General features: G+C 38.4%; 1 protein-coding gene across 1 annotated transcript; it reads right to left on the bottom strand.

The window, feature by feature from the left end:
* Nucleotides 1-59,770: 59,770 nt before the first annotated feature.
* Nucleotides 59,771-267,592, bottom strand: TRHDE (thyrotropin releasing hormone degrading enzyme). Its single transcript, XM_032208064.1, has 19 exons — nt 266,784-267,592; nt 261,664-261,937; nt 228,330-228,456; nt 184,756-184,910; nt 178,768-178,881; nt 167,454-167,591; nt 150,389-150,454; nt 134,405-134,470; nt 131,703-131,890; nt 113,586-113,674; nt 105,894-106,027; nt 105,739-105,794; nt 90,801-90,948; nt 88,707-88,804; nt 88,085-88,189; nt 73,902-74,072; nt 73,206-73,346; nt 62,249-62,330; nt 59,771-60,013 (listed from the first exon to the last, which is right to left on the bottom strand). The coding sequence occupies exons 1-19, from the start codon at nt 267,578-267,580 to the stop codon at nt 59,870-59,872; spliced, it is 3,093 nt and encodes a 1,030-aa protein (XP_032063955.1). The 5' UTR covers nt 267,581-267,592; the 3' UTR covers nt 59,771-59,869.
* Between the last annotated feature and the right edge of the window lie 20,766 nt (nt 267,593-288,358).

Below are 288,358 nucleotides of genomic sequence, written 5' to 3'. Positions count from 1 at the left end.
CTGTGCAGACTTTTTCAGAAGCAGAACCGATGTCGTCATGTTTACTTACGGGCCCAAAAAGTAGTGGTACTCTATAGGGAGTGCTTTCAGCCTGTCAGAAACCATGCTGGATTCATCTCACAGTCTAGCAGTGAGCATTCATCTCTATTGATATTTCTTAAATGGTATCTGTCAATCTACTAACAGTACAACTCCTTTTTATTAAGAAAATGACAGTCAAAGGACTACATTTCCACATGTATGTTTTATACTATACCACTGTAGTTAGAGCATCTACTGAAATTCAGAGGGAGTTGGGCTAATTTCTTTCTATCGTTTGATGGAAGAAAAATCTATTTCTCCAAAAGATTAAATTTTCATTGGAATACCAGCTATTCTGGGGGAGATGCCATTGATCCATTTTGCATGGTGAATATAAAGATTTATTCAGTCAAAGATGCACACAAAAAGCAAGCTCTCACTCACTCTGCTCATGGACCCTGACAGCAGGTTTGCACCTTCTTCCAGGTGTGCTCCTCTACCACCTCTGGACTAAGCTCCGCCAGATTCATTCTGGGTTGGAACCACGCCACAATGGGCCCAACTCTGTAACCAACTCACACCCTGGTACAACTCCACAGCTCAGGATTTCTCTGCCACTTGATACAGTAAATATTACTACTAGCAATACTAAAAGTAGCAACTACTTTCCACTTTCCTTGTATTTTATATCTATGAATTTGTATAAAATCTTATTAATAATTAATACCAGAGACAAAATAACAGAAGTAATATTAATAAATATTTATACTCTCTACCTTTGAACAATATCAGATATACTTATTATTCTAATAAAACTATGAAATTCTTTAAAACTCTGCTAAAAGTGATGAAAAAGAGTACTATATAAGAACTTCAGATTAAGGTCTTGCATTTCAGCTCAACCAAAACACTTTAAAAATGTTACCCATAACTATAATGTATTTCAGTGGTTCCACCATAAGAGACATCTCAGATTGGACAAATCAGCTTTCAAAATGTACTGTAACTTATATGTAGCATTACCACTTAGAATAAGGAACTGAAAGAAAGCGTTATCTACATCTATAGCTGCAGGATAGAAAATTGATGAAAGTTTTGCAAATTAAAGTTGAATGACAACTACAATCTCTACACGGTGGTTAAGACCCCCTTGAGCAAGTTTTGGAGTAGGATCAAATGTTAGCAGAAATCACTAGTTTGGTAGGTGGATTGAATTTAAAACCTGTAAAAGACAGTGAAAATACAGATGCAATGGGACCCTTGGTGAACTCAATGCTGCCAGTGATAGATCTTTAACTAGAGATCTGAGAGTAACTCTGATATATACTTGAAAAGTCGAATCAGATCTCTACTATGATCAGACCAGTTTCTTTCAGACTTTCTTCCCCCAAGGATAGCACCATATAGAGTACACTATCTCCCTTCACATGTGCTGAAGCCATGGTCTTAAACTAGGCTCTAGAAAAAGATTTAGAACCAAGGTCGCTAGTAGGTCAAGGGAGGTGATTGTCCCGCTCTACTCTGTGCTGATGCGGCCTCACCTCGAGTACTGTGTGCAGTTCTGGGCACCACAGTATAAAAAGGACATGAAACTGTTGGAAAGTGTCCAGAGGAGGGCTACGAAGATGGTGAAAGGCCTGGAGGGGAAGACGTACGAAGAACGGCTGAGGTCACTGGGCCTGTTCAGCCTGGAGAAGAGGAGGCTGAGGGGAGACCTCATCACAGTCTACAACTTCCTCGTAAGGGGGTGTCGAGAGGCAGGAGACCTTTTCTCCATTAACACTAGTGACAGGACCCGCGGGAACGGGGTTAAGCTGAGGCAGGGGAAATTTAGGCTGGACGTCAGGAGGGGGTTCTTCACAGAGAGGGTGGTTACACACTGGAACAGGCTCCCCAGGGAAGTGGTCACTGCACCGAGCCTGTCTGAATTTAAGAAGAGATTGGACTGTGCACTTAGGCACATGGTCTGAACTTTTGGGTAGACCTGTGCGGTGTCAAGAGTTGGACTTGATGATCCTTAAGGGTCCCTTCCAACTCAGGATATTCTATGATTCTATGATTCTACCCTTCTCCATGAAATTTATACATGTAAAAAATTATGTAGAAATTCTATTTTTACATGATTGCAAAGATTATCTCACAGATGATCACAGGCTCTTTCCTCCTCATGTATTTTCATACACCAGGTAAATTATTATACCTCCCATCAATACTATTGCTCCTGAAGCCTCAGCATATTCCCATTTAGTTTGAGACAGGTTGCCTATAATTCCTTGCTCTCACCTCTGAAAAATTTGGAGCTTCTGAAGCATCAGGAAAATATTCCTGATCAATTCTGATACAGTTTTCAAATCTGAGGGAAGCATTTCTCCTACTGAACCTCCAAGTCTGCAGTGGAGCTTCCTCAGGAGCAAAGATCACCACCCTTTCTCACTTGCCAATTCTGTTAAGACCAGAACCTAAAGGAAGAAAATAAGGAAGTCTTCTGAAGATTATCAGTAAATGTCATATAAAAATAAAAGTTGTTGAGGCTAGTAAGTTCCAAAAATCATTTGTTGATCTGGAGGTGTTTGAGCATGCATGAAAATTTTGATGTTTGTAACTTGAAAATTTTCAGAGCAGTATCACTCAAGAAATATTAAATGGGTGTATGTATAATTTAAGTCAGAACTTCAAAGTTTTTATATCAGCAGAAATCACTTCAGAACAGGAGTGTTTATGAGACATTTGAATTTTTCCCACTGTGCATATCATCACTCTGTATGTCTGTTTTATCTTGGCATGATCCTCATCTTTAAATTGAAACAGGGACTGTGTACCCTATATCCATTTATATCCATTTACTGGACCTCAAAACAGTAGCTCTAGAAACCACATTAATACAGATAACTCACGGTTGACTCATTAGAGGTATGGTTAATAAGATTCTGTTCAATACAGAGCTGTAAACATCCTTTGTATGGATAGAGAATATGATCAGTTGCTTAATGGTGGCAGACGAAGTAAGAAGAAGAGTTACAAGTTAACAGCAATTCAAACGAAAAGGTCAAAATAGGAGGATTTTCTGCTCTCTGCCTCAAAAAGGAGAAACTAGAGCTGAGAAAACAGTGAAGAAAATACAGCTCTTTATATAAACTTGTTTCAAGTTAGTTCACACTGAACATTTTGCAGAAGACAAAATCTCTCCTGTCAAAAAGATTCTAAAAAAGAACAAAAATTAGAGTGTTAAGAGAGTCATGTAATGAAGGGAAATGGTCAAAGGAAACCCATTTTCACTCCTATGACCACTGGAATGCAGATGTCTAGTAATCAATAATTACCTGGAAATAACTGATGGGTGGAAAATGTGTTGTGAATATGCAACATAGTGGATAAATCAAGGAAAAAAAATCTTTTCTTTTTTTTTTCTTTTTTTTTTTTAATATCCAAAACCATACAGACTGCTTAGTCCAATGAAATAAATGTATTTTTGTCTTGCATTTACATATTTTTTTCCCATAGATCTACATGAGCCTTTGCAACAAAGTGTTGTAAACTGCAGCTTATACAACAGCTAGCAAAGTCCCGATTTTTATATAAACACAGAATCTCATTTTTGGTTTTTGTTTTTTAGCCTTCACTGTATGACAGCAACATTTGGACCATGGGACAGAACCATTTCCAGTTACCACTTCTATAGGACTACAAGGGAAAGGTGAACCTTTACCCAGCAGCTTTATAAAAGTATAGGATACATGGAGAGAGCAACATGTTCCCTTTTTCCTTTCTACATCGTTTGTATGGAGAAGACCATCACAAAGGAAATATTAGCAACCAGTAGAGGTGTTTGGAAAGAGTCTTTCCACACAGCAGATTTTTTTTGTGATTTTAATAATTTTTCTGTTTCGCATCACAATTACAATAACCATAGCTAAAAACCTGCTTTCATGTATGAGTCTATCATCATCAGTCCAGGCAAAAGGGAGTTGCCTAACATGGAAGTTTCAGTCACAGAATAAAAATCTTTATTAGCAAATGTGCCAGTAAAAGCATTCCATGCTTCCAGGAGTTTACGTTTCTATGAGCAGTATATTTAATTCTCAGCCAGCTCTAGTAAACCAATAGTCATCCTGTGCCAGTACAATAACTTGCTGGAGATTATTAAAGCAGTGAGCCAGTGCTTTATACAGTTGTGTTTGAAAGAAAAAAAAAAAAAAAAAAAGAAAAAAAAAAATTGCCAATGTAGTTTATTTTACAGGAAGAAATTATATAAATTATAGCACAACACTTCCCTTTCCTGGCACAAGCTCTCTACACAAAAAGCATTTGCCATAAGAACTAAACCACCTCAGCTACATCAACAAACCTGCTGTAATATATAAAATTCCTGAGACAGGCACAATCACTCTAAGAGCTGCTTCAGGAGGAAAAGTGGACTTCATGTCCTTGACCCTAAATATATTCCTAACTTAATTGCAACCCAGCCTTTATAAAGCATTATAAGATATGGTACCATCATAATAGGCAAAATATGCTGAAAAGAAAGCTATCATTGTTATAGAAAAAAAAAAAAAAAAAAAAAAAAAAAAAAAAAAAAAAAGGAATATAAAGGCAAGAACAGGTGAATAAAGTGAGCAATCCAGAAGAAATGGTTCAAGAAATGCTTCATTCTTGTTGAAGTTACTGTCAATACCTGTTATTGCATTGCTGGCCTTTGCACAAGATTTGGCCTCTGGGCTCTTTTAGTGGAAAAGTAGATGGAAGGGAATGAAAAAAAAAAAAAAATCCTAGAAAAGGCAATTGAGAATGTAACTTAGAAGACAATATCAGAAGAAGATTTTCCCCTTTTCTTTCCCCCCTTATGCTTAACCATTTAGTATGCCTTCAGATTATAAGGAATTAGATTTTTCTCTTGTTTTTCTTTGTTTCTTTTCATAAACAAATACTGCAAGGTCTAAAGGAGACGAGTAATGGAAACATAGGGACTCAGGTATATTCATAACCAAATAGCTTGACTTGACTTCATTGGAAAATGTGATATAAGTCATTAAGAAGTCTCTGATACATGACCAGATATATTTTTCATGTTTCCATGGAAATGTTTTCAAACACTGAATAAAAGCAAAGAGGTATTCATTGCTGCCTATTGAATCTTCTATATTTAAAAAGCTATCAGCCAGTAAGTGGAAACAAAACCAACTAGACTGAGTTGACTAATCTCTTACCATGATTAATGAAAAGTTAAAATGAACTGTGCCACTCCTGTGAAAGCAACCTGTGCCACTTTTGAGTGGTTAAGAATTATGGCCCATAAGAAGATGCTGGGTTCTCAAAATCCTGAGGCTGTTGAGGGTCAGAGTGTTTCTGAAGCGTAAGACAAAGCAGTCAGCTTTAGTTCAGAATGTTCCTTGGCTGAATATATGTAAACAATTAGAGCCAGATCTAATCTGCTTCAATCAAGACTAGGCTACTGAAACACATTTTCATAAGGCTCCGCAGAAGGACTAGAACTGTTTAAGTCTTCAAAACATCCCTTATTTCCCATTTATGTCCAGCAATGTCTACGCTGAAATTTGTGATTCAAATTCCATTCTAATTTTGTTCAGTCTTGAAATGCTTTTAGAAAAGATCTAAGGCACTAACTATGGCCTCCTGTCAGCTCCTAGATTGTAACTTTTACTGGCTACCCATTCTCAGAAGTGTTAGACTATCTTGGATATGATAAATATAGGGTCACAACAGCAGCAGTCCTTTTTCCTCATCCAAACTGATATGCTATTCACATGCTTCACAGAAATTCTTTTAAAGTGGAAATAACTTTCTTTTGTGAGATAAACCATCATTTTTTTACCGTTTTGTACCATAAAGTGCATGTAAGTGAGACTTTCAAGGTTTTAACTAAAACCAGCAGCTTCTTAAGTAGGGAATTATTTTTGTTTAAAAATTCTCTCTTTTTCTACTTTGAGAGAGTCAGAGCTTCCCTACAAGGAAGTTAAAAATGCTTCTCTTTACTGAGTCTCTACACCCTAATTTGCTGTATTTCAAAGGCTTTATAGAAGAGATGCCCACCAGCTTGCAGTGATACTTTTCAAACTGAAAAGACAATTAATGTTTGCATTAATTTGTAATGTTTGCAGGAAGAGTCCAAGAAAACTTTCATTATTCAAGGCAAAAAAAAAAAAAAAAAATCCTTAGAGATTTTTAGGTATATTAGAGAGGACTCTGTCTCTTCTGTTTGTTTTTGTTTTATTTTTTTTCCTGTTTTTTTTTGTTTGTTTGTTTGTTTGTTTGTTTTGTTTTGTTTTGTTTTGTTTCTTTTTGGAAGACATATAAGAAAACAGAAAATGTGACTGCAAAGGAGATTAAATAATACATCTAATCTGAAAACTAAATTGGTAAACAGATATAGGCAAAACAGGTCTCTTTCTTGCATAACATTGCTTTCTAGCTTATGAAAGAAAAATTCTGTAACTCTGTTGTCTATTATTCTGTAAGAACAATAGACAACAGGGTCATGTAGCAGCTGGGAGGCATTGGAGCATTATGGTGACATAATGAGCTTGCAATGTGCTGTTCCACCTTTAAAGCTCAGACATGTCATCTTTTCTTCTCATATTTTGGAAAAAGGAGCATGTGTGAATAATAGTCAAGACCTAGGAAAGAACAATCATGTGAAGCTGGATCAACCAACCACCTGTATTAGAACCAGTTCCACCCAAAAAAAAAAAGCACAAGGGGGCAACGAAGCATCCATTTGCCATGCAAAAAACCTCTACAGAGGTTGTCTGCCTGCCAGGGGCCCACATTTGTGAAATAATAAAGATTCTACCAAGCTTGGTAAAGCCAGAGGACTACCACCTATTCTTACTCTTTCATGTTGGGTGAAATGAGTCTGCAACAAGGGGACTCCAAAATATCAAAAGGGACTTTATGTCCCATAGAAAGATTTTGAAGATTTCAGGAGCACAGTTAGTGTTCTCCTCTATCCTCCCAGTTGGAGAAGGGGACCCAAGGAGAAGGAGACAAATGGATCAGGTGAATGATTGGTTGTGTGGCTGGTGCCACATTCAGCGTTCGGGGTTCTACAATCTTGGACACACCTTCCAGAGACACCAGACATGCTGACACCGGGTGGGGTGCACCTGACCTGGTGGGGCAAGAGCCTTCTGGGCAGCAAGCTGGCTGGGCTTATTAGTAGAGCTTTAAACTAGATTCATCAGGGGAAGGGATTGTACCACTGAGTGACAATATAGAACCTGTGAACAATTACACTAGGAAGCAACAGGTCAATACTTGTGAATTGTCCCAAAAGAATTAGGGATGGCTTCTCTAAAAAGGTGATGGGGCCGATAGTCCAGCTGAAGTGCCTCTGCACCAATGCATACAGCATGGGAAACAAGCAGGAGGAGTTGGTAACTGTGGTGCAATTAGAAAACTATGACTTGATTGCTACCACAGAAATGTGGTGGGAAGAATCACACAACTGGAACACCACAACTGAGGGCTTTTCAGAAGCTTTTCACAAGCTTTTCAGAAGAGAGACAGAAAGAGAGGGGTGGAGGTGTTGCCATCTATGTTAAGGAACAGACAGTTTGGAAAGAGCTGCCGCTGACAAACAGCCACAGACACGCGGAGAAGACACATGGAGAACTTGTGGGTAAAAATTAAGGACCTGGCCAGTAAAGAACAGTTTGTGGTTGGGGTCTACTACTGGCTGCCTGATCAAGGGGTGTCAGCAGCCAAGATCTTCTTGCTTCAAGTACAAGAAGCATCACACTCATGGACTCTCATCCTAATGGGGGACTTCAACCACGTGGGTGTCTGCTGGGAAAGAAGCAAAGGGGGTTGTAAGGAATCCAGGAGACTCTTGGAGCATGTCAAGGATAAATTCCTGGTCCAGATCTTAGACAAATCAACCACAGGAGAAGCATTACTAGACCTGACGCTCACCAGTGCAGATGACCTCACTAAATAGGTTAAGACTGGGGGCAGTATGGGCTGCAGTGACCACACCCTGGCTGAGTTTGCGATCTCGAGGAATTTTTGGAAGAGCAAAGACAGGACTCTGAACTTCCAAAATACAAAATTCTGTTAGTTTTACCCAGCTGGGCAGCTCAGCTCCACCACAACCACTCTCTCACTCCCCCTCCTCAAAGGAAAAGGGGAAGAAAGGGTCTCAAAGATTGACATAAGGACAGTGAGATCACTCATTAGTTATCACAGACTCAGCATATGGAGATTGATGTAATTTATCACCTACTAATAACAACCTAGAGCAATAAGAACTAAAAGCAAACTGAAAACACCTTCCTCCCCATCCACCTTCTTTTACCTCCTCCCCCTAAGCAGCACAGGGGAACGGGTGAAAGGGGGCTGTGGTTAGTCTATAGCGCTTACTCTGTGCTGCTCCTTCAAGGTCACTCTCTGCCCCTGCTCCACATGGGGTCCCTCCCATGGGATGCCATCCTTCCCAAACTGAGCCTGTGGGGGCTGCCCACAGGCAGCAGCTCTTCAAGAACTGCTCCCACACAGCTCCATACCATGGGGTCCATCCATCTCCCAGGAGCAAACTGCTGCAGCACGGGTCCCCCACGGGTGGCCGGCAGCTCCCCCCAGACCCTCTGCTCCTGCGTGGGCTCCTCTCCACGGGCTGCAGCTCTGGCCTGGGGCCTGCTCCTGCAGAGGCTCTCCATTGGCCACAGCCTCCTCCAGGCCACATCCACCTGCTCCACCTGGGGCTCCTCCGTTGGGCACAGCATGGAGATCTGCTCCATGTGGGACCCCTGGGCTGCAGGGAGACAGCCTGCTCCACCGGGACCTCTCCACAGGCCACAGGGGAACTTCTGCTGTGGTGCCTGGTGCATGTCCTCCCCCTCCTTCTGTACTGACCTTAGCGTCTGCAGGTCTGTGTCTCAGTCCTCACTCTCCTAGCTGCTATTGCACAGCAGTGTTTTTTTGTTGTTGTTGTTTTGCTTTGGGTTTTGTTTGGTTTATTGTTTTCTCCTTTCTTAACTCTGCTCTCACAGAGGTGCAAACAATATTGTTTATTGGTTTAGCTCGGGCCAGTAGCAGATGTTTTTTGGAGCTGGCTGGAGCTAGATGACATGTGGCAGCTTCTGGACTCTTCTCACAGAGACCACCCCTGCAGCTCCTTGCTACCAAACCCTTGTCACATAAACCCAATACAACTTCCAGCTGTTTAAAGAATTAGTAGATGAGATCCCCTGAAACTCCGTCCTTAGGGACAGAGGAACTGATCAGAGCTGACAACTCCTTAAGGACACTTTTCATAGAGCACAAGAACTCTCCATCCCCCTGTGTAAGAAATCAATCAGGGAAGGTAGGAAGTTGATGTGGCTGAGAAAGAACCTGCTGGTAAAGCTGAGTTGCAAGAAGGAAATACACAGGCAGTAGAAGAAGGGACAGGTGACATAGGAAGAGTACAGGGATACTCTCCAGATGTGCAGGAATGGAATCAGGAAAGCCAAGGCAGAGATGGAACTGAGCTTGGCAAGGGATGCAAAAAATAACAAGAAGGGATTCTGTAGGTACATTGGCCAGAAAAGAAAGGCCAAGGAGAGTGATAAACGAGAAGAGAGAGCTAGTAACAACAAACATGGAGAAGGCTGAGGTACCCAACAACTTCTTTGTCTCAGTCTTCACTGCCACTCAGGCTTCACATGTCTTTCATTTTTCCTGAACCTGAGGGCTGGGGGAGCAAAGTCCCTCCCACTGTTGAGACCACCTGATGAAACTGAACAGATACAAGTCTATGGGGCCCAATAAAATGCATCCCAGGGTCCTGAGGGTACTGTCTGATGTAGTTGCCAAGCCACTCCATCATATTTGGAAAGTCATGGCAGTCAGGCAAAGTCCTCAGTGATGGAAAAAAAAAGAAACATTACTCCCATTCTTTAAAAAAAAAAAGAAAAAAAAAAAAAAAGGACCCAGGGAACTACAGACTGGTGAGCTTCAACTCTGTACCTGCGAAGATCATGGAACAAATCCTCATGGAAGCAACATGTACATGCAGGACAAGGAGGTGATCCAAGACAGCCAGCACAGGTTCATTAAGGCCAAATTATGCCTGATCAATCTGGTGGCCTTCTATGATGAAGACTGACTGATGCCATCTACCTAGGATTATCTAAGTTCTTTGATACAGTTCCAAATGTCTTTATCTCTAAATTAGAGAGAGATGGATTTGAAGAATGGACTACTTGGTAGATAAGGAATTGCCTGGCCACATCCAGAGAGTTGTGTTCAATGGCTCTATATCCAGGTAGAGGCTGGTGACAAGTGGTGTCCCTCAAAGATCTCTCCTGGGATCAGTGTTGTTTAATATCTTGTTGTTTCAGTGTTGTTTAATATCTTATCTTATCAAGGGAGGGACTATTTCTTTGCTATCCAAAGGGACCTGGACAAGCTCAAGAAATGGGCCCACCATGAGGTTCAACAAGTCCAATTGCAAGGTGCTGCACCTGAGCTGGGGCAATCCCAAACATGAGTACAGACTGGGAGAGGAACTCATTGACAGCAGTCCTGCAGATAGGCACTTGCGGGTTTGGGGGGATGAAAGATTGACATGAGCCAGCAGTGTGTGCTTGCAGCCCAGAAGTCCACCTGCATCCTGGGCTGCACCAACAGAGTGGCCAGTAGGTTGAGGGAGGGGATTGTCCCTCGACCACTTGGAGTAATGCACCAGGTCTGGGGCCCCCAGCATAAGAAGGATGTTGATCTGTTAAAGCAGATCCAGAAAAGGGCCACAAAGATAATTAGAGGGCTGGAGCACCTCTCCTATGAAGAAAGACTGAGAGAGCTGCAGATGCTGAGCCTTGAGAAGAGAAGGCCCCAAGGAGACCTCCTTGTGGCTTCTCAGTACTTAAAGGGAACTTATAAAAACAATGGAGAGACAGTGATAGGACAAGGCAGACTCAGACACACAGTGATAGGACAAGGGGGAATGGCTTTAAACTAAAAGGGAGGAGATTTAGATTAGATGTTATGAAGAAATCTTCACTCAGAGGGTGGCAAGGCACTGGAACAGGTTGCCCAGAGAAGCTGTGGATGCTCCATCCCTGGAAGTGTTCAAGGTCAGGTTAGATGGGGCCCTGGCCAACCTGATCTAGTGGGTGGCATCCCTGCCCATGGCAGTGGGGTTGGAACTAGCTGATCCTTAAGGGTCCCTTCCAACCCAAGCCGTTCTATGTTTCTATGATTCTATTATTCATTTCAGGTAATAAGAGAGTTGGGTTGTTATTTTATAAAGAGGGGACCAGAAAAGTTACTTTATTTTTCTAAATGCAATTTTTAAAATCATCTTTTAAATTATTACATTCTGTTCATTTTAAACACTTTACAATACAACACATGATATGGCAGGTACTTGAAACTTCCAGTGTCTGCTGAAAACAGCAATTGTAACTTATTCATCAGAGCTATGGCTATGCTAGAAGCTTGAAAAAAGTCTACTAAAACAGACAGATTTCTTTTTTTATTTTTTTTAAACATACTTTATCCATGGTCAAATTTGAACATACACCTACAAAGCAAGGGGTGACTGGTAATAGAACAGTGCATACATGTGTGGTAAGAGTTTTCCATAAAGGATACTAAAATATGTGGAAAACATTTAGAAAAGAACTATAGAGTTGGTCTCAGGTCTGGAATAAAAATACCTCACACTGACAGATTTAGAACATACAATTTGTTGAGTCTGACAAAAGAAACAGGAGCTGGAACTTGATTATAGCATGGAACTGCCTTGACAGGAAGAAAATAAGTACCAACCACCTTTACAATCTGTAGGAATAGCACACCAAGAAACAACTGTGGGGACTGGAGGAAAACAAATTAACATTTAAAAATTCAGCATGTATTTTTCATTTGGCTTCCAAAGAGGAGAACTGTGTTGTGTCTGTTTTGTCCATCTGTCCATCTACACCTGCTCATTCTTGAGCCTTTTGATAAATCACCACCATGTTTGCCACAGAAGTAGATTTATTATCTCAGAAAGGCTGTCTCAGAAATAACTAAGTCTCCACAAGTTGCCAGAAAATAAGCAACCATGGGAGAAAGACTGCATAGATTCTTCCCAGCAAGGGAAAGACACACTCAGCTCCCATAAGGCAGCAGAGAATCCATACTGGAAAAGCTGTTATCCATGCTCTAAATATAAGAAAAGTTTTCATTCCATTTTACATGCAGCTAGATACTGGAGAATCTGACTACAAGACATAAAGCCACAGGAATGCAAGATGTTTCTTCTACTACTCACAAAACTAAGGAATAAAATGAAGGTGATTAAACTCTGGAATAACATAAGAGTGGAAGAAAATCACCACCTTAATATATTGCTATTTCCAATAAGATCAGGTCACATCAGTCTTTGTATGTCATATGAGAGTTTTTCTCCTGGACAGTCTCACATCTACACAGAACAGAGTATCAAAGGGTAAAAGAACAAAAAAAAAAAAAAAAGAAGCATCAGAAATGCAGAATCATTATGTCATTAAAAAAGGTATGCGTTTTTTTTCTTGGAAGATGGCCAGAATGTTATAAATGGCTCAGGATTCAAATTAGGATTAAATAAAAAATAGGATTTATTGAAAGAATATAAAGGAATAGAGGTAAGCAAACAGCGCTGGGTGCACCGGGAGTCTCCGCTCCACCAGGACGCACACCAGTTACATCAAGCAGCTGATTTTTATGCTCCTAGACTAATACATATTCATTACTACTTCTAAAAAAAATAGATTATTAAAATTAGCTTCCGGGGTGCAGTCCCTCCTACTGGAGCATGCGCAGTCTCCTCTGGGGTCTCTTCTGGGGGTCTCTAGGGGTCTTTCATGCTGAAGGCTCGTAGTCTTCCTCTCCACCTTTGTACTTACTGGGCACCATACCAAGTTTACGGAACATCTTCTTCAAGTCTTGTCTCCCAGCCGCCCTTCAGCTTCTTTCTCCTTCCTCTTTATCTCTTGGCCCCCCCTAACCAGATACCAAAGATCCACATAGTATCCCATAACAGTCACTAGTTGTTATCAGTTGTTCTGAAACTCCCAGACACACGAGTAATTAAAACATTCTTCCCCAGCCATTCACAGACACATCTATAGCAGTGTTAGAAATAGAAGTCCGGAATAACAAAAGCAAACAGGTTCATAAATTTAAGAAGTGATAAATTGACTAGAATGAGGGGGAGACTGGGACACACTGCATCTGTGGTTCAAGAATTAAATTGCCAGTGCAGGGCCCAGAGGCAGACAGGATTCAAACAGAATTGTTCTTTATGGACACGAATTGTTAAAACATTCCTCACAATCCCTTATCTTCTTTTTAACATCCCCAATTCGTGTCACTTCTGTTGTTAATAACTGGATTTCATCAGTCCGTTCTTGGAGGGTCCAATTCTTAAACATCATAATTGACGTATCCCCTTCCCTTTTTAATGAAGTTATTACAAATGTACTATTTATCACCCGGTGTATTAAGGCAAGGTATCATACAAGGTATATACAATAACATAATTACACCACATGACAATAAAAATAACACTCTTTTAACCCATGGTCCACCAGGCAGCCATGAAAATAAATCCCATTCCATATCCTTCCAGGTTTGTGTTTGCTCGCTCACCTCCCCCCCTTCCTTCTCTGGGATGGGAGAGAGAGATGGGAAAGTGAAGCCTGTGAGTTGAGATAAAAACAAGAAAATAATAACAATAATAATAATAACAATAATGATGATAATAGTACTATTAGTAATAATGTGTACGAAACAAGTGATGCACAATGCAATTGCTCACCACCTGCTGTCCGATGCCCAACCTAACCCCGAGCAGTACGGCCCTCCTCCCAGCCTGCCTGCTGACAGGACAGTGAGAAGCTGAATTTGGCTTGGTCCTTGGCTTGGTGTAAGCACTGCTCTGTAACAATTAAAAACAATTAAAACACCAGCATATTATTAACATTCTTCTCATCCTAAACCAGAACATAACATTCTATCAGTTACTAGGAAGAAACACCCTTTTTATCAATCTTTAAACAGCAATTACTAAAGCTAAATTTTCCACAGACTTCTCCTTCTTGTGCTAGTAAATAATCCAAAGCTAGGCAATGTTGATACAAAGCAGTTCTCATCTTTATAACTCATTTAAATCAGTTCTCATCATTTATAACTATTTCTATTACAGCTAATAATTCTATTAAGTATATATACTGGGGTCCTATAGTCCCAGGATCTGTCTGTCAGATACGTGTCCCACGTATCTGGATCATATTAGGCAAACGCCTTCAGTCAAGGAGTTAGGCCCGCTTTCAGGGTCACTTCAGGCTTGTGTTACCGTTCGGCCTGTCAGGGTGATCCAGCTCCTGTAAAACGAATCACAATTTTATATAGGTTTAAAAAAAAGTTTTTTTTTTTATGTTATTTTCTCGGGACAACCTGATCTTAGTGTGGGAGAAGTCCGGTCGAGGCCCTCTCACTCGGCAGTCAATACCCATAGGGGTTGCCTCCCTCGGTAGACCATACACACCGCAGTGGAGGGTCCTGCCCCGGTCTTGCCTTCTCCGTTTTCTCCCTTTAGGCTTGTCCCCTTTATTTAGCATCCTTCATTCATGCAGAGCCTCGTTGCCAGAATATTGGTTCTCCCTTAGCTTGAGTTTCAGTTTCCCAGGAGCGGACTCAACCCTCCAAGTTTCAGTAGTTACTGGTCCTTTTATTCTGGATGCGTGGGTCCCTTTCTGCAGTTCTCACAGCTGTTTCAGTAGTCAGTAAAACAAGGTACAGTCCCTCACATCGGGGGTTCAGTGATTCTTCCCTCCCATGGCTGCTTGTTGAAACACTTTCTTTTTTATCTTCTGACAAGTTAAATAACAGTTATCTAATTTGCTTTGCCGTATGGCCCTTTCCAGGTTCCTGTAGCAGGATTCATCTGATAGCCACGGCTACATTCACATTTGTAGCCACCTTTCAGGTTGATACAGATTTGACTACAGATACCAGGGTTTTGGCATTCATCAATACCTCCACAGTTTCTCTTGTTTACAAACTCAAACTCAGCTGGACAGTCACATTCATTTATGTTGCATTCCTTCAGGGGCTCATCACCCCAGTCCTTGCAGTCTCTCTGCTGGTTACACACTTTATTGATATCTATGCATTCTCCACTTCTGCACTTGAATTTGCCAGGTCCAGAGCACTGAATAACATTGTTTCATCAGTGCCATCCAGACAGTCTCTCAGACCACTGCACTGCCTACTCCTATGGACACAGTTCCCATCTTCACATCTGAACTGGTCTGGCCTGCAGGTCCAGGAAGGGCAGTTAATTTCATCACTTCCATCCTTACAATAAGGATCTCTGTCACATCGCCACTTCTTGTAGATACATTCTTGTAGATACAAGTCACATTGTCAGGCGAAGGTGAGCAGCAGGCAGAGCGCTCCGCACCGTCACCTGTGTCACTTATACTACTCCTATTACCCATGCTGTTAGTGTCAGTGGCATCCTCCTTTTCTTTTTGCCACTGACCATTCACCACAAATGGATGAGACACATGATTACTAGTTAGGAAAAAGAGTGTAACGTCTGCTATACGGCTGCAGGCAGTGCCAGCTGCAACCTTAGGTTTGTGAAAGAGCCTGCTGGTGGTCATTTGGCAGTGTAATCTGCGTCTCTGCACTCCTGCCCTGCAATAGAGCTAAGTCGTCATTAGTAATGGTTATAACATCAATCTGGGGACTAATAGTCCTTTTCGCATTGCAAGATAAACCTTTTATAAAAAGAATGCTAGAGTGAAGCAGCACAGCCGCTGCTGCCGCTGCCTCCATGGTTACGTCAGACAGGCTGCAGGGTCCTGATGTCCGCCCCTCTGCTCTGCGCCGACTCGCCTCACGGTGAGAGTCGACTGCCGGTGTCCACTGACGCCTCTGGTCTCCCGTAGCAACTCGATCTCGGATGTTCCGCAATTATTTCAATTTCCCTGCATTTTGCAGCTTCTGTCAGGTCTATTCTGTGTCTCTCAGAGCCGTCCGTGGCTCTGCAGCGTCCCAGGGCTCTCTCCGTCCAGCGGTAGTCCCTCCGTAGTTTCTCTGGTCTCCCAGCACCGCTCCAGTCTCTCGGCCTGTTCAGGTCTCAGCGAGTCCAGGTCTCGGCCTGTGCGGGCCTCATATGTTGCAGGAAGCACAGCCGAAAGCACCAGTAGAGTCAGATCATGCTCCTGCCTTTATCTTGTCACAGTCAAAACATTTAAGAGCAAAAATAGGATACACGAGATACACAAGATACACCAGGCCCATATATTAGGCACCACCACTCAAACTTGGATAAAACAACACTTCTTTTCAGTCTGTCAAGCACTTCGTTCATCTCTGCCCACTCCCCTTGCGGAGAGTACAGAACCACGGATCGGAACTCTGCACTCGCTTTGCAGCAACGCTGCGTCTCACTCACACAGCACAATCGCACACGGAGGCCTCCAGCACATCTCATTCATACCACAGGAATATAACTTAGAATGATAACCAACCAAATAAGTATTGTCTCTGACTGTGTTCTTCGTGAAGTGACTTGTAACACTTTGTTTCAAACCCTTACACTTACACAAATACTTTCAACACAAAATACGTACAATATGCAAATATTACAATATACAAAATTTCAACACAAAATACAACACAAAATACATACATAAAAACACATACAATTATTAACACTCCAGTTAGTATCCCTCCAGCAGCCGAAAACATACCGTTTGTCTGCAGTTTCAGGAGATCTTTGCTCCTGCGGTGAGCAGCCGAGAGTGGAGTCCCCTCCGAGCAAAATGCTCAGGGTGCACCTAGGGGCGTCCGCGCTGCAGCTGATCCTGCAGCCGAGCAGAGTGTCTCCTGCCTGGCTCTCCAAAATGACTCACAGAAAGCTGACTCCACCATCAGTAAGATTGTAAAGTAGGTATGTTTACTCAGTTCCATGCAGCACGGGGCGGGTAGTCCCACCAAAGTCGTACACGCCTAACATGGCAAATTGCTTTAGTAAAGAGTTACATATACATAAACATTCCTATACATATACATATTCCTAACCTGTCCCTTTGTGAACAGTCCTCCTTATCTCAGACCCCTTGATTAAAATCTGAACCATGAGGTTGTTTTTGATCTGGTTCTCGGTGTCCGAGAGGCTCCTGTTATCTGGTGGTATAAGTGCAGCACAGGCACAAATGCAGCACATATTCATTCTTAATCAATTGCTCTCTAATTTCTAATTCCATTGTTTCAGCTTGCTCTTTTCCGGATCCACAGGTATTCTACTATTAATGTTTAAAGCCTGACAGACCCCGTCCTCCGTGGATCAAAATACATGGGGTCTTAAGGGTTCTTTTGGTCATTCTATCATATAATACTGGATCATTTTCAATTTACTCTTTAATTTTCTGGGGCCCCTATTGTTCCAATTTCTAATCATTATTCATAATGGACTTTTTGGTCATATATCTGGTAATTTGCTCCCTTTCTGGTCCTTGGTCTTCGATTTTATCTGACCCATCCGGGAATTTTACTAGTGGCAATTCCCACAGCCCTTGGTTGCCCCCAGTGAGAGTGTCTTGCAGGGGGTTTAGGACCTATCACCCACCCACGTATCACTCCATTCACCAGCCCAGCCCCCCCGACAGGAGATTAGAACCAGTGAGAAAACAAAAAGACTTCTACGCAGACTTTAGAAGCCTCAGTTACACTCTCACACACAAACACGGGCAACCGTACCTTTACCCAACCGGACGGTATCTTACGAATCAGTCGTCTTCGTCCAGAGTCCAACCGGACGGTATCCACAAGCGTCTTCGTCTGGGATCGAACCAGACGGTATCCAAACGACTGTCGTCTTCATCCGGTTCGATTCCGGACACCGGAACCCAACCGAACGGTATCCAAACGACCCTGTCGTCTTCGTCCGGATCTTCGCGCGCAGAATTACGGGCAAAAAACAGCCGGCAAGGGAGCTCAAAAAAAAACAAATTCTTTGCTTACCTTTATTCAGGTTCAGGATGGCATTAGTCCTGATCTGACTCAAACAGGAGCCACCAAATGGTGGGGCGCCTCTCCTAGATTAAATCAGAATTCAGGAACTATAGCCCTCCCGGACGAGCCCCCAAATTGTTATAAATGGCTCAGGATTCAAATTAGGATTAAATAAAAAATAGGATTTATTGAAAGAATATAAAGGAATAGAGGTAAGCAAACAGCGCTGGGTGCACCGGGAGTCTCCGCTCCACCAGGACGCACACCAGTTACATCAAGCAGCTGATTTTTATGCTCCTAGACTAATACATATTCATTACTACTTCTAAAAAAAATAGATTATTAAAATTAGCTTCCGGGGTGCAGTCCCTCCTACTGGAGCATGCGCAGTCTCCTCTGGGGTCTCTTCTGGGGGTCTCTAGGGGTCTTTCATGCTGAAGGCTCGTAGTCTTCCTCTCCACCTTTGTACTTACTGGGCACCATACCAAGTTTACGGAACATCTTCTTCAAGTCTTGTCTCCCAGCCGCCCTTCAGCTTCTTTCTCCTTCCTCTTTATCTCTTGGCCCCCCCTAACCAGATACCAAAGATCCACATAGTATCCCATAACAGTCACTAGTTGTTATCAGTTGTTCTGAAACTCCCAGACACACGAGTAATTAAAACATTCTTCCCCAGCCATTCACAGACACATCTATAGCAGTGTTAGAAATAGAAGTCCGGAATAACAAAAGCAAACAGGTTCATAAATTTAAGAAGTGATAAATTGACTAGAATGAGGGGGAGACTGGGACACACTGCATCTGTGGTTCAAGAATTAAATTGCCAGTGCAGGGCCCAGAGGCAGACAGGATTCAAACAGAATTGTTCTTTATGGACACGAATTGTTAAAACATTCCTCACAAGAAGAAATCGGACAATGGGCTATTTCCTATCTCAGTAAGAAAGAACACAGCCTGAAAGCTACAACTGTCGTGCTGGTCATGCACACCTCAAGATGCTAGTTAAGGTAGAGTTCAAGTACTATCTTCACCATTTTTCTTGCATGTGGTGTATACATGCTCGGTATGTTCCATCCAGAAATAGGCAGCCTCTGAACAGCAAATGTGTGGCAAAAAAAGATTTGTTATACTCATTTGAATGTGCTCATGGTTTAACTAGAGATGGAGTCATAAGGGAACAAAAACCTACTTCATTTAACCAATAGGTCAACTGGAAGAGCACTCACCTGGAAGGTGAAGGAAATATTTTCAAAGCTCTGTTGTTCCTGGTTTAGATTAAGGATCTGCACCTGGCTTTTTGCATCCTGACCTATCCTATGAACTATCCTAGCCAGTAGGCTTTAAAGGCAGGTCCACCTTTTTCCTCTTCTTTCTTAGTCCAAAGTGTTATTGAACTATTTCATGCAATGACAATAGAATCATCCAAGAAAAATGCATTTATGCAAGGTCTAATGCAGCTCTAAGGATGCCTGCTATAGAAGGCCTTGCTCATGACGAGTCAGAGAATGTCTGATTTCAGGATCTTACTATGACTTGCAGATGTGGGTCTGACTGTGTGACCATGAGCAAAACACTATCAGAGATGGTACTTCACATTCCAGGTTAACCAACATTGAGACAATTATTTTCAGTAATATAGTGGTGTCTAAATTTTGGACATGATCCAGGAAGATCACAGAGGCTGAGAAAGTTATGAGTCATGAGGCTTCTCCTTACTTTACACATCTCTGGTCACTGAGATGCACACCATTTGCATCACCTGAAATTTCACATCAAATTTGTTCTCCACTGGAATACTACCATTGTTTCCTCAAGAAACTGGCTGCCCTAGGCTTGGACTGGCGCACGCTTCGTTGGGTTAGAAACTGGCTGGATAGCCGGGCCCAAAGAGTCGTGGTGAATGGAGCCAAGTCCAGTTGGAGGCCAGTCACTAGTGGCGTCCCCCAGGGCTCGGTGCTGGGGCCGGTCCTCTTTAATATCTTCATCGATGATCTGGACGAGGGCATCGAGTGCACCCTCAGTAAGTTTGCAGATGACACCAAGCTATGCGCATGTGTCGATCTGCTTGAGGGTAGGAAAGCTCTGCAGGAGGATCTGGATAGGCTGCACCGATGGGCTGAGGTCAACTGCATGAAGTTTAACAAGGCCAAGTGCCGGGTCCTGCACCTGGGGTGCAATAACCCCAAGCAGAGCTATAGGCTGGGAGAGGAATGGTTGGAGAGCTGCCAGGCAGAGAAGGACCTGGGAGTGATGGTGGATAGTCGGCTGAATATGAGCCAGCAGTGTGCTCAGGTGGCCAAGAAGGCCAACAGCATCCTGGCTTGTATCAGGAACAGTGTGACCAGCAGGGCTAGGGAGGTGATCGTCCCCCTGTACTCAGCTCTGGTGAGGCCGCACCTCGAGTACTGTGTTCAGTTTTGGGCCCCTCGCTACAAGAAGGACATCAAGGTGCTTGAGCGGGTGCGGAGAAGGGTGATGAAGCTGGTGAGGGGCCTGGAGAACAAGTCCTACGAGGAGCGGCTGAGGGAGCTGGGCTTGTTCAGCCTGGAGAAGAGGAGGCTCAGGGGCGACCTTATCGCTCTCTATAGGTACCTCAAGGGAGGCTGTAGCGAGGTGGGGGTTGGTTTGTTCTCCCACGTACCTGGTGACAGGACGAGGGGGAATGGGCTTAAGTTGAGCCAGGGGAGTTTTAGGTTAGATGTTAGGAAGAACTTCTTTACTGAAAGGGTTGTGAGGCATTGGAACAGGCTGCCCAGGGAAGTGGTGGAGTCACCATCCCTGGAAGTCTTCAAAAGACGTTTAGATGTAGAGCTTAGGGATATGGTTTAGTGGGGACTGCTAGCGTTAGGTCAGAGGTTGGACTCGATGATCTTGAGGTCTCTTCCAACCTAGAAATTCTGTGTCTGTGTAAGACATGGCTTTCCAGGAGGGATTCTTCTTACCTGTGCAGATGCTCTGCATTAACAGTTGTGAGATATTTAATATAGTATTCAAATACACATCACATATGAATTAGACAAATTTACTATATAACCTAAATTACCATGGGGACACACTTAATACTCATCATTATCTGCCTATAACATCTCATCTATACGTTTTATCAAGTCTGATCATAAATACATTTCAATATCATTGAAGGTAATAATGAACAACAACCAGCCTCATCTGAATCCCATCAACACCCCTAGAAAACCCTTCAGTCAATGATTCCTTCTGACAGTTGTTTTGGGGGGATTTTCTAATTAGTAAATTCTTAATCTATTTAATATGTGCTTGAGTGACAATGCAGAGTGACGATATTTAATCAAAATATCATGCAATACTAAGTTAAAGGCCTTCTGAAATTCTAGTAAACTGAGAAATTATTTACCTCTATCAACCAAATTTTCACTTTCTCACAGAGTGAACTCATCATCATCATATTCCTAGACCTTTCAGGGGCTTGCTTTACACATATATAATGCTTTACACATTATAACGATGAATTGTTAAAGAATATTTTCAGCTTGAATGTTTTCAAGATGAGTCGATCTGAAATGCATTACTTGGCTACTAGTCTTCATTTCAAACCTCAACTGATAGTAAAGCAAAGGAGATTTCATACCTGCTAACCTGTGAAACCAATGTTTTCTTTACAACCCACTTTGTTTACCAAAATTGTTCACTTACAGTTTAACAGGTCGCTCACTGACTAATACCTATGAAACATAATTATGGGAGAATTATATAATAATGAAGGAAAAACAAACAAACAAACAAAAAACACCTCTGCTGCTATGAAAAAAAAAAAAATAAATAAATAAATCTGGGCATTTTAAAGCCTAAAGTGTTTTCTGTTTTGAAGTAGAGACTATTTAACATTAATCTCTGGTCATTTCCTTTTGTCTGCTAATATTTTAACAAGCTTTTCTTACAAAACAGTAAGCTATCAGATACTATACCTAAGTTTTCAGTCCATACTGAAAAGTTTAAAGTGAAGAGAACAAACAGAATATCAATTTGATATATCAGGTGGACTTGAAAGAGAACACGGTAGAAGAAGCAAAGAAGAAAGAGGAAGGTTATAAATATGAATTCTTGTGTTTTGCTAGTCCAGGGCACTAGCAGTGCCTCAAGCGAAACTTCTTCCATTCAATGGCAGAGATGCCTGACCACGTTATAGGGTGTAGTGTTAACGAGATCATCTCTAAAGGGTTTTATTTTAACAAAACATGGTGGAGATCACTATTAAAAATTGAAAACAACACAAAGAAGAAAACATGAAAATGAAAAGTCCTGGTTAGCTGTTTTTTCTGTTTTTGTTTTTGTTTTTGTTTTTAAAGAGTGTAATTTTTTTTTCCAGAAGTTTGTTGAAATTAACCTGCTTGGTTCACCACAGTAAATTTTTCAAAAGCATCAACTGGTATTAAAATGTCAGTACTGCCTCTTCTCTGTTCCAAAAGGTGTCTAACAAACTGTTTGCCGGTATTTCCACAGCCACTAACAACAGCCCAAAGATTCTTGGTGAAGCTTTAATGTTTTCACTGAAAAGAGATTAGAAACCATTGTGCATCACACAGCAGAGGCTGATTGGAAACTTCCGATGAGCGTTAGTATAGGTTAGATCTAGTCCAACTTGCCATTGTGGTGTAATCTAACTCCTATCTCAAAGTTCTGTCACAGCCCTTTATATGAATGACAGCAACAATCTATTTCTACACAGATCTGTAGCAAGATTACAACCAGAAGACCAGAGCATGTGGGGCTTTCTTCTTCTTCTAACTGGGAGGCAGCAGTTTGCTTCACAGACTATTGATTTCTCTGCAACAGTAGTTCCATTAATACCTGTCTCTTGTTAAAAGGTTGCACCTTCCCCAGCCAAAAATAAAATCAAACACTAAATGAAATAACACTGAAAATCTGTCTATGTGAATATGGGCAGTAAATGGTGAAAAGTACATTCAAAGATTCATTTAATATTTCTCATTTCACTCCTCTCCAATACTGGGTTCACAAATATTTACAACCGTCCTAAGCAATACACACAAGTACTCACAGAAAAAGCTTTCATTACAAAAATGTTCAAAGAAAGGAGAGTGCTGGTAAATGGCAATGTGCATCCGGCCTTCCCGCTTTCTAGTGCATAAACATAGGACCGCGTTACAGAAAACAAGACAGAAAGACAAAAATAAAAAAATACTTTTAGAGGGGAAATGAGGTGTTGTGAGTTTTGTTCTCTGAATGTAAATAAATTCTCTAATCTCACTTTCATGATTCTTTATTGCCCTTGTAAATTATCTTCAATGATATAAATGAAGTAACACCAGAGTTGTGCCAGAAGTAAGGTAGATTTGACATTGAATTGGAGGCCAGTGGAGAATTTCTCTTGTTATGTTTACATGGGAACATTTTCTCAGGAGGTGTTCACAAATCGGTCTTGAAAGCTATTTGTGGATTTGGGAATCACTCAGTGAGGAAACAGAAACGTCTCACTGCTATTTTCTATTCTTAGAGCATGGCAATATTGCAAAAGCTCAAACATTATTGACAAAAGCTACTAAATGCCAATACTACCATGAATGCACATTTCCCTCTTTCACAGAGAAATTGTGAGCTATTTCTGTGGCTGCTCCAGGGTTCCTCAAAAAGCAGAGCCAGAGTACATAGGAAAAGGACAGACCTGAAGTCACACAAAACTACTACCATCTAGTTCTGATGGAAATTTTCCAGTGATGTGACTTGCACTGTGTATTCCAGATATGACGAAAAGCAAAGACCTTGGAAACTTTGATCCTTTAAGTGGCCTGAACATGGCTGGAGACCAGACTGGTGCAAGCAGAGAGGCAACCTTTGCCTCTCATTGATGAACCTCAAAATATGCCACGTTTCTTGGCCACAGAAGAATCCCACAAATGGTGACTCCTCTTCCTATGAGTTAGCATGAATAGCAATAAAGAAAACTCAGCACTGACTATGAAAATGCCACAATGCGGCAATAAGAGACTTTTGCACTCTTTGTAGGCAATGGCAGAAGGTGTAAGGCAATGAAGACTCGAGGCCATTAAATTTAGTGTGGTCCATTTAGGCGAGACTTCCACCCACTTGAACCTCCTTATGAGGCTAGATTTGTGGCAGATTTCATTTTTCTACTTCAGTCCAATATTGTCCATTATCACCACTGACGTAAGTGTTGACATAGTTTTGTAAATTTTTCAAATACCATCTTTGTCAATACTTGCTGGCTTAAAAGTTTTCAAAAAAAAAAAAAAAAAAAAAAGAGATGAGTTTTTTCAAAATTATTTTCCTTTTCCTCTTCTCCCTCTATGTGAAAACATTCTCAGAAATTTTCCTTTTAGTAAATTTTCAATTAACCTATGAAGTCACATTAGAATGCTTTATGGAAAAGTCTTGCTTGGTTAGTTATACTGTGGCTAAATGTCTCTCCTATGTGATTAAAAAATAAATATTCACCCACCTTATTCCTAAGATATGCAACTATATTATTAATAGTTGTTGTTTGGTACCTGACCTTATTAAAAAAAATAGTTGATTTTGTTACTCCAAATGAGTATAAATAATTCAAGATGTGTTTTTCTAAGCAGGTTGTTACCTATAAAGAAATAGCTTTTAAGACAGCCTTTAGTATAAAATATATATAACTACTACATATATTATTAACAGGCACAGAAAATTGTTAGCAGAGTACCTTATTACCAGAAAAACAAATGAGGATTCTGGTACAGACTTCTGTATCAAAAGAGATGTGTGAAAACAGACTTTTTTTTGTTTGTTTGTTTGTTTTTTTCTTAAATATATCTGTTTTCCCTTCATGGGAATTAAAAAAAAAAAAAAAAATCAACGTAAGAGCTTCATGATGTTTTGTCTCATTATTGTAATTTCAGAGATAGCAGAGCTTGTCTCTCTGAAAGGGAAAATAAAAGCATGTCTCACTGGGAGGGAAAATAAACATATTTGCCATCGAGAGGACAATCTGCTATTTCATTCCTTTGCTGCATTTCATATTATGATGGTCACAATGTCAGGATTAATTAGACCAGAGGGTGGTGTAAATGCCAAAAGAAAAAGTTGGTGTACATCTGTTCTAATTTATCTCATGGATGTTCCTTCATTGAGTAAGTGAAGAATGTGGCTTGGGCCATCTGTGACCCAGATAGAGAGAGCAGGATGGCACGTTGCCTTGCGGGTGCCAGGACAGGAGTTGTGACAAGAAGGTCAAAGGATGGACTGAAGAGTGCTGGGGAATTTCCATTTGTTGTGTCCTAACCTCTGATTGGAGAGAGGTAGGAGAGACTCTCAGGTGGCTTCTGTGACCTTGAAAGGGAAATTAAAGGCTGGATCCTCTCTAGGATAATCTTCAGTGTGTTAACAATGGAATAGACATAGTACATAATTGCCCATTTATAAATGCAGAGGTAGTGACAGGAAGAAAACCAGTCAGAAAATTAGTGGGAAAAGGAAAAAGTCTCCTCTAAAACCAGTTTCAAATAAGACTTAAGATAATCTGTAGGAAAGAAAGAAAAATGGCATTTTTCTTTCTAATTTACTCTTTTTATTTTTTTTTAAGATTCAATACAAGTTTTGCATTGACCTTTACTTTCAATATAGGTTTAAAAAAAAAAAAATATGGAGGTGCCTTGCAACAAGATATAATGAACAACGAGCAAAAGCTCTGTGTGTTCAATCAGTTCAATAAATTCATAAGAAAACAGCAGCCAAGATGTGCCAGCATAAATGCCACGTGCAGTTTTCAAATATTGGGTCATACTGAACATGAGGAATGATAGTTAAGAAAACCATAAAATCATAGTCAACCTGAATGTATTTTTCACAAGCAGCTGCCTTGCAAGTACCAAAATTCAGTTAAACTGGGTCAGCAAGAATCTGTGTTTTTATCTGGTCAACACAACAGATGTTTGGAAAGCAATGAGGTTAAAAAAAAAAAAAAAAAAAAAAAGTTGAAAAAAATGTTTGAAAGTTGAGAACGTTCTCTGTAAACAGCCAACTGGAGATGAGTTTATAATAAGCAATAATGGTCATTAGAAAGTCAGTGCAATTTTGTTTTGAATAAGCTAAGGGATCACTTCCTAGGGTTTTAGCTTTCCTCCACGTGCTAGGAAAGAATTTAGAGAGGTGTAATTAACAATCATGCTTCTTCAGGGATTAGCTGAAGAGAAAAAAATGGTACAAGGAGTGAAAAGAAATTAGCTAGGACTGCTGTAACACCAACAGGAGAAAGCACAGTTCTCAGTTTTGTTGAAAGAGGGAAAGAGGGAGAGAGTGAGGGGGGGAGGTGAAGGGGGGGAGAAGAGAAAGGGGAGTAGGAGGGGAGGGGAGGGGAGGGGAGGGGAGGAGAAAGAGAGAAAGAGAGAAAGAGAGAGAGAGAGAGAGAGAGAAAAGGAAGGAAGGAAGGAAGGAAGGAAGGAAGGAAGGAAGGAAGGAAGGAAGGAAGGAAGGAAGGAAGGAAGGAAGGAGGGAAGGAGGGAAGGAAGGAAGGAAGGAAGGAAGGAAGGAAGGAAGGAAGGAAGGAAGGAAGGAAGGAAGGAAGGAAGGAAGGAAGGAAGGAAGGAAGGAAGGAAGGAAGGTTGGTTGGTTTTAATAAGGCATCCACATGAATGGGTATAACTATGAAGGAAAAAAATTAAAAATCCTCAAGGATATGAATAAGGGTGGAAAAGAGGAGAAATTATATGAAGCAGCAGGAAATTTCAGGAGGAGTGTTGTGAGAGTGTTGTGTCCCACAAGTGGAGCCTATGAAAGTGAAGAACAGCCTCTTCAGGAGCTGCTGAACCATATGTCTATAAAAAGCTCCCAAGAAAGCATTAAAAAGACAGTCAGATGGAGTTAACAAGCTTTCATTACAGGTAGCTAAGCTAAATAATACATGCCTAGAGGTCATTTCCACAACTAGTTTTCTATAGCACTTCACTTAAATTAATTAATGAAAAGTTGGAACTTTCATTCAAAAGTGCATTGAAACAGATTTAAAATTGTTCCAGGAAGATTTTGCTTAACTATTAATTTGCTTTACTAGTACTATTCTGAGCAAAAGGATTACCAAAAGATCCTACTCAAAGAAAGAATTAGGAATAACCTATGGGATCTTTCCACAGGCTCAGAGGTACAAAATAATCCTGACTTTATTTTTCATGAAGCTTCCCCATTCACTCAAACCCCAGCAGTTCTGAATTACTGTGTTATTGTTTTCTTCCTAATGTCTGCTATGCATCAGTGGTTATAATGGGGAGAGATTGATAGAAAGCTGAGATTTAGTAGCAACTCAGCAATTAAATTGAGCAACTAGTCTTTGTTCTACTGTTCCCTGGTGGATGCAATCCTGTTCATTAATCTACATGTTGATTATAGCTCTTCCATGATATTGATCTGTGTTTCACAATCCTGTGGTTGCAAGAACATGCAGTTTCCACAGGCAGCTACAGCACTGCACACACTCTGAATTAATGCTGAAATATTTAAAGCCAAAAAAAATACAAAATAAAACCACAACCTCTAGTTGTCTGTAAACTGATTTGAGCTAATATACTTCTACCATGGCAATGTTTTATTTTTCCCTCCAGTCACTGTTAATACAAAGACAAATTTAGACCAAAAAAAAACAAAAAACAAAAAACAAAAAACAAAAAAACAAAAAAAAAAAAAAAAAAAAAAAAACACCTTAAAAGTTATTTGTCTCAGTGAATCTCAAAAATTATATTCTGTAATTTCTGAATCAAGGTTAGGTCTTTACCACAACTTCTTCCTCTGGTTTAGGTATGTTTGTGTAGACAGGTACAAGAAAACCTAATATTTGTCATTTATTCTCCAAGACATAATAAATGTATTCTCCTGGACAAATTGGTCCATATTCTGAACCTGCTTTATCATTATTTGGATTTGTACTAATTTAACAAGTTTTTGGTTTATTATTTGTTTATTTAAAGAACGCATGCTTATATGGAATAGTCCATCTGTGGATTCATCCATGCTTGAATTGGGTAATTATCCTGCCGGCTGCCTTCTCTGTGCATTCATACCACCAGATCCAAGATCAGAGGGAGAAGCTCCAGGCCTTCGCATCCCACCTGGAAGAGTCATGTAGGGCAACAGTCTGAAGGAGAGACATGAGATATATGTATATCACCAAACAAAGAGACAGAAGAAGTGTTATAGGAGATATGCAGGAAAGGGGAAGACAAACCTTAACACCAAGGCTGCCTGGAAAAAGTATGTAACATAATAGCAGAAGAAAAGCAGGGCTGGTGCAGTGTGCACACCTCAGGAGCCCAGCTCTGTGCCTTTGAGGGAAGGACCACTGTGTCAGTGACTTTCCTCCAGGGAGGCAGAGAAAACACTCCCAAACTATTTTTCTTCCACATATCTCTTGTGATGAAAAGGGTGTCACTGGAAAGAAGAAAGAAATGTTGCTGAAAGGAGAACAGGAAAAAGAAAAATGACTGGATAGAAGGAAGGGACTAATGGGGGAAAAAAGAGAAATGTGAAATGAATAGAAGCAGTAAAGTACAAAAAGGAAAAGGAGGGAAAGTAATATTAACCAGAAGATGGAAAGATTTTCTACAATATCTATCTTTAAGAATAAAGACAAAAATGGATGCATGAAACTACAAAGTCAGTTTGATTATCAGTAGGAAGGCTGTCTATAATAAGATACTGGCCCAACAATGATGAGACACTGATGCATTCATATGCTGAGCATTTTTCTTTTTAAACATTTTTTTTTTTCTTCTCCTACATCAAGAACAACCTGAGAACTCACTTTTTTTTTTTTTTTTTTTTTTTTTTTTTTTTTTTTTTCCTCTCCCCAAATCACCAACGATACGATACTGGTACAAAGAATAAACACAAAGTTACAGTCCAGGTGGGTTCTTAGTTTTATTGGTTTGGTGCAGCATGAAATACTCACCAGAGCCTCTTTTAAACTATTTCAGACTATTTATACAGATTACTCAGTATCTTCTTCTGGTGCTATTCCATTTAATATGGATTTAAATTATTTAAAATATTCACTGGGTCAAGAACTATGTGAAAGCTCTGTCTCGCTTGCAATGAAGCTAATAACCAAGGTGGTTTACGACCATCTTAATCACTGTTTAACTCGACACTTCACCAGGGATTACAAATCAGGCTTGATTAAAGTGAACCCATATGTTGGCCACAGGAGTTCATAGCCTGACATCTTAATACAAACCCACCTCTATCAGGAGGGTTACATGAATATGCTGGACTGTGAAATGAAGCATAAGTACATATTTGCTTTGCATTCTTTCTTGCCAGCAGCCTTTGGCAGTGAGACAAAGCAGGCAACCAAGGGCAACATCATCTTAAACTGGAGCTGGATCCATCAGAAGTCTTCTGTCTGAGCATTAGTTCTTGACACAGTGGTAACAGTATCCACCTGAGAAGTGACAAGGCCATTTCACATCGATTCCAGTTAAGCAGAACAGGTATTTACCCCTTGTACCACTTAGAGAATTTTGTTACATCTTACAGTATCCAGTTCTGTTTTTTTCACCAGCAGTTTTTGTTGATCATTGAAAATGTTCCCCAAAACAGTTTGTCAAAACAGATCAAAATCCATGGTGTGTTTACACTTTACTGAAGCAGTATGGCTTGTTTTCTGCTTTCTGCCCAGCTCACAAAGCATACAGACACCTTGAGCAGAACAACAGACAGCTCTAAATGAGCCAGACACTTTCTCTTATAATATTTTTGCTATCAAATATCTGGCTGTACTTATTTTTCACTCCCTGACTGCTTGATTCATTGCCAGTGGTTCTCTGCCTGTGGAAGCATCCACCCAAGTGGATGGTTAACAGCAGCATAGCTTTAAACATTGGCCAGATTTCACATTGCTCAGCCAGCAGGAACTGCCTGGAAAATGCATGTTGCCGGCACATCTCCTGGACGGCTGGGTGCAGAGAAGTCCATGGCTGAGAGCATCATGGCCCCCAGGCCCTGCATGGGCTCTGTGGTGCCAGGAGCTGCTGGGGCTCCCACCCTCTACTAATCAGCTTCTTAAACTGTGGTGGTTTCACACTGATAGACAGCTCAGCTCCACCATGATGTTCTCTCACTCCCCCTCCTCAAAGAAACAGGGGGAGAAAATATAATGAAAAATGGCTCATGCTTTGAGATAAGGACAAGGAGATCACTCACCAGTTACTGTCACAGGCAAAACAGACTCAGCATAGAAAGAATAATGTAATTTATTACCCATTGCTAACAGACTAAAGCAGTGAGAATTCAAAGCAAACTAAACACACTGCCACTCTGCCATGGTTCCCATGGGCTGCAGGGGAACTTCTGCTCCGTGCCTTGTAGCACCTCCTGCCCTCCTTCTGCATTGACCCAGGTGTCTTCAGGGCTGCTTCTCTCTCGTTTTGTCACTCTTCTCTTCCAGTTGCTGTTGTGCAGCAGGTATTTTCCTTTTCTTAACTCTACCAACCAGCGTTGCTCAGTGGCTTGGCTCTGGCCAGCGGTGGATCCCTTATGAGCTGTCTGTAGCTGGCTCTGATCTGATATGGGGCAGCTGCTGGGCTCTTCTCACAGAGGCCACCCCTGCAACCCTCCACCACCAAAACCTTGCCATGTAAGCTCCATATACCTAGTTTTACTTCTCTTTCACTAATGTGTTTACCTCTTTTTCTAGGTATGGTCATTTCCAAGCCTGTTTTATTTCACATCTTCACCACATTTTCCTCTGAGGTCATTTCTTCCCGATGTTTTATTTTCAGGCATTCTGATTTGCTGGCCTAATATTTATTAGATGATTCTCCACTTCTTTTTTGATTTTTTGCTCTTGTCTCTCTCATGTGGCCCTGCTGATTTTGTGTGTTACTGTCTCTGACTCTTTGGGCTGCTACTCTCAGCCTCTAGAGCAACACTTTCTCCTGGCTTTGATCCTAAATTACCTCTTTTATGTGAGGCTCATTCAAAAGGCCTTTGGAATTCAGATTTCCTGAGCTTGATATCACCACGTTCAGGGCAGTTCTTGAGAAAAGGAAAGCCACCTGAATTTCATTAAAGCCAAAAGGCTTGGGCAAGCTTGCTGCAAGTTGCATGGCATAGGTCATTGCCATCCCTGCTTCCCCAGGATGGCACAAGGCACCCTGCAGTATCAGGGCAGCTGGCAGAGTCTGGGCCTCTGTGAGGATGAGCCCGTGATGTTTTACCTTGGCCCTTTCCTTGCTCATAACAAATGTATCATCACGGTTTTTTCATTTAGTCTTAGCTGTGCTCTTTTTCATTTAGTCTTAGCTGTGCTCTGTGCTTCATATGTGCTCATAAAGTCTCTCTGTGGTGAGAAACTGTATCCTGCCTTTTATTTATTAGTTTAAATCCTTTGCAAAAAGCTTAGCCAGCCTTACACCCAGAAGGTTGATTCACCATCTGTTTAAAGCGGAAAACATCAGGGTAAATAAAATTTGGGTAAGGAGGTTCAGTGTAAACAGGCCAGATCTTTCTAAAATGTTGGAGGTGACAACACATCTTAATCATCCAGTTCTCAGCACATTGAGTGCAGCCGTTAGCTTTGAAAGTTTTGTCAGTCCTTAATTTTGTACCCTTTCTTTCCTTCTGTCATAGGCTACAGCAAATGAGAGACATGGCTGAGAGACAGGAGGAGTCAGGGTGGAGAGTTAACAAGTTGAGGGCAGGGGCTTTACATAAAAGCTAGCGTTACATATTTTTCCACATCAAAACACAAAGAATGGGCACTGAAATGACTTAACTGTCTTTTTACAAATAGGTGCCTTAGGGCTAGTGGATTTTAATCTCAGATGCGCAATGCACATGGTTGTCTATCTCAGAAAATCTGATGCTCGTAGTGTTTGCAGATCTAAGGGGCTAAATTTTATGCATTTTTCTGGGGTAAAAAAAGTGCCTAGAGTTTTGAAATTAGACTGTAATTTGCTGGCTAAAGAAAACAAATCCTTGTTTACATTTTACAGGATGTTTCAGCCCCAGAATTTAGAGGATTAAATTCCTCCCTTAATTATTGCAGGTGACCAGGAATTTATCTTCCAGTCTCTAACATATTGAGAATTATGCAATTTACTTGAGAATTTTAGAAAAGAAATCAATATGTTCCCATGATAAACATACTGTCTATCCTTCCTCACATTAGGGAAGCCAGTCAGGGGAAGTTAATTGCCTGGACCCGCCAGTGCAGAGAATAGCATTAATAAATGGGGTGTACTGACTTGTATAAAGGACAGATGTGAGTTTTCTGCTCCACTGTACGATGAATTAATTCTCTCTCTTTTCCACTTTTTCTCAATTTATATATTGTGGTGACCACTGAAGAGCTATGTTTACAGCCACTGTGTCAGTGTTCCCAGAGCCAAACGCTAACCACAGTTTGCGCTGCATGGCTGTATCCTTATTCTTCAGCCATCATCCCAGATCAAATCAACCTGGGAAAATGCTCGAGTCTGGGGTGTGAGTGAAGTCTTACTTGAAGATGGCAATGGGTGAGCTTAAGGATCAAAGATGTTTGCAAGTTGACACACACCTCATGACACCTGTAACTTTTCTCCCTTTCTCTTCCCTCTGTGTGACTTCTTGTCTCTGGGGACTACAGTTCCAGAACTCTGTTACAGCCCTCACTGCAAATGCTTACTTCAGTTGGAAAGGTAAAAAACATAAAACAGTCAAAATGGGTTTGGCAAGACCGATGATGCTTCAGGCAAGACCAGCTTCTGACAAAGAGTCTGCATAACCATCATCTGTGTGCTCGGACAGAGCCCTGCAGCAAACCCAGCTTTCTGCTTGGCTGAGGAAGGATGAGATGGTACACGTGGCTCTCTGACTCCCCTGGATCCTGCCCACCAGAGCTTGTGAGCCTGCTGATGTGGTTGAAAGCTTAGGGCAACCAAGCTAGTCCGGGGGGAAGGAAGCAGCTGGCATCCCTAGCAGATTCGCAAGGCTACTGTGGCAGGAAGATTGAACTGACAACAGCATCAGCAGGGATGGCTCCAGCTTCCTAAACCACTCCAAATAGCTCTCATCCTTGTAGATACACTGCAGGCCAAGAAAGATGCATGCTACTGTGAATAGGAAAGGTATTAACTGGCAGTATGCTTGTTATTCATGTGGTTATTGTACTGTAGCTATGAGCATATTGCATTTTGACCCCCGAGATTACCCCAAAGTAGACCCTTTTGTGTCCAAAGCCAGTTATTATCAGTTCTGTTATAATTTTAGTGTTTATATTTCTTTTAGGGCTTTTCTATCATTTTAAGAGGGACGGCTATGAAATATTGCCCTTTCCCTGCTTGTATCACTAATCTGTGTTTCACAGCTTCCATGGGGAAGTAGCCAGACACTACTTAAAAGTATGTAGTTTCATTAAAATATACTTTTGTCAGCAAAAGGCTTTTTCTAAAATTATAGAGACCTCATATTAGTCTGATGTGCAGAGGATTTGTGCAGGTTTAGGAGTTAAATAAACATAAATCACATATCATCAGAGTGAAATATATGTATGTGTATATATGAAAATATACATGTACTCCATAGTATTTTTAAGTCACCTTTTTAAACATCTACTTTCAAAGTTTCTATTTGCTGAGGACAAGGTGCACCATTCAGCTAATAATTCATGATGATTTATTCATTCTGCTGCTCCAGCCTGCAGCTCCCCACACACATGCCATGGTAAGTCTGTGTGATCCTGCAGTACATCCGCAGGCTAGATAAGCTGTACAGAATATGGATTGAGGCATTGACACTACAGTACTCTTCCAAGTCCATTCAGAATCTAAAGTGAAGTCCAGCAAAATCAGTAAGACTCTTGACTATGATTTTAATAGGGTAGATTAGGCAATATGTACAAATACACTTCAGAAACCGTATTTACAAAGAAATTGCTGGAGACATCCCTGATAGTCTTTTGAGCACAGGGAGTGAAAATATTAAAAAGGTATCAGGTATATGTTTAACCTCACATTTGCTTGTTTGTTTGTCTTTCAAAAGAGAGAGAGAGACAGAGAGAGAGAGACTTGGAGTGCTTTGTCTTCCCTGCAAATGATAGGCCAGCAACAAAGACAGTGTACAAATTTCTTTTTAGAATGAAAGTTTTAACAAAGAATGTAACTCTATCCATTGATATACAGGGCAACTGAAATATAATATTATAGCAGGCATAATATTTTCACTAGGTGTTAAAGTTTGGGTCAAATACTTATGGAAACCTTTTAAAATTTATATTGGACTTTCCCATCAGGTCTGCCTTTTCTAATACAACATGTATTATTTCATTAAAATTAAACACATAGCCACCTTTTGCTGCCTCATCTCTTCCTCCTCACTGCTACCACATATAGATACTGGAATTTCCTGGTGTAAGAGGTCTTAAACTCACACCTCCCAAGGGTATTGAATTAAACAGCTACAGTAACAATTCCTCATTCTACAAGGAAATCATGATCATATCTCAACAAGTGTTCTTCTTATCCTCTCATTAACACATAAATACACAATCACATTAATAAAATTACAAACATTGGCTAATCTATACTGTTTCCTTCTCCTTTCACATGTCCTTTGAGAAAGCTACCATCTTATTCCATATGTTTTTTAATCTAGTGTTATTTTCTTTTCCATTTACAATGAGATTGAATTAATCTTTTGCATAAACATTTTATGTCCAGTATTTTCTCTCTCTGGAAGTTATATTAATTTTGAACTCTAGGTGATTAGCCGTTACACGCCGTAGAGTACTTTCTTGACACAGACACATGCAGACGCTTACACACAAGGAGAGGAACAAAATCTTTGCTACATATTGATAGAAAAGGAGTAAATATTGACAATGCAGCAAATCCCAAAGCCTTCACTGAGGACTGACAAGCTGTTGTAACTTGCACTGTACAGAAACAAAAATGTAAATTCATCACACAGAAAAGAAAAAATAGTTGTCTTCCTTGTCTTCCATCCCTAGACAATATGTGTACTATAGCTGGGCTAATGAGTTAGTGGGTTCTTTCATGTTCAATGGTGCAATTACATCCCATATTCTCAGAATGCAAACAATTATGGAGCATATAATCCACAGTATTGTGCATAGACCATGCTTATATGCCACATGCCACACTAAACAGCATCTCTTGCCAAAACCTGCAGGATATTGTCTATAGCATGGCACTGTTTTCTAAATTAAGTAGATGGAGTCTTTGAAAAATAATTTTACATAACACTAATGTAATGGAAAATACCTTGCCTTCTTGCCATGCTGTCCTTTTGAAAAACAAAGAAAAAGCTGACCCCATTTATCTTATTCTGATGATATGTAGCCTGTCATTACATTTGTAACACTCTATTTCTGAACTATCCATTTTGATTGCTATCATAATTATCAGCCTTTTATGCATTTTTTTTCCCCTGCAAAAAATCTCAGAGCTGTTCTGCACAGCTTTTGCAGTGGATGAGCATGTGCTGCCAGACAATGTAGCTCCCTGGTTCATTCCCAGGCCCTGCTCCCCTGATCCTACACAAACAGCATCTAATTGCCCTGGGTCACTCATCAGCTCTCTTTTGAAATGAAGCAATGCATGGACAGGAGCCAAGCTGGTATACAGCCCACACTGCACAAGCACTACCAGTCAGCTTCAGACACCCCAGCCCTCAAACACTAATCCAAAAGGCTTTGCACACCTCAAATTCCTTTGGGTTTCTCCTATTGTGCCTTAGGGCACACAGCACATACCAACAGCACCATGACAGAAAAGAAAATGAGAACAGCCTGGTAGGCTAAGCACAGGCCTCACGTTATTCCAGGTGCTTTCTTTGAACTGAAGAAAATATTCAAAGAAAGCAAGCAATTACTTCCTAGGGCCATCAGCATGTTACACAGAGCCAAAAGAAGACAAACCCAGAGCACGAACACAGGGTGACTAACCTTGAGCAATGTGAATGAATATAAAAGCATGTTATGATTTGGCCTGGGAACTAGACATCCCTGGAGCAGATGCCTTTTAGCTGTGTAGACATAGACTAGAGGTGGAATACGTCTGTAACAAATCATCTGAGACACGAATGTAACCTAAGTTATCTCCCACACAAGCATCTTAAAGCAACCATAGAGGTTGTGTGCTGGAAAAAAAAAAAAAAAAAAAAAAGAGAGAGAGAGAGAGAGAGAGGAGAGAGGGAAAATGGTGGAGAGATTCTCTGCAAGGCCCTTAGATACCCGCAACTTCAGAAATTGAGACACTGCCCTAAGAAATGTCACACATGGAAAAAAAAATGGCAGCCATGGAAATTTCACTTCAGACCTTGACACCATGTATTTATTCCTGAACCCTTCACTGAGGCAACCACAGATGCTCTGAAGGGGCTCAGGACCTTACCTCCCCTGTGCCCTCATCCAGGTAAGTACCAGTTGCTGGAGATTGTTCATGGTGGTGAGCAAGACCATCTTCTGGCCTAGAGACAGTGAAGGAGCAAATCTAGGATGAATTCTGCAGCAAAACCTGTTGTAGCTACCATACCTAATGAAAAGACACCATTTAGATCTGGAGTCACTAGCTGAGTCACTGGTGGGGAGGAAGAAGTGGGATATTATCTCAGGCTCTGTGTGCTGTGTTGCCAGCAGCATGGGGCTCTCTTGACTGCTAACCATCAAGCACATGCTAGGAGCTATAATAGTGCAGGTAAATGAGTGTGTAACTACATGAATATGTGCAGAGTAGTACACAGCTCTCCATATAGTTGCTAACTTGCTTCCATCACGTAATCAGGGCTGATTACAAAGACTAGAAAGAGACAGCTTTACAACAGCTGATCACCAATAATGTCTCACAGCAAGACAGTCTTGTGTGTGGTATGAGTTCAGCAGCAGGCCATTTGCAAAGCTGGATCCCATCCTGGCAGGAGCTGTGTGAGCATCAAAATGAGCTAAGGTCCCTAAACACAGTAAAACAGCTATCTAACAAGGGGAGGCAGAGAAATGGTAGGGGTAAGAAGCAAAGACCTAGACTTGGTTTATTTGAAATAGACAGTACATTAGTGGACAGTATAAAGAGGACAGAAGCTGAGTGTCTCACCCTGATTCAGTGTCCTATCCTATGTTTAGATGCAATTTTCAACACATTCATACCTTAAGTGAGTGAATTTATTCCATTAAGATTAGTGGCTCACAGATGTGCCTTGTGTTATTGAAGAAAGTAAGGTTGCCATGGTAAGTGCACACACTTTTTCTGTGCAGTAAACAAATAAAATCCAGGTAATTTTTGTGTATAACTATTTCTTGAAGATTCAGGACCAGCAACATTCTTATTTCTAAATATGTGAAAATAAAGATGAATGTTATACATGTTAATATTTGAAACGACCAAGAATTAAAATTATTGACATTTTCTATGTCTCATTTCAAGCACTTAACTGAGAGAAAATGGGGCAATCAGGCTTAAGGTTTAATTTGAAATCTCTGAATTTTGAGTAATTAAATTAGCTTCAGGTAAATAAACAGTATTGCACTATTTTATCATAAACATGATTTTCCTGCCCTCTATACTGTTTTCATATTAATTTAATACCACTGATTTCAAGAGTTTGTATATGCAAGCTGATGTATAGATACAGAAAACAAGAAATCTTATTTTTACATCAAACAATGATTATAGAAGACTTATTATGATGCACCAAAGGTAGGTTTGATAATATCCTGTACTCTTTAGGTATTACAATTGATATATTTCTCCCCTCAAGCACCTGTATGCATCTGTTCTGTGTCTGCCTAGACTTTCTGCATGGATAATACATGTGACCTGTTGCATGACCACATGACCTATTTTAGATATCCACATTAAAATGTGATGAGCAATACCATGTTTCTCTTCATTAACTATGAAAGACTGGATGGCTTATTCAAATATACTTCCATTATTATCCCTATTTGCAAATTATTGAACTCTAAGCACCCCAAGCAACTCCATTATGCATAGTCATATTAAATAAATAAATAAATAAAAATAAGACTACAAAGTTTGATATTAAAGTTCTTTTTCAAATAGCATTAAAATAATATCAGTTTTATGGTTTTCATGTGATTATCAGTTTTAGATTTTTTGTGTGTGATTACCCTGCATACAGTTAGGTGCTCGTATTGAAAATATTTAATATGTTTTAATAAGTATGAATAAGATCAAAGAAACAATGGTTTTGCACTCTAAAATAATATATATATATATTGATGCCTTTAGGGTTTTACATTTTTGAAGTAATGTATGTGCAATAATATATATATATATAACATAACAATATATGTCTAACCAGCCTATGATGAGAACCTTGAAATTATACTTGTGCATCGCAAGTAAAAAGATCAAGAGTTAAAGAGAATCTCCCACCTCCCCTGATTTTATTTCACTTTGATTTGCATCATGGATCAACACTGGAAAGCTTGCTTTGGATTCCTCCTGGAGGACACTGATCCTGAAGACGCACTCTAGCAACTAACCAACATTTAGTCCTTTGAAGCAGATTTTATCTAGGACAAAACAAAATCCTTGGTGTTGGGTCCTGTTTCTCTTTACAGAGCTACTCCTAATGCACACACTAGTTGCTAATGTCATCTTAGCTGGTTACCCACTGTGTCACGCTTGAACACGACACACTTCATCTGATATAATTCTGCACAATATCACCCTTCTTCTTTGAATATGTGCATGAATTGAACAAATCCTTGGTGATCCCTGACAGTGTTACACTCTTGCTTTACTAACAATCCTTTCATGAGCCAAGATGCCAGGGTTCAAGATGCACTTTCCTTGGGCTCAAGTGCTTTGTGCCACATGTACGCCAAACTAACTCATTTCATTATGTAAAAGGAATGAAAAATAATTGCAGTGAATTCATGCTTCTATCTGAATTTCTGAAACGCTCAGCTTTCCCTCCCTCCATTATGCTGTAAATAGGGTGATTTACTCCCAATTCCATCTCGTTGTCTGCACATGTACTCTCTCTGTTAGGACTCAGCTCACTCAAAATATGGCACACTGCAGCACAACTTCTGTCACTCCTTAAAGTATCTGATACCTAAAATCTAATTCTGTCATTTTACACACTTCTCTCCCCAGTAGTGTGTATTGTTGATGCAAATTGAAAATTGATTATATGTTGACAATATGTAGATACATTTATCTTCCACATGCCTTCCTTTGACACTCCAGGCTGTAATTTATTTCATTTGCTTTCTTCTGCTTCATGTGATGAAGAATGTGAAATATGATTCCTGAGTTTCAGGATAGTAGCTTTTTCTGTTATAGACAAGCTTGACAAAGGCTATGTTTTTACTTTTAGCTTAATTAGACTATTAAAATGATTCATGTGCAGTATTTCAATCAGTCATTATTTAGCCTCGCTGTTTTCTTCAATTGATTAAATCTCGAGTAATCAAAAATGTTGTATTTTAGGCCTACTGCTTACTTGGCTACACTTCATTGTTGGGACTAATCATTTAATAAATATCGATTGAGCAAGCTGCTCAGAATTCTCTGTCTAATACATAAAGATGTATGGAGATGATGGTAGCTTTGTGAAACTCTGCCTGAAGAGAATAAATAGAAATTTACAGTTAACCTTATGGGAAAGGAATTAGGACAATGCCTACCAAGACCTTTTGAAAATGGTGATTGTTTTGCCTGTCAAAATTCAAGCTGAGAGTAATCCCTTAAAAACTGTTCTCATAAAGTCACAGCTATATGGTTGAAGAAAGAAAGAAGAATATGGGATCCTGTGGAAAGAATTGTGCAAGATGTACACTTGGAGAGCCTGCAAAATATAATAAAAATGTGTCCATAGGCTCTGTGAAATCAACTCATTTAATTATACTAATAATAGGAAGTAAGAGTATAATGCTGAAGTGCTGCAAGGCTCAAGATTTGTTTTTATAACAGTCCTTCTCTAGGGAAGAAGAATATAATTAAAACCTCAGTTTTTACCAGAAGTATGGAGATCAGAAGAAAAACAGGGGTTTGAAAGAAAGTCATTAGTCTTGATCAAAGTTATTTGATAGAAAATGATAGTCTTCCTTTGCTGAATGTTTTCCTACCTATAATATAAGAAAAATGTCTATATTAACTTCTATTTTACCATTTTTCTTTAGAAGACAATTGTGTGTTTTGCTCATGATAACATATTCTAAAATATTATTCTTGCAGGTAGATAACATTATATTGGTGAATATGTTTCTATCTCGTAATGACAGTCACTGGGAACATTTTAATGACCGCAGCCAGAGTATCATCACTATTTGAAGATGCAATAAATCAACTGTTATGACTGCACCTACTGTTCTTTGGAAAGTTTGGACTTGACCCTATGACCTTCCCCAGGTTTTGGCTCAGGCTATAGATATCCAGTGAGTTCAGTTAACTTCTAGAAGGTAAATGTGGACCATGGCTTTTCTTCATTTCACAAAAAGTGTAGACGTCCTTGAAGATTAGACCCAAGGAGAACATAACTTTGAATTTGTCCTGAACAGAAGTGACATTCATTGAAATGATGACATTTGCATGTCGTAAGAAAAGTAGCTTCTAAGTACAAGTTTTCTCTGGAGGCTCCAGAACAAGAAGAATTCAATTAGGAACTTGAAAAAGATCATAGAGTGAAGGTAGACTATGATAGACTAGAAACATGAGCAAAAGACAGTAAACATCATGTGAGAGCTGCCTGTGAGCTGTGTCTAAATATTTTCAATTCAGAAACAGCATGCAGAAAAAGAATCAGCTTATTTGTCCTGTTATAAAAGCTACATAGTTAGCTTAAAGCTATCTATAATAACATTTGTGTAGCTGCAGTGTAGGCATACACTTTGATAGGAAGCCAGAAAGATTTCTTAAATGAAGGAATTATCATAATTTTGATAGTGCTTTGAAGTGTTTCTCTGATCAAGCACTGCTACTCTTCCCATGAGATCACTAGCAGCTGAAATTATCACTGCTTTGTCAAGACTCTCTGGCCTGAAACAGAGAAACAGAAATCCAGAAGAGGTTCTCTGCTCTTGAATTTCTTTGTCTCCATCTTTCTCAAGGGAAAACATGTGCAAGGACTTGGTAGGAATCTTCCCAAATCACAGGTCTCTCTCTCAGGCTGTTGTAGGGTCAAATAACTCCTAGGAATCAACAGTGCCAGGAACTGCAGATGAACAGTAACAGATGAATGTGTCAAAACAAAATACACAGATAAAAAATAATCAGATAAGTTAGACCAGAAGAAAAAGTTAACTGGTATTTCCACTGTGGATGTAGACCTTTAGTCACCTTTTACATTGAGATATTTGGCAAACTCTATGGCTGTCAAGCTTTGATGTTGGGAAGCCAGGGTATGGCTGGAAGCAGAACCCAGCCCACCCCACCATAGTGTCTTGTGTCAATGAAAGACATTGTCTTGGCTGTCTTGGGAAGGAGAGAGGTGGCAGAGGCCTCAGTGTTGCCCACCTCTACTGGCCCCAGCAGCCACTTGGTAGTTGTCCTCTACGACTCCAAGGATGCTGGGCACAGGCCTGCAGTCTAAAACCTCCTCTGTCAGCCCTCTGGGGGCAAGAATCACAGTGTCAGTGCTTGTTCCCTGCTTTGACTCTTCTGGAGACGTTGCTCAGGGTCCTCTCTATCTTCTTCGTAAAGAAGATGGTGAAAATACCTCACATTAGATGGCATCTGGGAAGGTTGGCTCTCCGAGTTAATTAAACAGCACTCCCAGCACAGGTACATGTAGATCTTGTGTGTTCCTTTTTAGATAGTCACGTTATCTAAGGCTAGTGCCTCTACCAATGATCTAGCATGTGAATTCATTTCATTTTCTCTAGTAATTTCCATTGCCTCTTTTCAACAAATATATTGCTCTCAGTGCAAGCTCTGGGTAGAGTGCTAGAGGACACAGATCTTTTATGATAATGTTTTGGAGCTTTGTTTCTAAATACTGAATTATTACAAAAATAAGAATGAAGAACATAATTGCAAACACAGTGAGGATCTTAATGAATTCAGTCACCACATACCTGGCAGCCCAAACTACATCAAGAGTAAGAAATCTCCAGGGTAGCAGCTATTCACCTATCCATCAATTTTCACATCTTCTTTTAGCTTTATGTTAGAAATAGCAGAATTAGCATCCTCTGATAAAGATATCATGACGGTGATGGATAGAGTTCCAGAAACATATGCTGGGGATACGACTGATATCAGAGATTTACATAAATTAAGTGAAGAGGTTGTATTCTGTCTGGTGGAGCCAGTGTCTTGATCTCCATCACCAAAGGAATCTTGCTACGCTATGCAGTCATTTATCAGATGATATAGTAATTAAAATAGTGTCAGCAAGGCATCCTGGTGGTTGCTGCTGAGTATACAGTTCATAAATTTTTGCAGAGGTACTGTTGTTTAAGCTAGGATTTTTTGGATGATGGCTGTACAAAGCTGATAGGCAGAAATATGTCTTCTATTCAACCTACTGATAGAGTTGGAGAAAATCCCTTAGATTTCAGGAACAAAAACCCTTCTTTAATTTTGAAAAAGAAAAACCTACAGAGAAGTTCATATTGCTGCTTAACTTGGCTGTGTTAATCAATCAGTGGGACTGGGAGAACTGTAGCTTAGATCTAAGAAGGAGGAATCATCAGAAATCATCAGAAATCCATTTGCATTTGAACACTGCAGCCTTAAAGCTGTCAAGCTGGTTGCAGTGGGGAGGTAGGAATGTGGCTGCTTTGGGCCAGGCAGTGAGCTGGACTATAGAGACCACAGTACTGCACTGTGCTGGCAGGTGTGCCCAGGGTTCCTTGAAAGTCTGGGGTTCCCATGAAATGCTCCAAAGATGAGGATTGAAACTGCTACATTACTTTTGGAGAATAATTTGCCTTAAAATAAATAAATAAATGGGCCATCAATATGAGGGTCAATATTAGTGATAGCTGGATAAAAATGTGTAAAAGAACCTTGCCTGTACACAAGGGAATTTATTTACAAATACAATCAGGAAACAAACATTATAAATGGCAAGTAGCAAGTCACCATCTTCCTGCCTGTTATGGTATACAAAACCAAGCCAACTTCATATTCACAAAACAACTTCCACCAAAGGCTCTCTGAACTTTTCTCACCCTTTCAAAACTTAGACTTCTTGATATCCCTTGCGGGAAAAGTATTATTATGCAAAAGCTAAATGACTTGCATTCTGCTAAGGATAAATGATTTGCCTACAGACACAGAGCAAATCAGTGGCTTTGATTTATAGCTCTGATCTGGTCTGACTGTAGGGGAAGACTTTTCTGGATTTTCATGGAGCCCCACTGGAGAAAGAGCTAGTGCAGGGCCAGAATCCATCAGTCTGAGCCTCAGTACTTGGTCTAGGAGAAAGCATTCACCCTTTTTATTGCCCAAGGTACTATTTTCAGAGTAATGTCTGCAATGTCTTTGCATTATGTGTTTGACAGAAGAAAATAGAATATAATAAGAATACTATAATGTGATAATGTATGTTTATATGCATTGCCACTCTTCTTAAAATTGTGTTTGAGCAATCTAGCTCTAATAATTCTTGTTTCTATAGAACTCTTCACTAGCTAATTTTGTAAGTATGTCTGATCAGGCTCATTTAATTCATCATTTTCGTTTGACTCATTAATCTCTGCCTCTACTTTGAAAGATAATCTGCATTTAATGGCTATGTTATGTAATATGCAGCAAGCCAGGAATATCCTGCACACTTTCAGAGGGCAATATTGTAATGTGTCACTAGATTTATCTATGCATCAAAATCTCATTTTTAAGATGCCCAAAGTACTTTCAATTACCAATGGGGTGAGCTTCTAAGCACTGCTATAATTTGTTTCTGGGAGAGTCTGAGGATTAGAAATCAGAGTCATGTAAGAGTTTTCAAGGTGCAGCCACAGTCACACACACACGCACACACACACACAAGCTAAAGATGTGAATAAATTAAATGTTAAGTTTTATATTTTCTTATCAATAACTACCCACCCCAAAGCCATCCCTTCTGAAAACCACTGTACTAAGATTTGTCATGGACTGGTGTGTGATTCCAGGCCCTGGCACGGGGTTGGTGCCAGAGAAGGTTCACAAGATCCTTGCAATCCTAGTGTCAGCAGGTAAGTATGATCCATTTCCAGTGGCAGATGGCAATCTGCACATCTTTTAGCTTGTGAGTGAAGGTACTCAGTGTTCTTCAAACATCATTTAAAGACACAAATTGACAGCAGCTGGAGAAATTTAAAGACGTGGCAGTGCAGTAAATCTGCTACACTGACGATTTTGATTTCTTCTTCATAATATGTTTTCCAGTCTGGAGAGTCAGTAAAAATACTGAGGGAGCACTTGCAGACTTTGATGCTCGCTTCGCTCTGGTGCTCCTTTTCTTAACTTCATCCCATTATTCTTACTGGTGGTTTCACCCTGTCCATTGTAGGAAATCTGGGATAGCTATGCTATGGTACCTCTTCATTCCCCTTCCTATTGTCTCTAAAGACACATATTACTGTAGCTGATGTAAGGATAAAAATATAAAGCACAAAATGATCCAGATAACTCAAGATGACATTGCAAATTCTCTTATCCTCAGATATCATAATATAAACTTCCTATGTTTTACTGAGTTTATGTTACTCATAGACTTAGTCTATGAGATCATGTCATTCATTAGTATTTCATTTAAGATTATTTCAATCCTATACCTATTCAGAGTACATGTATAGACATGTATATACATGGGTACTTTATATTTTCATAATCTTTTTGCTCAAGATTTCATTAGCAAACTGAGACACCTAAATAAAGCAATCAGGTTCCATCTCCGTAAATCCTGTTTTGTTTCTCATCTTGTATTCTTTCTTAAATTCTTAAATTTCTTAAATTATTTCTGAGAATGAAAAACTGGATATATTACTCCAATTGTAGTGAAACTAAAATTGGTAGGCATTGTTTATTACTCATTGGTCAGTGACATTATGCATTAGAGTGTGATCCCAAAATGACGCTAGCTCAATTTGCTACTATAACTTATTGCAAGTTTGTACCTGCTTTGGTCTGCTAACTCCTGGACTATTTTGCATTGGTGTTATTCAGGTTTCTCCATTCCACTGAGTAACTGAGTTTGTAAATGATTTTTTCCATGAGAACAACCCTGCATTTAGAGGTGAACATTATTTTATCTTCTGCCCATTATTCAATTATCTAAGCTCTTGTAATTTTTTCTCCATTCTTACTGTTAGCAAGTCCATCACACTGTAAATTTCACTAATAGGCAGTTTTTTCTTCCTTTCTGAGAAATCATTAATGAAGATATTAAAACTTCATCAAACCCAGGCATTCACCAGATATCTCACCCAAGTCTTACAGATTGTCACTTCTCATTATCTTTTGTTAACATGGACTGAAATTTGTTCCCTAGCCAATTTGAATTAATTTTGAAAGCTGCAGTAAAATGCTTTATTAAAATCCAAATAAATGATAGCTACTGCTCTGAATTCATCCAAAAATTTTGCAAGTTATCAAAATCAATCAATCACATTTGTCTTGCAAGATCAGTACATTGTAAATTCACAGTACTTACTGCTGTTACTTTCATTATCTTCCAGAAGTTTAAAAAAACCTTTTTCCCCAACACTTCTTCTTTATCATTCTAAAGATTAAAGTTAGACTTATCAGATGGCAATACTTTGGCTGCCTAAATGTGCATAATCACTGCGTCTGGCCACCTTCAATTTTCTGAAGCCCAGTACTAGGTAATAATTGTTTTAATCCATTTCTCAATTTCTTCCATTTGCATACTATGTGCAATAGTGGCTTGACAGGTGTGTGGAGGCTGTGAAGTCTAAAGCTTCTTGGCTGGTCAAAGGAAATATTTCATCTTTCTACATAATTTCCAGATTATTGATGCTACAGTGCATTGTTCCACTTCCGTATTTCTCTCCCAGTATCTTTCTTCACTAAATGCTGAGTTCTCTGGTGCTTTTTTTCTGTCCCAGTTTCCCAGTTAAAAGTACTATGCTAGCCCAGTTACTTTCCAATTCCTTTATTCAAGGCCACAAGGGTTTATTTTATTTTCTGCAACCTAGTTTGTTTGGTTTTGTTTGTTTTTCTACAGTCACCTTGTTCCAGTTGTTGCCAATTGTCTTCTCTGTGAAGAAAATCATTGCACAATCTTCTATATGCTACTATGTAGGGTTAACATATTATTTCTGTTTTTATAATGTATGCCATTACAGAACAAAAAGACTTGGACAATATAAAGATTTTTCTATATCAGACAAGAAGACCTCCCCTACAATGGCATTAAAGAGTCAGGAAGAAATTATATTATTCATGAATCAAGCAAGCCAGAGCCTTGTTCAGAGAATTCATCTGCTTGCTCTCTGCCCTTTGAATACTTCAGAAACTACATTGGTTTTACCTGAAAGCACTACTCCATATCCATATTTGAGTAATGTCATCATGAAAGTCAAACCATAAATACCAACTGAGGTAACAAAAGGTAATATCTCACATGTGGTGTGGGGAAAATAAAATAAAATAAAATAAAATAAAATAAAATAAAATAAAATAAAATAAAATAAAATAAAATAAAATAAAATAAAATAAAAATCAGGTTTTAAAAGAGGATATAGGAAAGAATCAATTACCAACTTTGCAGCAGTGGTGGTCAATTAGTAGATTGTCTTTGGTCAGAACAGTGTATATCCATTTTCCTTATTCTGGATCTCAGACATATTTTGACCAGCAGATATTGCTCTCCTGTGACACAGGTGTATGAAAAATAAATAAATTAATTAATTAAAATTAAAATTAAAATTAAAATTAAAAAGCCCTGACTTCAGCTTCAATGGCTAATTTCATTTGCAGTAAACAAAGTAACCTTTTCCCCAAAGTTCATAACTCATGCTCGCGCTTTAGAATTTCCTTCATACTTTAGCCTAGTACTTAAATTAATTCATTATATTAACTTTTTTCATCCACCTTACTGAATTAGTTGCATATTTTATGATGTGATACATTGTTTTCTCTCCATATTGACTAAGGGAACTTTGGTATCAAGGAATAGTCATCTATCTAGAAGACATCTAAAGTTAGCAAATCTGACACACATTGTTGGTAACAGACTCTTTGGAAGTAGTGTATACTTCACTGGTTTGTCTCAACTGTCCAGATCTCTCTAGCTCTGCTAAAATAGGACTGGATAGTATATTAATTGACTCATTACTACCAGAACACTTGGAAGTCCCAGTCCTACCGTGCCTTCAGACCAGTGAACACAATTCTTCTGTCACTGACTTCAGTACAAATTAGCAGTTGCTAGCACAAGTGGAGAATGTGGGTACATGCACTTGTTAAGAAGACAAACTCTATCTTGCCCAGCTGAAAGTGACTCCACTCCATTTATTCTTGTCTACTCACTTGTCTATACATGCCTGCACTTACCCTGTTGAAGTTCATAGAGTTAGTTATCAATCTCTTTGTTTTAGCAAATCTCACTGTTTACTTTACTTTTTCAAATGTAGCACAATTAGCATTTTGTACCTTTATGCCCTGTCAGGTTTGTATCTGGTCAGCAGAAGCTGCAGGTATAATGTATGTAGGAAGGAAGTAAAAGACTTCTGTCCTTTTATAACCTAAACAAATCACTTAGACACTTAAAATGTGTAGCAGCATTTTATAACCTATTACAAAGTACAACTGCTGAACACAACTGAAATACTTTTAAAATTGTAACTGCAATTGAACACCTAAGTTTAAAACTATGACCTTCATTTTCCATTTATTATATGTGTAATTTTGAGTAATTAGCTTCCATAGACTTTCCATGCAGCTGTATCAATTAAATATTTGCCCATTTTAATTGTGTCATATATTGTGCACACAAAAATACTAAAATGCTTATCCCATATATGCCTTTGCAATTTTAGTATTAGGCAAGGTCACAGAAGAATGAATTATGTGAAGACAGAGGCAGAGACAGTTTTTATGAACCATGATCCTGATATTTTTTCTTTATTTTATTTTATTTTATTTTTATTAAGCTGGCTGTTCTTCCCAGGCTGAACTCTGAGTTACTGAAAAATACCCTCAGTGATAAGGAGATTTAAACAGAACAAAAAAAATCCTGAGTCAACCATTTATCTGCTACTGAATTCTGTGAACTAATCTTAGCTCAAGCAAGAGCTCCCTTAACTACTTCATATATTTTAATATTGTATAAACACTCTGCATACGTGGTACAGCTTGTGGCTTATGCTGTTTTAAAGCTAAAGGGAAAAGTCAGCAGTTGCATAGGGCACCTGAAGAAATCCTCACCAGGTTCCCATCTTACCAGACTAGACCAGTCACAATAAGGCACTACCAAAACCTTCAGCTTTTACTGCTTTTCAAACGCACCAAATTTAGTGATAACCATCACCTGCTATTTATCTTAATTTAGACATAACTTATCTAATCTTATTACTAATCTTATTTATAACTACAGGAAGAATGTTTTAAAATGTGTCTGTTTCACTGAGCATTGGCCAGTGAAGAATTTTTAGCATAAAAACTTGAGCTCTCTCTCCCGTCACACTGGTTCCACTGGAGTTAATTGCAGCTGCTCAGCATTAAATGGAATGTGTTGATGCAAAATTACCCTCTGTACCTATTTTTTTCAGTCCTTTAAGTCAACAGTTAGCCCAAAGCTCCTTCTCCATAAGCTTTTTGCAGAGCCACAGTCCCAGTTCTTGCTTGTGTCTTGGCCTGCTGTTCATTTGCTCCAGGTTCTTTGGTTGGAGTTTTCCTCTGCTTGTCCTTTACAGCTGCACAAATCCTCAGAAAACAATCAGGAAATACACATTCCTTCCCTCTTTGCTTTCCAAGCTGACATGTTCTTGTAACTCCTTTGGAGTTACATAGCTGCCTTTGGGTTACTTACATGCGTGGGTTAACCTAATTGGGTATGAGTTTGACATCAACCATCCAAAACCTAGCAGGCACTTTGAAAGGGACAGAACTGCTCTGATTTCTGCTTGTCCATATGGAAATACAGGCTGATTTTGTGCAAAGAGTTCTGTTATGACACGATTACGCTAACCTCCACAGAAATGTATTTCAAATGTGTCAATCTGCTAAGTAGCTGAGTGGGATGGAAACAAATGGTTTCCATCCATGATTGTAGAGTGGAAACAATATACAAAAATGCCATTTTTGGTATTAACTATAAATAGTTAGTGGATCCAAAAGTACATCTCTGAAAATGATACCATTTATTGAAATCACATTTATGAGCTATTTCATCTTTTTAAGGGACTGTTTCACATTTGTGCTTGTGCTTATTGCAACCTTTTGACAGTTGTATTGTTGAAAAGTTCAAGGTACATCTCATAATTGCACCAGGAACATGCATTTATCACTGGCAACTGTTCTGTGCCACATGAAATGAATTACTGTAATAGACATGTCAGGTAATAGCATCTCATTATCCTCGCCCTCTTCCTCCTCTTTCTTTTTCTTGACCTTCTGCAATGAGCAGGTCAAAAATGATGGTAAGTATAACAGACAAAAGTGATTCCTAGTAAGTTCGAGAAGCAAAAAGATGTTTGCTAAAGGTAATGCCATAGCAGTACAGTGAGTAATTAACATCACATTCAATACACTGAAAAAAAAAAAAAAAAAAAAAAAAAAAAAAAAAAAGTACTAATGCTGCTGCGGATGTCCTTGAAGTTGAGTAGATCGAGACATTTTGGTGGATCGGGGCAGGGTGGTTAGCACCATGCCAGACCAGAGCTGCTTAAATTCCCCTGGCACTGCTTTCTTTCTTGCAGTCCTCTGATTACTGCCTAGAGTCAAGGTGATACAAAGGCCAAAACCACACAGAATACACACAGACTGTACTTACTGTTCTTATAGTTGCTGTAGTCTAAGAGGAGCATCAGAACTGTGATGGAAAGAGGAGGTGAAACACGGTAAGCATGTGTGAGGATTAAGTCTCATTGTGGCCCTGCTTATGCAGTTCTTTCCGCCTTGCCAGATTAGCCCCAGTTCTAACATCTTAACTGGGTTCAAATTACCACAGACGCACTGTACAGAACAGGCTAGATTCAGTACTGAGGGGTTTCTGTTATTTGACATCAGCCCAAGATGCAAGCAACAGTCACTAGTCCGAATTTCAGAAGCATACCTCCTTTTAACCATTCAGCAATTTCTGTTTGCTTTAATTAGATTGTGGCTTCAGTATATGTGGCTGCTAAATCAAAGACTAAACTTCAACATAATGAAGCTTTAATTTCCCGAGCACATCCTCATTATTTCACATCATATCAACCTTACCTTCAGTACACTTTTTTGACAATTATCTTTGTTCTCAGTTTCCCATCCTATCCACAATACAGCCTCAGTCATCAAAATAGGTCATTCTCAGTACCGTTTCTCTAAAATGTGGTTTATGTGTTTGATTCTCAGAAAAGCCAGGATTATCACCAGGTAACAGAATGGTTTCTCTCCTCTCCCAGAGCATTGGTCCCACTCAGTTCCAGCATATAGGAGTCAAAGTATCTCTAATAGCAGTGGGACTCCACATGATGGCTTCTACTCAGACTGTGCAGCTTAAAAGAAGCTAGATAATCTTTGCTAAGTATAGGATGAAATAGGAAATTAGTCAGGAAAAAATGATTTTCCATTATTAGGATAGGTTTGAATAACCAAATACTCCTAAGTCAATTTATAAACCAAAGGCTCTAACTTCTCTCCCTCCAGCTCAGCTGCTTAGCTTTCAAAGCAAGTGGGTGCCTTTAAAGTTCTGCTCTTATTGAAGACACTGAGCTGAGAGCAAATAAACAGCTCTTCATCTGGTCTTGTATGAAGATGTTCAACTTGAAAGTAGCTCAGCCACTGACTGAAGTGCTGGTGATTGCAGTGCCACACTGGGGAAGAAACAAGCATGTTCTTTTTGATGCTTGATTAGGAGAGGTGCTGCCACTGGGATTTCAGAAGGAAGTGTTCCTTTTTCCCTCCTCACATCCTGCCTCCTTTCCCAGGGATGCTTCCAAATTGGTTGTGCAGTTTGTTTTAGCTTCTTCAACTCTTCCAGGGAGAGTCGAAGAAAAGGGAAGGATGAGGCAGCTTTTTGGGGCAGTACATCCTAGCCTTTCACTGTTCTTCCTATACACCAGGATCCCCTCTTAATGTGAAACTTCTGTACTGGCTCCCAAGCTTTCAGGCCCTCCCAAATTTTTTTGGGCCCTCCTCCCTTCAGGCCTCCCAAATTTCTGTGTCAGAACTGAACTCAGGAAAAAATGTTATGAGGGATATATCTCCATGTTCCAAAGATAGGTGTCACAATTCTAGCCCCAGCATAAAGCTATGAAGTGCTCAATGGGTAGGATACTACAAGCATACTCAGTTAGAGCCCAGCTCTGCTTACCTGTGCTCAAAGCATCAATGTTGCCTGTTGTGCTTTTCAAAATCATGACCAATTCTTTTCTGCTTTTCAGCAGACTAAGATGTGCAGTACAGAAGAAAACATCTTTACTGTTGAAGAAAAAAAAAATCTGACATTAAAAGGTATATTTTGAAAAACACATGGCTTTTACTCTCAGTGATGTCAATGTCAAAGCTCCAATTGACTTCAATGGGAACATGATTGTATCCAATGGGTAAATAATTGCACATATTTCACATCTCATTGTTACTGAAAACTGTTCTTCAAAAAAGGAAAATAATAGCCTGAATTCAGGGACTCTATTAAAAAGTCATTGGAACTGCATTCCAGTTGAAATCACTTTTACAAATGAAAAGATCTTTTTTGCTTATTCAAAATTTGCATAATTAGAAAAGCACAAAAGACAGGCATTGCTCTCTATTCCAGTCTCAGTCCTGTTAGTCTTGCAGTGCTTAAGAATATTTCCAAGCCCAAATTTTGTATTTTCTCAGTATATCTGTTTTCTACTAGTCTCAGCATTTTAATGTTTTGAAAAATTCCTCTTGTCAAAAAAATACACTTTCTTGCTTGTTTTTCTTTGTAAAACCTCAGTGTATCTATTCAACATTATTAAACTGTTATCTCAACTGAAATGGGAACATAATCAAAAGGCTGGGTATTATTTATCTTAGCTGTGTCCCCACATCAGAAAATTAAGACAGTGATGAATTACACATTACTGTACAAAATTTTATTATCAGAGACAAAATTCAAATTTGTTCTGCTTAAAATACAGAAGATAAAGTTTCTCATTTAAAAAAAAAAATAAATAAATCAATCCATGTAGTCAGTTCTTAAGAGTGGAATAAAAATTTTATGTTGAACATATACTGGTCCCATATTTATGGAGTCATTTTCAAAAGCATATCATAGAAAAACACTTTTCCAATAAACTGTAACAAATTTGTTTATTTTATTTAGTTAATGATTTCATTTGCTGATTCATTTTGTATATTCACTAATTAACATTGTAAGAATAATTCTGCTCTTATTCCCAAATCCTAGGATGCTTCAAACAGTAAATGAAAAACCTTGTTAAATTTGGTATTTTTAGATATACTGAGAATCAATATCTCCCCTTTATATGCAAAATATATGCTTTCCATTTAAAAAAAAAAAAAAAAAAAAAAAAAAAAAAAAAAAGGAAGGAAAGAAAAAGAAAAGAGAGAAGAGCAGTTGGCTCAATATAAAGAATGTTGTGATTTGAGATTCATCAAAAACAACACATCACCATATTCTGCACTGGAAACTGGTGACTAAATCACTTTCCAGAAAGCTTCTTAGACTGTTTCAGCCAGATCCATGATTTGATACATAATTTGAAGTACATGATTAATTCCACAGAAATCAGGGATACTGCTTACACACCTATATACATGGCTGAGCTGTGATCAACTGCTTTTCTGAGTTGAAAATTTTAAGTAAGAGTTGTAAGCAAAAGACTAAGCAACAAAAATCTTTGTCAAAGCACATGGCCAGAATTAGAAGCTACATAGAGAATGGTACATAGAGAATGGTTTTCTCTATGGTACATAGAGAAAAAAGTGTGACATAACGCAATGATCTATGTTTCTTGTAAATGAAAATGGCATTCTGATCCTGCAAACACTTGTTTGTGTGAAGCCATCAGTGAATTGTATCCAAAATGAGCCAGCTCCACCTCTAATTTGACAAACTGAATTCCAGAAGAGCACAGATTTGTGAAGTGATGGAAAAATATGTTCTTCTAATTACAGTATTCAGAATTAATCTACGGTTGAGACAGAATTAATAGAATCATCCATTACAACCAGCATTAATAACTGCTGGACTTTCTCTTTCTTCTTAAGGTGTCAAAAGATCTTACATGTAGAGTCACTTGGGGAAATAATGCAATTTATTATCAAGCCTTTATTTTCAGTATTATGATCCATTTATGTCATTGCTGTGTATTAGTGGAATAGATCATTATTTTTCTGGGAAATGGTTTATGTATATGTTATCTTCAGCAGAAATAGAACAATTGAACACCTTTCAGTACAACATCAGACAGGAGCTGCAATCTCTGATTTTATAAAGCTATATATCTCATCCACGCTAAAGCCTATTGTCCCTCAAACATAAAAACAACATAGCAAAATTACATTTACACATATAATAAAGCTGTCTTTGTACACGGTAGTTATACAGTAATTACAGTGATGTTTCCATTAGAAACTGCTCAGAATATTTTTCCACAGAGTGTCTAAGTCCAAGGAACTCCATCGCTGCTGAAATCTCATGTTTGCAGGAAAAAGAGAGGGTAGTAGGCACTCTTTGCAGTACAGTATTTTGCAGTTCTCCAAACTTATTATAAAGCTTTATCACATTGGAACCAATCACAAAGCATTATTTTAATAAAAAAGCAAAAGAAAAACAAAACAAATTTAAAAAAGTATTTGTCATCAAATATGTGTTACTGAAACGTACATATGAATATGCATACCAGTCTGTACACTAGCCCAGCAGGCACCTCAGGGGAATGTTTTGAAAGCAATGGGTTAGATCCTCAGCTATAATTCACATTAGTCACTTCAAGGGATCTACCTGACCCTGCACTGACTGAGGATCTGTGGCCACATGCATGCCATCAGTTTGGCTACAGCTTACTTTAAAATTACAGGTGTGAACAAATTAGGTAGATTAAAATGTATTGTACACAACGGAGACTGCGTCTTGGCTCTTGGCCTCATCCATTGCACCAGTGACATCCTTATCGGGCAAACCCAAGCAATGCTGTGCAGGAAACGCTAGGGAGCTCTTGAGGCCTCCTGGTTCATGACTGCCTTCTGGACCCTAGTCCCCTCTACTGTTACAGTGCTGCTCATCTGTATGTTCTCTACCAGCAATGTTTTGACATTCCTAGGACACAGCGTACATAAAATAAGCAAAGCATTCAGAAATACTTTTGCAACGTTGCACTTCAGTCATTACAAATCAGCAAAGTATGAATGCTGTTTTCTGAGAAATGACACTACGTCTGAATCACATTTGCACATGGGGGTGGTTCTCACCTCGTCCCACTGAAACCAGCCCACATGGAAGGGTTTTATAAATCCGACCTCAACTGTATTACAATGTAGGGTGTTCTGAGGTCAAGCTGCCCTCCAGTGCCAGTATGAAGACACAAGATGGAGTTAAGTTCAACCAATTTATTTGAAATATACTCGACTTAAAAATTCTGCTCTAACTAGGGCACGTGGTCTTACTTCGGTCAAAAATCCTTACACATAGCAGTCCCTTCCTTCCCACTGAAAACTAAATTCCTTGTGTCAGCGTAGATTGTTTGCTCAAGTCAGAGTGGTTTTACTGGATTTCATTATTGGTTTGAAGCTTTGCAGAAGGTTTCACATTCATGTTAGAAACAAGGTGGATAATGTTTTTTTCCCCAGATTTGTATGCAAAGAGAGAAGTATACAGACACTAGTGCCATACAGGTTTGCACAGGCTTTTTTTTTTTTTTTTTTTATTAGAACAATAACTACTATTATTGCTATTACCATAGTAATTTGAAGTGACATCCTTCCAAATCCTTTGTTAGAAAAAGGCCTGAGAAACTCATGGCACATTCTCAACATTAACAAAATACCATAAAGATTGTCAGTGTCCCTATGCAAACTTGAAAACTGAATAAATTTTTTAACTGTTTGAAATGACTTCTGAACAACTGACACTACAATATTTGAGACCTTTACAAAGATTTTGGTCAATATTTTCCTGTTGGGATAACCACAGTGCAGGGATTTAATTTTTTCTGTGCAATGCAGGCTCACTAGCTCAACCTGTTGCCAAGATTGCTCAACGCAACGATGCTAATCTCTCAAAATCATCCACAACCCATAGGCAACAAAGGGACATTCTGTCTCTCGTTCCTAATGGAGATAAACTTGAATGGGGCCTCTCTGCACTTCAGGGGTTCCCAGCTGCCTTCCTGACCCAGGTGGGCTGGTGGTAGCAGTGGATGACACAGCCAGCAGATTTCAGACTACTCCACCTAAGGCTGGGGAACAGCCTGTATTCAGCCTGTATTTAGGCTACACAGCAGCAGGACAGTCATTTTATTCCTTTGTGCTCATACTGACACTGTGGCTATAAACCCTGCTTTAGGACAGGCAGCCTGATGTTCTGCATACTCCCAAAAGAAGTGGAGGTAAGTTGATTACATACATAAACAGTTTTCAAAGCCACATTGCTTTTCATCAAAGAGAAAGCTCCACATTTGACTCAAAGTCTATTTTCACTGACTGAAGTATTGGCTATGATCATGTGGAAAACCACCACCTCACAGATACTTAAACAAAGGCACCCTCATCTGCACATACTTGCTTCGCTGTATTCTATCCACATAATCAGACTTACTGACATTTTATGGGAAAATGATCTCTACAGAGGATTTTTCACATACACACACACATATATACGTACAAGATTTTCTTTCTTTGATTCTTTACTATCACGGATTTAGTTGTATAGTTCAAGATCCTTGCTGTGAAAGCTCCTTTCTGCATCAGTGGACATAGTTCCTTTGACATACTAAAGCTCAGTGAAATATCCAAAACAGCCCAAAAGCTACACAAAATTCATCTGCAGTGTCCATCGTAGTATTGGAATTCTTGCTATATTCACTGAAAAGATCATCAAAGGTCACAAATATGTATGTACTTAATGACATCTGAAGTTTTTTCATCTAACTCGGTCAAAATTAATGTTTGAGTATTCCCCATAATAGCAGAAGTGACATTTCATTTCAGAAGCAAGCTTCCATATTGTTCTGCTCTCGTCTCAATTAGTAGCTACTATCATTTTAATAGCTGTCAGCAGTGGATATAAGAATAATTCTACCAAGCACTTCTACAAAGTAATAGGCTGAGAATTTTTGTAGTGGACAATGTTATAAAAATACAATAGGTTGCCATATTGTTATGCCAGCATAAAATTGTGCCTATTCATATGTCTCCCTATATGATTTAATGAGCCATAAAAATTAATAACTGCAAAGGATCCTGAGTCACACAAAGGCTAATCAGACACAGGGCCCATGAAATCTCTATAAAATGACTCCCAGGCTTGGGTGAGGGCCACATCCATACTGGCTCCACATTTTGCAGCATCTCCTCTCACTAAATAAAAAGAACAAATTTAAATACTGAATTTGAAAATGCTGAGAAGTTTGGGGTATTTGGCTTTCTCATCACAATCCAAATTATAAAAATGGGGCCAATCTTTAGATAAGAACAAAGGAAAAAAAAGGACCAGTAAAGGAGAGAGAAAAATCAATAAGATTAATAGATTTTTCTGAGCAGACTGTATTAGAGTTTTCCATGAGATATCAACCATTCTTTCACACATAGCTGTGTGGAACTTCTTACAAAAAAGTTTCTAAAGACATATAATTAAATGCAAGGGGATTGAGTATTTTAGAAAACAGCTGTAGTTTTGTTGGAGTTAGTCCATTTAAATTTAATCCCAATTCAGTATGAAACAGCAAAATACAAAATATAAAAATAAAAATAATAAGGAATTATAATGGAAATGCTAACTCAAACTTAATTATAGCAGTAATACCAACATTACTATAATACAACAATTATAAGCAATACATTAGTAAGTATGTAGTTACATGTAGGGCTTGATATTTGTGGTAGACCAGTTGCTCAAGGCCACTAAATTATTAATTTACATCGAACATCAGCTAAATGTGCAAGAAACTTCAACTTTAATGAGCAACAGTGGAAATTTCTGTGCACTGTGCAGAATACACAGGCTGAATTATATTTCTGACTTTGGAACATATTGTTAGTTTGCCCTTTATCAGTGGAAAGACCAGAAACTTCTTCTGCAGCCTGGAGGTATGTGGTTTAATCTGTGGTGATGAAAAACAAAAGTCATCAAAGACAATCTTGAATAGAATATGAAATGGACAGACCATTATGCGCACTTCTTTTCTCTGAAATCCCCAAAGCAATTTATGTTTGAGGGCTTGGCTTTCGTCACACTCTTTGGATATTATAATTTTGGGCTTCATTACAGGGTAAAGGCTATATTAAAGAGGCTCCATTTTGCTTGCTTTTTTAATATAACAAATATGCATATGATTTCATTCAGTAGAAATTAAAAATGTTACACTATATACTGGCATTGAGGTTGAGTTTGGTCAACCACATAAAATAATACTTTGCAGTCTTAAATGCCTTTCATCAGAGGATATTCAAGTGCTTTGCTAACATTAGTCAAGCCTCACAACACCCCTGTGAGGTAGGTAAAACACATAGGAGAAGGAGGATTTCATTCAACATGGACATGATAACGTCTCTGGGCATTATGTTCACTAGCACTGCAACACATCATAGAGCTTTAGGGCTTACTATAAGGCAAAGAGTTAACTGTGCAAGAGCACAGGATTCCCTCTTCTTTTAGTTAAATGTGGTCAAGCTAATATAACGAATGGTGAAGCAAATGACCACATATGCAGTTCATGCACAAACAGCATCCTCTGTGCAGTAAAAGACACAAAATAAGAGGCTCAAGATGGGTGCTTTAGCCCATGATAACAGTAGGGCAGCTTAGTTATGGGATGTTTCTAGCAGTTCTTGAGGATCAGAGTGCCAGACAGCCCAGAAAGCAGTACTGTCTCCACACAACTCTGATAATGCCTGAAGATGCTGGGTTTGGGTTCTTTTTGCACTAACATTACAATTCAAAAACAACAACTGCTACTCTAAAGCATTTTGGTAATTTCCATGCCCTGTGAAGGAAACAACCAAATACAATGCCTATTCTAATTAGACTGGCCACATGTTCCCAGTTTACAAGCAATGATGTGGTCAGATGGTTGTGATGGGCTGGGATAAAGAAACACTGTTGTACATCTACAGTCACACTCTGAAGCTGCTGCAACCTGCCTCCTGTAAACTCTCTATAGCTTTGTTGCTTTTTTTTTCCTCCCTTCATGGTGCAGACATAATAGAGTACTTGACCCTAAGATGCATCAGTTTTTTCCTTTACGCATAGCACCAATGATGCAGATGGTCTTTGTACAACAAGCATTTTCACTGCATAACTGATCTCACAGATTAATGACTGAGAAAAAAAAAAGAAACAGGCATATGATTAAGAAAAGCATCACTCATCTAGAGCAGTCTATATGAAATACAAGGAAAGAGAAAACAATGTTCACAGTATTAGCTAGTACAAATAAATCCACACACACACATCTTTCTCTGTATTTCACTTTTCTAAGTTGGTGTAAAAGGTATATCCCATATTTGCAAAATATTGCCCACATGGAGACTCTGATTTCTCTATTATAATAAAACATTACTGCAGCCAATCTACAAGATTCAAGACAGCCCTTGATTAATTTTGTCTTTGAATACAAGACATTCTCCCCTTTTGCTAATTTCCATTTGAATCTTTTCTTTGTTTATAAAATTTGTGTATTATCAGCTGCATAAGTCATTACTGCCCAGGTTGGGTGACCGATCATGAATACCACTGCCTTGTAAAATTGCTCAGAAGAGGTGGTTCATGGATTCTATAAAATCAATGCAAAGTTCTCCTCATAAACACTGCATACGTTCACAACTAAAACTAGATGGTTTCACTGATCAGCAGTGAATAAATTTATATAATTATAGTGCATCAACGATGTCCTCTCTTATTCTCATTTTCAATCTCTCCTCCCACAAAATGCTAATTTAAATATAGGAATATGGAGATTGCAGCTACATACATGACAAATGGCAACTCAGAAAATGAGCTGGCACCCTTGTAATCATTAAAAGACAATCTCAGTTGTGGACTAATTGGCAGCTAATGGGAAAGACAACTTTATATCTCATACTGCCCAAAGTTGGAAGCCTTCTGCATTTCCTTTTCCTTCCCTTCCTTTTGTTCGTTGCAACATTGATTGTCGTAGATAGTCTTTGTGCTTTGTATAATGCCCATTGTTGATGTAACTGGAATTCACATACAAAATGTGGCTGTTATACATAAGCATGCTAGAATACAGGCAGGGACAATACAAGCATGCACAAAATAGTCTTTGAAGGTTTTTTTTGTTTGTTAGTTTTTCTTCACCATTTACATGCACCACTTAATATCATGTTTGGTTGTGTACACTGAGGACTGGATTTCACAAGCATTCATGACCTTCTCTTCTGAAAAGCTTCTTGGCAATTTCACAAGAACCCAGTGTAAAACAAAACAAACCAAAAACCAACAAACAAAACACAATTAAGAAAAAGGAAATAGAAAACTTCTCCCTGGAATCTGATCTTGTCTTCATGATTTTAATGTTGAACATTTCTAAAATTTCTTTTCCTTTTGCAGAGCTTCAGGTTAAAAGTTCAGTTGGAAAGACAGATTAGTGTGTCAAGGATTTTCTTAGCCACTGGAATAGTTCTTCCTTATAAAGCCTTTGCCACCGTACGTTGGCTTCCACTGTTTCCACAGCACGAGAGAAAGAGGCAGCAGTTCCCTCTTCATAACTCTTTATAAAGTTCTTTAGCTGGAAATACAATTTAACAGGTTAAATTTGCAAGAACTAAGGAAAGTAAATATTTTCAGTTCATGTAAACAAGTCAGGCATTTAGGACAAACCTCCACAATCACCACTGCAGTAAATGTACTATCATGTAGAAGGATTTAAAAGGAAATGTAATAAGACAGCAGACTGTCAATTATATGTGATGCAATTGCTTCAAATTACACTGGAAGATATTGACATGTCAGTGCTGGATCACATTAATATCATTTCCTCCACCTCTCGTAGGAAACCTCTCGCTGCTGCACTGCGCAAACAGCTGGGCTGCTCTGAACTTTTTTCCTACCTAAGAAACTAAACTGGGAGCACTCTAAGTGCTTCTAATTCAGGTGTATGTGCAAATGTCAGTAGAATGCAGCCCTGATGCTCTTTGGTTCAATCAAACTTCATACCAAATTTATTTACTTTTGATTTGCAGAACCCTTTTTATGATATAGTACAAGCTGGTTGTTTAGAAAAGGAAGGGATCGTTACAGTGGAAAGAGGATGGCAACAAAGCAAGTGGGCACTCATCTTTGAATCTTTTTTTGATCTTTGAATGTCTGTAACAGATTCTTTCCCTTATGAGAAAACTTTGATCTTTTTTTGAGCAAACTGAAAAGGCCTCTTCTCATGTATACTCAAATTATAGCACTAGCCCCTGGATTATTATAGCTGATGGCACTGGTGTGCTTTGAATTGCTGTTCTTTTTAAGTGAGAGCTGCAAGGCTGATCTGCACAGTAGGTTGCTGGTTATATTGACTTGTATAAAATTAGGTAGTTTTAGCTGCAGTTATTCATGATTAGTAAATTTTTGTTTCCTGGTGATACCAGAATCACCTTGTGTGTTTAAAACTAACTTCCAACTGCTTCCCTTTGTGTATGGGCTGAAAACTGAAAAAGCTAGTCCTGCAGCTATCTCATTCCCATCCCAGCTAAAAGGATGGGAGGGACCTGGGAACTATCAAAATCAGACCTTGCCTGATCTCTGCAGTTTTTATAACAATTTTTTTTACGTGTCCAGTTTCTTTTCTGGGAAGTATAAACAGGAAGCCTGCTAATGCTATCATGAGGTAGAAACTGAGAGTACAGAAAGCTTCCTTTTGCAGGTCAGATACTCAAGTGTTAGCCAGTACCATCCTTCCCAGCTGGGTAGCCTTGGGAAGACAGCTGTGGCTCTTCCCAAAGTACCAGCGGCCACTTGACTTGAGTGCATGCAAATGGTTGGGCACAAATATTGCAGCAGAATTAGAGGTCAACTAACGGTGATTATGCTGTGTATGAATCATTTGACCCATTTGGGGTAAAATTGAGCAGAGCATAAACAGAATGTAAGGCAACTGCACAAATATCTTAGTCAGGGCAGGTGTTAATTTAAAGTGAAAGATCTTGACAAACTAAATAAGGAACAATTAGCATTTAGAACAAATTATTGTGATGCCATTTGATCAGAATAACAGGGTTTACAGCTTTTCTCACATTGAAATACAGTAGGCAATAAAAAAACAGTGAAGGCTCTTGTAGTTTCTCCTGCTTTCACCACTGAGGTTTTTCTTAGGGCTGCTCTCTGCAGCATCAGCTAATCTGGACAGAAAGATCTCTTGCTCAGCTTCTCAACCAAAAGTAGAGAAAAAAATAATAATAAAAATAAAAATAAAATGAGTCCTACTCATCCAGCCAAGCCTTTGCTCCAGAGTTATTTCTAGTTTTTCTTTCAACATCAGAACACTTAAAAGTGAGATCCCAATCTCCTATGTAAAGTATACTATATTTTAGAGATGTAAAACCCTGTTTCAAGTTAAATTCAGCTAAGGGCCTGTCACATCTTAGTGGAAGAAAAATAAAGAATTACTGTAGCAAGATCCTGCCAGATGAATGGAAGAAATGCAAAATTTTAGAGTACCAAGAGCTACCTATACTACCCACTTCCTGGCACCTCCCCTACACATCGGGGTGCCTTTGCAGTCTGCTCCTCATTCTCATGCTGTCCAACTCCAGCTGAGCAGCCAGGGTTCCTACAAAAACACTCACTCTCCCAGTGCTGCCCCTAACTGAGTGTAAAGGAACACAAAGTCACTCCTTGTCCCTCCAGGCCTGCTTTCATTCAGCAGACACATTTTTTCAGCTTCTCTGACCTTAGCAGCTGCTGTCACCTAATTGCTCCTGCCCTGTTCCATCAACAAAAATAGCCTCACATACTGGAATTCACTTAAAATTACCTCTCTTAGTTCTTCTTCAGTATTAAGGAATTCTGTGACCCCACTGATAAGCTTCGAATTCATAAATAATGCTTCTCCATACCTGTAAGGGCAAAAAGAAGATTCAGAGAGTTAGTGCAAGAACCAGGCCAGCTGAAAATGAGAAAGTAGTCTTCTGTAAGCAAGGGAAGATGTGGGACAGTTCTGGAGGTCCAAGAGTATAGCATTGGAATCAGACATTGTCATTCAGTGTTTCATGCCAAAAACCTGAACTGAGACCTACTTCTACGCTGAGCTCTTGATACTTAACTTTTAGTCAGACACTACTAAGCAGAATAGGCTTAGTAGCTTCCCATGTCATGACACCAAGAAGCTCAAAATACAGGCACCACAGAAGGAGAGAAACAGCAACTAAGGAGAAATATTCTGAGGAGCTGTACCATTACCATAAACTTTTGGAATTGCTGCAGCTTTCCCTGCATTTTCCATTCATCCACTTTATCTACATTACAAATAGCCTCTGGATAAGTGAACTGAGTCAAATCCTCTTGTTCCAGTACCTGATAATTAAATTAATGCTGATATAAAATAATAGTGCTAAAATAATTCCCAGGGCCATGATGTAACATGCTCAAAGAACCAACCTGTCAATGAAAATTCAAAAGCTTGAGCAAAGAATATTTAGAAGCCAATTTGTTTTTACTGGGTAGGATATTCAATGGCAATCAGCAATGACATTCTATGGGTAGTTTGAAACCGGCCATTCAAACACTACTCTTCCACCTTCTTGTCCACAAGCTTTTTTTGACCCCCCCCAGACAAAGCAGCTACATCGCTTATAAGATTAACCAGACTACACCTGAAGTTTTGCATCACATGTTGGAATAGCTTGTGGTAGTGTTTATTTCCAATGTTTCTAGTATGGAGAATGCAATACCACTGGAAACCAAAAGCAAGTGTTTGAGTTAGTGTCTTGGTTTCAGTTAGAACAGAATTAATTTTCTTCCTAGTAGCTGGTGGAATGCTGTGTTTTGGCTTAAGATGAGAAGAGTGCTGATAACACCCCGATGTTTTAATTGTTGCAGAGCAGTGTTTATACCAAGCCAAGGACACCTCAGACTTTTGCTCTGTCCTGCCAACAGGCAGGCTGGGGGTGCAGTAAGAGCTGGGAGGGGACAGACCCAGGACAGGTGACCCGAACTAGCCAAAGGGGTATTCCATACCATCTGACGTCATGCTAAACAATATATAGGGGTGGCTAGCCGGGGGGAGGGGGCCGGACTGCTCGGGGTTAAGCTGGGCATCGGTCAGCGGGTGGTGAGCAATTGCATTGTGCATCACTTGTTTGTACATATTATTATTAGTAGTACTATTATCATCATTGTATTATTATTATTATTATTATTATTTTCCTGTCTTATTAAACTGTCTTTATCTCAACTCACGGGCTTCACTTTCCATTTCTCTCCCCCGTCCCAGAGAGGGAGGGGGGAGGGTGAGCGAACGGCTGCGTGGTGTTTAGCTGCCAGCCGGGTTAAACCACGACAGTCTTTTTGGCGCCCAACGTGGGGCACGAAAGGTTGAGATAACGGCAGATCTGACCAGAGTGTGTTAAACTAAAATTGGTATAAGTATTAGACCTGCTTAATAGTCACTTGTCATAATGCTGATTGCTTTAATCTCAACTGTGCTGCGCCTGTTTTCCAAATTGAGTATTATAGCACGTTATTTTCCGTATGTGCTCTCTGTCATGTTGTTTATCCTCTCCGGGCCCTGGTTTCAGACCATTATGGTACTGTGTGTTGTATCAGTGGCTTATGAGATGATGAAATATCTGGCCATGACTCTAACCTGGTATTTGTACTCAGTAACATCTTCGATTCTATACTTTGGAAACTGTATTTTGGAAACTATTAGCAATTATATCTGTTGCTTTTTTTCATTAGGGAGTCAATCTGTGGAGGGGAAAGGGGAAGATAATTTTTCTTACTTGATCACTCTCCCTTTCTCCTTCACCACCCCTGTACCCTCCTTGATCACTCTCCCTTCCTCCTTCACCACCCTATCCTCCGAGTTTATTACAATAGCTCTCCAAGATATTGAATATCCTTGGGATACTCAGACCAGCATAGTCCTGTTGTTCTGCCTCCTGAATGCGCTTCAGGTTCTGCTTAAAGTTAAACAACTACTTAGGAAGCTCATCCAGAGATCTGCCCGGAGGCAGTATAGTTGTGGGTGGCAGGGAGTATGGGAGGATATGGGCAGGCATCTAGACCAGTTGGCACCCCCAGTGTTTTGGAAATTCACCCCTGAACAGTGCAAAATCCTCAAAAACTGGCAGAATGCTTGAATAAAAGGTGTCGCGATTCGGGAAGTTCCAAAGTAACACAAATCATTGTAACATGCTGGGGCCTGGCTCATGCCTATCGAGCTGCCATGGATACTGCTATCAACTTAGTGACAGACCCTGCGGCCACTCCAAGCCCCGTGACAGATCCAACGGCCACTGTGACCCCTACGGTGGACTATGCAGCCGCTCCAGTCCCAGCTTCTGCAGATGCTCCAATCCCAGCTCCTGCAGCCGCTCCAGTCCCAGTTCCTGCAGCCGCTCCAGTCCCAGTTCCTGCAGCCGCTCCAGTCCCAGCTCCTGAAGCTGCTCCAGTCCCAGCTCCTGCAGCCGCTCCAGTCCCAGCTCCTGAAGCCGCCCCAGTCCCAGCTCCTGAAGCCGCCCCAGTCACAGTTCCTGCAGCCGCTCCAGCTCCAGTTCCTGCAGCCGCTCCAGTCCCAGCTCCTGAAGCTGCTCCAGTCCCAGCTCCGGCAGCCGCTCCAGCTCCAGTTCCTGCAGCTGCTCCAGTTCCAGCTCCTGCAGCCACTCCAGCTCCGGTTCCTGCAGCTGCTTCAGCTCCTGCAGCCGCTCCAGCTCCTGTAGCTGGGTCAGAGAAACGAGCTGTAGCAGTGCAAGTTGACCCTGCAGAGGGTATTCCAACATCTGTGGCAGACCCTATAACAAGGTCAGAGAAACGAGCTGTAGCAGTGCAAGTTGACCCTGCGGAGGGTATTCCAACCTCTGTGGCAGACCCTGTAACAAGGTCAGAGAAACGAGCAGTAGCAGTGCAAGCTGCCCCTGTAGAGAAGGTGAAAAAATGGTATAGAGATTCAGGTCGTTTAGAACGCAGAGAATCTTCTGCCAAATCTAGGTATAGAGACGACGGAGATGACGACGACGCTGGGCCATCAAGGGTTCAGGAGGAGGAAGATGAGGATGCCGAAAAATCAACAGTAACTACCCGAAGCCTAAACGAGCGTGAGTTACGAGATGTGCGAAAAGATTTTGGTCGCTGTATAGGTGAGCAGCTTGTCACCTGGCTGCTCCGATGCTGGGACACTGGAGCTAATTGTGTGGAATTAGACGGCAGGGAAGCCAAGCGACTGGGATCCCTTGCTAGAGATGCAGGCATTGACAAAGCAATTGCAGATGGAGCACAATCTCACAGCCTCTGGAGGCGTCTCCTCTCAGCTGTGAGGGAAAGGTATCCCTTCAAGGAAGAACTTTTATGTCTACCAGGCAAGTGGACCACTATGGAGAAGGGAATCCAGTATCTGAGGGAATTAGCCGTACGGGAAGTGATTTATGAGGATCCAGACCTCAGACAAACATCCAAAGATCCAGATGAAGTCAGGTGTACGCGACCCATGTGGCGGAAGTTTGTACGGAGTGCACCATCATCATATGCCAGCTCATTGGCAATAATGGCCTGGAAAGAGGATGAGGAACCCACAGTGGATGAAGTGGCTAAACAACTCCGGCAGTACGAAGAAAGTCTCTCCTCTTCCTTACAGGCCTGCGTCTCAGCTGTGGAGAAACTTTCTGAAGAGTTCCACCAACTTAAAGAGAATCTATCTTCATCCCCACCTGAACCAACCAGTGTCCACCGACCAAAGAGAACACTGTGGAGAAACTTTCTGAAAAGGTTCACCAACTTGAAGAGAGATTATTCTCCTCCGTACCTGTACAGAGCAGTGTCTCAGCTATCAGGGGTAGTCGTTCATCCACACAAGGAAGACGATATGGTGGGTACTCACCCCGTGCTACCCTGTGGTTTTACTTACGAGACCATGGAGAGGACATGAGAAAATGGGATGGAAAATCTACCGCGACCCTAGAGGCACGGGTACGTGAGTTGCAAAAGAAAACAATCAGGAAGAAGGGATTCTCTGAAAAGTTTGCTGCTCCAACTTCCAGCAGACAGTCCTTCAAACACAGAAACGAAGAAGATTCCGACCAGGATTAGGGAGGCCCTGCCTCCAGCCAGGGGGAGGAAAGGGATAATCGAGTTTATTGGACTGTGTGGATTCGATGGCCTGGCACATCAGACGCACAGAAGTATAAGGCTTTAGTAGACACCGGTGCACAATGCACTATAATGCCATCGAGCTATAAAGGACCAGAGCCCATCTATATTTGTGGAGTGACAGGGGGATCTCAGCAGTTGACTGTATTGGAGGCTGAAGTGAGTCTGACTGGGAATGAGTGGGAAAAGCACCGTATTGTGACTGGCCCGGATGCTCCATGTATCCTTGGCATAGACTATCTCAGAAGAGGATATTGCAAGGACCCAAAAGGGTTCCGGTGGGCTTTTGGTATAGCTGCCTTAGAGACAGAGGGCATTAAACAATTATCTACCTTGCCTGGTCTCTCAGAGGACCCCTCTGTTGTGGGGTTGCTGAGGGTCGAAGAACAGCAAGTGCCAATCGCTACCACAACTGTGCACCGGCGGCAATATCGCACTAACCGGGAACTCCCTGATTCCCATCCATAAGCTAATTCGTCAATTGGAGAGCCAAGGAGTGATCAGCAAGACTCATTCACCTTTCAATAGTCCCATATGGCCAGTGCGAAAGTCTAATGGCGAGTGGAGACTAACAGTGGACTATCGTGGCCCTGAACGAAGTGACGCCACCACTGAGTGCTGCAGTGCCGGACATGCTGGAACTTCAGTACGAACTTGAATCGAAGGCAGCCAAGTGGTACGCCACAAATTGATATCGCTAATGCATTTTTCTCCATCCCTCTAGCAGCAGAGTGCAGGCCACAGTTTGCTTTCACTTAGAGGGGAGTCCAATATACTTGGAATCGACTGCCCCAGGGGTGGAAACACAGCCCTAACCATTTGCCATGGGCTGATCCAGTCTGCACTGGAGCAGGGGGAAGCTCCTGAACACCTGCAGTACATCGATGACATTATTGTGTGGGGTGACACAGCAGAGGAAAGTTTTCGAGAAAGGGAAGAAAATAGTCCAAATCCTTCTGAAAGCTGGTTTTGCCATAAACAAAATAAGTCAAAGGACCTGCACGAGAGATCCAGTTTTTAGGAATAAAATGGCAAGATGGACGTCGTCAAATCCCAATGGATGTGATCAACAAAATAACAGCTATGTCTCCACCAACTAACAAAAAAGAACACAGACTTTCCTAGGTGTTGTGGGGTTTTGGAGAATGCACATCCCAAATTACAGTCTGATTGTAAACCCGCTCTACCAAGTAACCCGTAAGAAGAATGAATTTGAATGGGGCCCTGAACAACGACAAGCCTTTGAACAAATTAAGCAGGAAATAGTCCATGCAGTAGCCCTTGGGCCAGTTCGAACAGGACCAGATGTAAAGAATGTGCTCTACACTGCAGCCGGGGAGAACGGCCCCACCTGGAGCCTCTGGCAGAAAGAACCTGGGGAAACTCGAGGTCGGCCCCTGGGGTTTTGGAGCCGGGGATACAGAGGGTCTGAGGCCCGCTATACTCCAACTGAAAAGGAGATACTGGCAGCATATGAAGGAGTTCGATCTGCTTCGGAGGTGGTCGGTACTGAAGCGCAGCTCCTCCTAGCACCCCGATTGCCGGTACTAGGCTGGATGTTCAAGGGAAGGGTCTCTTCTACGCATCATGCAACTGATGCTACATGGAGCAAGTGGATTGCACTGATTACTCAGCGGGCTCGAATAGGAAACCCCAGTCGCCCAGGAATATTGGAAGTGATTATGGACTGGCCAGAAGGTAAATACTTTGGGATATCATCAGAGGAGGAGGTGGGTCGTGCTGAAGAAGCCCCACTGTACAATCAGTTACCAGAAAATGAAAAGAAATATGCCCTGTTCACTGATGGGTCCTGTCGTATTGTGGGGAAGCATCGAAGATGGAAGGCTGCTGTATGGAGTCCTACACGACGAGTTGCAGAAGCTGCTGAGGGAGAAGGTGATCGAGTCAGTTTGCAGAAGTGAAGGCCATTCAGGCTGGCTTTAGACATTGCTGAACGAGAAAAATGGCCAGTTCTCTATCTCTACACACGATTCATGGATGGTAGCAAATGCCCTGTGGGGATGGTTACAGCAATGAAGCAAAACAACTGGCAGCGTAGGGGCAAACCCATCTGGGCTGCTGCATTGTGGGCAAGATATTGCTGCTCGGGTAGAGAACCTGGCTGTGAAAGTACGTCACGTAGATGCTCATGTGCCCAAGAATCGGGCTACTGAAGAACATCAGAACAACCAGCAGGTGGATCAGGCTGCTAAGATTGAGTAGCTCAGGTGGATCTGGATTGGCAGCATAAAGGTGAATTATTTATAGCCCGATGGGCCATGACACCTCAGGCCATCAAGGTAGAGATGCAACATACAGATGGGCTCGTGATCGAGGGGTGGACCTGACCATGGACGCTATAGCACAGGTTATTCATGACTGTGAAACATGTGCTGCAATCAAGCAAGCCAAACGGTCAAAGCCTCTTTGGTATGGAGGACGATGGCTGAAATATAAATATGGAGAGGCCTGGCAGATTGATTACATCACACTCCCTCAAACTCGCAATGGCAAGCGCCACGTACTTACAATGGTGGAAGCAACCACCGGATGGCTGGAAACATACCCTGTGCCTCATGCCACCGCCCGGAACACTATCCTGGGCCTTGAAAAGCAAGTCCTATGGCGACATGGTACCCCAGAAAGAATAGAGTCAGACAATGGAACTCATTTCCGAAACAACCTTATAGACACTTGGGCCAAAGAACTGGTATTGAGTGGGTGTATCACATCCCCTATCATGCACCAGCCTCCGGGAAAGTTGAACGATACAATGGACTGTTAAAGACTACATTGAAAGCAATGGGCGCTGGGACATTCAAAAACTGGGATACGCATTTGGCAAAGGCCACCTGGCTAGTCAATACTAGGGGACCTGCCAACCGAGCTGGACCTGCCCAATCAAACCTGTTACGTACTGTAGATGGGGATAAAGTTCCTGTAGTGCATGTAAAAAATATGCTGGGTAAAACAGTCTGGGCTACTCCTGCCTCAGGAAAAGGCAAACCCATTCGTGGAATTGTTTTCGCTCAGGCACCTGGATACACTTGGTGGGTGATGCAAAAGAACGGAGAGGTCCGGTGTGTACCTCAAGGAGATTTAATACTGGGTGAGAATAGCCATGAACTGAATTGTACCATGTTAATTGCTATATAATACTGTATGTTACCACTACCATGACTACTATAGGTGACTAATTAGAATGTATGGAAAAGAGTGTAACCTGAGCATGACATAAATGGTATGGAATAAGGGGTGGATAGAGCTGAGACGCAGGCCATCAGCATAGCAAGTGGCACTTTACAAATAGTTGTGCTTATATACACATACATCCAAAGCAGTATCTAGCTAATCTGAACTGGACTGTTTTAAAGAATTCAGTTCTCTTGTCAGACATGCATAAGTAATGTTAATAGACTTCATTACAATTAAGTTTATCCAGGGGAACAATTCAGTTTGTACCCTGCTTTTACAAACTGATAGAGAGGAGGCATTCAAAATTCAAAGTGAAATGAACTAGCACAGACACAGCTTTCTGTTCTGCTTCTATTAGCCCTAAATTAATTACCCTTAAATACCTAAGTTCTGTAAGCCAGAAAGTCATCCAAAAGGGAGAGAGAAAGAGAAAGCGAGAGGGACAGGCACAGAGAGAGGAATAAAGAGGGGGAAATAAAAGAGAAATTATGTTTTTTGAGAAGTTTCTGTTTCAAGGAAGGTGTGTGCTGTGTTGCTTGCTACCTTGAGCTTGTATGAAGGGAAATATTGCTATAGAGACCAACAATCCTACTTCCTGACCACTAATACCCATGAATTATTCATGGATATTTCAGCAAGTACATGTCTTTTTCCAAAAACTTCAGTCATACTGACATATAGAGTCATCCAGAGGCAAACGCCTCCTATGGGAAGTATGGATTTCATGGTCCTTTAAGCACATTTAGGCTTTCTAACAAAGCCCTTTATTATTACATTCTCAGCTTAGCCTCATAATTGACTGCTTGGAAAATTGGAAGCTGTTCTTGATGGGGTCTTTTGACAAGGTTACCAATCCACTTTAGAGAAGCAACCTCATGAAAATCATTGCAAGGTTTTTATTTTTTTGCAGTCTGCATTGTAGCCACAGTGTGAACAAGTAGCAAAATTCCTTCCATTGAAAACTATGCCTTTGTGAAGACCTACTCTGATTACTGACCATTATGCATATTTGGTAAAAAGTCAGCCACTAAAAGCAATTTTGAAACAGCCTCTGCTGGCAAACCTTCTAGTAAGGATACATCTTAAAATAGTACTTTGCAGATGAAACATAAAAATTAATATAAATACGTGAGAAAGCATTTTGTCTTGCAAATATCAGTCTTCCTACACTTCATAGAAAAGACAAAGGCTCTTCAGAAGCAGAACCTTAAACTCTTCCTGGAAACATTATAGAGTCATGGGCCGTCCTGTACCTGTGGGGAAGTGATCCTCCAATGCCTTACGCTTGTACAAGCTTTGTACTTGCGTGAACTGAACTTGGAAGGCAGCGTATTCCATTTACTTTGGACAGATGCAAATGACTTCCCACGTATTGACAAATTCCCCCCAAATGACAAATGATTCAGCACTTGAGAATGAAGGAATTCTTATAAGCACTGTTAGAGTAAATTTTCACACACATGCACACATGATCAAAATAATTTAGAGGCCCAAGTATTGCACACTCAGCTAACAGTTCGAGCATAGAACTTTCAATTCTCTTTTTCACACTTCTATAAAACCTGGCAGTCTTACTCCCACTGACAAAAGACATATAAGGCACCGTAGTTTCTATGTAACCTTTGCAAATGAAATATAAGTGTTTTTTTAAAGACTTCCAACATTATTGATATCTTCTGGGCAATGCATATACAAGTAATAATGTAAAATTACAAAGGGATAATAATATTTTGTTGTCATTCTAAGTGTTTGATAAGCAGTGTTTTAAAGTTACAGGAAATAGTGTTATAGCATAATTCAATTGCCCTCAGCTATTTCACATTACTATCTGATATGACAACATCTTTTATAATAAATTCAATGGAAAATACCATAGAGATATCATCTTATTAAATTAATGTTTATTACAAAGTATTACAGTTTTAAATAAAGTTAAATGATGAATTATAATGGCAGAAAAACGTCTTGGGACAGAGTATACTTGAACTATAATTCAGCAGTAAAGCTTGCATTTTAATAATGTACCAGTGTGTAAAGCTTAAATTAGAAGCCTAATTCTGCATTTAATCATGTATTTCACTGAATATTTTAAGGGACAAGGTGTTAGACCAATTCTACCCTCTGCAATTCTCTCTTAAAAGGTTTTAATCTGTAATTACAAAATGAAATTATTTTCAATAGGCGTCACACATGCTTGTATGAAGTATTTCGTTCCACTGCATTGAATCCTTTGGCAATTGACAGAAACTCAACTGGATGTCCCTTTCAGAAAAATGCACAGAGTGTATGTCAACTAACACAATCCTTTTGATGACTCTGACTAGTGTTTGGAGATCAAACTGAATGAACGTAATACAAAGCCCATGTTGGGCAAAGACATGGCTATTGGGCCAAGACTCTGCTATTTTCTCATTTAAGAAAAAAAAAAAAAAAGAATACAACAGGTTTTTTGATGAGGCCTTGCTGATTGCTGTGAAGTCAGATAACACAGCAATGCATACCAAATGAGATAAATAAAATTATACTTTTAAGTGCAGTTAAACTATCTAAAATTAAAACCTCTACACACAAAAAAATGCATCTCGCATAATTTTCTAAACATTGTCCGTTTGCCTACACTGGTTAATTGTGGCTGTGCTTAAAATCACAGGTGTTAGCTAGGTTGGCAGATGAACATACTTGCTGAGGCAGGACACTTATGCATATGCAACTTCTGTATATGTGTTTGCAGCAATATGAATTTTGACAATTTATGCCTAAATTATTTAGGCATAAATCCCTGTATAAACTCCTGGAGGAATACAAACAATTAGCTCCTATCCTGTGTATAACAAACTGCACTGGGCAGCACTTGGCTGCCATCTACTTTCTGTATAAAAGTCCAGAAGAAAAGGGGATGACATGATATTAGCGTCAGATTTCCTTTTGAAAGCAGAAATATTTCAAGAACAGGTTTTTTTGTTTGTTTTGTTTTGCTTTGCTTTTGTTTTTCCACAGTTGAATAAATGTGCTTGAAAAAATATATAAATAAATACATATATATATATGATTTTTTTTTTTCTACCACACTTAAAATCAGCAAAATTCCTTTGGGAACTACTGCTTTTTTATCTATGTAAACATAGAACTGCAGCACCTGACATGCATCTAGAATTCATTATCATAAGCATAGATACAATACAGTAACAGGTATATATATATAGATGATCTCTAAGAGAGAAATGTTTCCATGAATGTTTGATAATATGTGAATACATGTATTTGTGACTCCTGTGTATGCATTTCATATTTAGAGACATATTTCTATTTACAAATAAAAAGAGAGTGGGTTAGATTCAGGAACTTAAATGAATAAATACATACACAATACTTATATGAATTACATCAAAACAATAAAACAAAGATAAATTTATTTTTTTTTTTATCTTTACCTGGCATTTAATATTTTCCATTTTTCTCTGAAAAACTTCCAAGCAAGATCCCTTCCATGTGGATTTCGAGCTACATGGATTATCACATCAATTGCATCCTGATCCAGGACAACTTCTGAGTTGAGAGACAAATTCAAAAGCCTTGTAGGAATAACAAGGAAAAAAAAATCCTATTTAGATCTGCCAATGCATATTCTGACAACAGCATGTCTAAAAACTCTCAGAACAAACAAACAAATAAACAGTTTGTTTAAGTCTCCAGGTTTCTTGGTTTATTTCTGTAATTCCAAAGATCAGACATATTTATGAATCAGAATAAACTTTAGTTTTGGTACGGAATGCTGATACTACCATAGCTGGAGGGATGGAAAAGGATTTCAGTAAAAGCTGAGTGAAACCTTCCTTGAAATCAATAAGATCAGACTGGTCAATACATTTATATAAAGGCTATGCCAATAAAACATAACAATTATTATAAGGTTTCAAACATCTCTTATGAATTTAGAACAATTCGGAAGTGAAATGACATAACATGTTTTAATTTTCATGTGTAATAATGCAAAAACATGGGACAGTTTACATAGATGCCTGTGCTTTAAAAGCAAATTTTTCTTCATTTAGACCGAAGCTCAAGTGATGATCCATAAATATTAAAATGATTATCAGTAACAGATACAGATATATAATGTTTTGTACCTATTGAGCAAATTTCTGTCATCACTGCAAGTTAAGGCTTCTAATAATATTTTTTTCTCAGACACTGCTATGGTAGAATGAAATTTCATCCAAATGAATTCCCATACATCTTCATCCATCAGTGAAACTCCTGTACAGTAGACAATGTCTCTCACATTAAGTGGGATTCTAAAAAAGAAAACAGTAATAGCACTGTGTTAAATAAGCAGCTTCTTGACACTGGAAACTAAGGAAGAACATCACTACTTTTAGGAGACTCCAAAATTAAAGTGCAAGAGTAATCACTTTTTGGAAAACTACATTTACATCTCTTTACGTCCACCAAAATCTTCCCAGACATCCTGATGAATTTTCTAATAGGCAACACATGCTTGTCGTTCCTTTCATAACCATCATTTTGTCAAAAGGATATAAATCATGGTTGTCCAGTTCATCAACATGTAATGTACCACATAACCTACAGGACAGGTAACATAAGCTCTACAAATTAGCTCAGGATCTTATCAGCCTGCTGCTGGGCTCTGCGCCAAAACTCCTCTTCCTGTCCTTAGTACCGAGATTTCAAAGTGGGAGCTGATCAGCCAGAAATTCCTCCTTGCTTGTGTTGTAAAGTGCTTCATACTCATACAGGAACATAGAAGTAAGGAGAAAATTCTACTTAAAAATGGTGTTTTCAGAAGCAAAGAAAATTCAGAGATCTGTTCATTTACTCTTCTTATCAATAGTAATACAAAACCAGCTATGCTACAGGATGGTTGTGAGCTGATGAGCTCCTTAAGTACTATAAACGCAGGCTACAGTTAAGATAAACAGCTTTTTAAAGCCAAATTCAGACTTAGTATAGGATATGCATTTGTACTGTTTTCTTCTAAAAAGATCTCAGCTGGGCTTTGAATTTCCTACCTTGCTAATATTTCTTATAAGCATAGAAGCCGAAGCATTTGACGGCTGCAGGGTATTCCTTCAAGTAAAGCTAGACCTTTCTCATATGTTTCTGATTTGAAGGAAAATGCACCCTCTTTTTGCTGGTAAAAATTGTAGCAAAATACCCTTCTCTGGTTACTAATAGCTAATAATATTTATTACTAATAATAAATACTAATACTAATCACCTTTGGAATTTCATATGCAAAATCTCTTTAGAGAATCTAGAAGTATAGAAAGCTGCTGGCAGTAATACAGTGGGACAGAGAATGAAATTTCTACTGTAAAACTTGATATCATATCTTATGCAGCACAGAAAGAAAAGATGTCATTACTATTTTAAGACTTTCACCAACATTTACACCAGAGACCAGACCACACCACTCAAGAATCAAAGTTCTTTTACTCCCCATCTATCTGCCCCCCATACGTAAATAAATAAATAAAGTCTTTCCGCTGAAACGTTCTATTGCCAGGCCCTATTTAGTGGTGCTCTTTTAAAGAAGCTTCAGCTGATCCTTTTGGCCATATTTGAACCCCTGGAAAATAAAACCAGCATTGTTTTCTAACATTTCAAAATGTTGATTGCTCATGAGTACTTCAGAAGGAAGGAGGCAAAGCAGGAAAGTCTATGTTGATGACTGTGAAGGGATAAAAATTGTTGTTGCATCTAAGGCGTTAACCAGTCCCAACAACCATGATGTTTCTTGAAGAAAAGAATATAAAGAATATGTAGCTAAATCAAAGCAAGCAGGAAAGAAGTGCACTCCTCCTCCACCTGGCTGAAGACCTTTGGGCAATTAATGCCTGCTGCTTTTTTGCTATTCTTTTTCTAAGTAGTAACATAAGGTTACTACTAAAAAATATATATATATAAAAATAAAGCCTAAAATTGAGACTTTATTCATGTTCTTGGCCATCAGTGTGGTCATCAGCTCTGAGGACACATCTACAGGTCCAGATGCAGGTAGTCACATAAATTCTGCTTATGCTGAACTGACACAGATCAAGACTGTGTGTCTTCCTGGAAAATTTTTAGCATGGACCCATGCTAATAGAGCCACACAGGGCTGATTCAACTACTGCTGAATGCTATTTTGCATTTGATGCAGACAAATCCAGACACTTACTCAGGACCAAACTCTCCAAAGAAAAACTGAAAGGGTAGGCAAGAGAAATGTAATCCATTGTGAAATTACTAGGAATATGAAACTTCTAATTGTGTTTAGCACATATCAGCAGCATTGTCTTCTAAAACAAAACTAGAGGTGCAATGGCTCACCTCTGCCATGAACTGCAACTAACTAACCACAGTGGATTACTGCTATTGTGCAGATCCTGACATGATCTAAGATCTTATTGCTTCCTCCCACCACCAAATCACTGTGTGGTAACATCTCTATCCCCAGCTGTCCCACAAAATCAGCATTATTATGGTTATGAACACGTATTGTAAGCAATTCCAACATGTCACCAAGACTTAGCTGGGACCTCCAAAAATGCAAGTTCCATAGTTCTGTTAAGAACACTCCTTTTTATCTTCTTAGATTTTTTTTTTTTTTTTTTTTTTTTTAATTTTGTCAGTCATGTTCTGAAGACCTAAAAAGCTTGCACTGGAAAAAGTTAGTAACTCTCCTCAAATTTATCCAGGACCAGTCAGCCTTGGCTTATATTGAGCCTAAGCAATTGCTCCTGTGGTTCCTACAGAACTGTTACACCAAGACCAAGGAAACCAGACAATTCTGAAAGTTGGCAAGAGCCATTAAGAGTATGTTTAGACATACATATCTAGTGAAGAAGACAAGCTATCATTCTCATGAGCCTTTCAATACCACTGAGTTTTGATTCCCCCAAACTGAGTTATCATTAGTAAAATGTGAGTTTGGTTATCATTTAGAGAATTATCCATGTGAGTTAGGTACCACATTTCTATTTCACACCAATGGAATTCATATTTCTAACTTGAAAGTCTATCAGTAAGCCCATGTTGGAATATTTCAAACATTAATGAGCCTCAAGAGTTTAATTTTCCCCTGCTTCCTGTCTCTTTCAAAAAGCAAATGCAAAAGAAACTGCATATACTGGAGCGTATAATAGAAAATTGACTACATACTTTAACACAAGAAATCAAGAAACACTAAAATTAATACAGTAGGTATTTAGGCGCTGCCACTGTGTTGGATTATATTACTAGAGATGAGGCTTAAAGTTTTAAAAACTGCAACTCTGTCAAAACCTTGGGTCAGCAGTTACAGTAACATAAATACACAGCCACGTACACATACATGTACATTGAATACAACTTGGAAGTGATATTATTTACCATTGTGTTGTGATTTTCAGAGTCACTGGGTTATTTGTAAAGCACAACTTTCTTGCCAGCTAATGTCTCTCTTTTTTTTTTTTTTTTTTTTTTTTTTTTTTTTTTTTTTTTTAATTTTACTTTGGGATTTAATACAGTGACAGGAGTCAAAAGAACAAATGCTAACTGAACCGGAGTAGGAGATGCTTCCTGATCATAGGACCAAACTGGTTGCTCCAAATCTGTCTTACCACACGGCATCTAAACATGAAGAACTGAACCCAGTCAAGCTTTATGTTTATGACAGAAAGCACTTCATATCTTGACACACAAACACTAAATCATTTTTTAGAAGCACATGTAGTTCTTGCTGAGCATCGACAGCAGAAATGCTGTCTTTGGTTTACTGTGAAAGATGCAACTCGGACAACTGACTCCCTAAGGAACTTTAAGGCACCTGGAAAAAGCACTTCTTTTTAGGTCGATTTTGCCATTAATTCAGGTAAGAAGGAACTGTATGCTGGAAGGACTGTCACTCTGTTTGAGTCCAGTCAGAAGCAGAGGTAACTCACGGTGGATGCTAAGCCCCAGAAAGGTCAGCATTCCTCACTTGTGAGGTTTACATTTTCGAAAGTTACATCAAAACATATTAACTCCATAGGCTTTCTCAGCTACTCTCCTTTATATCCTAAGTAGTGATTTTAGACCCACAGGATCATTTCAGTGCTCTGAGAAGGAAGAAGGACTTAACAATAAGTGATGGCACTGATCCCATGCCTGCAGCCTAGATGTCACTATGTTTAAGAAAACTCTACTGCAACCACATTTGTGTATCATACTCACAATGTTCCAGTCGCTTCAGGGAAAGTTTTAGGTTTCTCTGTATAAGCTAAGTCACTAGGATAGTGTGAAAAAAAATCAACCCCCACAAACGTTGAAACAACTACTGATGTTAAAAGCTACAGCTTTAGAAATGATGAAACTTACAGCTATGAAAAGCTACAAATTACTCCTGTGAGAGGCTTGTAATCAGAACCGTAGACAGGGGGTTCCCTTCTGTGGAAATGAAAATTGTGAGAATGAAAATGTGAATATCCCAAAAGTAATTTAACTATTGCCTCAATAGAGAGCCTTCTAATTGAATTTTTTCCATTTGTACAGATTTTTGCTCTCTCCCCTCTCCAATCATTAGGTGCCATTGTTATCTAAACATATAAAATCTTCCCAGTGTGTAGATTTTTAAAATTTTATAGATTAAAGAAAAATGGTTTTCCAAAACTGCAGTTCCATTGCACTGGATCAACACAGAGAACATTAGCCCCCTGTATTAATTGAATCAAGTGGATAAAATTAACTATTGTTTCAGTGTTACTTAGGTAGTAACACTGCAGAATGTATCCCCTTCTTATATTAAACCTCATCTGGGCCTTCAAGGCTGCTCTTATTTTTAAAGAGCTAATATGATTGATGGATACTTCAGAAGAATAAAGACAAAGATTAACTTTTGAAAGTGTCACTTTGAATGGCTTTTATTTGAATACTGATCCAATTTATTTAACTTTATTTTTCTTGCTTAAGAGATATGATGGTGAGAATGAAATATGTGGCTAGCAGAGCTCATGTTTAAAAATTAAATACTTTGGGGAAAAAAAAAAGTTAAAAATTAAACAGAAAAAAAATAATTAAAATCGTGCTGTGCCTTTACAGGGATTTTTTTCAAGAACGAATAATAAAGCTCTACAATGAGCTAAGAATAATCTTCTAAGTTATAATTAATTGGTACATACTTGCTCCTATTTAAGTATGTTCTAACAATTGGAGATACATTTATAAAATTGAACCATAATTATTTATCTTCTGGGCAAACTGTGTTCTAATTTTTAAAAATGTAATTGCACACAGTTTAGACTTCTTTGATTAAGTGACAAATTTTAATACTGTTTAGGGTAATATTTGACAAAGAAAATTAATCAGAAACATTATTCTTTATTTTTGCAACTATTTAACATTTAACTTAGGCCTATTTTTCTTGATGACTATATTTATAGTCTTGTCTAATAGGTTACAATGCTAAGATAAGAAATAATGAAATATTGGTACTTTGCAGATATGCAATACAAATTCCATTACAAGTAGCAGCACGACAAAAATTGTATTTTCTGAGAGGGCAATCCCAAAGATTGTACTTTTACTAATTGTTACAAACTCCAGGAGGCATGCTGGCTGCTCCACTGTGGGGAATGTCCTCTACCATAGCACATGTCTAGCTTGAAGAGCAAGGGCAGAATTACCCCTTGAAAACTGAAGTACAGATGGACTTGATATTTAGCTGTGTGTCACATATTGAATGCAGGGGATATTAACCGAGGATTCCAATTTGTTCAGGACAGGTTGCCCAGAGAGTTTGTGGAGTCTCCCTTCTTGGAGACACTTAATAGCTGCCTGGACATGGACCTGGGCAACCTGCCCTTGGAGGTCCTGCTTGAGCAGGAGTTTGGACCAGATGGCCTCCAGAGGTCCCTGCCAACCTGAACTATTCTCGATTCTGCGATTCTGTTACGTGGCAAAGCTATGCATAGACTATGCACAGTTCTCCTCACTCCTAGTTCTGTGCTTCAGAGCTTCAGGTATCACATGGGTCTGACTGAGGCAGGCAGAGACTGTATCATTCCTAAAGTCATGGTTACTACTACTGGTCCTTTTGTTTCCTACAGAAGATATCCCACAGCTAACACACTACTTACATATTCAAGATATGCCTGAGTTATGCACTCCTTTGTAAGTAATCTCTGAATAGATAGGCTTTTTTTTTTTTACTTTTTTTTTTTTTTTTACTTTTTTTTTTTTTTCCTTTTCTGGACATTTATTTGCAAGAAAAGTATACAGCCCTTTCCGTTCAACTGTTTTGCAAAGTTGTGGAGAGGTCATTCCTGAAGAAAAAAAATGGAAAAGAATCTGACTTCTAAAGATTGCAAATTAGTTACTGCTAATCCAGAATTGCTATTTATAGCATTTTTTCTGTGATTGAATACAGAAGGCAGAAGATAAAAATGCTACCTGAACCATCTGCCCTAAAAAGCCTGGTTTTGTCTTTCACAAGACAAAATCCTCCCTCTTTTCAGACATACTCCCCAGATGATCTTTCAGAGCACTAACTCCTTGATTAACTTGTGCATTCAACATTACTTTCTTCCTCCTTAAACAGTTTTATTGACTGCAGTGTAAGATTCTACTCAAATGTTGTAACAACCTATTAATTAGTTAAATCACTTCAGCAACATTGGCTGACATTAGCTGGCAAAGCTCCAAAAACCTTTCAAAATGCATGAACAGCTATGCCTGAATTTTTTCAGTAATTAAAACTTCTAGGGGTTTGAGAACACAGCAAAAGGGATCCGTTTTATTGTTATTAGACATTCATGTGTGGAAAAAAAATATTTTATTTTTTTTTCATATATTCTGCTAATGATATCCAAAAATAACTCATGGGCATCAAACCCGTGAAAAAGAAGCTAGTCCCTCTTCCAAGCAACTAACAAAAATAATTAATTTGTTGGCCACATTCCCACAAATCTTTATGTAAGCAGTTAAACTTAGGTACACTTCCAAGTTGTTGCATGACTGTAGCACTAATGTACACATGCGAAACAAAGCAATGAAATCACATATCTCAAATAATTAGAGAGAGAAATAAGAGAGGAGGAAAAGGAAAGAGAAAATGCTTTGTTTGGAAAAACATTTGATTTTCTATCACTTAAACCCAACTTCAGGGAAATTGATCTCAATTAATGACTCGTAATTTGTGTTATTTACCACTCCCTCAGATCTATGGATAGTTTCATTTATAGGTATGTTACAGCAGCTCCAGCAGTGCAATTTGTTTTTTCCTGGTGGCATTTCCATTGAGTAGTTAAAGGTCCATCCAAGTAAGCAGACTGCCAATTTAGGCAGCTGGATTAACGTGAATCCATTGTCCCTTGCAGAGTAAATAGAAATTCTGCACAGCAAGTATGGGGATTTAGCATTCTCAAATTAGGCTTCTTGGTTACTTCTGTCTTTGTTCAAATTATTTCAGGGAAGCCATTTTACTTCATTATTTACACCTTTCTTAAAACAGGTAAAGAATTAAATACTCTTCCTAACAGCCAAAGCAGTGTTTAACATAAATCTTTGAACTGGCAGATGGGAACCACTGGAAAAGCCCATATTCATATCATTACATTTAAAAAGATTAAATAAAGTAATTGACTACTATGATGCAATCAGCCAAGACCATGATTTATTTTTTAGTAAATAAAAATGGTTTATCTGTAGTGCAAAAAGACACACAAGTGTGTTTGGACTTGAAATTCACAGATAGAATGGGAAAATTCATGGCATATTCTCCTTCCATATCTCTGACTCCAACTTAGCACCTCAGAAGTCCTCAGAACAAACCAGATGACTAGAGATCAGAACAGATTTGAAATATCTGGATTTGCATTCAGGATTTTCTGGCTGTCTCTCCTTCTCCGCACTGAACAGATAGAAGAATGTAACCTTTAGCTGACCCATGGAACACCAAATAGATGCTGACTTCAGTCTAATCCTGCATAACAGTTTGCATTCTGCTGCAAACATAATCTATTCATCTAAGTATTGCTTTCATTGGAAAAAAAAAAAGGGGGGGTGGGGGGAGTACACTTAGAAGTGCAAAGGAAAAGAAAAAAAGTATTAAGAAAGCAGCTAAGTATTGAACATTAACTCTGCTTATGAAATAATACAGTAAGCATAACTCTCTTGATTAAGGATTAGCAGATAGTTATCAACTGTATAGGAGACATCAGAATGCAACCTTCGATTTATGCAAGGCTGGGGGGGTAAAATATTGGATCTTCCCATTGATGATATCTGCAAGGCAGTATTCTAAGTAAACATAACTGATCAATCTGTGGCAGAAGAATAATAGTAAAAATAATAATAATTAAAAAAAAAAAAAAAAAATTTACACTAAAATTGCCCTGAGGTGACATGAAGTCAATCAAGTGCATTTACTAGATACCTACTAGATTACTAAATATCAATCAAGTGCATTTACTAGAAGTTTTCTAGGGGGATTTAGGGATTGAGATGCAATGAATTAATTAAGATAATTTGTTTCTATTTAAAAGACAGCAACCAATAAACATCAATGGTTATATTTATAAAGAAAAAATATGAGCAAACCAAAGTAGCTCTGAATAGCTAGGGGCCTTCCAATGGCTTCAGTACTGTCTTAGAGAAACACCACTATGTAATTCAGTCTGAAGCAATACTATCATCTCCCACTGCTCGTTGCTCCCCATTAGCAAAAGAATAGCATCACCACAGCACTACGAACAGAACAAAAATACAAGGATGCCTTTATCTGCTGAAGGCAAAATCAGCCATCTCAGTTCAGAGCAGCTTTCTCACATGTTCATGTATTCACGCTAACCTGTCTAACATTGCCTCAAGCGAGCATACATCCACAGTCCGTTTTGCCAGCAGAAATGTGTTTGTGGCAACCTGTAGCTGATGGATGGTAACAACAGCTGGGAGAAAATCATGCCTGCGACCCACAGAGAGGTTTGCAAAAACATGCTTGTGTCTGTGGATATGTTATGCTTTGGGCCATCATGCTGAGTATTAGCATGTTAACCATTGTTACGATACCTCCTGCCAGGAGTTTACAGATTGCAGCTCTCCTTCCTGAACCTCAGAAATACGCATTTACTCTGTCTAGCCAAGGCAGAAAGTCTGAAAATGCTAATCCTCTTAGAAATATGTTTTTCTTTCAGAACAGATATGCAGTGAAGGTTAAAGGGGTTAACAAGGATGAGTCTCAAGCTCAGGCAAGCATTGTATGGTAATTTTGTTAATTTTTTAGGCTGAACCACAATACTGTTATACCTAAGGAGTGTGAATAATTTATTTCTTCTCACATGAAAGAGCTTCACAGGGATGAGCCCTGTTAAATGAAGGTAGAAGCAAACATCTCAATTTTCAGCCAACAGTAGCTTCTCTTGTGCAGCATTCTGCTGTTGACTGAATTCCATTCACTTTACATTCTCAAACTACGAGTAAAATTTCACTGTGCTTGTATGTTTTGTGCTAGGCTTGTATTTTCTAAACATGCATATGGAAGCTTCAAGAGTTTCCATTGCTTCAGTACAGGAATGGCATATACCCCAAATTAATAGAGCAAAAAAATTTTTTGCCTTCATATCAAGTCAGAAGACAATGCAGACTCTCAAGCAAATTGTTTCAAAGCCACCAACCATTTTAAAAGAGCAAAAGGATTTAAATTCAGTGAATAAAAAGAATTAACCAATACTTTTATTATGATCTCAGATTTTCAGCTGAAAGAAATAATCAAATCTTTTTTAACAACTGTAAGGATTAAAATACTGTATCTATTCCTACACTGATGCAAAAAGATGCCTTGTCCTCTTAGAGCTACTTAGGTGATGTTATATGTTCAGTTTGCTCCTTTTAGAGCCAATTTTTTTTAGAGTTACATTCCTTGTCCAATCTTCATGTTTATCCTGCGTGTATTTAGCAATACCACCTAAAACCCTTTATGTAATAAGTAATCCTGGTATTTCAGGTGCTCAAGCCTCCCCTCTCTCAGATGAATGCTCTCATCTTTAGGCTGAAGAGCAGAATTATTTCTCTTGCTAATGAGATAAATCTCAGTGGCAGAACTAGAACTAGAACTAGAGGAGGGCAGTGTGTCTTAAGTCAGTCCCAGACACCTCAGAGAAAGGTGATGAGAGTGCATGTGGCACGCATGAGACTGAAGTATTACACTGAGGCTCTACAGCAGTCTCAGTTACAACCTAATCACAGAATAACTGCTTAAAAAGGGGTCAAGGAGCATCCCCTGTTTGAAAACCAAGGAAGCAAGGAGCAGAGCTTTTGCTGCTTTAGTGACACTTTTGAAGGTGTTTTTTGTAAGAATCCCTAACCCTGTGATAGCAATTTACATATTAGTGCTGGACCCTAACAGGGCTCTCTCCCTCTCCACAGTGCCATGTTAAGAGGCTCTTCACTCCGCATACAGGCTGCCACCAAGCTTATTTAGAAGCTTCCATATCTCCTTGTAGGAAGTGTAACTCCAAGCATCTGATTCTGCCCAGTGAGCCAGGTATCTGAAAACACGGCATTGCAACACCTAACTCTCTAGAAATTCAAGCCTTCATGTCTCTCAGTCAACTTCCACTTTAGTGCATGGAGGCTAATATTGCAGATCATTTTTCCTTACTAATTCCTTAAAAAAATCTGAAGCGCTACAGTTGGAAATCTAATGGCTTTTTTCCAAGTAGTGCTGGAAACACAAAGAGGACCTCTGGCTTTGTGCTAAAAATGACCACTATTTTACTGCATGAACAGTGGTAAATTATTTGCACGGTAAAGAACGTGTAATTACAAAGTACAAACTGTAACTGATTATTATGATTATTTCAATACCCTACAGTGAAGAGTAGATGGTAATTAATTTCTGGACCTACCAGACTAAATTACTAGGAACCACAGCAACTGTAGACATATGCTGGTAAAACAGTTAGACATTACTTTATTTGTTTATTACCTAACCCTCTATCCATAATTAAATGCTGCAAGTGAAATAGAGAACAATTTCAAAAGAACTTCTAAAAAGCTACAGATCAAAAATATGTCAAAAAGGTATGGATTTTAGCATTTCTACAGCATTATTAACTAGGCATGCTTAAAGTTTGACTGCAGTAACTGCCAGAGAGTCAACGACCTTTACATGATTTACAGCCTGTGCATTTATGTGGTATTAATTTAAAACTACCCTAATTTTGTATTGATTAGGATCTTGGGACACAAGCCTAATTCTCTAGTCTCATTTGTTGGGGTCTATTGCTTTGTAAAATTTGTGATCCCTCCAACATGCACTGGCTGTGAATTATCTCATTGTATGAAACACCTTATTTCACCGAATAAGTTTTTTTTTGGGGTGGAAATGGGTGGAAAGGTTGCAAATTAGTCTTTACTTTTGTTTTCATAATCAAACTCAAGTTATGCCTGTATAAAAAAGTATCATGACATTAAAAATACCTCCAGCTTCCCTTTTACACAAAACCTCTCCAACATTTCTTGCTGGAGAGAGTACTACTTGATTCCCAGAAGGACAGCCATTCACAAACACTGCAAATCTCAGATTTCAAGAAGAAACAGAACCACACAGGTAGACACTCTTTCCTTGAAGATCTCCACACTCTCTGGGACTCTGACTTTGTGCTTGGCGGCTCATCTGTCAATATCCTTTTTCTGTTTCTGCAAGAACTTTTAGGGTAGTTTTCAGCAGATACAACTTTACTTGATAAAGTTCCCACTCCTTATCAATAGGATAGGCAGGGATACAAGTATTTTCTGTACCTGTCTGTTTTTCTCTCCAGGCACTGCCAGAGGGGAAAAATAAGCAGAACAAGTTTACCCTTCTTTGTGAGGAAACAAGCTCCGAGGGATTCCTGCAGATTCTGAGGTGTCTGTTTTCAGTGAATCCCCAAGCAGCTGTTAGGGCCATCAAACTGAGTAAAATATTTTAGTGATCCAAAAGAAGACAAAATGGCACCTTTGGATGTGCTCTCTACATGTATCTTGTTATCTGTTTGCCCTTTGTACTTCAGCTAGCTGTTGTCTCTGAAGTGCTAAAGGAGAAAAAGACATGACTCAAACATCATGTAATTCAATCCTTATTGTGTAATCATCATCATTTGCTTGGTGGAGAAGCAGGAATAACAGACCCTGATTTTCAGGTCAATTTAAAGTGAGCAAAGGTCATATGTGGTACCTCAGTTGCTGCAGGAATCTGAACATTCATGAGAGAGCACTGACAGACCCCTACAAATGTTTTAACTGTAAAATATAAGCTGATTTTATGTCTGCTAAGCTGCTGCTACTACTAGCCTCTGCAATGTTTTGAATATAACTACATATGAAATGAGTCTACTCGTTTGTTAGTTATATTCAGTACGTGAAACTGCTGTGAGAACAGCAATTGGTAAATTCTTGGGTGGGGAACAGAACAAATCCTATAATCTAAATAAATAAATAAAAACATGTTTCTGTCTTCTTTGCAAGTAGTACCTCTATTTATCAGCTGACTGTCAATCCATATTTTGTAATTACATTATTTGTTGCAGCTATTTTTCAGAACTGTGCTGTTTCTTTGGAGAAATGTACTGCTTTAACTTACTAGCTATTCTCTTCCTCTGCCCTGCTGTGATGCTTTTATCATAATACTCGTCATATGCTGGCAGCTACAATCTTGTGCTCCCAAGAATGGTCCCATAGAAAAGCTAAGATGAATCTTCAGATGGCTCCTTAAATGTATTCCTTTCCTTTCTTGCTATTGTTAGTAAAGCAATAAGCATTTTTATATATATTTTTTTTTATTTTTCCTTATGCCTCCTTCTTCAATCCCGTTGGAAGGGATGTAGATACAGGGTAGGAGAAAGCTTTTCAGGGTGACAGCTTTTTAACACTGAATAATCTACTGCTGTGCATTCTAATAGATGGTGCTAGGCTTGATTAACTAATTTTGCAAATGAATATCTAAGCAAATTACTTCTTCAGCTTGTTCCCAATAATTCTTTCTCTGTAATTTCTTCTTTGAATAGTTTTATGCTGATTGTTGCTGCTGACTATTAGAACTAATGTACACGTACATTGGAAAATCCTAAACCCCACACATCCTGTTTAAAGGTACATAGTCATATTTTCAACATTTTTTCAGAAGTTTCAAAGTCATACAGAAATGTAATTTCCAGCAACGCTCAGTTCATGGGTGGTTTTAAAAAAAAAAACACTTAGGTACTTACGTACGTAACTGAGTATATATGAAAAGGATTTTCAAAGATTATGAAGACAGACAGACAGATATATTTTAATTGGAAATAAACATCTTATTGGCCAAGATGTCTTTGATAAATCCTGCATGTCTGTCTATAGAGATGTGATCCTTTTGAAGAGCTAATATGAGACTGGGACTGAAAGAGAACAGAATTTTCCTATTCTCTTTTCCTCTGTTATATGAAAGTCAAATATTTTACTTAAATCAAAATATCATGTGATGTTTTTACACAAATACTACCATACTCACATTCCACATCATGAAAAAAAAATCAGTCTTTCTCAAGAAGTCATGGGCTTGTCCTGTAGGCTGTACTTATCTCATTGCCTATTGATTACTACACAAATACTTTTATCTTTAATAATTTAACATTTCCTAGTTGCTTGCATTTAAAAGATAAATTTCATACACTGTCGATGGCCTGTGTTCCCTTGCCACATCTGAGTAACCCTATATCAGGACAGCATAACTTTAAAATTTGCTGTCAAACCAGTACATTACTGCTAATGCTTGACACATTAGCATTTTCACCCCCCTCTGTGAAACCTTACATGAGCATTTCCATGTATTCCTGAACCACGCTTAACTTCCAAGTCTTCACTTGTAAGACCTACATAATATTTCCCTAAAATATATTGCTCCATCTCCTTTCTTGCTCCTCAGTCATTCTTCCTGTAACCTCTCTCACTTTTTCTATCACTTAGCACCTTCTGCTCTCTGGCCCAGATGCAGGTTAGGTGTTTGTCTGCTGATGCTGTGTACTTTCATCTTTCTTCCTTTAAACTCCTCCTTAAAACCAATCTTCTTGCCCTCTAGCATATCATTATTGGACAGCAGGTTATCAGGAGTGAGCAGAGGCTACATTGTTGTCCCCTGCACCCATTCATACATTCAAAGTTAAATCCTTTATTCTGAAGCCCCACAGCCATTTTTAAATAACGGGTGTTGATGTTTTCCCCCCATACCATGCTGCGGAGTTGGCACTGTGGGGGGTCTCAAAAGTATGAGGATGCCAGCTACATTGTCTCTGACTAGGAGAAAGGGAAATTGCACATTTCTGTTCTACTTACCGGTTTTCTATTGCTAGAAATCCAATCAGAGATTAACGTTGCAGCCTGCTGGTGACAATGTTTGTTACCAAAGCTGCAGGCCAACATGATGACTTCCCGACGCAACTCTCTGCCCGAATTAAAAGAAAAAACAAAACAAAACAAAACAAAAAAACAGTAAGACCCCATTAGTAAATATGTTAGAATATTTACAAAAATGCATTTCTTGTAACAATGGCAGCAGCTGATATTTGGTTAACATATCAAAGATAATCCAACTACACAAATCTCAGTGTCCACTACATGCCTACAGCTGCTGCAACAGCGAAAGAAAAGCCATGGACCAAACCCAGCTTTTATTTACACTTCCAGACCTCTGTGGTCAAGAGTCCAATTTCTTAAATATCTAGTGCAGACTAATATTAATTTAAAGCATAGCAAATCATGTACTTTAAACTCAGGAAGACAGAATTAATCTCATAGTATCTTGCTGCTCTCCCTCTAACCCAAAAAAGAAAACTAGATGGAAGAGAGAGCTAGGAAAGTATGACATGCTAACGATCACACCAGATTTTAGGAGAGTGCATTATTACAACCATATCTTGCATAGAAAGGAAGGGAAGAAGGAAAGACAAATATAACAGTACTCATGTTGGTAGGATGCTTGAACAAGCGATTTGTTTAAATTATTCGTTGGCCATCCAAGCTTGAGATACATTGATGCAACTTGTCTTAAAATATACTCCTGAGGGAGAAAAGAATATTCAGTGTTAACATTTATTTTTGATTTTTGGTTCAAACTTAAAATACTATTGCCTATTGAGGTTTTGCCTCTCCTTTTTATCCCTAAATGATTTCCCACTTACAAAGATTCTGATTTGCAATTAGCAAAGTAACATGTCCACATATAATCTCTGTTCATTGCTACATTCAGATGTAATTTGCAGAACAGCTACTTGATCAGATGCCTCATATTAGCTGATTTATTTTTATAATACCTAGCAATTTAAAAAGAGTTTCTAATATGCTATTTTGAACTTACAATACATGGTTGGAAAGTTGCAAGACTGTCAACAGCTCAATGGCTATTCTTGACTACATCGTGCATGTTCATTTTTAAAAGAAAATTGTTATAATGGCCATAACCAGGGCAAAAATATTACACAGATACAGTCAATTGACTTCAGAATACTGAACAATGTGGCTGCAAATGAGCTTTGTACATTTAATAACACTATATTTTAAGTTCAGGTTGTTGGTGTGCTTAAATAACAAAGCCAGCACAAGATGTATTTTAGCTTACTTTTACTTTCTACACTGGAGACATATTTCCATATCCTGACCAGTTGTGAAGAAAACAACTGTCATTGTATTCAGCATAATGTTCTGCCAGTGGAATTCACCAATTTGAAAAAGAGAACTGAAATATAAAGAACTGCATAGAATAGCATCTATTTTATTATTATGGATGCATGGGTATGTATATATGATGTTAGGACAAAAGGAGATTCATACTGCAGCTTTCTGTAGCAGATATGTTATTCTGTGACTAAAAAGACTTTTTATTTCCTCTGCTATCACCCCTGCTTTCAAAGCTCTCATCTGAAGCGATAAAACACAACCCAGCTGTGAATTTTACTGTTTTTATTTATTAAAATTGTCTTTTCCTTACACAGCCATGTTTAAAAGTGAAATAGCAATGGCAGTCTGGTAAGAATTTTTCTGTGCAGTTAACAGACTAAAACCACAATTTATTTCAACATCATTTATACATATATACATATATACATACACCCAGTCATCTCTAGCTTCCTGCTTTCTGAGCGTGTGTGTCTGGACACACACACACACAAACAAACACATGTTCAAGAACAAAAATAAAGCACATCTAAACATTTCTGGATTTAGAGAGTTCCTTCTTTTGAATGTCTACCAAATTACACAAAATTACTGTATGCTGTCCATTCAAAATACGTAGAATACATAAACTACACTGTGAGTCAAAACAAACAAAAAACAAACAAATAAACAAAAAGAGCTTGTCACTGGCTGCAGTAAAATCCTGTGTACTTCATTAAGCATGCTTCAGCATAGCTAGATTTTTTCCAGGTAAAATGTTTGTCATGTCTATCTTAATTACCTACTTCTAGTTGCTACCACTGTCCCTTTGGACCCAATTATGAATGGGCTTCTGATTCAATGGTGATCTAATCCTTGTTAATAAAGGTGACTGCATTGAATTCACCATGGCTCTTTGGATGAAATAATGACTACAAATCTTTTCTTCAGTTGTGTGCATCCTGTTAAGTTATGCCTGCATTTGGTGTCCTTGCTAAGCTTGGGCATCAATCTAAGTATAGCTGTGTAGCTCCTCAAAAGAGATAATCTTCAAATAGCTTACTTTGGCTCTTTTAAGTGGAATACTTTGTTGAAATACTTTATTTGTTATTATATTTTATAGAAGGAATAATTACCATTCTTTCCACTGCTCACATAGGTCTCAAAAACAGTTATCACTGTTCAAATGCAAATGAACCAAAGCTTGACAATTGCTGTTTAAATAACGAACAATTAGGAAGAACGATAGTAACACTAGGCCACTTGCAGTATCTAACTGGGGAATAGTTCAACTGTTGGCAATAAAAGGGGATAGGCAAAGGGAAGGAGAGAGAGAAAGAGGGGGACATGAAGAGAGAGAGGGAAAGGGAGTGGGAGAGGTAGAGGGACTATATATCTCTTACGTTGAAGATGTTGTAGCTTTCTGTGCGGTCCAGTAATTTATCTAGAGGATAAAGAGCTCGGCTGGCAGCATGCCAAGGCAGAAAATCCTTCTCCTCTGAAAGGTATCTGATAATCTCCAAAGGAATATTCTGAGGCAAATAACCAGCTCTGCACAATAAACGAAGTTAGTATTAAATTGATTTTGCAGGAGATACATGATAAGGCAAAAATGACTTCCTTTTTTTTTTTTCCAAATGAAATTAAAAGGCAGAAAAACATGATAAACTCATCACACTGTAATGACATAAAAGTCAATCTTATAAAAAACAGCAACACAGTCTCTCATGCGAGCATACCAACTGGATGAAGGAAGGCATGAACACACATGAAAGTAAACTAGACAAAGTATCCCTAATTTATATAGATTCTAGTAGCAATAAAATATACGAATGATGAAGTAACTGACTTTATACTGAAAAAAAAAAAAAAAAGAAGATGTTGTTTTGCTAATATATAAGAAAGAAAGCAATCTGCATAAAATCAACAACCCGAGGCATTTTGTTTCAGAGAACATTTCAACTGGCCAGAGGCAAGTGGGAAGATCTAATAGTGAAAAAGCATCCTTTAGCTTCATAGTTTTCTTCCGTTCTCCTTTCTCCTTCATAGCTGCTTTGTCTTCTAGCCATTTTGGAATAATTTACTTTATTAAACTAAAATAGTATCCAATGACATTGTTTTTGTTAAGAATGTTTCAGCACTTTCCATATAAGCTATGTTTTTCCATATGTTTATAAATCAATCTGCTAGAATTTTGTCCTATTCTTTTACTGGAAGAAAACACCTCTCCCTGCAAGGAAGAGTTCAGCAGGGTTTCAAGAAGGTTTTTAAAACAAATAGCTTTACAAGTAAAGTGCAATACAGACACAAGCATTTGGAAGCTGCTTTTTAGAACTAAGTACTGGAAACATCAAGTTTTAGGATTTGCACTCATTTTCTTTTTCAAAACAGCGTTTTTTCTTAACTATACAGGTTGCAGACACAAAGTGTAACCCTGTGGGTGTGAACTTGCCAGAAACACACCGATCTATTCTTCTCCTGATACATGTGTTTAAATCCCAGAGGAGTTTTCTACCTGCCTAGACAGAAGATAATGATTTTGTTTCATTAAACACTTAAAATCAGGAAGTTGGATTCCACCAGCTTCAAATTAACATAGGCTACAGTATAATATATCTTCACAGACTATTGTTGTCATTGTTGGTTGCCAATGGTCCCCTTAATTTCTATCACTGCCTAGGGAAAAAGATGCATACTTCGAATGCTTAGTACAGCAAACAAAGAATTATTATAGAAACATATAGATTATTATAGAAATAAACTATGATTAGATAAATCCTGATCTCAGCTGTAACAGCATAAAAGAACTACCAAGCTAAAATCTTTGAAATAGACTGCTCTTTTTGGTATGGCTCAAATCCACAGTTTCCTTGCAAACTGCACCACTTCCATGCAAGTCATTGTGATTCTTGCTTTCTCAGACGGATTATGTCCTTTTCCCTTTGAATTCTTGGGAAAGATGTGAGTTCATGTATCAATTTTCAAAATGATCTATCCCCTGTCCTCGTGATTACCCACTCTTGGGTATGCTTCATATCATCTTTGTCCCCATTTTGTCAGCAAGGCTGTTCTCAGGTCCAGTTACAGCACAGACTCAAGCAGGAAAAATAAGATCACTTGGGGAGTTCACCGAGTCGCTCAGGAACTGAGCAGATGTGAAATAAGAATGGAGCTGTCAGAGTGGGTAGTGGACAGAGTTCAATGAGTGTGAAGTTAGAGAAAGTGAGAGGAATTATTTTGTTTTTATAGGCCTTTGTTATTTCTGAATCAGCAGAATATCATCAAGGTGAATCCTAGGTCTTATTACTTTGTATAACTATAGAAAATGGAGCCAGAAGCAAGCTGGATCGACTGCAGATACAAATACCTTGGGAAAAATGTTCACAAATAGATAAACTAGCTTAAAGTTGCATATATGTAATTATGCATTTTGTTATTATAGCTACTGATAATTTGATTACCTTGAGAAAGTGTGGAGCGAGGAACAAGAGGAATGGCTCTAGGAACATGCTGCTTAAGGAATAAACAGATGAATGTTTATTGTGGCTGTGCTAATGGACATTTAGTATCATATTTAAAATAAGTCTCTCTATACTAAGCACATAAGAGGAATCATCACTGCAAAACAACCAGATTTATTTTTGCTTTAAGTTTAACTTCTTCATAAAGAAACGTAAGAAATTAACTCAAAGAGATCTTTTACTTATTCATGAGCTTTGGCCTTCCTAATCACTTTTATAATTGTGATTCTTTGTGATGCTACTCATCCTGTTCACGATGGAAACTGCTGCTCTCATCACCTCACTGTTTCTAACTTCCAAATTTATCAAGTTATGGCAAAGACTGAGCTATTCTTGTTTCCTCCTGAACTTCCTTAATTTCTGTATTTGACTCCTAAAGAACACTTACACATGATATCACTGAAATCCACTCCTCAGATCAACAGAATCAATCCTGAGGGCTGGGTCAGGGATGAAAGGAGGTCCTTGTAGATTACAATTATAAGAAACAGCAGCAACTTTCCCAACAAGGGAAAAAAAGATAATTTCACTGTCATAAAATTGTCTGCTATTACTTACTCAAAGGTATGCAGAAAATAAACTAAGTTAAGCTTTGTACATATTCCACACATGCAGCTTGATTTATCAGTCTTTTCCAACAATGACACTGGAAGGTCAGTTACAGAAATCCTTTTTTTCCTTGTGTCTTTTTGGCTATCAATCATATTGCTATCTTTAAAGTTCAGCAAAAAATACCATCAGATATTGTCTGCAAAAGTCCAAATATGCCAGAGCTCGCGCTAAGAGATGAGGTTCTCCTCCTGCCTAGCCATCTCAGAGGAAAACTGAAATATTGTCTGTCACTCAGGGAATAACTGATTATAAGCTATACCAAAACCATGTAACAAACATAAATACTACAAAAACATTGTGATGACACATCTTATGACTGGTCTGAGACAATCATATTGTTTCTCCCAGTATGTATCAAGCAGCCATCTGAGAATCTTAGCAAGAACATATCTGCAACCAAAATTCTGCACAGGAATCTGGGATAGCCATGGAAAGTATGCAGCATATAAAATACGCAATCCAACCGCTGTTGATTTATAAACAGTGGCTGAATGAAAAGCAATGTTCAGGTTAAGCATTTCTCAAGTGCAGGTTAAAGACTTTACAAAACTTCACATACAGCACCTAGAATGAAATGGTTGAAAGCAACCTTAAGAACTCACTTAGTACATTCCCTAACCAGTGTAGATTCATATCAATGCCATTTCTGACAGAAATTTGTCTGACTTGTAGGCATCTAGGAATGAATATCATAGGAGCATTATAATTTCAGTACTCCTCTTCCCACAGGCATGGTAATAATATTCTAATTCTAGCCCTTCTCCCAGTACGTATTCATGGAAGAGTACTAGCAGATCCATGTACATATCCTAAAATTAAATGATATTTATGCAGCTTCATTATAAAATATAAAAAGCTGGGGTCTTTATTTTAGATTAGAGGTTTTTTACTGGCATCACTGGTCACATAGAAATGAACCCATGCTTAGAAAAGAGTCTGTACAAGCAATCTCTCCTTCATACTGAGCTTTTTAAAAGAACACGTCTACAAAAAGAAAATTTAATCAAAATGATTACATTTGAGAACCATGGCTGTTTTATTACTTTCTATATAATCGTTCTTATTCTTCTGTTTACCATTATGTCAATCTCTCTGTAGCCACTGTTAACACATGAGAACTTTAACATCAGTAAGAAACATGGCAAAACATAAGGTTCATTTTATCATCTGTGTTCCTGGATTTCAGTCACCTGCTGAACTAAATGGGAGAAAAAGAACACAGGCAAGTAAAGAGATTTGTTTTAGTTACTAGACAAATTATCTCTAGACAAACATCCTGGCCCAGCAGGTTTTTCATGTTTAAAGAGGCTGCTGACAAAATGTGGTGAAAAGGTTATTCCCCATTTTTATGATAAGGGCAGAGGCAGATAAAGACCTCTCAAAAGTAATATATATATAAAGTGGAGTAGGACATTATATAATATCATAAGCACCAACCCTTTAACAAGCTAGTATTCTGCTTACACCAAAGAAACTGCTACAGTTGCCGTTGCTATAAAGAAAAGAGGCAATGAGCAGAAAGTACTGAATGTGGCAATGAAATATCCCTCACAAAGAATTCCCACTAAAAATCCCACACCAATCAAAAATAATCTTTAAATTACATGAGCTGTTAATGAGTCAGATAAAAGCTAGAGATCTAGATTATATTATGAAACATCAGTGTGTATTCAGCTGCATTCTGACCTTGATTTGTTCTTTACACTGAGCCACAGAACTTATGGACAGATCCCAGCACATTCATTTTCCCCTTAGGGACAAAGTACCAAATGGTAGTGTAATTGCCAAGGGAAAATTATTACTCTGTTCTGAATTATTTCTATCATAAATCCAGCACAAGTCAAACAGACTCTGTCACAAAAACGACAGGGTTGCCATACAGTGATGAGAGTCCTATATACAAGTGCACCATAAATCCCTTAGTCCCACCACCCAACAAAGTCATTATAAGTCATGTGTTTAAATCAAAATTAGAAAATCCACACTGGCAGCAAACTGATAGACATTGTTGAAACAATGGAAATGAGGTGATTTACTTGCCACTGATTTAAAACTCACACTGCATCGTCTGTTTCCTATGAAATGTGTAAAGCATGACTAGCTTTCTGTTTGGGTAATTTCAAAGGGGGTAAAGCAGCTCTTCAAAACATAGATATGCAATTCAGATTAACATGAGTTCTGTTTCTGTGCATGCACAATATATGAATAATTAGATATACTCATTAACCCACAAAGTTAATGAGCTTATCCCACAGTTTAAAATAAGTTGGATTCTTATGCATTGACTCATTCTTTTACCTTTATGGTTAAGTGTGTGAATTAGACTAAGTCACAGAGAAACTTAACTGTATTTGGCTTTTTCTAACCCTACTCATTTCTTCTGGAAGTACTGAGGACTAGGGCCCCTGTTGATGTATTCAGGATATATTTTCCCACATTGCTTTAACAGCAATGCTGTAGCAAATCCGATATGTTGAACCCAGACACAGAAAACAAGCTTTCAGCAAGGCAACTCAAGCAACAGGTAAGTAAACTCCTGAAGTCATGTATGTCACCTTCCACTTAGAATCATAGAATCATTAGGGTTGAAAAAGACCTTCAAGATCATCTGGTCCTACCATCACCCTACTACAAATGTCATCCACTAAACCATGTCCCTAAACACCAGGTCCAACCTTTCCTTGACCACTCCCAGGGATGGTGATTCCACCACTTCCCTGGGCAACCTGTTCCAATGCATGACTGCTCTTTCTGAGAAGAAACGTCTCACTTCTACAAGTCTGGAAATTCAAAGATTAAAAACTTAAGATGCCTGCCATTCATATTCAGGAAAGAAAGACGGAAAAATAATGCTTTCTCATAATGAGAAATCTGTAACAAAGTCTCAGGGAACTTGAGTGTAAAAGCCTGATCTACCTCATCTTCCACTCTCAAAGTTGGACTGACCTAGGTCCAGATAAAGACTCTGCTTTTCTAAGGCATCCAGAGTGACTTAATGGAGGTATTATTATTTGTAACAGCTGTAGACTTCCACATAACTAGTACAGGAATGCACATCTGCATTTTCATAAGTATAACAGGACCATTTGGCTAACAAGCCCATTTTAAGTGCTAAATTTAACCAGCATTCAACCTCTCCAACATCAAAGGATTCAGAGTATGACAGTTTTAAGTGTAGCATGCTTATTATTATGTTTTCTTACATGCAAAATATCTGAGGACTCTTCAAGTGACATTTAGCTTCACACAAGAGCATTTTAAGCATCCTTCATAGAACAGTTCAAATTCATTGCAATTATCAGAGTAATCACATGGTTTAAATTATCTTGCATAGATTTAGACTTGCCACATAAGCAAAGGCTAATGTTAATTTTAATTAATCACCTCTTTTAAAAAAGGGAAAAAAAAAAAAAAAAAAACAAAAAAAAAAACACCCAAACCTTTAAAAACTGGCAGTTGCAAAAATACAACAAAAATTTTCCTTAAACTGGGTTTAGTAGCTCTCCTTTCCTCTTCTTTCCCATAGAGAAAAAAAAAAAAAAAAAAAAGGAACTAAAACAGATGAAGAGTGCAAGATGAAAAGGAATGATATTAGTGTTTAAAATTAAGATTAAATTGGGTAATGAAGTTGGGTAATGTCATGTTTTTCATTATTGCCAAACTGATTTTGATTTTGATTTTGCCAAACTGAGTCACTCACTTAAATTAACTGGTGAAATCTGAATGTATTTCAGGGAGCTAGTAGGGGTCAATTTCACATGATTCAGTTATTAAAAGTATTATCTATTTTCTTTTGTGATGATTTTTTGGGAGGGGCAGAATGAAACAGCCCTTCTACTCCTTAAGTTTTCAATGAGCAATGATGTCTATAAGAGTATGTTTGAGCAAACTCAGAACTGAGTTTATTATTAAGCACTATACTTTTTCATATCTCCTTTCCTTTCCTTTTTTCTCTCCTCTCCTCTCCTTTCCTTTCCAAAAAAAGCCCCCAAAACAACAACAAACCCAAACCAACCTTCTCCTTATTCTTTAAACCCCAGGTGTAGAGTATTGACATTCAGGCAAAAACACCTGACAATTCAGCTACTTGCAGCAACATCATTTCTCTAACTATTAGCTGATCTTATTTCTCGACATCAAAAGCCAAATTTTGGTAGCAAAGATCAATAACCCTATTTGAACCACTGACAGTATTGATGCCAAAAAACAGCAGGGGGATTACCACCATTTACACTGAAGCAATTGCTGGCCAGTGGGACTCACAACTCTGGTTATCCTGCAATTAAACCTCTAACTTTTATGCTTCCATATAATATCCAAAATTATTACTGATAAATATGAGGATTTATTTTCTTGAAGTTGCTGGTGCAAATATGGGCATATCAGAATTAAACCATGGAGCTGAAGTGATGTTCATTGTAGTTTTCCTTCTCCAGAGGTTAAGATTTCATTTATTGTAGCATTTGAAGTCTTCCAACATATCTAAGATAATTGGTTCCATGTTACAATTGATTGTATTACTCGAAGTCTTGTTCATTGTAATGTCAGGAAAAGTCAAGGTATTCAAGGCCCCATTTAAAATGTTGGGTCTAGATAATAAGTAGCAACAACAGCGAGAGTTCTCATCTGGCCTAATTGCTGTACTTCAAAATGTTTCCGAATTTCAGCAGCCATATCCAGGGTTGTTGACCTTATTTGACTTGGCTTATTCATAAACCCAACAGTCATATAGTGTCCATTTAAATGAATAAAGTGTGCAGTTTAACCCCAACCCTCATTATTACTCCTGGTAGCATTTGCTGATAATTCAACATATACAAAAAACAGATATGTTAAGCAGCTCCCTTAATTAGTGCCTCTGAGTACTAGTTAATGGAGTGAGTATTAGATCAATAGTTTATATCATGCTTGATTAATAGTGGTATAGATTTACTATTTTAATAAATGAGGCCTCAACAAAATTGTTTCAGCAGATGCCACAGAAACTCTTTTTCACTGTCACAAATTGTGGTGGTGGTTCAACGCACAAGCAATTGATTTAGATACTGCTTCCTACAAGAGTTGTTGTATTTTCTTTGACATAAATACTCTCTCAATGGGCCATAGCAGCTGTGCCTTTTTTAAAGGAAATAGAAAGCCACAAATATTTTAAGGTAGCCATCATTCATTCCATATGCTGCATGTCAGTCCATATGTTCTGTGACATATCACAGCCTTGATATCTGCTTTACATGGAGATATACATTTCAGCTTATGTTTGCATATGTTCATAAAAGAAGAATCAAAGTGACTCTTGACAGTAAGCATACGAAAAATTTTGCTATCGAAGTCATGTATCATTTGTGTCTGATTCTGTTGTGTAGTTAAGAGCAGTGAAGCAAATTGTACAACACATTTCAGGGATGCACTGGTGCTGAGAGAACATTCTGGACATAAAAAATCTACTAAGAGCAGGGAAAGAATCTGAATTTATGTATCAAAAGGTAGGTTGACACTGCCTTTTCCCTTATCCTCAGACTTTGGCTTTCTAGAGTTAGCAGAACTCAGAACTTGGAAAGAAGCGAGTCAAGAACTCATTAGAGGAAGGAAAACACTTACTATAACTCATCACATACCTGCATCAGACTCCTGATTTTGGCCTGCTGAATAAAATTCTGAAAGAGAGGAACTTTCATGAAAGCTATCTGAAGAAGGAAGCTGCTTAGTTCACAGATAATTCTGAAGGTATGCTTTTGTCTTTGCTTATTTCTGACATAGCTGTCTGTGTTTGTGAAGTCTACAGGCACAGGTTTTACTGTCCTAAGAAAAATCTTAATCTGTAGAGACTACAGCTTCTTCTCTCCCCTAATCTGTGACAGGAAACAGACAGCACTGCAAAATAGCCAGGCTGTTTCCTATGCTGCCCATAAGAACAGTCTTCACTCAGATCTACTAATTCTCCCACCCACTTCCTCAAAAATGGAGTCACTGTCAGAGTGATAGAGATACTGAGCTATGTTTTTCACTGCATTCCAGACTTTCTCTCCTATTCTCTGGTTTCCAAAGCAGGCTCACAGAACTGAATGCCACGAAGAAGCAACAAAGACTTATGTGGACACAGAAGCATCCCTGGAGAAGAATAATTATTTAAGAATACCACTTCAGCTGCCAGACATGATTGCAGAGCTGCTTTCCACCTTCTGTCAACAGTCCTGGTCAACTAGAGATGTCCCTGATGACTGGAAACTTGCTAGTGTGACACCCATCGATAAGAAAGCTCATAAGGAGAAACCAGGGCACCTACAGGTCTGTCAGCCTGACCTTGGTGCCAGAGAAGGTTATAGAATAGATATTGGGAAATTTTTCTTCTCAGAAAGGGTATTTAGCATTGGAACAGGTTGCCCAGGGAAGTGGTGGAGTCACCATGCCTGGGAGTGTCTAAGGAAAGGGTAGATGTGGTACTTAGGGACATGGTTTGGTAGGCGATATTCCAATATTAGCAGTAGGTGGACAGTTGGACTAAGTGATCTTGAAGGTCTTTTCCAACCTTAATGGTTCTATGACTTCTCATTAATCCAGTTAAGAAATACGGTGGGGAAATATGCAAAACCTATTGTCAGATATTGTCTTTGGCCTTTGTTAATGTGTAACCAATGAGTTTAGTCTTGGCATGTTCCACGCTGTCGTTAGGCCTGTGACTCAAAAGGGAACAGTCACGAAAATCTGAGCACCCAAAGAACTCCACCACAGACTCTTCATGGTAGAACAGAAGGCAAGATAATGATCAACAGCAAGGAAGAATGTCGGCATCAAAACCTTGTTTCTGAGAAACTGGCATGCAGACCAAGCACCTATCACCTTAACACAGTAAGTGCCTATGGCAGAGGCAGAAACAAGGGGTATTAGATATACATTAGTGTTCAAGAGACAAAAGGGATTCTTCCAGAACAGCAATAACTATTTTAGATGAAAGTAAAATAAGTATCCACAATCACATCTAATCATCTGATTCAATACTGATTAACACTGAGTACAAACCAGATGTATTTCTTTGACATAATATTGGATTAATTCAACATGTTTAACGAGTGGTGTTGAATATGAAGATTTAGAGTCCAGCAAGGAAGAATTAGGGAACTAGAACTAGACACAAGACTGCTAACCTCAAGAGGGTAATTTATCTTATCCCATGTTATGTGCCTTTGAGAGGTTCTGAGTGTTATTTGTCTCCATTATCTGTCAGTGCCATGCAAGGTGACAAGCTCAGATGTACAAGTCTACCTTTGGGACACCTAAAGTAAAGTGTGAAGCATTCCACCTCACATATTCGCTAACACCCTACCCCAAGGAATGAGAAAGACATGAGAAGCTGACAACATTATTCACACTCTCATGAAACCGTAGGATCTTTCTTATTTCCTGTGACACTGTTTATTGGAGCTCTCTGAACTACCTTTATTAAAGCTTAGAAGAGATACACAGTTCCATTCATCTTCTCTTTATCAGTCTACCATCAATACATTCCATTTGCTACAATCAACTTAGTTTCAAATTGTTCTGAAATCCTTTACAAAACATTCTAAATAGATAAAGGATCTTCAAGAAGCAGGGAAGAGAGAGCACCAAGATTCTGTTCTTGCTCAAGAATTTTGGGAACGTATTTCCGTAAGCTATGTTACTGCCAAGGCTACAGCACTCTGGATCTGCAGAGTGTATGCACGTACTACAGCCGAGAACAGAATTTTGTTTAAAAGTCTGAAAAACAAACAAGCTTGCGAGAATTCAAACACAGTGGGCAAACCGCTGCTTTCTTTTATTGTTATTATTCTGCTCAACCCTGCTTGATTAATTTTATGGAACCAAAATGCACCAAGAAAGAAGAAGGAATATATTTACATATAAAATGGGCAAAAGTTTAGGAAATTATAGAGCTTAATATATTCCTTGGAGGTAACCATTCATTTATGTTTATTTTAGAGAAATCATTATACTGGACAATAAAAAGGATAGCAAACATTTTGAAAGAATAAAATCTCCAAAATAAATAATATTCTTTCAGCTTTCTCCATAATCATTGTTATTAAATTTTACTAAAAATAAGATCTGTACTTGTTTCATAAACAAAATCAATTAGCATTAATGTATAGGAATATCATATCAAGACTTACCATATTAGGACACTGGAAGAACTGAGTCAAACCTTTCTGCTGTGGAATGGACATTATCTGTATCAAGTTCAACAACACACTAGGGAGTACTTCAGAAATCTCTATGAAGGATGGGGTGTTTTGAAGAAATACGGTCTATTTAATACAGTAACAAGAACTGCTTATGTTGGAAATTGTTTTTAAAAGGACAAGTGTGGATTTAAGAAGTTATGTTTTCATTTATGCATTATTTTATTACTGAAAATAATACGTAGGTGTTAAAATGAAAGTATATATTCCACAGTTCTCTCTCTCAACTCATGTACATACATTTATAGTGGTAGACAAGATGATAACCTATCAGTACCACTAGGGACCACATCAGAGGACACAATTACCCTTTAAAACAGCCAGTCTTCTCTGAAGTCAGTCTAAACTACCAATTACTACCTCTGTGATAGGTCAATACGGTTACTCACTTTTTCTCATGTAGCAGTCAGAGACAATTGCCTGTTTTTAATCTCCCCACCATGTAACATTATACTGGGAGGGAGAAATGCATTCTGTGCCTTGGACATAAGATAGAATCACCACTACATCCACAAGACTAGTAACATCCAAAGAATGGTACTGCTCTGACAAAAAGCAAAATGATTTTATGAACTGTGCTTTGCAGCCAAGAGGGGAAAGCTAGGCTGCCTTTAGGCTAATGGTGGCCTTTTGAACATGGACTTTTTGAGGAAACTGAAAGGCTCTGTGTCATTTTGATAGCCCTCAGAGCTTGTTTTTGGGATGCTGCTGTGCATCTGTCACAGCAGAGCTGCTGTGCTGTACTGCAGCATCAGCGTGCGACTCTCCACTGCTTGTCCCCACAAGAGTTTTCACATGTACTTTCATACTCCCAGAAGTTCAGGTGCTCTGCTCTCAAGGTCTGCCCCAAAACTCTTCTAACAGACTCTCAATGCTTCTCTAGTCCTGCTCATGGTAAGGAGCAGAGAAAAAAGTAGGTCTGTCCCTGGTCTGTCTTTGCCTGGGAGAGAGGAAATGAAAAGAAAAAAAATGCCAAACACTTCTTAGAAAGGTACCATACAGCTAGCCAGCCAATTAGAGTATCTTAAACATAACTATACTCAAGTATAGTTACTTTTTGTTTTTATTATTATTTCTTTAGAAAGATGATAGATGAAGTAAAAAAAAAAAAAAAAAAGAAAGGATTAAGAACAGTATACTCTAGTATCTGCCACTTTTAGGCAAATCCACATATCCTATTGCTACTCTTTGAATACTAACTGTATTTTTTAACTATTTGCAAATATGTGTTTCTACTTCTCTAGATCCCTCCTTCAACCAAATCTGTCACACACAGACCTGCTTGTAAGGCAGTACTACTAACAGGAGTCAGAGGTTTAAAAGAAGCAGGAACCTATCTGTGCATCCCTGCTAGAAGAATATTTCTGCTTATGCAATATCTACATATACAAATGGGTCTATAGTGTAAATATTTAGCTCAACTACTTTTTCCACGGTGTATGAGTAACAAATGCAGTAGCCATCCACTGCAATTCATCATTAACAGAAGAAAGTTAAGTTTTTACAACATGAAATTTTGCAAAAAAACTTACAGTGTTCCGGCATAGTTACCTGTGAAAAAGCAGCAGGATCCAATATCCATAAAACAGCTTTGGAAAGTATGTATGAAAACATGTTTCTTATCTAATGTCTGGTGTTTTTTTTTGGTAGAAAAACTTGGCCAGACTATGCAGGTTGGGCCTTTAATGAAGACCTTGCCGTTATGCTTTATGAAGAATACATCCTAGAGCTCAGTACTGACTGGGAAGAAAAACACCTACCTACAGGAATCAGCTTAAGAAACAGGTTTTTTCAGTGCCTAGATTTTCTGTAAAGCCAAGCCACATATGACTGCATTCAGTTCATGAAGAAGAAAGCCACATACTGATTTTGCATAACTGCAAATTATTTCAGTTTTATTAGACATAAAGCAGCTCTGAGTTGCAAAAAAAAAAAAAAAAAAAAAAAAAAAAAAAGGAACAGACTGTTACCTGACTGAACATGCATTAGTTCTTTCAACAGTCTAGGTATTTCAGAATATTCTGCAGTATTCTACTAGCCAAGGACTACCTGGGTCACTGAAATGATAACCTATTTATAACTCTGTAACGTTGCCAGGCAGAGAAGGACCTGGGAGTGATGGTTGACAGTCGGCTGAATATGAGCCAGCAGTGTGCTCAGGTGGCCAAGAAGGCCAACGGCATCCTGGCTTGTATTAGGAACAGCGTGACCAGCAGGGCTAGGGAGGTGATCGTCCCCCTGTACTCAGCTCTGGTGAGGCCGCACCTCGAGTACTGTGTTCAGTTTTGGGCCCCTCGCTACAAGAAGGACATCGAGGTGCTTGAGCGGGTGCAGAGAAGGGCGACGAAGCTGGTGAGGGGCCTGGAGAACAAGTCCTACGAGGAGCGGCTGAGGGAGCTGGGCTTGTTCAGCCTGGAGAAGAGGAGGCTCAAGGGTGACCTTATCGCTCTTTTTAGGTACCTCAAGGGAGGCTGTAGCGAGGTGGGGGTTGGCCTGTTCTCCCACGTGCCTGGTGACAGGACGAGGGGGAATGGGTTTAAGTTGAGCCAGGGGAGTTTTAGGTTAGATGTTAGGAAGAACTTCTTCACTGAAAGGGTTGTGAGGCACTGGAACAGGCTGCCCAGGGAAGTGGTGGAGTCACCATCCCTGGAAGTCTTCAAAAGACGTTTAGATGTAGAGCTTAGGGATATGGTTTAGTGGAGGGCTGTTAGCGTTAGGTTGGAGGTTGGACTCGATGACCTTGAGGTCTCTTCCAACCTAGGAAATTCTGTGATTCTGTGATTCAATGGGAAGAGGATACAAGGCAAGAATGAAAGGCAGTGCAAAAAGCAAAAGGGGTCTCTTTCTCTCCCTGTCATACCTCCTTCTATACTACATCTCCGGGCTATTAAGTAAGGACTAATCACTAGTTTATGTCATATATTCAGGCTAGCACAGGCAGCAGAAACAGAGTGGTAGGGCACAAAACTGTTTTTTACTGCAGTGAAGCTGGAAAATCACTGAGCCATAATTTCTGCGTGACATTGTGCCTGAATCTCAAAAATCTCTGGTGACCATTTCTAGTGAAATGTACCTCAGTACTGCCAATTCTTGCAAGCCCCTGCTCAAATATGCCTATAAATACACTAGCAAATGGAAAAGCCAGTAACATCTGGAATTCTTTTCACACAGCCTTTGACATCATAGTGTTTTACTGATGCAGTGTTCCCAGGGACCTCAACAATCTCAAAATTTGAAAAGTTCCACTACTTTCTTCTCATTCTTCACTTTGACGACCAACATATTGGATGTATCGACTTCAAAACAGGAATGATTTCATTGTCTCAATTCATAAAGAAGGCATTACCTAACCAGCACTATACATGTTAATTACATAACTCTGGTCATAATAAAACACAAAAAGCTGTATAAATTCCAGAAATGGTCAACAGAACTCTGACTTTACATTCTGTGTGAAAAACGTCATGCAGAAAAAAGAGTCTGTTCTAGCAGACTACAAGAAAAGGATATTGGAAAAATGATATAACAGCATAAGTCAAGGCAAAAAAAAAAAAAAAAAATCTGAATCTTGAAGGTGCCTTCCATCACAAATAAAATACAGCACAAGGGATTCTTAGAAAAAAAAGGAGGGGGAGGGGTTGGAGAGGGAGGAGGAGAGAATGGGTGCTTTAGGGAGAAACAGAAGAAGAAAAAAACACCTTCCTTTTTCATTAAAGAAAGTGGAAAAAGATTATTTACCTCCAAAGTGTTAAATTAAACTTGCTGCAAAATTGATCAGACCTCTCTAGACTCGGAAATACCCTACGGCAATTATTGATCAAGAGTGTGCTACAGACCGTGTTTATGCACTATACAAAAAAGGAGGGGGGGAGGAAAACTAAAGTGTGTTTAAAACATATTTAACTTCAAAATGCTCTCAGCTGTTGAGCTAATGATTGTATGAGTTGTTGCAAGAATGTATTTGAAGATAAATTATCTTCAGGCAAACATACCTGGCTAGATTGAATGCATCATCGATCAAGCCTGCTCGATTACTGACAGAGATAACCTATGAGGAGCAACCAGAAAAATGGAACCATTTAGGGTGATGAAATAGTGAACATTCACATATAAAAGCAGATTTTAGGGCTGGAGAAGAGGAACTTACCTCATGGTTCCTTGTTAGTTGATTAATTAGCAGCCTCCAATTCCTAACATCATAATTAACTCTAAAGTAGCCGGTCTGGTTGATGTTCCCCAGCAACCAACTTGCCTCTTCCAAAGCAGGAATTCTGTGGTGTTCTGGAAACAAAGAACAAAATAGGAATTGACTTGGTTTTGAATTTAAAAAATTCTAAAAACGTATTTGTTAAATTCTTTCTGCAGAAAGGTAGTAAAATTGATTCAAAGACTAACAAAAGCAGTGGGGTTAATTAATATTTCTCTTTATCTCTTTCATGTAGAGATACCAGCTGAGGCTTCTACTGAGACCTTTTATCCACAAAGAACTCCAAGAGTCTTTTTCCAGTTAATAGCATTTATACAAGAAGTGCCCGTTTAAGTCTGGTACCCTGACGCTGGCGCTGCTACAGCAGCTTTATAGAAGTACAATTCTATTATTCAATGGATTTGCTTTAGAGAGAAGACTCAACCTGTGATTCAAAATAAATAAATAAATAAATAATCTTAAGTGTTTCTGCATGTAGTCAATAAAGCTTCTGTTATTGGATTTTAAATTAAAGTATTTCCAGTTATAGAGTTCCAAGCTACTAACCACTGAGAAGCTCTTCTCTAGAACTATACCAATTAACCTTGTATCAACTAACCCATTCTTCCTCTTTCCCCTCTTTTTAAGTAAGCACTTATGGGCTGAAAGTATGAATTTATTCTATTACTTGTACAAGCTAGAAGTCAGCCAGTCCATCACTACTCACAAAAGTAGGGATTCCAACAACAAAATACCCAGAACCACATGTTTTTTTCACTATGGGAAGAATCATCATAGAATGAAGCATCAGGCTTCTATGTCTCTTGAATAATCCTTCAATTTAGCAAATTATTCTGACGTAACTGATTATGAGAAAGAGCTCTCTAAAAATTCAGCAATTTTTTTTCTACTATAATAAAACCAGTGTTTATGTTCTTGACGAAAGGAATGCTTTCCTCATGTACTTTAAAAATAAAAAAGAAATATGCCAAATTTGTTTTAAATGTAATTCCGACAGGAAATTGTTTTGTATGCTTGAATTCTTTGAAAGTAACAAATGGAAAAAAACAAGTTAACAATATGGTCTTAACAATTCACATACACCATCTAGTTCCTAGACTTACTAGAGAAATGGATTTGTTTACAGCCTTTCTTGTAAAAAAGTAATTTCTGAGGAAATAATAGATGACTAGAACTATAGATAAAAGTTATGCTTCTCCCTTGACTAAATATCTCTAGCAAACACAGAAATAACTGCAGTCTTAAGGTGCAAAGAATACAAAAAGCAGTGAGATACAATCCTAAAAACACCTAATTATATGTTTATCTTTAAATTCATGGAGCTGCTTTATGCACATGAATTCAGATAAAAAGCTGAAGGATTAGAAAAGAAAGTCATCTCCTCACCTAGGTAGTTCTGACATCATTAAAATCTCTTAAAAATACCCTTCTTAGAAATATTAAGCCTAAAATAACTCAGTTGTTGGCTATTCGATTACTTTTTTACTGTTCTTTTAGGGTTTGTCTAATTGACTTCCAACAACTCAGTCTAATTATGCAAATGATTGAGAAAAAAAACATACAGACCACTGTATTAGTTATCTTTGATTAAGTACCCACACGTCCTTTATATGCAGAAATAGGACTATGTGAGGAAAAAAAAAGAAAGAAAGAAAAAACAAACAAACAAACAAACAAAATTAAGTCCTACAACTCTGCATGATTCCTAGCCTTGAAAAAGGTAAGCAAAGTGTTAGGTGGAGAGACATAGGTAGTTAAAACTGAAAGGTATGAGGCAATCAAACTGTATGAGGACCTAGACCAGCTCATTAAGGAGATATGCCAGGCTCTGGCTAAACTCAGCCTTCTGGAAGTACAAGGGCACCTACATCCCATCCAAATTGCATAAAGATGTCTCTCCAGCTCAGAATTTACAGTCTGTAGCCATGCAGACTCCTGATTTCCAGCATTACCACAACTTTAACAATTCCCACAACTTTAACAATTTTAACACCGAACTTCCTTCCTTCCACAGAGGTTTGTTAAACAGTGCTTCTCAGTCCTAAGCAACTTCTAATAGACTGTTCTACTGAGGTTGTTTCTCTGTTTAAATAGTTTTTTCACTGGCCCTGAAAGCAGAATCACCTGTTGCTCATGTCCAGCCTACACAGAGAAGACTTAAGTCTGATTCCTGTGTACATTCAATTATCTTATTCAAAGAAAAACATGTGTAGACATACTGTAAAAAATTGTAACAACTTACACCATAGTGCTAAAAGCACTTTTCTTAGAAGGGCTTGAGTTCAAATACCTGCTGTAAAACGGGGAGAGGAGAAAGAATTTGAATCTAGATCTACTCTATCCTATTTAATTTACTCAGTGTGGTGCTGTGAATACAGCCTGTCACTGCTAAATCTCAGCTATACACTGAATCAATTTCTTGGATTTCTTAAACGCAACAGAAAAAATACCCACTTCTGTAGCTAAGAGAGGCTGTGGAGGGAAACAACAACTTTCAGAATTTCCCTGGGTGTTCAGGAGTTTTGTGGGGTCAGAAAGAGACTGCTTGTACACAGTAGAACCTGCTGTGTTAATGTAGCACTGCTTTCTGCTCATGTTTTTTCTTCTGCAAACTAGTTCTTAAATGCCACCATAGCTGAATGTAGCTACTTATATCAGATTAATCGTTGTACCTCTATGACAAATAAAAACTTATCAAATGTGTTATGAACACACATTAAAAATATCTGGGGGGAAAAAAAAAATACATTAAATAGAAATTTTCACGATCAGGTCTAATAAAAGAAAAAAGTACACATAACTTTTTCTTATTTGACTATTTGTATTTTTTTTGATCTCTACAGTGAGGAAATTACTTATGCTTTAATACAGTACCGGATGATACTTGCCAGTCAAATATGAAAACTTTAAAATAGCCTATCTCATAAATAACAGCTGTGGAACTCCTCCACTACATACTGCTTTAAGAGAGAGCAGTATCATTTCAAAGCCTGATGGCACTACTGCTGTTTTGGTCAGTTTAAATCCAACCATAACCCCGTGCTATTATTTTTCAATAAGACCATTCATGTGTTGACCTTCTCCTGAAATACAGGACAGGAATCATTCATGCCTTTCCAGCTCATATAAGCAGGTGGTTATTTTAAGGGACTGTTGGATGCATGTGCTCCACGTAGTTCCCTATAATTTACTGGAATTTGATGTTTGAGTCTGTCGATCCTCATGCCTTCTTATAAAAGAAATTATTTCTCTTGGTGATTATAGCTCTGAAAATTTCTATACACCTGTGCAATTTCTCTACTTATCACAAACACATTTATTAGTTTCCCATTTAAAGTATTATAGTTAGGAAAAAGGTAGTCATTCAGTGTCAAACCCTATATTAAACCATTCATGACTTTCTAAACAACAACAAAAATTTAATTTGGGAAGAAATCTACCTTTGATGGTTTTAGTTCACCTTTTAAAATTCACTCTAAAATATATACACAGTTGCATTTCAAGATCAAAGGGATTTTTTTTAATCTTCTTCCATCAGAAAGTGTTTTTCCATGGTCATGTTTTACCTGGATACCTCAGAAAATAACACTGCTCTGAAACTTCCAGTTTTGCTGCGTAAGTATAGAAGACATTTAGGAGGAAATGGTTAATTTCTACAACACTTGTTTTGAACTTAAAAAAAAAACAGTCAGAGTCTGATTCTCATTTTCTCTGCTCTAGAAGTGTGAGACAATCCTCCAGCTGGTGCTAACTGCAAGTGGCTTGAAGTTCAAGCTCTCACAGCTCTCCTGCAACTTCCACTCCATCAAAACCTGCAGGAATGATGGAAGCTTGCTCCTCCACACAGCAGCATGACCACCTTGCAAGGCAGGTCTGGGTGAAGGGCAGCCCTCTGCAAGAACCTATTCCAGTGCTGACAAAAGCGTGGGCTACAGACAGTTCTACTACCACTTCAAGTGTTCAGACTCACAGTTGTTATTTTCGTTTAACTTTTCATTTTATACAACCCCAAGCACACTGAGAAATTGGTTTATGCTGGTGGTAGAACTGACTCCATTTTCCTGTAAAAATAACTGCACGAGACTAACACAATTTCATGCCAAGAGCAGCAAGAGAAAATTTCCTGACCAAGAAAATGTTCCATGAGGAATTTCATCACAGTCACATTCTTTTGTAAAAAGATACTGGTTTTAGCTAAATACTACAAAATTTTTTCCAATATCTTCTCATACAGGGAGACAGCAAACCAGAAGGAAAAATTATTTCCATCTCACGTGCCCTAGCTCCATGTTGAAAAAATATTTTGGTATTGTGAACACTAGAGTAAATTTATCATATCAGCAAATATGATCATGTTCTGTTACACTTAGTCTTTCCTCAGAGTATCCTTCCATTCCTCAGCATTCCTATATGATGGAACAGCTAACATCTAAGGTGATATTACACAAGTGTAAGCAGCATTTTCCTGTTAGGATTTTTGCTCAGCTGTTGGGATAAAAGGAGTAATTTTGCCTCACCCTATCAAAATTGTGCCAGAACTGTAGATCTTGTATCCCTGCTCCTCATCGTGGCTGGCTAAAGTTATAAAACAGGACCTATTAATTTCATCATGTCACTTCCCTTCCTCCCATTTTTGAAAGATAAAAAAAGGGAGTGTGGAAATAATGCAGGTCAAGTTCAGCAGCTGTCCAACTCTCAGCATCAAATAAATAAATAAATGAATAAAGTATTATTTTTACAATATTACCCTATGGACAATCATCAACCCCCTTGGAAGCAGCTTGTCTTCTTTGTAGCTCCATGGAGGAAAACCAGACTAAGGGGCTTACAGCTAAAACAGAGATTATCTAGTTGCAGGTAGCATGATATAGTAAATCGAGTCTTGCTGATCAGAAGGCAATTGTCCTGCTGAATTTTCTTTTCCCCGTCTTCTGGCAATCCTGCGCAGATACTAAGAGGAGTCTGAATGATCCACTTTACCAGAGGCAGAGAGTTCTATCAGAAGCGTACTTCTCCGGGACGAAACAAATCAGTCAAGGTAGAGGAGGTGAGGATGGAAATGACAGTAAGGCAGATTGTAAAACTGCTTCAGTCAGTTCAGCAGCATCTTCTGGGTCATATTTCTTACCTGGAGTCTGAATGCCAGCACACTCATGACCAGGGAACAGCAAGTATGCCTTATTCCACAGCTTTGCTCACCTATTTTAAATGGATGGCAGCTAAACATCTTCACCTGACATTAAGGCCACTGTCTATCCTTCTCCTGGATTTGTAGAAACATGATGGATTATTAGAAATGTGTAGAAACTGTGCTTCCATACTTAGTACTCTTAGACAACAGCAGTTACCAGCTTCTCTGCAGTCACCAACTTCTCTGCAGAAGCCTTGCAAAGAAGTCTTGTAGGGGTGGACTAAGATCAAAGCAGATCCTTGACTTTTTACCTGCTATTGGTTTGATGCTGATCCAAAACATTGGGGACATTGTGTTCATTCATCATTACAGAGACCATAAAAGAGGCCACTTATTTAGAAGTTCCTGCCAACACAAATCAGTCCTGGAAACTGCCCTTTCCAGTCTCACAGTTCCTTTCGGATCTCCCCGAAACTAACATACAAGCTGCAGAAATCTTTAGGAGTATCACAAAAACATCTACAGCAGCCCCGATACATAACAGCATACATAATGAATCAAATATTAAGCAAATCTTGGGCTTTTCCTACTGATTTTTGTATGCTGAGGAATTATCCAAGTGAGTTAGACAACAATAAACAGAAGCAAGAGAACATTCTTGATGTTCATAAGTATATAGTATCATTTTAATGAGACGAGTGACTGAGAAAGTAATGAGGAATAACAAAGATAATGACAATAGATCACAGTGGCATTGATTCTCTACACAGGAAACTCATTATTCAGAAAGGTTCCTCTTCAATTTCTACATAACAGTAACCCCAAAATCATTGCTCACACTGGCCATCATTAATTCGCTGATTTTTTTTAAGGCATTCCGATAGGTGTAGCAGATCTTAAAAGGGTGGGTAGTGGTTTTATGTTCTTGTTCCTCCACAATGCTCTGCAAGTAAAAGGCAATGAGGAAGCAACTGTGCAGATAATAGTGATATACTGAACTTTCAAGGCAGGAGTGAGGGGAAGGAGGCATGCATGTACAACCTAATGAGATGAGATGAGTTGAGATCAACTCTTTCTGAAGTCAATGGGAATCTTTCTATTAACTTCAATGAGAGTTCAATCAAGCCCTAAAGGACAAGAGTGGAGCAGGTCATTAAGGCAGACTGTGAAAGCTCAAAGAGGTTTTCAAGTATTCCTGAGGTGTTAATATTAAAAAGTATGGCAATATCACCTCTGCAAAGTGAGACAGCATCTTAGTGTGCTCTGACTAGGGTATGTTTCCCAGGTATGAAAAGGACCCTGGTGCCAGGCACATTTTCAGATTTTTAGACCATCACAACATGGGAGCAGCATAAAACATCCTACATTCTGATGGGCTTCAAATGGTCAGGATGAAGGAACAGGTACCTTCAAGCACTAGAAAGTCCATTTACTCAGATTTCCAGTGATCTTATACCAATCATTTCTGCTTCTGCTGTTTGCTAAGCTCTATCAAACTATTACCTTTTGGTAACTTATAAAAGAGAAAAAAGTGGAAAAACACAGACACACACAAGTTTGACTCATTCCTCTCTCCAGTTAAATTTCTGTCGGGGGGAATCTCTACACCCCTTAAATTTTACAAGAAGGGGTCACTTCTCCTGCTACAGCCCATGTGTCAAGGGGATGCATGGCACTTTCTTTTCCCATCCTTATACTCATTCTATTTAAGTCTTCATATTTTTTCCTCATCCACTTCAATTCCAGTCCAAAACTGTCAGCTGATGTTGCATGAACTGCTAAGGAAATAGAGAAATATTTCATGAAATTTCTATGTTAGGATTCCTTTTTTTTTTTTTTTTTTTTAAAGAAAGAACAAGAAAAGAAAGAAAAAACACTGGTATCCAGCCCTGGCTGTTCTCAGGACAATAGCTCTTATGATCATGTAAGAATTGAGAAGGGAGAGAATAAGTGGTAAGCAGAATAATAAAATTTCAAAGTCCGGTATCTGGTTATCTAATAGGGATAACAAATATTTTGACAGATAAATATAAAAACTTTTAAATAGCAGTAAACATTTCTTAGCCCTGGTTTAGATTGTGGATTGGAATTACAAAATGCCAGAATTATAAATAATTTGCATTTACTAAGTCATACTCATCAGATGCTTTGCTACAAAAATATTACGTTTAACTATTATAAATCAATAAATTGAATTACATTCATCAATAATTTGATATAAGTTGCTAAATACAAAGCATTTAGCACTTAGGAACACATTTCTATGTAAAAGCTTTTCATTATACTGTAATGTCTGTGATAATTATAAATCTTCTTGCTTGCTGCTTATCCTTCATTCCTCCTCCCTCCCTTCCCGGCTCTTCCTTTTGTAATTCATTTCAAGTAGCTAACACTGGGTGCAGAGCAGCTAAACAATTATCTAGGATCAATTCCAAAGAAACAGTTGAGGAAAACACAAGTATGCTTTATGAGATTCCACTGGGAGGAAAGTTTATTTTTACCTGATTTGTTAGACACCCATATAATTGCCTCTGATGAGATGTGGCTCGTATTTCCTACTGCAATTGTTAATGGAATCTGCCACAAGTAGCTGCAAGACAAAGGAGGGGGAATCTAAGAACAAAAATACTGAACTGATTCTTCTCACAGCAATCAGGGATCATGTCAAAGAAATCAAAACACAATTTCAGTAGCAGCATAAAGATGTGGATTCTAACAAGTTATTTTGATTTTGAAATGCATTTGCTATTAGCAGTAAAACAATGAAAAACTCATTCATCTAAAAAAAAAAAAAAAAGATTTTTTACATTTTTCACACACTATCATCATATGAGGACTTTTTGCAAGGTTTTCCTAATTTAACAAAATACTTCACAGAAGAGGAAAATGATTTTCCACAGAAAAAAGAGCATTCAGTATGTTTACTTAGGAAGACAGAAACTTCTGGTAAAACATGCTTTGATTTATAGGGACTCCAAAGTTTAAAAATAACACCTACTTGTAGGAACTTTTTAAAAAGCTATAACAGGCTTTCATAGCTGCTGGTTAATAAAACCAAAGTGAATGGGATGGATTCTCCGCTTCTTTGCAACATTTTTTATCAGTGATTTGTTCTGCAAACTGGACAAAACTTGCTAAATGTGGATTTGCAGATAAGCTAGCATAATCAGACCACAACTTTATTCTAGAGTATCACAAATTGTTTCTCATTTGGAATAAATGTTATAATTTTCCTAAGATTTTTACAACCTTTTTATCTCAACAAACAGAAATTGACTGTATGAAGTCAATCTTTTAGAGCAGATGGAAAGGAGGAACTCTTGTGTGCCTTCATCATTATCTGTACTCCTCAACTCCCCAGAATATCATTTCGCTAGCCGGTGAAAGAATAAACACAGGCCTGCCATCTCATTCTGCACACTGAGGGGAAGCACCCCATGATGGTACAGGCGTTCCCTTTGCCTGGGGAGCACATGTCCTTTAAGCAAGGCAGCATGGCAAGAGAAGGGTCCCAGCTCATATATTCATATATCACCGTACACGATCACTTAGATACCAAATAAGTATACCATTTTAGACTGACTTAATCAAAATGGTACAAGGATGTGTGGGGGCAAGTTCATGACAGCTACATTAGCTTCTCCCTTGTCAGTACACAGCATTGCAGAACAAGCCTATGATACCCAAAAAATTAGGTTTGATCACTTCTGCTTATTCAGAAGCCTGCTCCAGTGAACTGTGAACAATACCACATGTGCCATAACCATAGTCAGAGTACGTTGGCATGCAAGGGTTGTGCCTGGGAGCACATCTGTCATTTGACACTGTAAAACACACATCATGCAACACGCACCCCAGAACACTCTCTGTGCAGATTCAGAAACAGTAGACTACTACAGCAATTTCTGTTCTCTCACAGATTTCATCAATAAGACAAGTATTATTTGCCTGTATTACTTCAAAGGCCAGATCCAACAAATACTTCCACACATGGGCAATTCTGCATGCTCAATGTACATGCCTTGAGAGCAGCCCTGCTCTGGGAGGTTTGGCTGCCAAAGCTCAGGGTCAGTGTGATGTCCCAGCCTGGCCTCATCACTGTGGACTTGTCTGGGGATCCAGACTCTGGGCTGAGCCTGGCTGCCACCCCTGGGCCTGTGCTGCTGCCACGCAGGGTCCTGTCAAAGAGCCCTTTGCAAACAGCCACTCCTCGCTGCACCCTGATACCCAACTCCTCAAGCACAGGCTTTTGCAGCACACAAAACTGCACCATACATGCTGAGAAACAGTTTTCCATGCAGCAGTGATTCAGCAGAGAGGGGGAGATATTTGGAAAACTGCACAGCTGAAAGAGCTATGAGTGACATTGGAAAGAAAACATGGCATTTATTGCCATATGGGAGAAGAAAAAAGTCCCATGTGATTTTGGGTTGTCTGAATACTGGTATCATGACACACTAGGAAAATTAATAGATACACTGATGCACCAAAGACATACTTCAGATAAGCACATGCTCTGGCAGACACTTTCTGAATAATTAAGCTGTGGCATCTGAAGAGTCTACTGCCTTCTCATTCCTTGTACTGGAGGTTACCACCTTTCACAGCACCACCAGCAGAAAAGATGTCCACTGATATATTTGCTTCTCCAGTTCTCATTCAGGGGTCCTCACATAAAGTTAGCTTCATTGTTACCCCAACTAATATCCTGGACTGTGAGCTAGACTAATGAGGTGAAAACACTTATTCTGCTCTGCTACTCCTGTTACAGTGGCAATAACTTCAGGGTTCAACAAGTGAGGGCTGTCAGGAGATGCTGCAAATTGATGCACCAGAGAATATTCACCACTCTCTTAAGTAGCTTATACTTTACTAGACACCAACCAGTATAAGAAGAGTCTGCCCAAAAATACTTCTAGGCAATATACCATCTTTAAAAGCACATTTAATTCTAAACAGTCAGCTCTCCAAAATGAAAAAGACAGATGATGATTGAGAAAAATGTGGCAAAATTAAGCACAAAGCTAGTACATATTTGAAAGGAACTTTGGTTTATGAAAAAAATGGAAAAACTGTATTGGCATGGTATTTTTATGACTCTTGAGATGGACTCCTACTGAAAAATTTATACTACAAAATAAAAGGTACTGAGTTGCCTACTTTGCTGATTTAAACACATATAAACATATACAGATACATGTGTATGATCATATGGACACATCATTTTGAGAAGGGACTTCATAAAATGATGGATTTTATACACTGCAATCTCTGTATGGAAAAGAATATTGTATTACCTCATATTAATATGTCACTTCCAGTTAAAGTAAATCCCATGGAAATAAGATCCTTATCTGAAAAGTGATTTTGCTACAGAACAGGAGTCACACAAACCACACATCCTCAGAAAACATGTATGATTTTGTTAGGAAGATTAGTATTTAACCTTCATAACATTTGAGACCTGCTAATGTTCCTGGCATTCTCCAGAACTTCCACATTCCATCTTGGTTATTGCTTTACCAGATGAACCACAGGTTTCCTTTCAATAGACCTCTCCAAAAATCCATTTTTCCTACTTTTAGTGTTTTTCTCTGCAAGTTTACCTGTTTTCACCTTCCATCATCTTCATTCCCAGTGAAACTTCTAAAGCTGTTGCTTTTTTTTATTTATATGTGACAGAGACATATCTGGCTCACCTGCTGAGCCCTTTTGTTAGGATGAATTCTATGCACCATCTCTGAATGATCTTCATGGACTATGTTCTCCAGACATGACTAGGAAGAAGCAAGCCTTTTTGCATATTTCTATTTGCATTCTTCTACTTCTGTTTGCACTCTTCTACTACTAAGATGAAAGAGAGAAGCAGCCCACTTGCTTTTTCTCCTCCTGCTTTGTCTGGAAGCAGTAAACATCTTTTGATTATTCTTTTACATTCTGGAAGTACCACCAGGGTGCTCTCTGTGTGTGTCTGGCCAGGGGAAAAAAACAATCTTCCATCTGGCTATCTGCTGCCTGATCTGACAAACCAATTCCAGTGAAGAGATTCCTAGTCTTAAGGCAGTGGGATTGGAAGAAACCTCCTACACTAAAAAGTATGTCTGCAAGAACTGAATACCTGTTAAGGCAGCACACTCAGCCCCTGGGTGTAATGTAAATAAGAAACTGCATCCAATCCACCTGAGATGCTGCACAGCCTCAGAGGCATCAGCATATTATGTCCCTCTGGATACAAACTTGACCACCTTAACAGGGAACACATGACAGACCACCTAAATTCTGAGAAGTTCAGGACTTCTTCAGGAAATTAAGGATTAATTCCCTCTGAGGATGAGGAGGGGGACAGTTAAAATTGGAATAGATACGGTAAATACAAACTGTGTTTACATAATACTGTTCAGTCATAGACGAAGAGATGTAGGAGAGGAGGATGCTGTTGAAAGGTAGTATAAAGGTTGATGTAGGATAACATCCAGAATTAAACAGAATGTATTACTGCCTTTTGTATTTTTGGTAGCATCATATCAATGCATAATACCAAAATGTGCTAGTATTTCCATTCAGCAAACAGAATAATTCAGAGTGACTTGTTTGATATAGTAATCCAATCTTGTAGCTGCCAAGGTGCGTGTAATACCAGAAGCTAGCTAATTATGCTCTGCTCAGATTACACAGATTTTTTTTTTTTTTTTTTTTCTTGGGCCTTACTTGATGACTACATAGACAATATTGAGGTACTTTATCTCACTCGGAAAATGATCATATTTGTGACCATCTGTGATGAACAGTTATGTTGTAGAAACTCTGTATTTTCAGTCGAACAATTAATTTCCTTCTTTGTAAAGAGCTATGAAAAGTCAAAAAAGGGCAGTGTTTTTCTGCTGATGAAACAAAGATCTCAGGTCGTTAAAGAAGAAAAGGCAAGTTTTCTGGAGCTCCATATTTTGTACACCTCTTCAACTACTTATTCACATTAATGAAGATTTTTGCTGGGATGTAAGCCGATACATTTTCAATATTCATCTTCCTAGTAACAGGCTTCCATGAACTGCCTGTAGTGAACAATGCATTTTTGCAGTGGCATTTCCCCTGACTCCTCTGGACTCAAAGCTAACCAAGGAAGTTCAGCTGCTCCTAGTCATTGCTCACAGAACAATGAAGAAATCTGCTCAATATTTAGAATATACAAGTCATATGATCACTTCATGTAAAGTGACAGAACTTTGTATGTGGCTAAAATACTTCAGTAGAATTTAACTAACCTGCTTTTTGAATGGAAGAGGAAGTGAACAACCACATCCCTCTCTCCTCGAGCTTTTACAGATCTCTATTGTATTTCCCTAAAGCCATCTCTTTTTCTGAGTTTAAGACTCTCAGTCTACTCTGCTGTTCTATATATAGCACCTATACTTAATCATTTTTGTTGACTGCCTCCTTATTTTTTATGCCTATTACACTCTTTTCCAGTTTAGAAAGCCAGACCTGCCCTCAGTGTTTTGAAGGCAGGTCTACTACGGATTCTATCAGTGTGGTGTAATTCTTGTCTCTTTTATGCTACTTATACACCTATTTCCTAGTAATTACTACTGTTCTATTTACTTGCTTGATGGTGCCTACCACAACTTCCAGATTTCCTTCCTGAGGGAGAATAGTTTCTTCAGAACCCATCATTAAGCATCAAAGTTAGGACTGTTTTCCCCATGTGCATCATTTCTACATTTACCAACATTAAGTTTGATCTGTCATTTTATCATTGTCAGCCAGCATTGAGGGATATTTCTTTAATCTTGATAATTAGCTTTACTTTTTGCTAGCCTTGCATACCTCGTATTACCAGAAAATTGTCATCTTATTCTTCCATGCCCTTTATCAGATCAGTGAATAGTACCAACTTCAACACAGGGTTCTCAATAATTTAGTATTATTACCCTCCACTGATAAATTCAACCATTTAATTTCTCACTTTTTGCTTATATTTCTTGCTTACATTTCTTAACTGAGATCTTCCCTCTTATCCCAGTACAGATTATTTTCTCCAAGAATTCTTAATGAGGGAGATGGACCTCCAAAAATACATAAAAAGAACAGTTAAAATGACAAGCTAGGAATGTCTAGAAAGAGAAGACACCTATTAATAGTTTTTGATTATATACTTAGCAAAAAAATCAAAGGAAGAGAAACGTGACAAGATAGAATAGAACAATGTACAGACTGTAGAAAAAAATACTATATTTTAGTTCATCTAACAACAGAAGAATCGGGGACAAAATTAAAATGTTATAGATGAAAGCAAAGTACGTGATCTTACTCCTAGCAGGATATAATAAGCATAATTATTTTAAAGAGTAGGGGCAGTCGTGAAATTAAATCATGGAGTGATTTAGGTGGGAAGGGACCTTATGAAATCCAACCTTCTGCTCAAATGTGCTAACAGCACAGGAAAGTAGAGTTTCATTGCAGATAGAACATGAGATTATAGGAGAATATGGAGGCTGTACTTTCAACTACACTGAATGAAGTCAGTAAGGTCCAGATTATTAGACGTGGCAAATGAGTTGCCATCTGTTTTTTTTTTTTCCTAATCTTTCCCAGTGCAAAGCACCTATGGAATAACTTCCACAAAAAGCTGAACACCAAAAGCTCTATGTACTTTCCAATGTTTTATTAGGTTGAGTAACAAAATTTTGAGTTGTCCAAATTATCTTAGGTTGGAAAAACAGAAATAACAAATCTCCCATCAGCTGGCACTTATGAAATCTCAGCCATCACTTTGCTGTGACTTAGTTTCTCTGGACTAAATTCAGTTGTGGCATCAGGTGAACTTCTGAGAGGTACTTGAGACGTTTTCCAGGGGCTGAGAGTTATGGCACAGCATGTATGGATGGTCCTGCCCATGTAGTGGCAGCAGAACATCAAACAAAATATCTCAGGGCATCTCCAATGGCACCAGTTACCTGCACACACAATTGAACTGGCCTCTCCATCTGCTCAGTGTTGATAACTACACCTTTCATAAGTAAATGGGAGTTTTCCCAAAGGTATTTTTACATTTTTAACTGAAAATGGCAAAATTTTTGAAACTAAGCATTTCAAAAGAAATAGAAGGCTTCAGCATAGTTTTAGACACTGCTGAAACATGCTATAATTACTATTTTAAATAAAAACTTCCAGTTTGCTGATTCAAAATGAATCTTGGCTTGAAATACAAGTTAATTAATGGGGCAAGTTAAATTGAAACTGAAATGTAAGATACTGAAATGACAGAATTAAAATGAATTCTCGAAACCATTTTTTCCCCAATTTTTGCTTCATTTTTTGTCCTGATCAGAATGTTTTGATATGCTGAAAATTTCTGTGGGATAGGAATCCATTTCTTGCTCATCTGCAACACTTACTAATCTTTGTAAAGTATTTTGAGAACATAACAATCTAAAGCTGAAGGATATGATTAAAGCTATTTGACACAGAGACAAAGCAAGGCATAAAAATAATTTAGGAGTAAAAAAGGTTAAAAAGAAAATCCAAGAGTAAAACTGCCCGGATAAGACTCCTCTCTCCTTGTTTAAACCACCAGATCTTAATATCCAAAATGCTTACCCTGTCACTTCAGTTAAAGACAGAAGTGGTACATCCAGAGTGGCTGAAGCTGAGGAAAAGAGGAGCAAAGTCACCTTGGCATTAGTTTCCTTTTCTCAGCCCTCCAGAATGGAGAATGCTCAGGTTTCATGTACACAAAGACAAGATGCTTGGGTGAGCAGTGCTGAGTTGGTAACTTGTGATCTAACTAAAGAATAGTGTGAAGTTCGGACACTAAATCAGGGCAGTAAAAAGAGAGTAGAAATCTCTCGTTTCTTCTACTTGCCAAGACTATTGTTCTTTCTGCTAGCAATGCAAAAGAAGGCCTCAGTTTTCAGTGCATTTTGAATACTAAGATAATGGATGGTTCAAAGATACATTGTTTACAGAAAACCTGAAAGTGCATTCAACTAATCTATGGAATTACAAGTCTTGTTGCTGTGATACCTGGAGGCATTTATTCCTAGGGTGAGAGCACAAGCAGTGGTAAAGTGGTAAGTGGGAAACAAGTTGTTCAACAGCATAACAGCTTTTGAGCTTCGGTATATAGAAAGATATTATACGTAAAGCAGAACTCGGCAGTGCCAGGGTAAATTTTTGTAAAACATACTTTCTAGACAGATAGTGTTGCAAAAGGCAATTTAAAAGCATCATAGAGATTTTACCAGGTTGTTATACAGTATAGTATCTCATTCAGCAAAGAGTATTTCAAGTTCCAGGGGAAGCTTGTGTGAATATCACAGGAAATCACATACTTTTATTAAGTGCGATTCTACAGAGTGTTAGTTCTGTTTAATGGATAAGGAGCTGACGACACAATCATGTTGTGAATATCATTCTCACAAGACTGAAAAAAACAGAGATTTCATTAGATTTAATATGTGCCAGCAAAGTAATTGCAGGCTGTGCCCAGAGGCACAACACAACAGAAAAAATTTTTATTCCCACTCACACAAGCATTACACCTCCTACATTGCACCGGAGTGTCAAGGGATTCCAAGAATTCTGTCAGCACAGATGAAGGCAGATAGGAAGGGAAGATATCGCTAACTTTATTGGAAAGACAAATACAAGATGAAAAACACATAAAGGACAACAACTTGAAGTAACAGAGACAACTGAATACAGCTTGGAACATATCTACTGGTCATCTGGATATAGCCGATGTTAATTTTATATTCAGAGAAAAAATGAGAAACTGGTGAAAAACACTGGTAAAAGTAGCTAATTAAGATGGATTCCCCTACAAGTGCAACGAAAAAGCAGACAGCAGCAGACTTTTTAATCAAATAAGATGTTGCAATAAGCCAACTTGAATTCAGAAAGGACAGCACATAGGTTTTATTAACTGGAGAGGTCCTGTCAGTGTCTGAGATAGATGGGACTTCCAGAATTCCAACAGACAGAAAAATTCCACCTGTCAGTGTGGAAATTAGAAGAGCGGGACGTGGTAAGTATGCCACACCACACTAACTACGGGACGCTCATCAACGGTTTCTTGGACTTGAGCAAAATGAGGAAAACATGGTGCTAAGCTTGGGATACTTTTCCAATTAGAAAAAGATTGAATGAAAATGATTGTGGAAGTGTTTACTCCAAGATTATCTTGTGCTACACTAGGCAGAGGCATTTCCAGTCCCGTTTCAAAAGCAAGGGATACTGGCTGCAAAGCAGAGTGCTGCCTTGATGGATCTGAGTGGGCTCCTCCACTCTCTGAGCTCAGAAGAGTTACAGAACTCACTTTTTGGAGTGTACCACAAGTTTTGAATTTTATTAGATGTGGAAATCATAGCTGCCTGAAAGATGACCAGAAATCAGTTTGTCAAATGGTTCAGTCTGTTAGAAAGAGAAATTCCCAATGGACTGACTCATCTACTTTGCAAGCAATTTTCAAAGGTTCTGATTAGATGTGTGGCTGGATCCTCCTAGTATCTATTTCAGGGGGAAGGAAGACTTGGGCATTTGGAAGGTATCCAAAATTGTGGGCCTATTATCATTTTAAATAAATTTTACTTAACTACCTACATGGAGGCAACTACAGATAATCTTTGTAAGTTGGAGAAATATTTAGAACTGCATGACAGGGCAAATGGGAAGTTTATATTCTAGTCTTGAAAGATGCTAGCGCTTCTGAGAAGACTTACTTCTGATGGTAAACCTCTTTATTTGCAATTCTGCCACAATCCAGATGCTAATTTTATATATTCTATTATGTATGATTTCATTTAGAAATGCATGTTTAAAAAGGCAATCATACTAGTACATTGTAAAATAAGGCTTGATTGTTGTTTCTAAGAGAAACTATTTCTAGGATAGATCATGGATTGTGTGGGGTTTTTTTGCTTTTTTTTCTGTGTAAGTATCTAAATGCAAAAATATGGAAGGCAGAGGCTTTTCAGTGACAATATAGTATTGCTGGAAGCACAGGAGAGTATGTATTTTAATACAATTATTGACAATATAATTAATCCGTAGCCAGATTAGTGATGTTTAACAGCAACACATTAGAGATGCAGATTTTGTGGTTTTCATTTATTCTGCCATAGACCTGACTCTTCCTGTACGTTATCAGAATCCTTGGAATGATTTTCAGCTGTAAATAAGTACCAGAGCTGGAACAAGAAAAATAACTTAAATTCTCATGTTTTAAGCCAAATATAATTCCCTCACCAGTGCAATTAAACCACTAATTCCCAGACATAAGGAAAGGTTTCAATGCCCTTAACAGCAGCACTCATGAAAGAGCCCATGTGTTTCCCTGCACTGTGGGATTGCCTTATGATGACAGCAGGCATATTCTGTTAGAAAACAGCTGTGTATCTTCAGCCAGCCCACATAAACTCCACGGTCCTTTGGTCTGATAGCTTTTTTAAGGGTAGAGTCAAGGTAATTTAAATGAGTTAATTTAATTTAAATTATCCAATTTGAAAAGAAAAAAAAAATGAATTGCCTGAAAATAATATAGCATTATCTGATTATAATTATCTGATTAGTGAATGAAGTTCTCTAATTTTATCTTAAAATTTCATACAAAAATAAATTACAATCGAGGTGGTTATAAATATTATGGAGCTCTTTAAAACTGACTCATTTCAGCATCGGTGCTAGCAGAGTACCTTGCTGAATTTAGAAAAATGTTGTGGGCAAAGAACAAGTACGACAAATTTTCTCTCAGTAAATGCTTTCTCCTCCCCACCTAACATTACCTTTTTACACTAGAACACAAAAGACTTTGTTTTTGGAAGTGACAAGTAATTTTGGGTGCTCAGTCAGAGATGGATAGAAAGAAGTTGGTTTTAAGCAGTGTTAAGTGTCTACTCCAACAGCTGCCTCTTTACCCTCCAATAAAGGCCCTTAATGTCTCTCTCCAGCATCCTGTGTCCTGTCTTGCACCAATTACAGAATTGCACATGTGATGCTGATTGTGTAAACCCCTCTCTCTGAGCTGTACCTTACTCAAGTGCATATAGAGTGCAGATCTGAGATTAGTCTGAGTATAATTACAAGTGGAAGGATGTTTAACGGGCTGAGGACTGGTACTCCCTGTGATGCCTCTACTCAGCCACAGGAATATAAGTAGCATTTAAGCTATGTCTATGGTCCTTCAATATGCTCTTAGATACTTACAGCCAATTTTTAGTGTATTCGAATGTTCAGTTTTGATTTTTCCTCAGAATACTTTGAATTTAACCAAGATTAAAATACAATTCCTAAAATAGTTTCTGCTTCCTCTGTGTTTCCCTAAGAGCCTCCCACCAAAATATCTTCTCTATAAAACCTGAGATTCTGTTATTGACCCTAAAGGCTCAAACACAGAGATACATTGGCAGTAATGGATTATTTTTTTCCATAAGAATGCAAAAGGAAGAAGTAGTAAAAAAAGGAAGCATATAAGTAATTTCATCCTCTGGTCTACAAAGGGGAATCTACATCACTGATTTTACAAAGCCAACAAAATATGACGTTTATCCACCTTCATCCCTCCTATTACCTTTCCAATACTGTCCCTGCTTTCCCCAATCTGCTCTTTACTTCACTAAAGCCCCATCTTCACCACCTTTGTTTCCCTGGTTCTCTCCATTTCCTTCATCTCATTTTCCCCAATTCTCTTCATTTGTCTATGCAGCTCCACCATTTCAATGCTCCAGGCTCCTGCTCCTGCCTGCATGCACCTTGCTATACTGCAGTACCTTTTCCTCCTCTTGCATCGTGGGCAGCTCCCCACTGGCACCGCCACCCTGAGTCTCCACTTCACCTCCCCACCTTGCTCTGAATTAAAACACAGTGCTGTTGCACTCAGGCACATGCTTCTTCTCTCACCATGAAACTGATCTAATTAATTAATGTGGGTTAATTAACTAGTTTGGGTACCTAGGAATTCCTGAGAGTTAGTAGAAGCAAATAAGATGAGGAAAGTGACATAGTCTACAGCGATAATAAAATAAGCAGTGAAAAGCAGCAGCTTTTCACTGTCAGCCTAACTTCTGTCAGGATATGAGTGCTGCCACCGCACAGGAAGCAATGACACGATGAACCAATTTTATCTTCTTTAGCATCCTGGAAATTATAACACTGAAAGTTGCCCATATCCTACACACCAGAGCAGCCTGGAAGTTTGCCTACTGAGAAGCGTTTCTCACAAACAGAAGCTGTGAAATGGTTTTGGAAATAAAGTGTTAAATTAAATTGGCATTTCTGAGATCTTTGCCAGCAGCAAAATGTCGCTGAAGAGACATAAGCACAGAAATATGCAGGAACAAATTTTAAGAGCATTCCCTAGTCTGATTTAATAATAATGCTACAATCAGAAGAGCCTCCAAAAAGTAAAAGGGCAAGACAAAAGACAGCACTCTTCAGTGACTTCCACAGAAAAGAAAACAAACAAACAAAACATTTTGCAGTAGACAGAGCATGAGGCACAAGTATTGGGCTAGCAACTACCACCTTCTGACAACCCCAGCTATACTTCTGCAGGCAACTGAGGCAGGCAGGGTTCCTCCAGGTCCCCCCTTAGAGAAGCAGTGCTTCTGTCTGCTAGTTTGGAGTCTGCCCTCTGTCAGGCTGCTGGGGTTAAAGACTGTCCTTAAACATACTGAAGGACAAGATCTACTGGTGTCATAGAGCTGTCCCCTCAGGATATATATCCCCAGTGTACACATAAAGAGGAGTTCCTCATACTTTCTCACTCTTCTGCAAAAACATGTATTTTCATGTCTCTGCTTGGCCAGCAAAAAAAACTGGTTAAATCAATGTCTGTGTTCATAGGCAGTTCTGTGCTTCACAAGGACTGTTGATTTTTTAATCTTATTCTTGAGAACTCCATTTCCTCTGGGTCTACTACATAAGTACCTTCCTCTCCTAAGGCCCCATTCCCTTCATCGTTATGATACCTGATATAGAGACACTCAGGTCAGTCACGATGAACCAGGGTACCACTTTGAGACCCTGGGTAGACACATAAGTGGTTTCTAGTAGAAATGCTGATACAAGCCTAATCTTTCAGGTATAGTAAAAATGAAAGACGCAACAAGAAAACACTCGAAGGACATGAGGCAATGGAAGATTGGAGAACATTTCCCAGAGGTGGGAGGTCTGTCTATCACATACAAAATATTAGGTAAATGAATTAGCCCTTTCTCCTCAGCTTATGGAACAACTTCATCTGTTCTACTGCTCTTTTATATAACATAATTAATACTACATTTACCACATTATTCCATGATTGTTGTATGATCTTAACGATACATAGCATACCCCTCGTGCTCCTAACATTTTGGCTTAGGTTTAACCAGCCCCCCAGCTGATAAGTGGACAGAGTAATTTCTCCATTGCTGCTCAAGCAATAATGTCATACCTTATAGGTAAGAATACTTGTGATAACATCCAAATGCAGGTGTGCTTTTACCATTCAAATAATTATCAGTAAAGGGACAAGCACAGCCCTTTTCCTGCAAAGCCTGCATAAATGAGCTTTGTGTAGGAAATTCAGAAGAGACTTGAAGAGAAATAAATTCTGCAGTTAATCATTCATCTTGAAGTGGAGTGACTGCTAAGCAGCTCTGCTGTCATTTGTAAAGCCTTTCAGCTGTTGTTGTTACTACATGCTACTACTACACTCATGAGTCCATACAGCTCTAGTTTTGTTGGTCATGTCCCTGTCTTGCACCATTCCACTGAATTTTCCTTTTTCCAACCACATGAAGAAAGGTACCAAGGATTACCATGCTCCAGCACGTATGAATACCCTAGCCGTATCCCAGTTTGTACCTTTCCCTTTTTCTCTTTCCTCACAGCTAGCTCTGTTCAGTGTCTAGCAAGACATTTCCCTTTAGGATCTTATCATGAACAAGCAAAGATTGGCTACAGAAGCTGTGTGCATGATAAGAACCCTATACAAGTTAATATTACCTCAGCAACATGAACTTAATTATTCTGATAATATTGGAAAAGTTATTTCTCCACTTTTGAAGAGACAGGCTCTGCATATTTTTAAAAGGCAAAACTTATATCCATAACCAGAAAGCTTTGGTCTGCTCTTCAATACAGCATATAAATGGTTTATGGATTTCATCAAAACTGATTAGTTCATTGTCTAGACCACAGATTATTTTTTATAAGATTTCTTGTCATATCTTTGAGCCATTCCTGTAATGATGGATGAGACTGGTGCCTTAAAATCATCATTTTCTCTGTCAGGAGGGAAACCCACTGAACCCTGTCAGATGGAATTTCACCTCATCCCCTCTAGCCTTATGTGATGTAAAAGCATAATGCATTCTCAGAGAGGTGTACATGAGTGCAGGATTGAACCTACACATAACTAAAGGATTGCTACTCAGAAGTAGAATATGAACTACAGAGTTGTTATAGCAGCTTAAACTTCAGCTTGGATAAGCTGAAATTGCTACTGAATCATTATACCGACTGCAGGTTTTGACATTTAAATCAAAGCCCAGTGATTTTGGCCCTTCTGAGGAACAGCATTCCTAGAAATGGTGTCTGTCATTGTTAGCTTTATTCTCTCATAAATGAGAAGTATGGATCATGTAAAGGCATGAGCATCAAGAAAAATCTATGTGCAGTTTGCAAAGAAGTGAAACAATATGCCTTCTGTAATTCCAGGCCAAACCTTAGAGCTTGAAATGCCATACAGTCAATTCTATGCACACAAATAAATCAAAATAGATATGTACACATGGACCTTGTAACATATTTTTCTGCAGTTATGGGGTGACAATGAGTCCAATTGTACATGAAGTGGGAAAATGTATATGTAATAATTCTCTTTTGCAGTAAAATTAAAGTCATTTATAGTAACAGACTAGGAGTAAACCACTGTCAAACTTATCAACAGTTTTTACTTTAACCATTTGTCACTCAGAAAAATCTGCTTGTTGCTGATTTTCAAGAAAAAACTGAAATGCACTACTTTGCATTTCATTTTTAACAGTTAATTGCTTCATAATTATATAGCATACAGAAAAGCAAAGAGATTTTATAAACGTCGAATGATTCTGAAATGTTTGTTTCCCTCTTTATTTCCATTTCTTATGCAGATCCATCTGAAATATCTACTGTAAACTGACTTTCTAAAGGAAAGCAAAGTTAAATATCCCTCGACAGGATCTGAACAGCAGCTTTAACTTCTCATCACTTTGAAGGTAACAGTACTGACATATATTGCTGTGCAATGCTAAACTACAGCCCCACCTCTGGATAACAGATGATTGTGTGGCAGATGCACACAGAGCCCTTCCTCATTTCCCTGAGCCTTCCAGTGCATATCATGGTGTCTGTTTAGATGATAAACTCCTGGAAAGGCCTGGACACATACATTTGTTGTGTCAGCTCTACTATTTACAGTGTTTAAACTATAACCATGATTAATTCAGAGATAAACTATCCTAAGGAAGCTAACGTTACTTGCCCTGCAAAAGCAGGACCTCATATGTGGCATAAATGCCGTTTGCTCCTTTCTGCTTGCAGTGCTGGCTACAGCTCCCCAGGGAGTCATGCATCTTCAGGCCAAATTCACAGGTCACTCAGAGGAAATGAACACCGACTCTACTGGACTGTGAATTACACCATTGATACTTAGCACCCCAGAAGCCTGCAGCCTCTGTGCCTCCCACCAGTGTTATTCAGCCTCACTGAACCCCCAGCTTCCTGGCCAGAATGCTGCACTGAGCATCCATCAAAGTCTTGTTTCAATACCAGTTAGTGCCCCACTTTGTGTACTTGTAGAAAAACTGGCCCCTTTTATCATGTCACATAAACTCCAGCTCTTTCAATGTTAAAAACCAAGTGGAGTAATGGATCATGAATTATCAGACGGCATCCCATTAATGTGACTTTCCCTGTCTAATGTTTTCACAGGAATTGAAGCAATGGCGACTTTTTCAATGAGAAAAAGGCAATAAGAAAACAAACATACAACAACAACAACAACAACAAAAAGAAGAAAAGAGAAACAAAAAGAAACAAAAAGGAAAAAAAAAGAAAAAAAAAGAAAAAAAAATAAAAGGAAAAGGAAAAAGGAAAGAAAAAAAATAAAAAAGCTATTTGCGACAAAAAGATTACATTCGTTTTCAGTGTGTCAATCTTGTTTTTCTACTTAATTTGATGGTAGGAAAGGACATTTAATGACACAAAGCCATTGTGCATATAAAGCTACATGTGCCTGTGGGCAGTACACCAACAAAAGGCATGCTCATTGTTCTAACACCCTAGACTGTAATTTATATCTAAGCCATAGGACTGTAATATAAATTGGTGGGTTACTTGTGAAAGGTGAAAAACATAGGCAAGTTTCACCTTTTCCTAAGAGTGTACAGCTCCTGCTCTTTGGTATTTATACTTACTTAACACAACTTTCAAATAACTAACTGTAAAGTAGCAAACTAGCTCCACCATCTAACTGGCTATAGTAAACTTCCCACCTGCAAAGCCTTCCTTAAGCAAGCAGATTCCCTTATTTGTGGTGAAAACATCATGGAAGCACAAAGAAAAACAAAAGAGGGAAGAGAGCAGGAAATACACTTGACAGAGGAGAAACACTTATGTATTGTATTGTCTGCTTGGACAGTAAACTCTCAGCAGAGCCAATTCTGATATCTTTTTCTGTTCTCTGTATAGCACTAAATCTCACTTCCAATGTTTAGAACTTATTGTAATACAATTTGTAGGCAAGATTTCCTAAGAAAGCGAGTGTACCTTGACCTGTTGGTGCAGAACACTATCCTTCCACATACCCACAGATGGAGGGCAACTTTTTGCTTAGACAAATAATGGCAGGACAAGGGGGAATGGTTTTAAACTAAAAGACGGGAGATTTAGATTACAGGCTAGGAGGAAATTCTTCACTCTGATGGTGGTAAGGCAGTGGAACAGGTTGCCCAGAGAAGCTATGAATGCTCCATCCCTGGAGGTGTTCAGGACCAAGTTGGATGAGAGCCTGAGCAACCTGATCTAGTGGGTGGCATCCCTGCCCATGTCAGGGGGATGGAACCAGGTGGTCTTTAAGGTCCCGTCCAACCTGAGCTATTCTATGATTCCATGATCTGCAGGAACAGTTGTAATTCTGTAATTCATATATGAAAATAAACTATTAAGAGTCTACTTCTCACCCCTAATATTCCACTTTACAAAACACTTTCACACCCAGAAGTCTTGACTTTTGAATTACAGTAGTTGTTACTGCAATCAATACTGAATACCTCACAAATCTATTTGAGAAAGTCTCCACACTACTTCTAAGTCTTAACGTCTCTGTTTTAAGCAATCAAAAACCAGTAATCCTTCTTTTACAGAGTAGTAAAATCCACTTGTATTTTATATGGGTATATGCAGGTGCACAAAAGAAATTTTTAAGTGAATAAGAAAGAATCACTCTTACACTGCACTAAACTATGAGTCATGAACATATCCAGTAGTCCACAGTCACTTGTTTTATATTCCATTCACAAAGGAACTTACTTCAGCCCAGGATTTAAACCTATGCTTAATACCATACCAGGTTGTTCCAGTACAGCCAGGAAAACAATTTGCTGTGTCATGTTTGAGTTCTAGAATATTCATGTTCTAAAAAACAATAACTAATTTATAAACATTTACCAATAAACTTAATTATATTTTTAGGCATTCCTCAATAGGAATATTCTATGAACTTTAGACGTGTCAATCCAAATCCAGTACTAAATTTTACATTTTAATGATTTAAATCTATGCTACAAACATGAAGAAGTCAAGGTTAAGAGCATGCCTTCTTTCCCAGTAAGCAAGAGGTGTGAACACTGAAGCTTCTAAGGCTGAACTGTAATTCTCTAAAATCAGCTCTATGTGTTTGGCCTTATAATATGACATCAAAACTGCTTTAAACAAGGTGAGGATTCCCCAGCATCAGTGAGGAATCTCAGCTTGTCTCTGGGACAAAGGAATTGTACGGAGTCAGGTGTGAGTGGCAAGGAATTGACATAGGAAGTGGAAAAAGAATGGGGCCAGAGGTGTGTAAGTGCCTACTGATTTCAGTCAGTGGAACAGTTCCTACAGGACCATTTCAGCTAGCTTCAAAATGGAACTACTAGAACCCCCTGCCTCGTACAGGGGTCCAGTTCAGATCTCGACTGCTTCCCAAGTCAAGTGATTTATCTGATACATGGTTACATCTGCCAACTTAACGTATGAGCATGGAGAGGTCCACTCCAAATAATCACTTAAACTATCAGACCTTTCAACCCCATTGCAAGTTACTTCATGGAGTGTGCCAAAATCAAAAGAAACGAAGAGGAAACAGATGCATGACATAAGACTGCATAAAAGTCAGAGAGAAAGGTGCCACAGTGCAAATGGGCACACTAAAGCTTTATCTAGTTCTATTACTCTAATGATTTTGTTCTTTTAACTTGCTTAATCTTTACTAACATTCAAATGGAAGGCTCACCACATGCTACTGGTTCTACGGAGGCAGAAACCATAAAAATGCACACATGAAGCACTTAACAGCTACAGCCTCTTGAAAGATATTCATTGAGAAATGTAAGTACCTGTTGTCTCCAAAGTCAGGATCCTTGGTTTTAGCATCACTATCATAAACAAAACGCTCTTGGGAGATTACTATGACATTGTCCGTAGTTTCATTTCCCAAGATAGTGATAACAGGATAACCCATCTGTAGTGTCCACTGATCCATTACTTCTTGGATATTTACAGATTTTCCAACCCTTTTTAAAGCCTTCAAGAAAAAAGAAAAGTTTTAGTACGTCGAAGCAATGTCACAATCCAACAAGTAAAACTTTTTTTTTTTTTTATCCCAGAAGAGTGTAATTTTTTTTAGAGGTTTCAATAACTACCAAGCATGTACACACAACCATGTTTACACCTGGTGTATACACACATACTACATAATTATACCAACAGCCTCTGCGTATCTTAAAAACAAACATCAAGCAATCTTGCCAGAGACACAAGCCATGAAGTTAGGTTTTCCAAATCATTCAAGCATTTTCATTGTAAAGGAAGAAACAACCTGTTTTTCAGGGTCTTTACAAGTGTCACAGAAATACTGTGTGGCTGTTTCCAAAAGGTATTCTTGTCCAGCAAATGTTAAAAAAAAAAGAAAAAAAAAACTCAACAGTGTTAGTTGATTTAGGGTACCTGCAATAAGGCATGTTATGTTCAAAGGCCTGATTTCTGAAAGTACAGAGCTTCTTTGTTCTGAAAATCAAATGTCTGGTTATTTGAAAATATTGTCCCTTGTGTCTAAAGTGAGACCATATATACAATGATATCCCCAGCTCCTTCAAAAACTGCACGTCACAACACTGTAGGATTAATGTGTCCATATTTGACACAGTATGTCAATAAAAGGCTGGTTTACAGGTGGAATTTCATCTGAAACAAAAAAAGAATCTATGGCTTCATGGGAGGTGAGACTGGATATGAGAATGACAGACATCATTTGCTATTCAGCAACAGAAATGTGTCTAGCCGCTGAACAGCCCTAGATCACAGATGAATGAACCTCTGATGAATACAAGCAGAACCCAGCAAGAAGTCTTCAGAACTGAAGCTGCAATCGCAATGCATTAGGAGCAAAGCGGCAGGCAACACATGTGCTTACAGGTGAGGAAAACAGAATTATTAGCCTTAACAATATATTTGAGTATCCAGTATAGCCCTAGTGTTTATGACCCAGAATGAAGTCTCATTTTCATTTTATTAGCTGTGGGTTCTGCTGTTCTTTCAAGAGTGTGTTGATCCCTCTCTCTTCCCATAGCCAAGCCCTACTACAAAGGTTTTAACAGAGAAGGCTACCAGGTGAGAAGCAAGAAGTAAGAAAGACTTTTGCAGTGACATTCAACTTCAAATTAAGACAGAGATTTAAGAGCCTAAATGAATATTGCACATCTCAACTCTTATGTCAGTGCAAACATAAGGTTCAGTTCAGTTGCCCACTCATAAGCAACTAATGTCCTTTGATCCTGACCTGCTAGTCCAGAAGGGCACAGATTTTCCCATAAAACTTGGATCAAATCTACTGCCCCTAACTGGACATCTAAAACACCCTACAGCACCGAAACTGGCACTAGCTGCCTATATTTGAACAACTATCCCAAGTCCCTAGTCGACAGTCAGTGGTTTGGGCTCATCTTCAGGCAGCTGATGGTTGAGGCTCATCATCTAGTGGCTAGTCAATTGGATTACTCTCTATACTCTGCTGACTATATTGACTACATTTTGGGACTCCAGTTGTTCCTATCCAGCAAGCGTCAGTTGTCCTGCAATATTCAACACATCCTCACAGAGCTGGTGGAGCTACAGCAGACACAAATATCTCATGTTGTAGCTGGAAGTCTGGTACAACACCTTAAGGCGGATATTATTATACATCTATGAACATGTAACTGAATCCAGACCAACTAAACCGGAGCTTATACACAGATACCTACTTATCTATATAAACGCAGATGTCTTGACCTCCAGCTGAATCCCAGCTTTGGTGTCAATGATTACAATTAGATTGCCATGTTTATATATGGCTTGAGCTGGTACTTGTGCTGAAACTCCCTTACTGTCCTCTATATTGGCTTATACTTTGTCTCTATTCTGATGTGCCCAGACTAGCTCTGTAGGTAATGAATTCAGGCATTATTGGCTCACTCTTTTGAAAATTAAACTCTGCCCTTGCAGATTCCTGGACCTGGGCCTACAAACTCAAACTTTGTTGTAGCAACAAAAGGGAGCATGGACACAGAAACCATTATTCTCTGAAAACGGTACAGTAATAGCTACCTGTTCAGACCAAACTTTAAAGATTTAATAGTTTTGTCCTTCACATGAATCATAACTCCACACAAAATCACAAACACACTTGATGTAGACGCCAAAGCAGAGCACTTCCGTGTGCCTTTTAGCTTATGGGCCTCAGCCTGCTGCCACTACAGTCAATCATAGCAAATTCCACAAAATAGTTTTTACTGCACATCAGTCACATAGCACAAACAAGGAAATATACTCTAACATAACAAAGAACTGAAATAGTGGGGAGAAGAAAAAAAAAATAAATATATATATATATATATCAGTGTTGCGACTGTTAACTCAAATGGAATTTCTTTGTATTAATGTTTAAATTTGCTCTGGGGCCTGAAGATCTCATTATGCTCTATTCAGTCCTAACCTTGCCAAGAAAACACTACAGTAAATTCTTGCTTCTCCCTCAGTGCAATAGATTAAAGCGTTTTACCTTTGACAATGTGTTCCAGAGATCATTTCTGGCTGCATTGCCATACTTGTGAATGGTTAAATAGTCCTACAGAAATAAAATAAAAATACAAATCAGTATTACTATACACAAGCCAAACAACTAGAGCTGTGAATCATTGCTAGTATAAGTTAAATCACATTAATGTTTGCATTTGTCAGAAATCTAGAAATATACAGTATGTTCATCCTAAGGAAGTAAATAAACAGTTTCTTAAGCTAGTTTACAATGCAAAAAATATTGCTAAGAATTTTCACTTACAGCATTCAACGTTCTTTTTCTGTGTAAATTAATCTATAAACTAAATATTTTGAATATACTTTTAAAATAATTCTCTAATCTCAGTATGGATTCCTAGGCAATTCTTACAATGAGAGGAGAAGCTTCTGAAACATAGTTCCACTTGCTATTTGAATAAGGACATCCCGTGTCTGGTGTGAAAAATTTCATAGAAACACAGGATCACAGAATAACCTGAACTGGAAGGGACCCAACAAGGATCAACAAGCCAGTGTGTGTGCAGCTGGCCTAGGGTGATTACAGAAAAGTATTACATCTTATAAAAAGATCCCAAAGTTTGGAGATCTGTAGATCTTCATAACTGTAAAGGCTTCATTACATTTTCATATGAATGCACTCAAACTCCTCCTCTACTGTATACTGCAAGTAAAGAGAATCCTTTCACTCTTAGGTGATGGTGGTGGTTATTCTTTTTAATTAATTATTTGCAGATCATGGAATTATAGAATACCTTGAGTTGGAAGGACACACAAGGATCAAAAAATCCAACTCCTGGCTTCCACACAGGATCACCCAAAAATCAGACCATGTGTCTGACAGCATTGTCCAAAAGCCTCCTGAACTCTGGCAGGCTCAGTGCTGTGACCACCACCCTGGGGCACCTGTCCCAGTGCCCGACCACACTCTCAGTGCAGAATCTTTCCCTAACACCCAGCCTGACCCTCCCCTGTCCCAACTCCATGCCATTCCCTTGGGTCCTATCACTGTCCCCAGAGAGCAGAGCTCAGCACCTGCCCCTATGCTCCCCTCGTGAGGGAACCACCATGAGGCCTCCCCTCAGCCTGCTCTGCTCTGGGCTGAGCAAACCAAGGGATTTCAGCTGCTCCTCATACGTCTTTCCTTCTAGATCCACCCTGATGATTGCTAGATTTATTACAACAGATTTAATTGAGAAATAGCCTATCATCAAAACTACAAACTCTTATCTAGGGAAATCCTGATGCATCAACGTCAAAATACTTACTACAGACAACTCAGGCTTTAACAGATTACCACAAAGGTTCTCCACCTTCACAGTGGAATGCTACAATGGAAAAGAGGTGACTGGAACCAAACTCTGTTTTTGCACAGGTATACACATTTATTTTCACTACATACAAAACTGAAGGTCTGAGGGAGTTATAAACTGAATGCTTTCACTTATTCAGACACAGTTTCACCTGACTGAGAGTCCATTCTTCTCCCATGGTAACCAGAAATATAATGCCTGATAAGCTACCATTATATTAAATTAACTTCTGAAATTAACAGGTTAAGCATATGACCAGGTTGGGTCTGCTCTGTTCAGGCCAAAAATGCTTCTCTTTTTCACAGTCATCTGGAGAAACAACACTTAGTTTCCCACCTTTCTGGGTCCCTAAACATCAGCTCATTCAAATACAGAAGTGAAATTCAGCATTGAGTGTTAGAATCACATATATTTCCAGCATTTTGATTGGAAGAATTAAGTGAAAAAACACACATCAGAGACTGTAAATCAATGGGTTACACTGCATTTGAATTTCCACCATCTTCACTTTACACAATGGCAGGAGACAGACACTAATTTACAGCACAATGATAAAACTGGGACGAATTTGCTGACTTCGTTATCTGTGCTTTGTGTGAAGTACGATACTTTGGGAATAATTAGTGTTTGGAAAGCAAATTTTCTGATATACAAATTGTAGCACCTGTGACAGATTTAGCTTTTGTCAGCCAACTCATAGTACAACAGGCAGCAACTCCCATTTAATCACAGGCTAGGAAGGCTAAAAGAGAACACTGACTCTCTAAATGCAGTACGAGTCTTAACAATGCCATGGGAATAACTTGGAAAAAAAAAAAAAAAAAAAAAAAAAAAAACAATATAATACAGGCTTCACCTACAGCACACTGTGCTTCCATTTTGTCTAAAAATACAAAGTCATCTGAGGCAGAGTGAAATATTCAATAGCTTTCAAAGCTAAAGAAATTGTGAATTGCAAATTAAAAAGCTAAAATAGGAATAAACAAAAGTAGGACGAGGTAAATAAATAACAACAAATATACATGTACACTCTAAGTGGTGCTAGAAAACACTGCATGTCTTGTTTCTTCTGAGAGTTGTTTTCAGAATCATTACACAGCAAAATAAAATGGGTGGAACACTTGAGGATTTATGCTTTACTCGCAATAATCCTGTTAACCACTCTACTATTAGACACCAAATTTTACATTTACTTTTTACATTCACAGAGACTACAAAGGGATGAAATGCTTCTGTCCTATTATTTTGTTTTTTAGCTAACAATACACAGGTAAAAATTCATATGGTTAAAAAAGTTAATACATGGTTAAAAATTCATTATCTTCCAATCTAACATGTTTTTTATATTAAGGAAAATAAAAATAATCATAACATTTACCATGAAATAAGAAAATACAAAGATAAACACAACATAAGAGTATAGTCCTGGTACCACAAAATTTGACTGTACATTTTTTCATTGCTTCATTAAAGCTGTATTTAGACCACACACATTTCTCAAAATGGGAATTTTACCTAATGTATACTACAGAAAAAGCAGTCCTAAGTGACAGTATGCATCTAAACATGTTTCTGATAGTAAATCTACATTGCAATTCAAAATCTGAGTGCAGTTTTTACAGGCACAAAAGCATAAAGCTACGAAGTCCCATCAAAAGTCCTCATTTATCAGCATATTGTTTTCAGCAATAACCAGTAGCGGATACCTAGAAAGAGTAAAAAACAGGGCAAGCACACAGCAATACTTCCCCAGTATGCTCTCCCAGCATCTAGGACTTCACGGCACAGGAATCGTGAGCAAATTAGTATCTTTGAACTTAGTAGTTATCTTCCATGAATTTAACCAGTCACTTTCTGAACCCATAAAAAATGTTGAGCATTTGCAATACTTCATAAAAAAGCATTTCACACTTCAGTGATCTATTGTGTGAAGATGCCTTTGTTCCAACCATCTGCCAGTCGGTTTCATCTGCTGCTCCCTAGTTTTGGCTCTAGAAGAGACAGTGAACTACTGCTTCCTACTCCACTCTCTCCAAGCCATTCTTGCTTTACAGATCTCTATAATAAGTGCTGTCATACCAGACTTTGCTTTTAAACTAAGGACACCACCAGTTTCATTTCCAAATTAGCAGCCCATCTTGCAGTACCTTTCATGGATAGTCCTTCACCTTCAAAAAAGAAAAGGCTTACACATATCAGCATCAAGTACATTCCACAAAATATTAAAATAGGAGTCAAAAGATCCATCCATACCCTGGTTGTCTGTTATAAGGATGGAACAAGCAGCAATAGAATCAATTTTTCCTGCTGGAGACCCATATCTAAATCTTAAGTAGCTTGCAAAAGGAGAGAAGATATATTCTCATTCACTGTAATTCTCCAGGGCAGGAATATTTACCATGTCTTTGCCTTTATATTGAATAGGAAAGAACTAAAGCAAAGAGAAGAGAGATACAATCCACAGAACATGAAAGGAAGATGACACTGAAAACACAGCTGCCTGAATCTAAGCTCTGCTCTGCACAGCTCCAAAGGAGGTAAAGTGACTTAAAGCAGCTTTCTCATAAACACATATGCCCAGAACCATCTGGCTGCATGGCTTCTTCCCATCACAAAATTGCATGTCTATCACCTAGAAAAGCTGTTCCATCAACTGGAGTATTCTGGAGCATGGAGAGAAGCCTCAGCCACTTTCCCAACTTTCAGCTATAACCCTAGCATATGTGTCAAAAGAAAAAAACTACCCAAGATTCTAGAGGGCTCTTCCACAGCTCCCCCTTTCTTTCTCACTGTAATGCTGTCTTTAAATGTTTTCTTTCTCATGAGGAAAGTAGAAAGTTCACTGGTCCTGGCACAGTGTCTCAACATGAAAATTAAACAAACGCACACACACACACACAAAAATAATCACAGAATACCTTCATCTCTATCAATAAAAAAATGTAATTGGACAATATGATTTTGTGACACGTATTCCAGTAGTTTTTAGTATCAAATTCCAAGAAGAAATTCAAAATCTGTCATTCCATGAAAACAGATTCCAATTATTGCACAACCAAAGATCTAGCAAAAATAAAATCCTAACAGATTTAGACTGTAATATAATGTTCTGTCAAATAGTAATCTTAATCCTCCCCCCAAAATAATTTCAAATTATTTGATTACTTGAATTTATTACGTGAATTACGTAAAGCAGATGGTTTGAACAGTATTAGAAATTAGAAAAAAAAAATAATAAAAGCTAAAGGATTTTGAAAGATGTTTTCAGTAACGTATTGATTAAGCTTGCTGTCCCTTTATTGTGTTAGACTTCTTTTAAGTAAAAAGAAGATTACTCTAAGGGAAGAAGTCTTTTATCCTTTTGCAATCATAGTTCCCTGTACTGCAAGGGACTGAGCCTGTTGGCTTCAAGAAAATGAACTACCCTACCATCCAAACATGATAATGCTCACAAGTAATAAAAGGTAGTTACTGATAAATTCAAAGAAGTTACAAAAGTGTACAGGGGGAATAAGTCTTCAAACATATATCTTTCTTTCAGGGGAGACTTCAGATATGTAACTTGGAACTGAAACATCATTTCTAGGACCAAATTCCTTTCTCAGTTTATCAGTGTAAAGCTGATTGGTTGACTGAACCAATCAACTGTCCCTGACTTATATGAGTGGTGCTGAGATCTAAATCAGATTAGCATTGAATAACTTACTCTTTCTCCTAAAGATAAATGGGAAATTCTGCTACATGAGATGAGTGAGTAAAAAGTAGCAACATATTTTGTAGCAACAGTCTGAATGTCGTTATTTCTCAAGGCTCACGAAACAGCAGTGTTGCCTCTACCTTTCTCTTTTGTCTTTTATTCCTACTCCTGGATCCGTATTATCTTCCCTTCAGCCTACAGTATGTTCTTGTTGAACATTTTTATACCTGACTTCTGTATCTGACCTAAGATTTAGAGCAAACAATAAAAACATTTCCTTCAGGTGGAAAACAGGCTCTAAGGTTCTGGCTATCGAATCCACTGTGGGTCTTTTTTGCTGTTTGTTTGTTTTGTTTTGTTTGAATTTCTGTACTTAGTTAAGTACTTAGAGCATAATGAAACTATGCACTGAGTATTATGAAAAATATCAGAAAGAAAGAAGTATGCTGGTGATTTTAGAAGACTGTTAGAAAGATGATCAATCAAATAGAGGTCTCCATAAACAGACCTCAAATATTCGAAGGAAAAGTTTATTTTGAAATGCCTTTTAAAATGGAGATGTTCAGATGCTCTTTTCATACTAATGGTTGGTTTTAACATTCCTAATCAATAAGCTATTTTTTACAGTGAATTAGTTAACCTACATTAAACCTTATAATAGAGAGGTTCAGAACTGAAATTGACTAAATTCAGTGGCTTTGAGTCACACTAAAAACATCAAGATGAAGTAGCTGCTTCAGTTTTGAAAGTGTCTGCATGCAGCTATAAGGTTTAACTAATCCAATTACAATTCACACCTTCGGCAAATTTGAACGAACTTTCACTTGTCCTCGTATGAATGCAGATTAAACCTTGTTTACATGAAATTAAAAACAAAACTCTGAATTAGCATTTTACAAAACTTTGAACAATCAAAACATATTGCTGCTACTTTTTTTCCTTCTTATTTCTAATAATTCTGCACATACTAGCGGAGCTACCTGTTGAATCTCTTCCAAACAGAGATTCCTTGACTAACATATGTTAAAATGATTAGTAATTATAACTGTCTCTTTGCTTTCTAAAAGTGGCGTTCTTGTAAGATGTCCTGGCCTGGCAGACAGAATTGCTTTTCACTTTTTTTTTTAACCATCTCCAACTGATTTTTGTCTTTTGTTTTTAAATAATAACACAAAATAATTATCTGCTCCTTATACAATCATACTTTCTCAATTGCTATTTTATCCAGCCTGTATTTTTGCTACTGGGTGCATTATGCAAGTAGAAATTCTTAGCAGCAAGCAACAATTTACATGTTCCCAATAATTTTACTGATCTAACTCAGAAGAACCATGTTTAAAATATCCAATGTATCATCAACTTCTTAGCTAGCTTCCAGATTAAAATAAATAAATATATAAATAAAAGTTAAATACAGCCTGAGAGGTATTCATTGTACTTTAAATGCATCATGCAACTACTCATCTCAGCTGTATTTTTATTTTGCTTTCTTTTTGGGATAGCAACTCTGTCATTGCATAAAATCACAGAGATGGAAGTCTGTGGAATCATATCAACATACAGCAGCTGAAATTTCAGCCCTTTATTTTCAAAAGGTACATTTAGATTTTTTTCACACACAAGAGTGATACAATGCTTACAACCATCAGCAACTGGAAAACATCCACTGTCAACATGTCATATCTGCAATTAAATCATTATATGCGAACAGCAAGCTATAACTACTAATCAGGAAGAGTGATACTGGAACCATATACAGAAATAAATTTTAATTTTCTCTAGAGCCAATGATGCTGAATATGCCAGCATAATTATAGTATTTTACTTTTTCCTTTTTTAAAAAAAAAAATGTAATTCATAATACTCCTATCTGTTATAACAATAATCAGATCAGTAGAACTGACATTTGTGGTGTTATATGGGTCGATGAGTTTTTTAGCATTGATTTCAGTGGGAGAAGTATTAAGGCAAGGTTGAGAGTATCTCACCCATAGTGTTGAAATTGTAACATTCATTTAGATGATACAGACAGAACCCAGTCCATGTCCTAAACAGCTCTCTGTCCAGGCTGAGACATGAGAGAAATTAAGAGAAAGAAGGAGGAAAGAGTCATCATTAAATCAGTGGGACTACTTGCTTTCTTCTATCTGCTTCTTATTGTTAAGGAAAGAGACCAGTAAATCAGAAGTAATCCAAACAAAATCAATATGGCCCTGTCATTTTCATTTCAATGTGAGAAAAGAAACTCCAACCAGTGTAAGACACACAATTTTGTAATTAATACTTCTTCTGCATTGCAGCTCAGTGAATCCACTGTGAATGGGGTATCTAAATAAAAGAGGTCAAAAATTTATACTCAAGGAAATTTCCATCCTGCTTTGCTGGGAATCCCTTTTAAAAGATCAGAATTATTATACTGGGAGGTTCATTTGCCTTATTAAATTCAGCTTCACCCATTAGCTATTAACATAAAGAGGAAGGAGGTTCCATTTTTAAATACAGCAACAGCAATTTCAGCGTGGTAGCAAAACAATCTGCATTAGAAGTCTAAAGGTAACTGTTGAAAGGATCAAAGAGTTATTGCCTACCAGAGTCTGATGGTGTCTGCTATGCAGTGAGACACCTGCTAGTATATTAAGCTTGGCTTTAAGGAAAAAATGTATTTGATGTATTATTTGGTAGGGGTACTAAACTACTTAACTAAGAAAAAAACTTACAGAAATAAAGTACTCTTTGAAACTGAACTGCATATATTTGACTGAATTTGTACATTCGTTTTAGTTCTGCCTTGTTTGGTTGCATAATACATTTGAACCTAACCAGATATTGCTCAATAAATATACTTGCAATAAATACAAAAAATGATGGAACGTTTTCCAGAGACATTTGGACGGCACCTGCTAATTGTGACAGGTTGGCTGCACATTCCTCTGCATTAACTTGAACTATGCCCGGGGACTGCTAACAATGCAAAAAATCTGTACTATATATTCTACAATATTCTTTTCTATAGAAACCCCAGAATAAGAGAGAAATCAATACTACTTACTGTGAAGAGGTCACCATAAATCACTTGAGAAAACTTATTATAAACATGATTTGCATGTCACTGTGTCTAGATCATAACAACCTGCAACATTTGTACAGTAACACTGAATAACAGATGGTAAATGAGTAATAGCGAAGTTTTGACTTTGCCTATAAGTTATATGTTGTTTAAATCAATCTAGCAAATATGGTGCAAATGACCATCATACAGTACAGTGACTAAAGCTGCATTTAACTTTGCAAAATGTAGACCCCTTAAAAATCATTATCATTTACATCTGCATACATGCTACTATATCTACCTAATTCTATTTGCTTTTTTAATTTTGAAAACCGGAGTATTATCCAATCCACTTGATATTCCTCATTGTTTAAGTAGAGTGCACTATAGCAAGTAAACTAAAGTTATATATCTTATTATCCTATTTTATGGCTATGGCCTCATTTCTTTAATTTACCCCCATCAAATTTCATCTTAATAATATAGTCAAAACACATCTGTGTGTAGGTGGAAATCTGTCCCAGGTCAAGCCTGAGGGGTCCTCAGCCAGAAAGACAATGTGAGGACACACGATGCTGTAGCCTTCTGCTCAAGACACTGTTGAGGACACTGCTTAATATGCTTAGCTGGGAAGGAAAACAGCAAGATCCTTACAGCAAGACTGTCTTTGTCTTTTATCAACAGTGATCAAGGCAAAATTCAAAAGACAACAAGGAGCTTACGCATGAGGGTGGTACATGAGCATAGGGTAGCATAGGAACTTAAGTGAAGATACTGCAGGTGCTGCTGGCATGGTTTGGAGGTATGTCCTTCCCCTACTGCTTTCACAGGTTGGCACATAGAAATTTCACAAAAAACTCATCACTTGATTTCTCTTGATGTGGCATGGATATATGACTGCCTAGCTTCAGTAACGGAACTTTAAATGCATGTAAAGAAAGAGAACGTTTCAATGATAGCCTGTTTTATCCAACAGGGATTCATTTCAGCTTTTTTCTGAATGTCCTCCATTGAGCTAAAGAGAAGTAGATTTATTTAATTTCTTATGTGTAGTAAGTATTAACTCAGGGTTCAATCCTGCAGTCTTAGTGCTGGAAATATTCCCACTGATTTCTAAAGAGCTAATGGGAATTTTGATTGCACAAGGAGTCACATATAAAAGTGTGCTTTCAGCACTGTGTAAATTCCATTGTGCTGGTTTATAGCAAGAGAGATGAGGTTGCTAGTAAGCTTGTACCAGGAAAACAGTATAATTTTATTCCAAAAGAGAGCATTTTCTTAAATAGCCACTCAGCCTGCCAATATTATCTGAGAATTCATAAATGCAATTCTTTCTTTTAATAATTACTATAATAAAAATGGAGAAAATAACCATAACTGAATTTTACATGCAACAGAATAAGATAATAAAGCTCACTGAAAGCATGCCAAATGAATATGTATGTATTACATGTAATATGGTTGACAGTAACATTTCTGTAAAGGGTGATCATGTTCTGAGAAAACAAACTTAACAACTTAAGCTGTGTTTATATTAATTGTTTTTCTTTTGGGAAGAAGTTCTAGCAATGGAGAAATAAAGCAACATTTTATTCTAGCTGCAAAATAGCATGACATCCTCTTAATGAACATGACACTGACTGTAACCTTGCTCTGACAGTCAGCACTGGGAACATCACCTACTACTGAGCTTTAGCAGCACCTGCCATTACAACTCTTTATAGCTTTCATTCTTGTGACTTCCAATTTGGCCAAAATGTAACTGTTTGAGCTGAAATCTAATCTTGAAAATGTTTGTCCTATTCTCCAAGATTTCAGTGAACACCAAAACAAAAGTATCAAAAAATACTTTCTTTTACTTTTCCTTGGCACTTGTCTATGAAAAGCTCTACTGTCACCATGCATTGCAGCAGAGGTCTAAAGCCAAGAAGGAAAGTGATCTTGTTTCAGGAATGTGTTTTTTCTTAACTGATTAACTTTAGATGATCTAGCAGCTAGATAGTCTCATTCTCACTCTATGTTGACAGCTCACAGTTGATTAAGCTTAGGATGAGATTAGAGTCTGTAAACAGAAAGTGAAGAACCTGTCTTTTCCATCTTTCAGCAGTCTTGTGGACAGAAGGCACTCCAACAGCCTGGGAAGAAATATGTCTGACCCAGATGCACAGGGGACAAAAAGCAGTGTAGATAGTTAATACAATCAAATTGGAATATTATAATTATGTAACATGACAAGATGTTTTTCTCTGCATAGCACCTAGATTATACTGGACCAAAAAAAAAAAAAAATCATGAGTAGTTGCTGTTATAATGTTATAATTGTCAGGAAGGAGGAATAACTAAGTTTAAACTCAGCATTTCTCAGTACCTATACATTTAACTATGCATCTTCAATCACATTTTTTTCTCTAAACAGAAACATTTTTGCTGTACACATGGTAAACTCCAAATCATCTTGGAGCTAGAGGAAAGACTTCCATTTTCTGTAGTGACATATGGGTCTGGCCCTTACTATACTGCACACCTTAACACTTTCAAAAGAAAGAAGAAAAAGAAAAAAAAACAAAAAACAAACAAACAAAAAAAAAAAAAACATTGTGACACTGCATCTCACAGAAGATTCTTAAGTAAACTTTTACTGACCATTTAAGTCATGGTGGCAAAAGCTACAGAGAATGTCCATAGCAATGAATTCATTTAATAAAAGTAAACCTAAAATCCAGAGTGATATAAAGTAGAAGCACAAGAAATGCTGAGGGGCCAGAAAAGGCAAAAGATGTTATCAATCTCATATGACATGCAGTGTAGAAAACAGTGATGTCAGCTCCTTTGAGATTTTCTGTGACTTCCTATGTTTTGTTTTTAACATGCTCCAGCTGTCCTGTTGACAACTGTCAGTAAAAATGAAAGAGTTTGAAAAATAAAGGGCAATTAACTTAAGTACAGGTCATAGCTAGTACACCCATGATGTTTGTCAAAGTCATATATTCTGTGCTTTTCTAAACCAGAGCAAATGGATGCTGAATTAGCTGAAAATTACCTCACTCAACATCCACTAAATGCACCAGCCAGCAGAACTGCAACATCAGAATTTCACGATCGGTAAAGATGCTCCTGCCTTGTAGCAAGTTATATCCTCCCATTGAGCTGAGGAAAACCCCAGATGGTTCCATATGAGCTATTGTTCTAGGGAGAGCACCACAGCTGATTCAGCTGATTGCTTCACTAAACTTAATCCTAAAGTGCCCCTCTCCCCCCCTTTTTTCAGAAAACTCCACTAATAAGACTTAATTATGTCTAATTTTAAACACCATACAGCTCACTGTAGTAAACTGGGAATAAAGACACAATAAAAAGGTAAGATAAAATGGGTATATTGAAACCTGTTTAATATACTACATAAAAATAGTAGACCCTTGGATAGAAGCAGCATTCAGAATGGAAAACAGCCCATCAGAGCTCCTATGTCTAGAAAGTTTTTGATAGGGTTCCACATTGATGGCTGCAACAATTCAACCAGAACACAAGTATGCATAGAGGTGTCTAAAAAGCAGGAAATACTAAGCAGTGTGGAAGAAAGAAACTCGGTCTAACTAGCTGGCTTTATGATAGTAAAAAGTGAAATTTAAGCCTTGATGTATTTAACAGCCTTCATGTCAGATTTCCCCAGATAGCTCTTCTGAAAGGTTGACCAATTTGTTTCAATAGAGTGGCCACTCAACAGCACCAAAAAAAAAGACAGTATATATCCAAAAAACTGTATGGAATTTTTTCTTCCAAAGGTACAAAGTGAAGCCTAAAGTACAAAAGCAGTTAATTTATCACAGAAGCAGGGATTCCTGCAGTAACTAATTCAAAGTGCTGATGATGCACTAAATCAGGGTGAGTGATGAACACATACATAGCAGCAAGTGAAGTTCAAAAGGATACAGATCTATGTGATCAATGAGCTGCCACATGGCAAATGAAATGCGGTGTTGACAAACGTACAGTAATAGAGATGAAGCTCCAAAATAATCAAATGAAATATAAGAAAAATGTAAATTAACCAGTGCAGAAAGGTCTCATTACAGAGTTGAGGGTGCTGCTTTATACACATCTAAGTATCAGACCTTCACATCACTGTGCTCTTTCTCTATATTTAAATGGGGGAGAAGGGAGGGGTGGGGGGCGGGGAGAGAACACTGATAACTTGAAGAGGTGCATTACATTAAGGCAGTAAAACTTTCCTAGAAATGCATCCAGTGGCACCAGTCAAGAAAGCAACAATTCATTTCAGGCACGTAGAATATGAACAACGGCCTACAGATGAAAATTTCATACAAATCTAAAATTAGTTTGCAAATAGCTGCCCTGAGTGATGACTGAACAATGAGGTCAATTTTGGTGTCTTCTACTGACCAAGCCTCTTCATATTCCAAGTGATATCCTAGCTGATTAATGGCCTTTTGACTGAAAAGCAACAACATTGTAAGAAGAGTCCTGACAATAGTATTCAGTTACATGCACCCCTTCAGTTTCTGTGGAGCACAGCAAACTTGGTATATCACGAAAGATGTCAGGACTTTCAAAAAGAAAGAAATCTCCTAGTATAAGAAGGAAAGGTTCATTTGTTTTTTTCTACAAACACAACAGTTGTGACTTTTTTGTGTCCAGCTGTTACCAGCTATGGCTATTATTGACGTTATTCAATTACTCATTACAGTCAATATAAACGCTTTCTCTTTTGTTTTTGTCTATGGCCTGCTACGTGAAAACTGAGAAAGTTCTGTCTTTGTTTCTAAACCTTGTGTTTGAAAATGTCACATGATTCAAGATACCCTCTGTCTTTGGAGGGCTTCCAGAAAATCATACCTTCACTAAGTGTGGCTGCACTTTTACAATGGAAATTCCACACTATATATTCACTGTATAAATATACAGGGACAGGAGCAGGCCTGTTATTTCAATAGATATGAATCTCTCCAAACCCATGTATTCTATAAAACTGAGTGTTACTGCTTCATTTTTACTTCCTCACAGACTCTTCAATAATACCATTTGCTGAATTGCGGGCATCGTGGGCTCCTTTATACATTTGCTTCAGCTCATAATCATTGTCAAAAATATCCGTCAAAGAGCCCTGCTTCCCTTCATCGACTTTTTCCTTTTCCTTTTTAACACAATTGATTGTTTTCTTTGACATGTAAGGGATTTTTCTCCCACAGGCTATCTTGACTTGTTCTCCAGAAAGTCCACCTGCTAGGTGATAGCATGTAATTAGACCAAGACAATGTAAGTGGCAAGGAACAAAAAAGGTAGATAGCCCATTAGCTTCTTGCTATAAACTTTATCCTTTCCTCTCCTTAGTTCAAAGGCTTGTTAGCACATTTTTTGTAGCTTCTCTTATATAAAACTCTAACTCTGCAGCTCTTAATTAGATGATGAATCATACTTTGACTTCAATGAAACCACAAACACTCAACGTAAATGCAAATAAAAGGTTACTCATTTTGGTTTATGGTGGTGTATTAAGACTACAGGAATACTCTCTTAACATCTTTGAAACACTAAGTCTTTTTGACTAACACACTGAAAAGAATTGAAATAATGATAATTATTATTAACACTGATATGTTCTAATGTACTGGAAGCTAATGACAAATAAAGCAAACAAGATAAAACAGAGGTCCTTCAGAACTCAGTTACTCAGTGAACCATTAGAATGACCCAAGAGAAATGAACTATCAAGTCCACTTTTAGAGTGTTTGTTACTTGAAAAGATTTTAAAATAGTAGTAATAAAGCCTTGCTTTTGCTTCTTGAGTTCTGCCATTTAGTTGAACACTGGAATTCCATAATAAAACTGGATTCAAGAGAACATAATGCTAAATCCTAAGTAATAGTACTGGGGTTAAAGAGCTAAAAAGCCTAAACAAATGCACAGTAGAAACAGTAAATAAGTCATTCAGTTCCCCTTATCTTTACCAAAGCTAGCATTCCAACTCTACAGTACAAGGACACTATTTTGTTATATCTATAAACCACAAAGAATTAATGCATTAGAGGCATTTCCAATTGTGTAACTTGTAGTTTATGAACAAACTTATTAACATTATCTTTCATTTTGTCCAACTCAGAGATATATGCATGGAAAATCTCTATCTGAACTTCAATTTTATTTTTTTTTAAATAAAAAGTAGAATAGCATCTTCCAACTAATGCCACGATTTTAACTACTTAGATTTTCACAGATAGATTTTTCACTGAAGTTGATAACAGAAGAATTTCTATTAGAGCAGAACCAGTGAAAAGCAGCAACAATAGGAAAACACTCAAGCTAACAAACAAAGCCCCATTACAACCTTAAGGTTATTATGATTGTTTAGTTTGATCTAAACTTTTTTATTTTTCCTAAATTTATTTCAGGACAACTTTCACATTGTTATTTCTCAGGCAAATGTAGAAGAAAACAGAAAAAGCATATTTGAGACATATGTATTAAAACCGTCCCTTTCTGAAATTCTGAGTGAAATGCCTTTGTGGGAAAGCTGAATTTCTTTACAAATGTATCTGTGCAAGCAACAGTTTTTGGTTGGAATATGGAGTGTGCTGGATAGAAGTCTTATTGATTTAAATGAGACGAGGATTTCACCCTTAACATAAACAAGATTTTATGGAGGAAACTTTTGAGTTCAAGATTTCTTATCTGGGTGAGATTAAGTAACTTATCTGAACTGATGTTATAACTAAGGAAATGAGCCAAATGGGCCCAATAAATAAGCTATCCACAAAATGTGAATGCCCTATAAAACCTCCAAAAAGCCAGTATGTTTCCTTTCATTGCCTACCAAATGGAACACACCTCTCTATGACATAGCCAATACATTCATGTAACTTTTGTTTTATATTTTGTCTTCCAATTCATTTTGGTTAGTGGTAGAATTATTGTGTTAAAAAAAAAAATGACCTGATTCCAGACGTAGTTTATTTAAATTTCAAAATGAAAAGCTTACTAAGAGCAGATAAGATTGATTGTTCTTTCCATCTTAGCATAATTGTATTTCAGGTGAACATCAATTTACTTTAAAGGACACTTCTAAGTAGCAGGCTGCATCATACATAATTCATCAATCACAGCTGCCTGTAACATGATTTACTCAAGCAGAATTCAATGGAATAGAGGGAGTCGCATTGTTTTTTATGCTGTGGCCTGTTTGTTTTTAAATAGTTTACGAAACATTCATTTGCACTGTATTATTGCTGAAAAGAGTTCATCCTTGGTTCATCAGCAGGTAGAATTTCTTCATACAGAAACGATTCTTCAGATTTCTTTTAAAAGGTAAAATGAGTCTTGAAAACATCATTAAGGCAAAGAGCACTAAATGTTCATGAAAGGAAAAAATAGAGCTCAAAGATTTTTATATGGAGTAGGAGAATGCAAAAGTATTTACCTGAAAAGCATTACTAGTTTTTAGTGCCGTGTATTTTCTATCTGCTTTGACGTCATTTGTTATTGCTTTCTTACCAGTATGCACATGTAATTGAAGAGAAGTAGCTCCTTCCTCAGATAGCCCTTCACTCGGTTGTCTCATGGATAAAATGACCTATACTTGACAATATGCACAAATAGGACACAAAACTGTGCATCAGCTAAAGTGCAATTGCTAGATACAGCAAGAAGTAGATGTAACACTTTCATTTACAGGGACACCGCCTTGTGTGCTATACTGCTCACTGTTTTCTACCAAATTCAGCTTCAGCGACACGTTGGTGCCTCAGACAGTCCTGAAGTAAAGAACCATTTCCACAAACAGATGCAAATAGAGCTTTAAAAGAAAAAAAAAAAGGAAAAAAAAAAGAAAAAAAAAAGAGAGAGAGCAAAAGAAGCTGCTAGAAATACACACTTGCACAAAGAAATTTCTTTACTTACTTGTAAACCCATTTGAAACACAGAGTGACCCATAAAATTAGCCAACATTCGAATTAAAGCTGCACCCTGTGGGAAATGATACAGGAAAAAAAGAAGTTACTGGTTTTGCATATCAATATTATACAATCACAACAATTCGAAGTATGCAATTCCATTCAACAATATCATCTTAGAAACTTGTGATTGCTATAATTTCTAATTGTGCTGGATTGAAAAAAAGAGAAAGAAGATGCAAACATTTACAAGGAAAAGTGAGTTAGTTGCCCCAACCGTTCTGTGTACTCAGTAGTACTGCAGTATTTAGTGAGGGCAAAAAACAATGTCCATGATAAATTCTACCAAAATGATTATTCATCATATATTTATTTTAATTATACTGGAAATAAGGATTTAGTGATAATAATTCCTTTATAAAAGCCTTCAAGACCTAGTGATCTAGAAGTGGATCATTTTCATAAGAATTTTTTAAAATGTCAATATTCATACTTGACTTTATTATTAGACAGCTTATTTCTCACAAGATCATGCAAAGAGGTTAAGTATTTGTATAATATATCTCCTGTACTTATACCAGTTCTTATCCCTTGCCCCTTCAGACAAAGGAGTAAGATCTAAAAAAATTCTTTTGTTTCACAGGTGATTCCAATTGTCAGTACTTATACTAAGAACCAGACATACACTTGCCAGATGCCTTTCTTTAAGACATCCCTAGTGTTTTCCCAGTCCTTCTCAGTACAACCACAACTGCTGTGCATTTTCCCCTTGCACAAGTGCTGTGTTTCAAGCAGAAATACCTTTGCAAATCTGATTTGATGATTTGGCTATAATATTCCATTTTGCAGTCCAATTTCAGGAAAATCAGCATCCCAATCCCATAACTAAACTTGTTATACTTAATGCTGATCACTGTATGAGAAGGAGGATGGTTTGTATTTCAAAATGGTGAATCAAAGGCCAATATGATGTTAGAACTCAACCTCAGCTACATATGTAGGTTCAGGAATTAGGTTAATGCTCAGTTAGAAAAAATAAATTAAAAAAAAAAAATAAATCACAGATTTAGAAATTCCCAGGTACTAAAGCTAAAAGGGTTGTTATAATAAAGCAATATTACTCCTGCATTAACAGAAGTAAAACAGTAATTTAGGTAAAAACCCTATTGCTTCTCTTCACATAACATCTATTTTAGAAAGATTCAAGAAAAGGAAAATGTTTCACAGTGTTACATAGCTTGTCAAAACTAGTATTTACTCTAGCTCTAGCATTTAAAATGTGAACCCTTCTTTCTAATTTGAGTTTCACTAGTTTCAGCTTTCAAAACCAGAGTTTATGGCTTTTCCTGTTAAATTAAAGTTCAAATTAGTTTTGGAATTCAACAGTTGTTCAGTTTTTAGACTGTTTAACACATTCTACTGATTTTTTGTGCAGTGCCTATTTTTGAAGTAATGAAGGAAGCATCTGTAGTAATCAACATTTTAAACAACAATATACATCAAAAAGATTAATAACTTGTTAGTAAATCATAAGAAAGCAAGTTTTTCACATAGGCAGCAACAAGTAATATATAGTTAATAAAGTAACTGAAGAAAAAAAATAAATTCAGGAGATGTTTGTAATTGCTTATAAGAAATGAACAGCAGATAAACAAAACAAAACAAAAAAAAAAAGTGTTTGCATTATTAGTACTATGCTGGGTTTTTACGGTGGTACTTAATCTTACCAGGAGACCAATCATATCAGGAACACACGGAACTATAAAAAATAATCCCTATCCACACAGATTATTATCTGAACAGACAAGACTATAGGCCAGGAAGCATTATTACCCTCATTTTACCAGAGGAACAGAGTGAGTAAAGTTCTCAGAGATGTTTAAGCAGATAAATAGCAGACAAATCTGTTTAAGCAGATAAACAGTAGACCAAAAAAAAAAAAATCCAATAAAAAGATAAATCCTATTTATTTGTTAACTAACTTGGAAAGGGCAACCCAAAACATCCTTAACAGAACCAAAACAACATAAAAATAGAAAAGAGATCAGTCCAAATTCTTAACAACAAAGACATTCTTCCACTCATCACACATCCTTTTTCCTGCTCATTCCTCAGTATTCTGGGGTCCCCTTCTTCATTTCTCAGAGTCTGAATTTCACATAGGAACAAAGACACATATTCCTATAGGCACCTTAGCTCTACTGATTTCTGTGAAAAGTAAACAAATGCCTTCATATGATCTTGCCCACAGAGTCTTTTTCTATCCAGAGACCAAGAACTGTCAGACAGACATAAAATAATTATAAAATTGCTCTCACAGCTCTCATTTAGCCACATCATGGATGGAACTATGGCTGGCCTTTACACAGCAAACAAAATAAAAAAGCAAATAAAGTCTGAACAGGAGATCCAAGGCACAAAGGCAGAACTACTCTCTCTGGATCCATTTGTTTTCACAGATACTTTAGAATTACTTTCTAATTACCTTCAGGAAATCCAGAAGTCCATTTACAACATCCAGAACAACAATGTGCCTGACCCAATTCTGCTATCTTCCCCACACAGTTTGCCTATCTGGATGACTTATTTGCCAAAGAATAGTACAGGAAATGAGAGAGAGGGAAAACAGAAAATTACACAACCTCAAGGGGTAAAAAAAATGTCTTGAGGAGAAGGGAGGAGAAACAGAGGAGCAAATTCAGCCCTTGGTGTGGAGGGAAAAGAGATTGGAGGAAAAAAAAAATGTGAGAAAACCACTTATTTCAACATTTTTGCACTTCAAAGGCAGGCAAAACAGAATAGGGACACGTTCCTAAGAAGAACTGAAGCAATCAATACAATCCCAGCTCTAGGAAGGAAAGGAAAGGACAGGTAACACTGATACTCTGGAGATGAAGAGAAACATCTTTGCAGAGGTGGGATTGAAAAATCTGAGTAACTGGCATAAGGAAGGGGGGGACTTACTAAAAGATAGACTTGAAGAATGATCCTAACTAGAGGGATGTAGCAAGGAAACAGTGTGTTCAGCTGCAAAAGCAATGGAATAAATAGCTTTGGGATTGTCTAAATGGCCCCAAATGCTAGCATTTTCATTGTATATTCACATAGAAAAGGAGTGAACTATAGATCCCAAAGAACCTGTGCTTCCAACCCTCTGAAAGCTTCTCTGACCGAGACCTAAACCTATAAATCCTAAATCACAACAAATCTGTCCTGCTGCAGAGGATGCTCTTTGGAACCTGGCAGTATCATTCCCTGAACACCCTGACATGCAACTGATCTGCTTCCCATTTCATTCTCAGAGCCACTTCTGCTCCGCCAACATTTGTCCAACCAAGGAATGATGTATGGAGTCTTGAGAAGTGAACCTGGCTCTCTTACAGGGCACAACAGCCATTTATTGATGATTTAAGTGCTTTCCTCCAGGCAGTGGATGACTCAGTACCCTGTCAAGAGGCAAAAAGCATTGGTTTAAGAGGTCTAATGGAAAGCAATTCCTTCCTATTCACAAAACACATCTGCATTCCTGACCATACCAAATCTGGCCCATCTTAACAGGGAAAAGGTATGTACCCCATTTAAATAAAAGTTTACTCACAGAAATATACTAGATATTCAATCAATGACTAGTTCTTGTGAAGCACTTTTCCGTAGCAGATCTCAAAGTGCTTTGTGAGGCATTGGTATAAATACCCTTCCCCTTACAGAATGGGAAACTGAGGCACACCATAGTGAAATCATTTACTGAAGATCACCCAGCATGTTCATCATGCAACCTGGGACACAGTAGAAGCTTCCTCAGCCTCTGCAATGTGACACTACTGCTACTGGAAAGGGAGGTAGAACATCAGCTGCTCCATGGAAATAACTGCATGTGCAGACCTTGTATACAAAGTGCTCCTGGGAAAAAGCAAGCACATTGCCAATTAGCCAATAGTGGCTGAAATGCTGTAAATTTATGCTATTTCCTTCCCTGAAGAGAAATGTTTGCACACCCACACCATGGTAAAGACCATCCATAATAAAATGAGGAGCAAAATTTCTTTATATGTGAGATGAACTTGTCTTTGAAATCTAGAAAATATAGACTCACAGTTAAGTCATCCCATCTAATTCTCTCATGTCAACATAATAATATGATTTCAACCTTGATCTCATATTAAATTAAGCTAATTTTTAAAGACTCACTCCTGCATTTTGTGATTTTGATCATAAAATGCAGGAGTGTGACTATGGCATCACTACAGGTCACAATTACTGTAAGTTAATTTAATTCTCTTTTTAAATGATCCAATTTTACTATATCTGAATTCTTAAACTAATTGTTTCACTTGCAATTTGCATTCCGTAATCATTTTTTATACAAAAGAAAGTACCAAATGGAATTTTATTCAGCAGGGGAAAAAAAAAAAAAAAAAGTGTGCCATAAGTTTTAACCCACAAAAAATATCACTATTACCATACTACAGAGTACTGTTATACAGCCACATAGCATGGGATGCATCTGACTAAATGCAGATATCTGCAACACCTCTGTTTACAATTAGTTTAGTGGTCTAGTCTTTCTTTACATTCAATGGACAGAATCTGTCACTTCTGGATGCACTTTATCTCCAGACTGATCAGATGACTTGTACCTTAAAAGCACCACCTCTCATATTTGACTCCAAAATGAGCAGTGGGTGAGTAGTTCATATGCATCTATCTGCACTACAGATATCTAAAGTGAGGTGAGATGAATTCAACTGCCTTGTCCTAAAAGGCCATACAGAGATTGATACCCCACTCTGCTACGAGAGTTCTATACTGGTAGGTATAAAATTTCTGAAATATTAAGATACACAACTGGTGTGACACCACCCTTTCATACATGTATATATGGCATATAAGGCATATAGGCAAATATAGGCATATAATAAATCATATCTCATTTTTAACTTTCGTATAAGAAAACCTTCTAAGGCAGGTATTCAAGAGAGGACCCTGAAGAGAGGGCAGTGTGCTTGCTAGCTGAAGGTGGATATTCTGTACCAAACAGACAGCAGAGAAAATGCTTAAAATTATGAACTAGTGAAGCCATTGCAGACAACCAGATAATGTGTAAATCAGAAAACCAGAATACAAGATTATGCAGAAGGTAGAAGGCAAGGACAAGGGACCATGTGTGAAGAGATACAGTTGAGTAGCAAACTCATTCAGCATTATTCTTTTAAGGACCAAAAATTATGTCAGTATTCTAAAAAGTGCTCATGAGTGAAAATTGTCACCAACAGAACAGAAATTTTGAACTACAGCTGATTCTCATAAGGGTGAAATAATCTATCATTCTGTAAATGAACTGGAGTGGAGGAAGATAAAGAGACCATAAAAGGCTGACTTAGAGAAAGCAGAGCTCTTCCATCCTCCTATCTTCCTTCCCACCAAATCTTGTCTCTTTTTTTTTTTTTTTTTTCCCCTAGAACATCATCTTTTTTCTTTCTGCTTTTGTATGTTTTGTTGTTTTTGTTCTAAGGGTAGGACTGCGATTCATGTGACAGAATGCAGATGCCTACATGGTAACTTTCTGATGCAACTTTTCAAGTTTTATGCATCTGAGCCAGCTGCTTAGACTCCCTTTAAAGGCAATGGAGAGAGAAGTGAGCACTTCAGCTCATCCTAATTCATTTCATCTGAAAACATGCATCTAAAATAGCACGGATAAATTTCACCCTAAAATTTCCTGTTTATCTTCAGTGATGATACAGGGAGGTTAGAGGACTAGTTAACTGCAGGAGTCTATGCAGCAAACATCCCAAGTTCAATAACATAAATCTCTTTAAAGATAGTTTATCCTGAAAGTCATGGAGCAACCCTGGAAAATGTAAAAGTATAAACAATGCAGAAACACTTTCCTGAGTTTACAACATCTGAGACAGCATCTTGAAGGCTTGCTTATCAATTTATTTTAAGTAACACCAATCAGTAATAACAATTACATAGATCTCTATATATGCCTTCTTCACTGAATGTCCACCTTGCCATCCTTGTCTAGGAATAAAAGTTGATTGCTTCAATTTAGTTCAGAACAATCTCTTTCGTGACATAAAATCTAAAATCCGGAAGGTTATGGAAACCACCACCAAGGTACACAAGGTGTAAGTGTGGAGTGAAGTACCAAGGAGAGGAGCATTGGACTACCAACCAAAATTACATAACTGAATTTCTGGGGAAAAAAAAATCAATTTCCTACAAATCCTCTACTTCCCCCTTTTGCAGTCACTTCTCTCATTTCTAAAAGAACACTGAGACACAAGAGACTTAGTAACAGTCTTCTATTGTGCAGTAGTGAGTTCAAAATCAGTCTTGATTAATATGTAATAGTACCACTTGTCTTTCACATAAAAGTATAATTTTCATGAAATTGTAGAAGGCTTAAAGCTAGTTTCCCTTATGCTTGTATCCCTGCAATTCAAGATTAGGGTCACTTTCCCTCTAGCTAAGGGAAACATGAGCTACTCCATCCTCTATTTCAATTAAACTTGATTTTACTCGTATTATTGGTAGAGCTATTAATAACAATAGGAATTTATTATAATCACTTTCATCTTAATTGATTTTAACAAATCAGACCACATACAGGTACTCAGAAATGTACTGTTCTTTCCCAAAGAGCTCTTGATTTAAGATTAGTATCAATATATGAAGTTCGATGAATACTAATATATACCAGTATTTTTTTTCCCTATATAAGTCAATATATAAACATTCCCTTCCTTAAACTATTTACTCTGTGCTATGGTACAACTGAACATAACTGAAAAAATTTTGAGAACAAGGATTTGAAGGAATGGAGTGGAAAGCCCTTTTGAATTATTTAGAAGAAAATGTTCTGTGGACAAGCAGACAGGTGGGATACAAGAAGGCCACAAGCTGTACTTATTTGGGATCATTTGCTCATTCCATTTACAATCTATGAAAAGACCTTTCCCACAGTCTGTGGCAGCACTAGTTGCTCTGCAACTCTTCATAGGAGAGTCAAAAGCTTTTGGCAAGGTGTCTTGTGAAAGACTTTTTGAAAATCCTGTGTCTCCTGACTTCCTGCACAAACTCCAGCTCGACAGTGAGACAGAATCTCCCTTTGCAGAAGTTATGTTTGGCAGGACTGACACATTTATCCATGTGCTCAGGTACTTACCCTTTACATAAAATACAGTCCCCACCTTGCTAGAATAGGAAGCTGGACTCATCAGTCTGTAGTTACGAGGACATCTTCTAGAGACCATTCTCTCTCTACATTGCCACCAGCAATTCTCTGGCACACGGGCTGTCTGCAAGGACAGCCTACACCCTATTGCCCGGAGTTCTACACTCCACACCTGCTTACTTACAGAACATGCTGGTGGGTGACACCCAGATCTACAGACTTCCTAACAACCCACTCAGCTATTTTGGTTAGTGTCGTCCATATACCTACCTCAAATTGATCGTTTCTGCAACCTGTTACAAAGAATAAACTGTGCAGAATGGACTCAGCCCATTCTTCAGCAAGAAGAGTCCAATACAAATTCAGCAAGAAAGTCCAATACAAATAATTAATTATGCTTCCCTGCTATCCCCTTAAAAATCTGATAAAATCATACAAGTTGGCCATCATGTGGCCCTTCACCCAGTAACCCTGAGCCATGCCTACTGTGCATTCAAGTCAGGCATGAAACACCTTAAAAAATCAGTTAACATCACACCAACTGTGTGATCAAAACAACACTTTCAAATTCTGACTAATACATTAATACATTTGGAATAATGATTGAAATGTATCTCTTCATGAAACATGCTGAAGAAAGAGATTTTTTAGAACTCCAAAATTAATAAAAGCAGCATTAAAAAAAAATAAATAAAAAAGTTGAACATATCTTTATGGTGCTCTGTCAAATAGAAGCCTAAGGGTATCTACAGTCAAACAGGTTCTTAAGTAAATGAGTATAATTTCATTTCAGCTCAAAGTTCCTGAACTCATACACTAGTCTTAATTTCTCAAAATATTAGATAATTCTGTGACACAAAGTTCATTTCAAATATTAGAAGAGCATGTTACAAAGCACTCATATAAAGAATGCACATTTGCACATTATTTTTGTAATCTGAACACTAGCCAACAAGCAATATCCAAGTCACGTTTTCCAAAACAATCATTCTTTGTTGGTACTAAGCAACCACAGCTGGATGCCCTATGAAATTTAGCTTATTGGGAAAAACACAGCATGAATTAAAGTGAAAGAACAATGCACATCAGACATGTAGCAAAAATGTGATATTTAAAAAAGAACTCTTCCATAAAATTAGGAAACGAAATATGTCAAATCTTGCAGAAAATCTGACACAAAAAATATTTTTGATTAAGTCACATCTACAGAATTTGTTCCATACAGAACAGTGCGCATGTGTGTAAACGGCTTTTTTAAAATCTTTTCAGCTGAGTTGTTGCATTACAGTACAAGCAGTGCACTGAATTAACTGAATCGCCACCCTCAGCACCTTAAAGAAGAGGACTGAGAGATAAGGGAAGTCTGGTGTAATGTCTGTTGAGCAACTGTTATGACCTTAAGCAAATAACTAACATCCCTTTAATTTTTCTGAAAATATATAAATTTCAAAATGAAATGTATTTACCTTCCTACTTTAGTAATCTGAACCCTATTTCATGGTCTACAGCCTCAGTCTGACAGTCTTGGTATGAGTGCCCTGCTCATGCTTGCAGCTATGTATTGTGGAAAGTGGAGGACTCCTGAAATACCTCTGCTAAAGATCTTCCATCTTCAGATGTTTCTACCCCAAGTACCTTAAACTCTCAAAACTACAGAAGTACTCACTAAGACATTATTCTCAGGGAATTAATTAGACAATATCATCAGTCACCAGCACCAAGCCCCTATTTCATTTTCACAAAATTGAGCACTATAATGCACCAGTGTGGCTGTTTTTCTGTATTCTGCAACAGCACCTCAAAATACTACAAGAAAAATGAAGCTTAATACGGATGAATTTCATGAATGCAAATGCTTCTGTATTCAATTAGGATAAAAGAATGTATTTGCTTAAATGAGTAAACACATGCCTACAATTTCTTCCCTGTGGCAAAAATGTAAAAAGTTCAAATGAATTCCTAGAGGTTTTCCCTTCGGAAAACACATGTAAAAGCTAAGAGAAGTAAGGAAAAAGATCGATATATGCAGACTATGCATACTAGTACACAGTGTTGCAATATAAGCCTCATGCTGAAGTTCTTAGTCCAGGCCATCATTTAGTGACACACTTAAGTGTGTCACAGACACATAAGCAATCTGACTTAAATGCCACAGCTTACACACAAAATTAAACAAGTAACTATGTAATTGGCTGAATTTGACTCTGACTGATTTCCCTGAATTGAGTAATAAATTCTTAGAAAAAGACTTCATTCATTAAAAGGTGCTATCCCTGCATTATTTTTATGGTATAGACTGAAAAAAAAAAAAATTCCTTATATTTGTCTTCTTTGCTTTTTAAAATAATGCATAATTTCCAATTGATATTTGTTTATCAAGCAATGCACACCCACAAGTTAACATGTTGATATTCAGCAATAAAAGCAGGACATATTTTAATAAACAAATTAATCTTACTCTATTCTTAAAGCTTTACTTACAGTCTGGTTGAACTAATATTTAAAAAAAAACAGCAAATATACCTATAAACTTGTAGCTTACTATGCTAAATCATCAAAGATGCAGAAGAGTATCTTATGTTGTTTTTATAGATTGTAAGGCCATTTATCCGATGCCAAAACATCACTGAAAAAGCAACATTAAACTCAAGGAGAGGTTTTCACTGGGAAATCATAATCATTTTCTATTCCGACAAACACAGCTGTTCTAGGGCTGGATAATACCAAAATGGTCAGATGGCAAGATGAGCTTTGTTGAAATATTAGTCTTAGACATAAATTGTCTTGCAAATTTAAGGAACATAACACAATGAACAAAAATCAGGAGTAAATGAGCATATCTAATCATGTTCTTCAGGTGGATGTCATCCTATCATTTTCCTTCAATAATAAAATGTCTCAGTCACTTAGACAAAATGTTACTGAGACTCCATTTACAACCACAGTTTTATTTAACCTGGCCACCAAAATCCCAAATTGTATGTTCTGACAGCACTGACAAGGAGGAAAGCACCACATACTTTTTCATTAACTGCCTGTATGAGGAAGCCTTCAAGGATGTACAAACACAAAATGTTGATGACATTATTTACACAGATGGGCCATCATCAGAAGCCAAGTAAGTACTGAGTAAACCAGTGTATCTCAAGAATCTCATCTAATAATAAAGCTGGCTCCACAACTCCTTGTTTCCCATTAGAAGTAACAGGTGAAAACTTGCTCTGATTCATTTTAAAGACAAAACACCACCATTTTGCCAACAAGCTCCACTGAGAATCCAAAAGCAAATTAAGTAAAATAAAACTCAAAATTTGTGATGATTACTCCTTTGATTACTACCTAGGGGATCAGTATAATCCGATAGATAATCCTGTCAATGTGTTCTCTAGTGATACTGTATAGCACAACTTTTTTAACTAGAATATTATTCTGTAATAGAATAGATTTTTAAAGTCTGTGACTCTACACAATTTATCTTTACCAACCACATGTTTAATCTCATCAGTTTGAAATCAAGTCTGTTTGACCATTTTTTTCTATGAAACATTGCGATTACTATTTTTTTTCTAGTTTAATAAATACCACCTAAGAATTTTGTCTAAAACTTTGTCATTTGTCTAAAACTGATTTGTAACTAACTACAGTTATACATGCCTGCTCTCTTTTAATACTTTTTTTTAAGCATCAGACATTGACTCAAATATTTCTTTAAAACATCAAGTACAAAACAGGGGGACTGGCATTGTTTCAGGTAGTTCCCTTCTGAATAGAGGTCCTGCAGGCCTGCAAAATCTACACCAGACTAGTGAGAATTTACCAATCATATTTTCTATGTCAGCTATTTTCTTTTTACTCTATTTCAGCTATCTACAGTTTATTTTCTATTTCCAATTCTTACAGTTTGCAACAAGTTTTTTGAACACTTGTAACTGCTGCTCTTGCTTTCACCAATCTGAACTAGGATGGGTGTCAGCAAGTTATCCTTCATCTTTACTATGGAATCGCTGTTTTTTAGATGCCTTCAAGGTAAATAAAAAAATAAAAAAATTTAAAAAAAAAAGAGAGAGAGAGAGAGAGAGAGAAACTACATCTGAAGTCTTAAGAAGGCACAGCAGTCAGCTTTCTGTTTTAGCCTTGGCTGAAAATTAACATTACAAAGTAAAGAAAGAGAGGCAGAAAACGTAAGAGCACTTCAGGATCTCCAGTTCATAGGTGGGTGTCTTGCTGCAAGCCCACCTTCATCACTTTAAGGCATGGAAACATCTGAGACACTGACGCACCAACTTCTGTTGGGGACAGAAGTATAATAAAGGATGGCAGGGCACAGTGTCTGGAGTCACCACTGCCATTTCTGCTTTGATCGCTTGCTCCAGGCCTTGGGAGCTCCCATTTGCCATTGCCTTTGAGGGGGAACAGGCAGAAGAAGGTTCTGTACTACAACAGGCTGTGGCTTCCCGCTTGCTCTGCCTTGTGTCAGCCTGACTGAGCAGTCTAAGGAGCTCTTCTTTAAAATACAGTGCTTTTATTAACATTTGTTTTCCATTTTTTTTATATCTTCTCAAACTCATGTATAGTTTTCCCTAGCTTGGGGAAACATATGCTCCTAAAGCATTGTAGGTATCTTGTTGTTTATACACCTCACACAGTGGTTTCTGTTTCTTCTTCAGAAAATACTAAGCCAGTATACACTAAGCAATACAATAGGCTAATGACTATTTTGAGTCAGGAAGGTGCTCAAATGCCTTATTTAAGACAAGTATTTCAAGTATCTTGAAGCACCTGCCTGGTTTTACACTCTAGCACCTCATGGGCTGGAGTGGGATGGCCTGCATATTCGAGTGTACTTGAGACACTCCAAGGATTGCTCTGAACTTGAACATGAAGGTTTCACCAACTTCCAGTTTCAATGGTTCTCATATTGGAGGCTGTGGAGACCTACAACCTTTTTATCTAAACAGAAAGAAATTACTTTCATTACAAGATATTTCCTCTAATACAATGCATTATGTTCAAATGGCTTTTGAAAGCACCTTCTGCAATCTGGGCACTGACCTTCTGCACTAGCAAGTCATGGAACAGAAACTGCCATCAAATGCATGCAAAGAGCTTCATGGCATTCACAGGTGACATCACAGCTAAATTAGTCTGGAAGAACAAGAAGCTCTCCCTTTACACTGTATTAAGGGAACAGGTTGCAAAGCCACCTGGTTTCATAAGAATTTAAACTAGCTGGATATCATCTTTTGTTCCCAATTTAGTTACATGAATAATTAAAAATAAAACCCGGATTACTATATTTCACTATTTGTTAGTGTTTATCTAGGTGTTTTTTTTTTTCAGAGTTAATGAGCTTCTATCACTTTCATGTGGTGACTTCACAAATGCACCTCAATTCCATTTTGTAAGGCAAAGAAAGATTTCCACAATTACATTACACTCATGAACTGAGCGGATTTCACTCCAACACTAATCTTGGTTTTACTGGCCAGAATAGATGGTGTTTGTTTTGGTATTTCTGTGCTAGTACCTTTCCCAGTTCCTGAGGAACAGAAGTAAAAAAGAACAAAGAATTTAGAGAGCCTTTACACTGACTGCAGGTGGCCTTCCTATTCTTCCAAATTCTTGCAGAACATGTTACTCTGAATTTTCAAAGAGGACTACAGTCAAAGGGTGAGCAAGCCACTGGTTTCAGTTTTGTAAATTTTCCTTTGCCAGAACTGTTTCTTGCAACACGCAGGGAAGGTGACCACTTTTCTTTGTGCAAATTTTTAGTTGCACAGATATAATACTTTGAGGGAAGGTCGAGGGGTGTCCCCCTCTCCTCCTCTATTATTATTAGAAATATAGTAATCCTTCCATCATTCAGATGCAGGAAGCAACAAAAAACTTTTTTTAAGTTGTGGTACTGAGTTAAGATGGAAAAGGAAATTATACAGACAAAAGTTTAGAAAATAATGAACTGTTTGTGTAACAAAGCCTGGGCCAGTAACTATCTCACTACAGAGTCTCATATTGCGTACAGGGAGGAAAAAAAAGGAATATTCATCTCTATTCCAGCCACACTCTTCCTTGCTTTGATTATTGTTTGTCACTTGCCATGACATATTCTGGGGGTACTTTGATAGTTACACTCATAGTTATACTGGTCTTGCCTGCTCCAATTGCTACCAGATCTGCAACCAGCACACTTCGAAGCATTCAGTAGCCTGATGGAAACAACTTCAGATATTATCTGACTCTCTATACTGTCCTTGGTGCCCTTTCATCCCTTCTCTTATCTGGCTGTGACTGCTCATCCAGGGTATGACTTCTTTAGTTCTGTGTGGGATATCTCTCTCTCACACTGTTCTGGGTCTGGCTGCTCCCTCTGTGATGCAGCTGTCTTGTTTCTCTGTTTCATTACAGCTGGCTGTTCCTTGCTGATCATTGCTGCTCATGTTACCCTTGTTGCACTCTCTCCTCATCTGTTGATGCAGCACTCCAGGGCTGATTCCTGCTGTCAATTATTTCTGGTATGGAAAGGCTGTCACACTTTTTGCTTTGATTTAACAATTCTCAGATCCACTCTTGTGTTCAACAGGCTGTATTTCCTGCTGCACTTGGGATATAACGACTTTTCCCATCATGGGAGGACAATATCTTATTTCCAGCTGCACTATGAAGATGTGAGTTGAGAGCCTTGTATTATATACCAATGCTGTTTGCTTATTAATGAACTATCATGATTTCTTGTTTTTCTCTACATATTTGTGGTCCAAGTGGAGAATGATGACATGTTCCTCTCTGAGGAATGACTAGTATGATGCTTTTGAAAGAGCCAAACACTACCATCAACAGCTTCAGTGGAAACACTGTGCGAGTGAAATTAGTGCCTGTTTCACTCTGCTTGTGGGATTACCTGAATACGATTCTTCAGGGGTTTATGTTGTGAGACTTCTTACATGCAATCACTGAGGACAACAAAGTGGAAATGAAAAATGTATTCAGCTCCTAGGCATTTAAATAGCACAATCTCAATGGTTATCTCCAAAATGTATAGAAAGAGTAAGAGGCAAATCTTTAAGGTGACAGCTGGGTGTCTAGCAGACATGGGCATATTAATGGTGTCTAGCTGATTTATGCCATATTGATGACAGTAAAGACAATGAAATGACAATGACTTTCCATGACTGTCATTTCAATGAAGAAAAATTATATGGGAGAAAGTTTCATCATTTTGATTTTACATTGAAAACAGTAAAGAGAGAAAAGAGATTGCATAGACAATCTAAGGTCCCAGGAAGCACTAGGTGGACATTAAAAAAATAATAATAATAAAATAAAAGTGAATTTAAAAAAATGCAGAGGAAAGATACTGCATGTTTTGCTGGACTGTATAAAATGATTATTTTAATAAATACAGTAGAAAAGGCCTCACTGATGGTCCTGACCCAAAGTTTACTAGAGTCAAGAGAAAAAAAAATATAATATTTTTCAGCAATTTAAAAAATAAGTCAGCATACAACCAAAAATCCATCCCTGAAACACAAGCAAGAATAGAAATCAGGGTTCATTGTGTAAGGAGGGCTTTGAGACACCTAATATATTTGAGCAAACACCTGACCAGGTACAACTTGGATTTTATTGACATACCATTCATCACAGTATTTATACTGGCAGACATTAGAGAGCTAGAAGGATAGGCAAAGGTTCTAGCTATCTCACAAAAGAGTTAATTTCATCAACAAGCAAGCTGATTTTAAGTGCAAGCTATGCATGCTTGCATACAAGATTACATAGGAAACAAGAATGCAAGATCTACAAAATGCTAAATATGTTCCAATTTATCCTCTGAAGGAATGGTGTCAGGTGCTGGGAAGAAAGTACAGAAACAGTGAAAAGAGCAGCTACGAAGCCAGTGGTAAAGTTTATTCCTCTTAGATACTGTTTGTATCTAAAACAAAAGGATGAATGGTTAGTTAGAAAAGCAGACAGCAAAACAAAGACTTTATAGGTGAAAGGGTCTGTACTTTAATTTCCTCACCTAAGAAAGAGCCTAAGTAAATTCTTCCATCACCGTTCCTCAAGCTGTTTTGTTAGATCAAGTAACTGGGTTCAAAATTTACATGGTCAGGCCCTGATATGAACACATTCAGTGTCAATTAGGGTCCTGGGAGAGCTGGCCATCAGAGAAGCTGAGTGGGGAAGCTGCCATATCCACTGGGCTAGGCATGGGTATTGTTACAGTAAAATGCAACCTTTAAATAGACAGACAGATACAATATACAGATTGCACTCTAATCCACAGAGAAAACAGAATGATGCTATCAGCCTGGACAAGTTAGCTAACAGTATATATATGTGTCCTAGTGTCATATTTGTCATTTCAATGTAAATGAAAATTCCTTGATGTTTGTAAAATATTCACATGATGAAATGATAAGTGATAAGTATTACAATTTACTGTGTGATATTACTACTATCACATTAACTAGAAAAAAAAATAATTACCTTGAAATACTACGATACTGATGTGAGATAAGCCTCTGAACCTACCAAGGTTCAGCTATCACCATCAAACATGATTGAAATATTTAAACGATGAGAATACTTCATTATGCTAAAAGTTGCTGGTTACTATAGATTAATTGACCAAGATCCATATTTTCAAAGCCAGCTGAGGCATTTTTGCAAACGTTACTTGGGATCTTGAGCAACTCTAGCATTTTAGAATGTTTTCCTAGCTATTTTATGTTTGAATATTACATCCTACACCTACTACATGCACAAACACGCATCTGTCATCTGCCCACTCTTAAAGGAGTAAGAACCTTTAATGGAAGATAACTTGTTGAGTGGGAATAGCTGGTGACTGTAAGAAAGGATACACCTCTCTTTTAGCCCAGAATGAGTCCTGGGTAAACTGGAGGCTCAGCAGGCAAGTCAGTGCTATGCTGCTGCTGTCTTGTTACAGCCTGATATTAGGCAGCTAATGATGCAGAAGAAAAATACTGTCTGGTCCAAGGGTGATCGTCAAAAGACTCTTACTGTCTGGAGCAGACAGTACCAGTGTAGCCTTCATAGTGGCAAGCTGCAGGCAACATCCCTGCATCACACATCAAGAACATCTGCTCATGAAATTACAGCACAGTACTGGACACCATACTGTGCAGAGAATCATCATGTGGTATGATGATTCCAGATCCACCAGATTCCAAGCTATTGGAATTCCAGATTCCAGATTCTGGTGGATTCCAAAATCCACCAGATTTTGGGTCAGAGGCTAGCAGAAAGCCCAATCATATGATGGAGAAGGTGGAACTCCTTCATAGAAGTTATTCAGTCCCAAAGTTGGCTGAATCATTCCTACCACTGAAATACACATTGAAATTGCCTGAATTAATACACATTCCTTCATCACCCCACAAGTCAGTTCTTCTGCTCTCACTCTTCTAGAATGAGCAGAATTTTCACTAGCTTTTAGAAAAAATTCTCATGCATAGAAAAAAAAAGGAAAAAAACATTACATGTAACTTCAGTACTTAAGAATTTTTCAAGAGTTTCAAGAGGACAAAGACTACATATCCTTTTTGCTTTTTAAAGCATCTAACACAATTCAGACGCTGCCACAAAATAAATAGTAATTAAAAGAACACACAAATCCTCTTGCTGCATTCTGACAGCCTCCCAACTTTATTTATAACACTTAATAATACCGGATTTGTTGAAGGTGATTGGATAAAATCACTGTAGTATATCCCAAACATATTCCACACAAATTAAAGTTTCCCACCTCTTAGCAACTGTCTATGTATCTTTACAAGAATATGTGTTTTGTGGATGGAACACAATCTTCTAATAGCTACTGATATATCTATTTATAGAGACAGATAGGTTTAATTAGTCCCACCTTTTTATATGCAATCCAGTCAAACACCCTGTCGATGTCTGTGGCTTGCTGCACCTCCTGGGATACTGGATGTGAACTGGCCAAACCATCCAGCAACATCACTTCATGTAGGACATCTGTCAGAAATCTCTGCTTTTCCTGAAATACAGCATAAGCAGTAATATCACAGACACATATACATTTAAAACAATATAGATGCACAGTTATCAGAGGCAGCTTCTGTATGACAGACGATTAAAATTAGACCTTCTGGTTTGAATGTAAGCCACCATCAAGTCCTAAAATCTTAAACATGTATATGTAACAGAGAGGAACTACATCTAGCATCTAGGGATCCTACTGACTTGAGACCATTTGCTGAAAGCAAACTGACTGAAATTAAATTAAAGACTATTCAATGAATCAAAATGTATCTGTAAGTGCAGACTGCAATCCTCATTACCATGACAATTCACTCCCAGTTACCAGGGGTAGGGAGAGAGGAGAAAGTGGCATAGTCTTCAATCACTAAAATATATGGAGGCTACAGACCAGCACTCACAGAGCTCATTGCATACACATTCACAATCACTTTTGACAGAGAAGAGTAAATACAATTATTACTGCTTTACTGTGTAGACCCTGAGGCATATTAACATTTAAGTCACTTGGCTATTAGTGCCAAGTTCACATAGCAGGTCAGCATGGGACAGTACAATGAATAGAGCCCACAGCACTGTCATAGCAAGTCTGCACCATCTTTTGTAATTCCTGTAAAGAAATTGTTCTTCAAGAGCTTGTGTGCTCAACAAACTTTATCTCCTTCATTTCATAACCTCCATCTGAAGAAAATCCTTCCTATATCTCTTTACAAGTGAGACCATGGCTGCATGTAGAAGTCAAATGACATAGTCAAAGTCACAGCTCCATCAAGGGCAGGTGCAAACCCAAACAACATCCAACATGCTAATTCATTTCTATACCCTCTATAAATATGGATTGCAGAGGTATGTCAAAACCACTGCATATTTACTTGGGCAGCAGCATTAATTAAATGTGCGTGTATACTCTATGAACTGTGGTGCATTCACTTTTAGAGTACAGGCAGATATGACTTTTTCAGCTGAGAAATGACATGCTTGAAAAAGTCCTCATATTGCATTCATATACATGTCTCCACTCCAAAACAATGTGTCAGGAAATAAGAGCTTCACTTCCTTGTTTTTTCAAGTCACAAATAAATGTAAAGACAGGAAAAATTATGGAAGGTTTAAATAAACATTTTTCCCCCTGAAATGGCATATCTCAAACTTTACCTAATGTACAGCATTTCCTGAATTAATGTTAACCTACTGCCATAGCATAAAGAAATTCTAGGGAATGCTGCGTGTTTTTCAAAAAGTACTTTGATGTCCACAGATAAAATAGCCACAAAATTACATAATAAATTATATGTTTAATTTCTTGGGTGGCAAGGTTTTGGTATCAATGTGTTAATTTAAATTTTATTTATAAGACAGATGAAGAGCTCTTCCAATGCTGATCCATCTGGAAATAAACCTTTATGTTAGAATTCATTAGAGCACAAGAAATGTACCTTGAGCTGATTGCATATTCAGGCAATTAAAAGCACGGGATGCAGGGAAGCCAATTACCCAACACACACTTAGTGTTCTCAGCTGGCTGCATGAGGTAAGGTTTGTGAAGGGAAAAAGTAATGTCTTGTTCATATTATTGTTCATTTCCAAACTTTCTCAGGCGTATGCAGTTAGTAACTGCCCTTTTTTACATGAAAAAAAAAAAGTGTAGGGAAACAAGCATTATGACAGTCCCAGTGAGAGGAAAACTACTGAGGCAGAAAGGATTATAGATGATTTGGTTACATCTCACTCACGTTCTCTATTAGTCAGGAGCAGAACACCAATTTCTACGGATGTATGGTAAGTAACGCATATAGGTATGAACACACACAGGTATAGACCTATCTCCACACTCACACCTGGATATCATAATTAATAAAAAATTGTGGGAGTGGATTTACTTTTCAGAATTAACTCATCAGAAGGATGTAATCACACAAGAATATTTCAAATACAAAACACAGAATCAAGAAAATAAGCATGTAGTGAACATAAAGTAAAACTATTAAAAATACAAAAGATATAAAAAGGACACGATACCTTTTGTTTTTCAGGTGTTTTGTTGTTTTTTGTTTTGTTTTGTTTTTTCTTAGGTTATCCCTTGAAGGGCAGAAAAGGAGCATTTTAGATTCATGACAGCTCACAAGTAATCATAGCTGGAAAGTCTTCCTTAAAATTTATGGCAGACCATAGCACTGGGATACAACAGAAATAGCTAGTATGCCATCAAATATGTTCACCTGCATTTTAGTGAGAATTAAGAAGGCTTTTGACCTATAAAGCTAATTTTTTTGAGCTAAAAGGATTTCCAAAGCATTCTCACCTTTTCCCTTCAATACACAGCCTCTGAGATAGATTTCAAAAGGAGACTCAAATATGTGCAGAACTCCAGGGAGACACAGAGAGAAAGAGAAAGGAGTTTCCTGGTTGACGGCAGACATGCAGCTTGAAGGGACAACAGAAAACTGAACAGCAGAAAGAAACTAAAACTACCTTAATTATTTTGTTGAAGAAACACCACTTCAAAGTCATACCGGCTCATTGAGAGGAAAAGGCCAACACATTTGACAAAACTGACTATACTGATAGAAGAGGGGCTTTCAATTCTCTAGCTCTGTTACTCTATGCAGTATACTGGAATTGATCTATTTTAACGTGATATCTACAGGACTAAGGAAACACATAACATAGAAATTGTAGATAAAATCAATCTTGGAATGCATTTAATGAGGTCAGCAAGCTGTCAACCTGGTAGGTGACAAGTTTGCAGCTAAACATGAAACAATTACAAAATGTTGTTTAAGATCACTCTCCTCCAAGGAGTTCAGCTACAAGAGAGAAGCCAAAGACTGTGATTCACCTGTAAAGAAACAAGGGCTTCAGATGAGTTTTTGGGGATTTGGCTGGAAAGTGTCAATAGCTGTGTATAAGTGCAAGACAATGCCCAGAGCAAGAATTGGTATGGCAACAGCAGAAGCCTACTCTGAAATAAAACTGAAATAAGGACAGAGGTGCTTCTCAAGCCTAAGCCTTTCTTTAAAGGCAAGCAGGAAGCTACTCTGTTCCTTATTTTCCTACTATCCACTTGGCATCTTGTCTCTTCATCTCCTCTCCTTAGAGCCTTCCTGGAACTATAAATAGACAAAGTCTAGAAGTCCAGGTCCTCTTGTGTTGAGAAAAAAAAAAAAATGTCAATTACTTCTTGTTGCTTTCCCTCTTACTCTTGAGCATGCTCCCAGGTGCAGAGACTGAAGTGTTGTTTTATCAGATGAGCATGCCTTTTGAAGATTTATGTGTTCAGATTATTGCCATAACATCAGTGGTCAGCAGATTCAAGTACCTGTCTCTTCGCAGGAATGATTTGTACTTGTGACTGATAGGGTCTTTTCTGTTTGGTAGAGAGGCTTATCTCTCTCATCCTCAGTAAATCCTTAAACATTATGAACATTCAAATTTCACTGCTGTGGGTAAAAGCAGAAAAAATGCTATTGATAACAGGGTCAGAAACTTTTTGCCTATAGCAATTCTTCTACATAATGGAAATATGTAAAGATTATTAAACGTGGATCTGTAGTTTAAATCATTCCATAGCAATAAGAATCGGGAACGGGAAACTGGCAATCCATAAAAGAGCTTTCTTGTTCTAATTTGTTTTTATTCTACAGAGGAAGGTTTGTGGAAAGGACGTGGTCACTTTTTGTGTATTATTCTCCAACAGGATGACCACCATTCAAGTAGCTTACCTCTAAATGGAAAGAAAGAAATTGTGAAATAACATTTTTTGGCAGAAAAGACTGTCTTCAAGAGCCATTAAAATTTATTGTGCATAACAGGATAACGATGATGTAATGGAAAGAGGTTGCTGCTGGTGATTTTACAATATCATATTGAGACATAATGTAAGAGTAAAAGTTAGCATGACAATAATGTAATACTCGTTAATCACATTAAAATAATTTCTAAAAATTAATATGAAATAGCAGAGAATATAATTAAAATGGAAAAAAATATGGAAAACATCCAACTGTGGAACAAAAGGAAAAGCACAATGAAAGCCAAAACTGATAATTAGTACGCAGAAGAGATCAAAGGCCTCAATATTAAAGGCACCGCCTTTGTTCTGGGACTGCCATTCAACCAGTTTATGGACTGAGAAATCTACAGGAATAAAGCTTAATATTGGTGAACAAATCTGCAAATGATTTTCCTGACAAACTTGCTGGAAATATCTTCTCCAAACTATTCAACTTTACTAGCCATCACGAATACAAAGGAGATGAGTGATCTCTCGTGCCTGACAAAATCAGCATTTGGGTTCAGTACTTGGGTTTACATGGAAAATGCATATATGGGGAAAAAGAAATAGGGGCAGATTTTGAAGGCAAAGAATTCCACAATACACAATTCCAGGAGGCTGCAGTTCTAATGCAGTACATTTCAGGGTGAAGCTTAAGAAACTGCAAAGGAATATAAGCTATTAGGAAACCAAAGGTTCAATAAAATACCTTAAGACCAAAAAAGTTCCATTAGGGAACAAAAGCAAGTTCTTTCTGTCTATATGTGTATAAACACTGTATAAGTATGTGTCTATTACAGGATGCCTCCTGATTACTGGTAAATGAACATAGCCTCTCTCTCTCTCTCTTCACAACTGTAATTGTTTGTGAATAGCTTGAGCAGCTGAGCTTTTTAATTTATATCTCTGCAGGTGTGCTTCAGTTATGTATGTAGTACGAAGGAGGCCTGCAACACATTCTACGCTTATCAACTATGAATATGTCACCATTACTTATCTATCTTCATAACCCACTTTTCTACATTTTCAGTCAAAGTTCCTGTAAATTTCTGTCCCTGTGTTTGAGATATTTTCACATTGGCTAACAATTTTTTTTTTGTTGTTATAAAGCAACACAGATGTTCTAGGAGCTCACAGTTAAGGAAGAACATCAGTTTTGAATATCAAGAAAGAGAATTTGAAATGTATTTTTTTTAATGAAATGTCTAACTAGATATTCATGACCTCCAGGTAATTTATGCATAGTACTTGCATTGCCAAGCAGATGTGTAGTTATTTGGAGCTTTTGCGCAGTTTCACCAACTACTTCAACTGCTGTTTTCTCTCACCAATCTGTTTATCAGGTATAACTTTAATTTGTTTGTATATCAGATCCATTGTGCCTACAGAAATGGAGGGCACAGTACGCAACAGGAAGCATTACAGAAGGAAAGATGCCCTATCCCCTAAAAATGCTTCAGAGAAGGCTGGTTTTACTCCTTTAAGATCCTGTTTTGTTATCTTGTTGCCTTCACAGAAATGAGTCATTAAGCAAATGGATGCACTGTCCCTTCACACATCTGTTCCCAGAGCATTTTAAAACATTAGGCAACAAGGTTTTGTTGCCTGGACAAACTAAAGGAATCTATAGAGGAAAATCCTCTCACTTTAAGAAATAGTAAATTATATATAAATAAAAAGTTGCTTACATATGTGACTGGAATACTGAGGCAACTTCCAGACACAACTGGCAAAGGTCACCATCAGTGAAAATATTTTTCAGGTGCTCTCACATTTGCATGCCTAAACTATACCATCCTGAAGTGACGAGGCTCAGTAATCTAAGCACTGAAGGGACCAAACATGTTTTGCAGGTACACCAAAACTTAGTTATCAGTTTGTGCTTCGAGTAACTGCATATTGCAAAATATTTTAAAATAAGGGCAGTAAATTCGAGACAACAGAACATTTGAAAAGTGATCCCTCAATAAGGATGCGCCCAGATATATGGCTATTTGCTTTGCCACTGAACTTCCCACATTAACTATATTTCCTGATGAAACATGCATCCCTATTTCAGTAGGGTTGCCCTTCAGTGAGTCCTGGCCTTGATCTTCCTCCTGTATGGGAGACAAAAGTTGTGAAAAAGATTCTTTCTCATTTTTACTGATGACAAAGTGGTTACTAATTGAAAATTATATGAAATTCAGCAAGTTCACTGAAGTTTCTTTCAGGAACTAAATAAAGCTTCATCTAAACCCTGAACTCAGGAGATTTGAACTCACATGACCCAAAAGCTCTCATAATAATGTAATTTCGGCTGCTTTCCCAAGATGAGCAGATAATGACATGAAGAAAGAAGAGACACTGACATTCTCCAAACCTGTACTCAATCTCTTGAATAAATGTTTCATCTAAATGTTGATATTCATTTATGTCTGATCTCTAAATGTTAAGAGTTTAACTATTTAAAGCTAAGAATTCCACACAGTTATGCATCTTGCCAGGGCATTTAAAAAGAAACTGTATTAAGAAAGATAATTTGGAGATGGAAACATATTTTATTAGTTATAAGCAAAATTTAGCATAAGGATTACAAAACTGATGTGCTTAAAAAGGACTAATAATGAGCAACCAGGTCTTTCACCTTACCTTTACATACCTCTTCTTTCTTGCCAAAGTTAATTATACATGAGATTCTAGTTAATTTTACATTGAAAGCTTCCCCCATAGTTGAGTTAAAACAGAAAATCATACAAGAATTGACTTCAGTGAGCATTTACTGAGGGAAAAAAACACTCCATGTGGTATTAATTAAAGGCTTACTTCTTACAGGCACTGGGAGCCTTTAACCAAAAATAAATAAATAAATAAATAAATAAAGAGAGAGAGAGAGAGAGAGAGAGAGATGAAAGTAGTTTTAAAAAAGCAGTCCGAATCTCTCTCAATGCTGAGCCAGCATGATATTTATGTTGGGTTAGAAGGATCAAGCAGACTACAGCTCAGGTCTGAAATGCCAAAATAATAATGAAATAAATCAAAAATGCCCATGTCTTAAGTCTACTTCAAAATCTATAAAGATTTTCTGGGTTTTCTGTAAGTCAAATGATGCCTAAAAAATTTTGTGGAAGGAGACAAACACTTTAGGAGGCAACGTTAATCAAACTAAATTAAAGATAAGCATGTGTCTAATGGCAGTATTCACTTTGATTATTTCAATCCTGTCAGTGAGAAAGATAGGCAATTAAGATCATTTATAAAGGATTTGGGCAGAGTGTTGCATGATGTTCAAAGTACTTACTGTAATGAAGTTTAGTTAAAATGTTTTCTATTAACTTTCTAGGCACAGGTAATTTCTTGCAGCACATATTTTTAAAACAGAAATGTTAATAACCAACAGCATTATTTTCAGCTGCCAACTGTAATGGCAGGATCATCTAGAGTGTGGAACATGTTAGTGTGAAGGAAACGTGATTCACTCTAAGATAGGTGAAGGATGTCCTTCCAGGTAGACAAAAAGTTTTACTCTGAGTAAATAATCACAGTTGTTTAATACTAAGAAAATCTCTGGCAACTATGACAATCCTTGTATGTAAAACTAGTAAGCACACATGAAAGTGGGAGATCTTATCCCAGAACTTCAATTCACAGAGAAGGCAGTGGAGTCAAAGCAATCACGAGTGTAGTATACCTTGACTCATCCAATAAAGTTGTCACCAAAGCCAACTTTTATATAATAAAGAAAATGGAGAAGACAGCTAGGTTCTGTGAAATGCTTTCTCAGCATCAAGCAGGGTACTGACTGCTAAAGTATTTGACACTCGTTTGATGGATGAAAGGGAAAATTACATGTCAGTAATTCCTGTTGTCATACTCCTCAATACCTACCCCAATACCAGAGACGTTCAAGGGCAAACATGATGGTTCCTTCTACCAGAAAATAAGGAGGCAAAAGAACAATCAATAAATTCATGGATCAGAAAGTCTCAGTTGAATTCCTTCCTTTAGAGAGCCACATACAAAGGAGTTCAGGATAATGACAGAAACAACCAAAGAGGATGATAGAATATTGAGGTGCAATCAGGTCTCTGAAAGGAGAAAGGTAGATGAGAAGACAGGGTGGATGAGAAAAGACAGGGCTATGAAGAGAAAATAAGCAATAAGTAGCTTTCCACTTTAATTTTCTCTTTTCTCTGATCCTAAAACAAGCAGCAGGACCTTCTATGGAGCTGACATTAACTTGTTGTATCATTCATAAGATCTAACGCCTCAAGAACTCACATCCAGCTGCTGTTCATTTTTGATGGCATGGAGAGACATCCAAAAAGTTGCATGGTATGCTTCTAACAAAGAAATCTCATCTCTTTCTAAGTCATGAAACAGCAACAGCCAAGGTATTCACAAACAAATAACTACTTTGAGTACACAACATGAAGCAATATTCTCTGATCTCTGGGGAGAACAGTTTGCAGTGCCAGATTTCTTTTTAAAATACTCTTGACAACAACAAAACAAAAACAAAACAAAACAAAAACACAATGGCTTAAACTTCAAAGACCTTGAAGAATGAGATTTTGGAATAAGATTTTGAAACAGTTCAGAGTAAGAATTTCAAAAACATTCAATTTGGGGGATAGGCAATGCAAAAGGCTGAAATGGGAAGCATGGTGAATTCATTACTGCTGCAAATGTCTCATGACCATGCAGGAGGGAACATAATTCTTAAAAATCAAAGTCAGCTTCACCTTCAAGAAGTAAAAGGTAATATGCAGGGACTTAGTTTTTAGCTGAGGGAAGGGCGACTTTCTAACTTTGATCTGAATTAACTTAATTTTAAAAAGGACACTAAGACCAGTGCTGGGACCATGAAGGGTCTCAGCACAGAAAGCTCATTTTTCTGTTTTGAAACCAGAGAAACTTTGCCCACATCCTCAGGGGAGTTCTCAGGTACCTTATAGTAACTGCAACAGAAGCCTCTGTCAGAATGATTCTGTTCATTCTTCATATCATTCACCCAACATTTCAACAGGAGGATCCAGGGCATAAGGATGGAGAGAATTTATTGAGGACTAGACTTCCTTTCTCATTATGTAGCCTGATGAAGTATGTAAATGCCTTGTGGACAACACAAGAAATTCTAAACCTCCTGAGAGGTTCAGTGAGGTGTAACAGCTCATGCTTCATGGCAGTTTGGGCAATCTTGCTACCTACCCATCTTTCCTGGGGTGTGGAGCTTATAAAACCTTTAAGGAAAAACTGATAATCAAGAACTTTAGAAAAGGATAAAGTGTTTACACAAGCTAGCAAACCTAGAGAAAAGATACCAAGACTGTGAATGCCAAAGAATAAAAAAAAAAAAAAAAGAGAGAGAGCTCGGTTTGACTAAAAGAGAAGCATCTTTAGAAAAGCAGTAGCAAAATTTTATGAGCTTATGGAGTTTAAATGGTAAAAGCTCATGTGCCTGTGGCCTATAAGCACTGAGCAAGTTAGGTAGGAAGTTGAAGAGAGATCAATTTGATTAAGATATATCTATATTGCCCAAGTTGCATTTCTAAACAAAAGTTCTTTTTTCAGGAATTGACTTTCAGTCTTTAGTGTCTACACTTGTCCAAAAGAAAATGTGATAAATATTCTACAAGAAACTGAAAAGAAGGTGTATTTGACATTTTAATCCATGGACTTCTTGAGGAAAATTTCAGGGATAAAATTTCAAAACTACAAGATAAAGAAATTAACTGTCTAACTTTCCTCATTCTTTAGAAAGAAAGAGGATTTTGGCGTATTACTCTCATTTTTCCTGATGCAAAAAGCTCTGTCATCATACATCACAGCATCTTTTATTTTTATTTCACAGGTATGAATAACTGCCAACAAAACACACACAAAATGCTGGAATATTGTTCTGTTAAACCATCGTTATAGAAAAAAGTTTTGTAGTTCTTGTTTTTGTAACTGATTCATGAAGCTTGTACTGTGTCCTTTTTTTAAAAAAAATAATTAAGTTTGTTTGCAACAGCTTTTCTTCTTATAAAGGCTCACTTTTTATTTGTTCAACTTTATAAATGTCAGTATGATCTAAACATCAAATGCACTTTATACCAATAACAAAAATATCCAGCAAGCCAAATTCCAGTAACAGTAGGTTTTGCTTCCTCTTCTTACAATCTCTGTAATAAGGTTAAAACATTGACTTCTACTGTAGTCTGCAAAAAAAATACATCATATTTAAATGCTTAAGTCATCAATTGTTCCATCTTGTCACTATTTTTCTTATTATTTAAATATGTCAGTATGGTTATTTTGATTGCAAAGGCCAAAGTTTATGTCTACCTTCCTTTTGATTTAGGGAAAAAATTGACAGATGGGTATTTCTCCAGGCATAGCAATATTACCATAGCTAATTCTAATTTATGCAGCACGTGTGTCTAATTTCTGAGTTCAACCTATTTGTTTTGCCTGTATTCTGCTAAGACGTAAGGATTTCACATGATGGGTGTGTCATTTGCATAACAGTGAATGTTATATTCATTCCACAGAAATCTCAAGCAAATATTCTACATTCCAAATGACTTCTAAAACAGTGTTATTCTGCATTTGTTAAACTGATTATGTGAAGAACAAATGATGGATGATTTAAAGATAAATTTCAGTCTATAAACGTTGTCATCTATGACATTTCACTATGCTAAAATCATACAGGCCTGCCAGATTTCACTGCATTTATAATTAGAATGATTACATTTTAATTCAGGATGTGTTTTTCGTAAAGATGAAGAGAATGAGTTTTAATACAGCCAAAGCCAGGTGAAGCCAATATGTTTACCTATACAAGACAAATGTCAGTTCAAATAAAGATTTATTTTTCTATTTCATAATGCAATTATAAACCTAAATTGACACCTAGAAGAAGAAAAAACTACAAAGGATTCAACCTTCACAGAAGCATAGTAAGCAAAATAACCTGTATACAACAATAAGAGTAAACTTAGGGAGAGGAGAACAGAATACTGTAAATATATATATATATGTTCAATTTCATAGTATGTTTTAGCCAAACATCTCTTTCTCATTTTTGTTATGTTCATGGACTAAATTCAATATTCTGTCCATTTTCAAAAATGGTCCATGTTAAATCATAACTGCTTTAATCCAAAATGTTTTTCAGCAGAGAGAGAGTAGTTATTTTAACACTGGGTTATGATAGACATGACCTTATTTCTTTTGTAATAAATTGCAGATTACACTTTTGGAATGCTGTCAAATTATTTCACACCTTGTGATTTTGCTTTATTGGACATCTGATACTTTCATGCATCATTTGGTATTTTTCAGCAGTCCCCGTCTATAACAGAAGCAGGAGAATAACAGGAGAGAAACCTTTCAGTGGAGTTTCAAAATTAATGAAATAAAACAAACATACCATGTTCCATCCCGGGTAGAGGTAGTCTGTCCCGACAAATTCAAAATAGTGAGCAAAACCCTCTTTCAACCACACATCCTCCCACCAGACTGGAGTCACAAGGTCACCAAACCACTGCAAAGAAAGTTCAGTTAAAAAAAAAAAATTAGAAAATGTTTGCATACATTTTATTTATACAGAGCAGATTCTTCACGAGTTTCAATTCATACCAACCATTGAAACTCACCAAATCTTTTTTCATATAATAATGAACTAAGCCTTTTTTACAGGATGCACCTAAGTTACTTAAGTAAAATATTAGAAAAGAGCTAGCAGGGGAAAAGAAGCATTGCAGAGAGTATTCACAGCATTAATTTAGTTTTCTAAAGTATTCTCATCTCAGTTTAAGCAACACAGACAATGGAGAGAAAAATGCTTCTAGCTCAAGTAAGCCGATTCATCACCTGGAAACTTCACCATGTATACTGCAAATCTTTAAAAACTGGGAACACAACCTCCCTATCCCAGACATTTCTTCCTCTGCAAGGCCGGCCTGCCTGCTAGGATTTACATTATTGATGTTCAATGGCCAGTTTCCTAAGGAAAGCTGTTTTATGCAATCCTGCCATCTCTCACAGCTGCCTCAAAGCAGGCACTTGATGCCACATAAAGACTGCTCCAGGGTATGTGAGGTAACTACAACAGACCTAGGAAATTTCACACAGGGTTTACTGCCCTACACCCCGGATGTGTAGCCTTTCTTAACACCAACCAGAGATGCAGGGTACCTAAAATAGTAACCAAAAGAATCATACCCAAGCTGACTGCCACTCACATTCCCCCTCGTAACTCTTGAACTTCCTGACTGACTTCAACTCAATTTAGAGAAAAGGACAGAGATCTCCAAGATAACTCCTACAAAACTACATGAAGATCAGCAGCTGAAAAGAGAAGGACCTAAAACGAGGTCAAGGCTAGCCATTAGATACTCTGCTCAGTAGCAGTTAACAGGGCAAACAGCTGGGGTGTAGCCATAAACCCTTCATGACAGAGGACGTGAGGTAAAATCCCTTATAGGGATTTTAGACAGAGATGGGATCATCACTGGAATGAGGCCAAAAGTTCACAGGTAATCAGGCTTCATCAGTTCCACTGCTCATGGACTACCTTGTCCAAATTACTGGAATGGCCCTGGGCAACCTGAACGATCTTAACATGAGTGGTAAGAGTAGAAACACTCACATTATTATGAAAACTTATTTCATAATCTCTGTAGAATCTTTTTTTGTTGTTGTTGTTTTCCCAGAAACCAAACCTTGTTTCAGAAAAAAAAATCTCTACTTTTTTAATGTGAATAAAAAGAGATTAATTCACAATCAAGAGATAATTTTGTAAACTCTGAAAAATAAACAGAAAGGGATCAGCAAATAAGTATTCCGGGGGAGAAAGACATGTCAGAGCACAGGCACTGCTGTTGACACTAATGAGAGTGGAGAATGAAGAACCATGGAGTTGACCAAGTAACCAGGTTCCTTTTATGATGATTGGCGTATTTGAAGGCTTTGTCTGGGATCTCAATGAAAGGTCTTGCTTCTGTGCACATCTTTGTTGAGGGAGAATAGAGCCCAGGGAGGATCAATGCCACAACTAAGATCCTTTGTGAAAACAGGAGCTCCAGAGAACAGACTACAGAAACTGAGATTATCAGATTGCTGCACAATGTTCAGTAAATAGGATTTGAAGGAAAAATGAAGTGAAACATGAAAATGAATGCCTGTGACAAGCAATTGAAGAATTTAGGGAGAGAAGATGGGGTTGACAAAAGTCGTACTCACATGGCAAGTGAAACTAAACTTAACAGACACTTGAACATAATCTAGATGAAGGCTATCAAATTAACCCTCTACAGGACCAAAAGAGACAGAGCCTCATTTTAAGACCATTTACTTGAAAAGATAAAGAACTAATGGAAATGCATTCATATATATTTAATGCACTTCCCACAAAATGAAAAGTTGGAGTAACATACTACTAGAGTAATATGAAAGTGCTATTTATACTAAAATATCTTGGCTAAATAATTTCTAATGATAAACAGGCTACACAATATCACAGTGTTTATTTCTTGAATTACAAGAGGACTGCTGAACAAATATGAAACCAGTAACAGACAGGGTATGCTACAAGTGTACAGAGAGAGATTTAAAAAAAATAGAAGTTACAAAGTTCATGATACACATTCTTGTAACTCAATTTTTTTTATTTTTTTTTAAATAAAACATTGAATTATGTTAGATTAAAATACATCTGATTTAAGCAGAAACATTGCTGTTCCTGCTTCTTATCTAGAAATGGAAAATATTAATTTTGTTTTATTCACAATTTATGATGCCACAACAGAGGATTTCTTATATTCCTCTATGAGTTGACTATATTTATTTAGTAATGACACAATTAAAAGTTTTCATTTAATCATCTATCTAAAAGAAAAAATATTTTTACAGGTATTAAAACAGCATATGATACCAATGTGAAAATGTAGGGAATTTTTCTAAATAGTCTTGAATACTATTATATTTCAGAGTTGGAGCAGAACCAGAGACTGCAATTAATGAAGCCCAATTTTCAAGCAGAAATGCTCTATTATCTTCCTAGGTGTTACACATCTGAAAGGAAAACACTAAATTAAGTCTTTCATTTAAGTAATTGCTTATTTATTTATTTGTGTATTTGAAGAGGGATGCTATTTGCCCTGAGTGAAGATTTTTTTTTCCATTTTGGAAAGAAAAATGAATTTAAATGTATTGATTAAATAAATTGCTCGTTTCCCTCAGATGTTGTGTTCATCCTGACACATAGAAGGCTTTTATCCTCATTACAGACACAAAGAAAAGGTATTCCTTCCTATGTTCTTTCTTTACAAATTATTTTTTTTAAATATGGTTTAGGAATTTTTACCTTTCCCTATGCATTCATGTGTGTTTAACGTAGGTTTTGTGCTCAAGTGGGAGAACTAACAAAAACATCATTCAAATGACTCTTTCTTCAAAGGCTGTAGGTGGAGCTGATCTGTGATATGCAAATAAAATGGATTGCTGCTATAACAGAACTATTTTAATAAATTATGGTAATTATTTGGAGCTATTAACTTAAGATGCTATAAATACGCGTGTATTGACTAATATCTAATTCGTGTTCTGGGGCTTGGAGGGAAAGCTTTTATGCTGAAACACTCCTTTTGCCAATTATTAATTTTTAATTAAATATATGAAATTGTCTAAAAGAACACTCAAGCTGTAATATCAAGCACTAATAACCTAAAAATGACAAAACCAAAACTATCTGTGCAACTTTAATAGATCCTTCCTAAAACATGTTCCTAAAATAACAATCTAGTCAAGCATTACAAAGTCACCCGTGAAGAAATCAGGCATAAAATTCTTTCTTATATGCTTTGTACCTGTATTTTGACAACCACAGAATTTCTTTGTTCTTCTGTAATGCTGTCTTCTCTATTTGAACACTGCAGTCCACCACTAAAAGCATTCAAGCACTGATGCCCAACAGGTTTGAGAATACCAATTTTACAGTCATATCTAAAGCTAACAATCCCAATTCTTAACATTCATCCAATTCTTCTAATCTTGGGTACACCACTGGTAAAACATTTGCTGTGTTACCCTAAGCAACAAGGGTCTCATATAGGACAGTTAGGTACTACACTCAGACGTACTGCTGTACGTTTCCAAGTTATGGGTTTAAAATCAGGGGGCACTCTGTGATGAAACAGGCAATGATACAGTTTTTTTAAAAGGGAAAAAATGTATTTCAGTGGAGTTCCTGTTGCTCTTAAATTTAAAAATAAATAAAAAGTAAAGCTTGAGATGTAGAATGTACTTTTCATTATGCCAGTAGTGATTTTGCTTAATCTCTGTCATTTAACATGTAAAAATGAATGAAGGGAAGGCATATTCCTGTGCCACCCAAAATTAGCAGACTGTGCTATGCGCAGCAAACAAGGATAAAAATGCAGTAGAGAAGCAGCAGAGGTAAGACATCCTGAACCCAACCTCGCCTCAGTTCAGTACACTTTCAGCTAAGTTAATATCATTTATAGCTTCTGCTCTATGTCAGCCAGACGTAAAGATTCCTTGAGAGGCTTATGAGTATGGTAAGATAAAAGCAGAAAACTGCCTAAATAAAGACAATACTGAGTTGGCAGCATTGGTGTTTTACAGCATGTTATTTGGGAGGGATTCTCCCCTTAAACTTTATTTGCAGATGAACAATCCATATTCTCTGTGATTCAATTCTGCATCTAAAGAGCAGAAATAATATTTCTTCCACTTGAGTATTTCCTATCATATCTGTTTCTCCAGTATGGTACTGAAACAGAAACAGCAGCAACATGAATGAAGGAAGATACTAATTACATGAACAGCACTGGAATTACTATGAACAGGGACAACAAGTAAAATTTCTCATTTGCACTTCTAAGGTCACTTAAGAGCACACAGCTACCCTAAAATAAACTCAAATATGGTTTTCACCCACTTCAATATCCTCTGATATTCCCAAAATGATGTGAAAAAGGCTCAGCAAGAATCTGTTTCAATGAGAATCAGATAAATTTGGCAAGTTACTGATGTGGTAACTGTCCACATATAAAGTATAAATAGCTTTGGAAAGAGAAGAAATTACTAAAGCACTGCAAAGAATAATTGGAAGTAATGGATTGACTTCAGAAAAACTAAAACTTAAGCTGAATAATGCAAGGGAAAAGTTATTGACCACCATATTTAATCAGCCATTGAAAAGGTTCTGAGAGAAGTGTCAGAAACCCTGTAATCAGGAACGCTGAACCCAGCACTACTAAAACACACTACATGGAATAAGGTAATTCTACCAGGAGCTGGGACTTGATGACCTAATATGTGTTTTCCACACCTGATTCCCAAGGCACTGTGATTTTTCTGGCTGAATGGTGCACTGCTCTATTGTACTGCACAATAAAGAGCATATAACAAAATAAGATGTTCACACTGAGAACAAACCAGCAATAACTATCAATAAAAATGTCATGTTTTAGTTGAGGACTTAATATTCATCCACAGATTTAACGTGAAACATGAATATGAACCAAACATTATTATTTCCAGGTTCATCTACCAGAACTCTATTACAAAGGCTCCCTTGTATGTGGTACTTTTCATTTGCAGAAAGTGTTAAGAATTTGCATTGCCTTTTAAAGAATACTATGTAAAGTCACAGATGTAAGCCATGCTGATTACACAGTAGGATTTCATTCGTTTTAACCTGAAGGCTATGATTATGCCTGTTATGAGTGCAAGAAAGGGTTTCCTGGCCCTCTAGCACATTTCTTCAATAAAATTTGCCTTCAACTCAATATTACTAGACACTCATAATGTGTTTAGTTGGAGATAAGAAGATGGAAGAATTGTAAATTATAATAATATGAGTTTATTACAAAGTTTTCTTATTGATACAAAGATTTCTGTACATACAAAGACTCAATTATCCATGAGTGAAGACAGGGTTAATACCAAATGTTAAAAAAAATAAAAATAAAGGAAAAGAAAGTATGTGTATATGTGATGGAAGAAGGGTAAGACGAGTAAGACTAACAAATTGATTTCAGCCGAAACATTTTTTGACATGAACATGAAACTCAGTGTGAATCTGCTATAGTTCTGCAATAAATCATTTTCTACAGTTATCAATGTGTATAGTCTACACAACACACTCTGAAGCAAAGAATATAGTGGTACAGAAGATAGGCAAGTTGTTCATTACTACTAATTTTCTTTTTTATCGCCGTTCTCACTCCTCCTAGTTTCTGCATTTTAGTGAGGTATCTTACAAGTCCCAGTATTATTTGGACTACAATCACAACAAAAGTTGCACCTGCCTGTGCAAATGAATTTTCAGCTTGGAAAAGTAAAGCATGGTTTCTGACATTAATACCAAATATCTGAACACCTATAATACCTGATGACATAGCTCATGTACAATGACCATGGTGACATCCAGCAGGTACGATATAGAAGAAATGCTTGGATCTAGCAGTATCCTTTGTTCCACAAAAACACTCAGTCCCCAGTTCTCCATAGCAGCATATGGATGTTTAGGCACAGCTAACAGATCTGGAAATAGAGAAAATATATGTTAACTGCTTGTGGGAGCTACCGTGCTGAAGAGCTATTGTAGGTAAGGCCATAAACTATAATTAGAAAATATTTTAAATAACTTATATGTAAAAATAGAACTGTTAATTTCAGCTCTCTAACAGTATTATTTATGAAACATTAATAAAATTATTTTTGTTCTTATATCACTATCTGTTCAAACATATGTAAGGATTACTACATTACTGCAGTAAAGCAGTATTTAGTATTTCTAATAGAAGGTCTCCATACAGAATCTGGCTTGTTTTAAAATACCTGGTTGTCGATTTACTTTTGAGTTTGATACTACTTCTTACGTTTACTCTACCATAATCAATGCAGTAACACAGACTTTTACCGAAAGTATCGTTTATCTTTTCATTAGAGTGACTCCTTTATGAACATCATACAAGTCAAACTGTATGTAAGGATAACATCAAGGGGAGCACTGAAGAAATGCTGTTTCATAACAGTCTGAAAGATGGCAAACTGTTTGGAACCACCAGTTCTTCCAAAACAAGGAATCTTTCAGTATGCAATATTGCTAGCACACATCTTCTGAGGATGGGACTGCTGACAAACACCTCTCAGCTCTAAAGGCTGGAACCATGGTGATACATGCAAACTTGGAAGTATTGCTTCAGCCTAGTATTCAAAAAGTGGTAAAATATTACTTTTTAGAAGTTAGGAAGAAGATGGGAGGTCTTTCAGCTTATTAAAAAGTAAAAAATAAAAGAGCGGTGGGGAATTTCTCTCACTGGCAAGAGGTTCAACAATATAATATTCCAATGCCTAGCCACATGCTAGAAAAATCTTACTGGAAAAGGCTAAGAAGGAACTCAAATCGACCATCAGCCTGGAGATAAATCTGTTCTTACAGTAAATACATATATAAGGAATAAACAAATATGCAGTGCTATTCCACAGCAAAATACCTGAAAGAGCCTAGAAACAGCTTGTACCTCTGTAAGAAGCCCAGTGCAACCCGTGTACAACTCAGCCAGAATTCTGGAAGCTATAATGTCACATCAGCATGGTGCTCCTTTCAGTTGAACTAATTAGCCTGGCCTCTTAATTAATTAGCCTGGCTGTCACACTCTTTTCATTTGGCTACACTGCTTCAAAGCTAGTTCATTCATAATTAACACAAGTAGATCTAGGTAATGCTTCACTGTGTGGGATGAATGGTCACTGGGTTGACTTATCCACCTGAGGAAGAAATATTCTGACCTGCTTATAAGCAGCAATTCTATTACAGCAATAATTTGTTTAGAATTTTCTATTACAGCAATAAATCTATTACAGCTTTGATTGGGCTTGCTGATACATGTGGTAGAATTGGTTTGGAGAACAAACTGACAGCAGGAGCTCTCCTTCAGGATTCACAGGAAGTTGTCACTGAAATATCAGGAATAGATGCAGAACATGGATATATTCCAGCACTCCCAAAAAGGGCCTGTTGCAAGAAGCAAAAAAAAAAAAAAAAATCTAAAAAAAAAAATCACAGCCCAAAAGTGGAGGCACAGAGAGATTCTAGCAGCTACTTCTAAATACAAGCAAACTGAAAATATCCCAACTGCAAACAGATACATACTACAAATGGTAAAGAATAAATATGTTATAGAAAGGCAGACATTAGAACAAGAGCCTAATTAATGAAAGCAAAGCAAAAATCCAAGGCATGGTGCTCAAGATTAGACATGCCAGCAAATTCAAAATTACATGCTTTCCTTTTCTTCTTCAGTTCAAGCTTGAAACATACTAATTTTTCAGAATAACTGCAGTTTGCTGTAACTAACATGAAAAAAAAAAAAAAAACAGGGAAGGGATAAGGATAAAAAGAAGAGGACACAAAAGATACTGGATTAAATCACTGAAGTTAATGGCAAATTCTTCATTAAACAGTGATCTCTCTCATTCTTACCTCTATAAATAAATAAAATAAATAAATAAATAAATAAAGTGCAGAGACTGATTCTCTTCTAATCTGCACCAACTAATTTTTCAGCAATTCCCTCAAATCAGCAAAGTGACACTGAAATAAAACTACCATGAAAGAAAAAACTATTTCGTATTTTCACTGATCCTTTCATTTCCTTTTTTTCTTTTGCTTTCATTTTTAGTTTTTTTGGTCTTTCTTAACAGTTGTAACAGACACATTTTGTTACTGTCAGCCAGTAATAAACTGGAATAACTTTAACACCAGGAAACTGGGGTGAGGTCTTGTACTACTCAAGAATGGAGTTTGCCTCCACCTAAACACTTTTATAGGCTAATTACAGAATGTCTTTCAGTATTTGTTTCATTGGTATTGGTCTGCTGGTTTAGATGGATGCTTTATAGCACTGACATATCTATAAAACCTTCCAATCTGATGGATGGCTAGCTGCCTTCCAGGTAGACAACAGCAGAGAAATATTCTAAATCACTTTCTTCCAGCACAGACCCGTTGATTTGCAAGCCTTGAAATTCCTCTCATGCATCAGCTAATGCACTATCATGCCAAAGAGGAGACTTTCTTAATCTCCAGCAACTGACAGATTAGACTCTGAACATTCTTGTTATTACAAAATGAGAAATCCTTTTGTTCTCATTGTTCATGTCTAAATTCAGAATCTCCAGTCTTAGTGTTAATTTAGAAACAAAATTCTTCGGTGGTTGATCTTGATGGCTCCCCAGATTTCTACTACTTTAAAAGAAAAAAAAAACAAATATACCTGGCTTTGTGGTGGGACACAAGAATCTATAGTGTTATCTGGGGAATCAAAATGTTTGATTTCAGAGGAATGATGTTTGATGTTCAAGCCTCAGCAAAGGAATTTTTATTTCTCTCTGTTTATTAGAGAGCTGAGGAAGGTATCTGATGCTCCTGCAGGTTACAGCCATTAAGGTTTTAGAGTAATTTTTAAGGACCAAGGTGCAAAAGGAGGGAGTGATAATGCATGTTTTGATAGAAATATCATTCACAACATTGTACTGCTCAAAAGCATTCTGCATTAACTGCAAAAATGTGAACTACTGAATGTATAACAGCTTGTGTGCATGCTGCATCCAATTACTCTGCACACTATTTAATTAAATTCTTTGTAAAGCACTTGTGAATGTTTGATTATGTAGATATTGCTGGGGAAATAGAAGTGCTTGTTATTGCTTGCAGAGAATAATATCCTCATATATCATAAAACTGTTACTTGAGATTTCCTGATACAGCAGTGCAGAGAGTTCCTATATACCACTGGAATAATAGAGGGTTTCCACCTCTTGGCCTTCACAGCGACTAAATTCATGACTACGGAGTAAAAACTATACAGCTAAAATAAAATCACCAGAAAAGCCATCATGACAAAAAGGTGTTGGAACTTCAAACTAATACACAATACTGATACAATTATTCAAATATATCTGGATGTTTCTGAAATCTGTTCCTCTGTGAATCTCATTTTTCAACATTTCAGGTTTAAAAAAACTGTACATAGCTCAACAGCTTCTTTTACTTCCAAACATTTAATTAAGGAATCATAACTATGTGAGCTTACATCAAAATATAATTGCCTGACATTATTAGCGAGTATCATCATAGTGCAAAACAGAAATTAGCAATTCAACACCTAACTTGGTAACAAAGAGAATTCACATTCACTTTGAGTCTGTTTATCTATTAATTTAGAATCTGTGTAATTTGGGGAAAAAAAAAAAAAAAATACATGTTTTTTCTCTTTTCCCACTTGGTTATAGTATTTTCCAGAAACCCTCAAAAAATTCCCAAACTATGCAACTGGGAACACCATTCTTGCTTTAAATGAGAGCAGGATTAGAACTGAATGGGATTAAATGCAAAAGATCAAATTCTTTCATTTAGAGTACATTGAATTTGGGGTTCCTTCCCCCACTTTCTTTACCGTCTTACTCATTTTAACAGTTTGAAGTCTGATGGGGATACTGGCATGACAGACACACATCCTTACTATACATACAAATATGAGGGCGTGTATAAACACAGACAGACAGGCATCCACATGCATGAACACAATTACTGTAGATGTACTGTAATTTTGTTTTAGCAGCTGGTTGAAATATAACTAAGGGATAGATTCTGCAGGACATAAAACAGCATTAAATTTCTCATACTCAAGGCAGAATGTAAAAAAGCACCTACTGGGAAAAAAAAAAAAATAAATAAATAAATAAAATAACTACATGTTTGAAAAAAGTTAGGAAATATTCTCTGTTATCATATATGATCAGTATCCCAAATAAATCTAAGAGCTCTGAAACACTGCAATTTTAAATGAGAATATACAGCAAGAAACAACAATTTTCTGACAAGCATCTTTACACATATATTTTCCTTAATAAAATCAGGATGCACACGAAGATAAACTGTTCACTCTGAACTCCATGTTTTTCCCTTCTAATCCCTATATTTATTACCAAAAAATGACACTAAAAATAATTTGAATTTACTTACATGCATCTCAAACATTACTTTCATGCCTTTCTTCAGAGAGGCTTTCTTCAAGATTTCAGATGTAGATTTCTTGATACTAGGTATTTCAATTTTTTGGCAGTGACCAACAAATTAAGAAAAAGTATGTCTAGTATCAGTTTATTTTAATCTTGACAAATGAAAACCTGAAGTATGGTTTGGCCCTTTCTTAATACTGTGTAATGCAATCAACAGATCTATTAGATCTCCCTAAAGGTCTTGTGCAACATCCTAAATGAATGCTGTTGTACAAAAGTAAGAACTATTTACTAAATTTCTGCCATTTAGATTCTTTAATCTAAGCCATTTCTTTTATTAATGGTAAGTAGAATATGCTTTTATGAAACAGAATACTACTCAATGATTTATGTAGACAAAAATGTTTTTGTGACATTTATGGCACAAGTGGCAGCCTGGCTTAAAAACCATTACACCAAACAGTAGATATTAAAAGGAAATATTCACATTGGTTACTCAGAAAGAACTCATGATAATAGCCCTTGTAAGAAATATTGAAATTAGCTACTGAAAAGCTTTCTTTTCTGCACTGTTTTCTTGGTATATGACTGAGACGGTCATGCTGGAAAAATCAAGTTTTCCTTATATATATACTTTCACCCTTTCTTTAAAAGGACTTTGAGGGGGAAAAAAATAAAAAATAAAAAAATTAAAAATTAAAAAAAAAAGCCATCCCAGGGCTAGATGAAATCTCCCTGAAACCAACGGGAAGGTCTCCAGCTGACTTCAACTGCAGAACAAAACACAACTAATGGATTTGAATGTGTAGTTTGAGACACTGTTAGGAGGCTGATTTCATAGTAAGTACATGTTTCCTGCAAACTGAACCACTTTCACGGTCTCTATATGGGCACTTAGGAACTAGGTACCCTAAATTAGCTGTCTTTTTAACTATTATTTTTATTTAAACTACCACTCAGTAGTATTCTTATACCTTCTCTTACTATATATGAAGTATTCAAACACCCAGAAATCACAAACCACCTGATGACACTCACACGGGAACACTTCAACTAACATTTCTGTTTACCTAAATGCTTTTTCTGGCACCCATCAGTTTTTATCTCTGGGGCTACACCACTGATGTCCTTCTACAGATCTGACACCAGCCCACATGGACTTCTGCTTACAGAGTTAATTCAAAGGTCTAAACCTGTTTGCCATTATTTCAGTCAAATCAAATGGTTTGTTGCAGACCCTGAGGAGAAATCACTGACACACAGCAGTTTATTGCTGTTTTTTTTATTGCTTCTTATTGCTGTACAAAGTATTACTTAACATTAACTGACATAAACAATGGATGGATTTTCCAGAGTGGTTGATATGAATAGCAGATGTTTAATGCAATGTGAATACTGAAGGTTCCAAGAGGGAAAAAATATGTGGGAGAGAAGGAAAGAATAGGCAGCAGTATAAAAAGAAAAACTGTTATTTTTTCAAGCAATGGAGCCTTGACACTGGGTAATGGCTAGTTTACAGTTTAAGAAAATAAAATAGAAACCCGTTGATTTTATTTGACATGCATATTATTAAATTGCTTTCAATTTTCATAACCCCAATTTATAGATCATTGCTTTGTTATTTCAAGGTGTATCAAATGGTTCAATGTTGAAATGAAAAATGAATGCAATGGCCCATTGAGACTGAATTATGTATCATCTTGGTTGTATCGATCTCTATATGAATAGTGCCTTTCTTTTAAATAATACCTGGACAGATCATTATGAATTGCTGCACAAAAACAAACAAGGACAAAAAAATCTTTCACGAAGTTTCCAGTAAGGAAAAACACAATGGTGTCTTCTTATATAACCTTTTTTAATTCTCTGGCCCTCTGTTAGATATGGGTATTCTAAACTTTTCTCAGACATACACTGGAGAAGAGTTACACAGAACAAACTGAGAGATGGGCTGAAATAAACTGTTTTCTGTTTCTCTAAGTCACAATGCTAGTACACCAGATATGAACAGAATACATTCCTATTCTCAACACCAAAATATTTGGAGAGAGGAAAAAAAAAAAAAAAAAAGAGAGAGAGAAATATTTCTGTTGCGTTCATATATACCATTTCTAACGTGAATACAAAAAGCATTGACATGATGGAAAATTGCCAACAGCCATTTTCCTAACACCACAGTTAATAGAGCATGAGGACTCTATAGCTGAAAACAACACACTGCTGATTACTGAACACTTCCAGAATGAATACTGCTGCAAAGAAAATGATCAAGTGCCATTGCTATATTCCTGTCACTGCAAAACCAAGGTGCAAACACAGAGAAAACTCCAGAAATCCATACTGCTTAAGAATTATAACAATTAGGTAAAATAAATCTTTTCATCTTCCTTAAATGACATAAAACTGATTTGCATCACAGTAATAAAGACATGAATGTTTTCACTAGTAGCACGCTGTAAATCCAGTTTATTTCTCATGTTTGCTTTAAAGTGAGATGATATTCACAGGCAATAGGCACATTTTAATAGAAAAGGTAGAAATAGGATTTGGGGAAGACATGCAGGTGTCTTGCATTACCATTTTCTCAAAAATATGTATGACAATATTCCACTTGGAGAGAAAATTGCAATATAGCTGGCCATACTCACTACATCTGAAGGCAATGTTTTTGTGGATAATGTGTGTCATTTCTCTTCTCCTCTCCTCCAGAGGAAGATGAAGAAATAAGAATGGACTGTCCTGGAACAAAAACTGACTACTTATCAAAGATAGCTCCTGAGATACTGATTTTGGTATTTTGGTGTTGCTGCTTATCCTAAGCTCAAAAATAAAACTTGCCTTACATTCTTACACAAATTCTTTAGATAATATTTCATCAGGATAAATTCTCACTATCTTAACAGAAATATTTTCCGTCCTCTTGCTGATTTGTTAGTATAAGAGTTAAAGAAATTGCTAGAAGACATTTCTTATAAAAACCAGCATGTATGAACATGCATCCACTTACCCTAAGTCTTGTGGCAGAATCCACATTCACTGTTATAAATGGCTCAAAGGAACAACCCAATGAACTGGTAGGACCCAAATGTGAAAGTCAAAGCTGAATTTCTTGGTGCACTTAGATAACCTGGAGATAGTTAACTAAGTAAATTTACTCATTCATTCTGTTTCAAAGCAGCATGGATGCAGGCTGCCACCAATGTGCTGTGTGCACTGTTACCCATGGTACATGCAAAATCACAGTAAAAAACAGGAGTATGACATTCTGTCAGAAAAAGAACAACCTTGTCTACATAGTTAATGTAGATTTCCCTCGGCTCTTGCAGTGTTAGGACCCAAACCTCGAAGAAATGTCACTTCCCTGATGGAGGAAGGCAAAGAAATTAGCAGGGTGGAAAAGTAGGGTAGCTGAAACCTCCATCAGGGCTGAAAATCTAAGTGCTGAAAACAATAGTAAGAGATTTAAATAGCACTTCATTCTGCACCTGGAAGCGATAGGTACAGGTACTAGTGAAGAGAAAGATAATAGTAAGAAAGTAGCCTTATTTCTGACAGTTGTGGTTTCAGATACACTTGATATGTTTAACAGTTTCAATTAACTCAAAGAATAGAACCGAAACACAAAAATGTATTACAAAAAAATGGAAGGATACTGCGATCCATATAAAAATGAAACTCTAGAAGTTTTTAATCTGAAGTTACAAAAGAAAACACACTGTAGAGAAGCTGCTGACTGATACAAACTGAACTATACTAATGAAGTGTGGCAAGGAGCTAATAACAGCTGAGAACGGAAGAGGTTGTGACAGACTCTGGGACGAGGATTTCAAAGACAGACTACTGGGAGACTCAGAAATAAGGAAAAGCAGAGCCTGCGATCAACAGGAGCCATCCAGCCCAGAATAAAGTATATAGAGATTAGACAGATCTCTGACACAGTGAATAAGATTGATAATCCAATATCCCACCAGAAGAGAAACCAGAGACAGAAAATCATACAGAGCTCAGAGAGAACATCAGAGCTGCAAACACAGTGACAGTCCAGACAAGTGAGACTAGTGATCAGTGCAGGGGAAGAAATATTGGAAAGGTGATGGATTAAATCACTTCATCGATGGAGTGAGTATGTGCTGTTGACAAAGGGGATGATGATGGCATCACCAACTCCTAAAAGTATTTCCTGGGTACTTTTATGATACTCAAATTCCCTGGGATATGGCATTGTTACACTTCTGCATAAAATATGCCTTGTAAATTCCCTTAAATCAAATTTAAGTCAAATTAAGATTAAAAGCAGGTAACAATGTTTATCGATAATTTTCAAAACAGACAACACTGTAATAAATGCTTATGAAAGTTACCACAAAATAAAAGACAAAATCTATACTTACTATATTTACAGTAATCTATACTCTGTTGGCACCAACAAGCAGACAATTGTGGTTATGATCCTTGTGCATACCTTATGTTTCATGTTTTCCCTAACACTGAAAAATTAATCAGGAGCCCTGGTCTGAGAATTCAGCTGCAAGAGCTACAGCTTACTTCCGTAAGAAGTTCATCTCTTCACACTTCTCTCAGGTGCTCTCCTCCTGTCACTCTGAGATCTTTACATTCCTGCATCTTCCTTGGTTAAACCACAACAGGCCTTCAGCCAATCCCAACTTTGAAAAGTTCCTGGGATCTAAACAGACTTAATCTCTCGTTCTAACTCCTTCTATTTCCCACATTTCCAAGACACAGTCTGTCCATTCTCCTTAAACATACTTGTTCCTCAGATATGCAAATATCTGTTTGATAGACTAGAAATTATCTTCCATTCTAAACTGGCTGGTAAGCAGCTTCTTACTTCAACAACTTCAATGAGGGGATAAAAACATTTCCCCTTCCCTTTGGGAATTCATTTGCATTTTTCAGTGTATAATGCAACTTCCACTGGAGCTTACATTCCATATCAATCTCTATCTAGATTATACAAAGATCTAAATAGAATAAAATGTATTCAGCTCATTACTGAATACTAAGAGCCCCCATATACAAACAGTTATGAAGCACTTTGGGACAGCAGTGGGTTTATAGCGACTGATCTCCACTGCAACCTCATTGCCCTTGAAATCAGAGAGCACAGTAAGAAAACTACAGGATCTGACAAGTAAGACAACATAAAATATGGTGTCTTCCCTTGCTTTTATATAAGCAAGAACCCATGTAAAAATGGAACTTTTCTTACTGCCTATAAGGAAAGATACTTTGAAAGACCATTGATGTCAAATATTTCTATTAGATGAATATGCAAAATTCTGGCAGATGCCATTTGAAAAGGTTATTCATTTATCTTGTAATGGTTTAGACAGGGTATCAAGTTTTACAGATTAACACTTCAAATGGCTTTAAATGGAAATGAGAATTAAATTTAAAATGCAGGAAAGCAGCATTCTTACCAAGAGTTTAATAAAACAATGTTAAGCATGATCTAGGCATGAGAAACAAAATAATCCTGTGTTCACTTAAAATGCACCAATTTATTAGCTAAAGTGCAATCAGAAACATTAATGACACCTCAAACTTCCACCGTACTGATTGTTAAAAAAGGACCAAAGAAGTATTAAATCTGTTAGGGAAGAAAAAAGCAGTCTTGAACAAAGATTCAAGTGGAGCCGGGGTCTCTCTTTTTCACTCATCTGTAGACTCTTTCTTCATTTTCCAAGGGCTGAGCCCTGACCCACAGGAACTCCACCCCAAGCTAAAGACTTCAGCACAAGTTGGTGCAACAATTTGTAGCCATGGTCCTCTTCTCTTGACCTCTCTCTTCTAGCACAATCCTCCAGTTCAACATTCCCTTTTGGGGAACTGATTCCAGATGCACGAACACAATATTGCTCAGCTCTTGACAAGGAAACAGACTTGGAGGGAGGTCAAGCCAGGCACAACTATAAAGACCCAGATATAAGACCACTATAACAAATAAAGCAATATTTAGCTTTGACATCTAATAATCTGCAATGCAGAATTACCTACATTTGGAGTTACAATACAGCCATTCGGTTGATGTATCATCCATTGCTGCTATTTACAGGGTACAAATTAAACGCATTTCTGCAGTTAGTATGTCCTTCTTGATTTCTGAACTAGTAAGTCTCACCCTCTCATATTTAGTTCTTCAATATAAATTGAAACAGGAGAGTCAGCTTTCCATTTTTTTCGGCTCCAAGTTGAACAAGTCATTGAACTAAACTAAAAATAAATAAAACTTCATTTTTTTCCAGCACCACAAGAAGATATAACTACTTACCCAAAACTGATAGTGCACTTCTACAGTCTCTATTTTATGGGTTTTAGCAAATTACCTTTCCAAGTTTAGTAGTCTGATATTCTTTAAAAGTTCAACTACAACAGTAAGCTGTTAATATAGTATAATAATTAATATTACTTCTAATTTAAGTCAGCATGAAAGAACAAAGGTCAGTCAGGCCTCCAAAAATCCATTACAACTTACAATCAGAATTCAAATTTCAAGAAAGAGTACTTTATGTTTGAAATCTGATTTTCACTCTGAAAACTTTACAGCATTTTGTTCACTTTTATAGTATTTTTGCTATAAAACATCTTTCTGTTACTGTGCATGTTTTAGTCAGAATGCTACTTTGGGCAGTGAACAAGGACCTTCTGTAAGGTCCAAACAAAATTATTTTTTTCTGTACTCAGCAATTATAAGAACCTCAGACAAAGAAGCTATTCCTACTTTAGTATTTTGTGTTTCACAAATTTCAAAGTGATAAACAAAGAGCTTGAGAAGGTAGCTTGGAACACCAGAAAAGCACTAGCATGAGCTACAAAAGACTGAATCGCTTTTGAAGAAACAAAGATTCAGTGGTGATGGAAATGAAATACCATGCCAGAGCACAAAGAAATGCAGCAGGAAAATGTGCAGAAGGCTTGAGAAACCTGGGTGAAACAGATGAGAAACAGATGGGCAAAATGAGAAACCAGACAATGAAATGATAAAATTTGGCTGGGACATCTGATCAGTAAGGACTTGGAAGGTGAGGAAATTTTGCCAAAGGGACTACAAATACAAGCAGGAGATGAAGAGGGAGCAAGTGAATGCATAAAGAGAATAGAGGCTTAAGTTTGAATACATGATTTAATTGCACTTGAAAACACCTTGTTAGGACACATTTGCATTTCCTCAGACTCATTCCAATAAGGTTTTCTGTATCTTCAATGCATAGAACAAGAGGAAACCTAAAACCTGTGAAAAATAACATCTTTTCCACTGCTCAAGCACAAAGAGTTGAAAGAGAGAGATGAAGGTTTATGAGGTATTGAAATAACTTATTTGCTGAAATAGTTCAGCAACTGCTTGATTATTAATAAGAGATGCCAACACTTTAGACATTCCTGCATTCTGCCTTTCTTAAGAGCTTTATGTAGCCACAACAGCTGCAGAGCAGTTTTTGGAACTCTGGGAATCAGTAACACCTTGGAATGACAGTATTACTGAAGGAACGGCTTTACATGGTGGCGTTGTATTTGAGAGCAAATTGCCTGTGTAGAAAAGGTAGTGACAAAGAAAATGCAATGACCACATCTGCATCAAAGATGTTGAAGAAAAAGCTGGCAAATAAGACTGACTAGCAAAAGAAGCCATAAAAAACCTAAATGTGAGTAAAGTGAAGGTAAAGCACACAGAAATTCAGTAAGACCGCCAACAACTACCAAATAACAAAAGCTGAGAACCCTCCTGATCAGTCCTTTTATTAGCAACAAGGAAGACACTAAAATAGGTGTGGCATGTTATTCTCCTAAGGGAGCATTACTTGTCAAAATACAATCTTGTCTACATCCAATGTCATACCACTGAGTTACAAAGTCTTGGAGAAAAATGTCTGCTCTCAACAGTAGTAGCCCACTGAATACATAAACTTTTCCAATTATACAGAAATCACAGTGGTTTCCCTGAGTTCCCCTTTTTCATTCCCTGCATCATAGATTTAAACATTAAAGTTATATTAAAGTTATATTAAAGAAGCATAACAAAATTAGGTTCACAAACCTCATCTAAACTTGATAACCTATGAATAATTTACATTAAAATAATATAACTTCATTTTAAAGTTTCCTTTATGAAGATGTTTTTCTTTCAGAATCGTAATTTTTCCATACCATCTTGCTTCATTATTATTTACAGAAAAAAACAGTTTGTGATCATTCCACTTAAAAGAGAAAGAATTCAATTAAAGATTTTGCTGCATCAGTAATGTTTGACTATCAGTAATGAAGACTATGAAAGAGTATAGAGGCCTTTCTTTTCATAAAACATAAGAATGACTTGCACAACAAAAGTATTGCAAAATCTATTAGGGAAGAGAGAGAATAATTTGCTACATCTTCAACAAAATGACAGTAAGCAGATCATTGTCCTTTTACAGTGTGACCCCAAGTCTTTCCATGAAAGTCACAAAGTCAAGTGTTCAAACAGGCATAATCTCTGGGAGGCCACATACATTCCCATGCAGCCATTATATCATATTATATTAACACATGGAGACAATTTATCACAAAAATATTCTGATCATGGTATCACTAAGGCTCTTCTGAAACTACAGATTCCATCTGTCAGCACAACTGCAGCCCATTGACATAAGATATACAGAAGAAGAATTAAAATAGAATTTAAAACATAATAACAAGCCACCATAGATATCAAAGTAAAGTTTCAGAACTTAAAGAGAAGAATCTTTCTCCCTGACCTGCTTGAATTTACTAGTGTATTGGCACTAGTACAAAAGGAAGGAAGTACATTGGTAGGAAAAACATGGTAAGCTATAGGGGAGAAGCCAATGTTATCTCACAGTTATTCAAAAACTGGGAATCTCAAAGATGTAAAGAAAATGAGAGGAAGGAGAACTGGAGGACAGATATAGCAGAAAGACTCACTCACATGCTGTCATATGATTCCATCGTCATGTCTTCCAATTTTAGTCCTACTGTTTCACAAATGCCTTAACATATGGGACTTGTGCCAAACATTCCTCAGAAAAGCACAGAGATTAAGACAAGAAGTAGCTGAGATAACTCAATACCTAAAAGCCACAATGCATTTTGCATAAGACACAAAAGAGTGAATGTAACATATCCAAGAAACTGTTGGTTTGAGATTTGGTGAGTTTTGATATTATTTTTTTTGTAATTATTTTTTTATGGAGGAAATATTAACTACAGTAATTTATCTTGAATTAAAATGAAGACCAGGCACAAAAGAACAACTGGTCTGGGATGAAGATTTTATAACCCTTGAATCACGTGCTTCCTAGTCCCTTTTCAATGCTGGAACAGTGTATAACAGCGTTGGTTCAAATGTAATTCAGATTTAATAGAACTAAGGACTTGCTTAAAGCAAATGATTAAGCATGTGGAAGATCAAAGCCTAGTACTTCACTAGGAATGCAAATGAGAGAAACAAAGGAGGATGAAGAAAAACAAAGGGCAATTGGGGGATTCTGTCTTGGTGCAAGCATTACAAATTCCATGTTTTAAATGAAACAATGATATTGTTGGAGGAGCTATCTCCTTATCTCAGTTTTACCTGATGAAAGGCATCTTATAGTATCTCTATAGGAAGACAATTTAGTTTTTTTTGTTGTTGTTGTTGTTTTTTATGCTTTTATTTATACACTTTCAAAGGAGATATTTTACTCTTAAAGACATTTTTTTTCTCTCTCATTTAGCAAACATTGATTTTTTTTTTTTTGCCTCCGTCTGCATTTCAGACAGAGCTAAAACAAGCAGGGCTGGTTTTGTTTAACACTTTCAAAGGTGCTGAACCTCCTCTGGCTATCTGGCATAAAAATCCACAACTGAGACTAGTTCTCTATGGATATTCCTTTTTTTTTTTCTTTTTTTTTAAATTCTTCAGTGCTTCATTACCTGTTTAAAAGAAGTGCAATGCATTCTTCTTCAAAGATGACAGATAAGGCACTGCACTTTGCATTAACATACATGATATCTGTACAATCCTTGCTGTCTGCTCTGCCAGGGAGTTCAGCTTGATTTCAGCTCACGGTTATTATTACAGTGATGACCAAAGATAGTCATCCACGGAGACAAGTACTAGGAGCTTCGAGAAAACCAGCTATCCTGCCAGCACAAAAAAAAAAAATACATATATATATTTATCATAAGGCACTTTTGTCTCTTGTCATAGCCGTATACTATACAGTGAATTGCTACTTCTTTTACAAGTGAATATTCAGTGTTGCAGTGACAACACAAATTTCGGTGAATGGAATAAGATGCTTGACAGTGTTTGAACAAAAAGTTATAACTTGCCCTTTCAAACTTCTGCACTTTAAGTAGTCAGTGAAAAATTTTGGAAGCATCAGAGAAAAGATTAGCTGTCCCTACCATCATTTTAACACCCTAAAAAGCACATTCATTCCTTTGGTACTTAATGTCCTAGATACTCACATTTTTCCATATATATTCTTTCATTAATTCAAATGAATTATTTTGCATAGAAAATGTATAGATTAGCTTTGTTTGAAAACAAATGTTCAAATAATTAATTAGTTGCATGCATTGAGTTGCATCGGTGACAGAGCACTGGAACAGGCTGTCCAGGGAGGTTGTGGAGTCTCCTTCTCTAGAGTTATGCAAGGACCATCTAGATGCTTACCTGGGCAACCTGCTCTAGGGAACCTGCTTTGGCAGGGGGGGGTTAGACCCAATGATTTCTTGAGGTCCCTTCCAACCCCTACAATTCTGTGATTCTGTGATTGCATAATCTACAGAAATGCATGGATTTATAGAAATACATTCTAGCAATTAGTGAAGAAATACAAGGAACTCGTGGTTCAAAGATCTCACATTTAGCTACTTAGGCCATACAACAGAATAGTTGCCAAGTCCCTCTGACAGTGGAAAAGGCTGTTCTTCCTAGAGATTCCATCTATTGAAGTGTTTTTTTGCAGTCAAAGAAATGTCTTGACTTTTATCCAGACGCAATCTGATCAGAATAGTACTGCTGAAATCCATTAATGGAACATGTCCAGGCACCTAGATCTCTGCAATGATTTCTTCACTTTGCCTGCAGAAAATCCAAGCTTTTCCAGATGTTTTAGCCTCACCATAACTCTCATTGTGAATTCCAGCATCTCTCTTCTAGCTCATTTGTTAACTCCTCCCATTTTCTAGCATTTTAATGATTCTTCCCTCTTGATCAAAATCCTTTATTCTCTTTTTGCCCATATCAGACTGCTGGCTTTCACATCATCAGGTATATTTCCACATTTACTGTTTGGGTGCTGACAGAAACTGAAGAGAAAAATGAAGAAAAAAAAATGAACATTCTATCCTTCCACAATAAAGAAAAGTAATGGTGTTATCAGTCCTCAGTAGGCTTTCTCCCACCAGGTTGGACTCAGACCACTTTCCTTTGCTGCCATGAATCTTTGCCACCTTTTTGATGACAGCTTCTGCTGTTGAGGACAAGATCTGTTTATGAAGTCTTAGCACATGTAAAGGATTATTTTGTAACAAAATTTTATGTCACTGTCCCTGTGAACTTGGCACCACTTATGATACAGGATGCATGCACTCAGGATTGATGAATGAACATTTCTTGGAGCAAGTTTCAATTGAGGTTGAGAGGAAGGAGGAAGAAGGTCACTTATTCAGCCACACGTGTGCAAATGTACACATATGTAAATGGCCTAGAAAACAAGTCTTACCAGAAGCAGCTGAGGGAACTGGGGTTGTTTAACCTATAGAAAAGGAGGCTCAGCAGAGACATTATCGTGCATTAACCTTAAAGGAGGCTATAGTAAGGCAAGGATTAGGCTCTTCTCCCAGTGCCAGAACTTTTGCCTAGGTCACAATGGCATGCATCAATGGTATTTTTCTTATTAGTCTATAGGATACACTTATTTAGTCTATAGGATAAACTATGACAAGCTTACCAGGCTCATATGGAAAACTTTAATACAATTCCAGATACAACGAAGATTTAGATTTCTTCGTCTTCCCCGCTTTCTTTGCAACTTTTGAAAATTTTGCAAATTGCACTAAAGGTTTAAAGTACATTGCAAACAGTTTAGAGGTATTTTGTGGTTTCTTCTGGATTAAACAGCTATTAAGTAGTTATCTGTAATTGAAGGTTCAATTCATTCAGTTGGTTTCTTTCAAGTAGGTCTGTAATTTTCTATCCCTCACTCTTCTTCCAGCACAGGATATCAGAAAGCTACAGATACATATATATAATCAGATTTGAGATGGAAGGCTACACACCAACATCAACATAAAAATTTAATTACCTGCCATTTCCTGGACTTCATACTCTGTTTAGGTCTACTTTTTTTTTTTTTTTTCCTCAGTGGACTACTGGATTTTCAGGCATCTGTAGGTTATTTTGGTTGAAACAGTATCAAAAGTCTTTCTTCTACCTTGCACCATAATGAGTCGAAAAGAATAATCCAGTTGCAATGCACTTTTTCCTGACTTTTTACATCAAAGTTCTGCATAGATGTATGAACAAAGCTCATTGCTGTTGAAGTAGAAGGGACTAAGCCAGGGTGCTTAGGAAAGGCACCAAATTAGCACATACTTGACAAAGCAGTATTTGCAAGCACAGTTCCAGGCTACATCTATCTTCTCTTGGCAGTGAAGCCCCTTGATGCAGAGCTGTTTCTGCCAGCCCACATAGGAAATGTGTTGGAGGTGATTGAATGGCTCACCCAAATATGCTGAACTGGCAGGCATTGCCTTCTCATTGTAATTTTGCATCAATAAATCAACAGTTAAAAGGCATATAATATGAGGTGACTTGAAGTGGTTGTCATTAATTATGTTCTATCTTTTGCTTAGTAACCACCACAACAGTCCTCAATAAAACTAATCCTAATTATGGTTTGACAAGTTTCTCAAATTATGCTTGTGATTTATTTTAGCATGACAGTTTTGGAAAGTACAAGAGCTGTTCATTTCTTTTTTATTTCACAAGTATATCAAGCAGAGGTACATTCAGAGATAAACAAATACATAAAAAGTGCCATTTGAACTTCCAGCAACCAGCAAAGACAGTGTTAGAAGAGAGGACACTACCAATACCATGAAAATGTTAAAAATTAAATCTGGAGTAACTACAATCTCAGTTTCAGTAACTAAATAGAAATATGGCAACTTCCTTCTGATCTTATATTGGAGCAAATTAATCAAAAATTATATTCTGTACTTCACTAGTGACTATTAAAGAAAAAACAAGTATTTTATCTGTTTTAATCCAATCTTCTACCACTTTCAATGACCATCACTAGTAGTACCTGACTTGACAATCTTCTGCATGTGACTTCATTTACAATTTTCCCTTTAATAAATTATGTGAAGAGCTCCCATAATAATATAGTTCATGCTCTCAAGGAGAAAACAGTTCTGGATAAAAATAAGGGATACCAGGAAGAAGGGAAAGAAAGAGTTAATTTTTAATTCCATCCCTCAGAATAATTTTAAATCATTTCAATGTTGCAAAATATACTTTCCCTTGTTGATAGCCTCCTTTTCTCCAGAAAACAGGGGAATTCAAAAGGATGTTACTGTTTTCATCCATTTTACAGAAACACTCAGGGGGAAATGTTAGAACAGAAAAAAAAAAAAAAAAAAGTTCCATCTTCATTGCTGAAAGGTCCAGCCAAACTTGGAGCTGTGTTTATGCAACATAGCTTCATAAATGCTTAATAGTCAGCATATCAACTAGCTTTCTAAACTCCTGTAAACAGGAAAGGAAACTTCATTCCCAAAGTCATTCTCCTGCAAAAAGGTACTAAGAATTAAATAAAACCTTTAGATTCATTTGTTACAAGAATTTCTTAGTCACACTTCAAATTTAAGAGTATGTAGCTGATGAAGGAAGTGTCACATCTCTCATAGTCTCTGGTCACCCATACCACTCACAGGAAAGGCAGAATCCTTGAATTGGCACAAACCTCACTGCTGTTCAGCTCTCAGCTTTGGTAGAAAAAGGCTTAATAATTAAAAACAAACAAAAGATAAAATAGCCTCTATACATTTTTATCCATTTTTGCTGTTAGCCTGACATTAGTTCTAATGTGGCATATATTGTAAATTTTTTTTTATTATTTTTCTTATTTATATATAAAAATATATATTATATATATTAAATATATATTAAAATAATATTAATAATTATATATATACAGTTACCCATAACTGTAACCCTAAGTCTGATTCCTGAGAGGTACAAGCCTCAGAGAAAACTGAGGCTCTTAATGACTTAAAAGGATATTGCAAGAAACTTTCAGGATCAGGAACCTGCTCATACCAGTGCAAGAGGCCTTGCTCTGTTTGCATTGACCCTCTGCTGCTGCCTGACTTGGGGTATCATAGATAGTGCCAATTATACACGTCTCGGGCTCCTGCAGCATTTGTGGAGAAACCTTTGCTCAATCTCATTCCCAGCACAGGCTGGCTGGCACACCTACATACAGAGAGAAGCAACAGATGGGAAGGAGGGGAAAAGAAAGAATCAAAGCTGCTCCATGCTGCTTGCTCAGGGGCTGCCAAAACAGGTACTACAAGAAGTAGCTATAGGGAACTGAGCATAGCTTAAGTCCTACTTTCTCAGTAGGTGCAAAGCATGGTGATAGCATTTTAAAACATCCCTCTAGGAAACCCTCCATTTTTCCCTCTCTCCCTTTCTTTTTTCCTTTTTTTCTTTTTAAACAGTTTAATTCCCTAACATACAAAATTGCCAGTGGCTTTCGACTTACAGCAACAACCTGGAGGTAACACAAGTACTTTGTCAACAAAGCTAGTCAGTAAGCCAAAGAAGAAAGATTCCCACTAACACTTGTGTTTGGTGTGGGTTGGTTGTTTTTTGTGTTTTTTTGTTTGTTTTTTCCTCTCCATTGTTAGTGGTAGGGTTTTTTGTTGTTGTTGATGTTCTTAAGTAGTTGTTTTCCCTGCAAAGCATGCCTAGAAAATGTAAACTGATGCGATTAGGTCTCTAAGGTCTAAAAGAACTTAAGAGTTCCATATCTGTTCCTGCACTGCAGATCATGTCTGGTAGTGCCCTGACCCAGGTGCAGCACCCTGCACTTATACTTGTTGAACCTCATTAGGTTCACATGGGCCCACTTCGCAAGCTTGTCCAGGTCACTTTAAGTTTTGGACAAACTGATCCTACTCCTGTCTGGAAGGACACAGTAATACCTTACAAGATACCTTAAGCTGACTTTGCACCTAGAACTGGAAACTGCTATCCATCATCACCTTGAATATTGCTTTACCCAAATGCTTCAGTGAGTAGCACCCCTCGGAATGAACAGTTGTTAAAAAAGAACAGGAAAAAAAAAATACACACATCAAAAGCTTTTCCCTTTTTTTCATTTGCCAGCCTCTCTCTCCCTTCTGCCCTTCCGTCCCTGTCAATCAGTAGCTGTATTATGTGCTGAAGCAAGAGGGTTTACATCTCTTTACAAAGTCCCAGATAATCTACTGTAAATGAATGCTTTTATTCATCTGACTCTTCCTTTTCACAATGCCTGCAAGGTTCTGGCCTTGATGAGAATGGGAAGCACCAGGTTTTACAAATGAATCTGCCTACCCAGCCACGGCACAATTTTTCTAAGACACAGCTCTAGGAAAGAAGTGCCTGTAACACTGTAGTAACACTGGCCATGGCCCCTATAAATACACAAAGAAGAAAGAAACTGAGTGGATTTGGAAAAGATGTGAAACTAGCTGTTTGAAAAGGAAAAAGTATTTGGTACCTAGAGAATATACACTTACATCATTATTCTCATATCCCACATAATAGAAAAACATCACTGATGCAGTTACTATTACTTCTAGACCTGAGTTGTGACACCTAATTTAAATGCCTAAAGTAGGAAATCTGGATTTTGTCTTTAATGTTTTTTAAGTAGCCTGTTGTCCTAGGAGGAAATAGGTTACAATGTCATATCTATATTGTCAGACCTTCCCTTGATTAACAGGAGCCCTTTTTCACTGACTTTTTTCTCCTTTCTGCTCCAGGCTTAAGATATGACACTAAGTCAAAAGGACTCAGAATTGGTTTTATTCAAACCAATAAGTTACCACATAAGGTCTAGGTTCAGTCTTTCCTATTTACACACTTTCTTTCCTGCTTACAAACCAGTGATGGTTATTGATCCCAAATTCTAAACAGAAATTTGTTTGCAGATAATTCACCCGTTCCTTTACCAAGTCAGGATATATTTTCTGTGGTAGAGAAAAAAAAAAAAAAGAAAAAAAAAAAGTATATACATTTTATATAGCATGCCTTAAAATAAATATTTTAACTTACTTCCAAAAAATAATGTAAAACTGTCCTGGTTTCAGTTAGAACAGAGTTAATTTTCTTCCTACTAGCTGGTAGAATGCTATGTTTTGGCTTAGGATGAGAAGAGTGCTGATAACATCCCGATGTTTTAATTGTTGCAGAGCAGTGCTTATACTTAACCAAGGACGTCTCAGCTTCTTGCTCTGTCCTGCCAACGGGCAGGCTGGGGGTGCAGCAAGAGCTGGGAGGGGACAGACCCAGGACAGGTGACCCAAACTAGCCATAGGGGTATTCCATACCATCTGACGTCATGCTAAACAATATATAGGGGTGGCTAGCCAGGGGAGGGGGGGCCGGACTGCTCGGGGTTAGGCTGGGCATCGGTCAGCAGGTGGTGAGCAATTGCATTGTGCATCACTTCTTTGTTAGAATCATAGAATATCCTGAGTTGGAAGGGACCCTTAAGGATCATCAAGTCCAACTCTTGACACCGCACAGGTCTACCCAAAAGTTCAGACCATGTGCCTAAGTTCACAGTCCAATCTTTTCTTAAATTCAGACAGGCTCGGTGCAGTGACCACTTCCCTGGGGAGCCTGTTCCAGTGTGCAACCACCCTCTCTGTGAAGAACCCCCTCCTGACGTCCAGCCTAAATTTCCCCTGCCTCAGCTTAACCCCGTTCCCGCGGGTCCTGTCACTGGTGTTAATGGAGAAAAGGTCTCCTGCCTCTTGACAACCCCTTGCGAGGAAGTTGTAGACTGTGATGAGGTCCCCCCTCAGCCTCCTCTTCTCCAGGCTGAACAGGCCCAGTGACCTCAGCCGTTCCTCGTACGTCTTCCCCTCAAGGCCTTTCACCATCTTCGTAGCCCTCCTCTGGACACTCTCCAACAGTTTCATGTCCTTTTTATACTGTGGTGCCCAGAACTGCACACAGTACTCGAGGTGAGGCCGTACCAGCGCAGAGTAGAGCGGGACAATCACCTCCCTTGACCTACTAGCGATGCCGTGCTTGATGCACCCCAGGATACGATTGGCCCTCCTGGCTGCCAGGGCACACTGCTGGCTCATATTCAACTTGCTGTCTATCACGACTCCCAGATCCCTCTCTTCTAGGCTGCTCTCCAGCGTCTCATCACCCAGTCTGTACATGCAGCCAGGGTTTCCCCGTCCCAGGTGCAGGACCCGGCACTTGCTCTTATTGAACTTCATGCGGTTGGTGATCGACCAGCTCTCCAACCTGTCCAGATCCCTCTGCAAGGCCTTTACACCCTCATTTGAGTCCACAACTCCTCCAAGTTTGGTGTCATCAGCAAACTTGCTCAAAATACCCTCTATTCCTACATCCAGATCGTTTATAAAAATATTGAAAAGTACCGGCCCTAAAATGGAGTCTTGAGGGACCCCACTGGTGACCGCCCGCCAGCCTGACGCAGCCCCATTTACCATAACCCTTTGGGCCCTGCCCGTTAGCCAATTGCTCACCCATCGTATGATGTTTTTATTTAGCTGTATGGTGGACATTTTGTCCAGTAGGATCCTATGGGAAACCGTGTCAAAAGCCTTGCTGAAGTCCAAAAAAATCACATCAGCTGGTTTCCCTTGGTCCACCATACGGGTGATCTTATCATAAAAGGAAATCAGGTTAGTTAGGCAGGACCTACCCTTCACAAACCCATGCTGGCTGGGACCAATGACTGCTTTGTCCCCCAGGTGCGCCTTTGTTGGTGCCCCGTGGGAGGGGGGAGGGTGAGCGAACGGCTGTGTGGTGTTTAGCTGCCGGCCAGGTTAAACCACGACAAAAATGAAATATTCCAGACCATAATGAACTTGGAAAAAATAGACAAAGAATCCTATCAGTCACTGCAACTAGCTTTTTAGAAGAAATCTCAATGTTGAGAAAAAAAAAATAAAAAAGAATTGGTACTAGCATACAAAACTATTTGTGTTTGCTTCTGCTTTTTTTCCCCCTCAGTCACCTATATGACTGATGCCAATATTACATGTATGCCAAGAAGAGTCAGTTGAAATCATCTGTAGCCCATTGGGAAATCTGGTACTAAAAGGCCTGTTTTACTTTCTTTGTTGTTGTTGTTGAATACTCAGTGCAGAAAATAACAGCTTTAATTCTCAAGATTTTGATCCATAAATCAATCTGCATATATAAACCACTTATCCACATGGAAAGCAGACAAATACGACTAAACACTGTTTCTACCTCTTGACATTTCCCACAATTAACATGGGGAACAAACACTGTCCCCCTTCCTTGACAGACATAGTCTGGGATGCTTACACAAGCACTGCAGAAGTGAGATATTAAAAGGAGAAATAACCTCTACTTTTGTCTTTTTCAATTACTTTGTTTAGTGTCTTCTGACAGTATACTGCACTGAAAGGAGCATGAATGTGCTCTTTGGTGTTCAGAGGAAAGTGATAGATGCGAGGAAGCACTCACTTGCTCAGCATTTCCCCTGATAACATAAGCTTTGACCGAAGAATCTACTGCTAGAAATGCCGATTAACTGAGTGGGATGATAATTTAGCAACAAAAGCAACAATATAGGTATGGCATTGGCTTTGCCTCCTGTAGTTCAAGAAGGTTCTTGCCTGTTTGGCTGACAACAGCTCCACAGCAGCACCCTATCAGTAAAGAGTCCGTCCTGCAAAAAGATCTCTAAGTGCATACTCTTCATTCTGTAGTCCGTGCAGAAGTCCCTAAGCTGCTTTCCCAGTCCAGAAGAGAATTCACATTTGCTGCTACCATCTGCAAAATTAAAGCTGAAGCCAGATTTGCAGTAAACTGGGATGTGGTGAAATCTGGAGAGGCTTTTGGCCATTATGCCACATGGTCTCCCCCCATCCCACAATTCAGCCTCTATCAATACCAACAGAAGCACAGTATTAGCGTCCCTCTCAGCAGCTCCTCAGGCACCTCATTTTTCCAACACCCAGCAGCCCACCTAGAGCACAAAGGCACAGCAGACCTACTTCACTTGAGCAACTTGACCAGGTTAGGAGGCCCATCTACCAGAAGCCCAGTAGGTAGATCTACTCACAAAGCAGGATGTATTTTCAGTTATTGCACAGGGACTCTGTGATCTTTAGAATTCTTTTCCTGTGTTTAAACAGGAAGAAACAATCGATAATTACACATAAAGAGACAGCTTCTTTCTAGGGATTTTTGTACTGTTCCCCTGCCATAACAAGTGTTTCTAGCCATAGAAAAAAGGAGTAAAGTTAAAGCAACATTCTTTGGTCCAGAGCCCAGCATTAAGAGATGGATTAGGGCTTGTGAAGAAATTCTGAATTTGAAAAATTGCTTAATGGAAGCAGAGTGTAGCTTTTTTCACACTGAACTGTTGCAATAAATTGGCTTGTTTCTTCTGCCAGCTTAAAGATTTGAATCGATGTCCGTGGACACCATTTCAGGTTTTTCCCATTGACTCCATTGGGCATGCAATCACACTTCAAACAGCCTGTATAGCAAAAGCTCTAATTATCTGGCTGTACCTGAAGATTATCCCTTGGGTTTTTCTCTGTGATTGTTTCCTCCAGATGCTTTTATTCTACCCTAGAAATCATTTAACAGAATAACACAAATTCTCCACAACACCATAGAAAAGACAATTTGCTTTCTCAGCCAGTAAAAAGTCAATGGCAAATGATTCTCTCTCTTTTTACATAGATTACATGGCATGTAGTAACTTTTGATGTACAGGGAAATATAGCAGTTCTACAAGGGACTACAGCCATATCTTTCTCAACAACCTTTCTCGCTGCTATCTTGTCAACACCAGCTTGAAGAATGATCTTGCAAACAGAGAGAAAAATCACGGGGAAGAACATTTCTCAGTTGATAACAACTTTGTAACAACAATAACAATCTGCCCTTTTCCTTCCCCAGCTACTTTAACATCATCCCAGACACACTTGAAAGTGGCAACTCATTTCAGGCTTATTTGCAAAGGAAAACAGAATTTTCAATTACTTATATTTTTTTCAGAGAAATAGCAAGAGTGCATATAGAAAAAGAATCAAAGCTAATAAAATATTTTTGGGGGCAGAAAGCAAAACAAAAACTCACTGGAAAAAAGCTGACTCATAGAAAAGGGGCTGTCAAAGAACAAAAATGTTTATAAATGTGGTTTAGAGAAAAGCTGACTTCAGTCCATTTCTTTTGCACTTTGACTAACAGATTCCAGACACTTCTTCATACGATACTGCCCCATGTTAATATGCAAGTTATTGGGGGAGGATAATTATTTGCTGTAAGGTAATTTTTCTTCATGTATCTTTTAAAAAGTGAATGTCTAACTGTAAACTTTAGAAAATCCAAGTGTCCAATGTAATATTTCCAAGCAGCTTATTTTAGCTTGTGTCATTTCAACATGCTGATTTACAGCAATATCCAATTAACAGTTTTAATGTCCCATGTAGGGGCAAAGAAGGATCAAGCAGTAATGGGCTGAACAGCTTCATAAGCCAGATTCAATCCTGAAGACAATACAGGTTGTAATCACACCCTGAAACAAACTCTGAAAGGACATAACAGGGAAGATTTCCTTGTCTCAGAAGGCGACCATGGATTCAAAAGCTCAGCTGAGGAGTCCTCAGTCTGGAAAGTAAAATGATTTTTAACTAACCTTCATCCACGTAACAGGAACATGCAAGTGATGGTGGAAAGGTTTACTGGTCTGTTCCTATAACAGCTAATATGTTTTTTTAGGATTGGAAAATCCTAATGGCTAGAGTGCTGAACAGGGCCATGATACATAGAATAGACCTCAACACAGTCAAAGCCCCCCCAAAAAGTAAATATATCCATTGCTTCAAAAATTAAATCTCTTGCATGTAAATAAACGTTACATATATCTCAACTTTCTCTTATTTATATATTATTACATGAATTTTATGCATTTCTTCTGTAAACACTTTGATATCGATATCTATTAGCTACCAAACTTTCTGTACATTTAATATCACTGCAGATAGAAATTATCTGTTGGCATCTACCAGCTACAAGTTTAAAAGCTCAGCACACTGAAGCTCTTAAACTTGTTAGGTTTAAGTTAATAATACTAATCATGTACTTGAATTCAGTCAAATACGTGACTTGTGGAAATAGCTCCTAAATTGAAATCTCCATTTGCAAATTATTCATGTAGATGTATAGGGTGGCACAACTCCTTTTCTTCTATTATGTTCTCACTGACAAAAGTAGCTATTTTCTATGTCCATTGAGGGTATGCCAGTTAACTAGACTAAAAAGAAAACACTGGATACATTTTAGAACAGCCTTTCTTCCAAAAAAAAAAAAAAAAAAAAGTTTACTGCTAACTGAAAAGCTAGAATTAACAGTGTTATTTTTAACTATAAAATACAATATTTTTATCAATCGCTATTCAACAGGAATGCTTTTAACACATTTAGATATCATTCTACACTGTTACCCATTCCAGAAAATCACTTTAACATTGTTAATCTTGTTATAAATCAAATTTTCAAGCTGTAAGAACTTATAAAACTTACAACTTTGTAGTCATCACACTTCATAATGCTAAATATTTCTGGTCACAAACATATTCTCCCAGCCTTACCCATAACCATATGAAAATATGTATGGGATGTAATTTATCCTGGCATTTTTAGTACTACATAAGACTTTCATTTCATAATCTGCGCTATATATATATATATATTCAATACACAATATAGAGAAAAAAATCTGTGCACCCATCAATACAATTTCACTGATGAGAAAACAAAAGCACAAATTAAATTATATGAAAACTATAAAATTTGGGTTTGGAAACAGTGAGTGATGACAGATTTTATGGCAATTCAGTGTCAATTTAATCACTTTACTTACTATTTTGAAACCACTTTGGATTAGTGGGGTTTTAGAAATTGAAGATATATACATGCACAAATGCAATTTACAGTATGTTGGAAACTGACCAGATGTAAGCATCCATATTCATTCCTCTCAAAACGTACAACTATTTTAAGGCATGATGTGTTTAAGTATTTCTTTCATTTGTACTTCATCCAATAGCAACAGAAGAATTGAGCTGATCAGAAACAGAATAACACCCGCTGAAATAAAAGACCATTTTGCCAAAAGGACAGTCTCCATACAAATTCTAATCTACCTACTCCTGTTCAATTTATAAGAGCTGATTGGATTACATCCTAGTTAAGACAACCCACAACACATAAATGTGTTCTCAGTAGCCATGACATTATTAATCAACGGTGATAAGTGAAAAAAGTCTAAAATATTCTGATACAGCTCTGCTCAGTTTTAATGCACAGTAATGGACCATTTAAGCACAAACCCATGTTCAGTGATCATGCCCTACATCCTACCTGTACATTTAACAATGCAGTTGCTCAGAACTTTGCTTCACAAAGCCCTGTGTCTACATATGTATTGTATATCAATGCTTCCCAACCTCATCTTCTAAAATTGTACATTTTAGCTTTGGATAGCTAATAAAATAGAAAGAAATTAACTTCTGTTAATTACATCAAGATTCAAAAGAAAGATGTACAGAAGAAGTAAATAAAGTCTGACCAAACTGAATAGAGACTCTTAACTGAAAACACTCTAAATCAGATTTATGATAATCCCAAAGCTTAAATGGGATATCACCTTTTTAAGATCAAGCACACAGAACATTATCTTCATGTCAGAAATCATATTTTCCAAGTTTTGGTGCAATCCTATTTAAAACATAAATCACATATGCATACTGAGGACCAAGGACAACCAGCTGGTAGTCCACAAGTGAAGTCAGGTGTTTCATATTGATTCTCAGATCTGCAGCTCATCCCAGTTCCTGGCAGCTCTCCAGCCGTGTGCTGAATTTCTAGTCTAACAGCACCTGGGATTCCCAATCTCACTGCTGATCACCATGCATAAAAACATGAAGGGAAGATGTCAAGTAAAAATTGCTGTCATGGAAAAGAGCTGCGCATTCAGGTTTAAAGACAAACAGCTGGGTTCAACCTTAGAACAGCTCCAGTGGACACAAAAAATAACACCGAGAGCAGAAAAGGTAAACAAAAGGTTGTTTATATGCTGTTTAGTTTTTCAACTATACTGTCTTCATGGTCTTGTTGGCAGGGAACTTAACATGATAACACAGAGAAGCTAGAATTATCTACTAAGTCTAGTGCTCAGTCTGCCTGGCAAACTGAACACTCAAGGTCAGATCCAAGTAAATCCATAATCCCCAATGTCAAAAGGTGGGACTCCAGGTGAAATAAATAAAGGAAGGTTTAAAAAAAAATCCCTTTTCCCCTCTATTTTAACTACAAAAGTAAAATTCTTTCTAAAGAATAAAAATATGCTGCTAAAATCAATCAAAAAAATTATTACATTTTGAGTATATATAAATTGTAAATCTCAAGTAAATCTCAGGTGATAGTTTTAAACAATCAGGTACAGGATCCAGCTTCAGCTGCCCATTAAGAGTTTGAAAACCATAGCACACCACAGAAAAGTATCACATACAAATGAGAAAAACATTTGTCCTCAGAGCTGGTCACCATCCTGAAATGGCATTCCCAGAAAGACCAGAGAAGGAAGAGGCAATTAGCTCTATAATTATGCCACTCAGCAACCAATCTCTACAGTCAGCTCTTCCCTGGAAAGCAGAAGAAACAAATCAAAATATTGTATTTTTAATTAAAATTCTGTGATCAGTATAAAGAAAAATGTAAGACGAGGGTCTAATATTTGTTCATCATAAAACCTTATTTGTGCACCTGACATTTAATTTTCACTGCCCCTGCTGGAGTGGGGGAGAGAGAAAGAGTGAGAGAGAAAGAAGGGAAAAGAGGAAAGGAAAAACAAAAACAAAAAAAGAATGAAAGAATATTTACTGGTATAACTTTGTAAAATAGAATATACCAAAATACAATCAAATCAACCTGAAAGAAACATGGCATATTCTTCATCTGAGAATGCATCCATTACAACTGATTTGTGAGAGGATGAAGAGGTCACACTTCCTTTCTTGGGGAACTCGCATGTTTAGGAACAGCCAGAAGACAAGAAGGAAATGCATCTTAAACGAATGCACAGTGCAACATCTCCATTACTGCAGGAGATACAAAGCTACTGGCCAATTAGAAACTTAAAGAAACACCACCAACAAATCAAGCTCACTACCCTTCCATGTCACAGCATGCTTAATTTAAGGAAGAACATAAAAGTACTAGGACAGAGAACAGACGTTCTTGAAGAAACCACATTTTCAATATATTGTGGGTCTTTATCTAAATCCTGTTTTATAAAGGTCTGTACCAGAGATGAGGTTTTAGCAACCTGAAAACAAACAAAAAAAAATTGTTATTCCATATAAGTGATGATAGATGGATAAAGACACCCAAAAAGGTTTTAAATATACATACACAAGTAGTTCTGTATTTTAATCTCATGAACCAATACAGACTTTATCAGGCATTTTCCATCTTCACACAAAGAAAGAGCAACACTGCACTGCCTGGACTTATTCATAATCCTCAGGTCAAAATGCCTTGACCCTGGATGTGCAGCAAAGGCAAATTCCTAGCTAGAAGTGTTAAAATGAGTTTCAGTGAAAGTCTTACAGATCAAAGAATATACTGTCACAAGACCGGCTCTACATGGAATTACCTTCCAAAATATAAAATAGCTTGGTTGTCAAGTCAAAAGTTTTGATATGGAGAGAGACATTTATATTATCTCCAGTGCTATTATCTCCCTGTGGGAGCCCTCTTCCTAAACATGATTATTGAAGTGAAACAATTTTACAGCTTCTGCATCTGTCAACTTTTACTTATAGGCTACTTGAACAATGGAAACAGGCTGCTGGTGGTACAGTATCAGACAGTTCTTTCTCTCTAGGTGAGTTGTTGATTCTGCCACCTTCACTCGGTTAACAGGTATCAACCAGGGAGTTTCTGACGATGAGGTCTGCCAATTTTTGTAACACTGATAAACACATATTCTTTACGTATGAATCTTAGGAGTTACTTTGAAATTACACTTAGTCTTAGCGCTGCACCATCTGTGACTGTAATCTTCCTGGGGTTATAATTTCACAAACAGTGGCAGCAAAGTCATTTTAAGAAGTTCTGATTTCACCCAGAGCCCAGCCACCAGTTCCCATTACAGTTCACTGCTGTTTAGCAGTGCGGTTAAAACTGTGAGACCAGCCTGAAAAACAGATCTCTAGAAAAACTGGAAAAAGTCAAAAATAACCTCCCAAAATACAAAGGAACAAGATAACTTTATACTAGTGAGGTTGATGTTTTATGAAACTGCATGCAAGATACAGACTGTTTTCCTCATCTTTCTTGGGACTTATGAGAAAGTAATGCAATGAGAATCTGTAAGTGGAGGGGACAGCTAGAAAAAAGTCATGAGACTTGCAAAGTAAGAGAAGACTACAGCCCACAGCCTGTATATAGGACCCACCTTCCTGCCAGGACCCTCAGATAAGGGCCTGAAAGAGAGCATATTCACTACTGCCCCAGTTCTTTATTTATGCACGGAACCAATCTCATCTCATGTTTGGAAGTCAGAGTCCCTGTTCCCAGGCTCCCTATTACGTGGTGCACCCACATTTCAGTTGTGTGACCAGACTTTGCCCCCTCACTTTTTATTTTGATTATGGGACAGCAGAGCATTGGGAGCTATGAGCTGGAGAAATGTCTGTGGCACCTGCTGATTAGACTTTTATCTAGAAATCAGTATTTATATAACCTTAATTAACAGCATTAGTCACATGTACATGTAAATACAACCACAATAACAAGTATATATGTTTGCATATGTCCATCCACATGTACATAAGCATGGTTGGAAAGACAGTTTAATGTTAAAGTAGACCTCAAATAAATGAATGTACAGTTTTGAGATGCTAAAACTACTTGTAGGAAGACTTGCTCATATATTTTAAAATCGCATTATATTCACTTGTGCTGTTTCATTTCTCCATTGAATGAATGCAACTTAAATAACCCTTCAGTTAGGTACTTGGATTTGGCCATTTTATATTCCATAGTCACAAATAGTGAATTCACAAAAGTTGCCACACAGCTGTGGTATTTTGATTACAAAGATATTTTTGTTTTCTTTTTCTTTTCCTTTATCTTTCTCTTTTTTCTTTTTCAAGAAATAGACCGGTGAAGATAAAATACAGTGAATTCTTCTGGGATTGGACTTTTCATCCAGCTGTCCCCAAATGCAATATGAGCATTAGAGAAAGCTGTCTGTTCATTGTTACTCTGAATGATTTATAGCAATTCCTGCATATCCTTCAGTGTCATCTGAAAACATTCTCATCTTTTGAAGGTTTTATTAAGAGCTACATTATATTATTGTTATCAATAGTAGCTGGTACGATTTGGAACCTTTTAATCACCTGGAAACTGTTCTAGTTTCCACAGCAATACCTGGAGAGATAATATGCAGCATAAAACTGCATTTCTAGTGTATCTGGTTGTTACTGAGTAACAGCCATGCTTCTTCACAAAATTCAATTATCTGCAATTACCTTAAGACAGAACCAAAATTTAAACCCTTTCAAGAATATGGAAAAGAATTGCCTAAGAAAACATCCTAAATTAACAGTGAAAAGCCATATAATGTATTTTTCTATGTGTCTAAGTTACAATTCTGGCAATCTCATGAAGCTTTATGTATTTCCACACCTGAGAATTAGCACCCTATAAAGAAAAACACTGACTAATTTTAAAGTAGGTACTATTGGAGTCACATTTATTTCCCTCACGTGAAACTGAATAATCAATACTTAATTATGAAAGGATGCAAATTCCAACTGCCTTATGTTTCTTTTCTTTCAATATATTCTTAAATCCTACCCTACAAGTGAGTACTTTATACAGGTCTGATCAACAAAACATCTGACTGCCTTCACCTCTCAACACTCTGGCTTTCTGTTGCATCTCTAAACAGTACAACTGAGCCACTGTACTCCTCCATTTCTGAGACGCATTATGTGTAAACAAACAGCAGTGATTACAACATGCTTAGGTACAACTATGGAAATGTCTCACATAATTTCATATGAGAAACTCAACCACTGACTTCTATTACTGTTTTAGGGGTCACATAATAAATCTGGCCACATGCAATTAATGTTCTGTCAATGTACCTGTGCTTTTACATCACGACTCTCAAAGGAAACCTGTCTGTAGCTAATATCATAATATTGGTGGTGACAGACCAAACCACCTGCTGAATAAAATGCACATAGGAGCTCTTCTGCTATGATCAGCTCCAGCTAACAAGTTGCCTATCACTCCTGAGCTGAGGGAACAGTGACAAAGCCACAGACTCATGAACTATTCTGAGATAGTTTCAGAAGCTTTATCTACACCACCAAAGAGACAGCAGTAGTAGCTGCAGACATTTATGATAGGGGTTTCTATAATCCTTTTTTTTTTTTTTTTTTTTTTTTTTAATTTTTTCTCCTTCTTGTGCCTTTGTGTAACTTTCCCCTTACCTCTGCCTCCCACCTGCTCTGGAATCCGACCATCCATTACTGTAGAACAGGACAACTACACACAGCCATGCCAAAGTTGAAAAAGTCATGAGAAAAAGTGACTAGGTCTCTCCAGTCTAAAATATTTTCCAAGTTTAATTTCAGTGAGGAGTAGCATATGACAAGGAACATATTTTTGAGTTGGACAGTGGGAGTTGGTTTAGCTTAATACACTTTCTGAAGTGTGCTATCACTATGACAAATATATATCTTCATGAGGACAGCTTTGCTAGAAAGTGTTGCTGATAAGAATCAGAGAGGGAAGGAAAATGCAGCCTTCAGAGAACTGATCCTGAATCTGGAAATGTTATGTTTTAAATACACAAGCAGATGGCATTTAAATAAATTAGATGCAAAGAAAGGAAAAATTTATATACAGCAAGGGAGAACAGGGAAAGCAAGTTTAGCATATCTGCCAGAGATTTCTGCACCATTTTTTAAGTGATTCTTTTAATGTACATATACCATTTTAACATGCTTGCCAGCATGCATAAAATGAAAGTATCTACAGTGACAATTCACTTGTTTTAATGAAAGTTGTTCAGCCATCTTAATATTTTCATCTTTACACTGAAAATCATTGGCTTCTTAATCCAAAAATGAAGTTGCTTCAGGCAAGGTACTGCAAACGTAGCATAATTGATTGTGTTAGGATATCTTTTCAGTTACAATATCCTTAGCAAAAGCAATAAAAGGTGAGCACATACATCCCTTTGAATTTCAGTAGCTTACAGAAACTACCTAGTACAGGTGGAAGGTTTATAACTAAGCCAACAGAAACTAGGCAGCAGCAATAGGTTTATTCAGCTCTGTAGTTATACAATTCTTCACATCTTTTGTACAGACAGAAATCTCTGGCCTATTTAAGTCCCACTTTAATGTGTTATAATCTTTTCCAAGACACTGTCATAATCTCCTGAAAGAAACTCCTCATGCTCTTTGATGATATATGAAAATATCTGCTTTATGTCTGTATCTGTGTTTTTTTTTATGGCACAGAAGATAGATGTGAAAGCTCATTTTATACATCTGCATACAGACTTTTAACTATTTCTAATATTCAGGACATTATCAGTAAGTGGTTATACTTTGTAACTCTTACCAGTAATGTACATTACTGTAACTCTGTACCAGTAATGTATAACTCTTAAGTCTCAGATTTATTATGAAATTAAAATTTTAATTGTATAGATTTTTTGGTCGTACCCTCATCTATTCTCTTTTTAGCACAAAGGACCCTCAGTGAAGAATGATTGTTCTTGGTAGAACAGTTAAGGAATTGTCCTGACCTTGGTGTTACACTAAGCACAAATGAGGTTAAAATTCTTAAATACAACTACAAATTTAAAGGTAAACATAAGAAAATAAACAAAAGCAAACACAAATCAGTTTAAGTGAGTCGGTAGGCAAAGTGTTTTCTCATCAGTTCTACCTAGTGAAACTTCTGTTTCTCAAAGTGATATATTTGGTGCGTTCAAACCAGCATTTAATGGAAAACAAATTTTGTCACAGTAGCACAGATGGAGAGCATAGTGAACTATCCCAAAGAAGCACAATCCTGACACTGAAAAGCTGGAGAGGAACCAGGAACGCTTCCCCAATACAACACACACACACAAGCAAGCAAGTAAGCAAACAAGCAAAACCACCACCACAAAACCGCTTGTTTACTATTTCCATTTATTGATTATATTGATTTAAAAAATAATAATAATAATTAAAATTACACATTCTTACAAGCCCTAATCAGCATAAATATGATGGCAGTGTTTTCAAAATTGCTGCAAAACCAATAGTTATCTCTGAAAAAGGAATACAGTTCAATTATTGACAAAATCTCCTTTTGATCTTATCTTTCAGTCTTTCTCCACTGAAGTTGTCATTCCAGCCACTCAGACCGTCTGAATATGCAATAGAACTTACAGAGCTCCTCTAAAACAAAGCACCCTAAAACACAGCACCCTAAAAGACACAGCTAATGACTCTTCAAATCTCAGACGAACCTAGGAGAAGGATGGCAGAGCAAACCATAACAGCTCGAAGTGCTGGAAGTGAGAGGAAAAGCCAACAGAAAAGTCCTTTAAGACTCTCTAGCCTGCTTGGACCAAGAAAATAAGCTAAGTAGGCATTGCTCTGTGAGTTTCAAGCTAAATAAAATTGTGCTTCTAAACAGGTTTTTGCACGACATTAACTCTTCCAGTGCAGCAATCTACAGTGTTCAGCAAGCGTAACACTAGGCAGAGCTAAAGCAAATACAGAACACATCTTTAGGCAAGACTGAAAGAAAAAGTCCATTGCAACCATTTATAACTCATTTTAGACTCATTTGAACTTGTTTCTGAGTCTGGCCTGAAAGTTGGTCTTCTTTACGTTTCAAATGAAATGCAAGAGGCCAAATAACCTTTGCCACAATGTTGAATGGAAAGACACTACCACTGAAATGCATTGCTGCTTCAGTAGGCACAACTACCCATTTCAGTCAATTCACAACAAAAAGCCTTAGCAATAAAATAAAATAAAATATAATATAATAAAATAAAATAAAATAAAATAAAATAAAATAAAATAAAATAAAATAAAATAAAATAAAAAATTGTCTTGCACTCAGACTGCAGATATTAAAAATGTCTGACTGAGCCATGTTGGTGCTGGATGTGGACCAGGATGAAGCAGCACCCTAACCTGCCATATTTTTTTCACCTTTTTTTCCCCTCAGCACAATGCCTTGATATTATTGAGTTTCATTCCTGATGCAGGAAAGCCTCTGCTTCACATATAGTACAGGAAAACCCCAGCCTGTCAGAATTCAGCCTAGCACCCTTGCTTTTTCCCCACATTTGTAACTGCTCATTTATATGTAAAGTAGAAGTTTCCTGAAATGAAATTGAAATTATCTTTATTTAAAAGTTGTCACATGATTATAAATATGAACCAGATACATTCAAAAATACAAAAAGTGGAGTAAGACCTAATGAAACTTTCATTTTACTCAAATAGTGTCACTAGAAACATGTTGCTGTTACTCTGTTAGTTGTGTTATACTATTATTGTGTTATGGGTACACAGCTATCTTGAAGGTTCTGTTTAAGTACCGTTCACTGTGGAAGATTGCAGAGGTGAACTATATGATTAGGGCAACAACAGTCATTTCCCTTTTCCATCAACAGACAATATACGTGAACAGATTGTATAACACTTCTGTACCATGTTGCACATAAAAAGACCATCAGGTTTCTACCTCTCAAACCTGTTTATTTCTGAGAAAAAAAAAAAAAAGAAAAAAAAAAAAAAAAAAAACTACATTCTCCTCAGCGTTCTAGTTAACTGATTTAGACCAACCACACTACCTACTTCTATCCAAACTAAATATTCTAGCTATGATTTTTAAAGGGAAAATCCTAGTTTAGCACTTCCTACTGCAATCCAATCTTCCTACATACTGACCAAGGATTCACATATGTATACCTTCATAAATGCCATCTAAATCTATCACATTTGATATCACTGTGATGTCATTTTCTATTTCTTCCAAACCCTTCCACACTTGTTTTTCCTCTACACAGCTCTGATCTCACAGTGCCATGCCCTGCCTGGAAAGTACCCTTCCCTATATCTTAATGACATATAGCCCCTATCCCGTTATAAAAACTAAGGTTCCCAATGCCTCACTGTTGGCCAAGACCTAAGCTGCTTTCCTACATATGCTTATTTAAGACAAAGTTGCTAGTGAAAAAAGTTTTAGTTGCAGGTTAAAGTCTGATGAACTCTCTCAACTCTCAGATCTAACAGATTGTTAACAATCTTCAGCAGCCTCTCATTTAAAAAAAAAAAAAAAAAAGTTCAAAAAGTTTGACATGGTCAAGAGGGTTCCCGTTACAACAAGATTATTTTACAGTTGAAATCTCTACTACCCTTCAAAATGTGATATTCATAAGTGAACATTATTTCTTGTCAAGAACAGTATAGTTAAATTAACAGACAATCACTAGCAGCCCTGGAGAAGACAATCATGGATGACAGCTCTGCTGCAGCAGAGTGAAAAGAGCTATAATGAAAACTGCTTTAGCCATGGCTATCTAAAACATATTTTGGATTCATGGGTTTTTAGGCATTTAACCCTCTCTTACCAAGTGGAAGTTCACACATTTTCCTGGTGAATCCCATCATTTTCGCTTAGTTTCTGTGTCTGTCAAAGACCTTTTTACACTTTAAAACTTCTACACAGAGATTCATCCCATCTTTCAGCCACCTAAAACTCAGACATCAAATTTAAACCAGCCAAATTAGTCTCCTCTCCACGGTTAGCAGAGATACCTTCACTGGTACCTCTGCAGGGATGATTCATTTTTCCTAACTATTGATAAAATGTATCTTCTTTTCTGAAGGCATCTACATTTCTCACACGGTAAAGAAATTGGAGTAGATGCTGTTTTTTGATGTCTACAATTCAATGCATCCACTTCTACATTGGTGTCAACTGCTCAAATGACTTATTTATTAGAAAATTAGGAAAAATACTCTTTAAAGGATGAAGGATGGAGCAGGAGGTATTCTCATGGCTCGAAAAAAGCCCTGGCATTTCCATGACATCTCTTACAATGCCACATTCTGTTGCAATCTCATAACAGCATCACCCTCTTATTATTTTTAATTAATCATTTAAAAGCCAACTGATGTCACAAGCTGATTTAGTTAAGTAGCCAATGGGGTTACTGTCAGATTTGGTCACCTTCTTTTTATTTGGGGCTAACTGAACAGCATTACTGGCAGTAATGCTGCTAATCTGAGAATTTTCCTTGTTTGAGAGGTTTGGCTTCTATTCATGTTCTAATTAAGATGGGAAGGCAATACCTACATAACAAAAAGAAAACATTTCACTCCGAAGAGGATTATTTCCACCAGACTCTATTCATCTTATTCTATATAAAGCTGCTTTATTTCTACACATAACTTGTCTTGACTGTTGCAAACAATATCAAACTCAAGCTTGCATCATGCCAAGTCACCAGAGACCAGCTTCTCCTTAATAAACTTCCAAACCAGTTACTATGCCCATTATGGTCCTTATTGTACTAACTACTAGAATGCATTGGCTTACCATTTAACATATTTTACCACAATACGTTAAGACAAAGTCCTATGTGAATATTTTTTCTTTTCTTTCTTAACATTATACTATGGACTGATCTCCCACACATTGTTAGCTTCAGCTTGGTAACTCGCAGCACCTTTTCATATTTCAAAGCACTATTTCAGTACCTTTTGCTAAGGCTGGAGCACAATTTTTTTGCTCTGTAGCCCCAACCAGTTGCTGTTTTGAAGTGCTCTGAGTTTAAAAATGTTAAAAAAAAAATAATAAAAACTCAAAACAGAAGCTACAAAGGTCAGGGTAAAAGTGACAGTTTATTCTGCGTACAAATGCACTGTACCAACCCAAATGTGTGCAGAGCCACCAAATGTGTTCCACACAGGTGATCAACGAACATAGTAGGTTTCAGTTCTGCTGCCTAAACATGGGCATCCCGTGGAGAGGAGCCCATGCAGGAGCAGGGAGTATGGGGGGAGCTGCCACTCATGGAGGACTCGTGCCGGAGCAGTTTGCTCCTGGGGGATGGACCCCGTGGTACGGAGCCGTGTGGGAGCAGTGCTTGAAGAGCTGCTGCCTGTGGGCATTGAAATGGAATTGATCCCCACAGGATCAATTCAGGAAGGACCCCACGTGGAGCAGGGGCAGAGAGTGACGGTGAAGGAGTGGTGGAGACATAGCATAAGGGACTGGCCACAGTCCCCATTCCCCATTCCCCACCTATGCTCAGGGGGAGGAGTTAGAAGAGGGTGGATAGGGAGAAGGTGTTTTTATTTATTTTTTTGGGTTTTTTTAGTTTCTCACTGCTCAAGTTTGCTAGTAATAGGTAATAAATTATATTAATCTCCATATGTTGAGTCTGTTTTGCCCATTATGATAATTGTTGCATGATCTCCCTGTCCTTATCTCAACCCTTGAGCCATTTTCATCATATTTCTCCCCCCTTTTCCTCTGAGGAGGGAGAGTGAGAGAGCGGTTGTGGTGGAGCTCAGCTGCCCAGCTGAGTAAAACCACCAAATGTTCCTTTCCCTCTCTCCTACAGAGGTGTGATGGATTCTCTTACAGTGGAAGAGACTGAATGTCTTTCAAAAAGATTGTGTATCACTCAGATCTAAACTATAGCCATGATGTCGTAAGAGTGCTATGAAACTCTACAAGCCCTCAGCATGCTGGAGGTCAGATCAGATCAGCATTTCTTAAATTCTTTGGTTGGCAACCTCTTAATCAAGAGGCAACCAAACAAACTGCTGACAATCATTTTCAAACACTCTAAAGACAAGACCAGAAAAGTACTACATAGCGCTTTCATGTTATAGATGGAGAAAGAAAAACAAGCTATCTTGGTTGGTTAGGGAATCAGGGAAAAGAGCACATGTACATGAATTTTCTTTAAAAATCAGAACAGTTCCCCTTTGAACCTTTTCTTTATATGGTTAAGCATTTTTTTTTTATATTGCAGAAAACATTTTAAACTCTTGTATGACACTTTAAAAACTGAACCCTGTTCTTCAAAAATATTCAAAGAGCAAGTGTTAATGATCCAATCTTGTCTTCCTTTGTACAGCACATTCACTGAATCTCTTGGAAAATCACTTTCTGAGATTGCATTGAAAACTTTAAAGTGTTTCATGCTGCATAATGAAAACAAGAGCTTATTTTTGCACAAAGTAATTAATACCTTGAACACACCTGAAAAAAATAAAATGTGTCAAATGCAACCCCAAAGTTTCTGTGCAGCAATTCTTTAGAGAAAGAGATTTTCAAAGGTCCAGAAAAAAAAAATATTTCTTAAGATATATTTTAACACTATAATGTTCACACACATTATAATATTCATATATTAAATATTGATTCATCTCTACAGGCCTCAAGACAAAACAGCAAGGGGATTCACTTTCACCCAGCCTTTCTGTAACATATACATAAAAGTGGATTCATCAGTTGTTCATCTTTCTACATTTCACGACAATTTCAAAGGGGAAAATAAAAAGCTTTCTGCAAAGCCTAAGGTTGTCCCCAACCCTACAAACCCTATTCACAGCTCTCCATCACTGAATTGCCTTAGATACTTCTCTTTCCCAGGTCTGCGCATTGTGAAAATTTAATGTTACTGCTCACACTTAAGTTGAGCTCAGGGGTAATAAAACTTTCTTTCTGTTACTTAGGCAGCTTCAGTGGGAGAGTCTGCCCACATAAGATTTGAACCATCCTCAGGAAGATCTCCCCTCTGCTGATGATGTAAGGAACACATGTAGGGCAGCAGGCTAGCTAATTTAGACATCCCAGCTGAACGTTGGATGACTACAGTTAAATGATTCCTAGCACGTCTTTGAGTTAGGTACCATGCCTCTAACCCTTGAGAGGCCTATGTCTCTTTACACATTTAATACATAATTGCTATGCTAATTACATGGGTGTCTAAATACAGTACTCAGAATAAAAGAAAGTGAGTTTTAAAATGAGTTTTCAGAGAAGCGTCAAATGCATCCCACTAACATTGCAATCCTACAGTGCCATTAGAGGGAAAAAAAATATATCCCAGAAATCCAAAAATCTTCACCTGGGTAGCTTGTTTATGCAGCACATGCAACGTTTTGTCAGTCCTTCATAACTGGACCTGTATAAAGTTTCTTAGTTCCAGTATATGAAACATTCTGTAAAAGAAATTCTGTAGCATTTTAGTAGAAACACTTCACTCTTTCTGGAATGCTATAAATATAGGGATAGCTCTGCCTGTTCAGTCAAAAGGACTAGCCAGATCAGTATGCTCCTTTCCAGCAGCAGCCATAAGCAGATGCTAATGAAAGAGAAAGACCAGGGAAGTATGTATAGCACTCTCTTGAGCATTTCTCAGCTTCTGTTTTCAGACCAGGGGATGTTCTCCAATGGAGCTTCTTTCCAAATACTGGTCCATGCCTCCATTTGGACCTCTGGATTGCATCTACAATCTCTTCTGATGAGTTTCACAAATCTACCACCAGCCACAGTAACTGCAATCTTTTTGTGGTCTCTGCACCTGTCTCCTGCCAGCCTCATTGTATGGCCCTTTATTCTTGGTTGCAGGAGACAGTCAGCCCCTCCACCCCATATCATTCACAGCTTAAAGAGTCACAACTGTCCAAGTGTGAAAAGCTCTTGCTTACCTAATCATTCCCCACAGGGAAACTATTCCAATCTCAAAGATCCTTGTAAGAAAAAGCTCTACACATTAAGAAAATGCTTTGTGTATTGCAAACCGGATTAAAATTAAATATGTGACACAAATACAGAAATGTATTTTATATTCACCAGCCATAGAAACACAATTAAAAACCCTACCGCATATCTTTTCAGAATTAAGCAAAGCCCAATGCCTTATCCACCTCTCATTTTAAGTAGTGTTTATAATGATATTATAGTCTTGGAGAAATCTGTTTTTTAAAGAACTGACTTATTTTTCAGAAATGAAATTCATATGAGAATTATTAGTTTAAAACCCTACACAAGCACCTTCCAGTTCAGAGTATGATGTGGAAAAAAAGAGCACATATCTACAAGCTAAGTAGAACTTTTAACTGTGGAAATTGGTTATTCAAATGAGAAAAATCCCCAATTCACATTCATTACCATAATTCACATCAATTGGCAAACAAATCTACTGTTCCAGTACATTCAGAAGCCAGCACAGGCCATCTAAGTCCAAAAAATGCTAGTCACTAGGTGGAAAAATGGTTCCCCCACATTCTCCACAGTTCCCAACCATAACAAAGGCTGCCAAGAAGTCAGAGAAGCCCACAACAGGCGACAGCAACTACAAACATCTGACTGCAAATAAGTAAAGCAAAAAAGCCTGGCCAGAAGACAGTCAAGTAGACAAAACTGTCAGGACCAAGTGGTTCCTGTACAGCACCCTAGCTGACTTACTACAACATCAGATGATGCCAAATGTCTGTGGAAAGGGACCTTAATGACACGTGAACAAATGAACACAGGTCTCTCTGATATAGCAACACCTCTGAACCTAACTGTCCTCGACTACGCCCACTATATACAGAGTTCAAATGGACAACCCTGTAGACAAAAGCCTTAATGAAGTACACAATGCTTTGCAATGATGATAGAAGTGTAGCAGGTGACAGTCCCAAGGTTCTTTGCTTCACAAAGCACAGGCATATTTTCTGTATCAGCGCATTTTCACCATGTGGATTCCCTCACCTCCCAGACTATTGGCCCTAACTTTCCATTTCCCAGTAAAAAAAAAAACAAATCAGCACTCCTTCAGGTTAAAGGCACTAGCATATGCTTAAACTTGGTGATCTTAGTGTTCTGTTGAACTGGAAACAAATGTACCTATGTTCGTATTCAAAGCAAATTTTCAATAATACTTACATCACAGAGAGTGTTGAAATGTTACTTATTATATCTACATTTAATAAATGTAACTTTATTATAGCATAACAAACTTACCAAACTATTTCCTGTAGTATCACTACAGGATAATTCAAGTTTTCAATCTGTGCTTCATATTAACACAATTTTGCTACAAACACTTGATAAAAAAATACATTTTTACTTGTGATTATTCCTCCTAATATGGTGCAAGGACATCCAAACTGGAACATACTCACTTCCAATGAGATATTTTAAAAAGATATGCCACAGCATAATGATAACCCATAAAGTATGTTGAGTTGAAAGGCCGTATGTTGTAATTGTGAAAGATATTCTGAAACAGATACAGCCACTACTGCCTGCTGTTACCTGGCATCCACAGTAAACTACCTGAAGTAATGATCGGAGTCCCACTGTTCTTTTCATTCAGAGGAAAGTTTTTGATTATTTTTGCCTTTTAAATTTTTGGCACCAGTAAGTCTGTAACTTCCAGTGTGAGTAACTTGCATACATGAAGCCAGGTATGAAAGATACACAGGAAATCTGATGCACGTGCCATGTTTAATAAACCCATCTGCATATACCTCCAAGCGAACATTGCCTGGAACCCATCATTTAAAGAGAACAAGAAACAAATACCACAACATTCTAATAAAAAATTCATGCGACACCCTCATCTAGCAACATCAATTACTTTATCTATCTCCTACACCGTTAGTTGTAAGACTAATAATGCTACTCAGCAGGCAAGGGTTTTAATGAAATAGACCCTGAGTTTCTGGGAGGATCACCTGTGGTTCCAACTCTAACACTTCTGATCAAATACAAGCTTTCTTCCCGCTGCTGAGCAATAGGCTTTTCTGGATCTTGATCAAACATGCCCCTAAGGAGGGAGGGTGTAATAATATGGTGTAAAATATTCAAGCGTATAGGAGAACAAATGATTGTGGTGAAAGGGAGGAGGAGAGGAAACTGTTTCAAAAATAATAGAAATTGACAGCTTCAACACTAAGTCACTTGAGCAGCAAAACAAGTTCACGGCAGTTCTTTCAGTAAGCAACAATACAATTAAGCATATGTTAGCCATCATTAATAAACAACATGAACTAGCATAACAAATACTGCCTTATGCTGTTAGAGGCTCCCATTTCTACAAATACTTTCAATTCTGTTCCCCATCTAAGTCTAAGGCCTCAAGTTATAAATATTACAGAACAAATGTCTCCCAGTGAATTTCTAATGAAAGGGAGGCCAAAATAAAAATAATTAAAAAATAAAAATAAATTAAAAAAAAAAAAAGGATGAAGAAGAAACTAATCAGTAGTTACAGTTGCTGCATTCTCTTCCTACTGTTCTTCTGCCTAACTTACCCAAGTGCTGTCTGCTTTCTGCTCCTTTTAGTGCAAATATGAGAGGGGACAAATTGGCTTCCTTTCCTCTCCAGGGAAAAAAGGAAAACTCCTTACTTATTGATCCTTCCAAATTAACCCAGACATTCCTTACCTTGAAACCTAGAAAATTCCAGTCTTAAATTTCCTTTAAAAAAGCTGACAGTGTCCCAAGCTCCAATTGAACTTCACGTTCTAGGGGTAATCTTACCTAATTTTGGCAGGGAATAGGGCACTTTAAAATAATCTTCATAAAATTCAATTAGTCTTCTTGTAATATTTAGAGCATAGTCCCCTGATCCTCTTCGGATTGCATCAGGCCTTGCATACAATCGTACCTGTTAAAGAAAAAAAGCAAAAGACTGATCATTCCAGTGTCTACGTATTAAAGTTCTGCTACCTGCGGAGGTGAACTACTCTAAGGTGGTTGTGAGGTGGCAGGGTTATTCCCCTACAGCAAGATGTAGCTGTCATCATCTTGTCAAAACATGCTGTGGCTAAAAAAATGAAACTTACACAATTCAGGTTAAAAAGTTGAGAAGTCACAATCTCCTGCTTGTTTGTGTTGCCGAATAAAAGAATTAACACTGTTTGCATCAAAATAAATATTCAAAGAAAATGCTTACATGTGTTTGCTAGAGATATGATGGTAGGGTGGATTAGTATAATGGTTCTCTGCCTACACTGAATGTAGGCAAGATGCAGTGGCTCAGCAGGAGGAAGTTCACGGTTTGTTAAAGGCACATTACATCGAACCCTGAAAGTATTAGTAGACTGTGAAGAAAAAAATGATCGTTCTCCTTTCTTTTCTCTGGCAGTGACACAGTTACCCTCAACGAGCTACAAAACATTGCAAAACAACCATTTATAAGCTCATTCTTATACACAAACAATTAACATTCCCCAAGCCTCCACGACTGCTTCAGGCCTCTGTTTTCAGCAAGCAGTAAGTTAAAGCTGTTTATACAAGTCACAGACTGCTATGTTCAGTATAGAATTGCTCACATATCTGCCTGCATGGAGCACCAAATGTGCTGGCCAGCTCCTGTCCAGATGAACAAGGTAGTGCAAAGCACCGCAAGGTTATTCATTATGCCCTGTCCTCGTATTCCTTTGCAATAAGGAAGCATTAAATATATATAATATACATGTATATGTATATATACAAAGATGACATACAGTTTGTGACAACTGTTAAGGCATAGAAAGGGGGGCTACTTTCCATATTCCCTCTTCACATGCAGCCTAATGGCTAGTGATGGAAGAAGAGTGTGCTTTGTCACTGGTGGCAGTGGCAGAAGGTCTCTCCCTGCCCTTCATAATGACCTACTGCTTCCTGTGGTAGGATTTAATCCCACCTGGGGTCCCACAGAATGCACCAGGGCAGAAAACAGAAAACATGAAGTGGAAATTTCAGTTTGGAAAGGTTTCTACATGCCCTGTTCTGAACCAGAAAAAAAAAAAAAAAAAAAAAAAGGGATTTTCAGCTTCAGTGAGAGCACTACCAAATATTGCTTTACTGCTCATTTCCTGAACCAGTTCAGTTACCTAAGTGGAAACCAGATATCGAACCTCAATGCACTGCACCTGTCAATTCAGTTTTATACCACTACCTGTTTTTATGGGCATTCAGACACATTGCTGTGCTTTGCTGTGTCCATCTTTATATTTATACCTTTGTGTCATATTACAGATCCAGTACACAATCAGCCATACACAGTTATGATTGTAAGGCAAAATGGATAACACTGTGTAACCTAATGAGACATGTAATAAAGCAGACTTCTCATAATCACCACCTGAAAGCATATAAAACATTATCTGAACACCTCAAAGTCACTATATCCATTTATTGCTTCCTTCCAAAGTTAACAGTGTCATGTATATTAAACATTCCTATCTGCTAAACTACTTATAATTTTTTTAATAAAATAGAGATTAACCACAAAGTTCCTAATTTAAACTTCTTGAAACCTTTAGTTTATGAAATGATGGTAAGAATCACAATTAAATTTGTGATGAACACTGTCGTGTATCATTAAACCTTTATACACAATTTTGCATAATTGCTTTACTGGCACAGTTGACTGTATCAGCATATTAGAAAAAGAAGAGTCAGCCAACCAGGTATGCAAAAAATCATTCAATTTGACAGTGGCCAAATGTGTCCATTATAAGGATTAGGACAACAGAAGGGAAGAAAATAAAAAAGTACGTACAAGAAAAATCAAGGCTCACCATGGTGCATTACAACGTGTGCCTTTTGACAAATGCAGAAAAGGCATTTAAAGGTGTTTAAGACGGCGCCCAGGTATCAAAGCTCAAAAACTGCAATGCTACAAATTTTCATTTGCTACCTGCCTAATGTTGAATATAATTCTATTTTTTCCTGTAAAGGGCATCTCTGCCTGCCTAGACCAACAGGGCTGTATTGCTTAACACTCCTAAGCTGGAACACAGCTCAGAAATTATCTGTTCTGTTGCCCAGGCCTTTTAAGCTTTGAGGCAACAGGCATTCCCAAAGCATGCCAGCCACTTCTAGATGACAGGATGGCTCCACACAAAATGCAGTTGATGCTGACACTCTTCTACAACAGATCTTTGACTACTTCACATGATAGTTATTCGTTTGCACCAAGCTATGAGAGACCCAAGTTTAGCTTCTCCCACTTCCTTAATTCAAAATTACACGTCTCCAAAAAATACTATAAATGCCTCTTTATAGGCTTTTCTGAACAAAAGAGGCTGTATGCAGGTTTAATCTTCACCTGTCATATCTAATGATTCCCACTATTAAGAAAATAATTCAAAATTCTGTCCAGAAACAGTTTGAAGAGAAATAAAGGACTGAAAGGTAACCAGGCAGTGATGGCACTCACACCGGAAGACAGCCTCCTGGGAGCTGGGTCTGCTTCTGCCTTCCACCCAATATCCACTGAACATAAAATGTATGAAGAAACCTTAGACTCACTCTTGCTTCAGCAAATTCCCTCTGGGTGAGCAGAGGGCTGCTGCATGGGACTATCTGTGGCACTAATCATTTGGCTGGCTGTTTCAGGTGATACCTTCTGAGGAGTCTCCCTCAATCACAATATGAGGAGCTTGGTCCAGAGCTCTATCTGAGGGCAGGTACATATAAGCTTGACATCAAAGCCCCTCATTTCTATATGCCAATGTCCTTTAATGCGTATAGGCTCATCTTGGCCATCCCTGTTTTACCTCCAAGTCCATAAAATAGGGAACGTGTTATTTCCTTAGCTTATATGCTCAGCATTAAGCAATAAAGACTGTAAAGTGTTCAGATACTGCTCTGACAAGGAGCTTCAGCAGATAAACCAGAATGAAGATTAAGACACAAGATTTGTGTTTAGCATACGTTTTTTTTTTTTTCACTTGTTTACTGCTTTCATTTCAGAAAGCAGATAAGCTGCATTACTTTGTAACTAAATATGTTGGACTGAACAACAGTGCATAATTATTACATACTTTCCCACAGGCTGTTTGATCATTACACTAGAGAATTTGATTTTACATTAATTTAAATAAGAAAACAAACAGATAATTTTCTGCAGGGTCAGACCTAAATATAAATAAAAGTAGTACGTGTTCTGCTATGCAAGATAAAGATGATTCTAGCTTATCTGCATAATTCATCACCTACTGCAATGGCACAAGTATCTGGACCACTCACCAAAAAAAGGCTGAGTATGGATATTCACTTTGAAATAACATTATTTTCTGATTTCTTCAGCTCTCTTTTGTATTTTTGCTCCCTTAACCAGATCTCAAACACATTCCTATACATGTAAATCAGAATGACATATCAGACTTGATATAAAGGGAAAGTCTGGTGTTTTTTACATCTTGAGCTTCATTCTGTGAGTAGAAAGGTGCCCTGGAAGGCTTGCAGACAAAGATGCTTTTACAGTAAGGGTGGTCACCAAGACTAAACCAGCAAAACCTCTTCTTGAAAGCATCAAAGGCATCTGTTTATCTCCCTAACCTGTAGTAGAAACTTAGACCCTCCCTTTAGAAGACTACTTCCAGCTATGACTTAGATAAAAGTTAGATGCTTACAGTAAATGTACTCAATTTTGGTTCCTGATCTTGTCTTCCACCCAAATCAGTAGAATTAGCTATTTATATCTAGCCATGTACCCACGAGTGTCTACACAGCATCTGAAGATCAGTGCTCATGGATCTCTGGGGCTTGGAGCTATACGGGCAATGCTAGAAATAATTCTTCATGCCATTAATAACTACAAAACACATATTTAGAAAGCTGCAGCTGCAAAGTTAAGTTAAAAAATGTTTGTCATAAGTCAACCCACACAAACCATTTCCTCTTGCATACCTGCATTTTTTGCAGTCCTTGATTATATAATCAAATGCTGTCTTTTATTGCATGACTTTTGCTTCTTTTAAAAATGGACAGTTATTTGATTTCCCTTTATTACCCTTTTTACACAGTAACCTGCGAGTATGCTACTACCTTGCAAGTATAAGTGAAGCTCTTTTCCACAGGCTTTGCAAGATTAGGTGATATTAATATTTTCATCTAAGAAAATGGAGAACAAAGAAAGACAAATTCTGGGTGCTTATTTTGACACTTCTCAGTGTCAAGTATACTTAATATCTTTATTGCACATGTTTAAAGCACTGTTCCCATTATATCTTACTGCAGCAGTGAACACTTTACACAGCTTTGAGTCTGGTCACAGGTGTCTTAGTTTGGGTATTAAGAAAATTAGTTACACACGATTAGTAACTAAATGAGACTGTGTCAGTTTATGTAATTCACTCAGCATCTCATAGCAGCTCCAGTGGCAGAGGAAGGGAGGGAACTAAAAGATGGCACAGTCTCACAGCCACCTGACAGCCTACACCAACCTCCTCCCAAGTATCGCGATAGATGAGGCAGGGGCTGTTGAGGCAACAGGCATATTCGTTACAGTGGTGCTGTCCTGATGTCACATTGTTCCTCATGTGTCTAAATGAGGCAAACATAGGAAAGATTTTGTACGTGATCATTGTAGGAATTATATTTTCATAATACCTATAAATATGTGGACAAACCAAAGTTCACGTGGTGAAACAACTGTATAAATTCTGAGGTGTGATTTTTTTCCTTCTTTCCATCTCTATTTGCAATTAACAATCTTTCAACAGAATTTCTGACTATTAAGAAAAAAAATTCACCCCCTCATAAATCTCTTGAATGGAACCATACTTCCTACCATCAGTCTGAAGTGCTAGATCTGCATCTTCAACCCTACAGCCCAGACCTTCCTTTCATTTATAATGTGCTATTCTTCTTATACAGTGCAGCCATGGATGCAGGAGACACGGCACACTTTGCCAGAAATCATTTTCACTTTTGTAAACAGCAGAGCAAGAAGTTAGAGTTCCTAAATGAAATTGCTGCACTGCGTATTTTCTCATTCCTTTCTAACATGAGCAAAACAGTATTATTTCCCCTTTTTCCTTTCAAGAAACCCTGAGCTAAGTGGAACTTTAAATGATGGCAATACAACAACCATAATCAGATACCATCATGGAAAAAGATACCATCATCTTTAAAGACTAATTAAGAAATATTAGTAACCTAATCCAGGTTCTTAGAATGACTTTGGCAGCATTATCAACTAAATCATAAAATGTTCCTGAAACTGGTATGGTAAATTCCACATACCTGTCATAAGTGATCAATGGTCTCCTCTGTTTTTAGTCAAAAGTATTTGCTGTAAAAAACTGCACTTTCAAAACTATTTTGTATATATAGCAACAGCTTCTGTAGTATCTTTTAATATTTCAGCATTTGGTACAAAAAATATGTCGAAGTAATTTAAAAATATCTGTAATGCCAGGTCACCAAAACAGATAAATGTGATTGCAAAATGAGAGCTGTTTCCCATAGCGAGGGACAGTTTTGATATATGCTAAGAAATATGTAAGAGATTTAGAACAAATCACACAGAGCCAAAGCTAGGTTATTAACTACTGTGTATGAGAAAAATTCTTCTCTCTGATGCAGGTAAAAAATATTCATCAAAAAGAAAGTTAACATTAAAAAAAAAAAAAGATGTCATTATTTCATAAAGGTTCAAAAAAAAATGTGAATTAGTAACTATATACAAGGTACAATGGGTGAATTCTGACAAGTACAAACTGTAAATCGCGATGAATATCCTTACTTCTGGTGAATATGATCTCAGAAAATGTTTCCAATGTACCAAGGACTAGTGATATTAGTTCATAATAAACTAAGGAAGGAGTTTAGAAGTAGAACTGTTCTATTTTGACATTTTAAAAATGCAACTGTTTTTTTTGGTTTGTTTTGCATTAAAATTCAAGTATGTGAAGAAAGAAAAGGATGAAAGGGATGAAGAATGGTAAGAAAAAACTACAATCACTGTTTTTCATTCTGTTAAATATTTTGGGTCAAACTGAAGGCTTTCTTCTGTTCTGCTTTGCTTTGCAGGTAGAAGGAATATGGAATACATCCAACATTCTTGCCACAGGAAAAAAAAAAAAAGTCAAAATCTATTATTCTTTTAATTTAATTAATTAACATTTAATTGCAAAGGGACTGTTCTCCAACCTCCTCCCTCTGTAGGAATTCACCAAAGATGAAGTAAGACTGGAAAGAACCTAGGTGCTTTCCCTCTGGCACTAGGGAAAGGCACAAACAACCTTGCTAGAAGTGCCCCAAGCCTGCCCATTTGCTTCCCCGAGGAATTAAGAAAGCTCATGACTTGGCCAGAACCAAGATGTCACAAGGAAAAGGCTTGCAGGCCTGAAGTGTGTCACACACTACAACCCACCTGTTATTTTAGAATTAAATATCCACTTGTACATTTAAAGCCTACTCTTGAAGGCATTCATCTATATGTCACCTTCTTTTTCAGCTTGTGTATTCCCTTTGAAAAACCTTCACTCTTGCAGTGGAATTACCTTCTTAGGAGAGTGACACCTTGTTTGATATCTAGACATATTTTTATTCTTTTATTTATTGCAAGAGTGAGGAAATTGTGCCATGAGGAAAATAGCTCTCTGCTGCTTGTAAGCAACCTGACAAAGAATTTAGACAGTGATGACCACTGCTTTATCTCTGCCACAACATCAGGTATAAATTTGCTGATCACGATAATGCTGTATATTAGTTTACTCCAACAGATAACAGATTCAGTTTTCAAGATCTACACACCCTGAATTAATTCTGCAAGCCATATTTTCTTTAAAATTTTATCCATCTTTTCCATGACTTAAAACCACTCCAACTGCCACCACTGCCTTCACTGATGCCCTGGGGGAGTTACAGCTCACTGGAAGAGAAATACTGCTCCGAGGGAATAAAAAGTACCTCTGTTAGCAAGGGAAGGCTTGTGAGAACAGATGGCTCACTGGGCTGTAATGACCTAACACGACACCTGTTGAACTCAAGGGAATGACTTTTAACTACAGGGGCTTTAAATCAGGTTTCCAGAGGAGACAAGGCATGACCAGCTCCAGCCCTGGGCTAGGGATACTTTCTCCAAGGCAACCTTTCACCACCAGCAGCTGCCCTGTCTACAGTGTGCGTTTTCAGATCACTTAAGAAGTCCCTGTTAGGCAATGCACTGGAAAGGGGCATACTTAAATGCCAGTTTTCTGGTCACAACTACTTCAGATCATGAGAAGCGGGAGCACTGGCTGGATCTTATATCACATGTGCCATAAGGAAAATATCTCTTTGCTGCCTGTAAGCATCCTGACATAGAATGTACTCAGAAGTGGCCATTGCTTTTATCTCTGGCAAAGCACGAGGTACAACAAGGCTAGCTTGGATGCTGACAAGTGCAGAAGAAGCATCTAGAATCCCACCCCTCCATTTAAACCAGCCCCTACCATGGACAGTTCCACACACTTGACTACACAAAAACACTTTCTAAGGTAAACCCATGCAAAGCCTTAACCTACATCACACCACATAGGGCTATGGGACTACAAAAGACCTGAATCTACCTCTCTTTCTTTTAATTTGGCAGCATAACAGCATTTTTCTAAGTGAATGTGGCTGATGTTCCAAAGATAGCGTCTACTTTGCTACTGTGTATACCTTCTCCGATTTTTCTATCTTTCATCCATTTTCCTAGATGTATTGAAGTTTGAATAGTCTGAGAGCAAAATGAGAATATGGAAATTGAGCCAAGGTCAGATGACAACCTTAAATCATTGTTTTCTCAGACAAATATGGATTAGGTAAAATGGTATCAACACAGGAACCCACTTCACAATTAAGGACAGTTTCCCTTCCCACCAACTTCAAGAAGAATTAAAAGTAACTCTGTCAGGTGTTTCAAGCAGCTCAAAGTGCTTTCCTGTTGCAAACAGATGTTTCTGCATATCAACTGGTGTCAGCAATACCACCCTGGGAATAACGTTTGTTCTTTAATCCCTTCCTCAAAGCCAGCAGACTACACATGAAGCACAGCTTCTTGGGAGGCCCCTACAAACTCACTCCAGTCCTTTGTGTGGCTATACCCAGAGGCTCAGCCCAGCATTGCTACATCTGGGGTCTGACTACAGTGATTTAAAAATCTCAGTTCAGGAAGGTACTTATGCATACGTTAAATTTTAAGGATGTCTTTAACCTTAAACATGCACTTAGATGTTTCAGCAGGCCCTAACATTTCAATAGAGCAGCAGCTTACAAATTATATAAAGGGTAGGTAATAAGTCTTATGGTCTTTATTTGAAGATCTGCAATACTTCTGCAGCAAGTGAAAGCTGCAAAGCACATGCAGTTCCACTGTACCTAACAGACATGATTACTTTATAAATTGAGATTGCTTTTGTGTTTAATTTGCTCACTGACTGTACTTTAGGTACAGGTATTGTTTTTATTATGTTACAGAGACAAATGTTCATATTTACACATTTAATAGAGAAGACAAATGTCTGGATGCAGCAGTTTTGCCTGCTAACTCACTGGGTCACTTCTGCAAATCTGACATTGCATCTCAAGTGAGTTTTCAAATCTGATAAATTCAAAAGACTTAACATTTAGACATCATCTTCTCTACAGAAGCAAACAAGCTCCAAGCCAAGTTCTACTAAGAAACAGTATGAATTGTTTCACCTGAGTGCATAGCTCCATATATTTTGTGTGTTCAAATACAATAAACATTACAACTGAGCAAGGATATACTGATGAGTGAAGGAAAGAATGAGAGACAGCTGGAGTGAAATATCAAATCTGGTGTAGTGAACAGTTAAACTCTATAATGGGGAAAAATGACAAAAATAAATGCTTTGTTTCAATTTCCTATTCATTATTCATCATGGACAATACCCAGAAGAGACTATACAGCAATGAAATGTGCTTACTGAATACCGAAGGGACAGCTCATCTTTGTAAGGAGAAGACTTTCCTCCAAACTCAGAGCAGTCACACACAGCACTGCTCTGAGCCTTTTTGGATATAGTTATAACCACAAATATTTTATTAGCTTTATGGCTTTTTGTTTTGTTTTCTTTTTTGCCATAAGAGTTCAGTGACCTGATACTTACTAAGGAAACATTCGTTTGCTGGAGGTTGGGAAAAACTTTTTTTTTTTTTACTGTAAACAAACATCACCACATCCTCATTAAAGACAGCTTTAACTGGTTTAATAAGCCAGGTAAAATAATAGAAGTCATCATTAAAAGTAAAATATAAATGAAAGAAATAGTTACAGATGGACTTCTACTGGGAAAGAGTTTTCTCTGGAATCTAAAAGCAAGCACAGAGGTACCTGAATATTTTTGCAGGACAGGGGGAAAGAGGCTTTGGGCACAAATGAACCTGAAGGAGAAAGAAGTAAAAGAAGCTTCTGGAGTCCAGCTGACAGAGAGAAAATGAGGAAGATTAAGCAAAGATATTGTCAAGTATTTTCAGAGTAAAAAGAGTTTTGTGCATCTTCTTTCCAAATAAGCATGACTGTATGGGAGAAGTATCTAGTTGCCTCATCAATTTCTCATCTGAACAGAACAAATCCAAGTGTTTGCTGACTGCTTAAGCCAAAGGTGCAACAATATATTCCCTCAGGAGTCAAAACTGTCATGCAGACACGCTACAATTTCTAACTTGAGAAGAGATCATAAAATACTTTGGAAAGTTAATGAGCTGCACTAGCATATAAATCCAACCAGTGCTCAGCTGGCATAAAATAAAATACTATGTCACTGACCACAGTGCTATTAGACTAATTTAGAGCACTCGAAGATCTGTGTTGTATTGTTGAAATGGCTCAGGGACAGACAGTGAATGTGTTAACAACTAACGTGTAGTGAATGTAATTACAGGTGCCACTGCATAGCCAGCTAAGCCAACTAAGACTGCCACAATCCTACTACTACACAGCCATTCATTCTCAACTCTTCCAATAAGTCAGCACTAGGGTTCATTTCCTCTCACAGTCAGATTTCAACCAGGTGAGTAGACTAACTACACCAACAAAACATGCACTATCCAGGCAGCCAGCTTCCCCACCTGGCCACCCTTGTTAAGTCAGTGCCAGAGCCAGCAAGAGAAAGCAGAGGGAAGAGGGGTCCATGCCAGACTTGATGGAGATAAATTCGAGTTGCTACAGAACTTCAAGCCAGGAGGAAAAAAGTCACAATAGTGGGGAATTCGGTGCCTAAATTGCTGAGATTAGCAGTAAAGTTCTTCCCAGTTCTTTGTAGAAGGTGAAAAATCAGCATAGTTTAAGAAACAAAGCACAAAGACTTACATTATTTACCCATCACACATAAAAATAAAAATTCTGTATCACAACACTTGTGGTAAGATGATGGGAGAACAGCTTTGTCTTCAAAAAAAAACCTTCTGCAGTAGACATATCTCAAAGTTTTATGCCAGTTTCCATGTCCTTTTGGTTTGACTGAGAAGGTATTGGCATTTAAAAAAAAATCATTCATTAATTCATTCATCACTCAATTCACTCAAAGCATTTGCTTCACACATCATTCATAAATAATATTATAAATAGTATTTTATCCATCCTTGGATATAAATATATGTATATATATATATGTAAAGAGTTACATGTATAGAGTTATAGAAGACCACAAGTTTAAAGAAAGTGCTAACAAGTGACCTAAAACATTCGACAAGCTATGCGGCAAGACCAGATTCACCTGGCTACTGACTGCTCTGTTACAAGCACACAGATGTTACCTTAGAGCAATTCCATTTGAAATGACAATCTGCAACTGTTATAACTGCTGATTTATATTTTAGCACTGTCTAGAGGCCATCAGCTGATAACAAGGCTCCACAGTGCTAAGCCAGTTACATAAATAGGAGCAAGGGTTGACTGTTACCCTCAGAGCTTTCTGTCTAAAGAGAGACAGGCAAAACACATGGAAAATATACTGCTATTGTCTCCATTTTAAAAGTGAAGGATGAAGAATGATAGATTTTATATCAGTAAGAAAATCTGGACAAAAGAAATGAACACAAAATTTGAATATCCTCACTGCCCTCAACTGATGAATCATCTTTTCATCATAAAACATAAAATTACTTCTCTTAAAACACTTTTTCCTAGAAAACAACACTTTTTCCATTAAAATAAGTAAATAAATAATCATATTCTCAGGCCCTTTAGGCACAACTTTTTTTTTTTTTTTTAAATAAATGGATCTAAAATATATCCCAAGCTGCAGACTGGGATCCCTGAAACTCCTCAACTTTAGAAGAGATCTTGAAAACTGAAGTTCCCTAGGTTTAGTCATGTCCAGGAGTAACCATCCCATGCCCTTAATAACATCTTTTAAGACTATTTAGCTTTAAAGGGAAATGATAGTTTCTTACTGACTTAAAACAAACTACTTCAAGAGTTTACAACTAAATGGTCCCCTACAAAATACATGTAGCCACTAAGTACCACTTGTCCAAAGAAGGAAGGGAGGAAGGGAGGAAGGGAATAGAGGCAGATTGTACATGGCAATACAAAGAAGATTATGGCAAAGGCACATCAGTACATTCATATTTTCTATGAATGCAGCAAAAACACAATGTGAAGTCTGGTGGAGATAAGTTCTGCCACACTCACAATATGTTTGCACTAAATTCTGATCTGTTTAAGGAAAATACAGATAACTTGTGATAAAGGGAACATGGCAAAGTATAGCACTAAGAAAACACATTTACTCAATGCGTGTCTTATCACAGAATCACAGAATTTCTAGGTTGGAAGAGACCTCAAGATGATCGAGTCCAACCTCTGACATAACACTAACAGTCCCCACTAAACCATATCCCTAAGCTCTACATCTAAACGTCTTTTAAAGACTTCCAGGGATGGTGACTCCACCACTTCCCTGGGCAGCCTGTTCCAATGTCTAACAACCCTTTCGGTAAAGAAGTTCTTCCTAACATCCAACCTAAAACTCCCCTGGCGCAACTTAAGCCCATTCCCCCTAATGGCAAAGAAGCAAAAGAAACACAGGGAAGTATCTTCTGAGCTTAAAACTTAATAGAAAAACTGTTTGCAAGGTAAACAGATTGCATGCTAAACAGTATTGTAAGGTGCTGCACCCTTTAACCCTTTAAAACTTGGCGCTGAGGCAAGTCAGTGCATCATCAACAAATCTTTGCACTATGCTGACATAAGCACATAATACTTTTTCAAAAGTTGTACCTAACCCTTAAGAGTGAGAAAAAAAGATGCACATGGGAGATTTTGTGCTCTGACTAGTATAAAATAGGTAACAAAACAAAAAACAGGTTACATCAATAACAGCAGCAACCATTTTAACAGTGAGAGTTCCTTCAGGCTAGAAACTTGTCAGAGCAGAGACACACCATTTGGCCAGTAAAAGCAAAATCCATAAACCATAAAATAAGGAAACAAGAAATCAGAATTTTTCATATGGATATACAGTAAAATCCATTAAAAAAAAATAAATATTAAAGGCTCTGTTGAATGTAAGAAACAAATATTTCAAATGTGTTTAAAAACCCTCTAAATCTACTAAAAAAAATAAATAAAATAAAAAATATGAATGTGCTAGAAGTATCCAAGCACTTTTACACAACTAGCCTCTGACAAAACCATGGGCAGAACTAGAACTACTTCTGCCAGAGAATATAAATTGTTGGAGTTGGTTACCCATCAATAATGTCTCCAACCCAAAGCTAGAGGGAGTCCAGCCCCCTTCTGGGCATACCAATCTCAGTGTAAAACATGGGAATTAGAAAAAAAAAAAAATTACAAAGGCAAATTACAATTATAAATAGAATAAAGCAAAATAGAAGGGCTGAGTCAATTAGAACATTATTCCTATCTGATGACTCCCATCTGAGAAAGATCAAGGCCACAACCAAGGATCAAAGTGATTAACCACCTAGCCAGCAGCCAGTAGAGATGCAGATGAGAAGTGGCAGATCATACACACACAAAGAATCTGAACTGGCAAACAGAGGATTTTTGCTGCTTAAGAGAGAAGCTGCAAAATCCAAGTACTCTGACATATGCAAACTTAGACAAAGATGATAAAGAAGACTCAGGGTCATGTTGATTATTATTTACAGAACACATAACAAAATATGAATTGTTTATATTAAAATGAAAATATTATAAAACACTTAACTGCATAATTATTAATTAATCCCTTCCAATTCCAATTAGGCACTTCCAATATATGAAAAGATCAGGTGTTTATGATTTCAAACCATAAGATAACCAGATAAGATATGGTTAGATCTGGATCACCATCACACAGGTTACCCAAAATAAAGCAATTTATTTAGCGCTGACCTATTTATTCATACTGACTTGCTGGTTAGCATTAGATTAATAAAGTTCCTTTATAACAGGATAATGTCTAAGAAAAAACGGGATTAGAAACCTTCCTTATGAAAAAAACACCAAACATTGGAATGATTATTTCCCTGTGAAGCTAACTAGCACAAAATGCAATGGGGTTCAACAGTTTATGGTAAGATCGAAAGAAGAAAAATATTTCTGAACTAGACTTTCCAAACTTATTTGCTGCAAGCAAGGCAGTCACACCACTGGCAAAACTGAACTTGTACTAAAGCTTTAAGTCTTGAAAAGCCAATCAATCAGGCAAACATGAAGCCAGAATTCTGCAGCATTTTTGCCACAATCATTCCTTCAGCTCCTAGCACAATAAACAGACTGCAGAGATTTATTCCTTTGCTGACAGTGGAGCAGATCGCCGCTGTTTGAACAGGTCTTCCTTCTCTTTTCTCAGCTGATGCAGAAAGCTATTCCCCTGCTTAGCTTCCAGCTGACATTCATGTCAGTGTAACAGCTTCATTAGTCTTTCTTTTTAACACTTTCTTTGAGCCTAAGATAACATTCCCTCTCATGAGAAATACCCTAACTGCACAGCACCAGGCAAACCCTGAAAATGGCAGGCTTTATTTGCTCTCATCTTATCCATACCCACAGAATAAACTGTTTACAGCCGGAGGATTTGCACCTGCAGGTATCCATATTAACAAACATTAAAACAAGTTATTACAAGCAATATCAACAGCGTATGGGCAGAATGCAAGTGCATTTCCACACTTCAGCGGGTATTGACATGGACAAATGTAAAATCATTTGGAAGCTTTCATGGGATATAAGCACTGTAAAGGATAAAGTGGGGACTTTATCTGGAAGCTTTCTCTAGGTTCAGTGTATTTCACAACAGCCCTCCAGCAGCTTTTTTCTAAGTTTTTGGTGCTTGACTGCTGTTGGCAGGGCAGTGGGTGAGAAGGACAAATGATCTGCTCCCACACCACAGCCTCTGTACTTAGATTATCTGCAAAAAGTATCAGCGAGGAGTAGGAGTCTGCTCTTGAAAATTTGACTTCTGTAAGACACAAACTGCAACTAATGACATGGGGATGGGAGAAGGTTATTAAAAGGGAACAAGGACTGAAGGTGCTAGGCAGAGAAGTATAAGCTAATACTCAGTTGAGACCCTTCAGATCTGCTTATGAAGTGAAGGAAACTGCTACCAGAAGCTTCTAAGCAAAACATCTGTATAAATATCACTGGCTAATAACTGCTGCCAGTTTTGCCTAAAGCTCTCAAGTATTTTAGAGGCACTAGCAAAAAGCTATCTACTATGCTTTTCCCATGAGGGTCTTTCAAAGCCACTGTCTCCTATTAGACAGAACATAGGGGGAGGAAAAAAAAAAAAAAAAAAAAAGACGATGAGGGAACATGAAAGAAATCCCAGAGAGCAGCATCGCTGCTGGTTTCTGTGCTCACAGCGCTGATTGATTCCTTCTGAAAAGAAAGGCCAAAGTTGAAAGCCTTGCCTGGTTCAAGGACCAGTCAATCCCATCGTTAGCACCTAATAGTTAGGATTAAACTTCGGGGAGCGATGCCACAGCCAGCTCCCAGCTGAGGCACTTCAGGGCCTCCTGAACACCACGCAGCCAGCAGCTGCTCCCAAGTGCCTCTGTGCATTACACTTACAAAAGCAAACAGGCCTTCGGACTTCTACAGCTGCATTTGATCTTTGCTCAGCTTGCTCATGAAAAAATAAGAAGGTTAGTAGGTCACAGATTATGTTAAACAACTACTTGGGTACTTCGCTTCTGGTTTTCTTCCTAACAGAAAGAAAGCACCTCATTACTGGCAAGTAATAATAATAATAACAACCCACAAATCACTATGGTGAGCTTGGTCACAGAAAGCTGTAAGCTTTCAGAGGAGAGGGCACGTGGAGACAGGAGTGACCACCGCAGCAGCCCAGGCTGTCCTACAGAGCAGAGCAGGGCATGGAGGAGCTGACAAGTGGGCTGGCATCTCTGCACTATGCAGTCCTGCATCACACGGAGACACACATGCTGCAGAGGCTGAGCTGTGCCTGAGCTAATAGGCCTCGACTCACAGCACAGTAAACAACCTGGGACATGATGCTCTGCTGACATTGCTGTCCCACTCTTGTTCCAGAGGCAGCTATATCAGCACCAATTAAGGGATCACCATGCTGTACTTGAGCTGTACTCTGCTCAGGATTACTCATCTCCCCCTACAAGAACAGATGTGCTTCATTTTACACCAACGCAGAAATGGGGTCACATATGAGCTGTACAATAGCTTTAGTCAGCTCAAAAGCCATCGTTCTCCACATTTTTTTCCATCATTTTCTGCATCTGGACACCATACCACAGACCCTGAAGCATCAGGAAAGGCTGCTCCATTGGTCTTCTCCAACCCAAGTTTCACTGATGCACTCGTATGCTCTGCCAAGCACACTCACGCAAGACCCTAAGAAGTGGCTCTGAATGATGATTTTACTTCAGCATTACTGCTGAGATTGCTAAGGGGTTTTAAGATTCTCGAGCAATAGTCATTCTGAAATTTCTAGTATAGCATCAAATGAAAAAAAATAACCGTTTAATAGCTGGCCTCTGAGTTCATAAAAAGTGAAGTATCATTACATGCTAGAAAGAGCAGGTATTTTGGAACCAACTCCAACACCTAAGTCACTGAGGGCTCCCTAATTATGGAAACAGATAAAGTTACTCTAAGCCACTCACATTAGAAAGCACAGAAATGATCTGATATCCTTCATTCCCTTTTGGCCCTGCAGCTTAGAAAGATGAGCCAAGAAGGCAAGTACAAGATGAAGGGACTGTCTACACTGAACACTGCAATGTTTAAATGCCTGATCTGTGATGTGTTTACTTCCATGATTGCAGCATGATCACAACCGTACAGTCTCTAACTTTATGAGTGGTGTTTCTGCACCTCACCTTAGTGGTCGCTTTACCTGCCTCTGCTGGTTTCTATACCAGTAGATCTCCTAGTTGTACATTGCACTGCATTCATATAGATGTATTCAAGGACTTAAAATCTAGAACAATATCAATATCAACTCAAGCCCTTAAGTACAGGAAGGGATAGAAGAATATGACCCTGTGAACAACCCTGGCTCATTTATAACTCTCCCATTATACAGTTAGTGGTATCCCGAGTTCAATCTGTGGTCACAGAAACAATGCCTCTGACAGATTTGTACATTTTAATATAAACCATAAAAAAAGAGCTCTGGTTCAGACGTTTCTTGTACACTTGGGATTCCGGGATTTGTTTACTCAAATGAAGAAGGTAGAAGGGAGAAACTCAGAAAATAAGCATATTTTCAGCTGTACGTGGGGATTGAAGGCCATTTGCAGTCATCTGTGGGCCATGATAAACAATATAGCACATTATACTGCTATAAAACGCTATCCAGAACACTGAATTTTAACTGGGAGGGAAGGGATTTTATTATTGCTATTATTATGATTATTATATTACTATATTGCAAATAGGTACTGTGGAGACACAGCATCAGTGATTATAGAGTCTGTGATTCCACAGTCAGCTATTCGAAAAGAAAATTCCAGCTTGCAAACAGTTTGCAGATGTTCAAGACTACATTCATTAAAAATATATTGTCAGATCCAATCTGGAACAAAATGCAAGTTTGCAAAACTCTTTCAAAGTTGTTGTGGATTCCTTTTTGTTTTGATTCCAGTATAAGCACGTTCTAAAATGAATTATGTTTCCATTGTATATTTCCCACAGACAGTGTAGCACTGTACCAATGCATAATAATTTGAACTATGAAAATTATTTGCAAATAACACAGGAAAGGTATTATTATTATTTATTTTGATAAAATCAGATTGAGAATAAGTCTGTTAATATTATTTTTATACTATTTTCAATTATAAATGTAACTTGGTCATCTGAATACTATCACTGTAACCAATAACCCTCTCTGGTAACTGGTTTCACCACCCTGGGGTTTACCTGTCTGCATTCCAAGTTCCATCTCTGATATTTACCTAGCTGTGTAACTAATGAAGAGGTATGAGAAAGTCTGCAGGCAGATAAAAATATGAAACTTACAGACAGAAGTCAGCTTATCCAGGGATTCAAGAAGAAAATACTGACACACGATGGCATAAAACCATAGTAGGAGGAAAAATAAAAAGATAGTTTAGCTGGCCCCACTGGGAATCACCACCTCCTGTCATCAGTGTGATCAGAGCTGGTGGAAGATGGCAGCTCAGCACCACTGAGGGTCTGTCAAAAGGAGCAATGCAGGATAATTCTTTCCCTCCTGGCTGCTGCCTGTCTGGTCAGCAGAGACTCTTTAGGTGTCCTGTCAGCAGCCATGAGCACACTAACATTGAGCCTACTAGCTCATTAACTCCTACGCATCTTTTGTGTGTATTATCAAACAATTCTTTTACACTTTTCAGGTGAGTATATCCCACTTGCAAAATACCCAGGTAACGATACCTGAACAAACCAAAGAGGGGCTGTAACAGGCCTTACCTTTACAACAAAATTCCATTACTCACAAAGCCAGTAACTGAACAGACATTAAACACTGTCATACATTTTCTTACGACTTTACAGAATCAGGACCTCTATTTTCACTGCTATCAATGAATAACAAAGTCATTTATCTTTATATGAACTTAAGAATAAAATACAAAATACATATATTTTACTTAAAACCCTGTCTGAGGTTAGCCATACTGGGCAACTGTGCATTGCCAAGCACTGATTTGATTTTCATTATACTGTACTGACGGCAAAGTCATTTATCTTTTTTCAGCTCCCAGTCTCCTTTTATCTCTCTTTCTTATGTTTCTGTATTTTTCCTCTATCCTGCAGTGTTACTGAATGCTGATGAGCAGAAAATGGTACAAAACCACAGACAGGCTCTTTCAGATGAAAAGCTCAGGTATGGAAGGTCCAACTTTTATTCCATTTTGGGGTTCCCACAGAAGCTAATATTTAGCATTGTCCAAATATATAGAAATTGATTATTTATTTCACTAGCTGTCCTCCTCTAGACAAGAAAGACTTCCAGACAATGTCATGATGTGTCTTTCATGGTTCTAATATTCTCTTTGCTAGGAAGAGGAGAAGGGAAAGAAAAAAAAAAAATCCTTCATGTCTCTGCAGTCTTGGATGTTGTAACAAAAAAATTAAAGTGACCAATACAAAAAGTTTTCCACCTATCAAAACCACAAATTTCCTTTTTTTTTTTTTTTTTTCCAACTTGTTACATTTGCAGATCACCAGCATCCCCTAAAACTCCTAAAATCATGAAAATACAAAATAAAAAGAAAAAAATCTTCCTGGTCTTCTAGTACTTAGGCTTTAAGCATCACACTAGGAGTGCGCAAACAACTGACTTTTGCAATTCACAAGCCAAACTTGCCATTCTTAATTTGTCAGTACTGACTTTAATTTGTCATAATGCTGTGTCCTACCAAAACAAGAGTAAAGTATTCCATGTCATGTCAGACAACACCTTCCTTTTGAAATAAAGCGGAATGTTCCATATCCTAGGATTTGTTCAAAAAATAAATGTAACAGAATTATAACCACAACACTACAGCTTGTGGTTACAGTGATGGTTCAAAAAGCAGAAACCTCAGGTGTCTTTCAGGTCCCAAAGGTCTCTGTGATGTATGTCTGCATACAAGATGGTGTCTGTGCCTCCAATGTATGTCAACAGAGATCTGTTCAACAGAGGCCTAAAAGTGATTCAGAATATTCCAAAACAGATACACCTATGCTCAGCCAGCTGCATCTGACTAAAATACACTCAAAAAGTACTATAGATGGCAGTCATGACAACTGTCTTGCAATTTTTAATGTTACTATACTTGTCACAAAGCAGTGACCTGAACCCTAATTACCTATGACTTCTAGTAACAAACTTTATATTCTCTTTTCACTTGTCCAGGCCTATGTAGCATTACACTGTCAAAATCTTTTTCAGCAAGACTTTCCAGTAAAGTTTTTTGAAAGTTTTCTGCCACAAAACAGAATATGCAGCTGGCATTTTCTTGCTAGTCATAAACTCTTCTGCCGCACCATCGCAGATAAGCAATAAGGAATGCATCCAGAATTGACACGGACACATAATCAGAAAAGGGTGCAGTCTGTACAGAATTATTCGGAATAGTCATAGGTACAAAATGCTGCAGGTGGATCTCATGATACTGAGTGGCTGGCTGATAAAATGGCAGATGAAATTCAACACTGGTAAGGGCAGAGAAATGCAAATGGGCAAAAATAACCATAACTATACATATACAGTAATGGAGTCTAAATTAGCTATAAGTCAGGGAAGAACTCTTGGAGTCGCTCCCTGAAAATGTCAGCTCAGTGCTCAGCAGATATTCAGTAGGCAAACAGACTGTTACAATTGATTAAGAAAAGAATAAAAAACAAAACATCATTATGCAACAGTACAAACTCACATATGTAAACCTTGAGCACTGCAGGCAGTTGTGGCACCACCCCTCTCTCTTGTTCAGAATATCAAAACAGACACTGTAGAACTTAAAAGGCAGAGAGAAGGGTGATAAGAATAAGAAGAGATGGGAAATGAATCCCATACAAGGACAGATTAAGTACTTGTGAGTTCTGAAAAAGGACAGCTAAACCATCTGTAAAACCAGGGCTGGTGCACAAGAAGCAAATGAAGAACAACCAGTTACCGATACTTGCAACAAAAGAGGCAGCCAATGAATATGTGGAATAAATGCACTTAAGACAATAGACATGTATGTAAAATACAGATCTTGTTGCAACCAACTGCTGTGAGAGCAAAGTGCAAGTTTCCCAAATGGATGATGTACATTCATAGAAGGCCCTTTGGTGGCTAGTAAACTAGTGACCCTTGTATAATTCCAGGTCAAGATCCCCAGTAGCTGGAGTCGAGGTGTAATAGTCCATTGGTTGTCATCTCAAAACTAGTCTCCACACAGGACAGGACAAAATATCATCCTCTGTAGATGTTCTTACAATAGGAATGTTTTTGAAAAGACTGAAAACAATATTTCAGTGTAATCCAACACATGACTTATAGGCCAGCTCTGGCCCTGGGACCCTTGCACAATACTTCTTCCTAGTGAAAAATACAGGTTTTATTTTTCCAACTAATGTGACCAAGCCAATTAGGCTCCAGAAAATAATTGTAGTGGGTTCTTAATAAACAGGAAGGTGAAGTACAGATAAATAAAATGGTAGAAACACCTCACTCATGTGGAGGGCCCCACTTGTAATCAACACATACCAAGCACCTGGAATTAACTTCAAGTAATAATCAGAGCAGTTTGAATTTGAAAGTGTGACAGTCAGAGATTCCCCAAATAATTGTATAGAGAGTTTTATGTTGCAATTACCCCCATGATTATGATAGCATATCACTAAAAAGGGTAGTCGTGCATTTCCACCTCTTCCCAAATTGGGTCCATGGACTACCAACATATTGGGTAAGATGGTTCAGTTAAAAGGTTATTAAATTTTCTTGGCAGTTTCACTTTAAATTAGTGCACTGAACAGGCTCACTGTTTAGCCACTGACCATTAGATCCAATACAAATGATATAGCAAAAGTGTGCAAGGGAGGGGAGGAGAAAACTCCGTTCTGCAGCAGCTTTCAGCTGCCATGCATTATATACAACATGACGGTGTAATCTAAAGTTCATCAACATTACTTGAACTTTTCCTGCTTTATTGAAAACACAGGAGTCCTTGGACTTGAAAGGACAATGAATCTGAACTGACTAGATGCTACAAGGCAGCCATGGAAGAAGAAAGACAAAGACACAAAAATCTATGGTTAAGAGTTAGGTGATAGAGGGGAGCATGTACAAGTTTAGCTGAAGTAGTTCAATAACTACAGAAAAGCACTTCAACTTATAAATGTTTACCATAACCATCATAGTAATTCAACCTTATGAAAACACCCCAGCAGCAATAAATCTCTGCATTAGAAAGGAAGCATTTTTCAGAGCAGATAGGTTCTGTACAGAAATTACTTTTGTTCTTTTCTGGACTTTCTCAGGTAGGTATTGCAAGGTATTATTGTACTGATGACTTCAATTAGGGAGTAGACTGAATAATCAAATACATGTAAATACTTCAAATGCTGCTAAAGCACATATCAGATATACACATATACATATATACACATGTATATATACACATATACACATATATACATATACACATACACACACACACATATATATATATAAGACTACTCAGGATATTTCTTCTTACCCATCAATCCCTGAATAACAGAACTATGAAAACAGGCAACTCTACCAGCTGCACTATGATTCACCAATCCTTTTTATCCTCACAGTACTTCATGGTAGCATAATCATTCCCAGTCATGTGTGACTCATCAAAGTATTTTGTTTTAAAGACAAGTGTTAATAACGTGCCCTATTGTAACCACACAAATTACAAATCTTAATTTCCATACCTAAATTATGCTTTCTCTGAACTTTTTCTGCTGCTCAAGCAGCTCTCCCATATGAGCTAGTTAGGTGTTTTGAAGTTGTTTCATAGTGATGTGTCCCAGGCTTTCTCAGAGTCAGCCTTCTTCATCCCCTTTCACTTTTTCAAGTCTCATTATGCTTTCCACATCACAGTTTTGAAAAGGTTCATACTAGGTTCTTAACTCCAAGCTACCAACATATCTTCTCTGTATGCCTTAAAAGGTTTATCATGGCCAGAAGCTGATGCAACTTTCTTGGCAGACAAATTATATAAAAATTCCTATGGCAACCCAGAATGACCAATCCTCTGTGGATCACCACAAGCTACGTGATAGAGAGACACAAGTTTCAAACTCTCTTTACTAAACCAGGTTATCACACACTCCCAAGGAAGTCATCTTTCTTCTATGTTGAGGCCCACTAACTTTAGTATATTCATCGCTATCCGTGACAGCAACAGGCATAACACTTTTGCATAGAAAACTTAGAGGCTACTGTATTTCAGAATCTTCTGCATATTAAAGAAAAATAAATGGGGGGGTGGCTTTTCATTGTAGTTGGTTGGTGGTTTTTTGTTGTATTGGGGGGGCAGGGCTTTTCATTGTAGTTGGTTGGTGGTTTTTTGTTTTTGTTTTGTTTGTTCAGTATTTTTAAACTACATACTAAAAGCAAATACCACTCCATATTTCAAAGGTGGGTAAAACAGCAGGTCACAATAAAGCATACCAAAGACCACAGCCCCATGGAGAAGCCTAACTAAACCTCAGAGAACCTGAGAAAAGTCTCAGGTTCCAGAAGAAGCCCCAGCTACATACTTCTAAAGAAACAAAGGGAATGGAGAAGAAATAATACATATTCCTTTCGTAGTAAGAACTAGGATAGCAGATGAGGGAAATTATTCCTTTAGTCTTTGTAAAATCCTTATTTACATCTTCTCTGTCAACAGTGTTAGCCAAATATTTAAGTATTTGTTTTATGAATGTATACACACTTATACATACAATTTCATATGAAGCAGTACATTATCACTCATTGACATTCCCACATACAAACCAGGCTTCTATCTAAATTACACAGGTCAGACTAAAAACTAGATATATATCAAATTTTCTCATCAGGTATAAATCAGTCTCCTTTTTCTTCTCCTGGTACTTAAAAGGAAACAATGAACTTACTCCAAAGCAACACTATCAAATTTTTAACATACAGGAACTTTTCAGTAAAGTAAAACCCACAGCGTGATCTACTGTTGTTCAACCATGGACTGTGATCTAATTAGCCAGAGGACTGAGAACTACAAGAAGCACATATGCAGTTCGTGAATGATTCAGAAAGTATACTTCTTTCTTTGAAATTATTCCATAGGAATTTGCTTTCTTTCTTCCTCCTCCACCCTTTATTCCCTTCTTTTATCTTTGCAAACCAAGGTACTGCTTGCTGTCCTGAGGATACAAACTCTAATTGAGGTTCCAAGCTGCCATGACTACCAAACTGCTTGCTGCTCTTGAGAAATGGGGGGTAGGAGGAGAGAAAGTGTGGGTATTCCCAGAGGTGCCCCCAATGAATGCTAATAACTACCTCCTGCTTCTTAGGCCCTCCCTAGCTGTAGTCACTTCAAATAACATTATTAGCCTTCATGTTCTGTCCCAAACCGCCACACAGCTCCACTGCATGCTGTTAAACAAAACGTGTCGCTAAATATTTTTTGGGATAATCCACTGTGGGATAACTTTTTTAATACACATTAGGTCATTTACCCTTCAAAGAGAAACATAATCTGCTTTCAAATTGTGCTGTTCCAAATAAGAAGATAACGGGCTCAGTTCTCATCTCTGGCTGCTCTTGCTATGTCTCAACAGCACAGAACAGACAGAAAGCTGCCAGGAAGGAGCAGTTGAGGATTTCCTAAGGGTATCATTCCGTGGAGCCAAGCCAAAGCAGCTGGTTCTCTGCCACCTGTCCCCGTCCTGCTGTACAAGATGGGTGCCAGGGGAAGGGGCTGTGTGCTGTGCTCAAGCACTTCAGCAGCCACCATGAGAGATATAATAGATTCAAGAATGAAACCACCACCTGCAAGGCACGTAAGAGTCCCCACAGCGATGCCCACAGTGGCAGAGTTCAGCCTGTGCAAAGGACCTCCTTTGAGAGCAGCAGGGAGGAACACATAAACCAACGCAGCCAGACTTCTCCAGCCCTGGAAAAGCATGTTCACACTATGAAGCTGTGCTATGCCAGCATCTGATAAAAACCTTCTGAGCATGTACCTGAAGTGTGAAAGCACCCAACTGGAAAAATCGAAAGTGTCATTAACACTACGGACACCTTCATGTAAAACCAAATAAACTGGCTGGATCCTCTACGAGTACAAACAGGCGTAACACCACAAACCAGAGAGCCTTTCCCACACTCCAGGCAGCAAAAAAAATAAATACAGAGATAAAGCAAAAATAGGATGAACAATGTGGAGGTTTTCCAACACTAAAAAATCAGGTAAAAGGCTAGCCTACAAGGTGAATGTTACAGATACGTGACTGTCAAAAACTGAGGGGTTATACTGGCAAGAGTTATGAATCTCTAAAATGAGATGGCTATAAAAACTGGAAACAAATAGGCTAAATTTCTAGTTTCTGTATGAAAAATATGATTAAAACTTACCTAAACCCTAGAAGAGAGTCTTGTCTATAAATAAATAAAAGTACACATCACTCTCCTCCTTCAAAAATACTGTATCTGTCACTCAGCTAGATGTCAACTAAGACACCTGCCTCAGTAATCCATTTTCACTCCACAGAGCAGTGACTATGGTGGGTATGCAGGATAAGGCTGGTTTGACTGACAGGTGTTCAGGCTGGTGCAGGAATGCATGTACCTTTATGTTGTCCTGCAGTGAGATGCCTCCTACAGATTGTTCAATGCTTCATTTTTGCTTTTCTAGGAAGAGCATGACTCTTACAGTAACATGTTAATAGAGTCTTAGTACTTCAGTGGGTGTCAGAAAGCAGAATTCATGTTGATGCCAAGGACAGGGACCTCAATGAATAAGTTAATGAAGTCAAATATGACAGCAGAACATAAGAGGCATACGAAAACATAAAATAATGTAGCACAGAAAGCAGAGCACAGATAGAGTGTTCAGGTTTAACTATGAGTTACGTTGTCACAGTACATACTACTAAGCATATGCTCATTAGGCCATGAAAAGAAAATGAAACAGTCTTTCCTCGCTTCTCCCGCTCACGATTTTGGAAATGTAAGGAATTCCAGGGACTTTTTCTACTCCTGTAAGCAAATAGCAAAGAAGTACTAAGAGTCCTGGACCTATCTTTCTTGTCATTAGCCAGAATCAACCTCAGATGCATCAATGCTCTCTAAGGCACTGATTTATAGTCAAGCTCCTGGGCTGACGCTTGTCACAAAAATCACATGCACATCTCTCTCCACTGTTATTGCAAGCCTGTGAATTAACCATGAATTAAGAGACCAGGTTGTGCTTTTTTTTTCCCCCGATAGTCTTCTTGCTCACTACCTCCAGATACTTAAGGTTGATCTTCCCAGCCAAAAACAAAACAGAACAGGATATTCCCAAACTCAAGCCTTTCAACTCAATAATATTCTTTTCAGAGTGCAGCTGAGAATTTGTTAATAAAATAAATATCACATTTAAATACTGCATGTACTACAAGTGCTGACCAAGAACATTTTTTAAAAGGAGTAAGCACAATACATGTGCAGTGTTTTCCTAGGGCATTCAACTTGCAAATTCAACCAGAAATCAATAACAATGGATTGCAAGTTTGCAATTTATGTTTCTAACGGATTCCCTGGCATATTCAGTTTAGCATGAATGCTGATCACATAGGTTTTTGTTTGTTTTGGCATATTTTGTAGCTACAGTATTTAAAAATTAATAAACAAAAAGTCATTTTCAATATACAAGAAACAGAATGGGTAAACAAATATTGATGTGGTGAATCTAGAAAGGCTACAATTTCTTTGGATTACTAATGTACTAGGGCTTCCCACTTAACTAAACAATTCACAATAGTAAGAGCTGAAGTGGGTAAAAAAGTATTTGTAAAGCCAGCCTTTACTGCTGTTACTACAGAGGAAATTTCATACAAGAAAAAAAAAAAAAAAAAAGGCACAAACAACTGATTTGTTCATATGTGTGTATGCTTTTCTAGCTCCATATAACTGCATAACTCCCATCACATTCTTTGTGACATGCTTTTTCATTTTTCTTTTTCAATTGTTTGAAAAATTCTTTTCCCACAGGGGAATACATAAGCAGGACAATTGTGGTGATGACCAGAAATTAATGAGTATCATCATATCATTATCATAGCAGCCTTTGAGGACAATGTTAAAAGTCAGCATCGTATCAGGCTTCAGAAATAAGCCTGGTGCTTCCTGCATTAGCTGCTGCTATCCGTTTATCAGATACATGTGTGGCCTCCCAGTGGTGAGTGATGGGCTAACAAAAGTTACTTTTTACATATTAGGTAAGTTTAGAAAGCAGAGCTCAACTTTGAAGCCCAGTAAAATTTAGGTTGCAGAGGAAGAAAAATTAATTTTAATTGAGGACTAATTCCACTTTTGATAGCTAAATCATTCTGCCGTAGCCAATTTGCTCACCCACAAAAAACTATCTGGTATGTAATTGCTTCAATGCTGATTAATAAATAACAACTGATGGAGAGACTATTTGCTGGCAGCTAATAACCAGCACCTGAAGAGAGGGCCTAAGGCAGAGCCTCAGGCCTTTAACCCAGGCAGTCATTAACTGACAGAAAATGATTGGTCTTGAGGTCATTATTGCTATTACCTACAAATATTAATATATTTTTCAAATATAGAATAATTTTCTAAAAGCTACAGGCTGGACCACACAATAGACATGGATTATTTTAGAGAGAACTAATGTTTGCTGGTTGCTTTTTGTTTTTTTTTAGCAACTAACAAATGATGGAACCCACTAGATAAAGTTATTCTGAGCAGTCGTTCAACCTTTGTTTTTGTTTGTTTGTTTGTTTAACTATTAATGAAAATCATGTCTTCAGTCTCATCATGCTGATCGCCCAGACTTCAAGCAAACTGCCCTGCACATGAAGCCCAGACAAGCTCTTCGGCATCTCATGAATGGTTAGAATCATGACACTTCTTCCTGTCTTAAGGACAAGTACAAAGCCATGCTCATATGGCACTGAACCTAAAGTAACAAGAGCTGTGTGATGTTCACTGATCCTGACCTACCTCTGCTTATGCAATTTCATTCACAGGCCCTTTCCAGGCAAGAAGATTTTTTCACATGTGCAGAAGCAAGTGACTACTCCTGCATTGGTGCCCTTTTTGAGATCTATCTATTTCAGTGATGCCAAGGCAAACTGAGGGAGTCTCCCAAACACAAGCTTAACAAAATTCACTGCAGAGACACTGATGTGGACTCTCTGCAAATCGGTTAGCATTATGGAAGCAGTAATTTTCTTATTTTCCTTTAGCCAGATTATTACAGCTCCACCTCACTGGTCAGGATAAGACTTAGCTGTATCAAAGTACTGAATTAAGATCTTTACTAACCAGGAGCTTGTGATCTCTAATTATGTCTGAGATAAAACAATAACACAATAACAGCAGTGCAATAAAGCTTGGCCTTATTCCAGTTGCCTCTTCTCATAGATCTTTCTTAGCCTCAAGGTCTTCCTCTGTATCATGACAAATTACTCAGCACTGATGACTGTACAGTAATGTTTAATAAAACTAAAATCAAGACCCACCCAGCCGTAGAGCTCTCCTTAAAATGTCATGTGCATGGATTCAGACACCAAGTGAAGGACTTACCCTGCACAACAGAACAAGCTCTGGTCAGGCCCATACACTGCCAGTCCTGCAACATATGCTATGACCAGTTTGGATACGAGCGGGAGCAGTCAAAGTGAAACCATGCAAAATTCTTCTTCCAGCACTCCCCTCCATCAGCATTCCTCCTCCCAGTCATCATCACCCAGTCTGCCAGCCACTTCTCAACTGCTAATCACTATCACCAGCTCCAGCACTACCTGCACATGCTCTTCTAACCCTTTGACCCAGAACTCTTCCTGAATCCACTCCTTGCCACACACTTTTTCTTTCTAGCAGATATTTGCCCTGAAAAGAACCATACGCTTTAAAGCTGCAAGTTGTCACTTCATTTCCATAGTTATCTCCACACCCCATTCACAGCAGAAGAATGATAGAAGATGAATCTCCCTGAAACATCTCTTTCCAGCAATGCATTCATCTCCACTGATACACTCTGTCCCTGAGCACTCACTCCTTCCACTAATTGAAAGAGAAAGAATTAGCAGGGAAAAAAAAAAGCAAAGAAGAAAAATAACCTATGAGACAGGTGCAGGAGATAGTGAGTTTTTATGTTCACCTGACTACAGAACAATAAGAAACAGAGGGCTTGGAGAATAGAAGCACAGCTTAACATGAAGTAGAGTAAAAATCAATCCAGATAGGGAAAAAATGAAGCTACAACAGTAGCAAAATGCCTGGTGGATGGAAAAGACAAATAAAGACAATAGTGAGGAGAAGAGATGCAGAAATGATATGCCAGACATTAAAATGCAGTCAGCAATATCTTGCTTTTAAGAATTACTGACAAAGAACATACATATGAGGTGTGATTAGGAAACACAACACACAAGTAAAAACAAACAAGCATGTGAAGGTAAGCAGAGTCTTCTCGATTATTTCACTGTGCAAAGATGACAATACACAGATCCCATGATTTTCACCGACTACAGCTGGCAGTGCAGTAGAAAGCTATACAAAGATCAGCTAAGCCTGTTCATAAGGATGTCCCTGTTCTATCAATGTAACATTACCCCAGGAAGCACCCTGGTAGAGCTACACTGCTCCCTAGCCCACAACAGAAAAGGTATCTGCACCTCAGTCCCTTCCGCAGGAATCAAGCTGCACTCAGAAAAGGCAGTACCAATTATTTGAATAATTCCTTGTAGTCCCAGATCTGAGCAACAAAGTATATAACTGTAATGCACATAGAAGGCAATTCTGCTTTTAAATTATCTGCTTTTAAATTACCTGCTCTATAAGGGATTCTGATTCTGATCAGGCCCATATGGACTAAGGAGTTATGCTACTGATTTACATACACAGAGCTGTGCTTGTACAAAGCACAACTTGTCTTTATAACATGGTATGTATTTGAATCTCATGCTTAGGTTAAGGTTAATTTTGAGGTCAACATCACTCTTTGAGAAAAAAATGAACAGTTAACATGTAATCATTTTTGAAGAACAAACCTGCTTTTAATAGCACTGTTTCTTTTATTCCTTGGAGAGTTTATCTACCCTTGACCACAGCAGTTTAGTAAGATTGATCAGCTGAAAGAGAGATGAGATTTTAAAAATTAGCATGCTTTCAAAATCTGAGAAGACATTTTCCCCCATACTCTTCAAACATTTTGTGAACCAAAACCAAGCTCATGAAAGCACAAAAATGAAAGCAAAAGTACATGCAAGCTGAAATCTTTTAGGGGTCTACAGAGTAAGTATAATGTATGTTGCGTTAATTGAAGAAAGGTTCCTCCACGCAAGAAACTGCCCATCAAAATGCTTCATCATGGGGGTTAGGTTCTTTTTCTTGAACGTTCCTTTATTATTAGGAGATAACTTATTTTTTTCTTACACTTATGTTGACTTGCCATGGATACTGGAGCAAGAAAGCAACTTCAGGGAAAACTCAGGAGTTTAGATTGCATGTCCCAGGAGTTCAGATAATTTCAAAAATTCACCTAGGTAATGTACACAAACTCCTGGGATTGCAATATAAAAGTCATGAAAAGATGTCTTACCTCAGCAGTTCATCCGAACAAACCCAGCTCTAAACTGTTTACTGTAAGTTCATACAGTAAAAGATACTCTTTCGACAAATCTGAACAAGATGAACAGACCACTGAGAAACTGAAAAATGGCAAAATATATGTAACCAGTAATTCATTGTAAACTATTTTGGCATTCCTGTGACATTAATATATCTCTGAGGTAGGGACACTATAAAAAAAAAAAAAAAAAAAAAAAAAAAAACAAGAGGAACAACTCTAGACTTAGAGAATTTTATGGGATAAGAGACCATTTCAAAATATATAGGCTTTTGGCCTACAGGTCTTTGACAAGATGATCTACTAATTTGCGCAACTGCTGGCACAAAGTTCTGTACAGCTTAGTCTGGCTGGAGGAGTGAGCTTACATATGTATGTCTGCACGTGCTGAAGAAAGACTCAAACATAACCAAGGCCTCAGTAGCCACAAATTCCTACCAAATTAATCCTTTATGTTCTCTTTGGATTCCTCTTAAATCTAAAGACTTGAGAACAGTTTTGCCAAATATCAGAAATGCAGAAAGTAACAGTAATTGTCTATATGACATGAGCATGCTTCTGTCTTCAGGATATCAAATATCCAAAAGCAGCAGAAGTCTATAGCATATGAGCTGCAAATAATGCTACTAGAACATGAGATTCTCCGTAAGGCGAAAAGGAAGTAGACTGTGTCTTTCAAATTCATGGTTCATCCCTCATCTTGCATGTATTTGCTTACACTGATGTTGGAAGTTGAACTCCTTCCAACTGTTTTTTAGATTACTATAGGACATGTCAAGAGTGACATAGCACAGGAGTATCATGCATGATGAGCTTGCAAGTGTTACATTGTATTACAGAGCAAGGAACATAAGACCAAGCTACTACAGCATACACCAAAAACTTCCATTTTACAGGAGTTCAAGGAGAAACTCAAGCAACCACTGCTTGCCAAAGCAGAGGAATAACAGATCATTCTTAGCTTAAGACCAAATCCTTCAGTAGGAAGAGTACATTACCACGAAGATCATCAACTCCTACCTGGATAGAAGTCTGCTTAGGTACTGATTGATAAGGAGTAAGAAATGGCCTTAAATCCTAGCCTGTTCTACTTAGCTCAGTCTTCCAACTACTACAACAGCCAGAGGTAACCAGTTTCTCATCCCAAGAGCAATGCTTCTTGTCCAGATAATCAATCTGCAGCTAGCAGCACTAAGAACGAGGCATCAGCTCCACCATTCTCTGTTCTTACTTCTTTGCACTGGCATTTGTGCAATCTTTTTCTAAATTAATTCACTGAACTGACAGAGAAACTTATTGGCTTAAAATAATAATAATAATAATAATAATAATAATAATAATAATAATAATAATGCTTTCATTTTTCAAGATAATGATTGAAATCAGTAAATCAGCTCAACTAATGGTTCAGCTAGCCCCAGAGCTGCTGCATGGGAAGGAACAGCAGGTCCCAACCAGAAAAAGCTAGGAGCCTTTCCCCTTTGGTACCTTTGGTGAGGTACAAGACCAGCTCAGCCACCACAGGTGACCACTGGGAGTGGTCTTCAGCAGTTCCAACATTCTTACACTCCTAGGGTAAATCATCCCAGAGAATCACTTCCTAGCCATGCTTCTCCCTCCCCTTCAGTGGGATAAAATGACAGTGTCATAGTCTGTTGGCCATTATAGGAAAGGGCTCCCCGGTGTCCTACCCTGCCGTTTCAGTGATAAAAAAATTTCCTCATAACTTCAGTATGACCTAAATGAGGGTTACCAATAAAAAGGTCTGAATCTACCCTCCCTCATCTTCAGCACAGCCCTGAATCCATACTAGTCTCAGGAAGTCACACAAAAAGCAGGGCAAAGAACTGATTTGGCTGAAAACATATTCACACACTTCCATATTTTTTTTTTCAGGTCAGTTATGAGCCATATTGTACAGCTATGCAGAGGTGAGTGCTGGCACAAGAAGGCTAAGAAAATGTTTGGCTCAGAGAGGGTGGGATCCTTCTACAGCAGCTGAATGCTTAGGCTAGCTAAAAGTGATTATGGAGACATTTCATGTCTTGATCAACCACGGAAAGGAGGCCTGCAGCCCTTCCTTATGCCCCCAGGCTACAGCACAAATTTATAGAGCATTTGCAGAAGCACAAATTTAAAAATCCACTTTGCTCAGGCACACAGCTAAAACTCCAACCTAGCCCCGTGCTTCCAAAAGTAGCTCAAATTTATTATTCACAGAAACTACGAAGGAAGGGTTTCTCTGTATGTACACCTGTAAAATCAAGACGACAGCACTGTGAAATATTCTATTAAGCTGACAGCATTTCTCATGTATATTTTGGCTTGTTATACAGTTCTGTGCTTGATATTTGTAAACAAAAACAAAACTGACATAAATAAAGGATTTTTCCCCTTTTTTTTCATGGCATACTTCTTGGAACCATGCCATATTTAGAAACAACAGCTCCAGAAAGTCAGTGCTTCCACCAACCTGGAGCTCCACAGAAAGCAGATAGAATGTAAAGTCCTGCTCTAAAGCATGCCCTGTGATATGAAGTACTTTATTGGCCTCTCAAGTTAGCACACAGCATACCAAGGGTCATGTCGGTACTAAAGGAAGAAGACTAGAAACCTTTCCAGTATTACTGTTTTCTTTGAATAAAGTCCAACAAATACTAGTATTGAAAAGGCTGTAGGAAAAACAAGAGAAAACTTCCTCAGAAAATCAAAGTGAAAAGGCATACCTGAAAGCTTAAAATTTCATGAGGCAGACACACCTACTAAGCTAATCAATTACAAAAAGTATTGAACAAATAAAAAATTTTAGATTTCAGGTTTTAGTCTGGAGAAGAGGAGGCTCAGGGGAGACCTTATTGCTCTCTACAACTACCTGGAAGGACATTGCGGGGAGCTGGGGGTTGGCCTCTTCTCACAGATAACTAGTGATAGGACTAGAGGCAATGGCCTCAAGTGGCACCTGGGGAAGTTCAGGTTGGAAATTAGGAGAAATTTCTTCTCAGAAAGAGCAGTCAGGCAGTGGAACAGGTTGCCCAGGAAGATGGTGGCATCACCATCCCTGGGGGTGTTTAAGGAAAGGTTGGACCTGGTGCTTAGGGACATGGTTTAGTGGGTGACATCGGTGGTAGGGGGACGGTTAGACCAGATGATCCTGGAGGTCTTTTCCAACCCTAATGGCCCTTTCCAACTTTAGAAAAGGCCACAAGCAGTATACACCATCATTAAATAAACTGCCAAATTTTAGGAATGCTAATCAAAAAGGTTAAGTATTTGATGTCATGATCCCTTACAAAAAGCAAGGGTTTTCACAGTTAGAAAATGTGTGTACAACATCATAAATACTTACAACTACTCCACTCTTGGTGACAGTTTCCCGGTACGTAAAATTGCACACTGCCCAGGCTAGGTAATACGTGGACATGAGAGGGGTCTGCGAAAAGTGATCTGTAACCCATCCATCTTCTTCAAAAACAGAAGTTTCAACTGGCATGTTGGACAAAGATATATAAGTTGCTTGATGCCTGATGCTGATTTTGAAAGTGGCTTTGTAGATGGGCTCATCGAAGCAAGGAAAGGCTTTTCTGGCATGAGTAGGAGAAAACTGCGTAACACCAAGAAACCTGGAAAAGAGGCAAAAAAAAACAACAAAGCTGTTACCGACTGTGACCAGCACTCTATTCACAGACACACTAAATACAACATTGCTTGACTATTGTGGTTTAACAACAAATGCAACAGTACAGAGTGTTTGAACACTGCTTTGTCGTTGTAGCATTTCTTAGCATGAATTCTTACTACCTGTACTGTAACACAATCAATATAAAGTAACAGCCTACAAATTTGTAGGAAATTTGCAGGCAGCACCCTGATGAATAATGAATAATCCTTCACCTCATATGAAACTTTGGGTTCTCACAGCAATTCTGTTCTATGTGTGAAAAAAAACTTGGCCAATATTGGTCACACAATGCAGAACAAGTAAGCACAGTCCTCAGTTAAAGCCAGAATTTAGGAGCCTTCAGGGGGCTCACTCTGCCCCGAGACACTGACAGCACACTTTGCCTTTCTTTGGACATTACAACTTATGACCACATCACATACTCAAGAGGGTCGTTGTTTTCCACTGCTGATTGCTTCTTTACTGGTTGCATGCAGGTCTGAGACACACTATGATACAGCACTAATGTTACTGTGCATGTCCAGGAAAAATATTCTGGGACCTTTGCAAAATTACACATATAAACAAATGATTAAAAAAAGCACAAAGTAGTTTAGCATTTTTTCCAGATGTGCTTTTCTTTTGTAGTGTATTTTATGAAGAACAAATACATGTTGTTAGTTAACGGGTTAAATCATGAAAAGATCTCCAAAGAAGTCAAAGGCATTTATTATACCATTGTATAGAATGGGAAAGCTTTAGTTTGACCAAAAGAAAGAATAAAAAAAAAAAAATCTGCAACTGCTTGCTTTGGAACTAAGTATATATTAATCCAGATATGGAAGAGGAACATTTGTGGGTAGAGATTTTCTCCAAATTAACACCATTCAGAGAAAATCCATGTGGGATGATCTCTCTGCAGAAACAAGGAGCTACACTTAAAAGGTAGAACAATGGGGTTCAATGGGAATATTTTCTGGAGGCACGCAGGACAAGAAAATGACTATGACCTAACTGCGTAAGCGCAAGTATGTAGGCTTTTTGAGAGGTATTGAATCATGTCTCCATTTTCAAGGTTCCATCAGCAAAAATAACCATGCAATTTTAGATACCTGGTAAACATTTGTCAGAATTTTAGAGGTTGATTAATCATCTGTTATTCCTCTGGAGGAAGAGGACAGGTGGATATGTTTGATAAAATGAAAATGGTGGGACCTATTATTAATTAGTCCATAGGCATTAATCTCCATTACAACACTCTTAAACACTGAGGGAGAAAAAATAATAGGCAACTTTTAAGGAAAACAAAATATCTATTTTTTTCCTAAAACTTCTTGGGTTTAATAAATATTTAGTAGCATTCTTTTATAAAAAAAAAAAAAAAAGAAGAAATAAATGTCTTGAAATGTTGCTCTTATCTCGCTATAGCACATCTACGCCTGATAGAACCAGATCATTTCTTGGTGAAATGATCACCTCTTTCAGAGGGCTAATTTTCTTTTTCAAGCATGATTTTTTTTTCCACCATTGAAGGTTTTACCATTGGTCCTTTGTCTAAAACAAAAAGCCTTACTTGGTTAGTAACTACTGAAGGAATTCAGTATGTCGTATTCTTTTAACTAACCCACATTTTTTAATGAGACAAATCATAATTCTGCATAAGGTTGCTAAATATATGGTAAAAAGTTGATGCCAGGTATGCCAGTGTTAATCCAAAAAAAAAAAATCCATTATTATCAGTGGATTTACACTAGTGCAACAAAGCCAAATCAGCCAATTAAATGAAGCAAAGCAACTTAATTTATATGCAAAGTATTTCAAGTGGACCTGATTCTGCATTCTAGGCACACTCTGAGCAGCTAGGAGTCAACAGTAGCTTCAAGTGAGCATGGAAAACTGTACCTGCCTGTTATTAATAAAGCAAGAATGATGAACTTTCCTCTGCAATTAACAATTTTAATGAGCTCAGACAAACATGTAAATGCATACTTTGGGACTACTGTATAAATACAGATACTCCCCCAAAAAAGGAGTATTTTTCTTCCGCTTTTTGGAGACTGTATCAGTAGTCTTGTTATGAGTTACACCATTGATATAATCTCTACACCACAGTAATAAAACCTGGTAAACTCTGCAACTTCTGTCTTCACACAGATAGATGCATATATCCAGATAGACGTAACTGGGCAAACATCAGGCAGTCAATATTTCATACTAAAAATACACCAGCTACCAATAACTGTGATATTTATAACATGTGCATTACTATCAAATATTGATTTGCTTGTTGTGCCATAAAGTAAAACAAGCAGAAAGTTAAAAACTGCTTCACAAAGACTAAGCTGTCATGCATGTCTAAAATAAAATAGTCTGTGCTTATCTATTTCTCTCTGCATTAGGAGGAAAACCAAGCAAAACTACACCACACTGCAAGTGAAGAGCAGGTTGAGTAATTCATCCATGTCTCCACATACTTCTCTGGGCACTGACATTTTTATCTCCAATTCCCAAAAATATCACCATAAAAAGTTGTACCTCTGGGAATGACAGCCTTGCAGTCTCTCTTCTCAGCATACCCACGGCAGTAATTTGCAGGTATTTTAATTCTACCTCATCTATTAAAGGAAGACGTGTGTTTCCTCAACAACCTATCTATTTTGACATCTTAGTTGTTATAAGATGGAAGAATATGTCTGTTTGTTTTGTCTGAATGATGTAAGTTTTTCTTTCTTTTTCATTTATGTCAAAGTCTGATATTCATTTAAATCATGTGTGCATATTATTATGGTACTCTACAGTATCTGTATTAAATGTTTGTTGATTCGGTAATAGTAAATTCTGGCACATGATGCAAAATAAGTTTGTAGCTCATCACTTGTGTTTCACTTTTCAATTAGAATACTAAAGTTTTCAGTAAGAAAATAGATACTACTATGAACATCTAAGGCTAAATTAAGAGTTTCACCTATGAACAGCACAGTAAATGAACTAATTTCACCAAAAAAAATTATAAAGTGAAGGCATTACTATGATTGTGAAGGCTCACAGTTAACCAGTTATTTACTCCTCATGTACAAGAAAAGTTGAAAACAAAGTTTAAGACCCTTTCACAGCAACCACTACTCAAACAATATTGTTGTATTTTAATCGAATATGAAGATGTCAAAAAGCTAAAGTTCTGCTGGAATATCAGGGTCCCTGAGGGCATGAGAGGAGCCTTTCTGTCTATCACAGCAGAAACTCTCCACGTTTAAGGGCTACAAATGGTTATATGCATTACATTAAAAATGGGTTATTAATCAAAATGCAAATTGCTGCACTGCAAGAGCACACTCCGAACAAAGAAGTTTCGTGGTTTAGAATGTGTATTATTTATTTTATATCAGTGAGTCATTGTTATTAAGCCTGTGACAGTTCAAAAAGAAAAACGGTATTTCTATTAAACACATGAAACTGTAACCATGAACTGATTACAGTTTTATAAACAGCATTTTACTGAAAGAAGTGTGAGCTGCTGTAAGGAAAAACTGCCAGAGATTTCAGGATAACAATGCCGCCTTACATAAGGTAAGGATCTTGCCCAATATGACTTTATTCGAGTGTATTAAGGACAAAATTATTTATACCTGAAAAGTTACACAAGAAGCACTGGGAAGCACGTTCGACTGTTGCCTTCCACCCTTGTGCCTTAAACTCTCTTGATGACTCTAGAAAAAAACTTTTTTTTTTTTTTTAAATCGTAACTGGAGCATTGGCATGGAAGTACAGTGCGGTAACTTTGGGGAAATGTCACTGCAGCAGCAGCTTGGCAGTTCAACTACTTCCACATAAAGTTAAGATGCTCAGGAATGCTAACAGTTAGATAACTTCTTGGTTTTGGAAAGTGAATTATACCCCCTGCTGTTACCAGTCTTGTTTTCCGATTTGCCTGTTTCCATATGGGTCTGTTAAAACTTCTGATTACCCACTCACTAACTCCTCAGTGACAAAAGGTATTTTGCCTGCACTTTCTCCCACAGCCGTACTTTTCCAATTTTTCATTTCATTTCACTGCAGTGACACATCACACAAATAACTCCAATCTCGTTCTCAAATCCCACATCAGAGTGTTTAAAACTGTCAATAATCACAGTGACAAAGGCATGTTTTAATCCAAGGGTTGTAGATTTGAGCTGGGGAGCTTGCTTTTTCTGCCTGACTTACTTTTTTTTTTTTTTTTTTTTTTTTTTTTCCCTATTCTTCCAAGTATAAACTTAACTTTGCAGGAAGTACAGAACTGGGAGAGAACCTGTCACTGCACGGATGTTTCAGGAAAGGACAGATTATAAAAAGAAACTAAATCTAAAAGAACAAACGCTGACACGATGATCAAGAACCCATCCCATCCTTTGTTTCACAAAGTTTGACAGCAGTTAGAAAACTTTTTTTTTCCTTTTAAATAAAGGCTGTCTGCCTGCCTGCCTTAACAGGGGCTTCCCCAGTGACCCGACCGCCGTGACAAGGGCCCAGGAGGTGACCCCGCTGCCTCAGCACCCTCGGACGCGGCTCAGGACCGTGCCCGGTGCCACCTGCACCAGGTGGCACTGCCCAGCTTTGTTCTGCCACTGCCTGCAAACCTACAGCGTCTCAGCTGCACCAAGCGGATCAAATCGGTCCGTGACATGCGAAATCCCACCCCACCGCCTTTTTTCTGTAAGTATTGAAGTAAAGAGCACTGAGAGGGGCGCTCACCCACCCACCACCCCCAACAGCCGCCGGGTCCTAGCGCCGGCCCAAGTTCCTCACGCCCCCCTCCGGTCCCCCCTCACCTCCTCTCGCCGTGCAGGACGTAGGAGCTGCGGAAGAAACCGAGCAGCTCGTTCTCGATGAGGGCGTTGTAGATGATCTTGAGGTTGTAACTCCGCTGCACCTCCAGGCTGCGGTTGAGGACGACGACGAGGACCTGGGTCTGGGGGTAGAGGAAGGAGCGGGCCACCCGCACGGCGCCGGCCAGCTTGTCCTCGGCCACGCGGACCGCCTCGATGTGCATGCGGTGGGCGTGCAGCACGATGTAGCGGCTGGCGTTGCGCACCTCCAGCTGCACGTTCACCTCCCCGCAGAAGGTGAAGTTCTCCATGAAGGCGCTCAGCATCAGGTTGTAGTGCAGCGGCCGCAGGTGCCGCGGCAGCCGCGGCCGGGCCCAGGGAGGCAGCAGCCGCCGCCGCTGCCACTCCTCCTCCTCCTCTTCCTCCTCCTCCTCCTCCTCCGCCGCCGCCGCCGCCGTCGCCTCCCCGCCCCGCGCCTGCTCCTCGGGCTCGGGCCGGCCGGGGGGCTGCCCGGCTCGGGGCGGCGGGCGGGCCCCCCCGGGCAGGCTCCCGTTGCCGCCGACCCGCGGCGGGCCGTCGGCGGCGGCGCCGCACTCCTCGAAGCGGACGCTGAGCAGCACGGCCACCATGGTCACGGCCAGCAGCGCCAGGATGGAGACGGCGAAGCCCAGCACCAGGCGCTTGTGCACGGCGATGTGCCGCTCCGTCGTGCGGGGTCTCGGCCCCGCCGCCTCGGCCCAGGGGCCCGGCGGCAGCCCCCGGCTGCCGTTCCGCAGGGCGGCCTCCTCCTCGATCATCATGGGGGTGACGGGCGGCCGCTTCTCCCGCTTCTCCTCCAGGGCCATCACGGCAGCGCCGCCCCCGCCTCCCGCGGGGCCGCCGCCCCCCGAGGGGGCCCCGAAGGCATGGGAGGCTCCGAGGTGGGGGGGCCCCTCGGCCTGGGGCGGGAGGGGGGGGGTTCTCGGCCCGGAGTGGGGGGGCGCACCGCCTCTCGCTCACTCCCTCACCCCCTCCCCGAGGAGCCGCATCACCCTCGCCTCCGGCAGCCCCGCCGGGAAATGACCCCCGGACGGGGATGGGGGGGGGGACGGGACGGGGTCGGCAGCGGGGTAGGGGGCGGCCGCGGGCTCTCGCCGCCGTCCGGCCGCCGGAGCCGCTCCTGCAACTTGTGCGGCTTCTGCGGGGCACTTCAGCACATGCCGGGGAGCGCACCCCGGCGCCTAGGGGGAGGGCTCAGCCGCCCCGGCCCCCCCGCTAGCGCCGCCGCCGCCGCCCGCAGGGAGCTCTCCTCCCTCCGCGCCCCCCCGAGCCGCCGGGGCCGGGGTCGGGCTCCGCGCCGGGCCCCGGCAGCGCCCGAGCCATGCGAGCCCCGCGCCGCCGCGCAGGGCCCCCGGGAGGCGGGCAGGGGGCGAGGGGGCGAGGGTCGCCCCCGCGGGGCTCGCCCGGCACCGGACAGCGGCGCCGGGCCCGTCCCTGTCCCCGTCCTCCTCCTCCTGCTCTTCCTCCTCCTCCTGGCGGGGCTGGCTCCGGAGAGTCACTCCTCGGCGCTCCGCTCTTATTTTGGCTTTTCTGTCTCCTGCAGGTACAGAGCGCTCTCCCGGCTGGCTCGGGCAGAGGCAGCTATATATAGGCACCGGGGAGAGGCGAGGGAAGGGAAGGGATGGGAAGGGGGGAGAGGCGGGCAAGCCCCGCCGCCCCTCGCCTTCAGCGGCTGCCGGCGGTGACGGCGGCGCCCCGGGGGAGCGGGCGGGGGCGGGAGGCGGGGGCGACACCGGGACGGGGGCGACACCGGGACGGGGGCGACACGGGGACCGGGGAGACACGGGGACAGAGGAGGCTTTTCTCCGCTTTGGCACCCGGAGAGGTCGCCGAGGCTGCGGGGGGGGGGGGGGGGGGGGGGGGGCCCGGAGGTGGGCTAGGGACGGGGGCTGGGGGACGGGACGGCCGGCTGCAGCCCCTCCGAGCCGTGGGGTTTCCCGGGGCTGTGCTCCCCGCGTGGATATCGGAGGCTGGCACTGTGTCAGATTCATAAGGACTTAATAAAGAGCCGCCGACTACACGTTTGGACGACAATAGTGCTGTCATGCTAATGCGGGGATGGAGCCGAAAATAAAAGGTTAAATACTCCGCTCAAATCGATAGGATTAATATGCCGAGAAAAATCAGTCCCTAAGTGCTCGCTGGGACTTGCAGCCATCCCCACGTCGTTACTCCGCGGCCCCAGGACGGGCTTCTCACCTCCAGCCCGTTCTGAACCCCACTTCTCGGCTGGGAGGATTTAAGGATGCCTGGGGGAATGCACCGACACGTGGCTTAAGAAGTCCTAGGAGTGAACCCCAGTCTGGGAAAGTGAATTGCTGAGAAGTGATTTACTGAATCTGAGCCCACTTCTTCCACCCGCTCCCCCACCCCCTGACTTGTGCATCTGGGGATTGCAAAAACGCAGAATTAATCTACACAGCGGGGATCTAGATCAATGTCTGAAAACATCCCCGTTCTCCTTATTTTGCTTGCATACTTCAAAAACTCTTTTTTTTTTTTTTTTTTTTTTTTTTGAAGCTCTTTAGCGCCAATCTTGTAAACAGTTACATATGTGTTTATCCGCGGCACTCAGTCCTATGGAATATATGCCGTACATCAAGTTAAATGTGTACATAACGATTTGCAGAAGAGGGGCCTTAATTTCCATAGCGAAGAAAATAATAAAGTCCTACTTTTCTTTCATAAGCAAAGCAAATCTGCACAGTTTCCTGAAATGGGCTGTATTAGCCATTTTACTTCCCGAAGGAATGCCTGATCTCTGTTTTCCCCAAATCTACTACATCTTTTGGAAACGTTATCTGACTTTGCATGCTGTTGTGGAATATGAATGATCATTTACTGACACATAAACCAGTTTAAGTCAGGAATATATATAGGGCTGCTCTCCCTGGAAGGATCTGAGCCTTTGTTTTTATCATGCAGCACGCTCTAACAAAGGCTTATAATTTCAAGTAGTCTTGATCGTAAATGTTGTGATACACTTGCTAAGTAGTTTTGTACGTCCTAGGAGGGCCAAGACTGCTCCGTAACTAGCATTCCCACGTATTTACCGTGGTGTTATTTAGCTGCCCACCTGTTATAACAGGACAAAGAATAGAAATGTTTTATTATCTGAAAATAGCCTTCATTATTTGTTGACTGAAGTTTGAAGCAGAAAGGTAGGAAACTATTGCTATGTGATTTGGAAAAAAAAAATAAAGAAATAAATAAAAAGAAAAAAGAAACAAACTGACACTGCAAAATAAGATTCAAAGCTACAGGTTTTAAAATGTCAGTTTCTATATGTTTCATTAAACCCTCTAAAAGCAGGCACAAAAGGAGTGCCCGAGTGCTTTTAAGATTTTGTATGCAGTCTGTCAGTATCAGGCGTGAGTAGAAAAGGCAGTGTTTCCCTCTATCGCTTTCTGCAATGGGTTTTAAGTTGTGTTTGTTCCCATCAGGGAGACATTCAGGCAAAGATGTGCTTCAAGAATAGAAGCAGACCAGAATGAAATGGAATAGTTTGAGTGTCATTTATAACTATTTTGTAATCATATTTTTAATTAAATATAATTGAATAGTTACAAATCTCACAGATTAAGGTTTTGTGAAGCCTTCTCAGCAAAGCAGTGAGCTCTGGTGCCAGACAATTGGGCTGTGCTTGTTAGCTAGCCAGCTCCAACACTTCTAAAGAGGAAAGCGCAGCTGCCTGTGACAGCACAGGTACATCATTCTGGCCTTCTTGATATACAAATAACAAATACATAACTCTCTGGGCTGAGATCTTCCACAATCAGCTAAGGGAGTCAGTCACACAACTCAGCTTTGACAATATTAGTCTCTAAATCAAAGGGCCAGTGTCAGAAAGGGTATGTAAAAGATTTAAGGTACATGCTAGTAAGAAGCCATGCAGCTAATTCCTTTTAAGTCAGGTTAAAATAGCACAGGCAACATACTGGAGCAAGGCACAAGTGAGAGGAGTTAAGGCTCTTTGTATCCACTTCCAGGTTTGGTCCCATAACTCAAAGTATCGAGAGGTTTTCAGCCACCCCATGGGATCCTTGTTGGTCTGGAGACTTATGATAAGAAGGTGCTGCTAGGAGGTACTGTGCTAAATAACCCTTGTACCTCAGCTCATCTATCACTCTAAAACTTCACATTACTAGATTAACCTCTTCTTCATATTAGTAATGATGGGTTTCTAAAATTTAGCTAGACGAGATACAGGTCAAGTGAGGTATTAATTTATTAATTTGTTCTGAAATGCTACTCTCTGCAAGCAGTTCTATGTACAGATTACTATAGATAGCCAGTTTGATGAGAAATCACAATCACAAAGGTATGGGGTGCCCAAGAAACAATTTGTGTACATTTGGGAAAGATTCTTGTTTTTTTGTTTGTCCACAGTTTTAAGCACACACATGGATTTCATGGGTACTGCCTCTGAAGCTTGCAGTCCCTTTGGCCTTTCTGTAGAGTGCTGGAAAACACATCAGATCATGGATCATTTTTGCAGCAAAATCCTGATAATGACTCCCAGTTGTTCAAAACTTCCCCTAGGCCATCAACATCTTGTATGCAATCACATTTTATGAGCTTATAGGATTGGGTTTCAGTTACTCATACAAAATAAAAGAGCATGTCTCACCTTAGCCGAATTGCTGTGGAGATGGCCCTCCCCAGACAAGTATCAGAAGAAACACAGATAAACTTCAGACAACACAGCTTCCAATTCTATACCAGTTTATACTATGGCCAGCAAAGAGGTGATGAGGGACCCCAATAAAGCTGTGGTTTATGTTATGTTAAGATTGCACATAGACACCGCTCGGTATTCACAATGGTACTTTACAGTCTTGGCAGAAAAGCTCTATAAATGAGCAACTGTATTGTGTAGCATGCAACAGGGTACAGTTCATCCAGACAGAGGATCAGCACATTACAGCTTTCAGAGGCTGCCTAACTTCTGCTTTTTGACTTGGTTGATCTATCCTTCATTCTTCCAGGTATATGAAGGTTTTACAGACAGTTTTATCTTACTGACCCACACATAAACACACACAAAAATAATATTAAAATACATATATATAAAAAAATAACAGTAAAGGGCCCAGAAAAAGTCTTTCTGTGCAAAGTCCAGAAAAAAAAAATGCACCGAAATATATACAGAGAAGAATTACAGGGGAAAAGAGACAGAGTCAGCCCCCATCAGTCAGTGCTCCGCTGACCCTTTCAGCCTCAGTCAGGCATTTCTGTGGTCATAGCTGGATTTTTCTCACATACTTCAATGTCAAGGCTACCCACAGCTCTTCATCCCTTCTGTTTAAGTACTAAAATAGTCCACACTCCACAGTCTACAAACATGTTGGTCAAAAACACATAAATAAGGTGACCTCCCAAAGTATTACGCACTACTCACTTCTCGCAGACCCAGATTCCAGGTGGCTGTCCTCAAGACCAAGTGGAAGGTAGGGAATGACAATTTTCAAGGCACAACATGTTACCTATAATCTGTTGGTTTTGCAATATACTCATAATTACTTGAAGAAGCACTGCTGCAAACAGGGGACTGTTGTGTCCTCTTGAGGCTTGCAAGTTGGCCAAAAGGGACAAACTGGGACAATGGCCCTACGTTCATGTGTTCTCTTTGCTATTTTCCAGAGGACATTTTCAGTAACATACCCAGTTTAATGTATTGATTGCCTTGGTGAATACACCTTCTGTTACTTTAAATATTACTGCTAAGAAAAATTCTAAGAGAAAGACTTTCTAATTAAAAGTCAAAACAGCCATAGCACCAGATAGTAAAACAAGCTGAAACATGATGATTTGTGATGGCTTGAGCATACCAAGAAATTGAGCTTTCCTTCCGTTGTTCTCCTCTGCTTCAGCTGTAACCTAACTGTCCTCATGCTGCTTGCATAAATAACTGCTCTTACTTCAGACTAGCGGCATTAAGCTGTATTTATGTTTAGTTTATAATTAGAGATGACCAGGTGACTAGATGCATCTTCAGCTTGGACAAATTCTATTTTCCCCTTTGTAAAGGAACAGTCAGAACAGGAAAAGGCACGGTGCTGTGTTATGCTGTGGATAAAATCCTACAGAACGAGAAGCTGGAAGTTTATCAAAAGGTAGGCAGGCTCCTCAGTACCCTGGATCCTCCTCTTCCCTCAGTTTTCTATCATCACCTCTTGCTCTTCTACTGCCTTTCAGGTTGGAAGGAACATCTGAGGAGGCATTGATGAAACGTTGCCCATGTACCAGCAGGCCTCAGAGACCAGGTCCTGCTTCCCATTCTCTCTGTTCTTTGAAATCAGAGACCATCACCATTCTCTTCTGTGATATTTTACTCTGTATTTTTTAAACCTGAAGTCTTAGGATAAAAATATCTACTTTCATATGAGAATTGAATAGTATTTTAAATTTCCAAATTAAGTGACTGAGATGCATTATTTTTCCCAGATGTTCCGTTTTCATATTTGCCCATGTCTATTCAGCAACTGATTCTTCTTTTTCTTCCATTCATTTCTTTTTCCTCATTTAAGCAGCAATTTAAGGCAGAAAACAAATGTCCTCATTCTCCACTAGCAAGTTTTAGTTAAAGTATATTTCAATTCCTTTACAATTTTTTTTCTTAGTCTTTTAAACACGGCTTCTTGATTTTTTTTTTCCAACTACGAGCTATTTCAGTTCTACCAATTCAATAAAGAGACGTTGCTAGTAGCGGGGTGCAGAGCGTAGAAATAAGTTTGTTTCTTTCACTGATTGCACTTAAAACTGGCTAATTGGAATCAATTAGTGGTAAGAAGTTAGTCTCAGGGGAAAACAAGAATTTGTAGAAATTCCAGATTATGTTACAAACCAACATTTCCCCACCTAGATCATGTCATACCTTCTAGTTCAGCACCTTTTCACTGAAAAAAAAAATACAAGGAACACATTAGATGGCAACCTAAGGGTTTATTTCAATTAAAAAATGTTTTAAGACACATTTAAAAAATATGTAAAAACTGTGGGTAAGTTTTTTGTCCCTTCAACTCTGTAACACATGTTCATAATTCTGGTGTTAGGTGTCAATGCATTCAGAGTTTATCATGTTTTATAAATCATTATAAACAAGATGAACTGTTTTGTTTCTTTCAGTATCCTATTTTCCAGATGAGCAAAGAATATGGAAGTCACCTCGTGGTTCTCCTGGCTGGAGAGTCCCTTCTTATGCAAGAGTACTGGTTGTACTTCACCTTGCCCTGCCTCAGGCTCCTTTTTGTGTTTTGCTGACCCTAGGTGTGTATGTGAACATATTCATTCAGCCCCACCATGCCCATACAGACCTCCGGAGTTATTGTAAGGAACACTCATCTTCACCTTCTCAGTCAAAACACCTTAGGGGTCTGTGACTTGCCAGCTGTCCTGGATAAGTGTAAAACAGACAATTTTGGAAGAAATGAAGAAATCTAACACCTGAGGGTAATACATCTTGCAACAGTCCTTCAGAAGTAATGACCTGTAAAACAAACAAACTTCTGCCGACAAGATCATTCAGTCAAAATTCTGATTGACCCTAAACATTCTCTGGACGAGGAGTGTCATACAAAGAGAGGACTGAAATACAGCAAGGTGGAAGGTTTGGGCCAATTGGACAGGAGTGCTGGCTTCTGCTTCTCTTGTCCAGAATTTGCCTGGGTTTGATTTTACTGGGATCCTGAGTAATAGATGCTTTTATTTCCTCATACAGTGAATAATGGGAGCAAATCGAACAAGGACTTTGAATGTAGAATACAAATTATTGACTTTAAAAAAAAAAAAAAAAAGAAGACTCTTAACTGTTTCCAGTGACAGGACTATTCCTAATGCATCAGCAGCACTTACACTTTAACCAATGTTTACAATCACTTCTAATTCTATATTTCACTCTTTCAAGCTAAACGTGAGTCGCTTTGATTTTCAGGGTGATTTCAAAGTCTGTTAAATTTCATGAAGCATCAAAATACATTGACAACACATCCAATTATTTGGTGGCTCCCAGAGCACACTGCCAGGTATTCAGTAATACTGCTCACTTCACAGAAAAATACACTTTAAGGATTTTTTTTCTTAACATATTGGTACCACTTTAAGTATTTCTCTGAAAGTAAACTCCTGCCCTCTATTGCCCTTAATAGCACTAATCCTACTGACACACACCTCAAAAGGAATAAAAATATTATAGCGAGTCCAGTTTGGAAAGGTTCAGAATTAGCCTGATATCATCTATTTAATTATGTTGCAAGTTTCATGTCACCTACCTACAGAGCAGTCCTGGCCAGAGATGACTGTAGATTTCTTGTTAGAAAAGTGTTAATCTGACCACTCGTAACTCAGCTCAAAAGAATTTTCATGATTAAGAAGTTTTTAGTGAAAATTCTTACTTGTTATCAAACTAGCAAGGTTTAACCCCTGTTGGTAGAAAATTCTCGATCACAGAAACATGTTATTTCTGAGAATTTGTTTATAGAGTAAGCCCAGAGCACTTAACAACAGAGGCATAAAAAATCAACAATCAAAATATTCCAGTAGAAAACTTGTTCATACAGCAGACGATAAATAACTCCTGGTGTCATATCTCTTCCCAACGTGACTAATAACTGAAAAGATTTCAGCTTTTAGCTCATTTGAATTTTTTCTTCCTTAGAGAAGAAAATTAATTAACTACATTTGGATCACAATTATCCTCCTTCAGATTCTGGAACTGTGATAAATAGATGACCTACGTCTCGTTCATTCTCTTTAAAACTTAACTTTTGATGTGGGGTGGGGGCAATGAACCATTTTTGCCGCTTTATAGCTTTAAGGCTTTTCACAAAATAAAATTTAACTGACAATAAAGGAAGTGTGCTCCTAATTAAAATAATATTGATTCAGCATATGGTATTTTGCCTTTGGTTTTCACTTTTTATTAGCCAAGTTGTCACTTTTCTCTTTAGTGCCACCTTGTGGGTCAGTCAGCTATAAAAGCACACAGATCCCTCCGGCTGCACTAAAACCAGTCGGGATCTGGCTTTCAGAGCATCACGGGGAAGGGGGGAGGCTGTGGGTTTGGGGTCTTTTAAAGAAAAAAAAAATGTACAGAGAAAATATTTGCAATACATTTATAACAGGTATGCAAGAAGACAGAGCAATCTCTCGGGTTGAAAGTAATGGGATCTGCAGAAAAAAATCAATGCTCATTTACAGGATAATCATCAAACTTATCTTGGAAAATGTAAGTGGCAAGCTCTGGCTTGTGTGATTTTTGCCACAAGAAAAATGCTCCTGTATTTTACTGCCATTAGTTTTGCTACAGCTTTCCATGAGAAGCAAAGCTAGATAATTGTAAACTCCCACTAATCCCACTCTCAGAAAAGACAAATGATCAGATTCGACATCACAGGACACTCACCTATAAATTCAGGGAGGATTTCCACACAGAAGCTTTGGATTCTGCTAATGATAAAGCACAGACACTCAAAAATATATACAAAATTCAAAGTGTCAGGGGGCATATATACTACATAGGACATGCCAATTGAGATGCGGTTGGATTGTGGTCACGAGACTTGCTCAGTTATCCAGCACTAACAGCGCAGCTGTCCCCTAGCCTTACAGAACTGAGCAAATGAGTCCTCATACATTACTGAGAGGAGCTGTGGACAGTGGAATTATGTTCAGGCTGGCTTCTTGAAAGCAGCACAGAGAGTTTCTGATGTTTCTGATTCTTAAAGAGACCTTTCCTTTTTTTCCTTTTATTAACCCCTTTTGTTATTTTTCTCAATGCCATTAACTTAAGAAGCTGCTAGAAAGTAACTTTTGTAGGTTATTATCCCCAAACAAAACATTCTTTGTTTTGTTCTACATAGGCATTAAAAGCAGCAAACCACTTTAAGGTTGCAAATGCTGTGTTTTCAGTTACCCAGCTCCTCTGTGTTCTCTCTTACTAAATACAGACTCATACAGGAAAACAAGTCCTCCCTGAATATCTCTTGAACTAAATCAACTGGTCTTACATCAGGTAGTCTTGCCAGTAAGGAGAGGGGTCATTTTTAACGGTAGCTCTTGGGTTTCACGGAAATTAGATTTAATCCTTAAGACGTATGATCTAGACGAGTAAAAGAATATGACAGTAGAAATGCAGTTTCCAATAGATATAGCTGTTATTTAGACAGAAAGAGAGTGGGGAGCTGCACTCATGTTGTGTGCATGCCACAACAGACACTGAGGTTCAGTGAAATTTCCCAAGGATCAACAGCCCAGTGCTCAGCCCCAGCATCTGCACCCCAACAAGTCCATGCCTGCATTTTCTCTGAGTTTTAGTTAAGTTCAAAGACAATGAATTTAGTTCAAGCAAACAGGATACAATATAAAGGAGGGTCCAACAGGCAGCTCACTGGCCTGAACTGCAAACAACTCAGCAGCTAGGCTCCCAGTACAGCTGCAGCCCTCTTCCATAGTATACCTGTTCCCCATTTGCTACCTTTATCCCTAACAGGATACCTCTGACACCTTTGAGGAACAGAGCTGTTCATAACTGCAAGGTGTTTGGATGATACACTGTATGGAAATACTGAGATATCAGCGTCTGGCATAGCTGGTCACAGTCCAAGATTTGTTGTAAACTGACCAGTCACCCTCTGCAAAACACTGATGGCCAAATGGAGAAACTGGCTCCTCATGGCTTGGGCAGGCATATGCTTCAGTGGGTAAAAAACTGGCTGGGTGACTAGGACCAAAGAATCACTGTAGATTTAAGTCCAGTTGGAGGCTGGTCACAAGTGGTGTCCCTCGGGGCTCAGCACTGGGGCCAGTTCTCTTCAGTATGTTCACCAATGATCTGGACAAGGGTATGAAGTGCACCTTCAGTAAGTTTACAGATGATACGAGGTTAGGTGGGACTGTTGGTCTGCTTGAAGGTAGGCTGAATCAATGAGCTGAGGCCAATTATATGAGGTTCAATAAGGCCAAGTGCTGGGTCCTGCACTTGGGGCACAACAACTCCATGCAACGCTACAGGCTGGGGGAAGAGTGGCTGGAAAGCTGCCTGGCAGAAAGGAACTTGGGGGTATTGATTGATAGTCAGATGAATATGAGCCAGAATTGTGCCCAGGTGGCCAAGAAGGCCAACAGCATCTTGGCTTGTATCAGAAATATTGTGGCCAGCAGGACTAGGGAAGTGATTGTCCCTCTGTACTTGGCCCTGGTGAGGCCACTTCAGAAACTGTGTTCAATTTTGGGCCCCTCAAGATGCAAGAAGGACATCGAGGTGCTAAACCACGTCCAGGGGAAGGCAGCAAAGCTAGTGAAGAGTCTAGAGAACAAGTCTTATGAGGAACGAGAGAACTGGAGTTATTTTGCCTAGAGAAAAGGAGGCTCGAGAGAGACCTTATCACTGTCTACAGCTATCTCAAAGGAGGTTGTAGGTGCATGGGGATCAGTCTCCTGTCCCAAAAAAAAAAAAAAAAAAAAAAAAAAAAAAGGTGATAGGACAAGAGGAAATGGCCTTAAGATGTACCAGGGGAGGATTACATTGGATATTAGGAAAAAAATCTTCACTGAAGGGGTTGTGAGGCACTGGAACAAGCTGCACAGCAAAATGGTTGAGTCACCATCCCTGGACATATTCAAAAGATGTGTAGATGTGGATAGGACCATGGTTTAGTGATAGACTTGGCAGTGCTAGGTTTATAGTTAGATTTGATGATGTTAGAGGTCTTTTCCAAACTAAATGGTTCCATGATTCTATGATTCTATTAAATGCTTCTTTACTGAGCAGAGAGGAGGGGGGAAAAGCAGTTACAAAAAGTTCCAGTGAAGAACAACACACAAGTGGGAGAGCTTGGACCCTGCGCTCACATCACAGCAGTTGCTCAGGACACAGTGAAGGAGACTGCTGTCTCAGCATGGCTCCACCATCCATCAGCTACTCTTATCACACCTTCCCACCCACACCTTCACATATGCCAGAGTAGCATCAGTTACCAGGTAATTCTACATATTTACTGGCACCAGAAGGTATGCACTAGCTGTCTGAATCTCTGAAAGTTGCACTGAGGAATGGCCACGTGCTTAAACATGGACTTTGAGGTTTTGTGAGTTTGGTGTTTTTTCACTCTTGAAATCCTGAAATGCTGCAAAAACATCAGATGAAGTTTAAGTGGAGAGAGTGAGTATAATGGCATAATACAAATACTCAAAAGAAAAAAGTAATGGGATATCCAGGGCTGCAATCATGGTTTGTACAGAAAGTCCTTGTGCTGTTTTTTTGTGAAATACTTATCAGAACAGTGCCTGTTTTCTATGAGGGGTTTTTAGGTTCTGCTGCATTAGAAAGCACATACGTGCTGCATCTAACCTGCAGCTACAGTCACAACTAGCCAGATCCCACCATCAGCCAGCTCCAGCTGATGAGAGCCCCACTGGCTCTCTTGGTTTCCCAGTTTTGTAGGATTCTGACCATCTTGCATGGGTCTGCTCAGACACACATTTACTCAAGTACCTCCCTCACTGAAGAAACTGTACAATTTAGTTTTTAGAAAACTTACACACATAAATAATCTTACTGATCCAGGATTTTGTTCCTATTCAAAATGCAAGTTCTCCAAAGCCAAGGAAATTCCAATTTTAATACTGTATGCATATGCAAGTGACAAACTTAGATTTGCTAGACTGCAGGATAGGGAAGACTTTGCAATGTCCCATACTTTGGTAAAACAACAGAGCCTTTCCTTTGCAATGGTTTTAGATACACTGAGCAGTAAATATCTACATGTCCATATAGTGTATCATCACATGGAAGAGCTGTGATTCAGGTGGCTGGAGGGAGTTTAGCTGCTTTGAACACCGTGCTTTTCAGGCTGCTCCAACATGTTTTTCAGGAAGATTATCTGTGTGAGACAAAGTGCCACACAGAGCCTTCAGAGGTAAACTCAAGGTCTCTGCACAGCACTGAGTTGAATTCCACCAAGGCAGCAGAAGCCTGTGCTAAGCAGCAGAAGCTTGTTACACATTCTTGCAATGAAGTCAAGCACTGCCATCCCATGCAGCCATCTCCAACCACATGTCTTTGTAGGCAATCCCTACAAACAACAGCTCAAAGTCACATGCTGCAGATGCAAGGGCTTGCAAACTCAGCCACACACCCCTACCCTAACCTCAGACACTCCAGTCTAGTCCAGTCTAGTCCAGTCAGCTGAGGGCAGGGATGACCAGAGATGCTCTTTCCTTGCAGCTGTAGAAAAAGCAGTAGCTTAGCATCCCTCCCTATCCTTCTCCTCTTCCTTTGTAGCTTCCTAGCTCCCTACTTGGCAGTTTTCCTCTGCACATTGCTTTTTTTCACCACTCCTGTCAGCTTGTATCTCTGAAGCATCTCCAGGGTAGCCTGCAGCCACACCACCTGCTGCCCCACGATGCCCAGGCAGCCCCTCTCTTACAGCAGCTGGTTCAGAGCTGCAGCTTGATCTCAGCTAGGGGAGGTAATTAAGCCATTCATTAACCATCCTTGAGCTGTGGGCAGGCACAGTGTATTCACTCCATCTCCAGAACTGAGGGATGCAGTAGCACTTGTAGGTTATCACAGAATCACAGAATATCCCCAGTTGGAAGGGACCCACAAGGATCACCAAGTCATGGGTCCTGGATCCTGGCTCTACACAGGACCACCAGGGCTTAGAAGCCTCAGTGCCAATGGGCTTTACATGCACATCTTTATCAAGAGCAGGAGGGTTAAATCTGGGTGAGGTTTTGGAAGGAATGTGCTTTTTTTATGAACATAATTTTGTCCTCCACTTCTCCCTAGAGCTGACAGCTTTTGCTCCAACCACTTCATCCTGCTTTAACTCCCTTGTCAATCCGCAGACATCTCACCTCAGTTGTAGTCTCCACTCCTCAAATTCCTCATTGCAGCATCAATCTCCTGAAACGCCTTGGTGCTGAAAATCATGACATGACGTTTACAAATAAGATTTTTATATGAGATTTCCAATAAGGTCTCAGATCTCACTATGAGAGCCTAAGAGTCTTTGTACAGCTAAAATATACCGAAGCATTTTTTTTTCTGTAGTTTTGATTCTGAAATGCACCACGGCAGAGGACAGTTTAAATACAGGAAGAAAACACTGCTCAGTTGTAAAGCCTCTCAGAATTAACTTTCTCAAGAAACATTTTTAAGGCTGACAAATCATGTGCAAGGTCTTTTCCCAAAGGAGAATTTTTCTTGGATTCATTTAGTAGTTGAAGGTTGTGTCATATGTCACTGGAAAGGTAATTTTTCCTAGTTTATGAAAAATGCCTTGAATTTGACTTTGCTGTCACAAGGGAATAATGATATCTATACAGGTAATAAACTGGCACACAAAGATTGTTGTTCATAGCTTTGCAAGAAGTTTACAGGTTTATAGAGGATGATAAGAAGTAACAGGGTGAATTAATATCAAATATGCAATTTATTTATTCACTGTCTACCTGACTCAGGTTTCCAGCATTTTTAATATTCTTTTAAATATTAATAGTTAAAGCATAACAAACACAAGATCATTTTAGAGGAGCTAATGTACAGTTCTGTAAACTCAGTAAGCGATGGCTATTAATGTTCTCTTTTGTCTTCCAGACAGAAAATCAAAGCTATTTAAATTAAAGGATGCGTATAAAATCAATGTATGTTGATAAGGTGTGCACATTAACAATAATGTTTGCAAACATTCTATGTAACTTGTGTATATAATCTTCTCTTTCTGGATAGATGGCCACATTAGCTGAGAACATCGGAGAAGCACCTTAAATTAATTTTTTTCCTTTGTTTTATTTAAATTATTAATTTTTATGCCCATGTAGTAGAAGTCTCGGGCAGGCTGTAGCAGCACAGGTGTTACAGTGGTGTGACTGTGTGTGCGTTCAGACCAGCAGGCTATACCCACAGAGTGTAGGGTCCATGCTGAGGCCAGCAGTCAAGGAAGCCTCCTGGTCTGTGGTGCTGGGCCCTAACTCAAACACAGGCAGGCACCACACCTGGGACTGCAGTGAGCATCCTAGGGCCATGAGGTAGACCTCAACATGGTTGCAACATGGGGTGGCAGCAGCGTAAAGTGGGCTCCCACTGCTCGAGGCAGCTGGTTGCCTTCCACATGGCACATACATCACACGGCAAAAGCATTGGGGAGCCTGTTTCTGGAGCTGGTTTGGGTCCAGGGTAAGGGAAGCCAAAAGCAGGTTGCTGGCAGGGTGGAAAATAGGCAAGTGAGAACACAAACATAGGCTGATTCCAACCAAGCGTGCAGTGAAGGCTCAGCTTAGTTTAGGAAGTTATTATCAAAATCCTGTATGATGTACGTGTGTAGTGGGTTTACGTGGCAAGGTTTTGGTAGCAGGGAGCCATAGGGGTGGTTTCTGTGAGAAAGATCTAGAAGCTGCCCCATGTTTGGGAAGGGCCCCATTGTTTTCCAGATCCGAGCCAATAAGCGATGTTGTTTTGCGCCTCTGTGAGAGCATATTTAAGACAGGGAAAAAACGCTGCGCCACACAGCAGCCGGGAGAGTCAAGGGAGTGGGAGAACAGCCTTGCACCAAGGTCAGCGTAGAAGGAGGGGGAGAGGTGCTCCAGGCGCCGGAGCAGAAGTCCCCTGCGGCCTGTGGTGAGGACCATGGTGAAGCAGGATGTCCCCCTGCAGCCCATGGAGTACCACGGTGGAGCAGGGTTCCACGCTGCAGCCTGTGGAGGAGACCACGGTGGAGCAGGTGGCCCTGCACCGAAGGAGGCTGCCGCCTGTGGAAGGCCCCTGCCGGAGCAGATTCCGGGCCGGACCTGTAGCCCGTGGAGAGGAGACCACGCAGGAGCAGGTGATCTGGCAGGAGCTGCTGCCCGTAGGGGAGCCAGGTTGGAGCAGTTTTCTCCTGAGGGATGGACCCCGTGGTACGGACCCATATCTGGAGCAGTTCTGGAAGAGCTGCTGCCTGTGGGAAGCCCACGCCGGATCAGTTCATCAAGGACTGCATCCCGTGGGTGGGACCCCACAGCACAGGGGACGAGAGTGACCGAGAAGGAGCGGCAGAGAAGAAGTGCTGTAGACTGACCATAACCCCCATTCCCCGTTCCCCTGCGCCGCTCGGGGGGAGGAGGTGGAAAAGGGTGGATGGGGGGGGAAGGTGCTTTTGTTTTTTTTTTTTTTCCTTTGTTTTCTCACTTCTCTCGCTTGTTAGTTGTAGGCAATAAATCTTACTATCTCCTTATGCCGAGTCTGTTTTGCCCGTTACAATAATTATTGCGTGATTTTCTCGTCCTTATCTCAATCCTTGAGCCCTTTTCACATATTTTCTCCCCATTCCTCTTTGAGGAGGGGGAGTGAGAGAGCGGCTGTGGTGGAGCTCGGCTGCCCACTCGAGCGGAACCACGACAACGTGTGAATCTGGTTCATGATAAATGCATTAGAGATTTAACAGTCTGGAAAGAAAGAAGAATAAACTGGTGAAATATTTTTTAAAAATATTTATCCATTCAGCAAGTCCACACTTACACCTACCTTGTCTATTTAAAACAAGATGGAGCATTAACCATGTAACCCCTATTCATTTCACAAGTGGATGTCTAGCTAAACGTTGTAGCTGGCTCTGCAAGCCTCAGTCTTACTTATCAGATGTAGCTATCGTCTGTCCAGGTGAAAAAATCCGCACAACCCAGCTTGCAACTATATCATTCAGTAGAGTACAGAGATTACTTTCAATGCAGAGCATTTGTCCCTAGCTCTCTTCCTATAAAAATACCCTGAAAGGGATGAAGAGAGAGTGAGATGGCCTCCTGCTGACTGGTAAGCCATTGAAGCAGAAGGAATCTTAAATACCTTGAGAAACCACTTTGAGGGAATCTGAACAGATGATGGGCAAGGCTTGGTCCCTCAAGAACATGAGCTTTGCTGGCAGTGGGGTACGAAAGTATATTGTGGTAGTATGTAGTCAGTGTGGTAGTATGTATGTAGTCAACTCTTACTGGAAAAACCTGAAATACAGTATGTATTTTCGTATTTTTGGTGAGGTGTACAGGAAGAAAGAACTGTGTTTTAATGTCATCATAAAAACTTAAGAATTTTATATCTGGGATAACCAGGATTGCTCTGTCGTCTCCCAAACTTGAGCCCAGATGCACCAGCAAAATACCAGATCTCACTTTAAAAAGTGCCAATTTAAAAGATACAGTTTGACAGGAGAGGTGAATCAGCCTTTTTGTCCTTGGCAAGGTGCCTAATGAGGTGCAGAAAAAAGGGATACACCTGTTTGGAGGCCAGCTGAGCCAAAAGGCTTTTTGCAGAAATAGAAGGGATGCTCAGTAAGAACGAAAACCTGAATCGGTGTTGTCAGGAACTTGACTGGGTGCCAGAAAAAGGGGCACAATGGGAAAGTCATAGCCACATCTGATGTGCACCATGGATGGTAGTTTATTTTATTGTTGTCTTCTTGTACTGCCTCCCAGAACTGGAGATAAACATAATAACCATAATCTAAAAGAGTACTTTATGAAGTGCCAAGTATTGAAAATAATTTCTTGTAAATGGTTTCTTGCTCAATAAAATTTAATTAAGAAAATGATGTAAAAAACATCTTCTCACGCAGTATATGACCAATGCCATGTAAACCAAGCATCCTCCTGGAGAGATATTCTGTTGACAAAAACCCTGAACACTTCAGCTTGCAGCTGATGTAAGACTTGTCACTTACAGAGTAGCTGCTATATTACATTGCAGAAGTTCCCCTGCGGCCTGTGGAGAGGTCCCTGGTGGAGCAGGCTGTCTCCCTGCAGCCCATGGGTCCTACACGGAGCAGATCTCCACGCTGCAGCCCGTGGAGGAGCCCCTGGTGGAGCAGGTGGATGTGGCCTGGAGGAGGCTGCGGCCCATGGAGAGCCCCCACAGGAGCAGGGGGGCTGGGGGGATTTGCTGCCCACCCATGGGGGACCCGTGCTGGAACAGTTTGCTCTTGGGGGATGGACCCCATAGTACGGAGCCATGTGGGAGCAGTTCTTGAAGAGTGTGGGAAGGATGGCATCCGGTGGGAGGCACCCCACGTGGAGCAGGGGCAGAGAGTGACCATGAAGGAGAGGCGGATGATGTAGTGTTGTGGACAGACCACAACCCCTACTCTACATTTTCCTGCACTGTTCAGAGGGAAGAGGTAAAAGGTGAATGGGGGAAGGTGTTTGTTGTTTTCTTTTAGTTTCTCACTTCTCTAGTCTGTTAGTAATATGCAATAAATTATAATAATCTCCCTTATGCTGAGTGTTTTGTCCATGGTGGCAATTGGTGAGTGTTCTCCCTGTTCTTATCTTAACCCTGAAGGCCTTTTTCATCATATTTCCTCCCCCTTTTCCTTTGAGGAAGAGAATGAGAGAGTAATGTGGTGGACTTTACTTGGCCAATAGGGTGAAAACACCACACCCTCATGTGTCAGTATGTATTCCTATGACAGACTAAAAGTTCAAAAACAAATTGAGCCTTACCAGTGGCTTCAAAATGAACAGGCATGTACAGAACTTCATATAATGGCATTTGAAACGTGCACAGATGCACCCATCTCACATACACTTCATATCTTTTATTTAAAAGGAATTAAGCAAAACTAGGAACTATTTCACATATTTTCCCAAGACTGCTTCAGGAAATAGAGAACAATTTATACTGAAAACAAAATTATTATATGCCTTTCTTCACAAACTAGGAAACAATTCGCTGTACATGACACTATGAAGCTCTGCTTGAGCAAAGCAGAACTGGTGCAGTTGTTGCAATGATAATTGTATTTAGTATTCAGTTACAATCTGTGTGCTTCTTACTCTGAGTAGAAACTATAAATGTATTTTGTGGGGAAGGAGAGGGAAGAAGAGAGAACCAGCGTGTGTCAGTTTTAGTATATATAAAGGATGTATTATGAAATTATTCCAGTCTTGATTAGGACTTCTTGGAGCTACTGTATGCACATATAGAAGTTAATAATACAAAGGAAAAAGAAAGCAAGCCAGTAGTAACATTCACTTTTCTCTTCATGAATTGAAGTATTTCCTCTCCTGTGCCTTTGTATTTGCTCCTTCATACATTTTTTTTCTGAATATCCGAGTGAATTATCCATTTCCATTAATTTTCTAATTTTATCTGTCAAATATACTCTCCAATTTCCCTAACTTTTTAATAACACTGTGCAAGAAAATACATCTCTCTGGAAATTGCTTCTGCAGGATGCTATAATAGATGTTTGTCAGGTATATTATATGAAAAAGGTTTTACTTCTTGGTGTAAACCGACACAGTTAGGATACTACAAATTAGAATATAATTCATGGTCTGCAGTTCCTTAGGTCCTCTGAAGGAGCAGAACTCTGTATAACTCATTACTTTCTCTTAAATATGGCATCTGCCATTTTTTTCTGCGGCAAGCTATTATATGTTGACTACTGAAAAATATCTAATAGGACAACTATTTTTGCCTCGACAGTATTAAACCTTATTAGTCTTTGGTAAAGGTATTTTCTAAAGGATAATTAATATGTGATCAGTAACTGCTCCAAGGAAACGGGACTTCATTTTTAATGTCTAACCAAATTACATAAATTTCCTTTTATCTTTGTGAGCAGACTTCTCATCAGTGTGTGTTTCATTAGCTGTCAGCAATCTGGACATGTCAGTTGGCCATTGATCACACTCTGGAAAGGGCCATTTGAAGCATTTAAGATGGGCAACTTTTCAACTGAGCTAATTTTGGAATCCAAGACAGTGATTACACAATTCCTACATATTTCAGTAGTGATGAGCCATGAAGTGCCAGAAACCAGGCTGAACTACCCTTGAGTAGTAGAAGGGATGGCCAACACTAATTGAGAAGTCTTTCTACATTAGGCACCTGGTCCAAAACTTTGTGGGTTGGAGACTTATTGTGAACTGATCATTGTAACATTCCCCTGGGAAATGTAGACTTGGTCTAATTATAGAAAGGCAAGCATGAATCATACAGTTGAATCCACCTAACTTCACAGGGAGTTCACCTGGCTCTATACTCAGACTGGTCAATAAGGAGTGAGGAACAAAATTCAGCATGACTGACTCCCAGGCAGGGTGTTTTGAAAAGCAATGACATCCTATGGAAAGCAACCCTGTTCGTTTATCTGGGCCACCAAAGCTCCACATGCAACACACGGGCAAGTCCACTGGATGTGGACTTATTCTTTGCTTTGTTTTTGTACTCCAATCCACTGAGTTAGAAAAAAAGAAAAAGAAAAAAAAGTAGTAATTTTTTACTCTCTTGGAGAATTTTCAGAAGAAAAATCCACGTAATTATGTTGGCATCCTTTAAAAATAACACTTCAGTGTTATAAACCATTTCAGAAATCTGAGGATCTGAGCCAATTCCAATATTGGACTTTTATAACACCCACATCCACCTACTCCTTCCTTTGCTTGATACAGTGGCTGCAAGGCAGTGTAGGAAGATAGAAACAAATGCTATTTGCTTTGGTTACTTTTAATTGATTTTTTCTTCTTTCTTTCTCTCTTTCAAATGAGTCTTTTATGATTGTGGTATATGATAAGCCACTTTTACAACATTAAACCATCTCATTAGTTCATTCCCTCTTTTTTCTCCTTGGTAATATGTATTATACAAGAAATGTGCACAACAGAGTATTAGGCAGCTCTTTATTTCTTTGCTAGGTTCAAGAATGATACACATTTTCAATATTTTTTCAATGAATGTTAGAAAATGACAGCTATATTTGTTTTTCACTATGTAAAGTGAATGATAATCATTCACAAGCTGATTTACTTCTTTCTGTCCTCTCCATCCAATGCTATTTAGTTGTAAAATATTGGTCTGTTTCAGCTTGGGTGAACTATACTTGACTATAGTCAAGTATATAGGCAAGTCTTTTGCCTTTGAAATTTTAAAATAAATAAATAATGGTAATGCATAGGAAGAAGAAACTTTTACAGGAGGCTTAAATTTACACAGGGTTATCCTAACTATTCAGATCTCTAAGAGTAAGGATGTAGAAAATGGGATGCTCTACAGGGCTTCCAGGACTGCAGAGATGCTCATCTTCAGATAAGTAGACATGGTTAAAAGTAATTAAATATGTTTTTGTTTTTATTTTTAATTTAATAGATGTTCTAGAATGTTCTCTGTTACTGCTTTAATTTCAATCAAAAATATATAAAAAGCTTTATTCGTAAAAGAAAAAAAAAATATATATATAATATATAAAACAATTCTAATAATAACATATGAGGTGAGAGAAGAGCATGTGATGAGACTGACGAGGGGCATTACAACTGCTTGTTAAAAACTCTTCCTCCATAAGCAGTTTTATTTCTGCTTTTTGTATAACAAGACCAAAAGCTACTTCTCTCCAGCAGCTTTTTCAGAAGACCTGTTGATATCAAAGGAGGTAATACTAAGGTCAAAACTGTATTGATACAGATACTGTCATAATGTCATTTCTGTGCCAGTGGAACTCTGGTCTGGATACCCAAAAGGGAATTTAGGTGTAACCTACATGCTTAAACTCAAAACTGTGATG

The sequence above is a fragment of the Aythya fuligula genome, chromosome 1 (genome assembly GCF_009819795.1).
Source record: "Aythya fuligula isolate bAytFul2 chromosome 1, bAytFul2.pri, whole genome shotgun sequence".
NCBI classification, from domain to species: domain Eukaryota; kingdom Metazoa; phylum Chordata; class Aves; order Anseriformes; family Anatidae; genus Aythya; species Aythya fuligula.
This window is presented reverse-complemented; position numbering and strand designations above follow the sequence as displayed.

Excerpts from the sequence above, each read along its gene's own strand:
- TRHDE (XM_032208064.1), bottom strand. The coding sequence starts at position 267,580 with ATGATGATCGAGGAGGAGGCCGCCCTGCGGAACGGCAGCCGGGGGCTG. Across the intron at positions 150,455-167,453 it reads ACTGGATTGCATATAAAAAG|GGTGCAGCTTTAATTCGAAT; the intron begins GTGGGACTAATT and ends CATTTCCCACAG. Across the intron at positions 60,014-62,248 it reads CTGAAGAAGAACTAAGAGAG|CTAAAGAACTTTATAAAGAG; the intron begins GTAATTTTAAGT and ends TTGTATTTCCAG.